Raw genomic sequence first — 248829 nt, 5'->3', positions numbered from 1 at the left:
ATACCCGGGATCGAATCCCACGTCGGGCTCCCGGTGCATGGAGCCTGCTTCTCCCTCTGCCTATGTCTCTGCCTCTCTCTCTCTCACTGTGTGCCTATCATAAATAAATAAAAATTAAAAAAAAATCTCTTTCTACTTGAAATACCTAGGATACTTAGATAAATTTCTATTTCCCTACACTGAATCCTAACTGATATAGGGGTTCTACGGCTTACATGAAAGCTGATTAATTCACAGACGGTACATACAGTACAAGAGTAGGCCCATACCTTTTATAATAAAATGGTTCTTCTACCTTGTCTATCACAGCTCAGGGAAGAGATAACAGTGAGTGCTGGAAGAGATTATCTAGATCCCATCTGAGAAGCCTTATAAACTTTGGAAAACTTCAGCATCCCAGCTCTGAATGTTTTATAGCTTATCACTTAACTGACAAATGTTTTCATGTTGAAGTAATCTCCATCAATTTCTTCCTTGTTAGAGAGGGGTGGTAAAATGATGGGACTATGGGTAATAGATTTATCAAAAATGGTCCAGAATTTCAGGTATATTTGTCATGCCTCTAGATTATATATTTGTCATGTCATGTAGGTTACACATAGGGACTTACAAATCTTTCTTCATTATGCACAAGAGACAGGAGTAAATATAAGCCTACCTTGTTGGCTGAATTGAGATGGTGAGTATAAGTTATGTTAAAAAGTGACCATGCAGGGCACCTGGGCGGCTCAGTGGTGGAGAATCTGCCTTTGGCTCAGGCTATGATCCTGGGGTGCTGGGATGGAGTCTTGCATCAGGTTCCCTGTGGGAAGCCTGCTTCTTCCTCTGCCTATGTCTGCCTCTCTCTATGTGTAATGAATTAAAAAAAAAAAAAAAAAAAAAAGGAACCATAAAAGGAACCATACATTTGGAGAAGTAGAAGTTACTCATATGATTCTGAATAAGTAGAAATTACTTATATCTCAGGGAACAATTTGATGATAAATGATTAGACCAAAACATTGAAAAATGGAATTTCTTTAACCAAATGGGAGCCAAGGCATAGTTAATTAACTGGAAGACAAGCCACTACCAAAAACTGTATTAGTGGGCAGCCCAGGTGGCGCAGCGGTTTAGCGCCGCCTGCAGCCCGGGGTGTGATCGATCCTGGAGACCCGGAATTGAGTCCCACGTCGGACTCCCTCAATGGAGTCTGCTTCTCCCTCTGCCTGTGTCTCTGCCTCTCTCTCTCATGAATAAATAAATAAAATCTTTTAAAAAACTGTATTAGTTTTATATTGCTGCATAGTAAACCACAAACTTACCAGCCTAAACACAGTTACGTATATTAGCTCACATTTCTGTAGGTCAGAAGTCTGACATGGAATGCCTTGCTCTCTGCTCTGGGTATCACAAGTCTGAAATCCAGGTGCTGACTGGGCTGACTTCTCATTTTGAAGGCTCTGAGGAAAATTCCACTTCTAAGATCATTCTTGATGTAGATAGAATATAGTTCCTTGTGGAAGTAGGACAGAGATTTCTGTTTCTTTGCTGGCTGTCAGCCAGGAGCCACTCTCAGCAACTAGAGGCCATTCTCAGGTCCCATCCCCACAGCCAAGGACCAGGAAACAATGAATAAGAAACTGTGTGGCACATGTGAATTTACTTAAATTTTCTGTGCTATAGTTTTGTTATCTTTAAAATGGTTATAATAGGGGCACATGGGTAGCTCAGTCGGTTAAGCATCTACCTTTGGCTCAGGTCACGATCCCAGGGTCCTGGGGTCAAGCCCCAAGTTGGGCTCTCTGCACAGCAGGGAATCTGCTTCTCTCTCTCCCTCTGCCTTTCCCTCCCCACTTGAGCACTTCCACTCTCTCTCAAATAAATAAATAAAAATATTTTTAAAATGATTATAATAACAAAATTGTCGTAATTCACGATTAAGAATATTAAGAACAAAGATTTTTTTAGGGCTCTTTATCTTTCTTTCAGTAATAGTATAGCCTTTCCAGTTTCTACCCACTCCCACATTTGAAGTTTTTATTTTATTTTATTTTTGTTTTTGAAAAATTTGTAGAATTTTTAGAAATTAATAGAGGATGGATGGATGCCTTAGTAGGCATTAGATAAATCTGGTTTGTTGTCTTCCCTCTCCAAGACACATGGGCCAACTGGAGAGATATAACATGTCATCTTCTATGTATCTTGGCTCTAGCTAGAATGCTACAATTAAATTTATTTCTGTTTTGGAATGCCTGGGTGGCTCAGCGGTTGAGCGTCTGCCTTTGGCTCAGGGCATGATCCTGGTCCAGGATTGAGTTCCAAGTCAGGCTCCCCCATAGGGAGCCTGCTTCTCTCTCTGCTTGTGTCTCTGCCTCTCTCTGGGTCTCTCGTGAATAAATAAATAAAATCTGTAAAAAAAATGAATAAAATTTATTTCTGTTCTGATCATTTTTCAAACATGATTTTGTTGCCGGCTTATCTAGGTGGAGTGTCTTGAGTAAATATTGGGGAGGCCACAGCTTTCTTGGGGACATCTATCTGTTCACACAGAGCATTTCACTATGGAAGTCTCCACTTTCTTTTTCACCGTGGTCGTGGAGCTGTGGGGCTGGGTCTGTATGATGCTTTCTCATTACTTCAGCTCTCTGCTACAAGGACCGCCTGCAGCAGTAGTGGCAGCTGTCAAATCTCTGAGTTTGCCAGAGACCATGTCCGGGGTGTGTGTGGTGGGCATGGTGTGGGCATGGTGCAGGTGGCCACAAGTTGCATGGGGGAGGGCACTGAGGTTTTTATTATGGCCACACCCCCACTTCCATTTATGTTTGTTTAAACTCATCAAACTTCATTCTTAAGATCACAAATATTTTTTTAAAGATTTTATTTATTTACTCATGAGAGACACACAGAGAGAGAGACGGAGACACAGGCAGAGGGAGAAGCAGGATCCATGCAGGAAGCCTGATGTGGGACTCGATCCCGGGACACCAAGATCACGCCCTGAGCCGAAGGCAGACACTCAACCGCTGAGCCACCCAAGTATCCCAAGATCACAAGTATTTTAAGTATATTTCATTTTATGCAAGTCATACCACAATAAAGCTAAAGCAAAGTGTATAGCATGGATACAAAAGTAACTATACCTGGTAACATAAAGAAATTTGAGTTTTTGTGGAGGATGTAAACTATTATAGAAGAAAAATGATCCACGTGGTGATTTTCATGACTTTCAAATAACTGAAAGAAAGTACTCAATAGATAGGTTGAACAGCAGATTAGACACGGGGGAGAAAAAGTTAGCCAAATGTGTAATAGGGGAGCGTGGATTCTAGAACAGAATATGAGAAGAAAGTAATAGAGTGAAGAACCAGTACAAGCCCAAGCTATACAGTAATTTAATCTCATATAGTGGCATTGAGATGCTAGAAGGAAACAAGACAGAGTTCAGAGGCAATATTTGGAGATTCCAAAATTGACAGAAGACATCAAGGCACTATCTTAAGATGTACTTAGAACCCCAGGAAAGCTAACAAAAAAAGAAAATTGTAACTAGGACCATAACAGAAAATTTGATGAAGGTAAAAAACAAAATCTTAGAAGCTTCCAGAGGAAAAAAGAGGGTTTTCAAAGGAACAACCATTGCACCAAAAAAAAGCAAAATGATAAGCAAATTGGATATCATGTAAGAATGAAAGAAAAATAGACTGAAAAAAATCACTAGACAACAGAAATGAGAAAGCCAAGAGCTAAGAGGGAATGCATTCCATTGTGCGTAAAGCATAATACATAGGACTTCACATTGAAACCAAAAGTTATTTTGTACAAAGAAAATATATCAACAGAGAAGTTTATGACAATACCATATGTCCCAGAAGAAATGTATATGTTGATGAGGAAAAATGATTTAAATAAAAGAATTATATCATAATTTCATCTCGTTCCTTCTCCCCTCAGACATTGAAAAATGACCCCAATCCTGGCCTTAAACCCCAGAGGTTCTTGACTCTGAGCACATTTCTAGAAATAGTGAAAGCATCCCACTTCTACTCCTTGCACCTGGGACTGGTCATGGATAGTGCTGTCTCCCGACTTGGGCTCCTTGAAGGGCTAATACTCCACAGAGCCAACTCCAAAACTTCTACCATGGGGGGCCATGCCTTTTAGAGCATCTTCTGGAAATGCTGTGCCTGCCCTCTCCCACACTACTCCTGACCCCTTTCCCTTCAGATACCTGAACCTGGCCATTGAGGGTGCTACCCCCGGGTTGGCTGCAAATATGGATGGACAAATAGGCACCTTCCTTCTTCCACAGGAGCAAATCTTCCAAGAGGCCTTTCTGGAGCCAGGGCTCTTTCCAAAGCAGTTGTCCTCCAGGGGGAGTCTAGCCCCATGTGGCAGGGACTGGCTGGACTTTCCTTTAGAGGAAAGGCACTATCTGGTGCTCTTCTCCCTTTGTCCTGAATGTATGAACTCAGGAAGGGCCATGGAAGACCTTGATCTGACTTTCTTGAGCATCTCTCCAAGAAAAGTACCCTAGGAACAGGAAGGCAGGCTTCTGTCAACTTAAAAGGCAGTTCCAGAAAAATAGGGTGTTTGTCTTCCTAGAAGAAAGAAGATGCTCCTGGTGCTTTCTGGTTTTCCAAGAGTTCTCTGGCTTTTATCACAGATATGTCTTTTCCTTCCCCAGGGACACTTTGCCAGATAAGACTTCTCAGGTTTTACCTTCCCTCAGAACACAAGGTGTTGTCACTAGGGGTTCCTGATGGAAGACCCTACCTAGTTTCCCTTTCACACTTGCCTATTACCAACCTATTCACTTAAAAAGTGCTTCTCAGGGCACCTAGGTGGCTCAGTGGTTGAGCATCTGCCTTTGGCTCAGGTTGTGATCCTGGGGTCCTGTGATCGAGTCCTACATCAGGCTCCCCACAGGGAGTTTGCTTCTCCCTCTGCTTCTCTCTGTGTGTCTCTCATGAATGAATAAATAAATAAATAAATAAATAAATAAATAAATAAATAAATAAAATCTTTTAAAAAAGTGCTTCTCAGCTTTCTGCCTATACAAGAATTTTCTTCCTCTTGGAGAGAAATGGTAAGCCATGATAACTGGAGAGTGTTTAGTGGAGGAAGAATTGAGGACTATGTGGAACCAGTGGAGAGTTATCCTCCATCTTCTCCAGTGACCTAATTTCAAAAACAGGGCCAAGGGTAGGAGCCACTTTTCTCAGGTGTGATATGACCAGGAATTTGCCCTGCCAAGCAGTCACGATGATCATTGATGGTTTTTGATGGTTGGTTTGGATCAAGAGGCAGGACTTTATGATAGAGACAAGATAGTAAAAATTGTAGTGAGGACAAAATATGAGTTGATGTTTCCCCACCTAAGCTCGTTTCTGGACAATGACAGCCTGATGTGCTTTACAGAAAGATACAGAATGGAGCTTGCCTAACAGCCTGATGTCCACACTGTGATTCTAGCTGAGACTGACTTCTAGCTCATACCTATATCACTGCTGGGCATGTGGACCACTAACCTCAAAAACTGTGTGAGGACCAGTGTGTCCCATCAATGGGGGGAAAATGAAATAGTTCTAAACATCATGAAAAGGAACCCAGCAGGAAAGAAATGTTTTCTTCTTGGTTCTGTGGCTTTTTACAAAGTCACCTGAAAGGCTTTCTAGGTTCTGCTGCTTCCCTGTGTTGGAAGTTTTGTTATGGCAGCACCTCACTTCTAAGTGCATTTGTAAAAAATCATCAGACACTGAAAGAAATAGTAGTGTGCTTTGTTTGAGTGAATTACGTTTGAATGAAATTTTGAGTGAAAGACAGTTCACTGATAGATACAGGGTAAGTGCAAATATAAAGTCAGTTATAAGTGAAAGACACAGAAGGGAAATGCTCAACTGGACAGGGAATGGAATCTCTTTTATGAGTTTTTTTAAAAGATTTTATTTATTTATTCATGAGAGACACACAGAGAGAAAGAGGCAGAAACACAGGCAGAGGGAGAAGCAGGTTCCCTATGGAGAACCCGATGTGGGACTCAATCCCTGGACCTGGATCACACCCTGAGCCAAAGGCGACACTTAACCACTGAGCCACCCAGGCGTCCCTCTCTTTTATGAATTTAAAAACAAGAAAATAGGGTGGGGGGTGGGGGTGACTGGGTGGCGGGCACTGAGGGGGGCCCTTGATGGGATGAGCACTGGGTGTTATTCTCTATGTTGGTAAATTGAACACCAATAAAAAATAAATTTATTTAAAAAAAAAACAAGAAAATAAACCAAGGAAATGAGAAAAAGATCCTCACAACTTACAAATAACAAAAGAAATGACCTGAGCAGAAGAGTTTAAGAACAAGTAGACATAGCAGAAGGAAACATGAGCCCACTGGAAGATAACAGGAACCATAGAATAGGAGAGAAAGGGCAACAGTGCTTCCCATAGGTCTTCCAGAACCCAAGGCTTCTTCCTCAGGGGCCATCCTCCTGTTAGATTCTTGACGTTGGTGTCAGGGGTGGCCAGCAACCCTTCAACAAATCTGGCACCTCCTATGGTGCTTCTCTCCCTCTGCCCTGTGTCTGTGGCTTCAGAGAAGAGCTTAGTCTGAATTCCTGTAGCCTGGGGCATCTGCCTTTCTCATCCCCTACACCCAAAACCAGTGCCCCCAGGAAACAGGAAATCTTGGCCTACCTGAAGGCCAAGGTCCAGAGAAGGGGGTGGGATTTACCTGCCCCAGACCCCATGTGGCTACGTAGTGTGGCCATACTCATTTAACAAGTCTTTAATGGCCTTCTGTCTTTTTTTTTTTTTAATTTTTATTTATTTATGATAGGCACACAGTGAGAGAAAGAGAGGCAGAGACACAGGCAGAGGGAGAGCAGGCTCCATGCACCGGGAGCTCGACGTGGGATTCGATCCCGGGTCTCCAGGATCGCGCCCTGGGCCAAAGGCAGGCGCCAAACCGCTGCGCCACCCAGGGATCCCGCCTTCTGTCTTTACAGGGATTTTTCTTCCTGCTGGAGGGAAAGGTTCAAGCTGTGATGGGAGATGGTAATTTGTGGAGGTAGAAATGAGGCCTGTTGGTACCCTTGATGTTCTCTCCAGACCCCAGTTGGCAGATGGGTTGGAGCTGCTTGTTGGCAGGTGGCTGTGTCTAGGGACACAGTGTTTGGGGTGAGAGACTGATTTCTGAAGAAAGGACAGAACCCAACACCATATAAAAAGATGATGTATGTTTGGAGATTGGCCTGCCTGAGTTTGTTTTGGGGGAAGACATCATGTGTAAGTCTCAGAAACAACTCTGGCCAGGACAGCTTGGTGGCAAAGTGCCTGAGGTGTGGACAGGGATGGTTGTTGTGTCAAAGTCCCAGCACAGGCATATACCACTGGAGGTCACTGGGGCCACTGACTGGAGTTCTGTTCCTCAGGCCGTCATTGCCTCCATAGTACTGAGAACCATGAAAGGCTTCTAGCCATTCTCCAGGGAACTCTGAAGAAAAAGCAGTTTCTCTTAGGCCCCAGTGATTTTTGATGTGGGAAAGAAAGGCAGAAGGAAAAAGTTTCCTTACTCCCTACAGCCCACTGACAAGTCCTTGAAACAGACAGAGTGACCTTCTTCTAGGAGCTCAGCTGCCTTGATGTGATACTTTGCTAAGGGCAAAAGGCAATCTTAGCCCAACCCCCAGGACCCAGTAAGTCTACTTTAACATATAAAAATTCCTTTAGAAATTTCCTTTATCGGGGGCACCTGGATGGCTGGCTCAGTGGTTGAGTATCTGCCTTTGGCTTAGGTCTTGATCCCAGGGTCCTGGGATCAAGTCCCGCATTGGGCTCCCTGCATGGGGCTTGCTTCTTCCTCTGCCTATGTCTCTGCCTTACTCTCTGTGTCTCTCATGAATAAATAAATAAAATCTTTTAAAAAAAGAAATTTCCTTTATCTCTACCCCCCCCCAAGATATGTGTTGGCAATCATCACCCCAGCATATGACCCACCAATATCATCTGAAGGGTCTCATGGCTCAGGTTTTATTAGACATTAATAAATGACCTTTTCCTAACAATACCTAGTCCCCTCAAGGTCCTGGAAACCTTGCTTCCAAAATTTCTTAGAGACTAACACACTGTCCCTACCCCCCTCCCAACTTGAAAGTACATAATGGGCCACTCCTAATGACCCCAGTGCAGCTCTTTCTGCCCATAGGTCCCATCCTCATGCTTTAACAAAACCATCTTTTTGCACCACAGTCATCTCAAAAATTCTTTCTTGGTGGTTGACTTTGAGCCCTAATATCTTTCCTACATCAATTTTCACTCAGAATTTCCTCAAAGGCTTTCTGGATTCCGTCCCCTCCTACATTTGAGGGTCTGCTGATGGCAGTACACTGCCTCCAAGGATGTCTGCCAACTTTTGTCAGACACCAAATGGAAAAGTGGTGCATTTTGTCTGATGTGAATTATGCTGAAAGACAGTTCCTTGGCAGGGACAGAAGAGGTAGAGACATAGATTCAATCACAGAAGAGAGATGCTCAGGCTGGACAGGAAATGCAATCCCTTTAGGAGTTTTTTAAAAATATATTTTATCTATTTATTTGAGAGAAAGAGAGAACACACAAGCAGAGGGAACAGCGGCGACAGAGGGAGAAGCAGGCTCTCCACTGAGCAGGGAGCCGATGTGGGCTCCATCCCAGGACCCTGAGATGACCTGAGCCAAAGGCAGACTTTTAACCGACTGAGCCATCCAGGCTCCCCCCTTTAGGAGTTTAAAAACAAAACAAAAACTAGGAGAAAGGAAAAAGAGTAAAGAAAAGGTATGTACACAACATACAATGAATGTAACCAAGGATCTGAGCAGAATTGTTGCAGAAGTAAAAGCAAACCCACTGAAATATAATGCATGCACCCTACAGGAGGGGGAGAGAATAATGGGAAATGCTGAGGAGCAAACAGGAGCACAGAGAACAGAAAGATCAGGTTGAACACAGATAGAATTGAGATCTGGTGGTTGAGAATCTGCCTTTGGCTCAGGGCATGATCCTGGAGTTCAAGGATGGAGTCCCACATCACCCTAGCATATGACCCACTGAGAAGCAGGGAGCCTGCTTCTCCCTCTGCCTCTGTCTTTGCCTCTCTCTGTGTGTCTCTCATGAATAAATAAATAAAATATTTTTTAAAAAGAAGAAGAAGAAGAATTGGAATCTGGCAAGAGAAAGCAGAGCAAGAAAGTGTGAGCCTGAGGCAGTATTTGGAAACTGCAAAACTTGACAATGACCCCAAACCATGCTTGGGCAGAAGAAGCAGCCTCAGAGGGCTCACAATCAAGGATATCATATCCAGAACCATAAGAAGAAAGGAGCTGGGTGCCAACTGTGAATCAGACAAGTTTGCAGAGGGTGAAAAAAGAGAGAGAGAGAGAGAGAGAGAGCACTTTCCAAGTAACAACCCTCCTTTGGAAGACCTCCCACCTCCACTTCCACTCCCTCAAACCCAAATGGGGACTGGCTTCCCAGTGAAAAGAATGGAAACCAGGTGTACCTGGCTGGCTCAGTCAGTAGAGCAGGTGACTCTCCATCTCTCACCTGTTGCCCATCTCAGAGTTGTGAGTTCAAACCCCATATTGGGCTTAGATTACTTAAAAATAAAATCTTAAAAAAAAAAAGAGTGGAAACCAGGAGATGAAATCCTGGTAGGCCAAAACAGACAGCTAAACTGGAAGAGATCAGGGGTAAATTTGCTGTGGAGTGGTAAAGTCAGCTATGGAGTTGATGATACCCTCCACAAGTGATTTCCTTTTGTGAATTCTGGTACTACAGTTAGGTAAGATATTTGCATTATGGGAAAGGGGGTAAGGTAGGTACTGAGAGTTAAGAGCACCTTCTCTGGTCTTTTTGGCACCTTTCCTTGAGTCTGAAAGGCATTTCTGATCAGGTTTTCTTGTGTTCTTATGTTTAGAGAGGTGCCTCTCAGGATGGAGAGGGCCTTCCTACAGCTGCTGGTCTGAAGCCATTGCCAAGTCAGGCACACCTTAAGAAAACTGAGAACAAACAACAAGAAGGAAAATAATCACGCTCAACTACAGAGCCAAACACAGTAAAATAGTCAAAAGATCCTTGGGAAGAATGGGGACTGCAGGCCCAGAAGGACTAGTCCCATCTCTCACCCACATTGGGCAGGCAGCTCCTTGGGCTTGGGCTGGCATTGATGCCTTTGAGGGCACAAATTCGCCCAGAAGCACCTAGGGGCAGTTTCCCCTCAGGATCACTGGACAGACCCTTCCGGATCGCCCCAGGCACACCCACAAGGCTGACCTGAGGAAGGTATACCACTGCTACTGTTCTCATCCTGCTTGATCAGTCTGGCTTGGCCCGTCCTTCCACCTACCCTTCTTTCCTTCCTTTCCTTTCCTTCCTTTCCTTCCTTCCTTTCCTTTCCTTCCTTTCCTTCCTTTCCTTCCTTTCCTTCCTTTCCTTCTTCCTTTCCTTCCTTCCTTTCCTTTCCTTCCTTTCCTTCCTTCCTTCCTTCCTTCCTTCCTTCCTTCCTTCCTTCCTTCCTTCCTTCCTTCCTTCCTTCCTTCCTTCCCTCCCTCTCATCCATCCTTCCATCTTCTGGACTCACTAGAGGACACGGGTCGCAGGTCCCCCACTGGAGCTGCAGTCACAGCCCGTGCCTGAGCCTGTCCACTGCTCCCTCGAGAGGGTGCTCCCCACCCATTTCCGCACATCGCTTATCAGCACTGGTGGTCTGTGCAAAGCTGGCAGCACCTGTTGCCCACACTTGCGCAGGTGGAGAGCCAGCCTCAACTCCCAGGTTGCTGGGGTCCTGGAGCATCGTGGGCCGTGAGGAGGCTGGGAGCCGAGGAAGGAGGGGGTAAGGTGGCCAGGGAGGTGGGATGATCTGGCCTTGCTGTCCTCGATTCCGTCAGACTTCTGGGTCTCACCCGGGGCTGCCACTCCAGCGGTGGTGGCCAGATTTGATGACCAGATGCAGACACTGCAGAATGCTTTGTGGACCTAAATCCGAATGGAATGGATAGAAATGAGGTACAATGTGGGGCCAGGTGGGATGGGGCAATAAAGCCTTGTCACCTGAAAATCCATTGACCCTGAGGCCTAGACATGGGTGGAGGAGGCCCATGCCCCAGCCCCACACATCAGAGTTTCTGTCTCTCCTAATGCCTTTCAGGAAACTGTTGAAGCCCCCACCCCCACCCCTCGCTAGTCCTGCAACCCCACTACCTCCACCATGAAAGACACCCTCTTCCTTGGTGTACTGCACCTTCCTCCTTGGACAGGGGCCATCATGCTTCCCAGAAACCTTCCAGGACCCAGGGCACTTTCTGTGGCTGTCCTGCTGACAGACTCTTGACCCCCCAGTGGTAGGGACCACCAGCCTCCCCTTGACAAAGCTGACAAATCCTGTGGTGCTCCTCTCTGCTCTCTATCTGTGGACTCGGGGGAGGGCTTGGTCGAATTACTGCTGGTCTTGGCGTCTAGTCTCCTGATGACTTTCTTGTGCCCTAGTCATGTCTTTTTTCAAGACCAGTGCCCTAGGAAGCAGGAAAGCACAGCTTGGGCCTACATGAAGGCTGAGGTCCTCAGAGGGGGTGGGATTTGCCTTCCCAGTGGGTTCTGGGCTCTGCAAGTGGCCTACCTAGCATGGTCATATTCATTTGGCAAGTCTTTCATGGCTTTCTGTCTTTACAGGGATTTTTCCTTGCAAGTCATTACACATGCTGTTTTTTTTTTTTAATAAATTTATTTTTTAGGGATCCCTGGGTGGCGCAGCAGTTTGGCGCCTGCCTTTGGCCCAGGGCGTGATCCTGGAGACCCGGGATCAAGTCCCACGTCGGGCTCCCAGTGCATGGAGCCTGCTTCTCCCTCTGCCTGTGTCTCTGCCTCTCTCTCTCTCTCTCTCTGTGACTACCATAAATAAATAAAAATTTAAAAAATTAAAAAAAAATAAATTTATTTTTTATTGGTGTTCAATTTACCAACATACAGAATAACACCCAGTACTCATCCCGTAAAATGCCCCCCTCAGTACCCGTCACCCAGTCACCCCCACCGCCTGCCCTCCTCCCCTTCCACCACCCCTAGTTCATTTCCCAGAGTTAGGAGTCTTTATGTTCTGTCTCCCTTTCTGATATTTCCCACACATTTCTTCTCCCTTCCCTTATATTCCCTTTCACTATTATTTATATTCCCCAAATGAATGAGAACATATAATGTTTGTCCTTCTCCGATTGACTTACTTCACTCAGCATAATACCCTCCAGTTCCATCCACGTTGAAGCAAATGGTGGGTATTTGTCGTTTCTAATGGCTGAGGAATATTCCATTGTATACATAAACCACATCTTCTTTATCCATTCATCTTTCAATGGACACGCTGTTTTGTTTTCATTTGACTTTTTTGTTCTTCTTACATGTGCTTTCCTTCTCCATGCGTGTTTTCCCTGATAGAGCTCATAGGCCTTTTATTTTGATTGATTGATGGGGGCACATGGCAGTGAAAGAGCATTGATGAATTCAGATCCCTTCCAATGTCCCCTTCCCTCCTACCTAGTATTTACATATTCATTTGGCAGGTCTTGATTTGTCCAAAAATTTTTTAAGATTTTTATTTATTTATTCATGAGACACACACACACACAGAGAGAGAGAGAGAGAGAGAGAGAGGCAGAGACACAGGCAGAGGGAGAAGCAGGTTCCATGCAGGGAGCCCAATGTGGGACTTGATCCTGGGACTCCAGGATCACGCCCTGGGCCAAAGGCAGGTGCCAAACCTCTGAGCCACCCAGGGATCCCCTATTTGTCCATATTTTAGTGGAGTTTCTTTCTCTGTAGGAAATATTAATCCGTTTAAAAATATTTTATTTGAAAGAGAGGTAGAATGAGTACATATCACTTGTCAATGCCAGGATTAGTAACTTGTCTCTGCCTCCATGTGAAGAGTACTGGAAGTTCTACATTTAGAATTTTCCCGATATCTGCCTAATGCACTTCTTCTCTTGACTTAAATTTTTACCTTTTAACTGTAATAAACTATACCTATGAGTATAGTAACTTTTTGTGAGTTCTATGAGTCCTTCTAGTGACCTATTGAATCTAAGGATGGTTCTGGGGACATAGGAAGAGGGAGAAGCAGGTTCTTTGCAGGGAGCCTGATGTGGGGCTTGATCCCAGAACCCTGGGATCACAATTTGAGCCAAAGGCAGACACTCCATGTTTCTTCCTACAAGTTTTATAGTTTCAGTGTTTAACTCTGTGATCCATTTTGAATTGATCTTCATAGAAGATGTGAGAATCAGGTCAAGGTTCATTTTTAAATTTCTGCTCTTTAATATTTTCTTCCTTCTGCTTGCTTTGTGTGTGTTCTTGAGATGGGAGCTTATTAGATTATTAATTTGGGATTCTTTTTCTTTTCTAATGTATTCCTTTAGATTTTTAAAATTTTATTTAAATTCAATTTGCCAACATAGAGTATAACACCCAGTGCTCATCTCATCATGTCCCCTTTTTTTTTGTTTCTTGTTTTTTTTTTTTGTCATCATGTCCCCTTTTCAATGCTCATGCAATGTCAAAAAGTGCTAAAGCATTGCACTGCTTTAGCTGTGTCCCATGAATTTTGATATTTTATATTTTCATCACTTAATGCAATTTTCTAATTTCCCTTAAGGTTTCCTCTTTGACCCACAGTTTATTTAGAAAAGTGTTATTTAGGGACGTCTGGGTGGCTCAGTGTTTGAGCGTCTGTCTGCCTTTGGTTCAGGGCGTGATCCCAGAGTACCGGGATCGAGTCCCACATTGGGCTCCCTGCATGGAGCCTGCTTCTCCCTCTGCCTGTGTCTCTGCCTCTCTCTCCCTCTGCCTGTGTCTCTCATGAATAAATAAATAAATCTTAAAAAAAAAAAGTGTTGTTTAGTTTCTAAGTATTTGGAGATTTTCCTGTTTTATCAATTTTTAGTTTGATTCCACTGCAGTCAGAGAATATCTTCCACATGATTTCAATTCTTTAAAATATTTTGAGGGGGCAGCCCTGGTGGCTCAGTGGTTTAGCGACGCCTTCAGCCCAGGGCATGATCCTGGAGACCTGGAGTCCCACATTGGGCTTGCTGCCTGGAGCCTGCTTCTCCCTCTGCCTCTCTCTCTTTTAACTCTCTCTCTAACTCTCTCTCTCTCTCTGTGTGTCTCTGTGTGTATCTCTCATGATTAAATAAATAAAATCTTTTTTAAAAATAAAATAGAATATTTTGAGATTTATTTTATGGCCCTGCATTTGGTATATCTCATTATATGCTCCATGAACATTTGGAAAGAATGTGTTTTCTGCTGCAGTTGTGTCAAATGTTCTATAAAAGTCAATTAGATCCTGTTGGTTGCTGAGTTCTATATTCTCTAAAGATGATAAACTTGGAGAAGTATGGACCTGGAAACAGATTGGCTGAAAATTTGTGCACAAACTGGTTGTTCTCTCCTTTTACTTTTCCTTTCTTATATAATCAGGTACACTGCACAGAGGGTTTGATCTCTAATCAATAAACTGACCCAGGAAGGATGTGCAACTGCACAAATGAAGACTGTATTGAGGCACAGGGAGTCTGAGTGAAAAACCATACTCAGAACTGTGGGCCTCTCAGGACCTTCCCTATCCTAGTCCCAAATACCAGTAACTCAGGAGACTGGACTTATTTTCTGCTCTAAACTAAAAAGCAGAGAAGAGAACTCTCTGGCAGTCTTCCAGTGAAAAGGCTGGCTCTAATGTCTGGCAGTTGAGAAATTTTACTTCTTCACTGGAGGCAAGAATTACCACACATTTCAGGAAAGTATCCCATGTAAAAGGAAGAAAACAATTCAAGCTTTTTTGAAAAGAAATTTGATTTGGACATAAAAGACAAAAATGGACAAGAAAACTTTGAACAACTTTAATCACTCTGAGAGATCGAAAATTATATTGCATCCACAAATAAGAACAGAAAGCTATGAAGAAGGAAAAATTAGGCATAACTCAGAATAGTCCTTCCAGCAAATACAAATTCCAGGAATAAAAAACCTGAAATACAGAAGAGTGCCAAAAGCCAAAAAATATAAGAAAAATTCTCAGATCTGGAGCCTACAGACTAAAAATCTCACCTATATCTAGCATAAAAAATGTTTAAATATCCATGTCATCAAGTCATGAAATTTCAGTACATTAGGGATATAAATAGCATTAAGTATTTGAATGGGAGACATAAGATTACACACAAAGGAACAAAAAACAATTGGTATTAGATTTGACAACATAAGCTACCAGAAAACTTGAAAGAGATGTTTCCAAATTTTGAATACCGGTAAAGTGTGAGAGTAGAATAAAGACATTTTCAAACATTAAAGAACTAAGAAACTTAACACATGCATCTAAAGGAAGATATTGGGGATCCCTGGGTGGCGCAGCGGTTTGGCACCTGCCTTTGGCCCAGGGTGCGATCCTGGAGACCCGGAATCGAATCCCACATCGGGCTCCCGGTGCATGGAGCCTGCTTCTCCCTCTGCCTGTGTCTCTGCCTCTCTCTCTCTCTCTCTGTGACTATCATAAATAAATAAAAATTAAAAAAAAAATTTAAAGGAAGATATTGGAAATAGGACTTTAATGAAAAATTAACTTAATTCCAGGGAACAGTAATCCAATTCAGGAAAACAATGAAAGTAAGTTTCAGGACAACTGTAGGATCCAATTGGAGGCCCAGATGGGTAGACTGAGAGATTTTTAAATCTTTATTTAAATTAAATTTGCCAACATAGAGTATAACATCCAGTGCTCATCTCATCATGTCGCCTTTTTTTTTTTTTTAAGGTTTAATTTATTTATTCATGAGAGAGAGAGAGAGAGGCAGGCAGAGACACAGGCAGAGGGAGAAGCAGGCTCCATGCAGGGAGCCCAATGTGGGACTTGATCCCGGGTCCCCAGGATCAGGCCCTGCGCTAAACCGCTGAGCCACCTGGGCTGCCCTCAGGTCCCCTTCTTAATGCTCATCATCCAGTTACCCCATCCCCACTCACCTCCCGTTCTGTAATCTTTTTTGTTTCCCAGAGTTAGGAGTCTTGAATGGTTTGTCTTCCTCTAATTTTTCACTGCTCAGTTTCTCCCCTTCCCTTATACTTTCTTTCACTATTTCTTATATTCCACATATGAGTGAAATCATATAATTGTCTTTCTCCGATTGACTTATTTCACTTAGCATAATACCTCCACTTCCATCCATGTCAATGTAAATGGTAGGTATTCATCCTTTCTGATGGCTGAGTAATATTCTATTGTATAGGGGATCCCTGGGTGGCTCAGCGGTTTGGCGCCTGCCTTTGGCCCAGGGCGTGATCCTGGAGTCTTGGGATCGAGTCCCGCGTCGGGCTCCCGGCATGGAGCCTGCTCCTCCCTCTGCCTGTGTCTCTGCCTCTCTCTCCCTCTCTCTCCCTCTCTCTATGTGTATCATGAATAAATAAATAAATCTTTAAAAAATATTCTATTGTATATATATACCACAACTTCTTTATCCATTCATCTGTCGAAGGACATCATGTCTCCGTCCACAGTTTGGGTATTGTGGACATTGGTGCTATGAACATTGGGGTGCAGGTGTCCCGTCGTTTCACTACATCTGTATCTTTATGGTAAATACTCAGTAGTGCAATTGGTGGGTCATAGGGTAGCTGTACTTTTAACTTCTTGATGAACCTCCATACTGTTTTCCAGAGTGGCTGCACCAGCTTGCATTCCACCAACAGTGCAAAAGGGTTCCCCTTCTGGACTGAGACTCTAATTGTATATTTGAATAATTGAAAAAAAATAATCTGTGGACATTTATTCTTTTATTTTTTTATTTTTTCTTTTATTTTTTTTAATCTGTGGACATTTAACATAACTTGGTACACTTATCTGTGGAACATCTCTAAAAACTAACAATAGGTACAAAGAAAACTAATTAAATCCTTGAAAACATCTAGAAAATATACTTGGTTTTATTTATTTATTTTTAAAGATTTTATTTATTCATTCATGAGAGACACAGAGAGAGAGAGGCACAGACACAGGCAGAGGGAGAAGCAGGCTTCATGCAGGGAGCCCGACATGGGACTCAATCCTGGGTCTCCAGGACCACATCCTGGGCTGAAGACGGCGCTAAACAGCTAAGCCACCCCGGCTGCTCCTACTTGGTTTTAAATAAAAAATAATTTACATAATTATTATACAAATACCTCATACTGACTAAATGAGTAATTGAGATATAGCCATATTTGGATGTGGTCAAGGAGAAAGAAAAAGATGGAAGTTTTTTGTTTTAAATGAAATACTTATCATTACCCCAGATATTTTTATCACTAAAGACATTTTTTTAAAGATTTATTTATTTATGATTGACAGAGAGAGAGAGAGAGAGAGAGAGAGGCAGAGACACAGGCTGAGAAATAAGCAGGCTCCATGCCGGGAGCCCGATGCGAGACTCGATCCCGGACTCCAGGATCGAGCCCTGGGCCAAAGGCAGGCACTAAACCGCTGAGCCACCCAGGGATCCCCATTAAAGACATTTTTAACTACTAAAATGAGACTGATTTGTTAGGCAAAAGGGCTCAAAGAAACATGTATTATCCAAGATTGACTGAAAACATTATTGAATTTACCCAAGATTTCATGTAGGTGCAGGTAAAAACAAAACAAAACAAACTAAACTAAAAAAACCTAATCTATAGATGAATATTCCAAGTGTAGTTAAAAGAGAAAATAAAGTGCCCTTCTTTTGTTTTATGAAGTCCTATTAATTTCAGCTCCCTGATTATATACTCCTATAATTTTATCACTGAGAAATAAATTATAAGGGAAAAGAAGGGAAGTAAGTGGGGAAAATTAGAGAGGTAGACAAACCAAGAGACTCCTAACTCTGGGAAACAAACAAAAGGTTGCAGAAGGGGAGGTGGATGGGGGGATGGGGTAACTGGGTGATGGTAACTAAGGAGGGCACTTGATGGGGTGAGCATTGGGTGTTATACTATATGTTGGCAAATTTAATTTAATTTTTTTTTTTAATTTTTATTTATTTATGATAGTCACAGAGAGAGAGAGAGGCAGAGACACAGTCAGAGGGAGAAGCAGGCTCCATGCACCCGCAGCCCGATGCGGGATTCGATCCCGGGTCTCCAGGATCGCGCACTGGGCCAAAGGCAGGCGCCAAACCGCTGCGCCACCCAGGGATCCCGGCAAATTGAATTTAAATAAAAAAAGAAAATTAGAAAAAAAAAACTAGGAGATATGTTACAAAGATATAATGAATGGAAATGCGTTTTTATTGAAGGTAAAAGAAGGAAATTTTGAGATAAATAAGAGTAGTTGATTGGAAAGAAAGAAAAAGAATGATAATATTTTTTAAAAGGATTTTATTTATTTACTTGAGGCAGGGGCAGGACAAGCAGGGGAGTGGCAAGCAGAGGGAGAAGGAAAAGCAGACTGCCAGCTGAGCAGGGAGCCTGACACAGGCTGGATTCCAGGACCCCAAGATCATGACCTGAGCAGAAGGAAGATGCTCAACTGACTGAGCCACCAACGTGCCCCAATAATGATAATCTTACCTCTTCCTTTCCAATATTTTTTTCCTTAAATTATTTTACTCACTTAAATGCCACAGCACCACTTTCTTGAGGGCATACTTAATGGCCAAGATGCTGTCCATCAAAATCCCAATACCTAATCACATTGTGATCCATGCTGGGGAGGAAGAATTTTTCTTTACCCTACAATATTCTCCTGGCTGGTCTACGAATCACACTGACACAAGACAAATTAACAGGAGATAAACAAAAGTTTAATAACATGTATATATCCTGTATACAAGGGACTGAGTGACACCTCCAAATGGCCAAAGCCATCATCTTAATTACCATCTTTAGCTAAAGATAAAAGAAGATCCTGGGAGGTTGAGGGTCAGTTATGGGAGGTTAGCAGGAAGAGTATAATAAACAAGGATAAGGTTATGTAGATTTAAGTCCATGCCCTCTCCACTGATAACATCCTAGAGCTTTATGTACCCTCTTCTTGGTACAGTGCGGAAGACACCCTTACAAATAGACATCTCCCTTATAAATGTTTCTTGCAAAAAGTTAACTTCTACTTTGTTTCAGAACTTCTCCTGTATTTGCAGTTTCTTAAAAATAATCAGCCTAAAATAATCCTTATGCTAAAGAGACACATTCTGAGCGGCAAATTCTGCCCCCCCACCCCCCCAGGCCTACAAACACAGTGTTCCTGGAAAGCAAGAACCAGAAGTACAGACCTATCAAAAACCATGCCAGAAAGAACACACAGTAAGGCTACAGGAGAGAAAAATTTTTTTACCTCTACCCATTTTAGGTTTTCAGCTGGGGCTCTGTAAACAAAAGGACAGATTAACTGGAGACAAACAATTTATTAACATGTGTGCACAAGTCATATGGGAGAAAACTAGAGTAACTCAAAAGTGGTGGCTTAGCATTCAAGAAATAATAGGTTTGTAGAGAAATGACAGGATAAAGAAAAGCAGTTTAGGCTCCCAAGGGTGGCAATCTGTGAAAGGAAACTAATGGAGTAAGGTTTATTTGCAGATTACTTTGGTGCCATCTATGGGCTAAGGGTCTGGAGTTGTCTTCAACAAAGGAGAATTTATACCCTGCCTTTAGGCAGAAATGGGGGAGGGCAGGGAGCTTTTCCTGACTTTCATGCTTATACATTGACTTCAGTTCAAAATAATTTTTATGTCAAAAACGTCTATGTTGAGGTGACATACTCTAGTTTCCTTCACAGCCACCTCCCATACCCACAATCTGAGGGCACTTCAGTTATAAAAGAACAGGCCCCACATGGAGTCACTTACCCCCAGAGAGCAGACCAAGATCAACAATTTTAATTAATTAGCAATTGCAGTTTCAACCACAGAAATGGAATCTTTGAACCGTCCATCTGAAATTTCCCAATCAACTCTAAAAGGTAATCTGCAAAATAAGACTCCTGCCTCTTCCCTTCCCTCAAAAAGAAGAGTTGGCCTGAAACAACACTTTTCTTTTGCTAATCGTTTCCTTGCCCTACCATCCTGCCTGTAAAACCCTCCACTCTGTAAAACTGCTGGGAAGGTCTATTTATTAGCAGGCATGCTGCCCAACTCGCGAATAGTTCAATAAAGCCAATTAGATCTCCCGATTTACTCCGTTGACTTTCATGTTTGTTTTTTTTTTAATGCCACAAAGCACAGAGACATCAGAGACCCCTAAACCTGGCATCACAGGCATCATCAATCACGCCCAGTGTTCTCGGTGGCGTCTTCTCAGTTCTGCATCCAAAGAATGGCACAGACGCGGGCAACAGCTCCAAGCAGGAAAAAACACAACCCAGTCTGCGATCCCATACTCAGGGGCTTGGGGCACCACGCCAAGCCCCTCAGAAAACGCCACGTGAACCACGACCAGGGGGACTGGGTATCAGTCAGGGTCATCACTTCAAGCCTGAATAAAGTTCCAGACAGGCTGCAAGCTCCAATCTCTCTCACGGCGCCCCTTACCCTTTCCCCTACCCCAGTCTCCAGCGGTTGCGGCTCCAAAGCTTCCCTCACCTCAGCGGACCCCAGGCTTCCCCCCGCTTCCTCCCGCCCCCACCCGCGCCTGCGCACTCGGGACAGAAACGGCAACTCCAGGGAGCTTAAACGCCTGGCGCTTGAGTGCAGTGTTCGCGGCTCGAACCGAGGGCGAGGAGGGGGTAGGGGGCAGGGTGCTGGGGTAGGAGGAGGAAGGGGGCGAAGGAGGGAGGAAAGGGGCGGGGCCAAGAACCAAAAGAGGGAAGCCAGAATACCCGGCTTTTGTGATTTTGGACTACGGTTCCAACAAGGGAGCAGGCTCGGATTATCCTCGGTAGCACCGACCACTCACAGACACGCTTACAGGCCTGAGGAACCCTGGCCCTGCCGGAACTCGGCTTCTCCAGCGGTCAGCCAGCCGAGGACCCTGCTCGGTTCTCCCCCACCCCCCCTTCCTGAGGAACCGAGACACTCGCTCCCGCCCCCTTTGCGCCTGCGCACTCGGGCCGCGGCAGGCCCTCTGGAAGCCCGCAGCCTTGAGGGCTGGGCGGTCCTCACAGCCCGTCGTGGCCCGAGTGTGCGGGTCGCTGCTTGTGGCCGCTGCTTTTCGGAAGGAAACGAGTGCGGGAGGGCTGGATTCTGCGGTCCGGACCGGGGGTGGGTGGAGCCTGGGACCTCGGGCTACTTCGCGATTCCTCCCGGGTGAGGGCTGGCAGCTCGAGACCCGAACCGGGTGGGTTTAAACTCGTGGGCTCTAACAGCGCGGGGCCCGGCTTGTGGGCGCGGCCTATTCGGCAACGCGAGACCCTGCGGTCCTACGCACCTTGGTCTTCTCCTTAACCACCTAGGTCAGCCCGTAGAGGGCAGTCGGAGGCGGAGCCCCAGAATAAAGGTCCCTTGCAAAACGCTGGAGCTAGATTCACGCATGGCTGGTCTCTGAGGGCCTGAGGACCCGCTAGACGCAAGAAGACGCCGTGGGCCGTCCCGCGGGGTGAGCAGTAACGGTGTCCGAACTACGGGGTCCCCAGAGCTGCGAACCCGGACCCGGGGGACTGCAGACCTGTCCCGGTTTGCCTTCGTTTCCATTTGTGCACACCTGTGATGGCTAGCGAGGGTCAGGGAAGCGTGGAGGGTGGTGGGTTCTAACCGATCAAGAAAAGCCTGAGGGTGTAATGAACACTATTTGCTTCCCCAGCCCTGCCAGTCTCCAGAGAAGGCCTTTGAAGCGAAGCGAATCGCTGCTGCGCCTCGCAGAGCCAGGTTCTGTGTGAGTGTGTGTTGCTTCTTTGTTTCCGTGAAATGCATTTGATTTTCTTCCCTTGGAATGTGCTGCCTAAGAATGATCTATTCAATAGATTCAATGAATCTATTCATTCAAGGGAAATCTTAAGATTTCCCTACCTAGTTAATGGCAGGGGACCTAATTAATAGGTAAAACTCTCTAGTGTCCATTTAATGCAATTTTGCAGTTACTTAACCGTATGGTATATATTTAATTGCTTTTTGAGCAGTTTTCTGATGATGGAGATAACCCTATTTGGAAGTCAACGTTCATGCTTTGTTTTCGACTGTGGTTTGTTTAGGAGTAGTTTAAGGGTTTGTTTAGATATCTTCAGTGATTCCAGAGTAGGGGTGGGGATTTTTTTCCAGGGGACTCTGTGATTGGTAATTTTTGGTACCAGCCAGATGTGGTTAGCGGTTTGGTAGCATGTTTGTTTGTTTGTTTGTTTTTAACTTTTATTTATTTATGATAGTCACACAGAGAGAGAGAGAGAGGCAGAGACACAGGCAGAGGGAGAAGCAGGCTCCATGTCGGGAGCCCGACGTGGGATTCGATCCCGGGTCTCCAGGATCGCGCCCTGGGCCAAAGGCAGGCGCCAAACCGCTGTGCCACCCAGGGATCCCGGTAGCATGAGTTTGTTTTGTTTATTTTTGACAAATACAAAATGGTATATATTTCAGGTGTACAACATGATGTTTTTCGGTTATATATACATTGTGGAATGGAATGATTAGCACAATCAGAGTAATTACCATCCGTCACTTCATAATTATTTCTGTGTGTGGTGAGAAAACTTAAGATCTACTCTCTTGGCAAATTTCAAGTATATAATACAGAAACCTTGCTGCACATTAGGTCTTCAGAACTTACTCATCTTACGACTGAAAGTTTGTAACACTAGTTTGTTTGGGGTATGTTTTTTGGTAGACTGAAGTGTATAAGGTGTTTAAAGAATTTTGAACCTAGATGAAAGGAATTTGAATCTTGCCTGCCACTTAAATCTGAGTGCATTTGAACAGTATTTCTGGTCCCAATTACTTCATCTCTAAATTCAGAATTACAATAGTATATAACTCATGGGGTGGTTTTTAAAATTACCTGAATTAATATTTGTAAGCTCTTAGAGGAGTACCTGGCACATTAGAGGAGTGCTTAACTAATATTAGCTATCAGTTGTAAATGATGATTCTTAGTCGTTTCCTATCCCAGGAGCGAGAATGAATGGGGGGGCATAGAGAGAAGCAGACTCCCTTCTGAGTGTCTGGAGCCCTGGGTTGGGAGGGTTGTGGAGGAACTCTATCCTAAGATCCCAAGACCATGACCTGAACCGAAATCAGATATTTAACCCACTGAGCCACCTAAGCACCCCCCCCCCTCCCCAAAGAGGGATTCTAACATGAAGTTTTTGGACTCTGTTTATGGGTTTCTAGGACAACACAAATCTAAGATTTTGTATAAGATTGTTCTATATATTTGTCAGCAGGTAGTTTGGTGGGGAGGAAGTCTATCATTTCATGATACTATCAGAGTTGTATAAGACCCAACAAGATTGATTCTTACTGGTGTGGAATAAAAGTCTGGGATAACTGGGAATGACTTTAGGGATAATCTTTTATAAAAGTAGTATTCAGCAATATGGAAATGGTTAAGTAACTCACACTCCATGTGATGGAATGTTGAGATACTAAAAATTCCGTTTATTAGGAATTTAATCATCAGAAAAATAGATACATATATAATGTAATATTGCGAAGTGTTATTATAAATAAAAATCTTTAAGAAATTGTAAAGTTACATATACATATTGAACACGATTTATAAGATACATTGCAAGGACTTAATTACTGGTGTATTCATTGGAGTCCAGGAGGGTTAAGCTCAAGTTATTGAGCAGCTGCTGTGAAATAAGCATTTCTTTTTCTATCTCTTAATTGCTTCAGAAAAGCATGGTGATCCTTCACAGAAGGATCTCAGATGTTGATGAGACACAATATTCAGGAATTGGTAGGAATTATTTTTTCAGTCACATTGATTTCCTTGTTGATACCACTTACATAGGCCTATTTAATCACAATTTTCTTAATGACTGCAAGGTACCCCATTTTCCCAACTTCTTAAAAAATTCTTTTTAATGGGAATGGCTTTTTAAAACAGTATTTATAATAGAGTTAATGCAGGCTTACGAAATAATAAGTAACTAAGGGACCTAAAATGAAGAAATTAAAATTATCCATAGTCTCAATATCCAAAATAATCACTATTGATATTTATAGCATATTTTCTCAAAATATTTCTACAAGCATATGCATTTTTGCTTATGGTTTTATTTCTGAATAATGGGATAACGTTAATTAAAAATTAAAAAAAATCAAGACTTTAAAGTAGTTACTACTTTTTTTTTTTTTTTTTTTAAGATTTTACTTATTTATTTATGAGAGACACACAGAGAGAGAGGCAGACAGAGGCAGAGAGAGAAGCCGGCTCCATGCAGGGAGTCCAATGCGGGACTGAATCCTGCAACCGCAGGTTCACGACCCCAGCCAAAGGCAGATGCTCAACTGATGAGCCACCCTGGTGTCCCAAAGTAGTTATTACTCTAAAAGAGATGTTCAGTGCCCTCATGGATTTTATAATCATGGATGTATGGAGAAAGGTAAAAAATCCCAACAGTTAGTTCCCTACTTGTTTGAGAAATCTTCCAAATAATTATAATTCTTAAGATAGAAATGTCATTTAAATTGAGAGACTTAATTATAATTTAAAATTAATTTTAGGGACACCTGGGTGGCTCAGAGGTTGAGCGTCTGCCTTCCAGCTCAGGGGGTGATCCTGGAGTCTCGGATTGAGTCCCTCATCAGGCTCCCTGCATGGACCCTTGCTTCTCCCTCTGCCTATGTCTCTCTCTCTGTGTCTCTCATGAATGAATAAATAAAATACTAAAATATAATAATAATAATAAATTAAATTAATTTTAAATGTCAGAATTGAAATGTGGATATTTCCCCCCATTTTTTGGATGTCTGTTTCACATTAATGATTTAAAGTAACTAATAAAAAATAAAATAAAATAACTAATCATATTATATATTGTTTTGTAAACTGATTTTTTTTCTTTCAGTGTATCTTGAATACTTTCTATCCTTTTTTTTTTTTCTTTCTATTCCTTAACTGTTTTCTGGAACTAGTGTTTAGAATTTTTTTTTTAAGATTTTATTTATTTATTCATAGAGAGAGAGAGAGAGAGAGAGAGAGAGAGGCAGCGATACAGGCAGAGGGAGAAGCAGGCTCCATGCAGGGAGCCTCATGCGGGACTCAATCCCAGGTCTCCAGGACCACATCCTGGGCTGCAGGCAGCGCCAAACCACTGCACCACCGGGGCTGCCCGGAACTAGTGTTTAATGATAACTTTAGGATTCCATTTTATGGATGTTTTATAAATCATTTAAGAAGTGTGCTGTTGGGTAGTAATGTTCAAATTATGTGAGCAATTTCTTTGACAGGCTTTCTGTGTGCTATTACCCAACTTTTCACTTTATGGTCATGTAGGATTTCAGAGAGAGGAACACTTAGGAATATGACATTGACTTTTACCAGGTGGGTTACAGGTGACACTCTGAAGTGTTTGGCTGAATTTCTGAAGGATTTTTACAGTATAAAATAGACCTCTCTGCTCTTTTATGCCAAAAGTTTCATTTTCCTGATCCTTCATTTGGGTGAGAGTTTGAGAAATAAATTAATGATAATTTCCTAGAAAACTAAGATTACAAAAACCAAAGTTATTTTAATCTCAGTAAAGAGTGACTAACACTAAAAATTCAGAAGTAGTAATATCAGCATGTTAAATGTATGGAGTTTAAATATCAAAAGAAATAGCTAAGAAAGATAGGCCTCTAGATTTGGAAGCTAGGAGAAAGGATAGTAAGGATGGAATTTTGGAGTTTTTTTTTGTGATATAATACTCCTTGTAGAGCTGTTTTAAATTTGTCCAGGTATAAGTGATACAGACTTTTAGAGAACAAAATAAAGATCACCTGGGATATCATCAAGTAGAGGCAACGCAAAATTTTATTCTACCTCCATTCACAGACTGCATATACACGTATGTTTATGTGTGTGGTTTTCCTGTCAAATATACAATCACAGTACAAAACTATTTCCTTACCTACCTTCTCCTAGCAATTTCCATGACATTAAGTAAGAATTTTACCTTCCATTTTTAGTGGTTTTTTATTCTAAAAAATTATTTTTTCAAGTTTATTTATTTTTTTTTAGTAATCTTCTCACTCAACACAGGGCTTGAACTCATGACCTGGAGATTAAGAGTCACATGCCACCCACTGCGCCAGCCAGGCACCCCTATTTTTAGTTGGTTTTTAGTGCCTTTGTGTGAAGGCCAATGATTTAACCTGCTAAAGGATATTTAGGTTCTTTCTAGCTTTTTTTCCCCATCATAAACACTTTTCACACATTGTTTCATTCTTTCTATATCATACCATGAGTGTCCATTTCCCTATAACCTTAGTAATGAGAAGTATCCTTAATTTTTCAAATCTGCCAATCCAATTCCTTTAATATGCATTTCCTTAGTTACTAGTGAGTTTTAACTAGTGAGTTATTTCTACTTTCCAGAGAATTAACCATGCTTAGGTTTCACAAATTCACTTTTCCCCAGCCTGGGTACCAAGAGAGATGGGTTGATAAATGAAATTGTGCAGGTAGTATTGATGATTCTGAACAGGCAAACGATGATTGATGAGCTCTGAGTTCACCCTTCCTCCAGGTTGGGATCCCAGTGTTCAAGTATAGTTTTGTCATAATAAAGACTGCTAGCATGTTCTATGCAAGTAGTTCTCAAATTGTGACATTGTGACATTAGGACCAGCAACACCAAGTATCACTTGGGAACTGCAAATTCTCAAGCCCAACCCCAAACCTCTACTGAATGCCAAACTCTAGGAGTGAGGCTCTGCAAACTGTGTTTTAATAAGCCCTCCAGGTGATTCTGATGCACACAAAGCTTGATCACCAAACTTTGTTGCCTGTTGTGATTTTATAAAATCTGAAGGGAATTTAAAAATCCTTATTTCCAGGTCACACTCCGTACTGATTAAATAAAAATGTTTGGGGGATAGGAGCCAGGCATCAGTATATTTTACAGATCTGCAGGCAATTTGAGTGTCTAGCAAAGTTTGGGAAATTCTTGTCCATAGTATTTTTTATTTTCAGGTTTAGGGAGGCCAGCCACATTCCTGAGTCTTAGAAGTTCTGGGTCAGATGATGTAACAACCACTTCTCGGATGGGAAGATGGGAATGGAGGGGGATGGAGCTGCTCCGGACAGACCTGGACAGCCCATGCTCGGGTCCATATCAACCACCGTAGGGTAGGGGATTAACTGGAAACCCACCTGCTAAAGTGCCTAGACATGAGCTTCCATGCAAGTCTCTGTCTGTCCTTGTGCAATGGATTTTCCTGTGCTTTTGAGGAGGACTTACATTTTTCTAAACTACTTTCTACCCCTCATAACTTGTCTATGTGTTGGAGTGGGGAGGAGTGTAGGAAGGGAGAGTTAGTGTAACGTTTTAAAATTTGGGAGCTCCAAAAAATTAAAAATTAAAAAATTAAAAATTAAAAGTAAAATTTGGGAGCTCCGAGGCAATTTTGTTCTTATGGCTTCACCTTCCTCTTGCAGTTCTAGCTTCTATGGATTCTGCTTCTTCAGTAAATGAACTTTGAGGAAAACTGACCAGTTCTTCTAATCTAAAATCATGGCTCATGTAAGTTGTTTCTGTTTGAAGTACTGTAATTTTTTTCAGATTATGTGATAATTCTCATTAGGTATCCTGAAACTTCCTAACAGAGCCCCATCCAACAGCTTCTCCCATTCTAGTATGGGATGGAACCAGGCAGCCCAGTCCCCGCCCCGCCCCCCCACGTGCCTGTCTCTTCTCCACCCATGTCTCTGTGCCTGTTGACCAAATTATTTAGTGTATTGACTGCGTGTTCAGTCTTTGTTTAGAGCAGTGATAAAATAGAAATAAAGGCCCTAGAGGGAATTGTTTGATCTGAGATTCTTAGTAGTAGAGAACACTAACTAGAGTAGCAATGTACAAAAGATTATAATGTGAGCTACCTATGTAATTTAAAATTTCCTAGTAGTTGCATTTTTAAAATATAGAATTAGTGCCTTAAATGCAGTAGGCAGCATGTCAGTCTCATAAAAAGTACAGAATAATATGCAAGGCACTTAACATAATCTGGAACTTTTTTGTAGTCAGATTTTAAAAAGTAAAAAATAACACATGCAGTTAATTTTAATGTTTTCTTTACCTCAGTATAGCCATATACACACACTTGCACATATATGTAGCCCAAATGTTAGCATTTCAGAGTGTGATCAACATGGAAATTACTGAGGTATCTTACATTGTTTTCTTTCTAAAGTTTTTTATATCTGGTATGTATTTTTTAATTACAGCGCATCTAAGTTTGGACTAGCCACAATTTAAGTACTCAGTAATCACATGTGTCTAAGCCAACATATTGGACGTTGCAGCTTCAGAGATTTTGTGTAACCTAAATTCTAAATATAACTTAATATATTTAAAAATATAGAAATATCTAAATAAAATCATTTATTTATTCATGAGAGATACAGAGAGAGGCAGATGCAGAAGCAGGTGCCCTGTGGGGAGCCCAATGCAGGACTCAATCCCAGGACCCCGGGATAACGACCTGAGCCAAAGGCAGACGCTCAACCACTGAAGCACCCAGATACCCCCAAACTCCAGTTTTTAAAAATAGAGATTTTTATGGCTTATTTGGAGGAAAATAAATCCATCATTTTTTTTTTTTTTTTCCTAATCGTTGAAGGAAAAGAGGTAGGAATGAAGCACATTTATTGAGAAATTTTTTAGGCCCATTACAAGCAGTGTTCTAATGAACACTATTTCAGTTAATTGTGGAAATTCTGATTAACTATGTAACCATATCTAGAAATAAGTAAAATTAGGTATACCGTGGTACATAGGAAGTATTTTCTTTAGCAGTGGTTGGCAAACTACAGCTTGTGAGCCATATTTGTCCCTTGGCCTGTTTTTATACAGCCTTTGAGTTATTTATGCTTTGGAAGAATTGTTTAAAAAAAGAAGGGAAAGGGGAAGGATATGAAACAGACCGTATGTGGCATGCAAAGCTTAAATATTGGCCCTTTAGAGAAATAAATAATTTTAGAAATAATACATGGGTTTGTCATTTCAGCATTTGGTGATGTTCAGAGATGTGGCTGTAGACTTTTCTCAAGAAGAATGGGAATGTCTGAACTCATATCAGAGGAATTTGTACAGAGATGTGATATTAGAGAACTATAGCAACTTGGTGTCTGTGGGTAAGCTTATCTGTGTCATATAATTTGGAAATTCACAGGACTGAATTTCACTACTGTCTTTCTAGAAACTAGCTGAATATCTGCTTTGTAGTTGAGAGTAGGCACCTTGAGCTATTAAGCAGTTAAATAGCACCTTTAACTTCTCCCATAATCCAGTGACCTTATGTCTTTCTGTGCCTTTTCTATAATTGCTCCCCTTTAATGACAACTGGATATAAATCCTCAGACACTCACAGCAAAACCATTGTCAAAGAAATCTAGTTTCTTATTGCTAGAGATGGTCTATTATCTGTTAATTCACCTGCAATGTGAGTAGGAAGACTAGAGGTGTCTGCCTCCCCCTATGTATCTATTTAAAAAGCTTATACAATGTATATGTAGCTGAGTTGAATCAACAGTTTGTTAAAAATCAGGTGGACACATTCAATTTACCACAGTAGACATATTACCTTTTAATTATTTTCCTTTTAGCAAAATAGCAAAAATACTTAATAAAAGTACCTAATAAGTATAGAGTTTACTATGTACTAAGCACTCATTCAAGCACTTTACATTTATTAAATCAAATCTCACAACAGTTCAGTGGGTAGACATAATACCTCCTTTTCACAACTGAGAGAACTAAGGCCATAGAGACCCAGGTAGCAGAGGTGGGATTTGAAACCAGTGTTCTCAAATCATTACTTCCTCAAAAAAACCCTAAAATTCATTACTTCCTCCCAAGAGACAGACTCTGTATGAGTTTAAATTACAATAAGATAATGTTCCTACTTTTCCGTTCTTGTTATGCCTTGTGATTGTGAAGTAACACTAATATGAATGTTTTTCAGTCCTGTTACTTTTCTTTGTTCTGCAGGCTCGATCAAGCTCATTCTTTCTTTATTATGTACCATTATGTTTTTTCAAGCAGGATGCTCCATTTCTAAGCCAGATGTGATTACCCTACTAGAGCAAGGGAAAGAACCATGGATGGTTGTGAGGGATGAGAGAAGAAGGAGCCTAGGTGAGTAAGTGCCAACTAGGCAGATATGTGGTTATGGCATGGCACAGCCTGCTGGTTGGGAAGGAAACACACCCCATAGATGTTGCTAATGAAGAGAAGACCTGAAACCTGGGAAGAAAACATAGATCTCAGCAAGAGCCAGCAAAGAAATTTTATCTGTACTTCCACTTACCACTTGTTTCTTCACTCTCAAATTTCCCTGTCATTTCAGTGGAGGAAAAGTTTCTTCCATAATGACAGCTATTTTACTTGGATCTAATTCATTTCTGGTTCATGTTCAGTATATATATTTCTTCATTGCTCTCTTCTCATGAAGTTTACATTGTAGTAGAGAAGTCATACAATACACAAACAAATGGATTACCAAATACCATGAAGTGATTAACTTCCGAAGAAATGTAAGTAGAGTAAAAATATGGAGAGTTTGGGCAGCCCAGGTGGCTCAGCGGTTTAGTGCCACCTTCAGCCCAGGGTGTGATCCTGGAGTCCCATGTTGGGCTCCCTGCATGGAGCCCGCTTCTCCCTCTGCCTGTGTCTCTGTGTCTCTCATAAATAAATAAAATATTTTTTAAAAATATGGAGAATTATGATGGATGAATGGGGTAACTTTAAACAGGGTGGTCAGAGAAGAGGAACCAGTGGTAAGAGGTTTCATCTGGTCAAAGATGGAACCATTTGAATATCTATACACATAACTGCACACACACATTATAACATAAAATATGCTTAATTCCATAAATTCTTAGTGATACTAATAGCAAATTGTTCACCATTGGAAACTACTAGGGATTTAAGTTATTTGGGAAATATAAAGGAGAAGTATTCTTTTTTTAAAAGAACTGTACCGGGCAGCCCCGGTGGCGCAGTGGTTTGGCACTGCCTGCAGCCTGGGGTGTGATCCTGGAGACCCGGGATCGAGTCCCACATCGGGCTCCCTGCGTGGAGCCTGCTTCTCCCTCTGCCTGTGTCTCTGCCTCTCTCTCTCTCTGTGTCTATGAATAAATAAATAAAATCTTTAAAAAAAAAAAAATAAAAAAAAAAATAAAAGAACTGTACCAATATTAGATAAAGAGATGGTTTTTTTTTTGTTTTGTTTTGTTTTGGTTAAAGATTTTATTTATATGAGAGACATAGATAGTGACCAAGATAGCACAAGCAGGGAGGAGAAGGAAAAGCAGGCTTCCTGCTGGGTAGGAAGCCTGATGCGGGGGCTCCATCCCAGGACCCTGGGACCATGACCTGAGCCAAAGGCAGACAGTCAACCGACTGAACCACTCAGATGCCCCTAGAGGTTTTCTTAATAAAAGTATTCAGTGAATAAATGAAAGATGACAGAATTAGAATATTATCATTTTGGAACCCATAATGAACAATTGGATCTGGGCATTAAACAACAGTTCTGATAAAATCACAGAAATAGAAACAATCAGACATCATTCTTCTAATGAGAGGATACAGTATCACCTATGAAGTGACTCTGAATAAAATTGGTCCAAAGACTGATGAGGTTTCTAAAGCCAACTACAATTTATAAGAAGAAGATAGAGGAACATGTTCTATTGCACCTTGGGAATTAGCAAAATTAAGAAATGGGCAATGCTATAGGGTCAAAAGACAAGTTTCTTCAACAAATAACTTACAAGGGAAATATAAAGAAAGCAGGAAAACCTAGAAATTAAAAGACTTGTAAAATACCTATCAACCAGTTGTACTCTATGTACTTTTTTTGGGATCAATTTGCTATTTTTAAATTATTTAAAATCTTACATTTGAGACATAAATGTGAAATGTGAACACTGATATTTGATAATCTTAGAGAATTACTGTACATTTTTTTAAGTTTGGATAATGGTATGATAAATCCTGTAGGTAAAAAAAAAGTAGTATATGGGATTTGCTTTAAATAATGTGAGAAGAGTAAATTGGGTTGTACATAGGCCTTGATTGGGCACAAGTTGGTGATTGTTGAAGCTGGGTCATAGATGCATGGATATTCATTATCTAATTTTGTGTATTTTAGAGATACTCTGTAGTAAAGTTTTATTTTAAAGTTATTGAGAGATCAAAAGAAAATGAGAGGTGAGAGGGTGATGAAAATAAGTATATCCAAGTCTTTGGAGGAATTCTGTCATAAAATCAGACACATGAGATACAGGAAATGTCTTTTAAGATGTGATCTATTAGAACATATTTATATGTTGAAGAGGATGATTTCAAAGAGAGGAAAATTGATGGTGTAGTGATATAGGATAATTTTTGTAAGGAATGGCCTTCAGTAGATGGGAAGGAGTAGGAGCCAATTTATGGAGAAAACCCATGCATATGACAAGGATATGGACACAGGTTGGTTGAATACTATGAAGGGGAGAATACATATATTTCTTTTAATTGCTTCTGATTTCTTGTTGAAATAAACAGTAAGGTTATGAGCAGAATGTGAGGATTATTTAGTGTTTTCCTGGAACATGGATTATTCAGTATTTGATCTGTATTGATTCTCAGGAGTACAACTCTGTGGTCATAGGATTTTAATATTTCCAGATGTCTTACTACAATAACTCTGGTGTTAATGTGATTAAAACTGCCTCTGTCATAAATCTATCCCATATCATCTTGTATCAACAAAAGAAAAAAGGTGGTTAAAGACATCTTGCCTTAGGAAACGAATCAGTTTTATGACCAGGTAATATGCTCCTCATTGTCTTTTTAATTAAAGCTGATACTCTGCAAATGGAAATAACGTTTCTCCTTTTATATTGGTCTAATATTTTGTTTTCACATTAGCATTGTTTACTAAAGTTCTTGATTCAGTAGAATACAAACTAGTGTTTGGTTTATTAATTTTAAATGGTTAAATATTTTATAAATATTTAAAAAGTTGTGACATTAACATTTTTTTAAAAATTTATTTATTCATGATAGTCACACAGAGAGAGAGAGAGAGAGAGGCAGAGACACAGGCAGAGGGAGAAGCAGGCTCCATGCACCGGGAGCCCAATGTGGGACTCGATCCCGGGTCTCCAGGATCGCGCCCTGGGCCAAAGGCAGGCGCCAAACCGCTGCGCCACCCAGGGATCCCAACATTTTTTACTATAGGCTAATCTTTTGATATTTAGTTCAGCCTTTTGTTTCATTATAGGACTAGCTGATTGTTTCTTGATTAGATCACACAAATAATGCGAAGCCTGTTATTTCTAGTTTCAGTTTGTTTAAAGTAGAGCAGGAACCTGAAGTATTCAACTTTGTTTTTATAGAAATGATTGTCTTAGTTGCTTGCAGGGATAAAAACTGGCATAAACAAGTTTGGGAACAAATATGGCTGATGCTTTGTTTACAGAAAGCATAAGATTACAGCTCAGGGTTCATGCTGTAGTCTCCTAAGTGAGAATGTTCAACATGCCAAAGTTTTTTTTTTTTTTTTAAGATTTTATTTATTTGAAAGAGGGAATGAGAAAGCGCAAGCAGGGGAGAGAGGCAGAGGGAGAGGGAGAAGCAGTTTCCTCACAGAGCAGGTGGCCCTAATGTGGGACTTGATCTCAGGAACCTGAGGTCATGTTCTGAGCCAAAGGCAGATGCTTAACTGACTGATCCACCCAGGTGCCCCGTCAACATGCCAAGGTCTTAATCTGGCATATCTTTTAAGGGATGGGGCATTATGACAGTTGCAGGTTCATTATATCCACATTAGGAATGCTTTGTTTTGTAATGAAAACCTTTAAGTTTTATAGGATGAGTTTTTTTATTTTTTAAAGATTTTATTTTTAAGTAATCTCTGTACCCAATGTGGGGCTCAGACTTACAACCCTGAGGTTAAGAGTCACATGTTCCATGAACTGAGCCAGACAGGTGCTCTATAGGATGAGTTTTATAACTTGTTCTACTTTGTGGGATGTGTGTGTGTGTGTGTGTGTGTGTGTGTATGAATATGGACGTTTTATCTTAATTTTTTGTATTTTTTGCATTGTCTGCTCATCACCTTTATTACTGGTGATAATTTGTATGAGTGTTTATGCTATCAACACTTTCTCATTTTTCTTACAAGTGTTTCAACCTTATTTTTATTTTGACTATGACTTTCCTTTTTTCTGTTTTTTTTTTAATGACTTTTTAGTTTACAAGTAAATCCTTTGAAATTACCATCTTCTATAACCTTTGTCATACCTTTATAGCTGCCTACTTATTTACTACCATTATAATTTAGCTAATTATAGGTCATTTGATATATCATTTCTATCTTATTTATCGTAAACCTTAAATTGACTTTTTTCCTAAAGGTCCTTACAAAGTTGCCAGTTTTTTATTGCTTTCTTGGGTAGGGAAATGGAGACAGAGAGAAAAGGGAAGAGAGAGGAAAAAAGAGAAAGAGAAAGTGGGAGGAAGGAGGGAAATAATGGGAGAAGGAGAAAGGAAGACACACAGATTTCATAGTGACATTTTCTATAATATACATTTATCTCTCTGCTCATATTTTTTAATGTTTTTAGTATATACTTTTTATAAAATTAAAAAATTGTTTTTAGAGAGAGGGCAAATGCCTGTGAGTATGGTGGGGAGGTCCAGAGGGAGAGAGAGAATCCCTTTTTTTTTTTAAGGATTTAATTTATTTATTCATAAGAGACACACAGAGAGAGTCAGAGACATAGGCAGAGGGAGAAGCAGGCTCCCTGTAGGACCCCAATGTGGGACTTGATCCCAGGATCTGGGATCATGCCCTGAGCCAAAGGCAGACACTCAACCACTGAGCCACCCATGTGTCCTGGAGAGAATCTTAAGCAAGCTCCGTGTTCAGTGCAGAGCCCAATGCAGGGCTCAATCTCATGACCCTGAGCTTATGACCTAAGCTGAAATCAAGAGTTGAATGCTTAACTAACTGAACCACTCAGATACTCTAGTATATCCGTTTCTAAACAAATTTATTGGAACATAAATATATACCAAAAAATCTGAAGCCATAAGTAAACAGCTTACTGAATTTTCACAAAATAATCACATCCATCTGACTAGCACAGAAATAGAGGTTTGCTAGATTATTAGAAGCTCCCTCCTAACTCTTTCTAGTCTTTCCTCCCTACCAAAATTAACCACTATCCTGACTTAACAACTCTATATTTACTTTTTTTTTGAACTTTATAAAAATGGAACCACACAGTATATCTTCATTTATGTTTGCCTTTGTTTACTCTCCATTATGTTTATGAGATTGATCTGTGCTGTTGCATGTACTTGTAGATTATTCATTGTCATTGCTATACAGTATTATATCATGTCAATATATTTTAATTTTCATAGCAATTCAGATGAACATTTGGATTCTTTCCAGTTTGAACATATTCAAAATGATGTTCCTATATTATAGCCTCTTAAATTAGCATTTTATTTTTGAGAAGTAGTGAGTCTTATTGCAAAATTTTTGAGAAAATATACATTTCTTTGCTCAGATTTTTATTAGCTTGTTACTATGGCATAAACTCATTCTTATGCCTGAAAAATCACTAAAATACTCTCTAGGTAGAACCTAAATGGCATTCGCTTTGAGGACTTCAGGGAGAATATAGGAGAGAGTATGAAGGAACAAAACAGGTTGAGTCTTTGTAATGTAGATGGGTATAGCTATATAAACTGAAATAGAGATAATATGTAGAACCTCTCATTACCTTGTGAAAACAGGGAGAGTTTACTCATGACTATGCAAAGTAGAAAATGAACTGTAGTGGAGATATCTAAGTGAAAGTAGACAATGGAAAAGATGATCAGATGTAAAGAAATCACCATTTTTCACTTATATATTTGACTGAGATAGCTTAGAGGTGTTTTTGTTTCCCATCTCTATAGGAAATGATAAAAAATACATAATCAGTGTAATAAGGTATAAGATTAGTGGCAAAAGAACATATGCAATAACTGTTAGCTAATTTTGAGAATTTAATAATTAGTAATTACTGTATGCTATGGGTTTGTTACTCAGTGATAAATCAAAGGTTGTTTCTGCCCTTGGAAAGGTTTGAGGTAAGAAAATAGAATTTTTTAAATGGTAAAATTTATTAATATGTATGTAACAACAAAATTGAAAGCGTTAAGAAACAAGGAACAAATTACTGGGCTAGGAAGTAAAGGATGTAAATTAGATGAAGTCAGCATGGGTCTGATTTTTAACATGGCACCTAAAATATGAAAGGTACCCAACTATGTAGAGATTGCAAGTTGGCTGTTCTAGGAGATTTAATAGCCAGTGAAAAGGTCAAAGAAGTGGAGAAATAATGACATATTCAAGGAACTGAAAGGAGACAAATGGGTAGGAATATAGGGAACAAAGGAGACAATGACTTGAGATGATATGGTAAACAAAGGTCATTTTATTCATGGTAAGGTGTTTGTACATTATTCTAATTAAAAGGAGTAATCCTTAAAAAATCTAAGTAAAAATTCTCAAACTTTGATCTGCCTCCAAATACATGATTCCTTTAGAGATTTTTAGCTCATTTACTTCAACTGAGCTTTATTTTCTATTGTTTTTTTTTTCTATTATAAAGGTTTTGCTTGTTTACTTTTTTAAGAATAAGAAATAGCATGTATTTATCTTGTTTTCTTTCAGATTTAGAGTCCAGATATGACACTAAAATGTTATTTCAAGAAAAGGATCTTTATGAAATGAATTTATCTCCATGGGAGATCATGGGAAGAATTAGAAGTTGTGGCCTTGAAGACTCCTTTATCAGAAAAGATTATAAGTATAAGAAGTTTGAGGGACAAGAAGGTCCTCAAGAGGGCTATTTCAGGCAAGTGAAAAAACTGCCCACTTACAGAAAACTCCCATCTCTTACTCTGTATCAGAGAATTCATAATAGAGAGAAACCCTATGAATGTGGGGACTGTGGGAAGGCCTTTAGAGTACGCCAACAACTTACTTTCCATCAGAGGATCCACACTGGTGAAAAACCCTATGAATGCAAAGAATGTGGAAAAGCCTTTAGACAGTGTGCCCACCTTAGTCGACATCAGAGAATTCATACTTCTGACAAACTCCTTGAATGTAAAAAGTGTGGAAAGATCTTTACATGTGGTGCAGATCTTCGAGTACATCAGAGAACGCATATTGGTGAGAAGCCCTATGAATGTAAGGAATGTGGGAAGGCCTTCAGAGTACGAGGACAACTTAATCTCCATCAAAGGATTCATACTGGTGAAAAACCCTATGAATGTAAAGAATGTGGGAAGACCTTTAGACAGTATGCACACCTTACACGACATCAGAGACTTAATATTGCTGAGAAATGCTATGAATGTAAGGACTGTGGGCAGGCTTTCTTGTGTAGTACAGGCCTTAGAGTGCATCACAAGCTTCATACTGGTGAAAAGCCCTATGAATGTAAGGAATGTGGAAAGGCCTTCAGAGTGCGGCAACAGCTCACTCTCCATCAGAGAATTCATACTGGTGAGAAACCCTATGATTGTAAAGAATGTGGGAAGACCTTTAGTCGTGGCTATCACCTGACTCTTCATCAAAGAATTCACACTGGTGAGAAACCTTATGAATGTAAGGAATGTCAGAAGTTCTTTCGTCGTTACTCAGAACTTATTTCACATCAGGGTATTCATATTGGAGAGAAACCCTATGATTGTAAGGAATGTGGGAAGACCTTTAGACTGTTCTCACAACTTACTCAACATCAGAGTATTCATTTTGGTGAGAAACCTTATAAATGTAAGGAATGTGAGAAGACTTTTAGACTGCTGTCACAACTTACTCAGCATCAGAGTATTCATACTGGTGAGAAACCCTATGACTGTAAGGAATGTGGAAAAGCCTTTAGACTTCATTCATCACTTATTCAACATCAGAGGATTCATTCTGGTGAAAAGCCATACAAATGTAAGGAATGTAAAAAGGCATTTAGACAACATTCCCATCTTACCTACCATCAGCGAATTCATAATGTAACTAAATAATTATGGAAAGCCTTCCACTTTGAATTTTGTGTTAAAGGGCATTAGAAAATAAATTCTAGGGGAAGTTTTTAAATAAAGGAATCCCTTTTGTTTCATGCTTAAAACTAAGCTAAATAAGATCTTATTTGAAGGAAAGGATATATTAATTTCATGAATTTATAGAGACCTTTACTCAGCATTAAAAACCATGTTAAACTTAAGGAAATTTGTTCCAGAAAGAAACTCTTAAAGGAGTGAACATAGAAGAGCTTTTGATCTTATGTATTTTATCAATTCTATTCTTCCCAACTGTATAATATACCCATGGAGGTTGTGAGGGCACTGTCTCATTTCAAAAATTGATAATTGAAAAGAAAGTCATTTAGCCTCCATTTCTTCTTAAACTGTATTTTAGGGCAACTAGAAGTTGATGAGCTGAAGTTTTTTATTACAGGGTTTTGCAGCCCATAATGAAATAATGGATCTAGGCACAATTCTCAGTAGAGGTTAAGATCAGTAGGTGCCCACTGATTGATTTTAATCTCATTAAAAATAGGATAAAACACTTTGTGCCGCCGTAATGAGTTACAATAAGACATACGCATCTTGCCAAAAAATATTGAACCTGAATCTCAGGATCAAGATCTAACTCCCACTCTAAAGAAAATTCGGGAAACAGAAGAACATGACACATGAAGAAGCAATTAAACTAATCTAAAATGTGGGTAATTCTACAAGAGGAATGACCTGGCTTCTCAAACAATAAAAGGGCATTGAAAAAAGGGAGGTGGAACTCTGAGATACTAAGAGTCTGGAGAAATGTAGACCAATCAAATGCAATGCATTAGATCACAAGCTGAACAAACGTAAAAAGGACATTTTTATGACAATTGGGGAAATGGGAATATTGATGGTATTAGATAATATTAAAAATTATGTTTTTTGTTAGGTGTGATAATAGCATTGTGGTTATGTAAAAATGTTAGAGGTTAAGTTTATACACAAGATGATATGATGTCTGGAACTTTTTAAAAATGCTCATACAAAAGAAAAGTAAGGATGGATAACTTGTTTGTCAAAGTGATAGTAAGATGAGTGTTGGGTACATGGTTTTTGTTTATTTTGTTTTTGTTATTTTCTCTACTTTTATGTATTTTAGTTTTTCCATAATATTTTAAAGATAAAATTAGCTATGGAATTATAACCTTTGAAGTAAATGACTTTTTAAAAGATTACATATCAAAATTTGTGGATGTTGTCAAGGCTCTGCACACTGGGATAACAAATATGCTCTACCATATTTGGGAAATAAAAATCGAGTGTCTGACTTTTATCTATATCCCCTCTTGCTACCTCTGTTATCATGCCTATCCCACAGTACTTCATATGTTTAAAGAATGAGTTTTAAAAGTAATTACTACAGCCAAATGTGGAAATTAATGGAGTAGACCTTCATTGTCTAATAAGATAGTTGCCAGCAGTATATTGAGTGCTCAAAATTGAACACTTGTTAGTTAGAGGTTAGTTTGAATTAAAAGGGTGGCAAATGTAAAATACACATGAAGTTTTGAAGATTTAGTTTTTTAAAAACAATGTAATATATTGTTTCTCACAGCATTTCTCTTCTATAATATTCAGTGAGTTGCATTATTACATAATACAGAAGCCAATTTAAGTGTCTTTCTGCTCTAAAGTAGCATGTTTGCATACTGAGGTCTTGGTTCTACCCTGAGTCATGCTCCCTGCCACCCCGCCCCCTTCATGAAAGGTAGCCTGCGTTTACAGCTGAGTAGTTTTCTCAGACTGTTTTTAGCTTGTACATGTTTTGGGATCCCAAGGCCCTTTCACTTCATACTGTTTCTTTCCCATTAATTTCAAGCTTGCAATGCTCCAAGCAGTACAGTTGTCTTAAAAACTTTTCAGTGAATTTTATTAGGGTTCACTCAGGCGAAAGATCAACAGGCTATTCTCTGTATTGGGCTTCCCATGAGGCTGCTATGGAAAAGTGACTTTGAAATTCTTAGATGTCCTGCTGTTTCACAGAAAAAGTAAGTTAGATTCATCATTATTCTGAGGCTACATTTTCAGGACAGCACCATATATTTGATTTTTTTTTTCCCTCTCAGGCTCAATTATAACTTTGAAAAACCTTTTGCTATCTGGAAACACTGCCATGGAACCCTCTATATTTCCTTGAGATTCTACTTGAAATATGCACCAATTGATACAATAAGTAAAATATGATTTTTCTTTTTTCTTCTGTTATGCTTATCTTCATGAATTTCCAAATATTGATCAAGCCTTACATCACTGGAATAAACTCCCAGTTGTTTGTAGTGCGTACTTTGTATGTAGTACCTATTGCTGGATTTGCTGTGATTGCTATGGTGTGCTAATATTTTGTTGAGGATTTTTTTAAAAGGATTTTTCCAATCTATGTTCATGAGGAATACTGGCCTGTAGTTTTCTTTTATTCTACTGTCTTTGCTTCATTTTGCTAACATGGTGATGGTGGCCTCATAAAATGGGTTTCGAAGGATTGCCTCTTCTCAATATTTGGGAGAGGTAGTGTAGAAACATTAATTATTATTTAAACGTCTGGTAGAATTTCCAGTGAAACGATTGGGGCCTTGAAATGGACTGAATGAGTCTGTTCAAAATTCATGTGTTGACGTCCTAACCCTCAATGTGTTGACAGGAAGTGGAACCTTTTGGAGGTTATTAAGTGTTGATGATGGACCCTTCCTGATTGAGATTAGTCACCTTATAAAAGGGATCCCAGAGAACTCTCTTAAACTTTTCTGCCAAGTGAGGATAGATACAAGAAAGTGGCAGTCTTTATTCTGGGAGATGGTTCTCACCAAAAACTGACCATGCTGGCCCACTGATGTTAGACTGACCATGCTGGCCCACTGATGTTAGACTTCAGCCTCAAAGATTGTAAGAAATGCGTTTATAAACTACCCAGTCTATTGTACTGCATTATAGCAGCCCAAAATGAGCAAGACAGAAATTGGTACTGGAAGTAGGTGCTAATTGAAGAATAGGTAAGGGCTGTAAGAGTTTTTAGAGGCATTCAAAAAATAGGGACATTAATGGTGATTCTGGTGATGCTCAGAAAAGAGCTGAAAACAAAACTTCAATCTTTAGAGAATACATTATCGACAGAATGTTGGTAGAAATATGGATGGTAAAGGCAGTACTGGTGAGATTTTGGATGGAAGTGAAGCACACGTTATTGGAAACTGGAGGAAAGTCAGTTTTTAGAAAGTGACAACTTGGCAAAATTGTATTCCATCTAGTGTTTTGTGGGAAGTAGAACTTGTGAGTAATGAAATTGGAGGTGTGGCTTGGCTCCTCCTGGCTGATTACAGTAAAATGCAAGAAGAGAGAAATAACAATGGAATTTTTGAAACATATGGAAAATTCTTAGCTGAATAGTTAAATGGTGTTAAATGCTATTAAAGCGAGGGCATTGATTGGGAAAGAATGGGATGCTATAAGATGGCATGGGGACAAGTGGAAGGCTCTGGTGTAGCTAGGACCTGGAGCTCCTAAATTCTGAGTCTTCCTTGCCTGTGGAAGCATCCTCATCAGCAGAAGTGGCCTTTCCACCCTTAGTGGCAGTGGCTTCCCAATCAACAGTGGCATCAGCCTTTATATTTCCATCTGATAGAATTAATTGCGCATTGCCTAAAGAAAGTGTAATGACTTCCCTTGAGTTAGTGGCCATGCTAGGCAATGCTACTTCTCGGAAATCCCCACAATTCACCCCCTTTTATTTGCAGGCCTATGACTAGACTCAAGTCCCAGCAGGCTCCTCCAAGTGCAGTGTGATCCATGAGGAGGGGTGCTACAGTCCAGAAGAACTACTTGAGTTCTCTAACTTATACAGACAAATACAATGGAAGAAACATGATTGGAAATTTGGGCATTGAAATCTGGGGAAGAGATAAATGGATAAACTTGTCTGAATCAGGGCAGAAAAATTGAAGATACCTGTGTTGCATATGAATGAGTGACTTCAACAAAGGAGGATTGTAATAATTAAGTAGATGGGATGGCCTCTTCTGTGGCTAACAGCTTTTCCCCCCAGCCACCCCTGTCATTGTCCAATGGGCTCTTGAACAAAGTAGTCATTGTGGCGGGGTTGGAGATTACTTATGTGATCAGCAATATGGACTTCCACTCACCAAGGCTCACGCAGCTATGGCCATTGCTTAGTGTTCCATATGCCAACAACAGAGACAAACACTGAGCCCCCCCAGTATAGCACCATCCCCTGGAGTGTTCAGCTCCCTGGAAGCAGGTTGATTACATAGGACCATCATGGAAGAGGCAGCATTTTGACCTTACTAGAATAGAAACTTATTCTGGATGTGGATTTACTTTCCCTACATGCAAAGCTTCTGATAAAATTATCCATGGATTCACAGAATGCCTCATTCATGGTATTCCTCACAGCATTACTTCTGATCAGGGAACTCGCTTTACAGCAAAATAAGTGCAGCAGTGGGTCCATGCTGAACAAATTCACCAGTCATATGTTTCCCATCATACTGAAGCAGTTGGCTTGATAGAAGGATGGAACAACACTTTGAAGATTCAGTTATAGCACCAGCTGGGTGTCAAAACCGTGCTGGCTCCATAAGTCTGTATCTCCTCTGAATCAGCATCTGAAAAATGGTTGTTTCTCCAATATCCAGGATTCATGGACATGGAGGTCAAGGAGTTGTGTGAGATAATAGAAAATACATATATTGGCTTTTGCCCCTGGTTCCTGGCACAGAGCTTTTTCTTCCTTTTTTTTTTTTTTTTAATTTTATTTATTTGACAGAGAGCACTAGCAGGGGGAGGGGTAGGCAGAGGAAGAGGGAGAAGGAGGCTCCCTGCTGGGATCAAGCCTGATGTAATCAGATCATGACCTGAGCCAAAGGCAGACACTTAACCAACTTAGCCACCCAGGCATCCAATAGCACAGAGCTTCTAAAACTATTGTAATTTCCTAAGTAATAGCATTAGGAGCATCTCTTGTTCCAATATTTGGTCTTTGACCTGGTTGCTGACACAGGGCTCTTGAAAACTTTGTGATTCCCTATCACCCAGAGGCAACTCTGGGTGAGCTACTGGATGGCTTCCAGATGAGTACTGGTCCCTGAAAAGACCAAGCCATGATTAGAAGTTTGGAATTTTCAGCCCTGTCTCTTTCCCTTCTCTTGGGAAGCAGAGAGGGCTGGAAATGGGGCTAATGACCCATTGTACCTAAATGATGAAGTCTCCTCCATAAAAATCCCCAATCTATAGGGTTCAGAAGACTCCTAGGTTGCAAACATACCCCTACCAAAAGTGTGATTGCACCCCAACTCCACAGGGACAGAAATTCTTGTGCTCAGGGTACTCCAAGACTTTACCCTATGTATCTCTTCATCTGGCTGTTACCTCTATCCTTTATCATATCCTTTAATAAACTGGTATATGTGTTCCCCTGATTTCTGTGTGCTGCTCTAGCAAAATAAAGATTTTATTTTTTTTTAATTTTATTTATTTATGATAGTCACACAGAGAGAGAGAGAGGCAGAGACACAGGCAGAGGGAGAAGCAGGCTCCATGCACTGGGAGCCCGACGTGGGATTCGATCCCGGGTCTCCAGGATTGCGCCCTGGGCCAAAGGCAGGCGCCAAACCGCTGCGCCACCCAGGGATCCCTGCTCTAGCAAAATAATTGAAACTGAGCAGAGGGTTATAGGAACCTTCAATTTGTATCCAAGTCAGAAGTTGTGGGTAACTTGGACACCTACTACTTGCAATTGGCATCTGAAGGGGGGGACCACTATTGTGGGACTGAAGCTTTAGCCTGTGGTATATATATTTTTAAGATTTTATTTATTTATTCATGAGAGAGACAGAGAGAGGCAGAGATATAAGCAGAAGGATAAGCAGGCTCCAGGCAGGGACCCCAATGTGGGACTCGATCCTGGGACTCATGGATCATGCCCCAGGCTGAAGGCAGGCACCAAACCACTGAGCCATCTAGGACACCACCTAGGCAGGTGTCCCTAGCCTGTGGTATCTGACACTATATCCAGGCAGATAATGTTAGAATTGAGTTGAATTCTCCATCCAGCTGGTGCTTGGAAAATTACTTGGGGAAATGGCCCACACATTTGGTGATCTGAAGTCTCAGAAGTAAGTATTTTGTATGAGTAGTAAAGGAAATAAAAAGAGAAGAAACACGCAGTAGGGGAAAACTGTAGGTTTTCCTTTATAGGTGGAGATGGGAATAGTACCACTCACTCTTACCCCCTAGTGATCCACTAGCAAAATTTTTGCTTTCTGTTCCCAGGCCTTAGCACCCTGCTGGCCTAGAGGTCTTAGTTCCAGAATGAGAGGTGCTTCCATCAAGAGGCACAACAATAGTTCCAGGAACTGCCAAGTTAAGACTGCCACCCAGCCACTTTGGCTTCCTCATACCTCTGAATCCACAGGCAAAGAAGAGAGTTCCAGTGTTGGCTGGGGCCATTAATCCTGACTACTGACGAGAAATTGGACTACTCCTCCACAATGGAGGTGAGGAAGAGTATGTCTGGAATACAGAAGATCTCTTAGGGCATCTGTTAATATTACCATGGCACTGTGATTAAGGTCAGTGACAAACAATGACCTGTTCCAGTCAGGACTATGAATGACCCAGACCCTTGAGGAAGGAAAGTTTATGTCACTCTACTAGGTATAGAACCATAATCATGTAACCAGTTACAGAAATGAGCAGTGTTAATTGTCTCACGTATTCCTTGTATTGTTATGAATGTGTGTGTGCTTAGCCTTATATTCTTTCCTTTCTTATTCCCTTATCAAGTAGTTTTCCATCATAGTATTCAAGCATTGACTTTATATCATAGTATTTATCATTAATTTTTCATCATAGTATTTAAGTTACTGGGTATCTTGGAAAAGAGTAAAGTACATAGAATCCATGTTTTACATAAAAAACATGGATTTGTTCAGGTATGTACCTGGGTCAGGAAGAAATTTTTAAAAGCCATTCAGTATAAACACACTAATTCTTTTAAAAGTATTTTTATTTTTTCTACAAATGTAAGAGAAGGTTATAATGTACTATGACCCTCAATTCCACTTCTAAATATACATCCAAGAGAAATGAACATATTTGTCTACAAATGATATGGGCAAGGATATTAATAGAAGCTTTGTTTGTATTAACCTAAAAGTGATCCCAACAAAAATGCCCTATCAATAGAAGGATGCATCAGAAAGTGACTACCTAACAATATGAAAGAAGAAAGTACTGGTGTATATAACAACATAGGTGAATCTTGAAGGTATTATATTGAGTGAAATAAATCACAAAAGAGTATATACTATAGGATTCCATTTATGTGAAGTTCAAGTAAGTAAAACTAATTGGTCATGATAGAAGTCAGAATTATTGGTCACCTAGGGGGTATAGACTGGGAAGGCCTGACTGAACTTTGAGTGACAGAAATATTCTACATTTCAATCTGGGTGGCAGTCACTGTGGTGCACATATAGGTAAAAAATAAGCTGTATACATCAGTGTACTTTATGTACTGTTTTGTTTGTGTTTTATTGATGCCACTGCTCAAGCCTTGACCGTGTACTCCCGCAGCTGGTACAGCTGCTGCTTCTTGGTCTTCAGGTTCTCCTGATGGTCATTTGGCACATGGCATGAGCTGCAGATGCAGGAGCTTATACTTCTTACCCTTCTTACCCTTGTAGAATTTCCTGAAGTTTTCTATGTGAGTCTGATTGATAACTGTGAGAGCACAGGGGATGGATATGGATACAACTCAGATCTTGCAGAGCTTGGAAACCTTGTCACCTGTCACTTTGCGGCCTCACAGCTGGGACAGCTCCCACCTTCAGGTCTTCCAGCTGTTTAAGCACCTCCTCCTTAAAGGTCTTAAAGAAGTTCTTAATCTTGGCCATGTCTGCACAATCTGCTGCTGCTGCTGCTGCTGAGGGAAAGAGGCCAAGGCTCTTTATGCTCTTTATGGTATGTGTATTACACCTCACTTTAAATAGTCAAGGAGAAGAAGAATGAGACAGTTTGATAATAGCCTCTTAATGTCTCCTTTAAGTGTAACCTAATGTGAATGTGTCATGGGCACCCGGTCCTTCAGCAATGTCTGCTATTCAATGTTTTTTTTTTTTTTAAGAATTTATTTATTCATTCATTCATTCATGAGAGACACATAGAAAGGCAGAGACAGGGCAGCCCGGGTGGCTCAGCGGTTTAGTGCCGCCTTCAGCCTAGGGCCTGATCCTGAAGACCCGGGATCGAGTCCCACGTCGGGCTCCCGGTGCATGGAGCCTGCTTCTCCCTCTGCCTGTGTCTCTGCCTCTCTCTCTGTGTGTCTCTCATGAATAAATAAATAAAATATTAAAAAAAAAAAGAAAGGCAGAGACATAGAGGGAGAAGCAGGCTCCCTATGGGGAGCCTGATGTGGGACTTGATCCCAGGACCCCGGGATTATGACCTGTGCCAAAGGCAGACCTTAACCGCTGACCCACCCAGGTGCCTGTCTTCCTTCCTTCCTTCCTTCCTTCCTTCCTTCCTTCCTTCCTTCCTTCCTTCCTTCCTTCCTTCCCTTTCTTCCTTCTTCCTTTTTCTTTCTTTCTTTCTTTCTTTCTTTCTTTCTTTCTTTCTTTCTTTCTTTCTTTCTTTCTTTCTTTCTTCTTTCTTTTTTTAAAGTAATCTCTATGGCTTGATCTCAGACCTGGAGATCACAGATCTACCAACTGAGCCATCCTGGTGCCCCACAATGGCTCTTAATCTCATTGCAAGATATGATGGATTAGGGCTTTGACCAGCAAAAAGAGGGGGAAAAAAGGACAAGTATTTATTTTGTCTAGTTACAGTGACCATGATTTCATACTCTGGATACTAAATGACAATGGTGAGCCCTGAGAGCACTGGGAGTTGTAATCTTGGCTAGGAGAAGGGCTGCATGTGGGTATCATGTAGTTTAGACACTGCCAGGTATGGTCTATGCAGTTTTCTCACTTTAGATGCGGAAAAGCAGGCAGTTTCTCAGAGCCTTGAAGGAGCTTCTATATGGATGATATGGCCCTTCCTAAGGTCCAGAAAAGGAAATCTGAATAGCCTAGTCACAAGTGCAGCTCAGCATCCCAGAATGTAAGACTTCTGGAAATCCTGTTAAAGTGCTGACTTTTGCTTTAGTGCAGTGGAACCTCTGCTACAGTCCATCTGTTTTACATCCTGGGGTTTGGGGATCCCTGGGTGGCGCAGCGGTTTGGTGCCTGCCTTTGGCCCAGGGCGCGATCCTGGAGACCCGGGATCGAATCCCACGTCGGGCTCCCAGTGCATGGAGCCTGCTTCTCCCTCTGCCTGTGTCTCTGCCTCTCTCTCTCTCTCTGTGTGACTATCATAAATAAATAAAAAATTAAAAAAATAAATAAAAATACATCCTGGGGTTTGAAGGAAGTTTAGAGGTGTCTAAATTCCTGCTAAACTTCCCAGTATATATATGAGGGTGAGGGGTTGGTTTGGGGACAAAAATGGAGAAAAAAACCTTGACATTTTATGAACTCCATGGCAAATCTGGTCTTGTTTTCCGCCCCCTTAGAGATATGGCTTCCATGGATTCTAGGCTTCTCTAGTAATAAACTCCAAGAAGCACGCTCTGGTTTTTACAATTCTAAAACTATGGCTCAAATTGGTTTTTCAATTTTGAATTCTGGTTATGTGAAGATTTTAATTTTTTACCCTGAAACTTCTTTATATCCCAGAACTGCTCCAGTTAATCCCATTTTTGGAGGGATGAGGTCCAGGTCCCTCCTATGTGCCCCAGTTTTCTTAAACTATTGTGTACTAGAAAAATCAGCATCTCTTCTATGCATAGTCTTTGGTCTGGAGCAGAGACAGAACAAAAATGAAGTCTCTGCAGAGAGATATTTGACTCTCTTGTCAGATCTTCAATTTGATGATAAGGAAAGGATGATCTCATTTGACTACACATGGAAAAGTTGGCCTCAGTTTAAGTATGTAGTGAAATCTCAGGTTTTCATAATGGGTGTGGAAATGATTGCAACCTGCTTACAGTTGGAAAAAGGGGTCTCTCCTGGGGACTCTGAGAGATGAGAACCTATAGCAGTGTTCATTTTGCACCTGAAAAAGATATACAAGTTTCAGGAGACATGTTTGTGACTGATTAACCTATAATAGTATTCTCTGGCTCAGGAATGAAAAAACTGGGGAGAAATGGGAAATGGAGTAGCAAGTAAGAAGATATGGTAGGATGCTTCTAAAATGGCTCCCAGGAATCACTGCCTCCAATATTCATCCCTTTTTGTAACTTCCTTTTCTTTAGTGTGGGTTAGATTTAGTGGCTTGCTTCTAATGAATAGAACAGGGCAAGAGTGATGAGATTTCACTTTTAAGACTAGGTTATAAAAGTCTGTCACTTCAGTCTTGCTCACAGACTTTTTTTGTGCTGTCTTGCTCTGAGGAAGTCAACTGCCAACCTGTGAACTAAGGATAATCTCAGACCCACAGCCAATGAGGAACCAAGGCTGACATTCCAATAGCTATGAAAACTGAATTCTATAAATGAGGAGTGAGCCTTGAAGCAGATCCTTCCCCATTTGAGCCTTGAGATGACTGTGGCCTCAGCTGACACCTTGATTGCAGTCTGAGAGATCCTGAATATGAGGCCCAAGTCCAACAGCAAACAGATTTCTTTTTTAAAAATTTTTATTTATTTATTATTTATGATAGTCACAGAGAGAGAGAGAGGCAGAGACATAGGCAGAGGGAGAAGCAGGCTCCATGCACCGGGAGCCCGACGTGGGATTCGATCCCGGGTCTCCAGGATCGCGCCCTGGGCCAAAGGCAGGCGCCAAACCACTGCGCCACCCAGGGATCCCAGCAAACAGATTTCTGACCTAAACTGATTTGTTGTTATTTGAAGCCATTAAGTTTTGGGACATTTTATTTCATAGCAATAGGTAACAGAGAAGATCATCCAGATAATCACAGGAATAACCAGAGGGCAAATGTCCTGGGGCCATTTGGAACTCTGCTTACTACACCATACACATCACACACCTTTGTGTGCAAAGGCAATCATCAGTTTCAACTTCTTTTTTTTTTTTTTAAGATTTCATTTATTTATTTATTCAAGAGAGAGAGAGAGAGAGAGGCAGAGACACAGGCAGAGGGAGAAGCAGGTTCCATGCAGGGAGCCTGACGTGGGATTCGATCCCAGGTCTCCAGGATCATGCCCTGGGCTGAAGGCGGCGCTATCACACTGAGCCACCTGGGCTGACCAAGGGGAGTAATTAACTGAGGCTCAAGAGCTTTTCAATTTTTTTCACTCTATTATTAATTTATTTTTAAAAAGATTTTATTTATTTATTCATGAGAGACAGAGAGAGAGAGAGGCAGAGACAGAAGCATGAGCCTTGCAAGGAGCCCAATGTGGTACTATATCCCGGATCTCAGGATCATACCCTGAGCTGAAGGTAGATGCTCAACCACTGACCCACCCAGGCATCCCTACACTCTATTATTTATTGAATAATTTCTTCCACATCATTGTTTCCTGTTGCTTGCTTCTAAAAAACAAATAAATAAATATATATAGATAGATATAGATATATGTATGTGTGTTATATATATATATAAAACATATTTATAAGTATGTGTGCTATATGTAGGTATAGTATGTGCAGAGACAGAAAAATGACATAGAATATCATGCTATTCTAATTATTGTTGCTGTTTTAATGTCCTTTATTTTTTTAAAGATTTTATTTATTTATTTGAGAGAGGAAGCATGACAGGGAGGTGGGGGAAGGGTCGAGGGAGTGGGAGAAGCAGGTTCCCCACTGAGCAAGGAGCCCACCATGGGGATCGATTCCAGGATCATGACCTGAACTGAGGACAGACACCTAACAAACTGAGCCACCCAGGTACTTCTTTAATGTCCTTTAATAATATGTTAGTACTCTTATCTTTCTTTTTTTTTTAGTTTAATTTTATTTGAGAGAGAGTGAGTGTGAGAGAGAGAGTACATGAACAGGGGGGAGGGATAGAGGGAGAAGCAGACTCCCTGCCAAGCAGGGAACTCAATGTGGGACTCGATCCCAGAACCCTGGGATCATGCCCTGAGTTGAAGGCAGATTCTTAACTAACTGAGCCACTTGGGTGCCTCTATTGTTTTCTTTCTAAGCATTTTTCCCTGTGCTTTTTATAAATAACTTTTTGTAAATATTGAGAAAATACACAGAATCACAATGAAAAAAATTATGGTAAACTTGTATTTCCTATGTACCAAAGAAAATCTGTTAAACTGAAAGTGTTGTTATTTATCCTATTCAGACAAGAGTACTTAAAGGAGAAAATAAAAATTGAAATCTTTACAGTATTAGGTTTTTTATGCATTAAAAGTAGTTTAACTCTTGGGACACCTGGGTGGCTCAGTGGTTGGGCATCTGCCTTCGGCTCAGGTCATGACCCTGGAATTATGATCCTAAGATGTGGAATCAAGTCCCACATCAGGCTCCTTGTGGGGAGCCTGCTTCTCCCTCTGCCTGTGTCTCTGCCTCTTTCTCTCTCTGTGTGTGTCTCTCATGAATCAATAAACAAAATCTTTAAAAAAAATAAAAGTAGCTTACCCCTTTTAAAAAAAAAAAAAAGATTTTATTTATTGATTCATGAGACACAGAGGCAGAGACACAAGCAGAGGGAGAAGCAGGCTCCATGCAGAGAGCCCGACGTGGGACTCAATCCCTATTCCCCAGGATCAGGCCCTGGGCTGAAGGTGGCGATAAACCGCTGAGCCACCTCAGCTGCCCAGTAGTTTACCTCTTTAATAAGCAGGCATTCTTCTGAGTTTTTGTTAAGTATTTACACTTTTAGATAAAGAGTTTACATTTTCCTTGCCTACTTCAAATCATAGGCACATTATTCATTTTGTTGACTTTGTGATTGGAAATGTTTTGTACATTATGTAATTGATCCTTACTGGTATAAAAGAAGGCCACTACTTTTTGTATGAAGATTGCAACCTTGATGAAAGCTTGCAATGTTTTATTTATTTTTATTTTTTAAATTATTTTTTATTGGAGTTCAATTTGCCAACATATAGCATATCACCCAGTGCTCAACCCATCAAGTGCCCCTCTCAGTGCCTGTCACCCAGTCACCCCAAACCCTGCCTACCTCCCTTTCCACTACCCCTTGTTCGTTTCCCAGAGTTAGGTGTCTCTCATGTTCTGTCTCCCTCTCTGATATTTCCCACTCATTTTCTCTCCTTTCTCCTTTATTCCCTTTCACTATTTTTTATATTCCCCAAATGAATGAGACCATATAATGTTTGTCCTCCTCCGATTGACTTATTTCATTCAGCATAATACCCTCCAGTCCCATCCACATTGAAGCAATGGTGGGTATTTGTGGGTTCTAATGGCTGAGTAATATTCCATTGTATACATATACCACATCTTCTTTATCCATTCATCTTTCGATGGGCACTGAGGCTCCCTCCACATTTTGGCTATTGTGGACATTGCTGTTATTGCTGCTATTGTGGTGCAGGTGTCCCAGCATTTCACTGCATCTGTATCTTTGGGGTAAATCCCCAGCAGTGCAATTGCTGGGTCGTAGGGCAGTTCTATTTTTAACTCTTTAGGAACCTCCACAAAATTTTCCAGAGTGGCTGTACCAGTTCACATTTCCACCAACAGTGCAAGAGGGTTCCCCTTTCTCCACATCCTCTCCAACATTTGTTGTTTCCTGTCTTGTTAATTTTCCCCATTCTCACTGGTGTGAGGTGGTATCTCATTGTGGTTTTGATTTGTATTTCCCTGATGGCAAGTGATGCAGAGCGTTTTCTCATGTACTTGTTGGCCATGCCTATGTCTTCCTCTGTGAAATTTCTGTTCATGTCTTTTGCCCATTTCATGATTGGATTGTTTGTTTCTTTGCTGTTGAGTTTAATAAGTTCTTTATAGATCTTGGATACTAGCCCTTTATCTGATATGTCATTCGCAAATATCTTCTCCCATTCTGTAGGTTGTCTTTTAGTTTTGTTGACTGTTTCTTTTGCTGTGCGGAAGCTTTTTATCTTGATGAAGTCCCAATAATTCATTTTTGCTTTTGTTTCCCTTGCCTTCATGGATGTATCTTGCAAGAAGTTGCTGTGGCCAAGTTCAAAAAGGGTGTTGCCTGTGTTCCCTCTAGGATTTTGATGGATTCTTTTCTCACATTTAGATCTTTCGTCCATTTTGAGTTTGTCTTTGTGTATGGTGTAAGAGAATGGTCTAGTTTCATTCTTCTGCATGTGGATGTCCAATTTTCCCAGCACCATTTATTGAAGAGACTGTCCTTTTTCCAGTGGATAGTCTTTACTGCTTTGTTGAATATTAGTTGACCATAGAGTTGAGGGCCCATTTCTAGATTCTCTATTCTGTTCCATTGATCTATGTGTCTGTTTTTGTGCCAGTACCACACTGTCTTGATGACCACAGCTTTGTGGTACAACCTGAAATCTGGCATTGTGATGCCCCCAGCTCTGGTTTTCTTTTTTAATATTCCCCTGGCTATTCAGGGTCTTTTCTGATTCCACACAAATCTTTTTATTTTTTTTTATTTTTTATTTTTTATTTTTTTAAATTTATTTTTGATAGTCACATAGAGAGAGAGAGAGAGAGAGGCAGAGACACAGGCAGAGGGAGAAGCAGGCTCCATGCACCGGGAGCCCGACGTGGGATTCGATCCAGGGTCTCCAGGATCGCGCCCTGGGCCAAAGGCAGGCGCCAAACCGCTGCGCCACCCAGGGATCCCTTTTTTTTTATTTTTTGATTCCACACAAATCTTAAGATGATTTGTTCCAACTCTCTGAAGGAAGTCCATAGTATTTTGATAGGGATTGCATTAAATGTGCAAATTGCCCTGGGTAGCATTGACATTTTCGCAATATTAATTCTTCCAATCCATGAGCATGGAATATTTTTCCATCTCTTTGTGTCTTCCTCAATTTCTTTCAGAAGTTGTTCTGTAGTTTTTAGGGTATAGATCCTTTACCTCTTTGGTTAGGTTTATTCCTAGGTTCCTTATGCTTTTAGGTGCGATTGTAAATGGGATTGACTCCTTAATTTCTCTTTCTTCAGTCTCATTGTTAGTGTATAGAAATGCCACTGATTTCTGGGCATTGATTTTGTATCCTGCCACATTGCCGAATTGCTGTATGAGTTCTAGCAATCTTGGGGTAGAGTCTTTTGGGTTTTCTAGGTACAGTATTATGTCACCTGCATAGAGGGAGAGTTTGACTTCTTCTTTGCCAATTCAAATGCCTTTTATTTCTTTTTGTTGCCTGATTGCTGAGGCTAGGACTTCTAGTACTTTGTTGAATAGCAGTGGTGAGAGTGGACATCCCTGTCTTGTTCCTCATCTTAGGGGAGAGGGTCCCAGTGTTTCCCCATTGAGAATGATATTTGCTGTGGGCTTTTCGTAGATGGCTTTTAAGATGCTGAGGAATGTTCCCTCTATCCCTATACTCTGAAGAGTTTTGATCAGGAATGGATGCTGTATTTTGTCAAATGCTTTCTCTGCATCTATTGAGAGGGTCATATGGTTCTTGTTTTTTTCTTTTGTTGATATGATCTATCACATTGATTGCTTTATGAGTGTTGAACCAGCCTTGCATCCTGGGGATAAATCCCACTTGGTCATGGTGGATAATCTTCTTAATGTACTGTTGGATCCTATTGGCTAGTATCTTTTTGAGAATTTTTACATCCATGTTCATTAGGGATATTGGTCTATAATTCTCCTTTTTGGTGGGGTCTTTGGCTTTGGAATTAAGGTGATGCTGGCCTCATAGAATGATTTTGGAAGTATTCCATCTCTTTCTAGCTTTTGGAACAGCTTTAGTAGAATAGTACTGTTTCTTCTTTAAATGTTTGATAGAATTCCCCTGGGAAGCCATCTGGCTCTGGACTTTTGTGTCTTGGGAGGTTTTTGATGACTGCTTCAATTTCCTCCCTGGTTATCGGCCTGTTCAGGCTTTCTGTTTCTTCCTGTTCCAGTTTTAGTAGCTTGTGGTTTTCCATTAAATGTGTCCATTTCTTCTAGATTACCTAATTTATTGGCATATAGCTGCTCATGATATGTTTTTAAAATCATTTGTATTTCCTTGGTATTTGTTGTGATCTCTTCTTTTTCATCCGTGATTTTATTTTTTATTTTTCAATGAGGTATCAGCATATACGTATCTGAATGGCTAACATAAAAAATAGTGACAGGGACGCCTGGATGGCTCAGCAGCTGAGCGTCTGCCTTCAGCCCAGGGCATGATCCTGTAGTCCCAGGATGGAGTCCCACAGTGGGCTCCCTGCATGGAACCTGCTTCTCCCTATGCCTCTCTCTCTGCATTTCTCATGAATAAATAAATAAAATCTTTTTTCAAAATGGTGACAAATGCTGCAGAGGATGTATAGAAACTGGATCAGGGCAATCCCAGTGGCCCAGCGGTTTGGTGCCGCCTTCGGCCTGGGGTGTGATTCTGGACACCCGGGATCAAGTCCCACATCAGGCTTCCTGCATGGAGCCTGCTTCTTCCTCTGCCTGTGTCTCTGGCTCTCTCTCTCTCTCTCTCTCCCCCCCCCCGTCATAAGTAAATAAAATCTTAAAAAAAAAAAAGAAAGAAACTGGATCACATTGCGGTAGGATTATAAAATGATACAACCAGTCTGAAAAAACAATTTAGCAGTTTCTTAAAAACTAAACATTCAAATACCATAAGACACAGCCATTGTAAACCTGGGCATTTACCCCTAAAGACATGAAAACTCATTTCACTACAAAATTTTGTACAAGAATATTTATAGCAGTATTATTTGTAATAACCTAAAATGGTAAACAGCCTAGATGCCTTTAAACAGGTGATAATTAGGGACGCTTGGGTGGCTCAGCGGTTAAGCGTCTGCCTTTGGTTCAGGGCCTGATCCTGGGGTCCTGGGACCGAGTCCCACATCAGGCTCCCTGCATGGAGTCTGCTTTTCCCTCTGCCTATGTCTCTGCCTCTCTCTCTCTCTCTCTCTTTCTGTGTCTCTCATGAATAAAAAATAAAATAAGAAAAAACAGGTGATGGTTAGACAAACTGTGGTTCATCTATACCATGGAATACTACTTAGCAAAAAAATTAATCAGTGGCTGATACATTCAACAACATGGATGAATCTCCAGAGAAGTCAGTTAAGTGAAAAAAATCAATCCCAAAAATGTAGATATTGTATGATTACATTTGGTTAAAAGGGTGATAGTTATTAAGGCGGGTTATGAGCACTGGGTGTTATATGTAACTGATTAATCACTAAATTCTACTCCTGAAACTAGTATTACATTGTATATTAACTAATTGGAATTTAAATAAAAACTTGAAAAAATAACATTCTGAAATTTCAAAATTATGGAAGCACAGAACAGATTAGTAGCTAGCAGGGGTTAGGAAGGGAGTGGGGCTGGAGGAAAGAAAGAACATGTGTCTAGCGGCACCTGAGTGGCTCAGCCTTCAGTGTCAGACTCTTGGTTTCAGATCAGGTCATGATCTCAGGGTGGTGGGATTGAGCCCTACATTGAGCTCTGTGCTTATAAATGTGAAAGGTGAAACAATAATTCTTCTAGAAGAAAAATAGAATACCTTCATGTTCTTAAGGTAGGCAAAAGTTTTTAAATAGAATGAGGCATCAACTATAAATAAAATATTAATAAATTGAACTTCACTTAAATTAAAAGCATCTGTTCTTCAAAGACTTCATTATCAGAGTGAAAAGGCAAGCCATAGCCTGGAAAAGATATCTACGATACACATATTCTACAAAGATCTTATATCTTAGTATGTACAAAAACCTACAAATAAATAGAAAAAAAACTACAAACTGATTTTAGTAAAGTAGTCAAAGTTAAACAGGCAGTTCAACAGAGATGTTATCCAGTTATCCAAGTGACTGGCATGTGAAAGGATGCTAACATGAGCATTCATTAGGGAAATACAAGTTAAAAATCACTTGGAGATACCACTACCCACCTACTAGTATTGTAAAAATTAAAAAGACTGGCAATACCAAGTACTTAAAAGTATATGGAGCAACTGGAACCCTTTATATTCATTACTGATACAAGTGCAAATTGACATAATGACTTTGGAAAATGATTTGGTAGTATCTTCACAGATAAATATAAACCTATTTTATGATCTCTTGTATTCCTAATAGAAATGAATACTATGTCTACCAAAATATGTAAGATTGATCATAGATTTATTCATAAGAAAAAACTGGAAACCCACACAAATATCTATCAATATAGAAAAATGTAGCAAGATTTAGAGTACTGCAGCCAGCAGACCTGTCACCTGTTTTGGTATGGTCAATGACCTAACAAAGGTTTACATTTTGATTTTTTAATTTTTAATTTTTTAAAGATTAATTATTCATGAGAGACACACAGAGAGAGGCAGAGACGTAGGCAGAGGGAGAAGCAGGTTTCCTGCAGGGACCCTGATACAGGACTTGATCCCACGACCCTGGGATCACGACCTGAGCTAAAGGCAGACACTCAACCACTGAGCCACCCAGGTGCCCCAGGTTTTACATTTTTAAGTGGTTGAAAAAATAAAAAGCAGGAGTAGTATTTTGCAATATGTAAAAATTATATGAAATTTAAATGTCAGTGTCCATAAATAAAGTTTTATTGGAATACAGCCGCACTGTCTATGGCTGCTTTCATGCTAGAATAGCAAAGTTGAGGACATGTGACAGAGAACATCTGGCACAAAAAACCTAAAATATTTACTAAGTGGCTGAAGAAATTTTTCTTACATCAATAATAAGGACTCATCTTAGAGTCTTAATGTTGACAAAAACATGCCAGACACGTATCATTACACTGACTGCACTCAAATGAAGTTCAAGAATACATAAAAGTAATCTATGGTGCTAGAAGTCCAAATAACGGTCACTTCTAAGTGGAGTCAATGTTTACAGGGGAACATTCTGGCATCCTGGAAATAAATGTTCTCCATCTTGATCTGTGTGTGGTGATTGCCTGTGTATGCAAAAATCATGGAGATGTATATATTTCTTCATGTAAATTATTCCTCTAAAAAAAAAGACTAAGGCTGAATTTGCATTTTTCATCTCTCTTCATTTCAATATAAACCTAACTTTTTCAAATTATTTGCTAGATGAAATTATTTGTTTCTCCCTCTCTAAATCTTGAAAGAAAATTTTTGTTTTGTTTTGGTTTGGTTTTTTTGAAAGAAAATTGATGATCCGGGCTGCTCTGTCCAATTTAGGTAGCCACATATAGCTGTTTAAATGGGAATTTATTAAAAATAAACAAAATTTAGGGCAGCCCCGGTGGCTCAGCGGTTTAGCGCCGCCTACAGCCCAGGGCCTGATCCTGGAGACCCAGGATCGAGTCCCACATCAGGCTCCCTGCATGGAGCCTACTTCTCCCTCTGCCTTTGTCTCTGCCTCTCTCTCTCTCTCCTCTCTGTGTATTCTCATGAATGAATAAATAAAATCTTAAAAAATAAATAAATAAAAATAAACAAAATTTAAAATTCATTCCTCCAAGTAGCCAGATTTATTTATTTATTTATTTATTTATTTATTTATTTATTTTATTAATTTTTTTTTTTTAAGTAGCCAGATTTAAGAGGCTCAAGAGCCACACGCAGCTAGTGGCTACTGTTCTGGAGAGTGCAGATACAGAACATGGAATCAAGGGGCACTTAGGTGGCTCAGTGGTTGAGCGTCAGCCTTTGGCTCAGGGCCTGATCCCTGGGTCCTGGGATAGAGTTCTGCAAACGGCTCCTACAGAGAGCCTGCTTCTCCCTCTGCGTGTGTCTTTCATGAATGAATACATACATACATACATACATCCATACATCTCTAAAAAAAAGAACATGGAATCCAGTTTTACAGAAAGTTCTATTGGACAGCGGTGCTCCAAAATGTTACATAAATGTTACCCTCATTTACAGGTGAGGAAATAGAAGCCTAGAGATACCGCTATTACACGGTGCTGCATACACTTCTTTTCCCACATTCACTGCTCCAGGTGAACTCTCAGTATATCATTAATTTAACAAATCCGTAATTATATAGGAATCTATTCTAAATTCATAACCACGCAGAGAAAAAAGCATTTTCTTTGTTATAAGTTATAAGATACTTAGTTGCAGACTGCCTGATTAATCCCAGGAATCTCCCTTATAGTCACACCGTCCGTAGACACTCTCACATAAGCCCGAATGGATCACACGCTTATCCATGAACATCCCCCTCATAGTCTCAAACACAACCTGACACACACCACACTCTCCCACAGTCCTCGCGTCCCCTGCAGGGGACACTTGGGTACAAACACGAGTCCTTGAAGTAAGCGTCAAACGCCGATGCCTCTTGGGGCAGAAACCTGGTAGTCACAAGTACTGGGTCTGAGCCAGGGCTCCTGTCTGAGAAACCCGCACCCTACCCCCTGGCCTTCTGCAGCTTTCTCAGCCCTGGACTACATTTCTCTGAAGGTATCACTTCAAGACCCAACTTGGTAACCCAACTAGGTGGCCTCCTTGGGATTTTCTGGGGGGAGTCACTTGAGTAAAACGAAATAGGTCGGCTCACACTTTCGTGAGCCGCTCCCGATTCCGGCCAGGCCGCAGAATGTTGGCCACTGCCTCTTGCATTCTGTGGGATGGAGCTGGTGGGGGTGGGTGCACACTTTTGGACTACATTTCCCGGAGGCCACCGCGTCCCCTCGCCATTTCGTACACTTATTCCGTTACGTCTCGACGCAAGGATCCAGTCTGCAGCGGCCAGGTGAGTGGACCGCCCCACTGGGACCCGCACGCTGCGTTTGGTTTGTGGAGCACCCAGGAGGAAGTGCCCATGTGGCGCTGGGAATACCGGTATGCCCGCTGGAGCTCGGTGCTGGCAGGAGTCGGGACGATCCCGGCTCCGGACTGCGTTTCTCCTGAGTCGTAGCGCTCCTTACGGTTAATTCCTTGCGGAAGTCGGCCTTGCCGTGGCGGGGTGGCTGTGCCCTTCTCCGCCGGCAATATCGGCTACGGTCACTTCGGTTCCGAGTGGCAGGGGCGTGGCGCCATTCGTCTGGTTCCCCCGCGTCGGCGGAGTGCAGTGCAGTTGGCACCCCTCTCCTGGCAAACTCGGCACCGTGACTTTGGTTCCGGGAGGACGGGGTCGGAAATAGGTCATCCTGAACGTTCTACCGCGTGGGATGGGTGTGTGTCCGCTTCTCTGGCGGCGCGATGGGCCCATCTGCCGTCTTCTAGCGCTTTTGGCGGCTGGGATCCTTGGCACCTGTGTACCCCGCTGTGACAGGGACACAGTCCGTTGAGAGTCGCGCGGGTCCAGGTGCTGTAATTCCTTCATTTTACTGTGCAGAGAACGAGCCTATTTGTGAAGCTGCCCCTATAAATGAGGATTTACACCTGCAAGTGCCCTAGGAAAGGGAGAAGACCACCGTAATAGGATGCCCCATTCTACTTTGAGGGCCCTGTGGGGAAAACCATCTAGCTTGAAGTTGTTGTGGGAGATGATCCTCAATTGTTTTGTCGGCTCTGAAAAGGGCTTGATAGCCCATGATTATTTTCTCCGTTCTACTTTTTCCAACAGAGCCGAGCAGGAAAGGGAACAGGATGTCTAAAAAGCTTGCCTAAAATAAGTTGTAATTTTTTTTCTTCCCTCAAGTTTCTGACTTTTCGAGATGTTGCTGCCTCCTGAAACATCTTTTTTTTTATTTATTTATTTATTTATTTATTTATTTATTTATTTCTCCTGAAACATCTTTTTTTTTTTAATTTTTATTGGTGTTCAATTTACTAACATACAGAATAACCCCCAGTGCCCGTCACCCATTCACTCCCACCCCCCGCCCTCCTCCCCTTCTACCACCCCTAGTTCGTTTCCCAGAGTTAGCAGTCTTTACGTTCTGTCTCCCTTTCTGATATTTCCTCTCCTGAAACATCTTAAGGAGAAACCAGCCAGGTGCCTGGTCCTTGGCACAGCTGTCCCTGTAAATGATGGCACCGCAGGGATGAGCTCACTAAGCTAACTACATTCTCTCACCACGCTACACCTCTCCGTTCCACCCAATGACAAAGCAGCCCTTTCTGGACTGATTTTTGATGAGAGAGAACTATACCCTCTGGAGGATATTTGAAGATCTTTTTAAAAAAGATTTTATTTATTCATGAGAGACACAGAGAGGCAGAGACATAGGTGGAGAAAGAAGCAGGCTCTCTACAGGTAGCCCGATGGGGGACTGGATCCCAGGACCCTGGAATCATGAGCTGAGCCAAAGGCAGATGCTCAACTATTGAGCCACCCAAACACCCCAGATTTGAAGATTTTTAATTTAACTTTATTATGGAAATTTTCAAACATAGAAGAAAATAATATGAACCCCAATGTGCTCAACACCCAGCTATAATTTAAAACATTTGCAAATATCCTTATATCTATCCTTCCTCCTTTTTTCCCCATAGCATTTCAAGAATTATATAATTTTATCCATATGTATGCATATATAGCCAAAAAGAACATCATTTTTAGATAATTACCATGATTTTATCCCGACTTTAAAACCTAACAGTAATTCCATAATATTAGATATGCAGTACCTATTCAGGTTTCCCCAGTTCTTTCAAAGATAGGTTTTTACAATTGGTTTGTTCAAATCATGGTCCAGATAAGGTCTACACAGTGCACAGTGCTTTAATCTACAACAGTTTCCGTTCCATGTTTTGCTTTTGTTTTGCTTTAACTGGTATCACTGATTTGTAAAACAAAATAAAACAGAACAAAAAACTAGGTTATTTACAGAATATTCTGCGTTCCACTTTTTGGCTAATAGCTTCCTTGTGGTGCCATATAATTTGTTCCCAATGCCCCATATTTCTGTAAATGAGTGGTTAGCTCTAGAGGCTTGATCAAAGTCAGATCATATTTTGTATAAATCACATTTTCAGGCCAAAGTAATTCATAGTTGAATACTGAACTACTGAAGTACTGTGTACTTCTGTTCATCATGTCCTGAGGCTTTTAAAGTCTGGTGTCCCACTTCTGGTGATGCCATATTTTTAAAAAATATTTTATTTATTTATTCATGAGAGACCCAGAGAGAGAGGGGCAGAGACACAGGCAGGGGGAGAAGCAGGCTCTATGCAGGGAGCCCAATGTGGGACTCGATCCCAGGTCTCCAAGATCAGGCCCTGGGCCAAAGGCAGATGCTCAACCGCTGAGCCACCCAGGCATCCCTGGTGATGCCATATTGATCAGTAGTCAAGTGCTGTCCACTTAATCCTTTTATAAAGTCCCCCCTTCCAGGATACCTGGGTGGCTCAGTGGTAGAGTGTCTGCCTTTGTCTCAGGTGGTGATCCCGGAGTCTAGGGATCAAGTCCCACATCAGGCTCCTGCAGGCAGCCTGCTTCTCCTTCTGCCTGTGTCTCTGCCTCTCTCTGTGTGTATCTCATGAATAAGTAAATAATCTTAAAAATAAATAAATTCCCCCTTCCTTTTTCACCTATGAATAGAGGAAGGTATAGCATCCTCACCCCTCTGCCCAGCAAGGGGATTAAACTCTTAAGATACTACAATGTTTTGTGGCCCTTGAGGCCACACAGTACATAAACACATAGATACAGTATATCTATGGTATTAAAATTTCATAGTTGGATGGTGATAGGGAAAAAAGCGATGTCAAAAAAGACTCTTTGGGAGCTAATAATGAAAAAAAAAAGGTTAAGAAACACTGACCTAAAGGTTATAATATCAATTTATGATTGATGGTGAAATCTATAATTTCATTAAGGATTACACATAGTGACCTGTTTTTTTTTTTTTTAAGGAAACGAGTTTATTGGATGCACCACAAGGGGGCAGTGGGCAAGACAGTAAAGTAGAAGCTGTCTGCCTACCTACAGTGATTTAAAAAATTATCTCACTTCCTTCTGCATTTTTTAGTTCAAGTTCTATAAATAAGAACTTTTCTACATCAGCTGTTTTGGCTATGTGACAATTCAGTTCACCTAGGAAGACAAAAGTCGATTTGATTCTTTCCCTTTATGGGTTAGTTTTCAGAGAAATGAGTTGGTGTCTTCCAACCTTCTAAGGAGTCTCAAAAGTGAGTCCATTTGAGTACTATGTAACTCATGGGTTTTTGAGATACATTTGATATGTTTCAAACCATTGTAATCCTTTTTATTTTTTATCTCCAACTGCCCTCTGTTTAACCAGTGGGAGTCCTTTCTGGTCAGCTCCTATGTCTTTTGACACAATTGTATAAGACCGGATAGCTTATTTGCTTTCTGGCACAAGTTGTCCCAAGTTCACCTTGTACATTTTCTGTGCCAGACCTGAAATGAGCCATTTCTCTATGGAGTTCCGGTTCCTCTTATGGGGCTTGGCATATAGAGACAACATTGGATATTAGGAGTATTCATTGCCTATGGATATATAACAGACATAATAATTATTAATTCAGAATTCATAGAAGTTAATAAATTTCTATACAGTTGTCCCAGTACTGTCCTATATAGCTGTCTTTCCTCTGATCTGAGATCCATTCCATAATCATATCTAGGATCACACATTTATTCAGTTATCACAACTCTTTAGTCTTCTTTAATCTGAAACAATTCCTGGGCCTTTTTTGGATCCTTCATTATCTTGACATTTATGAAGAGTACAGGCCAGTTATTTTGCAGGTTGTCTTCAATTTGCATGTCTTCAATGTTTCCTCCTAATTGGATTCAGATTATGATTTTTTTAAAAAAGATTTTATTTATTTGAGAGAGAGAGAGAGCACAAGTGAGGGGTAGAGGCAGAGAGAGAGAGAGAGAAGAAACAGACTCCCCACTGAGCAGGGAATCCAACACAGGGCTCCATCCCAGGACCTGAGATCATGACCTGAGCTGAAGGCAGATGCTTAACTGACTGAGCCGCCCATGTACCCGAGTTTACAAGTTTTTGGCAAGTAAAGTGCTTCGGTTCATTCCCCAGTACCTTCAGTTATCTTGTGTTTTGTACTGCCTACGTTTGATAGTACTTTCTGTAAGAAAGTTAGTTCATAAGGCTCTTTTTTTTTTTTTTTTTTTTTTAAGATTTTATTTATTCATGATAGTCACAGAGAGAGAGAGGCAGAGACACAGGCAGAGGGAGAAGCAGGCTCCATGCACCGGGAGCCCGATGTGGGATTCGATCCCGGGTCTCCAGGATCACGCCCTGGGCCAAAGGCAGGCGCCAAACCGCTGCGCCACCCAGGGATCCCAAGGCTCTTTTTTTTTTAAGATTTTATTTATTCATGAGAGACACATAGAGAGAGGCAGAGACCTAGGCAGAGGGAGAAGCAGGCTCCTCGCAGGGAGCCTGATGTGGGACTAGAGCCAAGAACCCCAGGATCACAACTTGAGCCAAAGGCTCAACCACTGAGCCACCCAGGCGTCCCGTTCATAAGGCTCTTCTTAATCATCATTGGAAGTAGAGGTCTTCTCAATTTAGTTTCAGTTTAGGTTTCTTTTATATAAATGAAGTTGAACACTTTTCAGATGTTTAATGGTCCATTGGGCTTTTCTTTTTTTATGAATTGTCTTTGTTTTGTTCTTACTAATAATGATTTTTAATCTTTCTCTTGGTTTTTAAAGTAAACTCTTTTGGTCATAGGAAGAGTCACTCTTTTTTATTTAAGTTGCAGATATCTTCTCCCAATTTGTTATTTGTGTTTGTATTCTTTTCTTGATGCGATTTTTAAATATAGTAAAATGTATTCATTTGATTGTAAGAAATAGAAAGGCTTGTCTCCTCCCAACTTAGAAAGAACTCAACCATTTTTTTTCTTTTAACATGCCTGTGGCCTGAATGTTTGACCCTTCCAAAAAATTTGTATGTTGAAATCATTGTGCCGAAAATGACAGTATTTCGAGGTGGAGCCTTTGGGAGGTAATGAGATCATGAGGGTAGATTCCTCATGAATGAGATCAGTTCCCTTATAAAAGAAGCCCAGTGAGGGTACAATAAGTCTGTGACCAGGAAGAGGACCCTCATTTGGTAAACCTGACTCCCTGATCTTGGACTACAAGCCTCCAGAGCTGTAAGAAATAAATTTCTATTCTTTATAAGCTGACTGGTCTGTGGTATTTTGTTATAGCAGTCCAAATGAATTAAGACTGGCATTTTTATGATTTTTACTTTTTCATATTTAGATCTCTTATCCATTTGGAGTTAATCCTGGTATGTGGTATAAAATGTGGATCCAATTTTACTTTTTTTAATAACATTTATTAAATAATCTCTTTCCCTAGAGATCAGAGGTTCTACTATTCCATTAAAATGTGTCTATTCAGGTGCCAGTAGTCAGTATTTTAGTGATAGAGACTTTATAGTATTTTTTAAATCTCTGTTTTCTTCTTTTTCTAGGTATTTCCTGGCTAGTTTTGCTTTTTAAATTTCCTGCTTAATGAATTTAAATTTCATTTGTGTATCACCATACTTGTTAGTATATTTATTGGCATAATATTTAATTTATATTTTGATTTATATATCAAATATCCATGTTTGGAGAATTAACCTCTTTATAATATATCATTTTAGCCCATGTATTCTCAATCAGGGTGATACTGCCTCCCAGGGGATGAAAACTGGTGTTGGACGTGGAGTGAGAAAATCTTAGATACTGGAATTGTTTGTGGCTCTCCAAAACACAATTTAGCCAACAAAATCTTATTCCTCATTATTTACTCTCTCATTGACATTTCTTGGGTATCACATGAACAGCACCTACATTAAGGTCATAGAAGATATATGTATGCAATATAAATGATACCCCCCCAAAAAAATCACTACTCCAAAAACCTGTGGCAAATAGGTGGCTGTAAATGGAGAACTTTCAACTGATTGCTCAATCTTGAAGTTGTTATTACAAGAAGTGGCCTTGCATGGGCCCATTGGCTGCCTTGTGGATGTTATTTATATTTGATCATGCTTTTGTGTTTGACTTGGGATTTGAGGATCAAATAAAAATGTTTTATTATTCTATAGAGTTATTCAACACCTCATAAAAGACAAATTTGGACTTAGCTAAGGAATGATTTTTTTTTCAAAGGATCAGTGCAGTGAGGAAAGGAAGGCTTGTAACTGGGAGAACATTCCAACCCCAAGATCTGCAGGAACCTAAAAGGTCAGGCAGAAAAGAATTTTCTTTTATACAGAGGGTAAACAAGGCCAGAAAGAACGGAATGTGGTGGCCTGGGATGAGTGGGTGTTCAGCTGTGTAGATTTGTCCTCTGCAGTCCGCTGGGAAGGGGCTTGAGTCATTGTTAAGAGGGTTGTTTGCATTCTGCACTGGCTCAGAATATAGCATAGGCCAGCTTTCAAGAGCCTGGGAGAAGGAGAGAAGTCTGGCTAAAGTTTGGTCAAGTGAAGTTATCAAGCATTTTGTCCAGTTAGGTCAGTGGGGTCCAGCAGCCCGCCAATCATTTATGAAACAAGGAATGGCCACTTGGAGCTCTGCCTGGCCTTGTCCAGTTAAAAAGAGGAGGGGGGTAATCCTCCAGTCTTATCTAAGCTATATGGGGAAAGGAGATTCGTTTCATTTGGCTATTTCCCAAAGATTGAGAGGGTATCTCTCATCATGGCTATTTTCAGGATTATAGATTTTGGGCCAAATTTAACATTGTGAAACCCATCAATTATGTCCAGTGCTGAGAAATGAAAATGTTGACAATACGGGAATGAAGATCAAGCAACTATTTAAAAGTTTCGTCTATCTAGTAGAAGTTAAGTTCATTAACTAAAAGTAATTCTTAAATTAATTTTTCCTTTTTCTGGAAGAGAATGGTTTTGAATGATAAAGATTTGATTACATTGTTTATATTATATACTTACATAAATATGTATGTCACAGTATATCTGTCCTATTAAAATTTCATGGTGGAGGGAGACAGGAAAAAAGGTGTCTAGAATGGCTCTTCAGAGAGACCATGGAAAAAAAAATGTTAAATGCTGTTCTAACCATTTATTCAAATCTATTTTTATGTCTTTCAGGAGTATTTCAAGTTTTTCTTCTTGCAGCTTTTATGCATTTCTTGTCAAGCTTGGGCTTAGGTATTTCATCCTTTTTATGGCTTTTCTTTATTATAGTTTCTATGTGGTTATTGTTTTATATATAAAGGTCATTTCTTTTAATGCTAATTTTATATCCTGCTAATTTACTAAGCTCTTTCATTATTTGTTGTACTTTTTTTTTTCTTTCATTGTATCTCATGGGGTTTTTAGGCATGCTCTCTATCTCTTGGAGTTTTGCCTATCCTTTACCTATTCTTGTTGCTCTTGTTGATTTCTCTTGCCTTTTTATTTGGCTAAGATAGCTAATACAATGATAAATGATAGTGAGAGCAGTGGGTATTCTTGTCTTGTTTCTACTATTAACCTGAAAATAGAGTGCTGCTATAAGAGGCAAACGAGCATTTCTTAGGATTAAAAAAATTCAATTCAGGGAACACAGATTCAGGTAGAAACCAAATAGTGTCCCACTTGTAAAGTGAAAGCAAGGATTTTTTTTTTTTACATGAGTTAAGAAGAGGGGAAAAAAAGGCTAAACTACTCTTGGTTATACACTAATCAATACAGATTATATCTTCAGAAAGTCCACAACCATCAGTCTTATGATCAGGATCTATTCTCCAAACAGAGAGGCATAAGGCAGATTCTCTGAAGTGGTCCTTCTTGCTTCATTTTAAAATGGCTCCACTCATGTCAATTTTCCCTACTATCATTAAAATAGTCATCAATTCCTATTTCTTACTGTGTCCTTATCAGGAGTGGGTGGTGAATTTTGTGAAATTTTTTTGGCATTTGTGAAGATAGTATGATTTTCTTCCATAGAACAAATAACATCGTGGATTCTATTAGTTGACATTTGAATGTCAAACCATCTTTTTATTACAGAGAAAGTCCCACATAATCATGATTGTTTTTTAACATGCTGGCAGGGGTTTTTTTTTTTTGCTGGTATGTCAAAATCTGCAGTAGTATTTGTGATACAATAATATATTTGGGTTTTATTTTGTTTTGTTTTGTTTTGTTTTATTTTATTTTATTTTATTTTTTAAAGATTTTATTTACTCATGAGAAACACACACAGAGAGAGAGAGAGAGAGAGAGGCAGAGACACAGGCAGAGGAAGAAGCAGGCTCCATGCAAGAAGCCTGACAGGGGACTCTATCCCGGGTCTCCAGGATCACACCCTGGACCAAAGGCAGGCGCTAAACCACTGAGCCAACCGGGCTGCCCTATATTTGGTTTTTATCCCTAGTTCTTGACTCAGAGCTCCTAACACCCTTGGAATTTTCTGAGTGATAGGAGTGTCTTTTATTTTTCATAACAAGCCCCTTTTGATCACACTTGAATTTATGCTAATGAAGTGGCTGGGGTGGGGCCCCTAGATAGTCTCAGAAGGGATTGGAGTCACCAGAAAGACTAAGTGATTAAAGGATTGGAACTTTCCAACCCATCCACTGACCTCTAGGAAAAGGGTGGGTGGCACTGGAGGTTAACGGCCATAAAAATTCTTGCACTTGGAGATTCAATGAGCTTCTGGATTGATAAACACATTGAGCTATTGTGAGGGTGGCACTCCCAGGGAATGGAAAGCTTCAAGCATGCCCCTTGTCCAAGCCAATACCTTGTCCTATGCATCTTTTCCATTTGTCTGTTCCAGAGTTCTGTCCTTTATGACAAATTATAAATGTAAGTAGATTACCTTCTTGAGTTTTGTGAGCCATCCTGGCAAAGTATAAAACCTAGGATGGGGTTGTGGGAGTCCCCAATTTATAGCTGATTGGTCAGAAGTACTGATAGCCAGGGATTTCAGATTGGCTTCTGGATTTAGGAGCAGCCTTGTGGGATTGTACCCCACAATCCCTATCCTAACGATGTGAGGTGTTCTGGAAAACTAGCACCCTCTGAGTTCCTTTTCAGCATGAGGATTAAGGAGAAGTCTGAACTGAATTCCTACTGTCTTGGGTGTATTCCATTGGATATGTAGGTAGGCTAAGATTTTTCTAAACTCCCTCAAAGAGATGAAATAAAGCTGGTTCCATGGTGCTTATTTTTGGGCTCTGAGGCAAGCCTGATCTGATCTCATGGCTTCTTTTTCCCTCTCCAGCCCTGCCTTCTCTGGACTCTGCATTTCTCCAGGAGAAGAACCCAGAAAACTGATCAGTCCTGACAGTACAGTTCTAAAAAACATGCCCCATGTGAGTTGCTATTTCATTTTTCCTTCTTGAAGTGCAATCAGCTGTTGTGTGAACACCACATTTTATTTATCCCAAAATTTTCTGCCTGCCTTAGTTGCCTAAGGGAATCATTGCTCCCCAATTTTTCCCATTCAGTGACTGACTGATCTTAGCAAAGAGCTCCATTCTTCTCTAAATGCTTTTCCCCTCACCAGACAGTGTTTAGGTGTTTTTTCAGTTCATTCTACATATTTTACATGCAAAGTCTTCTGCCAGCAGTCCTAAGGAAGCAGAAATGTCTCCCCTTAAGAGCAGTATTAGTATAATGGTTTGGTGAGGTAGTTATATGGAACACATGGCAAACTGATCTCTACAAACCTAGGTTTCCCACTTGGAAGTGAAAGCATTTCTGCTGGATCTTCCAAGTCTCAGTGTGTGACGACATTTTCTGCGAGGCTTTTAAGAATGGATGGCAGTGGGGGAGAATGGATGGGGGAGGGGGTGCCTGGGTGGCTCAGTGGTTGAGCATCTGCCTTCGGCTCAGTGTGATCCTGGGGTCCTGGGGATCCAGTCTTGCGTCCAGCTCCCTGTGAGGAGCCTGCTTCTCCCTCTCCCTATGTCTCTGCCTCTGTCTGTGTCTCTCATGAATAAATAAATAAAATCTTGGGGAAAAAAAAAAAGAATGGGTGGGGAACTTAGTTCTGAGAAGAAGAGATCTTGCCTCTTGTATAGTTTCCTGTCAATGCTGTAACAAATTACTATAAACTTAGTGACTTAAAACAACACAAATTTATTATCTGTACTTCTGGAGGTCAAAGTGAAATTGGTTTTACAGGCTAAATCAAGGTGTTGGTAGGTCTGTGTTCTTCTGGAGATTCTGGAGGAGAATCTATTTCCTTGCATTTTTCCAGCTGCCAGAGGCTGCCCACATTCCTTGGCTCATGGCTTCCTTCCATTTTCAGAGACAGTAATCATCATTCTGACTTCTGCTGTCATTATCGCCTCTCCTTCTCTGACCCTTCTGCCTGCATCTATCACTTAAAATACTCTTATGACTACATTGGGCCCAACCAGATATCCCAGGATAATCTTCCCATCTAAAGATCCTTAATCACATCTACATTTGTAATATAAGGTTACATACTCAAAAGTTCCAGGGATTCAGATATGGACATATTTGGGGGGCTTTTATTCTATGTAGCACAACTCTCTTGCCCAGGAACCAATGAGGATGAGCAACAGGTTTACCTTGGAGTTGGTAAGAATGTGTCAGTGATGCCTATAGCACCTGGATTGGCATCCATCTGCTTGCATCAAAGGAAGTAGAAATAAAATCTTCCAGATGCCTATTCTCTTGAAAAGTATAGATTCTTAGGGCTCAAAAACATTAGAGAATTTGATTGAAATACTCAAAACAGGAAAATCATTGCATCCATAAAGTGGAAATATCAATTATATTCTATGACATAATATTGTGACTTAAAGAATTTGAATCTTCAAAAATTCTTTTTTAAAAAAGATTTTATTTATTTATTTATTGCTTATTTAGAGAGAACATGTACACATGCAAGTGGAGGGGAGGGGCAGAAGGAGAGAGAGAGAATCCCAAGCAGACTCCCTGCCCACATAGGGCTTGATCCCAGGACTCTGGGATCATGACCTGAGCCAAAGTCAGATGCTTAATTGACTAAGCCACCAAGGCACCCGCCAAATTCTATGTTTTAGATGGAGATTTATTAAAAATCTGGAAACATTTCATTAAATTTGCTTACTTTCTTTAAGGGGAGAAAAGAAGGAAAGAACTCCTATTTATTGAGAATTTATTATTTTTTGAGAATTTGAAAGCTTAATATGCTGTGTGGCTCCATTTATTATTTAATCTGCATTCATTAATTAGATAACTTCATCTGCATTGTATTCTTGGACTTTTCTGGATAATAGAATTATCCTATTATACACAGTAAGTTTTGTCTTCCTATGCAACAGTAGGACTGATCAAGGATCATGTTGACACTATAGTTGAGGCACCTAGTTTCCTTTAATGTTACAAGGTATTCAGCCACAGCCTATTTATTGTGTTATCCCTTTCCTTCAAGCCCTTCTCTTTCTTTCCTCATTTTACCTCAAAGTCATTGTCCTATTTTCACCGATAATAAATGGATTTGTTGTTTCAGTGGCTGGTGACTTTCAGGGATGTGGCCATCGACTTCTCGCAGGAAGAGTGGGAATGCCTTAACTCCACTCAGAGGGACTTGTACAGGGATGTGATGTTGGAGAACTACAGCAATGTGATTTCACTAGGTAAGATCATCTTCTTCAATACACAAAACTTGTCTCCCATATTTTCTGCCTCCTTCATGATCATTTTCTGATTTCTCTTCCCTAAGGAAAGGTTTGAGTTTTTTGGAGATAGAAGGGTAACTGAACTCCAGTAGTCCACTGCTTGGGGTGCACCAAATTGAACACAACCCAAGGAAACATTGAAAGCAAAGAACTTTTTATTACTTGTTTCATGTAAGGAAACCAGAATATCACTCTGAAAGCACTATCTCCCTGTGGGGTTAGTACAGGAAGTTTTTGTGCAGCATATCAGGGGGCGAGGGCAAGGGGCTCATATAGGCACTCTGGTTCAGTTGCACATATCTGGCATTTCAGCGTGCCAGTGTGTACATTGTATGTTCAAAAAATGGTGGAAAACTCTACCCATAGGAGGAGGTCTTAGTATTATAATAAGCTGAAAATACCTTCAGGTCAGCTCAAGTGGGCTTCTGTACAGGTCCTCAGCTCTCTTCTGGCTCACACTGACTCCCACATAAGGGGCTATTGGGCTGGACACACTTAGCAAAGGTCTACCAGGTAAAACACCTATGTAGGGGTCTTCTCAGCTGGAACTGTTGGTTCTGCAGAACAAGACACATTCCTTCCCTGCTTTTGTCCCTTCTCTTCCTCCCTTCTGCTGATAGCTTTAAGCCCTCTTATTTGAATAACTTCCCCCTTGTATCCTAGCTAACAGGAGTAGACAGCTCCACTGTGTTCTTACTTCTCATCTTCAGACCTCCACATTTTCTTCTGTCATTTCCTTCAATGTCTTTCTGTGATGATCAATGGACTGGATTTGAATCTGGGATTCCCATACCATGACCATATCCCATTTCTTTTCTTTTAAGCTGGATGTTCGATCCCTAAACCAGATGTGTTTTCTTTATTGGAGCAAGGGAAGGACCCCTGGATGGTGATGAGAGCCATGACAAGAAGAAGGAGCTCAGGTGAATAAAGAGTTAGTCACATAGGAGCAGCTCTTGCTAATAATAACAACTGATTTGTGAGGTGGCACCACTTTGAGATGTTTATGTGAAGCTCTCTTCAAAGGCCTGTGGAAAGAAGTCTAAGATCTCAGCAGGAAGGTTATATCAATGTGAGTTTCCAAAAGGAATTTCCCTTCCAACTCACATTTACCACTCTTCCTCCCTCATATTCCCTTTTTGTTTTAATGAGGAAGCTACCTTTGGTTTCTTCCAGAGATATCCTCATATTTATTTTTTTTAATAGAGTTGGTATCGCCATCAACTTCGTTGAGAGCTTGCTGTGTTCTTAGATTAGGAAAATCAGGGACGATCTCTCAGAGGAGGTAATTTTGAATGCGGGCTTGAATGAAATTAGCCATGCAAAAAAAAAAAGAAAGAAAGAAAGAAAAAAGTGTGTGTTTAGACAGATGGAACAGAAGTGCAGAGCCCCTGAGGAGATGCTGAACTTCACTTATTTGAGGATCAGCAAGAAGGACAGTGTGGCTAGAATAAAAAAAGTAAAAGTAAGAAATTAATGATGAAGTCAGAGGAATAGGCAGAGAATAGATCACATAAGGCCATTTAGGCAAGGAATGAGATTTTATTACAAGCATGATAAGGAGCCATTGGAGGGTTTTGTGCAGATGAGTAAAGGGATCTTTGTTTAAAGATCACTCTGAGTGCTTATAGAGAATGAGGGTAAGAATGAAAGCAGGAAGACCAGTTAGAGGTCTCGTTCAGGGGTCCACATTAGAGATAAGAGTGGCTTAGAATGGGGTTTAATATATGAAAGTGATGAAAATGGGTTATATTCTGGTTATATTTGATGGTACAATTAATAGGATTTGCTGAAGGATTGGAAATAAAGGCATCAGAGTTTGGAAGCCTGCAGAATAAAGTCAAGAGTTATGCGTTTGAGATGGCCATTAGATATTCTTAATAGAAAAGTTAGATAAGCATTTAAAAGCCTGCGGGATGGTAGTCAGGACTGAGGAATAAATATAAGGTTAATCTCTGGATCATGGGATTAGATTAGATTATGGAGGGAATTGGTCTAGATGGAAGGCAAGGTGAAGTCCAGGGGCTAAACCATAGGGCATTCCAGCATTTAGTTAGGAAAAGGATAATGATCCAGCAAAGGAAATTAAGGAGTAACTTAAGTAACCTGTGGTCTGTGATGCAATCTGGAATACAGAGGACTGGAAGCCAAGTGGCAAACATAAAGAGGAAGTGGTTAACTGTGAAAGATGCTGCTATGAGGTCAAGTAAGATGAAGGATGAGACCTGATTATTGGATTTGGCAAGACAAAGGGCACTAGTGACCCAGACAGAGTAGGTTTAGAAATGAGAGGAATAACAACCTGATTGTAGAGGATTAAAAAGAGAACAGAGAAGAAATAAGACAACAATAAAAACTATTGTGGGAAAGTGATTTAACTCACCAGGAAGTGTTGAGGGCCATTTGAGGAATTCTCAAAAGTATAAATAGAGGACAAAGAAGTATGATTCAAGTTTGTATATGGAGTGCTATTTCAACTGCATAAAAGTAAAGGAAAAAAGCCTGGAAGGAAATATGGCAAAAATGTTAGTTATGAGGGTGGGAGAGAAGGGGGGGGGTGGAGTATTGACAGGAAATCCAGACATCTCTTTTGAAAAGTTTTACCAGGAAGGAGCACAGTAAATGAATAGGAGCTGCAGGGTAAATCAGAGAATCAAAGAGGTTGTTTTGTTTTGATTTCAAAGGAGAGCCTTTAAGATGGAGATAAATATTGGAGAGATGTACAAGAGTAAGTGATCTGGAAATATGGGTGGTAGTGATCACAAAGGAAGGTTACTTGAAATTGAGATTTTGGAAGTATTTCCATAATTGGAAATGACAAGGTCTATTATGTCTACTGTGAGGGAGGGTAGATGGAGTGAGGTAGAGGAAAACAGTGCTTCAGGGGAAGCAGTGTGCTCAAGGTTGCAATCAGAGTAAGAGGTGAAGAGAACACATAGAAGGGAGGGAGGCTGAGGTTACAGAGTATTTGCAGAACGTATACTGTGAATTCCCGAAGGCCTCCTGGTTAGAGTACAAGAGAACACTGCATCACAATAAAAGATGTCTAGACCTGGATGGGATGAGAGTCCTAGTGATGGACTCATACCTAGAAATGTCGAGAATTACAGGATTGGTCCTAGAGTAGTTTCTCTGGGAAAGATGAGTACTTATGCCTATTATAACCTAAGGGTAGTGGCATTGTTGGACTAAGAGTGTATAGAAGTCAAGACTTTCCGGGAGAAGCCAGCATTAATAGCAGAATATGGAGGTCTTACCAACATCCAAGAGAGGCCTCTCTTATAGGCTGTAGTGGGTGGAATGGCTGTCTTAATATAAGAGAGAATTACAGGTGCAACATTGCTGGAATCTGGGATTAGGGACGGCTTTTCAGGAATTGCAAAGGAACGTAAAGTTTCAGGTGAACCCTGAAAGGATATAAAGCAGGTAGGGAGGCTGAGGGTAGACAGAAGAGCATTCCTGGCAAAGGCAACAGCGAATTGAGGGCAATAGGAGAATGGAGCTTGGTGCAATATGAGGTATCCTAAGAAGGCCCTTATATTTGGAGCCTCATAAGGGAATGGTGCCAGGTGTGAGTTTGGAGAGTCTGGCAGGGTCTAGACCAGGCTGAACCTTCTAGGGGTTATAGAAATGACTTGGTGAGGGTGCTTGGGTGGCTCAGTTGGTTAAATGTCTGACTCTTGATTTTGGCTCAGGTCATGATCTCAGGGTCCTAAGATAGAGGCTTGTCAGTGGGCTCTGCATTCAGTGGGGAGTCTGCTTGAGGATTCTTTCCCTCTTCCTCTGCCCTCCTCCCACTTGTGTGCTCTCTCTCTCAAATAAATAAATAAATAAATAATAAATAAATAAATAAATAAATAAATAAATAAATAAGATGACTTGGTGGGTTATGAGCAGCATTGATTTTTATCATTTTGTTTTGTTTCTTAAATAAAATAACACAGAAGAGAAAAATTTTTTAAATATCAGAACGCATCCCACGTAGGAAAGATAATTCCATGACCTATTGGCTTTATGTATGTGTGTGTTTGATCATAATATAGCATGTATTTCTTATCTTTGAATTTTGTCTCCAAAGCATTTGCAAACTAATGAAGAATCTTAAATAGGACAGTGAAATAGGACAATTTACATATTTAATGTATCACTTTTGACTGCCAGATGGAAATTAGAAGGAAGAGTCTCAGCACATGACTGAGTAGGTTATTGTTCTGCTTCACACAAGAGGTGCTCTGGCTTTCTCTGAGTGTTGATAGTAGATAGGGATTGAGATAAGGCAACAGATTCAAGAGGAATTTCAGAGATTAATTCAGCAGGAGATGAGGGGCAAGGGGCACGGCCAAAATGAAAGAGACCTCCTAAAATGATTTCTGCTTTTCAGGCTATTTTGTCTTCCTTAGCCATCACCTCTTTTGCAGTTTTCTCATTTTTTTTCTTTCATTAATTTAATGACAACAAAAAGAACTATTTAATCATGTTATTATAACATGGAGAACAGTTGGGTCTAAACTGGATTCATTTGATCCCTTAGACTGTTCCTCTAATCAACATATTCCAGTTGGGTTCTTTCCTAGGGTTTTGTAAACCATATTGTGCTTCTCTGACAAAAACAAAGTAAAAGCCAAATACTCTTATCCCAATACATTTTGTTGACATGAGTTGATGTTAACTGAGCTGTTAACTGTTTTTTTTTTTTTTTTAAAGATTTATTTATTTATTTATTCAGAGAGAGCGAAAGAGGCAGAGACACAGGCAGAGAGAGAAGCAGGCTCCATGCAGGGAGCCCCACGTGGGACTCAATCCCGGGTCTCCAGGATCACACCCCGGGCTGCAGGCGGGGCTGCCCTGTTTTTATTTTTGTTTACAATTTCATTCTGCTTTTCAGTGAAAGCATGTTTTCCTTAGATTTCTGCATCATTTCTCTTTAAAAAATTTTAGAAGGGGGAAGGGCAGAGGGAGAGAGAGAGAGAATCTTAAGCAGGCTCCATGCCCAGTGCAGAGCCCAATGTGGGGGTGGATCTCATGACCCTGAGATCATGACCTGAGCCGAAATCAAGAGTTAGATGTTTAACCACCTCAGCCACCCATGCTCCCCTCTGACTCATTTCTAAAGACTGTTTAAACTTGATCTTACTGATTTTTTTTTTTTTATTAATTTATTTATTTATTTATGATAGTCACAGAGAGAGAGAGAGAGGCAGAGACACAGGCAGAGGGAGAAGCAGGCTCCATGCACCGGGAGCCCGATGTGGGATTCGATCCCGGGTCTCCAGGATCGCGCCCCGGGCCAAAGGCAGGCGCCAAACCGCTGCGCCACCCAGGGATCCCGATCTTACTGATTTATGTTGATTTTCTTTCTTAATATCATCCTCTATTACTTTCTACAGCCTAGGTACAGTGTCATCAGAGACTATGCCTCACACTCCAGGCATATTATATAGTATTCTTTTACACTTAAAAGTTATACCTAGGGGGATCTCTGGGTGGCTCAGCGGTTTGGTGTCTGCCTTTGGCCCAGGGCGTGATCCTGGAGTCCAGGGATCGAGTCCCACGTCCGGCTCCCAGCATGGAGCCTGCTTCACCCTCCTCCTGTGTCTCTGCCTCTCTCTCTCTCTCTCTCTCTCTCTATGTCTGTCTATCATAAATAAATGAATCTTTAAAAAAAGAAGTTATACCTATACATTTTTGTTCAGAACAACATAAAAGTTTCTTTTTAAAATTTATTTATTTATTTATTCATGAAAGACACACAGAGAGAGGCAGAGACACAGGCAGAGGGAGAAGCATGGTCCCTCCAGGGGAGTGTACTGTGAGACTCAATCCCAGGACTCCAGGACCGTGCCCTGAGCCGAGAGCAGACACTCAACCACTAGGCATCCTAGGCATCCCTAAAAGTTTCTTTATTGTGTGAGCTTGTCACTATTTCTAGAATATTATAAAGATGCTTTTCTGGGAAATATGAGAACATTTGGCGTTAAGTGGAATGTATTGGAAAGGAAGACTTGAAAAAATATATAAGGGAAAAAGAAAATACTGTATATGGTTTCTATGTTCTGGGGAATAGCTAAATAGGCATATTTTTTCTAAACTTGTAAAGCTTGGAGAGTAGGAGGATCAACATAAATAAATGAAATATAATTCTAGGATTGTAAAAATTGAAACAAGAATGAGGAATAAGGTACAGATAAAGAGATTAAGAGAAAGCATGGACCCAATTAGAGTTTTCAGGGGTAGTCTTTCTGAGCAGCTGCCGTTTAAATTAAAACATTTCAGACATAAAGGAATTGGCCATGCAGACAGCATTTCTGGCAGATGGAACAGCATATAAGAGTCTGAAATGGGAAAGAATTTGATATGATCCAGGAACTTAAATAAAGCCAGTAGGGTTGGAGCATTGTTTCTGAGGATAAAAATGGCTCAATATGAGGTCAGAAATGTAATCAAGGAATGGATCATGCAGGGGCTTTTAGGCCATGAACAGGAATTTGGATTTTATTTGGAAGTACAAGGAGTAAACCATTGAAATGTTTTAAGCTGTATTTTCAATTTTTTTCTATACCAGCAGCATCTGGGGAGATAGATAGATGAAGAAAAATTTGCATTTTTAAAGTTGCTGACAAATAGTGAATGTCAATAATGTGCAAGTAATGATCCTAGGCACTAGAAATAAAGCAGAGAATGAAGCAAAGTCATTGCTTTGATTAAGTATGGAGACAGACAACGTACCAGCTTTAAAAATAGTATATCCACTAGTGAATAAATGAAATACAGGTGCAATTCTATACTGGGTGTGTTGATAATGTGACATTTGAGCAGAAAACTTGAAGTGAGAGAAGAGAGCAAGCCATGCAGATATCTGGGGAAAGAGCATTCCAAAAGGTAAACATGGAGGCATATGCTTGGCATTTTTGAACAGCAAGGAACTATTGTGGTGAGAACAAAATGAATAATTAGGAGCGGTAAGCGATGAATCTAAGTAGGGCAAACTACCATAGACTAAAGTCAAGTGTGCCATAATAAGTAAGAACTTTGGATATTATTCTAAGATGATAAAATAAAATCTGAGAAGATTTTTACAGGGGAGTAATATGATATGAATTTTATTTTATTTTATTTTATTTTATTTATTTATTTTATTTTTAAGATTCTATTTATTTATGCATGAGATACACACACAGAGAGAGAGGCAAAGATACCAACAGAAGGAGAAGCAGGCTCCATGCAGGGAGCCTGATGTGAGGCTTGATCCCGGGACTCCAGGATCACGCCCTGGGCTGAAGGCAGGCGCTAAACCACTGAGCCACCCAGGGATCCCCTGTGATATGAATTTTAAAAAGAATTCTTCTGCCTGCTGTGTGAAGAACAAATTGTATGGGCATAGTTCAAAGAACAGACCAGTTAAGAGGCTATTACTCTGAGAGACAGGTGGCTTGGCCTAGGGTGATAGTAGCGGATGTGGTCAGATACTCAATAAACTTTAATAGGAGAGGTAATAGGACTTGTTGATAGATTGGATATCTACATTTGATCAAATATTTCCATGGGAGAGTTTTTGCTATTAAAATCTTCCATGGTTGGATTCTAATCCACCTCCAAAGTCTGAGAACACACTTAGACTATTTTTCTAATTAACTTCCTCCCTATAAACTCCCTTTATTCTGTGTTTTCTCCTAGTGTCTTTTATTTGCACAAAATATTTCAGCACTGCTTGAGCCATTCTGTTCTTATAAGAATTTTATCTACCATTTTTACTTTAGAAGGCTTAAAAGTTTCATTTCTCCTTGTAAACCAAAACAGCAGGAATTTGCTTTCTTGTTATCTTCCAGACTTGGAATCCAGTTGTAAGATCATAAAGTCATCCCCAGAAAAGGGAGCTTATGAAATGGAATCACTGCAAGGGGAGAATATGAGGAAATCTTTCAGTCATAACCTTGATTGCAATGGTCTTAGAGATACTACGAAGGGCAAAGGAATGTTTGAGGGTCAACAGAGAAGTCAGGAAGGACTTCACATGCACATGAAAATTACCTGTGGTGAAAAGGCCACTCAAAGCCATTCTATGTCACCTACTCTTTATCAGATACATCCTACCAAGGAAAAATTATACAAATGTAAGGAATGTGAACAAGTGTTCAACTACCTGTCATGCCTTACTCAGCATGAGGAAAGCCATAATAAAGAAAAACACTCTGAAGTTAAGAAAAGTAGGAAGACCTTCAGCCAAAAGCCAGCCTATATTCAGCATCAGAGGATTCAGAATGGTGAAAAGCCTTATGAGTGTATGGAATGCGGGAAGGCCTTCAGTCGTAGTTCTGATCTGATTCAACATCAGAAAATTCATACTAATGAAAAACCTTATCAGTGTAAGGCATGTGGGAAGGCTTTTATTCGTGGTTCACAGCTCACTGAACATCAGAGAGTTCATACAGGAGAGAAACCATATGAATGTAAGAAATGTGGAAAAGCCTTTAGTTATTGTTCACAGTATACTCTCCATCAGAGAATTCATAGTGGTGAAAAACCCTATAAATGTAAGGAATGTGGGAAGTCCTTTATTCTTGGCTCTCAACTTACTTACCATCAGAGAATTCATAGTGGTGAGAAACCTTATGAATGTAAGGAATGTGGAAAGGCCTTTATTCTTGGTTCACACCTTACTTATCATCAAAGAGTTCATACTGGTGAAAAGCCTTACAGATGTAAAGAATGTGGAAAGGCCTTTTTATGTGCCTCCCAACTTAATGAACATCAGAGAATCCATACAGGTGAGAAGCCCTATGAATGTAAAGAATGTGGGAAGGCCTTTTTTCGTGGCTCACAACTAACTTACCATCTGAGAGTTCATACAGGTGAGAGACCCTATAAATGCAAAGAATGTGGGAAAGCCTTTATTTCTAATTCTAATCTTACTCAACATCAGAGAATTCATACAGGTGAAAAACCCTACAAATGTAAAGAATGTGAGAAGGCCTTTATTTGTGGCAAACAACTTAGTGAACATCAGAGAATTCATACAGGTGAGAAACCCTTTGAATGTAAGGAGTGTGGAAAGGCTTTTATTCGTGGTGCATATCTTACCCAACATGAGAAAATTCATGGTGAGAAGCATTATGAATGTAAGGAATGTGGGAAGACCTTTTTTCGTGCCACACAACTTACATATCACCAGAGAATTCATACAGGTGAGAAACCCTACAAATGTAAGGAATGTGACAAGGCTTTTATTTATGGCTCACAACTTAGTGAACACCAAAGAATTCATAGAGGTGAAAAACCCTATGAATGTAAGCAATGTGGGAAGGCCTTTGTTCGTGGCTCACATCTTACTGAACATCTAAGAACTCATTCCGGTGAGAAACCCTATGATTGTAAGGAATGTGGGAAGGCCTTTAGTCGTGGCTCAGAACTTACTCTACATCAAAGGATCCATACTGGTGAGAAACCTTATGGATGTGTTCAATGTGGTAAAGACTTTAGACGTCATTCACAACTTACTCAACATATGAGGCTTCATAATTGAAAAAGCCTTGATTTTGATTTAATAGAAGGCTTCAACACTTCTGAAATGTTAGAGAACCCATATTATGTTCATAGTGAATGTAGTGATAGATCCTTTTGCTTGTGCTAAAAATCAGCTAATTTTTAGAAAACCTGTATTGAATGCAGAAATAACTTTTGGAACCCATTAAATATTTTTAAGAATCTCTATAGCTTTGAAATGTAATGCTGAAGTATATTCTTTATTGAGCACCATCTCTATTTCACCATTTCCTGTGAAATTGGAGAAATTAATCTCTGTGTGCCTCAGTTTCTTTGTGTAAAATAATGGAATAACAGCACATTGATTAAATTAAAAATGATTAAATGTATGCAACTCTCTCTGGACAGTATCTGATACTCATCTGTTATTTTTTTTCATCTGTTATTATCATCATTATTATATGCTATTGGAGAAGTCAAATGGTAAGAGTATTTTTGAGTACAGTAAGATATAAGCATTCTATTATCATCTATCCCCTTTCTAAAAATTTTGTTTCATTTTAGATTTTATTTATTAGAGAGAGAGAGCACAAGCACACAAGTGAGCAGGTGCAGGGGGACAGGAGAGTGCAGAGCTGAGTGGGGAGCTGGAGGCAGGGTTCAGTCCCAGGACCCCAGGGTCATGACCCAAGCCAAAGGCAAATGCTTAACCAACTGAGCCACCCAGGTGCCCCCCTTTTTGTTTTGTTTTTACCATCTATCCCTTTATGAACACCAGATAATTTATTCTATGACAGAAACTTTAGAATATAAAAAAAGGCAGGAAGCTCTCCATTTTAGAGCTCATAAATTCTGCTGCACAAGATAATTCATACTGCAAACAAACTATAGAAGAAATCCCTTTAAGATTGTAAAGCTTTTTTATAAAATCAGGGAGAGGTGATTTTTCAACAGCAAATTCCAAAAGCAGAAGTTGTTATTTCATATTTTCTAATTACTACTTTAAGGGAAAAATAATTTAACAATAAAATGATAGCCAGGTAGCTCCATTAAAAGAGAAAAAAACTAAAAAAAGAAAAATATATATGCAATTATTAGTCTTAAATGAGAAATCAAAATTTACCAACTATGGCTTTTTTCTCATTATCTGTACCTAATCTATTCTTGATAATTTGTTGAATAGTAAATTTTCAGATGCCCAAATTTCAGAGTCTACACTGCATTATTTTAAATGGGAAAAATGTTAATGTTTCCAGCCCACTCAAATGTCCTGATTAGTTTTCTCAGATGTAATTTAAATTCAGCTTAAACCACCTACTTGATTTCTCTCAGAGATTTCAGAATAATATAAAACTTGTAAAACCTAGTAAACTTGTGTAAATAATTAGCAGATATGATTGTGCATGCAATGATTTTAAATATAAAGTATGAATTATGTTTTCCTTCTACACTTCAAGAAACAGAAACTATGATATAAATAAATTGGGGCAGCCAGGGTGACTCAGTGGTTTAGCGCTGCCTTTGGCTCAGGGCATGATCCTGGAGACCCAGGATCAAGTCCAGAGTCAGGCTCCCTGCAAGGAGCCTGCTTCTCCCTCTGCCTGTGTCTCTGCCTTTCTCTCTCTCTCTCTCTCTCTCTCTCTCTAAATAAATAAATAATAATAAATAATAAGTAGATATTTTTTAATAATAAATAAATAAATTGTATTAGTACATAATGGACACAACAATTAGTAAAATAAAATAATAATAAAAGTAAAATAAAAACCATTGCTAGAATAATTGAAACATAAGTTCTCAAAACAATACTTACTACATGTGATGCACTCAGCTGTTTTCTATTAAATTGTCTGTAATAAATCTACAGCCCACTCTGTTGTCTTCACAACTTAGTACTATTCATTATCCCCATTTTGAAAGACACTGGTTTTACATTTATATTACAAAATTGTAATCCAGGAGCACCTGGGTGGCTCAGTTGTTTGAGTGTCTGACTCTTGATTTTGGGTCAGGTCATGATCTTGGAGTCATGAGATTGAGCCCTGCATAGAGTTCTGTGCTGAGCATGGAGCCTTCCTGAGATTCTCCCTCTCTCTCTCTGTCCCTCCTTTTCTCTCCCCCCATCCCCCAGCTTACGCATTACACTTTCTTTCAAAAAAATAATTCAAATGCTAATTTGCCATTTTTTAAAGTGAAAAAAAAAAAAAGATTGAGAACTATTAGAACTCCCTCTGGTGAATCATTAGAGTAAAAATTGTGATGCTAGCTAATGCAGTCATGCATTCCCTGCTCATACTGGACAAACTATGGCATCATTACCACACTGAATTTAAAGAAAATGTAAATAATGTAAGTAAAACATTTGCTGCATTGTTGTAAGTCATTGATATACATCTGGCATGTAACATATTTGCATATTAGCAGAAAATACCTTGAACCAGACTCTCCCAAAATATGTTCAAGAAATAATAATCTCCAACTATCACTGGAGAAGAGGGTTCTGTCTCATTGCATACTGCAGTGCATAACCAAATTCCCTTACTGGCAAATTCCATTTTGAACAAGACAAATTAAAAGGTTGTGAGAAGACCTCCAATAAAGAAAATATTACCATTGTTTCCCAGTCCTGACCATGAATGCTTTCTCTTCCAACATACTATCTTTGGGTTATGAACTCACTTTGAGAAATCCATTGCTGACCAAAAGGAATAATTATAAGATGAAATTTACAGTATTATGGCAGTTAATTAAATTTGGTAGGTGGTGTAGTAGTTTTTGTTCTAGCTCAAGTTTTCATAACCCTTTCCCTATTCCCTCAACATCTAGATTGATTTAGTTAGGTTTTTATTCTTTATGCTGTTGTTATGAGGTTGTTTAATGTAAAACTTGAATGAATATTAATTATCTCAGCGTTTTATATTTATTTCATAAATTGAAACTTAGTTTCCTATTGAGGTAATAACAAGGGGATAGGAATGTACACTAATCAAATAATAAAGACAAACAGAAGTAACTGCTACACTGCTTTCGTTGGTAAGATATATTGATACCATCACACCCATTCAAAATTAAGCTCTATTTCCCCTACATGCATATAATTCTTTTCAAAGGTCATTAATTTCTTTTACAAAGTTACATAATAAAGTTTAACCCATACCAAAGAAATAGTGCAGATTAAAAACTCACATTCACTACCTCCCACCCATCTACTGTTAAAACTTTGGTCTTTATCTTGTGATGTTTCCTTCTGTTCTCAAATATGGTCCATATTTGAGTCTAAAAAAAATGTTTCAATGGGATGACTACCCACTAGAATTTGTTTTATTTTGTGTTAGCTTTTTCTTTTCTTTTTTTAAGATTTTATTTATTTATTCATGAGAGAGAGAGAGGCAGAGACACAGGCAAAGGGAGAAGCAGGCTCCACGCAGGGAGCCTGACGTGGGACCCAATCCCAGGTCTCCAGGATCAGGCCCTGGGCTGAAGGCAGGCACCAAACTGCTGAGCCACTCGGGCTGCCCAGTGTTAGCTTTTTCTTATAGAACATTTCAAACATATAACGAAAATAGGATAGTACAAAGAACAGCCATGTACCCATCACATAGTTTTTTTTTTTCTTTTCTTAAGATTTAATTTCTTTACTCAAGAGAAAGGGAGAGAGCACAAGCAGGGGGAGAGGGAGAAGCAGGCTCCCTGGTGGGCAGGGAGCCCTATGTAGGGCTCAATCCCAGGACCTGAGCTGAAGGCAAATGCTTAACTGACTGAGCCACCCAGGCACCCCTATTTTTATTTTTTACTTTTAAATCCAGTATAGATAACATACAGCATTACATATTTTTAATAATCACTCTTATCTTTCTTGTTAACCTTCCAAATATTCTTGGCTGGGGTATTTTAAAGCCAAACCAGTATATTTTAGCATTTCCCCTCTACATATTTCAGTACGTATCCTGAACAGATAAAGACTTAATATCTGGTAATTTTTCAGATACTAATGATTATAGGTTGTTTTATTTGACTCAGAATTTAGAAGACATCTGCTCATTGCATTTTGTTGGTATGTCTCTTGTACACTTGCTCTTCTGGCTTTTTAAAAATGCCTACAGGAACATAGTAACAGCAATGCCATGATATATCCTCCCTATTCCCCTGCAAACTGAGTATTCAGGTTATTTCTTTGTTGCTACAAACCAGTGCAATAAATGCCCTTATATGCTTATTCTTGCATGTTTGTGTTTTTATTTCTACAGAGTATATTCCTACAGATTAGGCTAAGTCAAATTACATGTACATTTTAAATTTTAACAAATTATGCCAAAACATGAAACAGTTTACATTTTCATCATTAATGTATGAGAGTGTTCATTCCCCATTACATCACCAGGAGCAAAAAATAAGGACTTCCTTTGGAGCCATGATGGAATAACAAGTTTAAACAGGGACTGTTGATCGCCAACAAAAGAGATACAAATTAAGAGAGTATTGTGATCATACCAACTTTCTACCTGGAGATACATTCTCAATAACGAGAAAGGTTATCCCAGAGTATGCTGGTCTGTGTTGAGAAGATGGAGATTAAAGAGACTGATGTGTCTGGAAGTTGCAAAGCAGTTCTAGAGAGAAGGAAGCTGTGCAGAGAATTTCAGAAATGTGTGAAAGGGTCCTCTTCAGTCTTTCCTAATATTAAGTAGTACATACATAGAGTGTGGTTCTACAAGACTGGGTAAAATGCAGAGAGCTGCAAGTTGTAAAATGCCCAGAGCTGACAAATGGCAGAGATGCTCTAATTCTGACAGATGATCACCCATACCATTTGATAGGTAGCCCAGAAGAGTCGCACAATAGGAGTAGAGGGGAACTACCTCTAAAGCACTTTAGACCTGTCCTAAACTGCTTTTTCAAAGTTTCAAAAGAATCAAGTAAGTAATCTAGCTGTCTACAGAGCAAAGTTCAACACTCTAAAAGAAATGTAACAATAGGGGCAGCCCCGATGGCCCAGCGGTTTAGCGCCGCCTTCAGCCCAGGGTGTGATCCTGGAGTCCCAGGATCGAGTCCCATGTCGGGCTCCCTGCATGGAGCCTGCTTCTCCCTCTGCCTCTCTCTCTGTATCTCTCATGAATAAATAAATAAAAATCTTTTTTAAAAAAGAAATGTAACAATAGCCGCCATTTAACAATGTAAATTTCACAATATCCAGTATCTATACAAAGGTAAAAAAAAAAAAAATGACACAAAACCAGAAAAAAAATCAATCAGCCAACTGAAATGGCAGGAGAAATGGTATCAGTATAAAATTACTAAAGCTGTTATGCTCAATAGGTTAAGAATTTTTAAAACCACAACATAATAAGGACAGATATGGAGGATACAAATGGAATTTCTAGAAAAGAAAAATATCTGAGAACAAAATTTTATTGAAGATTAAACACAGAAGAAGGAAAAATTCAGTGAACTTGAAAACAAACATACCTGGAAAAAATGAAGCATACGGAGAAAAAGACTGAATGAGAAGAGACTCAGTAACCTGTGGGCACATATAAAGCAGGATAAGATACATGCAAATGAGATGTCAGCAAGATGGCAGAGTTGGCTGTTCTGGACCTTTTTTCTCTCAACAAACACACTGATCCAGGTTTCATGGAAAAATTTCCATTGTGAGAAATTCAGAAACTGATTGAAAGACTTCTGTACCCCAGGAGAATGCAAAGTCAGACTCATCAAAACCCATAGGGAGATATGGGATCCTTCCCACCAGAGTCCTGGTATATGGTGCAATACCATAAGATCAGTAAGAGACCTGCTGGCTACTAGCTTCAACGAGGGGAGGGAAGCGGATGGTTTACCCATCCTGTACCTCAAACTTCCTAAATGACTCCCAGAATACTGACTTTGGTCTTGCCAGTTGTGGAGTTTTGACAGGTCCAGTAAAATCTAGTCACTGAGTAGAAATGGAGATGATGGGTTGGGCTGGCAGACCTTAACTGTTCAGCACAGAGCAAACAAGTAAAATCTCAGCCCTCAGCTTCCCCATGGGGAAGAAAAGAATTGATCTCTGTCCCACACCCCAATGTTGCCCAATGAATTGGCATTTGACTTAGTCTCAGAACTCTGAAATGTCTGGCAGTCTATCTACCTATGGGAGAACAAAGATAATAGTTTCAACTGATAAATGCCACAGCCCCATTTGTAGCTCAGCACAAAAGGAATGGGCAAAAATAACAGCTGCCTAATTCTTCCTGGGGAGAGAAAGAGTACATACAGTTCCCCAGATAAAGATGGAGACTGGCAGAGAATTTAAAAATATGTTTCAACTATATACTGGATACAAGAGATACAATGTAGATTCAAATATCAAATTTCAAAACAAAAGGACAGAAAAATATACCATGCAAACAGCAACCATAACAGAACTGGAGTGGGCATCCTATCAGATCAAATAGACATTAAGACAAAATTACCAGAGACAAAGAGGTACATTTTACCATCAAAAAGGGTTTAATCCATCAAGAAGACAACAATCATAAGAATATATGCAACTAAAACCAACAACCCAAATGTCCATCACCAGATGAACAAGGCAACAAAACGTATATGCATACAATGGAATATTATTCAGATTTAATAAAGAAGAAAATTCTGACAACTACTACAACATGGATGAAACCAAAAGGCAAAATACCAAACATAAAAAGCAAAAACTGACAGAATGAGGGGTGCCTGGGTGGCTCAGTTGGTTAAGTGTTCTGGCTCTTCATTTCAGCTCAGGGCATGATCTCAGCGTTGTGAGTTCAAGGCCCCTAATGGACTCCACACTGGGCATGGAGCCTGCTTAAGATTCTCTCTCTCCCTCTGCCCCTCCCTCCTGCTTGTGCTCTCTCTCTCTGTCTCAAAACAAAAAGCAAAACAAAACAGCTCCCCTAAAAAAAACCCAACCCCAAAATTGACAGAATTAAAGGGAGAAGTAGATAATTAGATGGTAATACTTAAGGATATCAAAAGTCCACTTCCAATAACAGATAGAACAACTAAACAGAAGATCTTCAAGGAAGGAAACAAATGATTTAAACAACACCATAAGCCAAGTAGGCTTAACATATATAAAAAATTCCAGTCAGCAACACCAAAATACACATTTTTTTAATATATGGAGTCTTATCCAGGACAAAGCATATTTTAGTTTAGAAAACAAGTCTTAAAAAAAAACAAGTCTTAGTAAATATAAGAGGATTTATGTCATACAAAGAATATTCTCCAATCATAATGGAATTAAATTTAAAAAGTGAATAATAGAAACTTGGGAAATTAATAAATATGTGGAAACTAAATAACATGCTTTAAACCAATGGATCAAAGGAGAATTCAAAGAATTCACAAAGAAAATTAAAAAATGGAGAGGGAGATAAGATGGTGGCCTAGTAGGAGGACTCTAGGCTCATCTTGTCCTTTGACCACAACTAGATAACTATCAAATAATCCTGAATACCCAAGAAGTTGATCTGAAAACTGACAGAACAAACTCCAAAACTAGAAAGAGAGAAGAGGCCACATCAAAGAAAGTAGAAAGTACGGAGATGTGGTTTGGGGGAGAAATGAATCACAGGTGCTGCAGAGGGGAGGGAGCCCTGGTCACAGAGAAAGGTGAGGGAGAGAGGAGCACACAGGAGAATACACAAAGAGAACACTTCTCCAAAGCCATTGGCTCCTGATTTCAGCTCAGGTCATGATCTCAGGGTCATGAGACTGAGCCCCACAGAAGGACTGCCCAAAGAATCAATTTGCAAAGACTATCAGTGTATTTTTTTCCTTTCTCTTTGGCCTCATGTGTTTAAGGAAATTTCTGTCAAATCACTATCTCACCACTAAATTAATAGATTTCAGTAGCCAAGCACGAAAGAGAATAAAGTTTTGACAAAAATAGTTTTAAAAAGTTCACTAAACAATCACAATTCACAACAAGCAGCAAGAATAAATCCTGAGGAGGAAAAAGAATCTCAATTACAGTTACTACATGATGATATACAAAGATTTCTAGTTTTAACCAAAACATATGGCATGCAAAAATACAAAATATAACCCATTAATAGGCAAAAAAGACATAAAAATTGATCATGAGTTCAGACATTGTACTGACTAGAAAAAACTTTACATCAACTGTCTTAAATATACTTAAAAAGCTGAAAGACAGCATGAACAATAGCTATAGGAAACCAGAAGAACATTATCTCAATAGAGACTATCAGTAAAGAAATTATAAAAAGGAACCAAAAAGAAATTGTGGAGCTTAAAAATATAATAACTGAAATGGAAAATGCACTACAACACCTACTAGGATGCCTATTTTAAAAATTGAAAAATATGGGATCCCTGGGTGGCGCAGCGGTTTGGCGCCTGCCTTTGGCCCGGGGCGGGATCCTGGAGATCCAGGATCGAATCCCATGTTGGGCTCCCGGTGCATGGAGCCTGCTTCTCCCTCTGCCTGTGTCTCTGCCTCTCTCTCTCTCACTGTGTGCCTATCATGAATAAATAAAAATAAATAAATAAAAATTAAAAAAAAATAAAAATTGAAAAATAACAACTGTTGACGGGGATGTGGAACAATTGGAACCCTCATACGCTGCTAGAAATCCTACATGCTGCTATGAAAAATAACTTGGTTCCTCAGAAAGCTAAATATAGAATTTGCATTGCAACAATTCCACTCAGGTACTAAAGGAATTAATAACAGGGACTTTAGCAGATACTTGTACATAAACGTTTACTGCAGGATTATTCATAATAGCCAAAATATAGAAACAACTCAAGTGTCCATCAACAGAAAAAACAAAATATGGTATGTATGCACAATGGAATATTATTCAGCCATAAAAAGACATGGAATTCTTACACATACTACAACATGGATTAATGTTGAAAACATTACATTAAATACAATAAGCCAGACACAATAGTGTATGTTTCCACTTATATGAAATAGCAAAAGTAGGCAAATTTATAGATACAGAAAGTAGATTAGAAATTTCCAGGTGCAAGGAATCAAATGGAAATTGGGGAGTTATTGCTTAATAGTTACAGTTTCTGTTGAAGGTGATGAAAAGGTTAGAAATAGAAGTGATAGTTGCACAATAATATGAATATAACTAATGTCACTGAATTGTACACTTAAAAGTGAATATGGCAATTTTATGTTGTATATACTTTACCACATCTAATATGCCAAAATTACATTGAATATTACACTTTAGAAGGGTAAATAATGTGGAATGTAAATTATATCTCAATAAAGATATATTAAAATTAGAAACAAACCAAACTATGAATGTAACTTAAGTAGTTGTACTACTATTTGCATTATTTATTTCATCTTGGATGAATTGGTTAGTTCATGGTTTACAAGAAATGGTTCATTTTTTAAAAGTTGTTGAATTTCTGTGAGTAGAGTTACTTATAATGCTCCCTTATTATCCTATAAGTGTTTTCTGGGTTTATACTAATATTCTATTACATTTCTGATGACAATCTTGCTAGAAGTTTATAAATTTCACTGATCTTTTTGAAGAGCAGATTTTGGTTTATTTTTCTCTATTGTTTTTCTGTTTACAATTTCATTGATTTTAAGCTCTTATATACTTATTATTTCATTCCTTCTACTCACTTTGCATTGTTTTGTTCTTTTTTAAAAAGATTTTATTTATTCATGAGAGACACAGAGAGACAGAGAGGCAGAGACACAGGTAGAGGGAGAAGCAGGCTCCATGCAGGGAGCCTGATGTGGGACTCGATCCTGGTACTCTGGGCTGAAGGCAGGCGCTAAACTGCTGAGCCATCCAAGGATTTCATTTTGTTCTTTTTCTAGTTTCCTGAGGTGGAATTTGAGTGTTTTTTGAGAATTTTTTCATTTTTAATGAGCATTTAGTGCTTCTCCCTCCTCCTGTGTGTCTGCCTCTCTCTATGTCTATCATAAATAAATAAATCTTTAAAAATATTTTTTAAAAAGTTCAGTTCTATCAGTTTCTACTTTACATGTTTTGCAGCTGTGCTACTTGGTATATAAAAATTTAGGATTGCTGCCTTCTGGGATTGACCCATTTATCATCATGTAATGTGCTTTTTTAGTCCATAATTTTCTTTGCTCTGAATTCTACTTTGATATCAACATAGCTACTATAGTTTTCTTGATTATTATTTGAATGGTATATCATTTTCCAACCCATAACTTCAACCTATCTCTATCATATTTGAAGTTTTTTGTTTGTTTGTTTGTTTTGTCAATAGTATATGGTTGGGATGTTATCCATTTTGCCAGTCTTTTTAACTGATGTTTAGACCATTTATATTTATTTATTTTTTTTTTTATATTTTTTTTCAATTTTTATTTATTTATGATAGTCACAGAGAGAGAGAGAGAGAGAGGCAGAGACACAGGCCGAGGGAGAAGCAGGCTCCATGCACCGGGAGCCCGATGTGGGATTCGATCCCGGGTCTCCAGGATCGCGCCCTGGGCCAAAGGCAGGCGCCAAACCGCTGCGCCACCCAGGGATCCCTAGACCATTTATATTTAATGTAATAAATGATATATTAGGATTTAAACCTGCCATTTTATCATGTTTTCTGCTTGTACCTTTTGGGTTTTGTGCCTTGGTTTCCCTTTCTTGCCTGCCTATGGATTACTTGAACATTTTTGGTACCTTTTTTAGTATATATGTGTAATTTCTTTTACTGGATATGTATCTGCACAGATATTGTATTAGTAGTAATATTATATTACTGTTAACATTTACCACTTCAAGTGGAATATAAAAACAATGCTACCTGTTAGATTACTTTACCCTTTATGATATACTTGTCTTAAGCATTATCTTTGAAAACTGTATCAGACAATATTTTAGCCATCAACTATGATTTTAAAATGTTAAGAGGATAATCTGTTACATATACCCATATGTTTATCATTTTGTTGCTTTTTTTTCTTTCTTGATGTTCCAAGTTTTCTCATTATCATTTTCTTTCTGAATAAATAAATTTCTTTATGAATTCTTTTAGAGCAGAACTTCAGTGACAAATTCTTGTTTTTCCTTCATCTGAGAATGTCTTCATTTTACCTTCCTTACTGAGTGATATTGGTTAGCATTCTGGGTTGAAAGTTTTTTTCAGAAAAATAAAATGTACCACTTCCTTCTGGCCTCCACAGTTTCTAATGAGAAATCCACTGACATTCAAATCACTGTGGCTCTATAGCAATGGTTCTCAATTGAAAACAGTTTTGCGTAACTTCTTGCAAGATACATCCACGAAGGCAAAAGAAACAAAAGCAAAAATGAACTATTGCGACTTCTTCAAGATAAGAAGCTTTTGTACAGCAAAGGATACAGTCAACAAAACTAAAAGACAACCTACAGAATGGGAGATGATATTTGCAAATGACGTATCAGATAAAGGGCTAGTTTCCAAGATTTATAAAGAACTCATTAAACTCAACACCAAAGAAACAAACAATCCAATCATGAAATGGGCAAAAGACATGAACAGAAATCTCACAGAGGAAGACATAGACATGGCCAACACGCACATGAGAAAATGCTCTGCATCACTTGCCATCAGGGAAATACAAATAAAAAATCCACAATGAGATACCACCTCACACCAGTGAGAATGGGGAAAATTAACAAGGCAGGAAACCACAAATGTTGGAGAGGTTGCAGAGAAAAGGGAACCCTCTTACACTGTTGGTGGGAATGTGAACTGGTGCAGCCACTCTGGAAAACTGTGTGGAGGTTCCTCCAAGAGTTAAAAATAGACCTGCCCTATGACCCAGCAATTGCACTGCTGGGGATTTACCCCAAAGATTCAGATGCAATGAAACGCCGGGACACCTGCACCCTGATGTTTATAGCAGCAATGTCCACAATAGCCAAACAGTGGAAGGAGCCTCGGTGTCCATCGAAAAATGAATGGATAAAGAAGATGTGGTTTATGTATACAATGGAATATTACTCAGCCATTAGAAACGACAAATACCCACCATTTGCTTCAACGTGGATGGAACTGGAGGGTATTATGCTGAGTGAAGTAAGTCAATAGGAGAAGGACAAACAGTGTATGTTCTCATTCATTTGGGGAATATAAACAATAGTGAAAGGGAATATAAGGGAAGGGAGAAGAAATGTGTGGGAAATATCAGAAAGGGAGACAGAACATAAAGACTCCTAACCCTGGGAAATGAACTAGGGGTGGTGGAAGGAGAGGAGGGTGGGGGGTGGGGGGGAATGGGTGACAGGCACTGAGGGGGGCACTTGACCGGATGAGCACTGGGTGTTATTCTGTATGTTGGCAAATTGAACACCAATAAAAATAAATGTATTAAAAAATAAAAATAAATAAATTTATTATTAAAAAATAAAATAACTTAAAAAAACAAAAAGAAAAAAAGAAAACAGTTTTGCACCTGGGGGAACATTTGTCAATGTCTGGAGACATTTTTGGCTGTCACAACTAGGAGTTGCTACTGGCTTCTACTGGATAGAGGCTAGGGATGTTGAAAACATCCTAGAAGACATGGCAAACACTCCCCCCACCCCCGCCCCCACCCCGCCAACAATGAATTCTCTGACACAAAATGTTACTGATGCCAGAGTTGAAAAGCCTTGTTATATAGGTTTCTTTTGTCTGGATGCCTGTAAGATTTTCTTGTCTTCAGTTTCCAGAAATCTGAATATGATGTGTCCAGATATGGATTTTGTTATTTATCCTGTTTACTCATCTTCTTGAATCTATAGGTTTGTGTCTTTTGCTAAATTTGAGTTTTCAGACACTTTCTTCAAATATATTTTCAGCTCTGTTTTTTCTCCTCTTCTGGGACTGATATGAATGTTAGATTTTTGTTGTCATTAAGGCCCAAGAGCTTCCACTAATTTTTTTCCTTATTTATTTTTCTCTGTTTATTCAGAATGGATAATGTCTGTTGCTCTATCTTCAAGTTTGCCTTTTTTTTTTTTTTTTTTCCCTGTCATCTCCATTCTGCTCTTGTGTTCATCTGGTGATTTTTTAAAAAGTTCAGTTATATTTTTCAGTTCTAATGTTTATATTTGATTCTTCCTTATATCTTTTATTTCTTTATTGATACTCTACCTCTCTCTGATTTGACTTAAAAGCATTTTCCATTGCTTTGTTCCATTTTTAAAAGATTTTTATTTATTCATTTGAGACAGAGAGAGAGCATGAGTCGGGCAGGGCAAAGGCAGAGGGATATGGAGAAGCAGCTCCTTGCTGAGCCAGGAGCCTGACATGGGACCTGATCCCAGGACCTGGAGATCATGACCTAAGCTAAAGGCAGACGCTCACCCATCTGAGCCATCCAGGTGCCCCACTCGTTGCATTTTTTATTATAGCTGCTTTAAACTTACTCTAAGATAATCACATCTGTGTCATCTTGGTCTTGGCAGGTATTGACTGTCTTTTCTGATTCAAGTTTTGGTTTTCCTGGTTCTCCATTTAATGAGCATTAATATTTTTATTTTTTGGCATTTTGAGTGTTAGGTTATGAGACTTTGGTTCGAACTTATATAACTTTATTTTTTTTTTAAGATTTATTTATTTTAGAGAGAGAGGGAACATGAGCAGGAGGGGGGTGGAGAGAGAAGCCAAATCTTAGGTAGACTCCTTGCTGAGCAGTCCCAGGCTGGGCTCAATCCCATGACTCTGAGGTCATGATCCAAGCAGAAACCAAGAGTTGGATGCTTAACCGACTGCACCACCCAGGTGCCCCTATAACTTTTTTTAAAAAATGCTTGTAACTTAAACAAAAAACAAAAACCTGCCAGTGTTCTCCAAAGCTGTTTTACCTTTTAAACTCCCACTAGCGGTGTATGATATTCAGCTCCTCCTCATCCTTGCCAACATGTTTTATAGTCAGCATTTTTTTAAAAGATTTTATTTATTTATTCATAGACACAGAGAGAGAGGCAGAGACACAGGCACAGGGAGAGGCAGACGCAGGCTCCATGCAGGGAGCCCAACGTGGGACTCGATCCTGGGTCACCAGGATCACACCCCAGGCCCCAGGCGGCGCCAAACCGCTGGGCCACCATTTAATAAATGCCCTAGTCAGCATTTTTTAAAAAGATTTTATTTATTCAGTGTGTGTGTGTGTGTGTGTGTGTGAGAGAGAGAGAGAGAGGCAGAGACATAGGCAGGGGGAGAAGCAGGCTTTGTGCAAGGATCCCAATGTGGGACTTGATCCCGGATCCCGGGATGATGCCCTGAGCCACCGAGGCGTCCCTATAGTCAGTTAGTATATTTTTTTAATTTTTTTTTAAATTTATTTATGATAGGCACACAGTGAGAGAGAGAGAGGCAGAGACACAGGCAGAGGGAGAAGCAGGCTCCATGCACCGGGAGCCCGACGTGGGATTCGATCCTGGATCTCCAGGATCCCGCCCCGGGCCAAAGGCAGGCGCCAACCCGCTGCGCCACCCAGGGATCCCTATAGTCAGTTAGTATAAATGCTAACTATTCTATTAGCTTATTTTGCTTTAATTTGCATTTCTGTAAGACTAATGAATTTGAATATCTTTTCATGTGCTTGACATCTACATATGTTCTTCAGCTAAGTATCTGCTGAAATCTTTTGCTCATTTATAAATTGGGGTATTTATTGAATTAAAAAAATTTATATTCAAATCATTTATCAGATATGATTGGAAAATATTTCCCCCAATCAATGGCTAATCTTTTCATTTTAATGGTGTCTGTTGAAGAGCGTTCAATTTTCATGTATTATTATCAGCTTGCTCTTTAAGGATCACACTTTCAGTAGAACATTAAAAAAAAAAAAAAAAAAGTTCTGCCTAACCCAAAGTTCTGGAAGTTTTGTGGTTTTAGGCTTTACATTTAGGCCTATGACATATTTTTACTTATTTTTTCTATGATGTGATGTATAAATCAAATTTCCCTTTTTTGCATATGCGTAGCTAGTTCATCCAAGCACTGTTTTGAAAACTCTTTGATTTTCATCTTTGTCACAAATCAGTTGTTCATATGTGTCTACTTCTGGACTGTATGCTGTTCCACTGATCTATTTGTCTATCTTGATGGCAATAACACAGTTTTGATTACGTTAGCTTTATAATAAACCTTAAACTTAGGTAGGCAATGCTCTTCAACTTTGTTCTGTTTCAAGGTTGTTTTGCTAGTCTAGGTCCTTTGCATGTCTACATATATTTTAGAATCGGTTTCCACAAAAAATAGTTTCTTGATACTCTGATTGGTACTTTATTAAATCTACAGGTCAATTTGGAAAGAATTGACATAACAGTATTGACTATTCCAGTCTCTAAACATCGTGTATCTCTCTGTTAACTTAGGTCTTTAGCTCTCTCAGCAGTGCTTTTTAGTTTTTATGGCATGATTATTTGGACTTCTTTTTCTAGATTTATCACTCAGTGTTTCATGCTCTTTTTGCTGATGTGATACTGTTAACATACAAGTTCCAGATTGTTCATTGCTAGCACAAAGAAAATTTGATTTTATGTATATTGATCTTTATCCTGCAACCTCACTAAATTCACTTATTAGTACTAGTAGCTTTTTTGTAGATGCCATCGACATGCATTTTTAATATAGTTTTAGGACTATTCCAATCTGGATACCTCCTCTGCCCTTTTCCATCCTTATTTGCCATGGCTAGAGCCCCCCAGTACAATACTTAGTGGAAGTGTTGAGACAAGACATCTTTTTCTTGCTCCTGGTCTTAGGTCTTTCACCATTAAATATGATGTTAGCTGTAGTTTTTTCACAGATACTCTTTACTGGTTAGGAAATCCCCTCCTCTTCTTAGCTGATGTTTTCTCATTAATGGATATTAGATGCCCAATACTTCTTTACTGGATGCCAGACATAAACTTTGACATTAGGTGCTCCATATTTTTGTATTTCTAAAAATATTCTTTTTTTCTAAAAATATTCTTGACCTTTCCTTGGAATACTGTTATTTGGAAAATTTGATTCTTTTGGAGATTGCTTTTAAGCTTTGTTAGGATCAGAGTAGTGGTTAGTCTGTGGCAAAATTTCCCCCACAACTGAGGTAAAATCCTCTGAGTACTATGTATGAAATCAGGGTTTTCACTTTGGCTGTTGGGAGGAGGAATTATATTTGGACATCTATGAGCTCTGAGGATTGTTCTCTCCAATTTTTTCAAGTGGTGATTTTCCCCTGGTTTCAGGTAATTTTCTCACATAAATGTATTGATGAGTATTTAGATGAACTTAAGGGAAATCTTCTGCTGATCTTTGGACATCTGTAACCTGAGCCCTGTAAACTCAGACCACATTAACCTCATCATTCCATCTTAACAGTAGGAAACGACTGGGGTCTGCCTGGTTATCCCTCCCATTCATAAAATTAACTGTTCACTCTTTTAAAGTTGACTATCGATTAACAGAATAAAGTTAATGCAAACAGATAACACTTTTCTTTTTTAAATTTAAAGGGATCCCTGGGTGGCGCAGCGGTTTGGTGCCTGCATTTGGCCCAGGGCATGATCCTGGAGACCCAGGATCGAATCCCACGTCAGGCTCCCGGTGCATGGAGCCTGCTTCTCCCTCTGCCTGTGTCTCTGCCTCTCTCTCTCTCTCTGTGTGACTATCATAAATAAATAAAAATTAAAAAAAATAAAATAAAATGCTTTCTCTATAGTATAAAATATACTATACCCTGAGGTTGTGAAACATTCTTAGCTGTGTTCTAAAAATGTTATTCTGTTGTTGTAAAGTCATCAATCCATCTTCAACACATTTTCATGTATTTCATGTTGCTGAATTGCATTCTTATGTGGATACTCAATTGTTCTAGAACAATTTATTGAAGAGGTGTTCATTCCCCAGGGCTCTGTATGCTACCTTTGTAATTAACCAAGTTACAAAGCATGGACCTATTTCTCAGACCGTGTCTGGTTTCACTGGTCTATTTATCCATCTGTACTATACCATATTGTATTACTATCTATACACTTATGTCTTAATATGATAGAATGTCCTCCCATGTTGTTCTTATTCAATAGTGTCTCCTTTATTTATGACTCACTGTATTTCCATATAAACTTTTAAGTCAGCTGGTTGTTTAAAAAAAATCCTATTGTGAATTTTTTTTTTTAAAGATTTTATTTATTTATTCATGATAGTCACAGAGAGAGAGAGAGGCAGAGAGACACAGGCAGAGGGAGAAGCAGGCTCCATGCACTGGGAGCCCGATGTGGGATTCGATCCCGGGTCTCCAGGATCGCGCCCTGGGCCAAAGGCAGGCGCCAAACCGCTGCGCCACCCAGGGATCCCGTGAATTTTTTTTTTTTTAAATAGAGTTTGCTTGATCTCTAATTTGGTAACTAGCAACTCTACAATATTGATTCTTCCACCACATTACTGAGGTATACAGCTCATCTTATCCAAGCATCTAGTTTTCCCTCAATATGCTTTTATTGTTTTCTGTATAGAAGTTTTAAAGATCTTTTGTTATAATTATTACAATCAGTTTTTAATGCTATTGTAAATGTCCATTTAAATGTTTTTTTTTTTCTTTCCTTAATAGGAAAACCAAGAGAAGAAAACCTACAATTTTGAAACACAGACCTCTTCCACATGCCTATTTTACCTTGTTAAACAGCTTCTGTCTTGCTACTGGATCCTAGGCAAGACTGCATAGCTAACCACAGGACAATATATGACCACACATGTTGAATTATTATGAACTGGGTGATATTTCTTTCAAAACATGGCCTTATACATGAATCTGACATTTTGACATTGGGGGCCCTTCATTCCAATGACAAAGAAAGGAAATATGTCAAAGAATGATATCCACAGACTTTGCTACTCACTGATAAAAATTAATGGATTACAATATCAACTCTAAAGAGAGGGGATGAATAAAAGTTCAGACCCTTCAGGAATGGAGGTTTTTATCAACCCAACTAGAACTCCCAGATGAAATACAGCAAAATGTTAGTGGTAGATTTATGTAATGTGCATACAGAATATGCTGTAATATTCCTTCAGCTTTTCTGTATGTTTGAAATTCTCATAAGATGTTGAACAGAAAGGAGAAGGAATACAATCTGAGATGCTTTTAGCAAAGAGAACATGAAATAAGTATCTGAAGGAAATATTAAATACTACAGTTTCAAGACTTGCAAAAAGAACTATGGTGGCTCTACTTTTTCTTCCCCAACTATGTGTGTATGAATAAACTTCCTCTCTCTCCCTCTTTCCTAATCTTGATTTATATAAGGTCTTTTGATGGTGATTAAAGATAAAATATTTACTATAGTTTAGCACAAACTACAGTGGAAATGTGACTGGAGAAGAGGAATCACCACGACCAGTGACTATGCATATTCCCTTTTGGGAGAGGGTGAGGTATTTATTTTAAAAGTTTGTAAAAATTATGGACAATTTAAAACATGCACCAAAAGAGAGGAGTTTAAACAACTGATAATACTTTTTTATATTTACATTTACTACATCCCCTAATTTTTTCTGGGGTGTCTAAATGCAAATCATTTTACTCACACTTTAATATGTCTGGCAAATAAAGATTTCCACTTGAAGTAACTGTAGTCTTTACACATCTAACCAAATTAACAACATTATTTAATATCTAATACCCAATCCATGTTCAATTTTTCATGACTTCCTTAAAATATCTATTCAGTTACCTATTCAAGTCTGGACCCAAGAATGTTCTACACTTTGAATCTGGTTGATATGTTTCCTAAAGTCTCTTTTGAACTACAGCAGTTCTTTGTTTTTCTCCCTCCTTACCATGCCACTCATTTATTGAAGAAACTTGGTTATTTGTCCTGTAGAATTTTCCAAATTCTGATTTGGCCAATTGTGATTTTCACTATAGCACTTAAAGGCTTTAAAATTCATTTTATTTCCTCTAAACTGGTAATTAGAGCAAGAGACTAAAGTAATTAAGATTCAATGTTGGGAAATATAGCTTAGGTAGTACTTTCCCCTTTCTATGGCATCATATTAGGAGGCATGTTAATACCATATTGTTCCAATTTAATGTTGCTAAGATTGGCCAACTAATTCAGGTGTTGTCAACCTGATTGCTACCTTCTGAAATTCCAATCACCCATTTATTATGGATTGTTGCTAAATCCATTATTTTGTTAAAGGATGCCAAATATAACTTTCTTTCTTTCTGAATATATTAACTAATTCTTTTATAATAAAATCTCCTCTCACCAACTATTTGATTACAGATTGTACAGAAATATCATGATAAATACTTGACTCTTTTCTTCAACTTACTGAAATTTCAATATGAGCTAGTACTCTGGCAAAATCCATAAAGAGCTCTATCTTTTTTTTTTTTTTTCATTTTGAATTTAGGAAGTTCTACCTATGATGATTTCAACCCACTGCAATAGTTTTTGATGCTTAAATTATCCTATTTTTGATCAGTTTCTTTTGGTTGATGATACTATGGTCTTTGATAGCTTTATTGCTTTTAGGTACAATAAGATGTTTGGTATCCTTGACCTGTCTTATATATCATTCCCAAGGAGCCCTTGCTTTTTTTTAATAGAAAACAGAATTTAAAAACTAGTCTAGGGCTCATTGCTTCTGTTACTAATGCTTCTAAATCCCTTGGTGGACAGAGGTAGGAAATACTTTCAAGTCAAATGAAAGACTATAAGATATTTTACTTATGTTTTTCTTTTGAAAAAATTTAATTCCTCATGAAATTAAGTTATGTAATTAATTTTGGAATCACCTAATATCAATATTACCACTAACAAAAGACTAGTAAAGGCATTTTAGATTTCTTTATATTTCTCTTTTTCCTTCAGATACAGAATATTCTGGAGATATTCTAATAGTCAAAATATTTTTTTAAAGATTTAATTTATTGCAAAGAGAGAGAGAGAGAGAGAGCAAGAGTGAGAGCAAGCTTGAGTAGGGGAGGACCAGAGGGAGAGGAACAAGCAGACTCTGTCACCCAAGTGTTCCTGACTTAATTTTTAAGATAAAAGCTGGTATGTAAAGTATCTACATAGATCCAAAATCAAACTAGAAGTCAAGGCATAACTGCAGATAATTACCTTTCATCCTCACCCTCTCCTGCTGTTTCACCTTGAGATTTCTTGTTGAAAAAAAAAAAAAAAAAAAAAGAGATTTCTTGTTGAAAGCACAGGCATATGTTATATTCCTCTCTTTTTTCACAAATAGTAGTATCATATAATATCAATCTGTACTTACCTGTTTTTAATATATCCTGAAGATCACTCCATAGAACACAGATACACAAAATTCCACTGTACATTCATATAATTAATTCAGTCAGTCTACTGCTGGACATCTGGGTTGTTTCCAGTTTGGTGCATTTACAAATAGTGTTTTGTAAAATTTTTTCTTTGTGTATACCACATTTTGTAATTTTGCCAGTGTATCTCTGGGATAGAAGCAAGGGTGTGGGTCTTATGGTAAATGCATGGGACTACACATGGATATTGCTTGATTCCCTCCTATATAAATTGTACTATTTTGCATTTTCATCAGTAGTGTCTGTCCTTGTTTTTCCAGTCTTGCCCATGGAGCATATTAATACATATTTTTATTTTTGTCCATCTGTGTGTGTAACTTGCATTCCCATCTCAATTTTTAGACTCTTTAAATATATAAGTCTGTAGCATAGTTGCAAATATTTCCATTCTGTCATTCTCCTTTATCTTTAATATTTAGTCCTATAAAATTATTTATTTTTTTCTTATTTCTACTGGATTTTTGAATCATACTAATTTATATCTTCATTCCTGGGTTATAAAGGAATTTAACTATGTAGTACTTGTAAAGTTTCTTCCTATTTTTTCCATTTAGATTATCTTGATTTGTTGGGAATTCACCCTAAAAGACTAGAGAAGACATTATCAAAATTCACAAACATACCAATGGAAAGAGTGAAAGTTCAAGAAACATGTACCTCAAGCATTCAAGGAGATCCAGGAATTCACAATGAAGGAGACAGGAGCACCAGATATGCAAACTGATACTAAACTCAACACTAAAGTCTAAGCAAAAGGAAAAAGGAATGCCCTATATTTATCTGTATATGTCCAGAAAGCTGATATTTTTCTCAGTGTATTCATCACCTTAAAAAAAATAGCATGATGAAGATGGTTGGTTTATTACAATAAAGTAATATAACAAAAGAATTTCATTTTTCCCATGTAAGTTGAGAAATTGCATAGAAGACAATAATGTGGGAGGGAACTTCTGTTCCCTAATATTGTTTAGCTACTGTTAAAGAGCTGGATTTAAAATGGGCTAAGTAGGGATCCCTGGGTGGCGCAGCGGTTTGGCGCCTGCCTTTGGCCCGGGGCGCGATCCTGGAGACCCGGGATCGAATCCCATGTCGGGCTCCCGGTGCATGGAGCCTGCTTCTCCCTCTGCCTGTGTCTCTGCCTCATTCTCTCTCTCTCTGTGACTATCACAAATAAATAAAAATTTAAAAAAAAAAAAAAAAAAAAAAAATAAAATGGGCTAAGTACATGTATAGAAGCTCAGCATTCTTTATTTTATGTAATAAGATATATCAAGAAAATATCCTTAGAATACATTAAGTACTGAACTGATAAAGTACATCTTCATCATCAGTATCTTGAAGTTATGTGTAAACTACATAATTATCACCTACCTATATAAGAGTTTAAACATTTTGGTTAAATATCATTTGATTCCTGCATTAGTTTTTTCTATGTATGTTCATGAGTGAAATTATTCTTGAATTTGTTGTTCAAGGGCTACTCGACATCTAATTTTATTATCAGAATTATATTGGTCTTTTAGGATCTGCTCACAATTTTTCCATAGGATTTTCTTCAGGGGGTAGCCTGTACAATTATCTGCTCCTACATGATTTTTAAAGATTATTTATTCCAATCGTTAAATTTTGGGGCACCTTTTAGTTACTCTTGAGATATCATTTAAAATGTTTTCCTAGAAAACAAATAATACTCTATTTAAAAGTTGTGTCTAATAAGGTTTATATCTATTTATATGATCATTAAAAATATTCTCTAAAACATCTATCAGAGTTTTCCTTTCTTATCATAAGAGAAAGCATTCCCAAAGCCTAGTAATAATAGTTTCTTCAAAGAAATATTTTGACTTAAAATTTTAAAAACCTTTTGTATTGTTCTTTATTCCATGATTTTTGCTTTACTTTCATTAAAACTTTCTATCAATTCAAATGCCCATTGAGGCATTAGCTTGTTTAGTTCAGTAATCATTTAATTTGACAAATATTTGGACTCCATAATATGACATAAGTGCTGGAGATACAGTGGTGACAAGAAGTAAACTGCCCTCAGTTGTCTTAGTTATATACACACAGTAATTTCCATTGAGAACTGCCATGGTCATGTTCATAGAATTTGATATATAGGAGTTTCATTATCATTCACATCTAAATAGCCAGTAACTTGACTACTGACCTGCTCATTCCTTTGATAATTATTTATATATGTAGTACTAAATTTCCACAAGGTCAGAATTTATTTGGCCATTTTCTAATTTCTAAATTTAAATTGTGGTGATAAAATGGATATGACATTTGGCTTTAGAAAAATTTGTTAGAGACAAATCACTTCCAAATGCCTTTAAAAACAAAACAAAAATCATTGCTGAACACACAACAACTCCACTTTCATTGAAACCATAAGGCTTTCTTTATAGTATGGATTTTTTTGTGCAGCAAATGAAATACTGATTCAAAGCTTTCTTCCCTTCATTCTGTTTTACTGCCTTTTCTTCAGAATTAATATCCTACTGTTCAAGAAGACACAAATACTGATGGCATATTTGTCTATATTCATTATATTATTAAGGTCTTTCTGTCATAGAAATGGTCTAATACTAATATTCATGATGGTCATGACGTCATTTAAGTCATCAAGCTCATTTAACCCTATAATCAAATAAGTAAGTGAACAGACATAGATTTGAGTTACTATCCAAAGAATACCAATAAGATGTTTTGGAACTAAGGCATACCATATAAATTGTATGACAAAGCTCAAGGCTTTCCAAGATTAATTATGTAACAGAAATTCAACTTTGGTATAATTTTATGGAAGTGTAACAAGATTTAAATAGAGATAGAAGGTTTCCCTACATGAGTTAGATTTAGACTCTATGCAGAATATTATCAGTGATGTAGAGAATACTTTAAGAATGATTCAAAAGAGATTCACAGTGTCATCTTATTCATAGGGTTTTACTCTGATATTCCAAATGGAAAACCATAAGTAAATGCTTTCCTGTATTAATAACAGATTGCATTTGAATTGTCTGCTATTCAGTGTTAGGTGCTCCATTAAAGGGTTTTCCAATATTACTTACACTTGTGGGGGTTCTCAAAAGAAGGGATTAACTGACATCAATCAATGAGTTGTGAATAAAGGCTTTCCTATATTTTTATATCATAAGAGTGAAATAAAGTGAGAGCTTGGAGAAAATGAGGTCTCAAAATTTTTATATTCATAGGATTTCTCAAAACTGTAAATATCCTGGTGCTGAGGAAAGTCTGAGTCCTGACTAAATGTGTTCCCATAGTCTTTCCATTGATAGAGATTCTCACAATTGTGAATTTTCTGTTCAGGAAAATATGGATGGTCATTAAAGATCTGGTTACTTTCCTTACATTCATAGGATTCTGCATCAGTATGAATTTTCTTATGTCGTGTAAGTTGTGAACCCCAAATAAAAGATTTCCCACATTCTTTACATACATAAGGTTCCTCACCAGTATGTATTCTCTGATGTCGAGTAAGTTGTGAACCCCAGAGAAAGGCTTTACCACATTCTTCACATTCATATGGCCTCTTTCCAGTATGGATTTTCTGGTGTCGATTAAGTTCTGAACCACGATAAAAGGTCTTTCCACATTCCTTACATTCATAGTTTCTCTCACCAGTATGAATTTTTTGATGTCGATTAAACTCTGAGCCATGAAGAAAGGTCTTTCTACATTCCTTACATTCATAGAGTTTCCTCTCATTATGAATTTTCTCATGTTGAGCAAGGTATGAGGCCCAAATAAATGTCTTCCCACATTGCTTACATTCATAAGGTTTCCTACCAGTATGAATTCGTTGATGTCGAGCAAGATGTGAACTCCAGATATAGGCTTTTCCACATTTCTCACATTCATAGGGTTTCCTACCAACATGAACATTCTGATGTTGAGCAAGATTTGAACCACGAATAAAGGCTTTTCCACATTCCTTACATTCATGAGATTTCTCACTAGTATGAGTTCTCTGATGTTGAGTTAGGTGTGAGCCACGAGTAAAAGCTTTTCCACACTCCTTACACTCATAAGGTTTTTCACCAGTGTGAATTCTCTGATGTTTAGTAAGATGTGATCGCTGACTAAATGCCTTCCTACATTCATTACATTCATAGGGTTTTTCACCAGTATGAATTCTTTGATGTCGTGTAAGATCTGAGCTACAACTAAAGGCCTTCCCACATTCCTTACATTCATAAGACTTCTCACCAGTATGAATACGCTTATGGACACTAAGTTGTGAATGAAATCTAAAGGACTTCCCACATTCCTTACATTTAAAAGGTTTTTCACCAGTATGAATCCTCCTATGACCAGTAAGGCTTGAACGCAAACTAAATGCCTTCCCACATTCTTTACATTCATATGTTTTCTTAGCAGAGTGAACTGTCTGATACTGAGTAAGTTCTGAATCAGAAAGGAAGGTCTTCTCATATTCCTTATCTTCACAAAATTTCTCTCTAGTGTGCATTAATTGATGTTGAGTACAGTCTGAGCCAGAACGAAAGGCTTTCCGAGACTCTTTAAATTCATTCAGTTTCTTTCTTGTATTCTGTTTGTGATGTACATTAAAAGTTGTGTGATGGTTAAAAGTGGACATTTTTTCATAGGTAAGTGTAACCTGCTTAAAACATTCTTCCTGATTTTCCTGTTGTGTTTCAAACTGATCTTTGCTTTCCCAATCACCCCTAAAACATAAATATTCAAGGTTGTGTTTTTTACAAATTTCCAATTGAGGTAATTCTCTCTCAAAAGTGACATGTTTTTGTGATAACTTCTTGCTCTGACAGCTGGACTGCATGTCTGAAAGATAAGAAGATAAATTCATACTGTTTTACTGTTCCAAAGGAAACAAAATGTCCAATGTAGATATAAAAAGTAAATCTTAAAATGCATAAGGCACACAAGAAATGACTGGCTTAAGAAATTCTCAAATTCTGGGCAATATGAAAAAGGGGCAAAAATAAATAGAAATTTAAGAGAACTAAAAAAAAGTTGAGGTGAGTGATTAGATATATAAAAGCTTCGTTTTAGTCAAATACATCTGAGTAGTTCCATTTAAAAAAATATTTATTCAGCTATCACCCAGTCATGGACTGCCAATGTAAAGATAAGACTGTTTCATTCAGTATGGTAAATCAAGTCTTAGCATATGTTAGGCATTAAAAAAATAATTCTGTAAAAATACAATATTAAAAAAAAAGGATATGGGGGGAATTTAGGATGGAATAAAAGGTAATACTACAAAAACCAAGTACTGGGAAGCATGATTAGGATCTTTTAATCATATAATAATGTAATACATCTCACTGTCTAGTTGCTTCCATCATTACTGAAATGAGTATGTATACTGCTTCCATATTACTTTTGTACTAAGAGGAGGAAACAAAAGTACACCTAAACTAACTGAAAGAAAATTTCCAGAAATGTAATCATACCTACATAATCAGTTTTCAGTTTGCCTTTGCACAAGCAAAGACTTCAACTTGCTCATTTCCTCCATGGTACATAGCCAAACCATCTTTTTGTCACATGACCCCAATGAGGGTGGTTTTGTTTTCTTTATTCTTGAATTCATAGTATTGCTCATCTATTCTGCTTTATGCTTTGAAGCCCTTCCCCAGGTCGCCTCTTCTTTTCCCTTCTGTGTAAGGCCACCAAAATATTACAGAAAGTATCTACAAATTTTCAAGTACCATGGAAGATACTATGATGAATGTCTTATATAATTCTGAGCTTAAAAACAGCAATGTTCGGAAATAGGGTTATCAGTCCAATATGTGGGAAGTAATCTGGTCTAGAGTCAACAGACAGTAGGAACTCAGCAACACAGGTATGTCGCATTTAGGTTAAAGGACATAATTATGGGTGACAGTTCAAAAAGGAAAATAGTTTGAGAAGCTGCCAAAGGCAAAGAGCTAGGAAGAATGTGACTTATTTTTGATAAGTGCTAGGATTTGATGAAATTGTCATGCAGTTGTTAAAATTTTTCTTGGGATGATAGAGGTGGGAACTGATCAAGTGCTCTAGCAGTGACTGAATAAGTTGAAAAGCAGTTCAGTTACATGTGTAAGTAGTAGTGTATTATAGTGGAAAAAGGACAGACCATAGTTTCAGGCTCAGTTCTATTTACTAACACCATCTTTAGGTTATGAGAAAATTACTAAGCTTGCCTGAGCTTTCATTTTTCTGTATGATATTAGGGATATTAATATCTTTTTTAAGAGATTTATTCAGAGGATTGGGAAAACATACTATTTTTATAAAGTGCCTGACACAGGAAAAGGGCTGAACAATTAGTAGATGCTGCTGCTGCTGCTACTGATGATAGGAAAAAAAACGTGGGAATGTGGGGGACTGGAAATGGTTTAACAGTATTTCACACATAAACTACTGCTAGAAAGTAATCATTATTATTGTGCTAATTAATGCAGGCAAGGAGTTTAGGATAAATTAAAAAGAATGTTGAAGGAATATAAACCAAAACGTTAAAATAAATTCCGCAGATAATCGAATATGATGAGGAAGCAGCTATTTTGAGATGCTTCCTAGACAGATTACAATATGACAATCCTGCTCACACCCAGAGTCTCAGCATTTAGCTAACGAGCTGAGCTTAGGATTCCCTCCATAAGTTCCTGCTTGGCTTTTCTCAGGCACCTTTAAAAATAACCAGTTAGAGTTGAGCTCACAAATAGTGACCTCCACCCCAAATACCTTATAAGTATGGTGCTCACTACTTTGCTCTCTTATCTCCCACTTGCTCATGACCAGAGATGGAGGACTGTCCTTCTCATAGCTCATTGTATGCCCCTGCTCCCATTTTCTACAATTCATAAGTATTTAATCTTGTGACTTTACTTCTTTTGTGTGATTGTATGAAAACTGTGCCTTCAATCAAAACAACTCCAGCATTTTCACTTACCAAAGTGGAAGCTTGGATATTGAGGGAGCTACCTTCTGTCTCTATGTGGATGGCTTGTGCCTCCTCATTCAGCAGGTTATAATCTGCATATCCCTAATACACATGCTATGGGCCCCTCAAACACAGCATAAACATGGAGGTTAGAAATAATGACTCTACTATACCTCCTATCACCCTATTTTTCTCACTTCCATTTATATTACAAGTCCTTGACTATGACTCTTGTATACATCTCTTCCTGGTGAAACCTAACTTCCTGCTTATCCTGAGTCTGAATTAAATGAGTGAACATAGCTAGAAAAAATAAAATGTGTTGACTAGAATCATTTCTAATTTATATTTTAAAAGCCCACAACTGGGTTCTCAGCTGTGTCCAGAATTTTTATATATTTCTAGGTCACAAACAATCAAGCGGAGGACAATCAAGGAATCAGAAACAGCAGAAATTTAGATTGTGACAAAAGGAACAAGACAGATTATTCCATAGGTGTTATTTCACTATAAGTATGTAAAGAAAGAATTATAACTTTTCTTTATACCATATACAAACAGAAACTACAAGTAAATTAAAGACATAAATGGCAAAAAAAAATCTTTAAAACTTATAAAAGAAAACAAACATCTCTACTAAATATCTATGGGATATCAAACTTACTGGTAAATATTTTAGATGAACAAAACAAGAAAATTCTACAACTACTATTATTTGAATATACTGAAAGGCTCAGCCAATCTTTAGCACTCAGAGTGTACTGGTACTAGTATTTGGCTTAGAGACTGACAGAACTTATGACATCTCAAGGCTAAGGTGATAGAGATTAGTATCCAGGGGCTGTCTGTAGGGGAGTCCTAAACATTCATCATGTTGAGTTAGAATAGAAGGGCTATTACCAAGGAATATGGGTAAAAAACAGAGGTAGACCTCACAGGAAATATAGCTCAGTTTCAAACCATCTCGGTGACTAAGGAGGGTGATGGACTGAGAAAGCAATCAAAATATTAATGCCTTCAGTTACCTGATAGAAGCAACAGAAATCCTCTATAAAGGAAGGTAGTCTAGGCATTAGTTTTGCCATTTTACAAACACTGTCTGCCATAAACTAAGTAAATAACCAGACAATATTAATGTAAACAGACTATGGAAACAATAGTAGAAATACATCTAGAAGTTCTCTAGATATTGGAGTTATGAGACAGGGTTTAAAAATAACTGTGCTTAATGGGATGCCTGGGTGGCTCAGTGGTTGAGTGCCTGCCTTCGGCTCAGGTCATGATCCTGGGCTGGGATCGAGTTCCACATGGGGTTCCCCACAGGGAGCTGGCTTCTCCCTCTACCTGCGTCTCTGCCTCTCTCTCTGTATCCCTCATGAATAAATAAAATCTTAAAACAAAACAAAACAAAACTGTGCTCAAGAAGCTAAACTCATCATTTTAGTAGAGAATAAGAAACCAATACAGATAAAAAAAAAATCCAAGAGAAAAAGATTGGAAAAATCTTAAGCATTATGACATAGAAGATTCAGTTAGAAAACTAAACATAAATGTAAGTGGAAGCTTAAAGGGAGAAGAGAGGAAGAATGGGAGAAGCAGCAATATTTCAAAAGATAATGGCTGAGAATTTCCAGAACAAACTCCATGAACAGGTGAATGAATGAAGTATAGCCAAAAGTGGAATACTACAGAGAAACAAAACTAAACTATCGATATGTGCAACAACATAGATGAATTTCAAAATCATGCTAGCAAAAGAAACAAGCTCAACAAAAAGAAAAAAGAGTATACCTTGTATAACTCAATTTATGTAAAATTCTAGAACATATAAACTCATCTAGAGTTACAGAAAGCAGGTCAGTGACCACTTGAAGACAGGAGTGGGAGGATGGATAGCACAGGGGAATGAGGAAAACTGGCAATAACTGAAGGGTTTCTTTTCTTTCTTTTTCTTTGTTTCTCTCTCTCTCTCTCTCTTTTTTTTCTAAAGATTTTTATTTATTTATTTGACAGAGAGAGAGCCAGAGAGCAAAAGCAGGGAGGATGGCAGAGGAAGAAGGAGAAGCAGGCTCCCCATTGAGTAGGGAATCCAATGTGGGGCTCGATCCCGGGACCTGAGCTGAAGGCAGATGCTTAACCAACTGAGCCACCCAGATGCCTCTAAAGTGTCTGTTTCCTGATTATAGTGATTATTTCATGGATGTAACAAAATGTCTGAATAGACCAAACTGTATATTTCAAATATATGCAGTTTATTATTCTTTAATTATATCTTGATTAAGTTGTGAAGTGAGAATTTTAGCACTATAATAAGAGAGAACTAAAATCCTAAAGAAAATAAAGATAAATATCCTTTTAGCCACTGTAACTAGGTATTAGTGTATTAATATTTCCTTTATGTGAATGCTCATTCACACTAAAAATACAAAGTATTAAGCCAACAAATGATAAGTATAGATCAAGTACACAGCAGACATCAAATAAATACAATCAGTAATTCAGTAAACAAACACAGAGGAAATATCTATCCTTACTAGAAATCAACAGCCTTTAACCTACTAAATTATTAAAAAGTTTTAATTAAAAATAACTCAATTTGTAGTGAGACTACATTGAAACTTATATCATTCCTGACCTCCATATGAATCAATGCCCTCCAATCCTTCTGAAAACACATTAATTCCTACAGTATACAAATACATTCAAGTCATAGCTACCTCTCAGATACCCATGTGTTTACCATGAATCTGTTTGTTTCCAAACTTGTAGATACCAATTGTTTTTGACATTTTACCTATATGTTAATAACATTATATAAAGAAAAATGAAAGGTTGTTTGTTTTTTATGAAAACTAAGTGAATGCTCTAAAAAAAAAAAAAAAAAAAAAAACCACCTCATTCAAGAAGGCTGAAAGAAATTCTAAGGACTGAGGGGAAAAAGAGATTCCAGAGTAAGATTGTCTAAATTCTCATTCAGATAGAAACCAAATAATTAGGAGAATGAATTATTAGTGTAGTTAATATAAGAAAGCATAGGGAGAACTCTAATTAGGGAAAGTATGCACTGGTCCCTTATTGAAACAGGTGAACCAGTTATGGGTTGTAAATATTAATTTAAGGGATTCTCGGAATTTTGTATGATTTAAAATAAGCAATTAACTATCTTAAATTAACTGGGCACACAGTATTCTAACTTTAAATCCTCTGGCCAAGGAATCTCATATCTGAAACACAACCATAATTCAATGTGGAAAAAAAACCCATGAATAATTGACCTGTACCAAGAATTACAACTTTAGTAACAAGAAATGCAGAATAACCTTAATATACAACAGAAGATTCATAGTATGTGAAAACTGACCAAAATTTTAAAAGCACATAGTAGTGTTTAGGGAACAAAAGTATGAAATAAAATTGCACAGCCCTTTAGGAACAAAATATGTTATAAAATCTTATTTTGAAATACAGTTGACCCTTAAACAACACAGATTTAAACTGTACAGGTCCACTTATACGTGGATTTTTTCCAGTACCGTAAATTTATTTTTTCCAGTACCGTAAATTTATTTTTTCTTTCTTATGATTTTCTTAGTAATATTCTCTTTTCTCTGGCTTATTTTAAGAATACATTATATAAAGACATAACATATGATTTATATTATCAGTAAGGTTTCCAGTCAATAGTAAGCTATTAGTTGTTAAGTTTCTGGGAAGTCAAAACTTATATATTAATTTTTTAAAGATTTATTTTAGAGAGAGATAGCAAATGAGTTGTGGAGGGACAGAGGAAGGAGAGGCAGAGAATCTCAAGCAGACTCCATGCTGAGCACAGAGCCCCAAGCAGGGCTCGATCTCACGACCCAGAGATCATGACCTGAGCTGAAACCAAGAGTCAGACACTTAACCAATTGTGCTACACAGGCACCCACCTCTATGTGAATTTTTGACTGTCCAAGGGTCTGTATTCCTAAACCCCTCAAACTGTTCAAGGGTCAATGGTAACTACAGATTCACAATAAGTTGCAAAGAGTACCCTTTATCCAATTTTGTCCAATGAATACATCTTACATAATTAAAGCACAATATCAGAATCATGAAACTGACATTAGCACAATGCATACGTGTACTATGTCATTTCATCACTTATGCGGATTCCTATAACCACCACCTCAATCAAGACACATCTAGATCATTATCTCACAGATTCTACCTCTTGTGCTACCTCTTTACAGCCATAACCACTACCACCATTCCCCAGCTCATCCCTACCCCTGGCAACCACGATATGCTTTCAATCTCTAAAATTTGGTAATTTCCAAAATGTTCTACAAATGGATTCATTTGGCATGTGACCTTTTGAGTTGGCATTTTTCATTCAGCACCATATCCTTGAGATTCATTTCAGTTGTTGTAGGTATCAATAGTTCAGAAAAAGAACAATTTAAAAACACAAATATAGCTTTTGGAATTTAAAAACATGATTCTAGTGAGGAGATAAAATTTATTTTCTTTTCTTTGATATTTCAAATAAAAAATAAACTCCTAAATAAACAACTAACAAATACTGTGGAAAAAAAAGAAGCTACAAAAGTATATTATTTCAATCTGAGTCCTGCCCATAAACAGAAAATTCATCAATTAGCCTCAACTTGCCAAATATGTGCCTTGTTTTCTCTTGACAGCAAGGTTTGTTTTTTTTAAGATTTTATTTATTTATTCATGAGAGACACAGAAAGATCCCTGATCCCAGACCCTGGGATCAGGACCTGAGCCAAAGCCAGACGCTCAACCACTGAGCCACCCAGGCGTCCCCAGGACTGGTCTTTTTTGACACTGCCCTTTGTTTTCCTCCATTAACCTTAACCTCTCTTCTGCTACTTACTATTCCCTGTAGCCAGAAGCCATTTTCACCTATTATCCTGATTTTCAACTAAGCAGACTATTAGGACTTCTCTTAATATAGAGCCTATTTTGCTGAAATGTATGGACATGTTCTGGTCACAGAAAATTCAAGTTTTTTAATAGATTATATACTCTTTGTTAACCCTTCTTATCCCAAAATGAAATTAGAAAATCAATAAATGTTGCTTAAAAGAATGAATTAGTAACTGTAGGAAACGCAGAAGCAAGAATTTAGGCAAGATAAGAAGAATTCAAAACATAGTAGATAAAATAAAAAACAGTCAAGATTTTTGGAGGGAGAAATTTACAAATATCTAAATGAAGAAATTTACAAATATCTAAATGAAGAAATTTACAAATATCAACATGAAAAAAAGAGAGAAAGAAATTGAGTCAAAGCACTGATACATTACCTACTGAAGAAAAAGAATGGCACTTACCTTTTTATAATATGAGGGAAATAAAATGAAGAGTAGTACTGAATTGCAGTGGTATTTGGAGGTGAAAAGAAGAGTCATTTGGAAATTCATCGTGAAAAGGTTACTTCTGGCTCTAGGTCTCAGAACTTTATTCACAGGATTTTATCTCTTGAGGAGACTTGAGACCAGTATTTCAGAGATGCTGCTGCCTCCGTAAACATCTGAGCTCTTATCTGCAATGATGATGTCCCTGTGCAGACTCAGCCCTTACTCACCTGGGCAAGGTCCTCTTGTCTCATCCTGTAAAACCATCCAAGGCTCCTTCCCTTTCTCCAGTAAAGAAAACACATCTGGCTGATAAATGCAAAGTCCTGATCAGAGATAAGAAATAAGAAATAACCACGTGGTAAGGATTTCAAAATTTGAATCTAGTCCTTCAGTTATGAAGGAAGAAAGACAATTATAGGAAGAGTAAGAAAAAGGCATAAGTATTTCTCCATCTAAAAGATGGAGAAGATGGAGGTTACCAAATTTACAAGGCATAAACAATTTCCCAGAAAGAAGTCAGAAATTTCCCTAAGCACTTGAAAGACAATGCAAAAATTCACAATGTAGAAAGCAGAAATTTCTGGGGTCAAATTCTGAATCTTACCCAGCAAGATCATGTTGCTGTAGTTCTCCAACATCACATCTCTGTACAAGTGTCTCTGTTCCAAGTCCAGGCACTCCCACTCCTCTTGTGAGAAGTCTATAGCTACATCCCTGAACACCATCAACTGCTGAAAGAAACAACACAAGCATCAATGGTGAAATTCAAAAATCTTTTAATTAATTAATTAATTAACTTAATTATTTATTTATTCTTTAAGTTTTCTTTCTTTTTTTAATAATAAATTTATTTTGAAATTTAAAAATCTTTTAGATAGAACGGGGAAGAAGTGAAAAAGAGCACTGTATACTTACTGTATACACCACGTATATAGTGGTGTATTGAGTATACAGTAGTGTATACTCACTGAGCAAAAAACTGAAGTCGGCGGCCTGTAGTATGGGGGGAAATTACATTGAAATTTGTGACTGAGGCTGAGTGACTATATGCTCTTAAAACCTTCTATTGTTCAGCCACAACATCCTTATGACCTTCCAGGGACAAATATCAGACAATAGGATGGCAGCCCAGAATCAAGAGTCCTTTGTTAATATCACTCGGAGGCCACACCAGGCTTAATCACTAAGTCCAGCTTTATTATGGGATAAACATAATCCCCTGCCCCTCCTTAGGCTACTTTTAGTTGACTTTTCTGTTAGCTGAAGCTGAAAGGATTCTTAGCAGATACACTCCCTAACTGAATACCATTTTCTGTGAGAATGTATAAAATCTGGGTTCTGGGCTAAGTAGCTGACAACACAGGTCTTGTTAATAATATTAATCTCTCACTGATTTCCCGGCAAGATCCCAGATCTCTCTGAACTTAACCCTCCACCAATCCTCTATTTAAAAGCACGATAGGGGGGATCCCTGGGTGGTGCAGCGGTTTAGCGCCTGCCTTTGGCCCAGGGTGCGATCCTGGAGATCCAGGATCGAATCCCACATCGGGCTCCCGGTGCATGGAGCCTGCTTCTCCCTCTGCCTGTGTCTCTGCCTCTCTCTCTCTCTGTGTGACTATCATAAATAAATAAAAAATTAAAAAATAAATAAATAAAATAAAATAAAATAAAAGCACGATAAAGTGCCACATAATAAAATGAACACCAACCAACACCAACTCTCACCTTTATTAAATGAGACACCCCATCTTACAGAGTAAATAAAAGCTTTCATGCAGTGTATCCCTTTTAGCCACTCAGTTCCTCCTTGTTAAGCCACAGATTTGAAAAGAAAGTCTCTACTATTTCCTCCTTCAGTGCTCTATCAAAGTCTTAGAACACAGGAGGTGCTGAATGCCATGTTGGAGAGAAGAGGGACACTTAGGGAAGGCAGTGGACTGTTTCATGGCTATCACCATATTGAATAGTGACTCAAGTAAGCAGTTTAAGGATAATAAATAAAAGTATTCATAAGATGTGATATAAATGGTTAAAATTTTGGAGAGAGGCAATTCCAACTCACATGGGCCATGACTTAAAATTCCCAGAATCAATCAGTCTTCTATACTCCTCTCCTGGTGAAGCAGAGTCCCGAGGAAGCAGAGCTAGAAGGAAGGAATCATGAGAGGTCAGGTTTTCCACAGAACTTTCAAATGGACTAAAAATGCCATTTTCTTCCCTGAAGAAAGGTCAGAGGGATCTACAAAAATCCTGGCCCAAACCAAAACCCAACTGACTCATTCTCACTCCTCATTTTTCCTAGTCCTATGTAACCACTAATTCCCATTCTGTTTCTATAGATTTTCTTATTCTGGACTTTCACATGAATGGAATCATACAGTATGTGAACTTATTGTGACTAGTGTCTTTCATTTAGCATAATGCTTTCGAGGTTCATCCATGCTGTAGCATGTATCAGTATTTCATTCCTTTCTGCAGCTGAATAATATTCCACTGTATGACTAGACCACATTTTGTTTATCCATTAATAGACATTTGGGTTGTTTCCACCTTTTGATTATTATATATATGCTGCTATGAACCTTTGTGCACAAATTTTTATGTTCAAATACCTGTCTTAAGGTTTTAAGAACACGAGTTTTACATTTCACTTATTAAATTTATTCCTAAATATTTTATGCTTTTTGATACTATTGTGAATGGAACTGTTTTCTGAATTTCATTTTTGGATTCTTCATTGCAAGTGCATAAATATACACTTGATGGGGGGTGGGGAGCAGAGGGAGAAGCAGAGAGCAAATCTTTAGCAAGCTCCATTCCCAGAGCAGAGCCTGAAGCAGGGTTTGATCTTACAACCCTGAGATCATGACCTGAGCCAACAGTCACCCAGGCACCCCTACACTTGATTTTTATCTATTGATCTTATATTCTAAAACTTTTCTAAACCCTTTTATTAGTTCTAATAGTTTGTGTGTGTGTTTATTCCTTAGGATTTTCTATTATCAAAAAAAATAAATAATGTCATGTGTAAATAGAGATGGTTTTACTTCTTCCCCAAGATAGATGTTTTTTATTTCTTCTTTCTTGCCTAACTTCCCTGTAAAGTCTCCAGTACAATACTGAATAGAAGTAGCAAAAGCAGCCATTCTTGTTTAACTCCTGATCTCAGGAGAAAAATATTCAGATATTCACTATTAAGTATATTAGCTACATGATTTCTGTTGGTGCCCTACAGCAGGTTAAGGAAATTCCCTTTCATTTTTAGTTTATTAGAGTATTTTTTAAATGAGACGGTATTGGCTTTTGTCAAATGCTTTTTCTGTATCTATTAAAATGACCATGTAATTTTTTATTTTTTATTCTTTTGATATGATGTATCACAGTAATTAGTTTTTGGATGGTCAGATAACCTTGCATTCTTGGGACATATTCCACTTGGCCATGTTGTATAATTCATTTTATATGTTGTCAGGTTTCATTTGCTATTTCGTTGAGGATTTTTGTACTCAAATTCTTATGATATATGCTTTGTCTGGTTTTGGTATCTGGGTAATATTGGCCTCATCAAATAAGTTGGGATCTTAGCTGTATGTTTTTTTCCTTTTTGAAAAAAAAAATTTTTTTAAGTGAATTCTAGGGACACCTGGGTGGCTCAACAGTTAAGCGTCTGCCTTTGGCTCAGGGCATGAGCCTGGAGTCCCGGGATCGAAGTCCCACATTGGGCTTCCTGCATGGAGCCTGCTTTTCCCTCTGCCTATGTCTCTGCCTCTCTCTCTCTCTCTCATGAATAAATAAATAAAATCTTTTTTTTTTTAAAGAACGTGAACTCGGGATCCCTGGGTGGCGCAGCGGTTTAGCGCCTGCCTTTGGCCCAGGGCGTGCATCCTGGAGACCCGGGATCGAATCCCACGTCGGGCTCCCGGTGCGTGGAGCTTGCTTCTCCCTCTGCCTATGTCTCTACCTCTCTCTCTCTCTCTCTCTGTGACTATCATAAATAAATAAAAATTAAAAAAAAAAAAAAAGAAAGTGAACTCTACACCCAATGTGGGACTCAAATTCACAATCCCAAGGTCAAGAATTGCATGCTCTTCTGACTGTGCCAGCCAGGCCCCCCTGGCTATATATTCTTTAATTGCAGCAGAGGCACCACTGGGGAATTCAGAACTGTTAGTAGGAGTCGTTCTGAACCAGGTTATGTTCAGAACAACAAAGAAAACCTGGTTGTTCAGAGGAACCATACTTTATTTTATTTATTTATTTACTTACTGATTTATTTAAATTTTAAGTAGTTAACATACAGTGCAATATTGGTTTCTGGAATAAAAGTCGGTGATTCATCATGTATATACAACACTCAGTGCTCATCATAACCTTCCTTAATACCCACCACTCATTTTAGCCAATCCCTTACCTACCTTCCTCCATCAACCCTTAGTCTGTTCTCTATTGTTAAGAGTCTCTTACGGCTTGTTTCCCCTCTCTCCTTTTTTTCATTTCCTCTTCGCACATGTTCATCTGTTTTCTTTCTTAAATTTTACAGATGAGTGAGATCATATGGTATCTGTCTTTCTCTGATTGACTTATTTCACTTAGCATAATACATTTTAGCTCCATGCTGTCGCAAATGGCAAAATTTCATGTCCTGGTGGCCGAATAATATTCCATACACACACACACACACACACACACACACACACACCACCTTTATCCATTCATCAGTCGATGGACATTTGGTCTCTCTCCATAGTTTGGCTATTGTTGATAATGCTGCTATTAATACCAGAGTGCATGTGTCCTTTCAAATTTGTATTCTTATATGCTTTGGGTAAATACCTAGTATTTTTTTAAAGATTTTATCTATTTATTTGATAGAGAGAGAGAGAGAGAATGCACAAGCATGTATGAGTGGGGGAAAGGGAGAGACAGAAGGATATGCAGACTCCCTGCTCAGCAGGGAACCCAATGCAGGACTCAATCCCAGGACCCCAGGATCATGACCTGAGCCAAAGGCAGACCCTTAACCAACTGAGCCACCCAGGTGCTCCCATGGTAAATGCCTAATATTGCAATTCCTGGGTCATAGGGTGGTTCTATTTTTAACTTTTTGAGGAACTTCCATATTGTCTTCCACAATGGCTGCACCAGTTTGCATTCTAACCAACAGTGTAAGACAAAGAATATAGAAATTAGCAAATGGAACAAAACAAAGAAAGAGATGACAATTATTGGAAGAAAACACTGGAAGTCAGAGATAATCCGACTTGCAACTAAGCAACCCCCTGCAGATGAAATCCAAATCAAAGAAGAAAAAAAACATTAAAAACTTTATTTTTAACATTAAAAAATAATTTCCTGAAATAAAGCATGAATATACATAACGAAGAGACATCAGGGAGAAATGATTCAAAACTGTCAGTATGAAAACATTTCCTAATAAAATTATTAGGCTAAAACCCATGGGAAGTCAAGATAAAAATATGAACTTACCCATGAGAAAAAGGAAATTCACTTGTCAATAGATTTCTCCACTACTAAATTCAGTGCTCCCAAGAGGGAGGTAGTCTCTCCAATATATTTGCGGTAAAATGAATGACAGAATCGAAGATTTAATATGCAGCCAAGCTGTCCTTCAAATAGAAAATATAAAAAGTTCTATGCTACAACAACTTAGGGAATATTGTTCATATGAGTGCTTTCTAAACTACTAGAGGACATATTTCTGCCATAAAAGAGAGAACAGAGAAAATTTCAGGAAAAGCAGTGATGGTAAACATATTTAAATGCAGACCTAAATAAAAATAAGATGGAGATTATGGTACCAGTATGTTAGATGGTTCTTAAAGGTATCTAGTACTTGGTATTAATGCTGTGTAGTTGCCTCCTCCACTGAATAGAGCTGACTTGTGTATCAAAAAGATATTGTGGAAATGATGGAGTATGAGAATAGGTCAAAAAGAACATTATGGCTTCTTCCTATACTCTCTTGCTGCCCTTCTGCTCTGGGGAAAGCCATATAACATGTTATGAGGTCCATATGGAGAGGAACCGAGGTCTTTTGCCAATAGCCATGTGAGAAAATCATCTTGGAAGGTCGTCTTCCAGCTTCAGTCATGCATTTAGATGAGTGTGGCCTGGCCAAGAGTTTGGCTATAACTTCAGGAGACCTAAGCCAGAACCTTAATAATATTAAGCTAAGCCTGCTAAGCCACTCCTAAATTCCTAATCTGCAAAAACAGTGTAAGATAATAAATATTTATTGTTTTTCTTTAGGGTAATATGTTTTACAGCAATAATTAACAGAGAAATAAAGTTTGCAAAATGGAAAATAGACAAGCTCACTGACTGCCTCATTTATAATAACTGGCAGAGAAAGGATATCATTTAAGGCAGTCAAGTCGGGGATCCCTGGGTGGCTCAGCGGTTTAGCGCCTGCCTTTGGCCCAAGGCGCGATCCTGGAGTCCCGGGATCGAGTCCCGCGTTGGGCTCCCGGCATGGAGCCTGTTTCTCCCTCCTCCTGTGTCTCTGCCTCTTTCTCTCTCTCTCTATGTCTATCATAAATAAATAAATAAATCTTTAAAAAAATAAAAAATAAAGCAGCTAAGTCATGGGTAGATATATAGAAATATTTAAGAATACAAATATGAAGTCAGAGAGAGTAAAAATGTCAACTGCATTTCAACATACAAGCAAAAATTAGGAAATTAAAATTTAGATTTAAAATGACAGCATTTGGGACACCTGGGTGGTTCAGCGGTTGAGCATCTGCCTTCCGCTCAGGACATGATCCCGGAGTTCCGGGATTGAGTCCCACATCAGGCTCTTGCATGGAGCTTGCTTCTTCTCCCTTTGCCTATGTCTCTGCATCTCTCTGTGTCTCTCATGAATAAATATATAAAATCTTTAAAATATAAAAAATAAAAAAATAAAACGACAGCATTTACAATAGCAACAAAAATGTTAAATACCTATAAATTTAACAAAATAAGGACAAGGCCTCTACATTGATTACTAAAAATAACAGAATAAAATGAAAGAACATCTAAATGAATAGAGGAATTTATCACATTTATGAGATGAAAGTGATTATTTTCAAGGTATCAGTTTTTCTGCAATATAATGGTGTAAAAAGGTTAAAAGTAAAAGGATGGGAGAAGATATACCATGGAAATCATAATCAAAAGAATGCTAGAGTAGCTATATTAATGAGACAAGGTAGATTTCAGAACAGATTATCAGAGAGAAAAGATGGTCTTTTCAACAAATGATATGAGATCAACTGAATATATGAGGGAAATGAATTGAGTACTTGGTATTACACAAAAATCAATTCTAGAGGGTTTGTACATCTAAATGTGAAATATAATAAATGCAGAAGAAAATATTAGTATCTTCATGCCTTAGAGATAAGCAAAGTGTTCTTTTTTTAAGATGTTATTTATTTATTCATGAGAGACAGAGACAGAGACAGAGAGAGAGAGAGAGAGGCAGAGACATAGGCAGAGGGAGAAGCAGACCCCCCATGGGAGCCTGATGTGGGACTCAATTCTGGAACCTCAGGATCACACCCTGAGCCAAAGGCAAATACTCAACCACAAAGCCACCCAGGTGCCCCAAGCATCCAACTCTTGATTTGGGCTCAGGTCATGATCTCAGGGTTGTGAGATCAAGCACCACATCAGACTCTGCACTGGGTATGGAGCCTGCTTAAGATTCATTCTCTGCCTCTCCCTCTGCCCCTACTCCCCTCTCTAAAAATAATGATGATGATAATGATGATGAATATGTATCAACTAACAGCAGCAACTTCAATAAAGCAGAAGCTACAGGTTATGTAAGAGAAAACTTCACTCACAGAATATTTTAATACATTTCTATCAATCAAAGACAAATCAAGTGGAAAACAAGTAACTATAGACAGGCCATATATTAGTCCACAAAGAAAAATTACTAAATTCCAATGTTAAAAAATATCATAATGCAGCAAAACTGGAAATTATAAGTGAAGAGGAGGCCTATGTGCCTTACTGAATTCCTCAACTTTATCAATAGGGATTGATTTCATGTCACAGGGCTCAAGACCCCTCTACAGCACTAAGGCTAAGACGCTATACCACTTGTTCTGAGCAATAAATTATCATAAACACAGTGGCTTAAAACAATACAAATTTATTACCTTATGCTTAGGCAGTTAGGTAAAAGCCTGAGATGGTTCTCAATGGGCCAATATCAAGGTGTCAGCAGGGCTGTGTTCCTTTCTGGGGGTTCTAATGGATAATTATTTATTTCTTTATGTTTTCAAGAGTCTAGAGGCCACCAACATTGGCTCCCTTCCTTCAGCCAGCAATTCTGCATATCTCTGACCATTCTTCTTTGATCCTATCTCCCTCTGACCCTAAAGACTTAGGAAAGGTTCACTGACTTTAAAGAATCCAATTGGGCCTAATTGGGTAATCTAAGATAATTTCTCCATTTCAAGGTCCTTAACTTAATCTTGTTTGCAAAGTCCCTTTTGCCCTGTAAAGCAAAATAGTCACAGATTCCAGGGATTAGGACCTGGACATCTTTCCAGGGGCATTATTCCACCTACCCCAACCACCTTTAAAGCTTCTATCCTTGGCTCCCCTCTTCCTGAGAGATACTCAAAAATCCACCCTTTCTATCCCATCACTTCTTCTCCAGCAGTCTTGAATCCAAACAGAATAAGCATCAATATTCCCTGTATCCATGTTTATGTCCATTGTCAGAAGCCTTAGATTCCCTGATAATCTGTCTTTGAGACACTGTACTCCCCCCCGCCCCCCTCAGCTAGATGTACCTTCTTGTCATCTCTCCCCACATCTGGACACTTTCTAGTATGCCCTCTGGAATTCATAATTCATTAATAACAAACTCCTCTTTTATCTCCAACACTTCCTTGAATACTCCCTTCACCTTTGGGTCTAAGGGAGACCGGGCTCTCCCCCAGCGGACTCTGCAGCCTTTTCAACATCTCCCTCTCCTACCCTCCCTACCCCCCAGCCTCTTGTCACTGGGTCTGGAAGCAGGGCAGGTATCCTCCTTGTTCTTATTACTTTCAGACCTTCCTCTCTTCCTTTTCTAAAAAAGCTCTACCTTGGAATTTCATGCCATGAGATTACATATAACTCACCACACCTCACTGCGGTTGACATCTACCAAATACAGGATATTTCTCCTTGTTTTTTGAAAACTTGGGCTCATGGCTTATTCTCTGCAACACTACTCTTTTATTCTTGCAGTTGCAGTACATTCACACAGTTGAGCCTTGCTTACTCCTTCTTCCCGGTATGTCTACTTTTCCCTCTCTTGTGGCTCATTATTACCAGCATACTTTTAACATTGTTATCCTCCCACCAGCTGCTGTTCTATTTCTCTGCTCATATTTACAGAGAAATTCTTGGAATATGTTCTCTACACTGTCTCCTATTCCACTCCCCACATTCTACATTACTCAATCCAACTAGCGGCCATCAAAGAAACTGCTCTCCACACATACGAAGGACTATGGTTATTACTAATCGCAATATTCTTCGTTTCTGGCTCCACAGCTGCTGCTACCACATTTACACACACAGTCAGGCACACAGTGTGCAGTCACAATCATGCATGCACATGCACAGGGACACCTAAATAGCCATTACCGTCATGTACAGCTTCCCTCACCATCGTGCACATTATGATGTGCACACACACATACACACCCTCATCCCCACGGCTCCTGAACGATTACCCCGACCTCCCGCTCCCGTAACCATTTCACACAAGCACCCACCGATCCCAACGTGATCGCTGGCGCAAGAGCGGGCACACACATACACACACACATACACCCTACCAACTTCCTTCCCCATTCCTTCTTGCTGGCAAAGCCTGAGACTCCGAAAACATTAATCCCTCACTACCCTTCCCAGTGGCGTTGGCCCCTCAGGGGTCATTTTGCGTCTTGGATTATCTTACCTGACCCTGCGATCCCTACAAGAATGTTCCGCGGTGACTCGGGCGGGACGCTTCCTACAGTCGCGAGAGCGTCGGTGAGCGGACAGGAAGCTGTCTCGGCTACGGTGGACATTGGAAAATGTAGTCAAAGCCCGGACAGCCTTCAGAGCCCAGCGCCGAAGATCTCAATTCCTAGGCCTTGGCCCCGGTCTCCATCCTTTCCCTCGACAAAGACCATCGCCCTCATCACTGCTCACATCCGTGGCAAAGGGCTTCTCTATTCGTTCCAGGCCGCGATTCGAACGCAAGACTCCACTGAAGCCTCCACGCTGCTCCCCCACAAATGCTGCGAACCTGGACAATAAGCCAATGCGGCCTTTCGACCGGAAATAGCCTTGGACGCGATGGCCCCTGGGAAATGTAGTTTAGGGTCGTAGAACTACCTCAGAGGAAGGGTGTCATTCTTTGCTGCTTGAGTTTGCTGTCTGGACATCTGACAGACACGTTGTGACAGAAAAGTCCTGTTAGACGGTGGTCAAGCGACCAGTGACTCCTTCCCATCTTTGTCTGAGTCTTGGTCCAGCCTGATGCATATCTCTTATCCCACAACTATCGACCTGGGGGTAGGATGAAGGGGCCCAACTGCCGGAGGGTCCCTTTTCTTCGAAGCCATGGAAGCTCCTACTTTTTTTTTTGGGGGGGGGGGGGAAGCTCCTTCTTTAGCCAAGGTGTACTATCCTCTTAACTCCTCAAATAAATACTTCACTTAAATAAATAAATAAATACTTCACTTATTCTCATCCTCCAATTACCCTTAAAGAGTTTGGGTTAAATTAATATTCAAGCTTACATTAGTGCTTTGCAAATGCTATTCATGTCTTGGCCTCCCTCCCGCCCCCCGAAAGTTAGTACTTGATAGCTTTTAAATTTTGCTTCCTCTTCTCTGAGCTCATCATTTAGCTGGACAGTATGTCTAAACTTTCTGACCAAGGAGTAAATTTTTTTTCAGTACTTTCAAATTAATCCTTTAAAAATAATTTCTTTTAAAATATTTTTATTGTAAAATAGGAAATACTTGAAGAAAAGTGCATAGAATGTGTATATTCAGTGTATCTCAATACTAATGAAGAGTGCATTGTTGGCATCTCAAGAAGAAATGGCCTATGCATATGATATTTCTGATCCCCAGTCCCTAGCTGACCACTATCCTTCCCATGAGGATAATAAATAATATCGTAGAGGTTGCTTTTAGGCAATCAATTTGAACAATAGAAACCTGAGTAAGGTAGAAGGGCCCACCGTAACCGTCTGGCTGAATATAAACAGGCCTTTTAGGAAACCCACCTCAAAAGAATCTTAAGCCCTAGCTGACCAATGGGTTACTTACATGTGGACACAGGTACCAAAAAAGGAAATTCTGTACTTCCCATACCTTCACACCTTCCCCCTTTAACTACAGCCCCCCACCCCTGCCTCACAGCGGACAGTTTCTGCTTTGCTGTCCCACCCACTGCTCCCTTGCAGTGTATTCGATAAATTTCTATCTCCCTTGTTCTGCCTTGAATGAATCCGGCTTTTACTAGCTTGGCATACCCCCACATTTGGTGGCCTCCACCAGATTAGGGGACCCCACAAATATCTTAGTTGTCAGTTATCCATCTTTGAAATTTATATAAATGCAAATCAAATTGTATGAATTTATCTTGCTTAGATATTAAAACTCCTAATTGAATTAACTTAAAGCTCTATACTTTAAAGGTTTTGCAAAAGGAAAAGTATGCCCATTCAGTCATGAAAATTATTTTCCTCATTTACTACTGTGTGGTGGGACCCCAAGATCAATACTCCCTCCAAGGTTGAATGATTCACTAGAAGAACTCGCAGTGAGACAATACAGAGCAAAATTAGTAAGGAAGAAAGGTGCATGGAGTAAAGTCCAGGAAAAACCAGGTGCATATTTCCAAGGATCCTTTCCTAGTAGAGTCACACAAGACATTAACTTCCCCTGCAATGAGTTGTGACAACACATGTGAAATGCTGCCAACCAGGGAAGCTCATTAGACATTCAGTACCTAGACTTTTTATTATGGGCTGGAAACATAGGCAGCTTCTTCTAGGTGCTACCAGAATTTCAGAATAAAAGCAAGTGTTTAACATAAACTATATGATATGCACAAACAGGCATAGTAGGCCATTCTTATCAGGATACTGGGAACCCCCTCTGGAAAACGAAGTTCTAGATGTAAGTCAAGCCCAACTGTGCATGCAGGACTACAGGGATAAGAATTCTCAGGTCTGGGAACGCCTGGATGGCTCAAGGTTGAGCGTCTGCCTTCGGCTCAGGTTGTAATCCCTGGGTCCTGGGATCGAGTCCGGCATTGGGCTCCCCAGGGGGGACTGCTTTTCCCTCTGCCTATGTCTCTGCCTCTCTTTGTCATGAATAAATAAATAAAATCTTAAAAAAAAAAAGAATTCTCAGGTCTGCTATGTTAAGGCTTTTCTGCACACTACTGTCCTAAACAAAATGTCTGACTTTCAACAACAACAACAAAAATTTTTTTTAATTTTTATTTATTTATGATAGTCACACAGAGAGAGAGAGAGAGAGGCAAAGGCATAGGCAGAGGGAGAAGCAGGCTCCATGCACCGGGAGCCCGACGTGGGATTCGATCCCGGGTCTCCAGGATTGCGCCCTGGGCCAAAGGCAGGCGCCAAACCGCTGCACCACCCAGGGATCCCAACAACAAAAATTATAAGGCAAATGAAAAGGCAAGGAAAAAAAATCAAGATGCTCCCAAGAGACCAAAAAAAAAAAAAAATCATAACTAAACTCCGGTGTCCTCCACTTGTTGCTGCATAAGTTCAGTCTCTACCTCATCTTCACAAGGCCTTCTCTTGTATGTCTTTTCTCTTCTGTTATAAAGGCAGTTGTTTTTGGATTTAGGTCACATCCAGATAATCCAGGATGAACTCCTAGAGATCCTTAAATTAATTGCATCTACAAAGCTCCTTTTACCAAGTAAGGTTAATGAGGGAGCAAAAGGTAAGCTGAGGACAAGGCACAAGCTGACGCTGTCCCACCCCCAGCTCCCAGGAGACATATGTGTAACATTCCTCAGATACTTTTGGCTGCCCTAAAACTAAGGAAAAGGAAAAACAGATTGTTTCTGATAAAGATCACAGTTCTTTTTTAAAATTTTATTTATTGATTGATGAGAAGAACAGAGAGAGAGAGGCAGAGACATAGGCAGAGGGAGAAGCAGGCTCACTGTGGAGCCCAATGGGGGACTCCATCCCAGGACCTGGGGATCATGACCTGAGCGAAAAGCAGACGCTCAACCACTGAGCCACCCAGGAGCCCCAAGATCACAGTTCTGCAGGACATGAGTGTCCATCAATTTATAAATGTCTTAGTGATATACAAATAAAAAGCATTCTTATCAATAGCCTAACTTTCAGAAACCTATAACTCAATTTCCTGGAACCCTAACATCACCCTCCTCTCCATGAGTGATGTGGGAAACAGAGGCAGAAGGGAATGTAAACAAAATTAAGTTTATGACCTGCAGTCCATTGACAAAGACTTGAGATAGAAAGTCCTTTTGGAAACCTCCCTTTTCCTTACTTTCCCCAACTCCCAAGTATATAAAAGTGTGAGGTCACCCCTCACACTTGTAATGCAGCTCTTTATGTCCACGAGTCCTGTCACTGTGCTTTAACAAAGTCACCTTTTTGCACCAAAGATGTCTCAATAATCCTTTTCTTGAACATTGGCTCTGGACCCTAACACTATCCAAAACTACATCAAGATCACACTCACATGTCTTGGGAGTTAGGATATAGACATATCTCTGGGGTGCCACAATTTAGCCCTATACGCGTTATTATCTTTAATCTTACCCTAATAGATTTCTTTAGAATTCTCATCCTCTCACTACTATAAATGCCATCTAGGTACTGGCAACATGTAAATGTTTTTCCTTATTTAAAAAAATATTTTATTTATTTATTTGAGAGAGAGAGAGAGGGAGAGAGCTAGCACAAGCAGGGGAAAGGGAGAGGGAGAAGCAGACTCCTGCTGGGCAGGAAGCCCAATGCTGAACTCATTGAGGGGCTCAATCCCAGGACCCCAGGATCATGAGCTGAGCCAAAGGCAGATGCTTAATCGACTGAGCCACCCAGGTACCCCAAATATTTCTCTTTAACATGGACTATCTTGGTTTAAGAGAGCAAAGAGAAAATTCTTCATACACCCCCTAAAACTTGTTCATTCCATAGTTGATTTTTTAAAAAGATTATTTATTTATTTTATTTATTTGAGAGAGAGCTCATACACTTAGGCGAACACGGCATGCAGAGGCGAGGCAAAGGGAGAGGGAGAGAATCCCAAGTAGACTCCTTGCTCCTCCTTGAATATACCAGGCTTATACCCAATGCCTGGCATTTATGTTTTGGTGTTTTCTTTGTTTATAATTTGCTTTATCTAAATATGTTCAAATGTCACTGCTCCTTCCTTTTGGTTTTGTTAAAATATTTTCTTCTTAGTTAGGCTTTTCCTAACTATTCCACTTAAAATTGCAATTCCCAGGGCATCTGGCTTCTCAGTCAGAATAGCATGCAACTCTTGGTCTCAGGGTTATGAGTTCAAGCCCTACATTGGTGTAGACACTACTTAAACAAAACTTTAAAAATGCAATTCCCTTGGGACTCATCCCATTTCCAAGCTTTACTTTTCTCTATAGAGCATAACTTTATCTAGAATACTACATATTTCATTGACATGTTCTTTGGCAACTTACCCTGACTAGAATGTAAACTCCTTGAGGAAAGGAAATTTTGGCCATTTTGTTCACTGATGCTTTTCTAGAATAGAGCCTGGCACAGATAAAGGGCTCAGCAGGTCACAATGAGCTGCTAAATGAAGAAATACAGTGTTTGACAGGAACAGGAAATAGGCACTCTCATAAATTTTTTGGTGGGAATGGAAAGTGATTCATCTTATGTGGATGCAAATATTTATAAATAAGCTTTGGCCCGGTGCTTCTTAAAGGAATTTATTACAAAGATGCATGCACATCTATCCAAAGCTGAAATTTTGGTATCCCAGAATTGTACAAACCTGAAAACAACTTAAATATTCATTAATATGGTGTTAAAATATGACATTTCCCCTACCACAAAATACCATACCGTTTTATGAAGGAATAAGGAATATGTATTAATATTGGATGTCTCCTAAGAAATAATAGTGAGTAACAAGCAAGATGTTTTATAGTATACTAACATTTGTGAAAAACAAAGATGAGGGGCTTTATGTACATAGATATATTGGTATAAATATAGAATTACACGAAGTAGTTTACATATAAACTAGTCACAGTCGATGCAAGTGGAGAAGAGAAATAGTTGAAAGGGAGACTTCTTTTTTCATTATAATCTTGGTCAAATATTTAAGATGAGTGAGATGGTTCCTTTAAAAACAATTGCAAAAATTAAAAAAAAATTGACAGAAAGGAGAGCTGGGGGAAAGCAGCAATGATTTCTAGGCTAATAACCTCAAGAGATGATGAAAGTTGCTGAAATATGGCTGTGGGAAATAAGTGATAATGGGAAATGCAGATGTAAAAAATAAACATGAAGCTTTTAGCACTAGGAAGATAGAAAATGGAATGTAGTAAAACAGAAACTGCAGTGTGCAACAATAAGAGTTTTGAAATACTGTTGATTTGTAAAGGACTGACGGTACATGTAGGCTACGACAATGAAGAGAATATGCCCCCCCCCACCTTTAGGATTACTTAAATAAAAGAGGGCACTGATACAGGGAGAATGATGACAGAAGGATTCACATCAACCAAGACTGAAGGATAGTAGGGCCTATAACGGAAATCCTGAAAAACATTTCAGTGGTGTCAGCTCTCCCACTGAACACTTGGGTCCTGCCTTATCCCAGGCAAATCTGGCTGGTTCTCACTCACGCACTTGGAGAGTATCTCCTTCACATTTCCTTTATTCACCACCCATGGGTCTCTCTTCTTGTTCCAACTTAAATATTTCACCCAGTTTGGTGATGTGATAGCCTATATCTAGGAAAATGACATAAGATCGAATTTCAATTAACACCATCCTCAAAATCAGACGGAGCCCGGGTCTTTAAGGAGGTTACCACATAAAGAAGAACAAAGTAAATGACCTTTTACCTTAAAGGTTGAGCATATACAATCACATGGCAGAGGGCTTGAGAATACCTGAAACTTGTATCTCAAAGCTGAATATATTATGCCACGTAAAGTTTCTAAATATTTCAGAAATGGAAAAGAGACAGCATTTTACTTTTAAAAATTGGATTATAGAGGAGCTCTCCATGACTATTCTGGCTGTGTTGCTCTAGGACTCCAGCATCACATCCCTGTACAGCTTCCTCTGAACATCTTTTAATTGTGGTTGATACTTCTGGTTGAATTGAACAATTACATCTCCAAATATTTGTTCTATCAATGACTCCAAGAGAACAGAAAAAAGTAAATGGGGGCATGACAGTGGACTAAACAGGTACTCCTATATAGAGCAAAGTATACCTTGTTAAAATGTCGTACTGATTTGTTTTTCTATTCCAGAACAAATGGTTGGAACCTTAAGAGTTCATGTAAAAATAACAGGTTATTTATTGTATAAATTAAAATGTACCTTTCCCTCTTAAAATCGAAGCTCCAGGAAGATATACCCTTATTATCAGTTTGAAGAGGAAATAAGGCTTGCAGGATTCAGATTCCTCAGGCACCCATACTGAGATGACCCACATTCATGTGATCACACACATACTCATATCCATACCTGCAGGGATCCAGACACTCTTGCCCTACCAGCTGTACACAATTATCTCAACCACACATCCCCATGATATGACCCTCCAGCCTCACAAAGCCACACATAATCTTCATTCTACCACTCTGTCACACTCACCAATTTTACCCATCTGCAGTTTTTCTTTCACTCAATTGTCCTTTCCCCGAACCAGTCACACGTATAATCTTACTACTGTCTCACACGGGACCTCCTCTGTCCACTTTCACATATATGACTGGGCTTGAAGATTCCTCTCTTTGAAACTCCCCAGGCTGATTTGGTCGCAGATGCTCAGGTCCACATTTGGGTTGGTTCTTCTGACAAGGTCCTCAACAGCCTGCCTCAAGAGCGTTTTTGTATATCTAGGGAAAAACAGAATTCCGAGCACCCTCCAGGGCACTTAAAGTGAGACCAGGCCTCACCTCAGTGCCTAGAGGACGCAACTTACCTTGGCCTGGTCCATCTGGCCTTTGGCAAAGTCCAAGACTGCATTTCCCAGGAGGGCCCAGTATGTTGCAGAGTGAGTGGTCAAAGCCTGAGAGAGCCGCACTGGGGGCTACGTCAACGAAAAACTTTTCTAGGCAAGTTAAATAGGTAAGGAAGACTTTCTTAAAGACTGTGGCAATGGAGAAGAGAGGCTGAACTCAGCTCAGTATATAACAGTAGCTTGGATTTATAGCCAATGGGCAGGGTGAGGGAGTCAGTGAATAGAAATTACTAAGAGGAGCTTGGTTAAATATCAAGAGCAGGGGGGATTCTTGCTGAACTATAGTCAGCAGGTCAAGAATGAGACCTAGTCAAGAGGAGGGCTCAGAGGAGCCTGACCACAGTTTGGTCGAAGGACTCCTAGTTAGCTGACACTCGCGGGAACCTCCAGTGCGCGGCTCGGCCAGAAGGCGCAACTCTGGCTGGGTCCAGGCTCCTTGCCACGCACCAGCCGAGATACCCAGAAGACAGCTTTTTAACAATGTCCCTACTACAGGTGTACTACATTTCCCAGAGGCCTCTAGGCTCAGTGCTCCCTCTCGCGAGAACTATACCTTCTCCTGAGGAGTGGGCGGGATCTTCTGGCGGGTTGGGGCAAACGACCTCCGGGCGCCGTAGGAGCTGCCTCGCTCGACTCGTTCCAAGCTGAGTGGAGGGGTGCTGACCCTCCCGAAGGAAGCATAGGTGAGGTGGCCGGGAACCCGGGGTTGGGCCCGGCGTGTCTAGAACCTCTGGCCTGTGCGGGCTGTGTGGGGGAGCCAGCGGAGCAGGGGAGATTGTGAAGAGGGTGTGTGTCTAAGTGTGACTGTGTCTCTGTGTCAGTGAGAGCGTGTACGGAACTGTGAGGGCGGGGAGGCGGTCTGGATTTGCGGTTGTGATTGTTCAGGTGTGATGAGGTTTAATTGTGTGACCGGGTGTTTGCTAGCGTAGCGTTCTTTGACCGCCGTTGTAAAACCGGGTGTCTTCTTGGTGCGTGTGTGTTTATGACCATTTGCTGAACCGTGAGTGCGGGATGCCTTGACTGTGAGGTCTGTGATTGTGTTTACCCATGGTGTTATGTATTTGTGATATTTTTGGTGTAGGATGCGTGTCAGTTCGTTGTTGTCACTGTGTCCCCGTGAAGTGTGGCCGTGGGAATGTGAGTGTGTGGGGTGCTTATGACTGCGATTGTGACTGTGCCCGTTCCTGTGGTGTGTATGCGTGTGTGACCATGTGCAACCGGTTGTGTTTAGGTTTGGGGTGCCTGCGTCCCCATGGTGCGAGTTTGTGGGACTCTGTGTCCGTATAGCACTGTAGTTGTGGGGCGCCTTTGTCTGCCTTTGTGACTCCAGCGCTCTGCTCCCAGGGGACCTCTGTGAGCTAAGGGACACATTTCTGCCTAGAACTGCAGTGACCCTGCTCTTGTCTTGGTATAGGACGTCCTAGCCTTGCCTGACTTACATTTAAAGGTGGCGGGAGGTTGGTTGACCTGGGGTCCCAGAAGAACCTGATGTTTCCTGACTCCTTTCTTCTTCCCCAGCTCTGCTTTGCTTGCACAGAGGCTTCCAGAGTGGAGTGAAGAATGGCTGTGGAACATGTACAAGGCTCCAGCAAGGTAGTTTGTCATTTCCCCTTGTTTCCTGAAATCCCCTTTTCTTTGTCAAGACTTGACTTGCTTTTCTCCGCTTGAAAATTCTTGCCCGTTAGGTGACTTGATCCCTGGAATTTCCACTTTGATAAAATGTGATTGGCTGCAAACCCTAAGTCTTCAGGGCCACCTGATTTTCTCTTACTAATTTGTCAATGGTTTAATTTTCCTTTATGCTTCTTTAAAAAAAAAAAAACTGTTTCTTCCTACTTGTAAAAGTAAGATGACTATTTAAAATAATTTAAAAAAAACAACAACAAAATAAAATAATTTCAAAAGTGTGTCTTTTGAAGAAAATTTCAATTCCCAGTTAAAGCCAATACTTTTTTGTATTTTCTGTTTTATGTACAAAATGTGATCCTGTGCTGTTTTATATAATAAAATGTGAATTTTGAAGATTGAATTCATTCAGCATTTACCATTATAGCCTGCATTTTTACACAAAATAGTATTCAAGTATTTTCCCACATGATTTAATATTTGAAACATTTTTAGAAGCACATGTTTATTTGAATGCCTGTGGCTTTTTTTTTTCTCCCAAATTAGAAACAGAAATGGCATAACCTAGTCATATGTGCCATTTCATACTTAATTATAAAGATTCACATAGGGAGTACCTAAGATATAAAATACAACCATTTCTAAAGAAACCTCTGATGTCCCATTAAGCAGTCACAAATAATTGTGTTCCTCTGGTGATGACCACTGTGCTCATTTCTTTGCCTTTCATTAGAACTTTAGCGTATGAATTCCAAAATCATATAGGTTTAGTTTGTGTTTTCTATCTTTGTATGAATAGACATTCTTTTATGTCTTAAGTTTTTTTTTTTAATTTTTATTTATTTATGATAGTCACACAGAGATAGAGAGAGAGAGAGGCAGAGACACAGGCAGAGGGAGAAGCAGGCTCCATGCACCGGGAGCCTGACGTGGGATTCGATCCTGGGTCTCCAGGATCGCGCCCTGGGCCAAAGGCAGGCACTAAACCGCTGCGCCACCCAGGGATCCCTATGTCTTTTTTTTTAGTAAAAAATAAGACCTTCATTCATGTTTCCTCTAACTACAGTTCATTTTTTCCCCGTTGCTGTACATATATTATCTTGTATGATGGCATCACAATTTACTATTTATCCATTCTACCTTTTGTGGATACATGACTTGCTTCTAGTTTTTGGCTGTTACAAGCAATGTGACTATGAATATCTTGTGCACATATTTTGGCACATGTGTGTTTGCATTTCTTTAGCTGATATGCTAAAATTATTATTAAATTGCTGAGGGATGGAATTTGTACGTCTTCAGTTTTACTAGACCATGTCAAACTGTTCTCTAAAGATACTGTGGAAGTTTTTTACTTGTATGAGTAGTTTGTAAAGGTTCTTTTTGTTCCACATCCATGCCAGCCCTTGGCATCGTCATACTTTTTAAATTTTTGCCAATTTGGTGGATGTCTAATGTTATTAATCACATATTTAATTGATATTTCCTTGATTATCAATGAAACAACACAATTCTTGCCCAACCAGATGTCCTCTTTTATAAAATGCTTGTTCAAATGTTATTCCAATTTTTAATTGTGTTTTCTCTGATTAATGTGTGTGTGTATTTATCTTCTCAATAATGGTGACTAAATATTTTCTTCTGCTCTGGCTTGGTTTTTCATTCTGGTGACTTTTGATGAACAGAGGTTCGAGATTTAAATGTAATGAAATCTTTTTCAGTGGTTAGTGTTTGTTTAAGAAATTTTCTGCTGCCTTGAGGTAATGAAGATTTTCTTATGTTCTCTTCTGAAAGCTTTCTAGTCTTTCGCTTTAACGTATAGGTCTTTACACTACCAGGAATCGATTTCTATAGGCAGTGATGTAATTTCATTTTATCTCCCATGTGGGTATCCGGTTGTTCCAGTATCATTTATTGAAAAGTTTATCTTTTTTACACTGATCTGCAGTGGCTATTTTAGTAAAAAATCAAGTGATCATATATATTTACATCTATTTCTGGACATTATATTCTGTTCCATTGCTCTGTTTTTCTCTCCTTGCAGCAATATCATGCTATCTTATTCACTGTGACTTTATAATATTTGGAGCAAGTCCTCTTACCTCTTGTTCCTGAAGAGTGTCTTCGCTGTTTGTGTTCCTCTACATTTCCATATAAATTTTTTGAAATAGCTTGGTTTCATTCAAGCATCTTTTGTAATTTAGGTTGAATTGCATTGTATCTGTAATTGTGTGAGTAGAAATTTGGGATCCTTGTAATAACATAAACCTCTTGGTTGTTCTAGGTCTTCGTAAGGTTTCTCAACCAGTTCTTGCTTATCTCCTGTAAATAGTTCTAGGCCAATAAGAACCATATAACCCATTGTATTAGTATTTTCCTTTTGCGTTGATTGCCAGGAATGTAAGCACTTCAAATAATGATCAATCATAGTAATTTTTGCCTGGGTTAATGATATTGAGTACCTATTACCTATGACCATTGTGTATGATTAAAATTTTTTTTCCTTAATTCTTAGCCCCCTCAAATACATTTTTGGAAGTGAGGATATAAAAGTTAGGTAGGGGATGCCTGACTGGCTCAGTTAGTGGAGAGTGCACCTCTTGATCTTGGGGTTGTGAGTTCAAGCCCCACTTTGGGTGTAGAAATTACTTAAAATCTTTTAAAAAATAGGTATAGCCTTAGATACAGATGTAGCTATCTATTGTCTAATATTTTTATTTTAATAACATTCCTGGTCCAGTCAGTTCTGCTTTTTATGGTACCTTTACTGTTCTCTCCTTATTATATTTCTTTTTTATTTGCCTTTTCCTCTTCCCTCTGCCCTCCATTGTCCTTTGTCAGGTGGTTTCTGCTTCTGCATCTTTGCCATATATTATCATTAACTGTTTAGTTTATTTATTTATTTATTTATTCATTTATTTATTTATGTCAGTAATATGTTACTCTTGAGAATTTTACTTTTTTAAAAAGAGTATTTATTTATTTATTTATTTATTAATGAGACACACACACACACACACACACACACACACACACAGAGGCAGAGACACAGGCAGAGGGAGAAGCAGGCTCCATGCAGGGAGCCTGAGGTGGGACTGGATCCCGGGTCTGCAGGATCACACCCTGGGCTGAAGGCGGTGCTAAACCGCTGAGCCACCCGGGCCGCCCAACTGTTTAGTTTAAATATTGGCTTCTTCAGAAAAAAAAAAAAATCATCTCTCAGATTATTTTACCTATGCTAGTCTCTCTAACATGGTGTGAAAAGCATAGGTTCTAGTATCAAATGTGGCTTTTGAGCTTAGCTGCACCACCTGTAGCTGTTTATACTGTAAATGAGAGGTTCTTATTCTCACTTAATGTTGAGAATGAAATAAGATATATGTAGAACACTTGGTACACATCAGAAGTTCAATAAATGTTAGCTCTCTTTCTCTGCTACTTCTCATTTTTGGGACCTCTATATCAATTACAGTATAAAGCACTCATCTAAAGGTCTTTGGTGATTCCCAAAAGAATTTTTTAAATTGAGGTGTAATTGACATGTAACATTATATTAGTTTCATAAGTACAAGATAATGAATTGATATTTGTGTATATTTTGAAATGACCCCACAGTAAGTCCATCACAATTAATATCCATCACCATTCATAATTTTTTCTTGTGATGAGGATTTTTAGGATTTAGTCTGTTAGCAACTTTCAAATATGCAATGCAGTATTATTAACTCCCCCTGACTTATTTGTTTTATAACTGGAAGTTTGTACCTTTTGAACCCCTTTATCCATTTCACACCCCCACTCCCAGTCTCTGGCAACTACAAGTCTGTTCTCTGTTTCTATGAGCTTGGTTTTTGTTTGCTTAAATTCCACATGTAAATGAAAGAATATGGTAGGTATTTGTTTTTGTCTGACTTACTTCACTTGGCGTAATGCCTTCAAGGTCTATCCAAGTTGTCACAGATGGCAAGATTTCATTCTTTTTTATAACTGAATAATATTCCAATAATCTTTATTCATTCATCATTGGTCATTCAGATTGTTGCTGTATCTTAGCTATTATAAACAGTGCTGCAGTGAACATGGGGGTGCATATATCTTTCTGAATTTGTGTTTTCATTTTCTTTGGAAAAATACTCAGAAGGGGAATTGCTGGATCATATGGTAATCCTATTTTTAATTTTTTGAGGAACCTCCATACTGTTTTCCATAGTGGCTGCACCAATTTACATTCCTGTCAGCAGGACACAAGGGTTCCCTTTTCTCCATATCCTTCTCAACACATTATTTCTTGTCTTTTTGGTGATAGCCACTCTAATAGTCATCAGATGATATCTCATTGTAGTTTTGATTTGCATTTCTCTGATAGTTAGTAATGTTGAGCATCATTTCACGTACCTGTTGACCCTTATGTCCTTCTTTGGAGCAATATCTATTCAAAACCTCTGCCCATTTTAAAAATAAGAATAATAAGAATATTTATTTGCTGTTGAGTTGTATTCTTTATATATTTTAGATATTGTCATATACCTCCTTATCAGGTATATGATTTGCAAATATTTTATTCATTTCAGTAGGTTGCCTTTTTATTTTGTTGATGATTTCCATTGCTATTCAGAAGCTTTTAAGTTTGATATAGTGTATTTGTTTATTTTTGCTTTTTTGCCTTTGTTTGTGGAGTTATATCTAAAAAATAATATCTAAGACCAATGTCAAGTAGCTAACAGCCTCTGTTTTCTTCTAGTTGTTTTATGGTTTCAGGTTTAACATTCAAGTCTTTAATCCATTTTGAGTTATTTTTTTGTATGGTGTAAGATAATAATCTAGTTTTATTCTTTTGCATGTGGCTGTCTAGTTTCTTTTTAATTTTTTAAAATTTTTATTTATTTATGATAATCACAGAGAGAGAGAGAGAGGCAGAGACATAGGCAGAGGGAGAAGCGGGCTCCATGCACCGGGAGCCCGACGTGGGATTTGATCCCGGGTCTCCAGGATCGTGCCCTGGGCCAAAGGCCCGCGCCAAACCGCTGCGCCACCCAGGGATCCCTGTCTAGTTTTTTCAATACCATTTTTTAAAGAGACTGTCCTTTCCCTTTTGTGTATTTTTGGCTCCTTTGTTGAAATTAATTGACCATAGTTTATTTCTGGGTTTGTGGTGTGTATGTTTATTTCTAGGTATCTATTCTGTTCCACTGAATGTGTGTCTATTTTTATACTAATACCATACTATTTTGATTACTATATCAAAACAATAATATACTTTAAAATCAGGGAGCATGATATGTCCAACCTTGTTCCCCAAAGGATCTTCTAGGCAAATTTTGCTCCCCAAATGCTTTGTAGATCATTGAGCGCCAGGACTGTGTATGTGTGTGTGTGTGTGTGTGTGTGTGTGTATGTATATACATATATATATATATATATATATATATAATAGAACTTTTTTTTTAAGATTTTATTTATTCATGAGAGACACACAAAGAGACACAGGCAGAGACACAGGCAGAGGGAGAAGCGGGCTTTGTGCAGGGAGCTTGATGTGGGACTCGATCCGGGGACTCTAGGATCATGCCCTGGTGATCACCAAAGGCAGGTGCTAAACCGCTGAGCCACCCAGGGATCCCCTTATATAGATAACTTTTAATCCATTTTAGATTTGTTTTGCTGTGTATTGGGGATCTAAATTCAATTTTTTTCATTTACTCAGTATTGTTCCAGTATCTTTTATCCAGTAATAACTTATTTCCTTTTCTCCTTTTCCATTACTTTGCACTATTTACTTGGTATTATGTTATTTAAATAGGCTGTATTATCTATTAAATTAAGAATTTATGTCTCTGTGCTTGTACCTGTGCCATGTTTAGATAAATTCCTTTTACAAGTTTTTGAATACCTGATCAAATATGTCACTTTTTTTCTGATAATAGCTGTGTTCTCTGTTCCTTTCATTACAAAATAATTCTTATTAATAACAGATTTAGAAAATACAGAGAAGCAGAAATAAAAGACAAAAGGTCATCTGTAGTCCTATCAATTAAAGACTGTTGTCAAATTGTTAGAGCAAATGCTTAGAATTCTTTCTTTAATGTGATCATACTATGGCCACTGACTTGTAACTCATCTTTATCATGCCAAAATACATAATGAACAGCTGTCATGTTTCTTCACATTTATATTCACCATGAGTTATAATGGTCTCATAGTGTTACCATTTTTTTTTTAGATTTATTTATTTATTCATGAGAGACACAGAGAGAGGGAGAGAGAGAGAGGCAGACACATGCAGAGACACAAGCAGGCTCCTCACAGGGAGCCCAATGCAGGACTGGATCCCAGATCCTGGGGTCATGACCTGGGCTGAAGGCAGGTAGCCAACTGCTGAGCCACCCAGGCATCCCTCGTGTTACCATTTTAATCAAGCCCTTCTGTGTTGAATATGGTTTGCTTACAAACTATTGCCTTTGTAAAAAAGTATGTCCTTATCCTGAATGCTAGTGTTTTCCTTTTTAAATTTTAGTTTTAGTTAAATCATAATTATATATTTTTTCTTATAATTTATATGTTATGGAGGGGCTCATGTGACCACAGTCCCTAATCCCAGGTGTCTATCCAAAGTACCCAAAAGTTAGCCACTGTTGTAAGTTAATTATTTATAACAAGTTTTGGCTCTTGGTGCAGTCAGAAAAAAGAGTTTAGAGACATCCAGGAAAGATGACTTACCTACGGAGGAATTTATGTGTCTATTTCTCAAATCATAAGTAGATTTTGAACATAAATGAAGAATATAACACTTCCCTCCCCAACATTGGTACATTGGTATGCTTGTCATATATGTTAAATCATTTTATAAAGTTGTGATATCTTAAAATGGTAAGACTTAAAACGAAATTCTAATACAACTGTATTAGAGAATCAGGAGCAAAAAAGTAATAGGTTATCTGACGGTTCACTGGATGAAGTGTCTAACAGAGTACTTTTTATTAGAATTTTGTGGACTTACACAAAATAACTATAGCATAATAAGATAGGGATAATTGATAAATAAAAATGGCATTTCTTGAGCTTTATTATGTTCAAGGCACTATATATACCTTAGAAACTGATAATTTTTTACCAATATTCTATAGAGGAGAAAACTAAGTTTTAGTGGGACAAATAATTTACCCAAAGACATAAGTGTTAGGTCCTAGATTTTAGGACCTGGTTGAAAGCTGAGTTTGTCAGACTTTAGAGCTAATGATCTTAACCAAGATAGTTTGGATTGAAATCTCCAGGAAAGATATAAAAAATAAAATTAGCTAACATATCATGAACAAAATGGAAGTTTATTCTCACTTAGGGAAAGGCAGTTTTCTTGAATGTTCTCAAACTTTTCTTTTCAGTTGTACTAAGAAAAGACAAGATTTGTCTTGCTAAATCGTGCTGTACATGTACTATGATTCTTACTTAAACAACATATACACATACACATATATCTATATGCTATTTCATTTCAATAGCTGTATGACTTTATCATACTTTACCCAATATATATATTTTGTGTATTTTTGGGTTTTCAACTATTTGCTCTTAATAAAAACTGTTGCTATGAACATTCTAGGATGTGTTTTTCCCAGGAGTGCAATTGCTGAATCGTAGGAATATGTATATTAACCTAGATAATACTAAACAGTTTCAGAGTGGTTCTTTGAGATTCTGTTTCAAAAAGGGTATGTTGGGATCCCTGGGTGGCGCAGCGGTTTGGCGCCTGCCTTTGGCCCAGGGCGCGATCCTGGAGACCCGGGATTGAATCCCATGTTGGGCTCCCGGTGCATGGAGCCTGCTTCTCCCTCTGCCTGTGTCTCTGCCTCTCTCTCTCTCTCTGTGTGACTATCATAAATAAATAAAAATTAAAAAAAAAGAAAAGGGTATGTTTATGTACTGCTTTACATCTTTGCCAATATTTGAAATCCTTACACTTTTTATCTATCTGACGTATGTATAGTGATCTGTCATTACAGTTTTAATTTATAATATATTACTAATGAAACAGCATCTTTTTGTTCTGATTTTCTTTTGGCTTCTTTTTTTCAAAAATTTTTCTTATTTATGTGAATTCATATAATAGTTAACCATTTTATTTTTATTTTCTTAAGATTTTATTTATTTGACAGAGAGAGAGAGAGAGAGTGAGAGGAGAGAGAGAAGCAGGCCCCCTACTGAGCAGGGAGTCTGACAAGGGTCTCAATCTCAGGACCCTGGGATCATGCCCTGAACTGCAGGCAGATGCTTAACTGAGACACCCAGGCACCCCAATAGTTAATCTATTCTAATATTAGAATGTACCGTTCAGTTGTAGTAGTGTATTCTATGGTATTTAACCTATCTTTGCAATGTTGTGCATACACCAGCTCTCTCTAGTTTCAAACTTTACTTCACCCCATAAAACACCCTTACCCATTTGAAGCACAAAACCTTTAACTTTGATGATTTAAAATGTATTTTTTTATTACTTATACTTTTGGTGTCAAATCTAAGAATATATTGCCAATTCCAAGATCATAAAGATTTATAAGTCCCGTTTTTCTTGAAAGAGTTTTATATGAGGCACCTGGGTGGCTCTGTTGCTTAAGTATCTGCCTTCAGCTTAGGTCATAATGCTGGAATCCTGGGATCAAGTCCCATGTTGGGCTCCCTGCTCACTGGGGAGCTTCCCTCTCTCCCTTTGCCCCTCTACTCTGCTTGTATTCTCTCTCTCTTGCATTCTCTTTTTCTCTCAAATAAATAAAATCTTTAAAAAAAAAGAAAAAAATTTATGAGTTAGCTCTTATATTTAAGCTATTGATCCATTTTCAGCTAATTTTTTAATTGTTAAGCCAATTTTTATGAAAGAGGGCTTTAATTTTTTTAATTCTAATACAATTAATATACAGTGTTATATTAGTTTCAGGTATACAATATAATGATTCAGCAATTCTATACATTATTCATTGCTTATCACAATAGTGTACTGCTAATCCCTTTCACCTATTTCAGCCATCCCCCTACTGACATCTCCCCTGATAACCACCAGTTTATTCTGTGTATTTTAGTCTTTTTTTTTGTCTCTTTTTTCTTTCTTTGTTTTCTTTCTGAAATTCTACATATGAGTGAAATCATATGGTACTTGTCTTTGACTTATTTCACTTAGCATTGTACCCTCTAGATCCATCCATGTTGTTGCAAATGGTAAGATTTTATTCTTTTTTATGGCTGAGTAATATTCCATTGAATATATATACCACATCTTCTTTATCCCTTCATCTATTTATGGACATTTGGGTTGCTTCTATAATTTGGCTATTGTAAATAATGCTGTAATAAATATAGGAGTACATATATCTTTTTGAATTAGTGTTTTCATATTCTTTGGTTAAATACCAGTAGCAGAATTACTGGATCATATATATGGTCATTCTACTTTTAATTTTTTTAGAGGAATCTCCATATTATTTTCCACAGTGTCTGCAATAGTTTGCATTCCCACCAACAGTGCTGGAAGGTTCCTTTTACTCCACATCCTCACCAACACTTGTTTCTTTGTTACTGATTGTAGTCATTCTGACAGGTATGAGGTGCTATTTCATTGTGGTTTCTACTTGCATTTCCCTGATAATGAGTGATGTTGAGCATCTCTTCATGTGTTTGTTGGCCATCTATGAGTCGTCTTTGGAGAAATACCTGTTCATGGGTTTTGCCCATTTCTTAATTGGATTATTTGGTTTTGAGGTGTTGAGTTGTGTATATTCTTTATATATTTTGGATTCTAGCCCTTTATTGAATATATCATTTGAAAATATCTTCTTCCATTCAATAGGTTGTCTTTTAGTTCTGTTGATTGTTTCCTTTGCTGTGCAGAAGCTTTGTATTTTGATGTAGTTTATTTTTGCTTTTATTTTCCTTGTTTCAGGAGACAAGCATCATGAAAAATGTTGCTGTGACTGATTTTGGGGAAATTACTGCTTGTGCTCTGTTCTGGGGTTTTCTGGTTTCAGGTCTCACATTAGGTCCTTAATCCATTTTGAGGTTATTTTTGTGTGTAGAGTAAGAAATTGGGTCCACTTTCATGAGTTAATTTTTCATATGAAGTGAGATTGAGGATTTGACTTCATTCTTTTGCATATGTTTATCCAGTTTTCCTAGCACCATTTGTTAAAGAAATGTTTCTTTCCCCACTGAATAGACTTGTCATCCTTGTTGAAAATCAATTGGTCATAGATGTTTAGGTTTATTTCTAGATTCTCAGTTCTATCCCATTGGTCTATATATCTAACCTTGTGTCAGTATTGCAATGTTTTGATTACTGTAACTTTTTGTTAGTAAGTTTCAAAATGGGGAAGTAATTGTCATAGTTTGTTTTTCTTTTGCAATATTGTTTTTCATTTCTCCAGAAAGACCATTGAAATTTTGATAGAGGTTGCATTGACTCTGCAGATTGCTTTAAGAAGTTTTGCCATCTTTTAACACTAAATCTTCCAGTCCATGCATGTGGGATGTTATTCTGTTTTAACCCTAACTGGTTACTGCAGTTGAATTCTGTCACTAACCACCCTGAGTTAGTGTCAGACTCCACAGGTTTTAACTGTTTATCTCACTCTACTTTAGACTAACTGGCTACAAATCTGTTTGGGAAGAAAGTCCCCATGACTGCCTTCCTTGCCAAATTTAATAATTTACTAGAATGACTCTTAGAATTCAGGAAAGCACTATACTCAAAATTAAAACTTTATAGTAAATAATAAGGATACAAATCAGGAATAGCGAAATAAAGAGATACATAAGCAAAGCTGGAAAGGAATCCAAGTACAGTTTCTGTAGAATTTCCTTGTGAAATTAAGGGTACATTACCTTTCTGGTTCATCAATGTGTTCATCAGCCAGAAAGTTCTACTGAGCTTCAGCGTCCAGACTTTTTATTGGGGTTCCATTATGTGGCGTAAATGATTTATCCCTGGCTTAATGATTGAACTCAATCTCCAGTTTCACTTCCTTCTTCCAGAGGTTGGGTAGGTTCATTCTTTCTGGTGACCATCTCTAAGCCTGAAGCTACCTATACAGTCACACCATGAGTTACCTCATTAGCATAAACTCAAGTGTGATCCAATGACAAAGACACTTCTATCACTTGGGAAATTCCAAGAGTTTTAGAAACTATGATCTAGAAACCTGGGACACAGACCAGATAAATTGTTTATAACGTAACAGATATCTTCTTATTTATTTAGTGGTTCCTTTTCTCTTGGATTATTTAGCTTTTTATTAATGATTTGAAAAAGATCTTTATATTTTGGGTACTAGATTTTTGATAAATATTTTATAAATATCTTCTCCATTCTAAGGCTCCTTTCTTTACTCATTGTCATGGATTTATTCATAACTGAGGTGTGAGTCATGTTTGCCTTGTTCTACAACTTTATTTTCTATGTAATTAATATTGCCTGTTTTTTTTTTTTTTTGCCTGTTTTTTAAGTGAGGGTTATGCCTCATTGTCCATATAATATCTCTAATTCATACTCAGAGTCTTTCAGAAAATAAATTTCTGGGAATTCTGTCAGTTTCCTATGTTTAGACCGCACTCCTTCAATCCTTTGTCCTTCTCTGTCTACTATTATTCCAAATTTTGCCTTTTTGAATTCTGTGCTCTTCTGTGTTGAGTTGTTATTTCTTAGATTTCATGCCTTCTTGTTTCTTGGTTTACTCCAAGAAAACTTCAAATTATCAAAATTGTTTTTTGGGGTGCCAGGGTGACTCAGTCAATTAAGTATCTGCCTTCAGCTCAGGTCATGATCCCAGAGTCCTAGGATCGTGCCCCATGTTGGACTTCCTGCTCAGTGGGGAGTTTGCTTTTCCCTCTTCCTCTATCCTTCCCCGCCCCGGCTTATGTGAGTTCGGTCTCTCAAATAAATAAAATCTTTTCAAAATATTGGTTTTTTATATAGGTGGCATGTAAGAATGGATAAATGTGTTAAACTTGTGAGATCTGATAAGGGCTTTTTCAACCAGTACATTGGTTCTTTTGCAGGACAGGAATTCTACATCAAATTACTTAAAAAAAAAAAAAAAAGATTTTATTTGTTTATTCATCAGAGACACACACACACACACACACACACAGAGGCAGAGACACAGGCAGAGGGAGCAGCAGGCTCCATGCAGGGAGCCCGACATGGGACTCGATCCCATGTCTCCAGGGCCACACCCTGGGCTGAAGGCGGCGCTAAACCGCTGAGCCACCCGGGCTGCCCGAAATTACTTTTCTTTAGAGTTTTGTAGCTATGACTTCTGGCTTAAAATATTATTAAGAATTCTAAAGCCATTTTCATTCCTGCTCTTTTATTTATGCCCTGTTTTTACTCTTTGGAGCCTTTTATGGTCTTTTCTTTGTTTCTAGTGTTCTAGAACCTAATGTAAAATACATCTTAGTGTGAATCATTTTTATTCTTTTTTTTTTTTTTTTTTAGGATCTTATTCATTTATTTGAGAGAGAGCACCAGCAGGGGGTTATGGGGTAGAGGGAGCAGCAGACTCCCCACTGAGCAGGAAGCCCAACGTGGGGCTTATCCCAGGATCCTGGGACAATGACCCAAGCTGAAGGCAGATGTCCAACCAACTGAGCCACCCACCCAGATACCCCAGTCGTTTTAATTTTTTATGCTATCAAGTGAATCCATTAAATGTGGAGATTCATGTCCTTCAGGTATGGAGAATTTCTTAAATGCTACTTTCTAAAACAACCTGTAATTTATATTTTCTTTGAAAATTTTCTGATATACAGCAAAATTGAAAGAATATTCCAGTGTATATTATATAGTCATCACTTAAATTGCCTATTGTTCATATTTTGCCACATTTGCTTTATGTGTCTAAACACACACACACACACACACACACACACACACACTTTTTTTTTTTTTCTTTTTTGCCCTGGAATCATTTGAAAATAAGTTGAGAATATCTGGACATTTTACCTTTAATACTTTTAGCTTGTATTTTCTTTTCTTTAAAGATTTATTTACTTATTTATTCATGAGAGGCACAGAGACACAGGTAGAGGGAGAAGCAGGCTCCATGCAGGGAGCCCGATGCAGGGACTCAGTCCCTGGACTCCAGGATCACACCCTGGGCGGAAGGCAGGCACTCAACCACGAGCCACTCAGGCACTCCATGCATTTTCCAAATAACAACGACATAGCAAATCTATGAAAATTTATATTAACTCGTTAATATCACCTCCAACATTTCATATTCAGGTATTTCCAATGGTTCCCAAAAATGTTCTTTTAGCTGATGTAATGTTTTTTGTTCATTTGCTTGGTCACTTGCTTGATCTAGGATCCAGTCCCTTTAGTCTCTTTTAATCTAGAACAGATTTTCATTGTTTAACATGACACTGAATGTTTTAGACAATTCAGGACAGTTGTCTTATAGACGGTCTCAACAACCTCCATTTGTCTGATGGCTTTCTCATGGAAATTGAAGGCTTAGATTCAGTGTAAGTATTTAGTAAGCATACTATATAGATGACAGGATGGTGTAGCTTTTATTCTATTACATTGGGAGGCATAGGTTGTTGCACCATTCATGATGCCCAGTTTTATAAATTAAGGTTAAAGGTGGTGAATACTAAATCTTCCCAGTGTAAAGGTATATTTTTCCCTTTATAATTAGTAAATAGTCTGTAAAATGATACTTTGAGAACAGTAAATATCCTTTAACTCAACAGCTATTCACTTTTTAGTTTTAGAATTTACTGAGAATCTTTTCCTGAGTCAATAATTGGATTGCTGTTTTCAAAATGACGATTTTTCTGGTTTCTTCATTCCTCCTAGCACACTGCCTGACATTTGGCAGATGCTTAGCACACTTTTAAAAATGATCTCTTTCCATTAGATACAGAGCTGCCTTGAATGACCTTCCAATTTTCATTCATTTTCCATTTCCGTATCTTGCTGTACTTTTTTAAATAAAGATTTTATTTATTTATTCATGAGAAACAGAGAGAGAGAGAGGCAGAGACACAGGCAGAGGGAGAAGCAGGCTCCATGCAGGGAGCGTGATATGGGACTTGATCCCAGGACCCCAGGATCAAGCCCTGAGCCAAAGGCAGATGTTCAACCACTGAGCCACCCAGGCGTCCCCTTGCTGTACTTTTTAAAGAAATGTCTTTCATTTATTCTTTAACCTTTGTAATTGTTTATTTTTATTCCCACTTTATATTTTCATTTCCTAAGGTTCTTTTTTTCATCTCATTCCTTTTAGGTTGTCCTATTTTCCTATCATGTGAAATAATTTCTTGTGTCCCCCTTAGGATATTGATGGTGGTTTCTGAAATTTTTTTTTTCTTATGTAGTTTCTCTTCTAAGTTCTTTGGGGTTTGTTCATTTAATCATTTTTTTAGTTATACATTTTCCTTAAATATGTGATGATTTTTTGCCTTTCTGTATTTTAGAGTGGACACTATGAACCTGACCTAACTTTTTGTATGATAACTGGTAAACCTCCATAGGTATGTAGTGCCCCCATTTCTTAAACCTTTCTGGGGGTTCTGCAGGATAAATCCTCCTCCTCTGGGTTTTCCTTATTTTTTGAGTTAAGTTTCACCATTCTTTGGTTTGCTAAGTTAGTCATCTTTTATCTTCATGCTTTCCAACTTGAAAAGCTTTGTTGCTGCTATCGCCTCTTTAACTCTCTTTGCCTTTTTTAAACATCGATTTCATTGGTTTTAGTGAAGCTTTTAAAAGGGCAAGAAAAACTGCATGTGATCCACTTGTCCTCCTTGAGAGAAAGTGAATTTCGAGAGAAATCTTCTTTTCAGAAGTTTATTTTTAAGGACAATGAATTTTGAAACTAATTTATTACATTAGGCATTCATTAAATGTATTTTGGTCTTTTTGCATGTGCCAGAGTTCAAGGTGATTAAAGTAACAGACATTGGTTATTCTTCCTTCCTGAAGGTTGGCTCCACTGTAGCAGACAGACATTAAGCAAACTTTCACATATGAAATTTGTGATTGTAGGAGATAAATGTGTAATCAACCATTACCAAAACAATATACAAAGAATGGGGGGGGGGAAGTGGGGGAAAGTACTTGAGAGATAATGGTGAGATGTGCATAATTAAGATTGGATATTCAGAAAAGATATTTATTAGGATATGCCACTTAGCAGAGACCTAAACAATGCCCAAGAACTGGTAAGGCCAAGAGAGAGTAGTGGAGAGTGAATATGGACAAATATGTAGGGTAGATGAAACCATTTTGGGTGTGCATGCCGGGAAGCATTACAGTTTAATGCTTTTGAAGCACTGAGAAGACTAGTGTAGCTATAACTTATTATTGAGGGGAGAGAAGTATCAGGTTGAAGATGCAGGCAGGAGGAAGATTACTGATGAATTATTAAGATATTTATTATTATTAAATATTAATAATATATAATAATTATTATTATTAAATCACCAAGGTGAGGAGTACAGGTCTTATCCCAAGGACAGTGGAGAACCCCTGAGGCCTTTTGAACAGAATAGTGCCAGGCTGAAATATCACTCTGGCTGCTAACGGTAGAAGACTGGAAAGGCAGACAACTAGATAAAATATTGCTTTTATTTCAAGTAGAAGATCATTTTGTCTTGGATCATCTATTGACAGTGGAGATGGAAAGAACAATTTCAGGACATATTTAGGCTTACCCCAAACAAACTTACTGTATGAGTGTTATGAGAATGGAGCTCAGATGTTTTCACCTTTGGCGCTTGATGTATTTGCTCAGGGACTTAATTGATGTCTTTAAGTTTATTCCTTTTCCTAGTCCCTTTTTTGGCATGTAAGTCTTTCAAAATAATAGCTACTGAACACTGTGCAGTTACTTTATAAAACTACATAAATATATTATGTGTTATCTCAGAATCATTCAGTAATCATTAGAGCTGGAGTTCAGAATACTTGTCGATCTGCATCCTTGCAATCTGCCAATAGTATCACATTACCTCTATCTGCTCTTCCCTTCAGACTTTAAAACTAGATTCTCAGTTATAGTAGCTTTTGCTGAGTCCCCTATTTTGTTCTCCCAAGATTAGCCTCATAGACTTCCTAGACAAATATGGATTTTATCAAATTTTTATGGATTATGTGGCATAAATAAGCCACATTCTTACCACAGTAGATTCTTCCTTCTGCATTGCTCATTCATCATGTTAATTTTCATCAGAACACTGCCATATCTTCTATTTCCTTCAGATTATATGCAATTTATGTTGATATGCAATTCATTGTTTATCCTAGATTTTTCCTTCTAGTTGTGGTTTCTTAATGCTCCAAAAACCCCTCGAAATGGGTTACATAGTAATTACTCTCATTTTAAAATGTATATGACACCAGATTGAGGTAGAGCTTAGGCATCTTTATATATATCAAGTTCCCCATGTTTAAAGGGGATTTTTAGTTAAATCACTATTTAGGAATAACTGACTAATCTGTTTTCCTAAATCTCTCCTTGGCCTTCCAGTGTGACTTCTTTTTACTTTCCTTATCTATTTGTCAAATTGCCCAATCATATTTGAGAACTGTATAAACCACTAATTTTTTATGAAAATTAGTTTCAGTTAAGTCTTTTCATTTCTATTATAAAAGTTTTTTTTTTCTCCCAGAACACAAAAAAAGTGAATGTTTGCTTTTATATTTTCTTTCAGACTGTGAATCAAGGTTGAGACCAAGAAATTATTTCTGAAAAAGGATATTTATGGAATAGAATCATCCTGATGAGAGATAATGGAAAGACTTATAAAAAACAGCATTGAGTGTTCAAGTTTCAGAGGTGATTGGGAATGTAAAAGCCAGTTTGAGAGAAAACAGGAATCTCAGGAAGGACATTTCAGTCAAATGATATTTACTTCTGAAGACATGCCCACTTTCAATACCCAGCATCAGAGAATACATACTGATGAGAAACTCCTTGAATGTAAGGAATGTGGGAAGGATTTTAGTTTTGTATCGGTCCTTATTCGACATCAGCGAATTCATACTGGTGAGAAACCTTATGAATGTAAAGAATGTGGCAAGGCCTTTGGTAGTGGTGCAAATCTTGCTTATCATCAAAGAATTCATACTGGTGAGAAACCTTATGAATGTAGTGAATGTGGAAAGGCCTTTGGTAGTGGCTCAAACCTTACTCATCATCAAAGAATTCATACTGGTGAGAAACCATATGAATGTAAAGAATGCGGGAAAGCTTTTAGTTTTGGATCAGGCCTTATTCGACATCAGATAATTCACAGTGGTGAAAAGCCTTATGAGTGTAAGGAATGTGGAAAGTCCTTTAGTTTTGAATCAGCCCTTACTCGGCATCACAGAATTCACACAGGTGAGAAACCTTATGAATGTAAGGATTGTGGGAAGGCCTTTGGCAGTGGTTCAAACCTTACTCAACATCGAAGGATTCATACTGGTGAGAAACCTTATGAATGTAAAGCATGTGGAATGGCCTTTAGTAGTGGTTCAGCCCTTACTCGGCATCAGAGAATTCATACTGGTGAAAAACCATATATATGTAATGAATGTGGGAAGGCTTTTAGTTTTGGATCAGCTCTTACTCGACATCAAAGAATCCACACTGGTGAGAAACCTTATGTATGTAAGGAATGTGGGAAGGCTTTTAATAGTGGCTCAGATCTCACTCAACATCAGAGAATTCACACTGGTGAGAAGCCCTATGAGTGTAAGGAATGTGAGAAGGCCTTTAGAAGTGGTTCAAAACTTATTCAGCATCAAAGAATGCACACTGGTGAGAAACCCTATGAGTGTAAGGAATGTGGGAAAGCCTTTAGTAGTGGTTCAGACCTTACTCAACATCAGCGAATTCATACTGGTGAGAAACCTTATGAATGTAAAGAATGTGGCAAGGCCTTTGGTAGTGGCTCAAAACTTATCCAACACCAGCTAATTCATACTGGTGAAAAACCATATGAATGTAAAGAATGTGGAAAGTCCTTCAGTAGTGGTTCAGCTCTTAATCGGCACCAGAGAATACACACTGGTGAAAAACTCTATGAATGTAAGGAATGTGGGAAGAATTTTGGTTCTGGCTCAAGCCTTACTCAACATCAGAAAATTCACACTGGTGAGAAACTTTATGAATGTAAGGAATGTGGAAAGGCTTTGGGGAGGGGCGCAGAAATTCATCAACATAAAAGAAGTCATACTGGTGAGTAGTTCTGTGAATTAGAAACTTTCTAAGTTAAAAAAAAGAAACTCTAAATTAGAATTATGTGTTTAAGGAAGGACACAGGACACGTAAGAAAATTCATCCTAGTGAGAGTCACTACAAATGTAAGTAAGGTACAAATGCCTTATTTATGCTTTACCACTTAGTCTGAGAGAATTTTATACAGGAAAAGAAAAACTACTCTTAAGAACTTTATCTGTATTCATTCTTTCATTATTTTGGAAAATTCATACTTGTTAATATTAAAATTAAAAGATTGTGTATTGTATTTTGCCTTTATTTTAAACATTGAAAAATTCAATTGGGGGCTATCCCTGCTACTTTTGTTTACTGATCCATCTCAAAATTACTTTAAATTATTTATTGAGGGTCTAAATTTGCCCTTCTCCCTGTTTCTCATTTGAATGCCATTTATTTAATAGCCATATCTATTTTTGTATTTTTTTATTGCCTGTTTGATGGTAAGTTATATTTTTATACATATAAAGCATGGATATCAGGTCAGTCTTTGTTTTCTAAATTCGCATATATGTGTTTGTATCTGTGTTCCATTTTGTTTGTGTTAAGCTACTATTTTAAGTATCCTTTAATATCTTATGGATCTGTATCTTTTGTTTTGGAAGATTGTTTTACTTTTATAAAGTTTATACTCTTTTTACAAAACAGTTCCTCTCTATATTAATGTAGATATGAACAAAAAATAGTTATCTGTAATCATACCAATCATAGACAATCATTGTCAAACTTTTGTAGTAAACCCTTTAAGACTATGTCATTGTTTTTGAAAGGAAGTGTGATTATGCTATACTATAACCAGCCTTTAATTCTTTGTAAATATGTTGTTACTCTTCTATTGGCTTGAAACTATTCACCTGTCTTTTTCAAACCCCTATTTTTGTCAAATATTGAAAATTCTGCCATTATAAAGAGTTACCTTAATGGCCCCTTTTGAATGTGTCTTCTTTATTTTTTATTGTTCATTTCAGAGAAAATGTATGGGGTCTCTTCTGGCTTTTAACGATTTGTGCTATAATCTGTAAGCTCTGCTTCCCTTGACCAACATTTATGACCCCAGTTATATCCCCAAAATTAACCAACTTATTCTTCCAGCTCCTTTTATATGCATATATAATGTGCTTTTGGTAATGTGGGCATAATCAGCTCACTTCAGAGGCTTGTTATGTGGATTCTACAGTTGTGCCTATCACATAATAAAACTTGCTTAGTGTTAGCCTTCGTCATTATCATCTTTTCAATTTTGTTATTTATGGAAAAGCTTTTAACTAGTATTCATGTTTTATTGAACATCAAAGACATTATAATGGGAAAAAAGACACTTATGTAAATTAGTATAAGAAAGTTTGACCAACATTTATTTCCTATTGACAAGAGATAATTCATTGTAAAGAAAAATATGAAATGATAAAGTGTAAGAAGGCAAAATTCATACCGAGGTCAGAATAAAAATTCTTCATGGAAATTTGAGTTTTGAGGAATGACCTCAGCATCATGGCAGCATAAGATGCCCACCTTCATTTGGCCCCCCACAATTAACAAGTAGAAGTGCCTCTGTGGTTCTCGTGGGATCTAACACCATAAGCTAAGGGACCTGAGAGGAGTCTCACCCGCATTGAGTAATAAGCTGACAGTCCTTGATACAGACTATGGAAGTAGCAGGAGTCAACCAGCCCAAGCCCCTCTTGGCTGCATTCAGGGCAAATCTGGAGAGTGCTGATTTGAGTAGACACTCACAAATGAGAGAGCCATTGTAGAACTCCAGATATCCTGAGGAGATATACTAGCACTCTATTGGCTAGTGCTAGATATACTAGCACTATATTGGCAAAAAAAAAAAAAAAAAAGAGGGGGTGAGTTGAATTTTACTAAGGCCACTCCTTCCCCAGGGTGGCACACTATGGAGCTGAACTACCCAGCGATGACTTCTTCCATGGGGAAAAACAGTGAGTGATTGCCCAACTTCCCTACTTGTATAGGATGCTGCAGAAGAAACTGTTTCTCTCTTGCAGCACCCACAGCATTGAGGCAGTACCTGCATGACTTGGGGGAGGGAAGAGATCAGGATATAAGAATATCAGAGTGTATTAAAGGAATACAATTCCTATTGGCTGCATTCAGGACTCCAGCAGGAAGCCCATCACAAGCTGCTGGGAAAACCTTGCACAAGGATCCCTCACATGGCTTGCATGCACCCCCACTGCCCCAATCCACAGTTACTCTAATTCTTCAGCTAACTCTGTGTATGCTCCCAAGTATGGGCATAAGGGCCAGTTTTGGTAGACAGCATGCAGAAAACAGGCCAGAGTCTGTGGCAAGGGAGAAATCACAAACTTGAGCTGTAGTATTTCTTAGGAAAAACCAAAGAGGTTTCCAGCAGCCAGCCTGGTGAGTTGTAAGGTTGAGAGACAACGAATAAGCTTAAAATTTCTGCCACATGGGGACAAGAAGCATGGAGTACATGTATTCCTATAAGGACAGAGAAAGCCCCAGTTATGGACTGATAAAAAAGTATCTGACCTGAAGGCAACTAGAAATGTTTGGAGGAGATGACTACTTCAAATGAGAAACCAGCAATGCAAAACTCCAAGAAACACGAGGAATCAATGAAACATGGCATCACAAAATCTAAATAGTCCTCTAATAACTGAACTCAAAGACACCGAATTCTGTGATTTGCCTGACAATTCAAATTAGCTGTTTTAAAGAAACTCAATGAGCTACAACAAAACATAGAACTTAACAAGCCAGGATAACAACACATGAGTAAAATGAGAAATTCAACAGAGAAATCATAACAAACCAAACAAATCTGGAGCTGAAGAATTAACGAAATGAGAAATGCAATAGAGAACATCAACAGAAGAATAAACCAAGCAAATATAAAACCAGAGAGATACAAGATAAGGGCTGTGAAATACTCTTGTCAAAGGAGAACAACAAAAACAACAACAAAAAAGGATGAAAGAGAATGAAGAAAGCCTACAAGATGTATGGGACACCATAAAACAAACAAGACTATAAAAAATAAATAATTTGTTAATCAATTCAGAATATAAAGAGAATTTTAAAAAATAGTAAAATTAAAAACACAAAAGGGGGCAGTAAAAGAGTAGAATTTTTGTGTCTGATTAAAGTTGCTATCTATCAGCTTAAAATGGATTATTTTATAAGATTTTTTAAAGATTTATTTACTTTAGAAAGAGCAGGGAGGAGGGGCAAAAGGAGAGGGAGAGAAAGAATGCTCAAGCAGACTTCTCAGTGTGGAGCCTGACACAGGGCTCAATCCTAGGACCCCGAGATTATGACCTGAGCTGAAATCAAGAGCCAGCTGCTTAACGGACAGAGCCTCCTAGGTGCCCCTGTAAGATGTTTTATATATATTTTTTGTTGTTGTTTCACAATAACCACAAAGCAAATATCTATCAGATTCACAGAAGATAAAGTAAGGGGAATTGGGATGTTTCCTCTTTCATTTCTGATTTTATTTGGATCCTTTTGCTTTTTTTCTTATTCTAGATAAAGCTTTGTCAATTTTATCTTTCAAAAACAGATTTTGGCTTTGCTAATCCTTTCTATTCTTTACTAATCTCTATTTCAACTCTGTTCTTTGTTATTTCCTTCTGCTAACTTTGGCCTTAGTTTGTTCTTTTTCTAGTTCCTTGATATTTAATGTTATTGTAAATCTTCCATTTTTCCTTATATATGCATTTATTGCTATAAACTTCCAAGAACTGCTTTTTAAATTTTTTAAAATTTTTAGAGACTTATTTGTTATTAAACTTATTAGAGACAGAAAGAGAGAGCACACACAGAGGGAGAAGGAGAAGCAGACTCCCTGCTGAACAGGGAGCCCAATGCAGGGCTCGATCCCAGGACCCTAGGATCATGACCTAAGCCAAAGGCAGACACTTAACTGACTGAATCATCCATTCCAACTGATACCACAGCAATACAAAGGATCAAAAGAGACTGCTATGAACACTTGTATGCTAACAAATTGGATAATCTAGAAGTGGATAAATTTCCAGAAACATATGACCTATCAAGACTGAATTTTGAAGGAATAAAAAATCTAGACAGACCAATTACAATACTTGTAAGGTGATTCAATCAGTAACCGAAAATTTCCAAAGAAGAAAAACCAAGCACCAGATGGCTTTACTGTTGATTTTTATCAAACATTTAAAGAATTAATGCTAATTCTTCTCAAATTTTCAAAAATTGAAAAGGAAGGAACACTCCCAAGGTTAACCTTACCTTGACTGATGCTAAAACTAGACAAGGGCACTAAAAGAAAACATTACAAGGCAATAATCCTGATGAATATAAATGCAAAAATTCTCAATATTAGCATTGAATTCAGTAGGGCATTAAAAGAATCATACACCATGATCAAGTGGGATTTATCCCTGAGATACAAGGATAGTTTCACATATAGAAATCAATAATTGTGGTATACCACATTAATAGATTGAAAAATAAAAATCGTATGATCATCTCAACAGGTGCAGAAAAGCATTGACAAAATACAACATCTTTTGATGGTAAAAGAACTCAACAAATTTGGATATAGAAGGAATGTCCTCAAACAATAAAAGCCAAATATGACAAACCCAGAGCCACCATCATACTTGACAGTGAAAGGGGGAAAGCTTTCCTTCCAGTTTGGGAATAGCACCAGGATGTCTACTCTCACCACTCTGATTCAACATAGTAAGAGGAAATTCTAGCCAGGGCAATGATATGAGAAAATAAGTAATAGGCATCCAGATTGGAAGAGAAGAATAGAATTTTCTCTGTTTAGATGATATGATCTTATATATAGAAAATCCTAAGGACTCCACCTTGAAACTGTTAAGAGCTAATAAAAACAATAAAGTAGGATACAAAATCAACATGCAGAAATGAGTTGTGTTTCGATACACTAGCAACAAAATTCCTGCAAAAGAAATTTTAAAAAATAGTATTCGCAATAGCATATAGGTACATAGAACAATAGGTATATAGAAACAATAGGTATATAGAAAACAGAAATAATAAAATATGTAGAAATAAATGTAACCAATGAGGTGAAAGATCTATGTGGTAAAAACTATAAGACTTTGATTCAAGTAATTGAAGAAGACACAAATAAGAGACATCTCATGTTCATGGATCAGAAGAATTATTGTTAAAATGTCCTACCCAAAGCCATCTATGGGTTCAATGTCATCTCTGTCAAAAATCAACTGGCATTTTGCACAGAAATAGAAAAATAATCCTAAAATTTAAATGGAGCCATAAAAGACCATGAATAGCCCAGGTACTCCTGAGTAAGCAGAACAATGATGATGGCATCACACTGCCTAATTTCAAACTACACTATAAAGCTATAGTAACTAAGACTGGTTGGTACTGGCATAAAAATGGACATATAGTCCAATGAAACAGAATTGAGAATCCAGAAGTAAACCCTTACATATACAGCCAGCCAATATTTGACAGAGGAGCCTAGAGTATTCAGTGGGGAAAAGATAGTTTCTTCATTAGATGGTGTTGGGAAAACTGGATATTCACATGGAAAAAAATGAATTGGACCCATATTTGTACTACTCACAAAAATTAACTCGAAATGGATTAAAGATTTAAACATAAGAACTAAAACCCTAACATATGAATAAAATATAAGAAAAACCTCTTTGACGTTGGTCTTGGCAATGATTACTTGTGTATGACACCAAAAGCACAAACAACAAAAGCAAAAATAAATATATGGTTCTAAATAAGTAAAATTTTCCTGCACAGCAAAAGAAACCATCAACAAAATGAAAAAGCAACCTATGGAATGGGAAAAAAAAAGTATTTGCAAATCATATTTCAAAATACATAAACTCATACAACTCAGTAGCCAAAAAAACCCCAAAAAACAATAAACAAAACAAAAACACCAGAAACAAAAAACAAATCTAAGTTAAAAATTGGGCAAAATTGAAGACACACTTTTCCAAAGAGTACATGCAATAGGTATTAGGTATATGAAAAGGTATTCAATTCAACATCACTAATCATCAGGGAAATGCAAATCAAAGCCACAATGATATATTCCCTCACACCTGTTAGGATGGCTATTATCAAGAAGTCCAGAGTTAGCAAGTGTGGTTGAGGATGTAGAGAAAATTAAATCGTGTGCACTGTTGTGGAAATGTAGATTTGTACAGCTACTATGAAAAAACAGTATGGAAGTTCCTTTAAAAATTAAAAATAAAACTTTATATAATCCAGCAATCCCACTTCTGGGTATATATCCAAAGGAAATAAAAACAGATATCAATGAAATATATACTTCTGCATTCTTTTTTTAAATGCTATATTTCATTTTTTAATGTTATATTTCTTTTTTGTTTCAAGTTTTTGTTTAAATCCTAAGTTATTTAACATATAGTGTAATGTTAGTTTCAGGAGTAGAATTTGGTGATTCATCACTTACATGTAAACATCCAGTGTTCACCACAATAAATGCCCTCTTTAATATCCATCACCCATATAGCCCATCACCCCACCCACCCACCTCCCCTCTAGCATTCCTCAATTTGTTCTCTATACTTAACAGCATTATTTTCCTCTCTCTCTCTTCCTTTATCCTATGTTCATCTGTTTTGTTTCTTAAATTCCACATATGTACACTTCCATATTCTTGCAGCATTATTTATAATAGCCAAGATATGGAAACAACCTAAATTGGTCAATGGATGAATGGATAAAGGAGAAGTTATATATATGAATGTGTTCAAAAAGGAAATCTTGCTACTTGTGACAGCTTATATCAACTCTGAGGGGATTATGCTAAGTGAAATAAGCCAGAGAAAGAAAAATATTATAGGATATCACTTGTATGTGGGATCTGAAATAGGTGAACTCATAGAAACAGTATAGTGGTTGTTACCACAGGATGGTGGGGGATATGGGGAGATGCTGGCCAAAGGGTACAAACTTTTACTTATAAGATGAATAAGCTTTAGGGATCTAACCTACAGCATGGTGACTAAATACTGTATTAAATACTTGAAAGATGCCGAGTGATAGTAAATGTCTCAATAACTGCAAAAAAGAAATGGTAATTATATTACATTGATGGAGGTATTATCTAACACTATGATGCTAATCATTTTGCAACATGCATATCATATCAACATGTACACCTTAAGCAGAATTATAGTCAATTATATTAATAAAGCTGGAATTAAATTTAAAAATTTAAAAGCTATACTAAAAGTCAAATACCTTGATAGGGGGAAATTATATTTTATGTCTACATGTGTGGCCTTTATTATGTTGAGGTATTTCTTCACTATACCTCCTTCATTAAGAATTTATATCATAAATGGATGTTGAATTTTGTCAAATGTTTTTTCTGTACCTGTTGGGATGATTATATGATTTTTATCCTTTATTTTGCTAATGTGGGTTTCTCATTAATTTGTGGGTGTTTAAGCTATTCTTGCATCCATGGAGTAAATCCCATTTGATTGTATTTGTGAATTTTCCAGTTTTCTTCTTGTAATTGATTTCTAGTTTCGTATCATTGTGGTCAGAAAAGATGCTTGATATGATTTCAGTCTCCTGAAATTTATTAAGGCTTGTGTTGTAGCCTACAATATGATCCCGAGAATGTTTCGTTTGTGCTTGAGAAGAATGTGAAGTCTGTTTCTTCTGAAGGGAATGTTTTGTGTATGTCTGTTAAGTCCATCTGGTTTATGTTTAAATACTTAATCCTTTTTCAGTTAATTTTTTTGTTTATGGTGTGAAACAAAGGTCCAATTTCATTTTTGTGTGTGTGTCGATAATCAATTTTTCCAACACCACTTATTGAAGGGCCTATCCTTTCCCCATGTTGTATTGGTGCCCTTCTCAGAGATTACTTGGCCATATATGTGAGGTTTATGTCTGGGCTATTCTATCCCATTGGTTTATGCACATGTTCTTGTGCTGGTACCATACTGTTTTGATTACTGTAACTTTGTAACATGTTATAAAATCAGGGCACTTAATATCTCCTGCTTTGTTGTTCTTGCTTAAAAATGCTTTCACTGTTCAGTGTTTTTTTGTGGTTCTAAATGAATTTTAATTTTTTTCCTATTTCTGTAAAAAGAAATGCCATTGGTATTTTGATAGAGATTGCACTGGATCTGTAATTTCTATGTATTTATAAATTTTCCCATTTTATTTCCATTATTGATAAATGGTTTTATTCTTTTGTGATATGGAAAGATACTTGGAATAATTTCCAATCTTCTTAAATTTATTAAGACTTGTTTTATGACTGCATGTGATGTACTGAATAATATTGCATATATGCTTAAGAAGAATGAGTAGTAATCTGCTGATTACTTGAGTGGAATACTCTATATATGAGTGTTAGATTCATTTAGTCTATTTTGTTGTTTAGTTCTACATTTCTTATTGGTTTTCTGTTTAGATGATCTATCCATTAGTGACAATGGGATTTTGAAGCTTCCTATGATTATTGTATTGCTGTTTTCCTTTTAGATCTGTCAATGTTGGCTTCATACATTTAGGTGCTTTGTTATTAGGTGTATGTATATTTATAATTGTTATGTATTCTTGTTAAATTGTCCTTTTATCATAATATGACACTTTGACTTTTATGAAGATTTGTGACTTAGAGTTTTTTTTTGATAAAAGTAAAGCCACCCCTGCTTTCTTTTGTTCCATGTGCATAAAATATCTTCTCTGCCTCACATTTTCAGCCAATGTGTCCTTAATTCTGAAGTAAGTATTTTACAGACAGCATTTGTTTGGGTCTTGTTTATGGTTTTGGGTTTTTTTTTTTTTCAGTCTGTTTTTTCAGCCACTCTATGTCTTTTGACTGGGGAGTTTAGTCCATTTACATTTAAATTAACTATTAATAAGTAGGAACTTATTTTAATTTTGTTAGTATTTTATCAGTTTTGTAGTTCTCTTGTTCCTCTCTTCCTTTTTTGTTTTCTTCATTATAGTTTGATGACTTTTTGCACTGATATGTTGTGATTCTTTTCCTTTATGTTTTGTTTATCTAATATAAGTTTTTCATTTGTAGTTACCATGAGGCTTGAATCAAATAATTTATAGTTATGACAGCTATTTTAAGCTATTAATTTAATTTCAATTGCATACATAAGCTATATACTTTATTTCCCTCCACATACATTATGTAATTGTTTTTCAATTTTTTTATATTGTATTTTCATTAGCAGATTTTTCTGGTTATGGTTATTCTTAATACTTACATCTTAAACTTTTTATTGGTGTTAAAATATATGTGGCACAATTACAGTATTGCAATATTTTGTCTTTGTCTTTACCAGTTAGATTTATGTTTTCATATGCTTTCTTTTAAAAAGAATTAGTTTCAGAGGTAGAATTCAGTGATTCATCAGTTGCAAATAACACCCAGTGCTCATTACATCAAGTGCCTTCCTTAATCCCCATCACCCAATTACTCCATCCCTCCACCCATCTCCCTTCCAGCAGCCCTGTTTGTTTCCTATACCTAAGAGTCTCTTATGGTTTGTCTCTCTCTGTTTTCATTTTATTTTATTTTTCCTTCCCTTCCCTTCCCCTATGTTCATCGGTGTTGTCTTTTAAATTCCACATGTGAATGAAATCACATGGTATTTGTCTTTCTCTGATTTATTTCATTTAGCATAATATCCTCTACTTCCATCCATGTCATTGCAAATGCAAGATTTCATTCTTTTTGGTGGCTGAGTAATATTCCATTGTGTGTGTGTGTATCACACTTATATATATATGTATATATACAAAGTATATATACACCACACTATCCATTCATCTATTGATGGACATCCATTTGCAGGCATATCACTTTATTTATCCATTCATCTATTGAGGGACATCCATTTGCAGGTTTTTGTGTAGTCATAAATTTTCACCTCTTTTGGGTAAATACCTAGAAGCCCAACTTCATCATATGTTAAAAATATGTTTAGTTTTATAAGAAACCACCAAAGTATCGGAACCATTTTGCATTTCCACTAGTAATGAATGAAAGTTTCTGTTACTTTCCATCCTCATCAGCATTTGGTGTTGTCAGTGTTTAAGATTTTGGCAATTCTAATAAGTGTGTACTGGTATCTTGTTGTTATTTTAATTTGCATTTCCCTGTTGACTTATGATGTAGAGCATTATTTTATGGGCTTATTTTCTATCTGCATATCTTCTCTAATGAGATTTTTATTCAGGTTTGTCCCATTAAAATTTTTTAAAATATTTTATTTATTTATTTATTCATGAGAGGCACAGAGAGTGGCAGAGACATAGGCAGAGGGAGAAGCATGGGAAGCCCTATGCAGGACTTGATCCCAGAACACTGGGATCATGCTTGAGTTGAAGGCAGATGCTCAACCACTGAGCCACGCAGGCATCCTTTGTCCTATTTTTAAAATGTGGTTGTTTATTTTCCTATTGAGTTTAAAGTATTTTATTTTATTTTATTTTTTTTTTTAAAGAAATTTATTTATGATAGTCACACAGAGAGAGAGACAGAGGCAGAGACACAAGCAGAGGAAGAAGCAGGCTCCATGCACCGGGAGCCCGACGTGGGATTCGATCCCGGGTCTCCAGGATCGCGCCCTGGGCCAAAGGCAGGCGCCAAACCGCTGCGCCACCCAGGGATCCCAGTTTAAAGTATTTTAAAAAATAGTCTGGATAATAGTCTTTTATCAGAAGTGTCTTTTACAAATGTCTTCTCCCATTCTGTGGCTTTGTTCTAATTCTCTTGAGATTGTCTTTCAGATAATAAGAGTTTTTAATTTTAATGAAGTCCAGTTTATCAATTATTTCTTTCATAAATCACGCTTTTGGTGTTGCTGGAAAGTCATCACCAAACCCAGAGTCTTCTAGATTTTCTACTATATTAACTTATAGGAGTTTTATAGTTTTGTATTTTACATATAAATCTATTGCCCATGTTTTAGTAATTTTTCTGCAAGATGCTCTGTTTAGATTCATTTTTGCATGTGGATGTGCAGTTTTTCCAGCACCATTTATTGAAAAGTCTGTCTTGGTCCATTATATTGCCTTTGCTACTTTCTCAAAGATCAGTGATTATATACAATTGTTTCTGGACTATTTTGTTCTATTGATCTTTTTGTACTGAATAAATTTGACCTGTAACATTGCCTAGGGTTAAGGTGTACAGTGTATTATTTTCATACATTTATATATTATAATATGGCTAATGTAGCAGTATTTTTCACATTATATAATTATAGTACAATATTATTATCTATATTCATTATATCATGCATTGGGTTCTATGGCTTATTTACTACTGACTGCAAGTTTGTGCCCTTTAGTATCATTGTTCATATCCACGTCCACCATCCCCTTGTACCCATTTTACTCTGTTTTTTACACATTTAGTTTTTTTAGATTCCATATATAAGTGATAATATACAGTACTTGTCTTTGACTTACCTCGCTTAGAATAGAAAGATATCCTCCTTTCTCATGACTGAATAATATTCCTTTGTGTATATGAACCACATCTTTTCTATCTGGTTATCCATTGAGGGGTATTCAGGTTGGTTCCGTATCTTGGCTATTGCAAATAATGATCTGATAAACATGGGATTGTATATATGCAGTCAAAATTCTGTTTTCTTTTCCTTTGGCTATATACCTAGAAGTGGAATTGCTGGATCATATAGTAAATCTATATTTAATTTTTTGAGGAACCTCCATATTGTTTTCCAAAGTAGTTGAATCCGTTTACACACCCACCAGATTTTTGTGTATGTTCATCAGGGATATTGGTCTGTAGTTCTCTTTTTAGTGGTATCTTTATCTGGTTTTGGTATCAGGGTAATGCTGATCTCATAGAATGAATTTGGAAGCTTTCCTTCCTCTTCCATTATTTGGAATAGTTTGAGAAAAATAGGTATTAATTCTTTTTAAAGTGTTTGATAGAGTTCATCTGTGAAACTGTCTGGCCCTGGACTTCTGTTTTTTGGGAGACTTTTGAATACTAATTCAATTTATTTTCTGGTAATCAGTCTATTCAGATTTTCTATTTATTTCTGATTCAGTTTTGGGAAGTTCGTTCGTTCGTTCGTTCCTTCCTTCCTTCTTTCTTCTCTCTTTTTCTTTCTCTCAGTCTTTCTTTTTCATTCCTTTTTAACCCTTTATCTCTGTGGTAAGGGTCTCATCGATGTCTTCTTTTCTCATGCCTAGTAATATCCTTATGATTGTTGCTTTAAATTCTACATCAGGGTATATTATTTATATCTGTTTCATATACATCTATTGCCCTGGCTTCATCTTGTTCTTTTATTTGGGATAAATTCCTCCATCTTTGCTTTTTGTCTAGGTCTCTGCCTTCTTGTGTGTGTTAGAAAGCCTCTCTGTGTGTCTCTCATGAATAAATAAATAAAATCTAAAAGAAAAAAGAAAGCCAGTTACGTTTCCTGATCCTGAAAGTAATGACTTTCTGAAAAAGGTCATGTAGTGCTTAGGGCCTGGTGTTTCAGGGAGGTCTCTGATGTGTGCTTCGTATGCTTTGTTATTGTGTTTTGATTGCTCTGTCCTTCAGCCCAGACATCTGCAGAGGCTCTCCTTGCATGCTGTGCTGTGAGCCATTTGGCTCTTGGCCTGAATGAGTTTTAATTAGGTGTGTTCTGGTGTGCTTGTGAAACCCAACCTGACTCACCTCCACCAGAACTGATGTCCTGCAGAATTCTCTATTTGGGAGACATGGTGTGGTCAGGGGTTTATGCTGGTCTTCTGAGGGAAGGTCCTGCCACACTGGAACTGAGGCAGGAATGACTGAGAAGGGCAGTCCCTTCAGAGCAGAGGGGGGTAAGTCTTGGTATTTTCAAGTTAGGCAGCCACTGGTGGAGCTGTGCTGCTTCCTGCAGGGTGGCTCTATGTTTATACTGAGGGGACGAGAGGTAAATGGTACTGGCCATTTGTTTACAGAGAGGTGTCTCTGTGAACACTCTCATTGATACACTCTGAGAAGAGTAAATAATCTCCTAACTGTGCCCCAAGTGTTCCTCAAATCGCTGTTTCCATGCTGTCTGTCCCTGGATTGTTTGTCTGCCTTCTCTCTAGGAGCAGCACAGTGCCCTCCAGGCTCTATCTCAGCCAAGGCTGCTGACTTTTAAAACTCCAGGCTTTATGCCCCATTGATTGCAAGAACTCTTGAAGTTCAGCCCTCTTATTTTCTAAGCTAACGGTTTTGGGGAAACTTTCTCCTTGTGTGTTCCCTTGTGTGTTCCTCTCTCACCCTTATCTATGGCCATGGCTTCCTCCCCTCTGCAGAACCAGTGATCTATTTCTCCCATGAAGCATGTCCCCACATTTTCTACCTTCTTCAAGGTGGCCTCTTTTCTCCCTTTTGTTGTGTAGTTTGTCCTGTCAGATTTCTGGGGTAGTTAGAATGATCTGATAGTTATCTAATTGTGTTCATGGGACAAATTGAGCCTAGGATCCTCCTACTGTGCTATCTTCCCCTGTCTGTGAGGTTTTATCACAAATGAGTGTTAGATTTTGTTGAATGCTTTTACTGCATATATTGATCATGTGATTTTTAGTTTTTAGTCTGTTCATGTGGTGGATCACATTAATTTATTATCAAAGGTTGAGCCCACCTTTTGTATTTGGGATAAATCCCATTTTGTCATGGTGTGAATAATTATTTTTATATATTCTTGGATTCAGTTGCTATTGTTTTGTGAGGATTTTTATATCCCTCTTCATGAAAGATACTGGTCTGCAGCTTTCTTTTTTTGTAATGTTTTATCTGGTTTTGGGGCTAGGGTAATATTGACCTCAGAATGATTTAGGAAGTAATATTTCTGCTTTTATTTTCTGAAAGACATTGTAGAGAATTGGAACAATTTCTTCCTCAATTGTGTGATAGAATTAACCAGTGAATCCATCTAGGCCTGGTGCTTTCTGTTTTGGAAGGTTATGAATTATTGACTCAATTTCATTTATATGTCTACATCTATTCAGATAGTCTTCTTCTTCATCTTTTTTTTTTTAAGATTTTATTCATTTATTCAAAGAAACACACACACACAGAGAAGGGCAGAGACACAGACAGAGAGAGAAGCAGGCTCCACGCACGGAGCCCGACACGGGACTCGATCCCGGTCTCCAGGATCACACTCCGGGATGTAGGTGGCGCTAAAGCGCCGCGCCACCAGGGCTGTCCAGTCTTCTTCATCTTGTATGAGTTTTGGCATATTGTATCTTTCAAAGAATAATTCCATTTCATTTAAGTTATCAAATGTATGGGCATGTTTATAGTATTTTTAATTAACTTTTAATATCTATACAATGTAATGCTGTCTCCTCTTTCATTTCTTATATTAGTAATTCATGTCTTCTGTATTTTTCTTAGCCTAACTAAAGGCTTATTTGTTTTATTGATGTTTTAAAAATATCTTTTAGTTTTCTGTATTGATTTCCTGTTTTAAACTTCATTGATTTTTGCTCTCTTATTATTTATTTTTTCTGCTTCCTTTGGATTTTTTCTTTTTCTAGTTTCTTAAGGTGGAACTTAGATTTTTGGTTTCAGGTCTTTCTCCTTTTCTAATATATACATAATTGCTATAAATTTCCCTCTGAGCACTGCTTTTGCTTCATCCCATAAATTTTTATAGTCTGTGTTTTCATTTTCACTTAGTTAAAATGTTTTTAAATTTCTCTTGAAAGTTTTTCTTTGACCTATCTGTTAGAAATCTGTTGTTCAATCTTCTTATATTTTGGAATTTTCTAATTATCTTTCTGTTGATTTCTAGCTTAATACTATTATTATTTGAGAGTAGGTATTATATGATTTCTATTCTTTTAAGTGTTAGGGTATATTTTATGCTCCAGAATGTGGTCTATCTTGGTGAATGTTCCATGTCAGATTGAACAGAATGTCATATTTTTTAATAATGAGAACCCAGGAGTCCCTTGTCAGATTGACAAGTATGACTTTTTGCCTATCCTACAAGTGACAAAACTATGGTACATTTGTAGCAAATTATAACTTACTACTAATCTCAATAAGAGAAAAGCACAAAAACCTCATTAAGATCTAGCCAGAATATAAAAAAAAATTCATAGTATAGGAACTGCAGTAAGAACTAGACAGAAGTACTCAACCTTATAATATTATAAAAATAAATATTTGAAATATAAATGAGAACTTCCAGTTTTACTTCTTACATTGGCAAAGATAAAGAAATTTGGTATTAATTATGCCAGCCATAGTGTGGGGAAGAACGTTCTCACACCATCCTGGTGGGTAGAATGAATTGGTAGGTATTGCCTCAATAGAGGTCAGTTGGACATTTCTTTCCAACTTTAAAATCCATGTAGTGTTGGCCAGCACTTCCAATTCTAGGATTTTATCCTGGTGATGTCAGACAAACACACAAGGATATTATTCATGGAAACATTGCTTGTATAATTATAGCAAAAGCTTAGAAGCAATGTTAATTTTCACTAATGCAAAATGCAGTTTTCACAGGGTAGAACATTGTTAGCTGGGGAGTGTCTCATAGTCTTCCATCTGCCTACTGATCCTATGTGGACAGATTTTTCTTTATGCTTACTTAGCACCTGTTGTCCTACACTTTGCATTTTATATTTATATGGGAATCTTCTCTTGCCACTATGCTAAAGCTTTCTGTTCCTCTTTCTTGATTTCTTGTGTAACTTTTTGCTCTTTTACACCCTGGCATTGATATAACACATCCTTTACTACCTTCTTAGAATACAGTTCCACAGAAAAGGCTGAAAGAAAGTATTTCTCTCTTGAAGCAAGTCAGCAAAGACTAGAGGAAGAATCTGCTTCTCCAAATGTGAGCACACAATGTAAAACTTGAAGGAACACCAAAAAATCAAGGAAACATGGCACCACCAGGGGAACATGATAATTTCACAGTGATTGACCCTAAAGAAATAAAGATATGCAATTTACCCAATAAAAAATTCAATAATCATTGTTTTAGGAGGCTCAGGTGAGAAGAAAATACAGTAAGATAATTCAATGACGTCAGAAAACCAATATACTAACAAAGTTTAACAAGGAGATAGAAATCATGAAAAAGAAAAACAAAATATGGAGCTGAAAAATACAGTGAACGAAATGAAAAAATGCAATAGGATGCATCAACAGCAGACTTAACCCAGCAGAAGAATGAATCTATGAAGTCATAGACAAGTCATTTGACATTATCCAGTCAGGAAAAAGTGAAGGAGAGAAAAAAAGAATGAAGAAGTGAAAAAAATGTAAGACCTGAAACCATAAAACTATTAGAAGAAAACATAGGGAGACAGCTTTTTGACATTCGTCTGGGCAATGATTTTGGATATGACATGAAGAGCATAGGCAACAAAAGCAAAAATAAACAGGTAGGACTACATCAAACAAAAAAGTTTCTGCCTAGCAATGGAAACAGTAAACAAAATGAAAAAACAATGCATGGAATGAGAGAAAATATTTGTAAACCATATATCCAAAACCGTAAATATCTAAAATTATAAGGATTTATATAACTCAATAGAAAAAAAACAAAAACAAAAACAAAACAAAAAAACATACACACACACAAATACCCTGATTTATAAATGGGGAAAGGACCTGAATAGACATTTTTCCAAAAAAGATATATTAATGGCCAGCTGGTATAAAAAGTGCTTAACATCACTAATCACTAGAGAAAGCTGAAGACTGCAAGGAGATATCACCTCGTACCTGTTAAGATGGCTTTTACCAAAAAGACAGTAGCTAATCATTGGTGAGGAAGTGGAGAAAAAGAAACATTTGTAGACTGTTGGTTGAAATATAAAGTGGCACAGCCACTGTGGGATACATTATGGAGATTTCTCAAGAAATTAAAAATTGAATTACTATGTGACTCAGCAGTCCTACCTCTGGGTATATATCCTAAGAAATCAAAATCAGTATCCTGAAGAGATATCTGCACTACCATGTTCATTTTTATTGCTGCATTATTGCCAATAGCCAAGATATGGAAACAATCTAAGTGTCCACTGATGGATGAATGGATAAAATAGACGTGAGCTATCTTTATAGATAGATAGACAGGGACATATATAGTACAATATTATTCACCCATGAGAAGGAAGGAAATCCTGCCATTTGCAAAAACATTGATATATCTAGAAGACATAGAGAAAAGCAAATACTGTAATGATCTCACTTATGTGTGAGATCTAAAAAAAAAAAGTCCAATTCACAGAAGCAGAATAATATGGAGGTTACTAAGGACTGGGTTGGAGGAGATAGAGATATGTTTGTCAGAGGGTAGAGGCCTTTGGTTATATATGAATAAACTCTGGGTATCTAATGTACATCATGGTGATTATGGTTAATTATACTATGTTATGTACTTGAAATTTGCTGAAAGGGTACACCTTGGGGTGTCTGGTTGGTTCAGTTGCTTAAGAGTTTGCCTTTGACTCAGGTCATGATCCTAGGGTCCTGGGATTGAGCCCCACCTTGGGCTCCCTGCTCAGCAGGGAGTCTGCTTCCCATTCTCCCTTTGCCCCTCCCCCTTGCTTGTGTTCTCTCCCTCTCTCTCTCTCTCAAATAAATAAATAAATAAAATCTTAAGAGTGACTCTAGTAGAGAGTTCATTCTCAGTATTGCAAAATTTGTTACATTTTTAATTTTGTTTTTTCATTTCAAGGCACTATTGAGCAGGGCATCCTGTTTCTATTTTCTGGTACCTTTCATGTGACCTACTTTCTGATTGTTGAAAATGGTAGGATCTTTATATTCTTTTTTAAAAATATTTTATTTATTTATTCATAGAGACACACACAGACAGAGGCAGAGGCATAGGCAGAGGGAGAAGCAGGCTCCATGCAGGGAGCCTGATGTGGGACTCAATTTTGGCACTTGATCCCAGGACTCTGGGATCATGCCCTGAGCCAAAGGCAGATAGATGCTCAACCTCTGAGCCACCCAGGTGTTCCTATATTCTTGTTATTCTAAAATTTTATCCTCTTATTCTTTCCCAGAGCTTACCAATTATTTATAACTTGATTTTTCAGGGGGGAAGGGGAAGCAAGAGGGTACTTCCCTTTACTGAGAATATACTATATATCAGTTAGGTTTTTAAATAGATATTCTTCTTAATTGGATTTAGTATATTTTAAAACCAGAATGGATCTTGGAATTCTCTCATTCTGTACAGGAGTTTTTATCTGCAGAAATTGGGTTGTGTGAGGCCTGCTCATTGATTAACACTAACTCCAATCTTCACCCTTATCACAGGTATTGAGCCCAACCTGTTTGTGTTCCATTTCACTCCTTTCCTCTAAAACTCTCCTTTACTTCTCTTTTTATGTTTCTCATCTCTTCTACCTTGAAATCATTTATTTTCATCATACAAGTATAACACAGGGTTTTTGTTTCAGGGATTTGTGATATTCAGGGATGTGTCTATAGACTTTTCTGAGGAAGAGTGGGAATGCCTGGATTCAACTCAAAGGAATTTGTACAAATACGTAATGTTGGAGAATTATAGCAACCTGGTCTCAGTCGGTAAGTATACCTTTCTCCAAAAAGTCTACAACCCTCCTGAATATTTGCTTCCCCTGAGAAGAATTTCTCAACTTCTTTCATATATACTATGTGTTTCTTTTCCCTATTCCTAAAGAAATGAGCTTTGTAGAGTTGGGAATGTATGACGTCATTGGGCCTAAGGCCAAAGCTCTACCTTTTCTTTTTTTGTGTGGCCCTTCCAATAGTGACATCATCTTTTATTTGCTGATCACAGGATAGGATTTGAGTCCTGAAACAGCTACAACATAAAAAGTCTCCTTTGTTCTCTTATGAGTAGGAATTTGCATTCCCAAGCCAGATGTGATCTCTTTATTGGAGCAAGGGAAGGAGCCTTGGAGTGTTTTCAACGGTGAGCTGACAAGGGGCCTGTACCTAGGTAAGTGATTGAGGATTATGTAAGGGAAGAGGAATGTAGAGTATAAACCAGATGCTCAGTGAGGAGACCACATCTTTGAGATGCTTGGAGGAATTTCCCCTCAAACACCCACAACTATTAAGAAAAGTAATCCTCATCATCATGAACTTCCAAATGCCCACACTTTCACCTTCAACTTAATACTATCTATGCTTCTTTTCTCTTATTTTCTGTCTATTCCTAGTAATTTTAATGAGAAACATCTACCTTTTGTTTTGCTTTGTTTTTTTTAGAAACATCTACTTTTATGTGAGATCTAATTCCCGTTAGTTCACTCTTTCTTGCCTTTTGGTCTATACATATGTCACTCCTTTAAACATTTTGGTATTAAATACATTCCATTTTTTTTTATTTTTTTTAATTTTTATTTTTTTACATTCCATTTTTAAATCAATTTTATTCATGTATTCATTCTTTCAGCCAACATTTCCTTATATTCTGTGTTGTGGAGAATATTTTTCTAGGAGACATAGACATTATAAAATATATCAGCTATGAAAAAATTTATAGCATAGGGATTGAGGAAAATAGGTGATGGGGATTAAGGAGTGCACTTGCTGTGATGAATACCAGGTATTATATGGAAGTGTTGAATCACCATATTATACACCTGAAATTAATATTATGCTGCATGTTGCACGTTAACTAACTGGAATTTAAATCTAAAGCTTTAAAAAATCCATAAATATCTTTCAAAATGTAGAATTAATTGCAATTGTAGAATTGATTGCTGTTCAAATGCCACAACCAGGAAAAATAACTAAAGATTGAAAGGTGGAAAAGCTTCACAGAGCTATAATAGTTGGAGCCCTGGGAGTGATTGCAGTCACCTTGGTAGAGAGTTTTGGGTATAAAGGTTATGTGCTTGCAATGGGATAGCAGAGGTTGTAGACAAGACAAAATTGAGCTGAGGGAGGAGGATCAAACAATTGCATGATGCATGCAATCAGCATAAAATAGAGTGGGAGAGAGGGAAAAGGTCATAAACATGGATGATTCAGGGTAAGTACAAAAGTCCTGAAGCAGGCAGGCTCATTGTGTATGAGGAGTACCAAGGTGGCCAGTATGGGGGAATGAGTAAACAAAGAGGAGAGGAGTTTGATCTGTGATCAGAGAGGTATGAGCACATAGAAAGAGTCAGTTTATGATGACCTTGTAAATTGTGATTAAACTTTTCCTGAGTGAGATGAAAATAAGTAGAAGATTTTAAGCAGAGCTGTGATGTGATTAGGCTTTTTATTTTTCAAAAAAATTATTTTTCCTATTTACAGAAGAGGAAACTGAGACACAAAGACTTGAAGTAACTTGTCCAAGGCCAACAACTAGTAAGTGTTGGAGATAAGGTTTAAAAGCAAATTGTACATCTCTTAGCTCAAAAGCTATTTTGCCTCTCCAAGTCAAATCAAAGGGGAGTATAGTAAACATACTTTCATCTTAAATGCTTGTGAACAGATAGAAGTTAACTTTTTAAATTCAATTTTTAAAGTGAGTTTTTACATCCCATAAATAGCTAACTATAGCACACATATTACATGTATTTATATATACAAATACACATTAGATGTATATAAATGCATCATGGATTTTCTCTAAAACACTTTGTCATATGCCTTCCTTTCTTTATTTTTAAATATTTTATTTATTTATTCATGAGAGACACAGAGAAAGAGAGAGCCAGAGATAGGCAGAGGGAGAAGCAGGCTCTATGCAGGCCTGATGTGGGACTCAATCCCACGACTCCAGGATCACGCCCTGGGCCAAAGGCAGGCGCTAAACCACTGAGCCACCCAGGGGTCCCTGCCTTCCTTTCTTAATAAGCTTTTAGATATATCAATATTATAATATAAATATATTTGCATAATGAAGTTGTCTTCCATATTCTTCCAATTTCAATTTCTAATTGAAACTTCCTGGGATGCCTGGGTGCCTCAGCAGTTGAGTGCCTGCCTTCGGCCCAGGGAGTGATCCTGGGGTCCTAGGGATCTAGTCCTGAATTGGGCTCCCTGCATGGAGCCTGCTTCTCCCTTAGCTTCTCCCTCTGCCTGTGTCTCTGCCTCTCTGTGTCTCTCATGAATAAATAAATAAAATCTTTAAAAAAATAAACTTCCTTTCTTCTATACATTCTTTTGTAAATAAATTTTTCACATTTTTTTATGATTGATTTTTTAAAAGAAGACTATTTTGAAATCTTTTCCAGCAAGGTATATGATACATATGTCCAATTTTATTGCATCATGTTCAGAAATGTGTACCTTTTAAAAATAAATTATTCTATGCTGTTTTCATCTTGGAATCAAGAACAATATCTTGCATATTTTTTTGTTGTTCTTCAAAATAAGAATATTTTCAATAGTGAAAGTCAATTTGTCCTGTAATATTTTACATTCAGGATTTATCTAATTGCAGCCCCATGAGTAGAGTCACATTAAGCAATTTCGTCTGATCTGATACTTAATTAGGAGGTGTACTTCATTTTTAAAAAGATTTATTTATTTATTTCTGAGAGAGAGCGAGAGAGCGCACACAAATGGGAAAGGCAGGAGAGGAAGAGAGAGCTTCAAGGAGACTCTACTCTGAGCATGGAGCCCCATGCGGGGCTCATCTCATGACCCTGAGAACATAACCTGAGTCCAAACCAGGAGTCAATTGCTTAACCAAGTATGCCATCCAGGTGTCCCTAGGGTTGTACACTTCTTAATTCATGATATCAAAATGCAAAGTCAAGTTTTTTTCATTATACTAATGGTAATTTTGATCAGGTGGTTGGAGATGACTACCAGATCTTTTCATTAGAAAGGTACATTTTCCCACTTATCATTACTAAATAATCCGGGTAGTAATACTTGGAGACCGTGTAATTGTACTCTAGAAATTTTTCACCCAAAGTGTTTGTTATTCATTTTTTCTTATTCAAAACAATTATTAAATTGAGCTTATAAAAAAAGTGAAGTTCTAATTATATCACTTTCTTTCTGCATTTATTAATTGGCCTTGCTTTGTTAAAGAAAAAAAAAGCTTTTCCTCTCCATTTTTGTTGAGAAACACTACAGATTCGTTGATTCTTTTAAAAGTCAATATTTTATAACCCATGGTAATCGATCTTTTTTTTTATTATTAAACTATCATTCATGGTTAGCCATTGAAAGCCCATTTCAGGTGGATTCTGCATCCTTTTTCAGGGATGCATGAGTCTTTAATGACCTTCTTGTTTTCTGGCACAAAAATATGTTCCAGTTTCATATTATTCTTTCCCCCAACTTGGAATTAACCAGCTCATTAAGAAGCCTTAGTTTCTTTTAATAAGGAATGGTTTTCATTGATTAATATCAGTGGTCACTGGGCTCATTACTACTGGATTATCATTGCTTTTCTATCCATTAAGTGCAAAGAGACAGGGAACATATTTTTTATAACTGAGTCATACTAATAACTCTAATTGAAATCTGAAAGACAAGATTCTCACTTTTCTGCATTTCAGTTTTGTAACTTTTTCTTGAACGGTAGAAACTCTATTTCCCACAGTGTGGTACATTTATTCAAGTCTTCTGTCCCAAATTCCACAGAGTAGTTTCAAAATTAGAATAACAGCGCAACTACTGACTGAAAAACCTACCTGAAGTCATGTTCAAGATTCATTACAGTTTTCTTTCCCTTTTTTTAAAACAAATTAATTTTTTATTGGTGTTCAGTTTACCAACATACAGAATAACACCCAGTGCTCATCCCGTCAAGTGCCCCCCCTCAGTGCCCATCACCCATTCACCCCCACCCCCCGCCCTCCTTCCCTTCCACCACCCCTAGTTTGTTTCCCTGAGTTAGGAGTCTTTTTCTTCTCCCTTCCCTTATATTCCCTTTCACTGTTATTCATATTCCCCAAATGAATGAGAACATACACTGTTTGTCCTTCTCCTATTGACTTACTTCACTCAGCATAATACCCTCCAGTTCCATCCACGTTGAAGCAAATGGTGGGTATTTGTCGTTTCTAATGGCTGAGTAATATTCCATTGTATACATAAACCACATCTTCTTTATCCATTCATCTTTTGATGGACACCGAGGCTCCTTCCACTGTTTGGCTATTGTGGACATTGCTGCTATAAACATCAGGGTGCAGGTGTCCCAGCGTTTCATTGCATCTGAATCTTTGGGGTAAATCCCCAACAGTGCAATTGCTGGGTCGTAGGGCAGGTCTATTTTTAACTCTTTGAGGAACCTCCACACAGTTTTCCAGAGTGGCTGCACCAGTTCACATTCACACCAACAGTGTAAGAGGGTTCCCTTTTCTCTGCAACCTCTCCAACATTTGTGGTTTCCTGCCTTGTTAATTTTCCCCATTCTCACTGATGTGAGGTGGTATCTCATGTGGATTTTTTTTTTGTATTTCCCTGATGGCAAGTGATGCAGAGCATTTTCTCATGTGCGTGTTGGCCATGTCTATGTCTTCCTCTGTGAGATTTTGTTCATGTCTTTTGCCCTTTTCATGATTGGATTGTTTGTTTCTTTGGTGTTGAGTTTAATGAGTTCTTTATAGATCTTGGAAACTAGCCCTTTATCTGATATGTCATTTGCAAATATCTTCTCCCATTCTGTAGGTTGTCTTTTAGTTTTGTTGACTGTATCCTTTGCTGTGCAAAAGCTTCTTATCTTGAAGAAGTCGCAATAGTTCATTTTTGCTTTTGTTTCTTTTGCCTTCGTGGATGTATCTTGCAAGAAGTTACTGTGGCCAAGTTCAAAAAGGGTGTTGCTTGTGTTCTCCTCTAGGATTTTGATGGAATCTTGTCTCACATTTAGATCTTTCATCCATTTTGAGTTTATCTTTGTGTACGTTGAAAGAGAGTGGTCTAGTTTCATTCTTCTGCATGTGGCTGTCCAATTTTCCCAGCACCATTTATTGAAGAGATTGTCTTTCTTCCAGTGGATAGTCTTTCCTCCTTTATCGAATATTAGTTGACCATAAAGTTCAGGGTCCACTTCTGGGTTCTCTATTCTGTTCCATTGATGTATGTGTCTGTTTTTGTGCCAGTACCACACTGTCTTGATGACCACAGCTTTGTAGTACAACCTGAAATCTGGCATGTGATGCCCCCAGATATGGTTTTCTTTTTTAAAATTCCCCTGGCTATTCAGGGTATTTTCTGATTCCACACAAATCTTAAAATAATTTGTTCTAACTCTCTGAAGAAAGTCCATGGTATTTTGATAGGGATTGCATTAAACGTGTAAATTGCCCTGGGTAACATTGACATTTTCACAATATTAATTCTTCCAATCCATGAGCATGGAACTATTTTTCCATCTCTTTGTGTCTTCCTCAATTTCTTTCAAAAGTGTTCTATAGTTTTTAGGGTATAGATCCTTTACCTCTTTGGTTAAGTTTATTCCTAGGTATCTTATGCTTTTGGGTGCAATTGTAAATGGGATTGACTCCTTAATTTCTCTTTCTTCAGTCTCATTGTTAGTGTATAGAAATGCCACTGACTTCTGGGTATTGATTTTGTATGCTGCCACGCTGCCAAATTGCTGTATGAGTTCTAGCAATCTTGGGGTGGAGGCTTTTGGGTTTTCTATGTAGAGTATCATGTCATTGGCGAAGAGGGAGAGTTTGACTACTTCTTTGCCAATTTGAATGCCTTTAATGTCTTTTTGTTGTCTGATTGCTGAGGCTAGGACTTCCAGTACTATGTTGAATAGCAGTGGTGAGAGTGGACATCCCTGTCTTGTTCCTGATCTTAGGGGAAAGGCTCCCAGTGCTTCCCCATTGAGAATGATATTTGCTGTGGGCTTTTCATAGATGGCTTTTAAGATGTTGAGGAATGTTCCCACTATCCCTACACTCTGAAGAGTTTTGATCAGGAATGGATGCTGTGTTTTGTCAAATGCTTTCTCTGCATCTAATGAGAGGATCATATGGTTCTTGGTTTTTCTCTTGCTGATATGATGAATCACATTGATTGTTTTACGAGTGTTGAACCAGCCTTGTGTCCCAGGGATAAACCCTACTTGGTCATGGTGAATAATTTTCTTAATGTATTGTTGGATCCTATTGGCTAGAATCTTGTTGAGAATTTTTGCATCCATGTTCATCAGGGATATTGGTCTGTAATTCTCCTTTTTGGTGGGGTCTTTGTATGGTTTTGGAATTAAGGTGATGCTGGCCTCATAGAACGAATTTGGAAGTACTCCATCTCTTTCTATCTTTCCAAACAGCTTTAGTAGAATAGGTATGATTTCTTCTTTAAAGGTTTGATAGAATTCCCCTGGGAAGCCATCTGGCCCTGGACTCTTGTGTCTTGGGAGGTTTTTGATGACTGCTTCAATTTCCTCCCTGGTTATTGGCCTGTTCAGGTTTTCTATTTCTTCCTGTTCCAGTTTTGGTAGTTTGTGGCTTTCCAGGAATGCGTCCATTTCTTCTAGATTGCCTAATTTATTGACGTATAGCTGTTCACAATATGTTTTTAAAATCGTTTGTATTTCCTTGGTGTTGGTAGTGATCTCTCCTTTCTCATTCATGATTTTATTAATTTGAGTCTTCTCTCTCTTCTTTTTAATAAGGTTGGCTAATGGTTTATCTATCTTATTAATTCTTTCAAAGAACCAACTCCTGGTTCTGTTGATCTGTTCCACAGTTCTTCTGGTCTCGATTTTGTTGAGTTCTGCTCGAATTTTAATTAACTCTTTTCTTCTGCTGGGTGTAGGATCTATCTGCTGTTTTTTCTCTAGCTCCTTTATGTGTAAGTTTAGCTTTTGTATTTGAGTTCTTTCCAGTTTTTGAATGGATGCTTGTATTGCGATGTATTTCCCCCCTCAGGACTGCTTTTGCTGCATCCCAAAGATTTTGAACGGTTGTATCTTCATTCTCATTAGTTTCCATGAATCTTTTTAATTCTTCCTTAATTTCCTGGTTGGCCCTTTCATCTTTTAGCAGGATGGTCCTTAACCTCCACGTGTTTGAGGTCCTTCCAAACTTCTTGTTGTGATTTAGTTCTAATTTCAAGGCATTATGGTCTGAGAATATGCAGGGGACGATCCCAATCTTTTGGTATCGGTTCAGACCCGATTTGTGACCCAGTATGTGGTCTATTCTGGAGAAAGTTCCATGTGCACTTGAGAAGAATGTGTATTCAGTTGAGTTTGGATGTAAAGTTCTGTAGATATCTGTGAAATCCATCTAGTCCAGTGTATCATTTAAAGCTCTCGTTTCTTTGGAGATGTTGTGCTTAGAAGACCTATCGAGGGTAGAAAGAGCTAGATTGAAGTCACCAAGTATAAGTGTATTATTATCTAAGTATTTCTTCACTTTGGTTATTAATTGGTTTAAATATTTGGCAGCTCCCACATTCGGGGCATATATATTGAGGATTGTTAAGTCCTCTTGTTGGATAGATCCTTTAAGTATGAGATAGTATCCCTCTTCATCTCTCACTACAGTCTTCGGGGTAAATTTTAGTTTATCTGATATAAGGATGGCTACCCCTGCTTTCTTTTGAGGACCATTTGAATGGTAAATGGTTCTCCAACCTTTTATTTTCAGGCTGTAGGTGTCCTTCTGTCTAAAATGAGTCTCTTATAGACAGCAAATAGATGGGTCCTGTTTTTTTATCCAGTCTGAAACCCTGCGCCTTCTGATGGGGTCATTAAGCCCATTCACGTTCAGAGTTACTATTGACAGATATGAATTTAGTGTCATCATGATATCTATTCAGTCCTTGTTTTTGTGGATTGTTCCATTGAACTTCTTCTTAAAGGGGAATTTTAAGAGTCCCCCTTAAAATTTCTTGCAGAGCTGGTTTGGAGGTCACATATTCTTTCAGTTTCTGCCTGTCTTGGAAGCTCTTTATCTCTCCTTCCATTTTGAATGAGAGCCTTGCTGGATAAAGTATTCTTGGTTGCATGCTCTTCTCATTTAGGACCCTGAATATATCCTGCCGACCCTTTCTGGCCTGCCAGGTCTCTGTGGAGAGGTCTGTTGTTACCCTAATACTCCTCCCCATAAGAGTCAGGGATTTCATGTCTCTTGCTGCTTTAAGGATCTTCTCTTTATCTTTGGAATTTGCAAGCTTCACTATTAAATGTCGAGGTGTTGAATGGTTTTTATTGATTTTAGGGGGGGGGATCTCTCTATTTCCTGGATCTGAATGCCTGTTTCCCTTCCCAGATTAGGAAAGTTTTCAGCTAGGATTTGTTCAAATACATATTCTGGCCCTCTGTCCCTTTTGGCGCCCTCGGGAACCCCAGTTAAACGTAGGTTTTTCTTTCTCAGGCTGTCGTTTATTTCCCTTAATCTGTCTTCATGGTCTTTTAATTGTCTGTCTCTTTTTTCCTCAGTTTTCCTCTTTGCCATCAACTTGTCTTCTATGTCACTCACTCATTCTTCCACCTCGTTAACCCTCTCGTTAGGACCTCTAGTTTGGATTGCATCTCATTCAATTGATTTTTAACTTATGCCTGATTGGATCTAAATTCTGCAGTCATGAAGTCTCTTGAGTCCTTTATGCTTTTTTTCTAGAGCTCCAGTAGCTGTATAATAGTGCTTCTGAATTGGCTTTCTGACGTTGAATTGTAATCCAGATTTTGTAACTCTGTGGGAGAGAAGACTGTTTCTGATTCTTTCTTTTGAGGTGAGGTTTTCCTTCTAGTCATTTTGCTCAGTGCAGAGTGGCCAAAAACAAGTTGTATTGGGAAAAAGAGAAAAAGAGAGGAGAGAAAGAAGGAAAGAAAAGAGAAAAAGAAAAAAGAAAAAAGGAAGAAAAAAAGAAAAAAAGAAGAAAAAGAGAAAGAAAAAGAAAGGGAAAAAAAGGGGTGGGGGAAGCAATCAGAAATAAACACACACACACACACACACACACACACACACACACAAACAAAAAACACGGGGGAGTATCTTCCGTTTCTGTATACTTTAAGTCCCTTGACTTCCCCTGGAACTTGTCCGTCTAGCTGGTCTTCTGGGGGAGGGCCTGTTGTGCTGATTTTCAGGTGTTAGCACTTGGGGGAGCTGCTTTGCCCCCTTCCTGGTGCAGAGCTCAGTGGGGGTTGTTTACCCCGTGAGGCCCCAGGAGGAACAACCCCCAGCTCCCACAGGAACTCCGGAGCTCTCCGTCTGCAGGGCCTGGAGGCTCCGGGGCGGGGCCTTGCTGTCCTGGGCCCTCCCGGCCTCTGCCTGTCCAGGGGGAGGCCGGATCCTGGGCTGTGTCCCGGCGCCCTGTGCTCCCGGGCCTGCGCTATTGGATTCGCGCTCTCGCCCGCGCAGCCCCCTCCGCGGAGCCGCCGCCCGAGCCCCTCTGAGCTGCTCCCAGGCCCGCGCAGCCCCCTCCGTGGAGCCGCCGCCGGAGCCGCTCCGAGCTGCTCCGGGTCCCGCCATGCACGCTGCAGCCCTTAGGGAGCTCGGCGCACTCTCCCCGGGGCGCAGGTGTGTTAGTGTCCCAGGGAGCCTGAGGGCATCCCCGCCCTCCTGGGGTCCTGCTCCCACTCCCTGCGGGCGCCTTTCCGTCCGGGAAGGTTGGTGCAGCTCCTGCTCCTCCGGGACGGGGCTCTCCTGTCTTGGGGACACTCGCCCCGGCCTCAGCCCGGCTCCTCGTGGGGCCCCTCCCCCTTGGATGCCTTTTTTTTCCCCTTATTTCTTTTTCTCTCGTCTTCCTACCTTGATAGAAGCGTGAACTCTTCTCACTGTAGCATTCCAGCTGGTCTCTGTTTAAATCTCAGGCCGAATTCGTAGATTTTCAGGATGAGTTGAAGGTTATCTAGGTAATTTGGTGGGGACAGGTGATTTGGGGACCCTACTCTTCCGCCATCTTGACCCTCCTCTGTCTCCCTTTTTCCATTAGGATGTGTGCTACACTAAGGATTTCCAGTCAGAGTACCCTTTGTAAAGTTGCTAAATTAAGTATTTTTTTGTGCATTTTCAACTTAACATACCACTTAACTATTGCATTTAGATTTTTTTAGTTTATAATTGGAATATATAAAACATTTACATGTTTCAAAAATCATTATAAAAATATATGTAAAGAAGTTATGTGGGCAGCCTGGGTGTCTCAGTGGTTTAGTGCTGCCTTCAGCCCAGGGCATGATACTAGGGACCTGGGATCAAGTCCCACATTGGGTTCCCTGCATGGAGCCTGCTTCTCCCTCTGCCTGTGTCTCTGCCTCTCTCTCTCTCTGTGTCTCTCATGAATAAATAAATATAATCTTTAATAAAAAAGAAGTTATGTTTACATTCCTATCTACTTCATTTACTGCTACACTCATTCTAGGTAACTTCTGGGGGGGGGTGTTGGGGGTAGTCTGATTAATCCTTTCTGCCTGTTCCCCCCAGAAATAGAGCATGTTCACATTTACATTCCCAATTCCCCTTCTGTCTTTTACCTGGGATATTAGTCTCTCTGCACTCTTCTTTGCTGTCCTAGTTTTTGTTTTTGAGAGAAAGAGAAAGAGAGAGCAAGTTGGGGGAGGGCAGAGAGGGAGAGAGAGAGAATCTTAAGCAGACTCCACTCAGCATGGAGCCCGATGCTGATCTCACAAACCTAAAATCATGACATGAGCCAAAATTAAGAGTCAGACACTCAACTGACTGAGCCATCCAGGTGCCCTGACCTGGTTTTCTTTTGATAATTATTAACAAGTTATTGTAGAAATACTTCCATATAGATATGGTGGCAAAAATAAAAAAGATATATAAAATTAACTTATTAGTAATTCCAATAATTAATGAATTATAGCAAAAATCAACATATAACACCAAGAAAGATAAGTTAATTTAATTCTAATAATAATAACTCTACTATTAATTCCAATACTTAGTAGAGTTTCCATGCAGTCACAAAATTTATAAATATTTTCAGTTTTGTTTCTTGCTTTCCTATGCTTTTAACTTTGATACTCCTTTCTAGTCTTATCACTGTGGCTACACACCTTTCTGGAAGTTTTTAATAGAAATAGCACTACTCTATGTTTTCAGCTTTTTTCATGATTTTTATGGGCATCACTTTTTCTTCTTTTTAAAGGAACTTATTTATTTTTGTTTTTTTAAAGATTTTATTTATTCATGAGAGAGAGAGAGAGGCAGAGACACAGGCAGAGGGAGAAGCAGGCTCCATGCAGGGAGCCCAGTGTGGAACTCAATCCCGGGACTCCAGGATCACGCCCTGGGCCAAAAGCAGGCACTAAACTGTTGAGCCACCCAGGGATTCCCCCAACATTTAAAAATTTGGAATAATTTTATATTTGCCAAAAAGTTGCAAAAATAGTATGGAGAATTCCCCATATCTCTCACCTAATATCAATTTCCCCTATATTTCTGTGGTATATTTGAATACCCCATCCCCATTGTTTTCATTCCCTCCAATATAGTATACCTTTCATAAACTTCATGATTTTTCCTTTCTTTATTTAGTGTGAGCATCTATGCATGTATCTTCATATATCTCTTTTCTTAGATAAATAGTAGTAGCATACACTATGTTTCTTCCACCTTGTTCTTTTACTTTAAAAAGTCATGAAGATCATTCTATAGGAATATATAATATATATTATAATTATTATATATATTATATATATTTCTCATATATATAATATATAATATATATATATTTCTCATTTCCTTAGAAAGTTTCTTAGAACTCTATTGTGAGCATACACTATACTGAGTTCAAGTACTAGTAATTTGGTGGCTATTTGATTCATTATAGTTATTTGCTATTTGATTCATTATAGTCATTTGCTCTTACAAATAGTTCTATAGTACATAAAGACTCCTAACTCTGGGAAACGAACTAGGGGTGGTGGAAGGGGAGGAGGGCGGGGGGTGGGGGAGAATGGGTGACGGGCACTGAGGGGGGCACTTGACGAGATGAGCACTGGGTGTTATTCTGTATGTTGGCAAATTGGACACCAATAAAAATAAATTTATTATTAAAAAAATAGTTTTGGGATCCCTGGGTGGCGCAGCGGTTTGGCGCCTGCCTTTGGCCCAGGGCGCGATCCTGGAGACCCGGGATCGAATCCCATGTCGGGCTCCTGGTGCATGGAGCCTGCTTCTCCCTCTGCCTGTGTCTCTGCCTCTCTCTCTCACTGTGTGCCTATCATAAAAAAAAAATTAAAAAAAATAGTTTTATAGTGGATAACTTGTGAACCTCTACAGATTCTTTCCAGAAGTATATGTTTGGGTTTCTAGAATTGGGATTGCTTGTTCAAGGGATAAAGAATTATATAATTTTGCTAGAAACTGGAAAATATCCCTGTATGGTAATTGTATCATTTTAATTTGCTATACTGAATTGTGAGAGAGGCTACTGAGCTATAAACTTCTAACAGACTAGGTTATCAGACTTTTGAGTTTTTGCCAAAGTATACTTTAAATTTATTCCAAAATTTAAGAATCATTGATTTAATCTTTTTCTGATCACCTTACCCTGTGCCTTCCCATATGGCTTTCCAGTTTCTATACTTTATCTCTCAAATTGCACCACCAAATAAAAACTATAAATCCTATTTTCATTTATAAACATTAATGTCAATGTAATTATGCCTTTTCTAAGTTTTTTGTCTTCTCCCCTGCAAAAAAATGAATGTTTTTATATGTGTTTTCTTTCAGAATATAAATCTAGATGTGAGAACAAGGAATTATCTCTGAAAAAGGATAACTATAAAATAGATTCATCCCAATGGGTTATAATGGAAGAATTTACAAAGCATGGACTTAAACAGGGATCTCAGAAAAGACATTTTAGCCACATCTCTGAACACATGCCCCCTTTCAGTCAGCATACATCTCTTCCTCTACATCAAACATTTAATACCAAAGGGAAATCTTATGAATGCCAAAAATATAAAAATGCCTATGGACAGGGTTCAAAACTCATTACACAGCAAGAAGGCCATACTGGCAAGAAAGTCTATGACCATAAGGAATATCGGAAGGCCCTTAGTAAAACTTCAAAAGTTAGTTCATATCATTCAATGCATGTTGATATGAGACCCTATGAATGTGAGGAATGTAGGAAGTCTTTGAATAATGGCTCAGACTTTATACAACACCAGATAATTCTTACTAGGGAGAAATCTAATGAATTTAAGGAAAGCAAGAAAGCCTTTACTAATGCCTCACAGTTTTTTCTACATCATAGCATTCATACAAGTGAGAAGCCCTTTAAATGTAAGGAATGTGTTAGAGAATTTAATAATGGTACAGCTCTTATTCGTCATCAGAGGATTCATACTGGTGAAAAGCCCTATGAGTGTAATGAATGTGGAAAAGCTTTTACTACTAGTTCAATATTTAGAGTACATCAGAGGATTCATACAGGTGAGAAACCCAATGAGTGTAAAGAATGTGGAAAAGCCTTTCGTCATTCCTCATACCTTACCCAACACCAAAGAATTCATACTGGTGAGAAACCTTATAAATGTAAGTACTGTGTTAGGGCATTTAGTAATGTTTCAGCCTTTATTCGGCATCAGAGGATTCACACTGGTGAGAAACCCTATGAATGTAAGGAATGTGGAAGAGCCTTTAGTACTGGCTCAATACTTACAGCACATCAAAGAATTCACTCAGGTGAGAAACCCTATTTATGTAAGGAATGTGGGAAGGCCTTTCGTCAGTCTTCAGATCTTACTCAACATCAGAGAATTCATACTGGTGAGAAACCCTACAAATGTAAGGAATGTGGAAGGGCCTTTCGTCGTTCATCAGAACTTTCTCGACACAAGTTAATTCATGGTGATGAGAAACTGTATGAATGTAAGGAATGTGGAAAGATCTTGAGTAGAGATTCAATACTTATACAACATCAGAAAATTCACACTGGTGAGAAAGCCTGGGAATGTAATGAATGTGGGAGAGTTTTTACTTGTGCAACATACCTGACCCGGCATCAGCGAATTCATACTGGTGATAAACCATATACTTGTAACAAATGTGGAAAAGCCTTTCTTCGTTCTTCAGACCTTATTCTACATCAAAGAATTCATACTGGTGAGAAACCCTATGAGTGTAAGGAATGTGGGAAGGCTTTTGCAAGAGGCTCAAATCTTAATCGCCATCAAAAAGTTCATACTGGGAAGAAATAGTATGAAAGGAAGCTTTGTAAGACCTTTAAGCATTTCTTGCAGTAACATGACATGAAAGATAAACCCTAGAAATGTAATAGGAGAAATTCTAAGAATTTATTGGTAAGAAAATCTAGAAATATAATTAATATGACAATGCCTTATGTGTTTACAGTTTAACTACCATAAGAATAAAATGAATATTGTAAGACCTCTATTAATAGTTCATTCCTTTTAAATTTTAAAAACTTACTAATCATGAGTGGAGGAAAGTGAAAAATCTCTTGTTGCATTTTCATATTTTAAAATATTTTTGGGCAGCCCCGGTGGCGCAGTGGTTTAGCACCGCCTGCAGCCCAGGGCGTGATCCTGGAGACCCCGGATCAAATCCCACGTCAGGCTCTCTGTATGGTGCCTGCTTCTCCCTCTGCCTGTGTCTCTGCCTCTCTCTCTCTCGGTCTCTATGAATAAATAAATAAAATCTTAAATAAGATAAAATAAAATAAAATAAAATAAAATATTTTAAACCCACTTTATTTTTTATATAGCTATAAGTAGTTTGGTTTATGCATAGCTAAAATACTATATTATTATATGTTGTATATTAAATTTTTAAATTTATATTCTCACCAAAATTCTTATTCCAGTACAACTTAATCAGTAACGATTTCCTGATGCTATTTATGCACAGTTTTGTGACATTTTATATTTTTAGTGTTATAAGCTTGGATTTAATGACCATCTTTTTATACTCCAACATCCAATTTGGGAGATCTTCAATTGATCTTTTTTATAATAAATTTTTACCTGCATGTCTTTGCATCTATACCATTTTATTTAAAATATCATTACTGGGACACCTGGGTGGCTCAGCAGTTGAGTGTCTGCCTTTGACTCAGGGCATGATCCCAGAGTTCTGGGATTGAGTCCCACATCAGGCTCCCTGTGAGCAGCCTGCTTTTTCCTCTGCCTGTGTCTCTCTCTCCCTCTCTGTGTCTCTCATGAATAAATAAATAAAATCTTTTTAAGAAAATAAAAATAAAATATCATTACTTTAAGAGGTGCCTGGCTGGCTCAGTCAGTGGAACATGCAACTCTTGATCTCTGGGTTGTGAGTTTGAGCCCCATGATGGGTGAAGAGATTACTTAAAAATAAAATCTTTAAAAAGTAAAATATCATTAGTTTAAGATATATATTTTAATATTGATAAAGTGATAGAACTATTTGTATATGTAAATTAATATTTTTATTTCATAAATTTGATATTTTATTGTAATAATTTTCTCTGAATTTTTAAATTCTACAAAGAAGTCAATAAAGTTAGCTTTCTTCCCCCAAAGTGGCTATAACTATTGTCAAATTGCTGGAACAAATTCTTTTATAAATTTTTTAAAGCAAGTGTAATCATGTTATTCAAATTGCCTCATAAATTGCCTTTTTAATGACAAGGTGTGTCATATAGGACATTCCGTAATTAAGTGTTTAATAGTTTTAGTATGTATGACTGTATGATTATTTTTACCAAACATCTATGGTCAAATACTCTGACTGACTCCACTTTTTGTATTTATAAGGAATACCATGTTTAGCATCGTACTTGGCATACTGTATTCACTTGTCTACTTTACATTGTTTTTGAGATAATCCATGCATACCTTTTAACATGTACATATTTTAAACATGACAGATTAAACTGGCTGCCCTTTTGACCATACTGTGCTATGCCATTTTTCTCTCCTCTCTTCCATGCTACTTATCCTTGCAGAATTTTTCCTAATGATTTTGCCCAAATGTAACATAGGGACATTTAATTTTTTAAAAAATTATTCTCCACTTCAATGTATTTATATTAAAAGCCTATTCCTATATATTATTATTCTTTATGTGAAATAGGCATGGCTATATTCACTAACATCTTGGGTTTGGTAAGGATCAAATGAATTAATCTACACAAATGCTTATAATTAAAACTTTAACATACTCAGTAAATATAATCCGTTGTTAAAATTATTTTTTTTCTTTTGGCTATTTTATTATTTATAAAGGCTCTTAACTGTGGTGTATATTTGATTTAGTATTAGAAATTTAATACTGGCAAAAAATATAAAACCTCTAGTGAATATAGCAAAGCCATCATCATTCATTCCTTCTTGGTATTGAGATGATCTATCCTGAAGGAAAAAAACCCCATAAAATTATAATGAATAATGCCTTTACTCATATCTAATTTTATATGTTGAATTTATGTCAGCATGAAACATTATTGAGAATATTATTGCCCACATTATCTGGCTGATTAAAAATAATACTGGATTGTAGAAATATTTGACTCTTGATCCAATGCATGTTTAAACCAACATTTGGCTAAGGATGAAATTGAACAAACTGTGATTTCTTTGAATATAAAGGACACTAGTATCCTATACAGCAAAACCTGTGGGAGGTGGACAAAATTACTCACAGAACTTGTAACTCCAAGTCCAGACATGTAAAAAAAAATTTAAAACATAAATCCAGACACGTATTACAATAATTAATACCTAAAATCTGGTACTGGTGCCACAGGGATATGGATGAAGTTTCCATGTATCTGGGATTCAGACTGCCTTAAGAGTGGGGTTTAGCTTGGCTAGTGCTGTGCTGATGTCTCTGGGGAGGTATGATACAGGTGATTCTGAAAGTTTGGAACAATGTCAAACAAGAATCAACAGCTTCTACTAGGAACTATGGCCACTAATAGGGTTTATTACATTTCTACTGCTGCAAAACAAATTGCCACAATTTTGGCATCTTAAAGAAACACACTTCTCATCTCAAAGTTTTCATGGGTACATGTGAGGGCATAGCTTAGCTGGGTCCTCTGCTCAGTTTTACAAGGTGGCAGTTGAGGTGTCAGCTGGGGGTGGTGTCTCACTGAAGGCTCAGGATCATCATCCAAATTCACTTGTTTGTTGGCAGAATTAATTTCCTTGAAGCTGTACCAATGGTGGCTTGCTTTTTAAGGACAGCATAAGATATTCTTACTTCTGTCTCTGACATATAGATCTTTTTAAAAGCTCAGATCCTACCCAGTCAGGATAATCTCCCTTTTGATTAACTGTTTAGGGACTTTTGTTTTATCTTCCAAAATCCCTTCACCTTTGCCATATAACTTAATTATATACCATCATTTCTGCCACATTTTATTTGCTTTACAGTCAAATGTGTGTCATTAAGCAGTCATCCTAAAATTCTGCTTTCTGTCTTCTGCCACACAATGTAAAGAAGGATTTCTGGAGAAAGGATAGTTAACGATACAGAACTGGGAGGCAAGAATGAGCTGGCCAGCTTCTTTCTCCTCCTTAAGACTTTCAGTATTTTTTTGAAACTCCACTTAGCAAAGCCTAATAGGAATCGAAAAGCTGGAATACGAGTCTCTAATTCCAAAATCATAAAGCAGTGTATAAATGTTTTAGGGTTGAAGCACAGAAATAAGATATAATTACTTCAATGGCCTCATTGCTTGTTTTTGAGGCAAGAGGAAAACAACCATTTTTTCATTAATGAAGGTAGGAATACACTACACAAAACAACTTTTGTTACTGGGTACCTCAGTTCTTGTCCCATATGCACCAAAGAATTGGGAGACCTAAGACCAGAATGGAGAAAGAGAGTTTATTGAGTAGATAAGTGTGCATGTGCCTATGCATGATGCAGTCTGTCATAATTAAATTTATTTGTATATTGTTTGAGTTTCTAATGAGCTTTTGCTGTGACCCTAAGGTTACTTAAGAGAAAGTTGCACCTTTTGTGTGCATGCTCAGTTCTTGGACATCCCCTTGTGGTTTTTGAGCCAGCTCTGTGGCTAGGCCTTTCCTGTTTTGTGACCCTTAGAGGTGGCTCTATAGGTATGGCTGTTAACTCTGAGGGGTGGCCCTGAGGATGTGGCCAGGATCTGCTTTATCCCTCCTTGCTGATGCGTAGCTAACTACCTAACACTTTTAAGTAATTCTTTATCTCAAAGCCAATCCTACTTTTCCTCATCTTTGATATTTTTACCCCTTAGTGTTCATTACATTAACAAGTAGACACATGTAGCTATTTAAAGTCAGATTTAAACTAAAGAAAATTTAAAATTCATTTCCTCTGTTTCATTAGGCACATTTCAAGTGCTCAATAGCTGTTTGTAGCCAGTGGCTATTGTATTGGACAGCATATTATTGAACATTTCTGTCATTGCAAAAAATTACACTGCACAGTCCTATGATATAAATGATCTTTCAGTTCTTGAATTATAGGAGAAAATTTGGTGTTCATTGGTTCTGTTGCATACCCTGCAGTGATATCCATAGACAGGGAGAGTTGGCACCAGTTACTTTGTGGCTTCACCTAGATCCAGGAGAAAAAAAAGTTACATTTTATCACCCTTTTGCACATTAAACTATGATGAGAGAGAGACCAAACTGAAGTTGCTTTGGTAGAAAATTAACATAGAGAAGTCAATGAATTCATGTACAAATATTCTTTAAAAATAGAAGATCCAATAGAAAAAAAGTGCTTTTATAGTCACCCCCCAAAAAAAGAGCTGATAGCTCAAGAAATTAAATGAAATAGAAATGTCCACAATCATTATAGAAAAATAAATAAAAATTTTCCAAAGTAATCAGAAAATGAAAAAATAAAAGGATACGGTGGGATTGCAGTTCTGACATCATTAAGAGTCCATCATTCCTTAGGTTATAAATGTGATGCAATCCCAAAACCCCAGGAATTTTTTTAAACATGAGCTCATTCTAAAGTCTATATGGAAAAATAAAGAAATCAAAATAGCCAGTAAAATTCTGAAGAAGGGGAATTGCATAATTAGAACTATCAGATATTAAGATATATTATAACTCTATAATAATTAGGAGTGTAGCTCTAGCAAAAATATAATGAACCACTAGAACTACTTAAAAGTCCAGCTACAGATCCAAACACATAGGAAAAATATTATATGATAATGAAGGCATTTTGGATCATTTAAGACTCTTTGAATTGTTATAAGTCTTGAAAAGTCGGATGTATTATTTCATATGTATGTATTACTCATAGATTTTTCAACAAATGTTTTTAGTAGTCATATGGCAAAGATAGAACAAATTTGTATCCATATTTATTCAAACAGTCTGAAAGCATCACTCCATAGTTTACTCAAAAATAGAAAGAAAATATAGCTTTAAGTAGATAGGACTGTTGACTACAGTCTTAAGGAAATAAATTAACATCAGAAATGGGAAAAAGTGACATCAAGTGGCCCTTGATATGATACATTAAGAAAGACACAATATCACCTATGGATTATTCTTGTCTAAGATATTTAACCTGACGTTCAACAAGGGGAAATAATTTTCTTAAGTGTGTAGAACGTTCTGGGAGAGAAAATCAGTGTGGATACCAAAAGTATGAACTTTGAGGTACAAGAGAGCTGTGAACTGTTCTAGATCAAAGCAGACTAATGAAATATGCCAACTAAGTGGAGTACATGATATTTGTGTCTTGGATTTTACAAGAAACTTTAAAATCATTGTTGGGGGTCACCTGGCTGGCTCAGTCAGAAGAGCATGCAACTCTTAATCTCAGGATTATGAGTTCAAGCCCCACATTGGGTGCAGAGATCACTTAAAATAAAATTTAAAATAATCATTAGGTTAATTGGGAGAAATTTGAATATGTACATATATTAGATTAATATTGTGTGATTGACTTAAATTTCCCAAGGGTATTTATTGTGATTATTTTACAGAGTGTACTGATTTATAGGACATGTTTAAAATATAGACATATTTGTAAAACATAGATTGAAAAATTAATGGCCTTATCTAATTGAGTAGCCACATGGGAGAGAGAAAAAAATTGGATCCTTAATGGGTAGCTCAAAGCAAAATAAAATGCAAATGAATCAAAGCTGTAGATTAAGAATTGAAACCAAAAAATCCTAGATAAATCCATAGAAGAAAATAATGTGAAATTAACTCAAAACCATAAAGCCATTGAAGTAAAATATACTTGTGTATTTTGCATACAAAACTATGCAAACACAATGTTTTGAGACACTATTGAAATACATAAATCCCAAGTTGAGAAAAATTTTAAATAGAAAACTGTCTATATAACTTAATAACAAAAGTAGGTAATACAAATCATTAAGAGAAAATACAAACAGTGATCTAAAAGAAAATAGGTGAGTATGAAAAAGATATATCACAGCAGAAAAGCTGCAAAGGAATTGTTATTCCTCGGAATAAAATTTTTTATCTCCTTTCCCAATAAGGTATATGTAATTTAGAGATGTAGCTTTCACTCATCAGATTGACACAATAAGTGTGGTATCTAATATCTTAGCCACAGACTGGGAAAACGGGGATCTTCACGTATTGCTGTTGGACAGCTAAATTGCCATAACCTAAAGGAGGGCAGTAGCAAATACCTATCAAAACTTAAAGTGCAGGTACCCATTTCTCCAAAATTTATAAAACAGATGTCCTGAGACATATCCACAGAAACGAGAACATAATTTATGGCATTAGTGTAGTAGCAAAAGGAGGAGGAAGGGTCAATTATAGTAATATATTGGTTAAATAATCATACATCTATTCAATGGACAATACATAGCAAATTAAAAGAAAAGGGATGTATATTAATATGAAGTTACAAATATTTTAGGTGTGTATAACAAGTTAATATTTTTGTTAAAGTCTATCATATTTATCTGTTCATATGAATTTAGACACACACATATAAACTGCACACATATTGTGGTGGGAGGGTGGTGGACGCACTGTTTGTTTGGAGAATATTGGCTATCTGGGAGATAAGGGTGCAAAGTGTTCAGTTTTCTCCTTCCATCATTTATCTTTTATTTACCATATGCAAAAATTAGTCATCCATGGACAAAAATTTTTTTTTAATTTTTATTTATTTATGATAGTCACACAGAGAGAGAGAGAGAGAGAGAGGCAGAGACATAGGCAGAGGGAGAAGCAGGCTCCATGCACCGGGAGCCCGACGTGGGATTCAATCCCGGGTCTCCAGGACCGGGTCTCCAGGATCGCGCCCTGGGCCAAAGGCGGGCGCCAAACCGCTGCGCCACCCAGGGATCCCCATGGACAAAAATTTTAAATCATCTTGGGTCGTAATCCGTTTCTACTTCCTAGCTGTCACTAAACTTTTTTGTTCTTTTTTAAGATTTTTATTTATTTATTTATGAGAGAGAGAGAGAGAGAGAGAGAGAGAGAGGGAGAGGCAGAGACACAGGAAGAGGGAGAAGCAGGCTCCATGCCGGGAGCCTGACGTGGGACTCGATCCCAGGACTCCAAGGTCTGGGCCAAAGGCAGGCGCTAAACTGCTGAGCCACCCAGGGATCCCCCACTAAACTTTTTTGACTCTGGTTTCCAAAGTCTGTTGAACAGAGTAATGATTGTCCAGATGGGATGGAGACAGCCAAGGGAATTGGTAGCTTTCTGTCACTCAGGCAGTGGTCATTAAGTAACATTAACTTCGGAATAGCAGCAGTACCCCGGAGAACACCGACCCAACCTACAGCGCGGCTTCCTCGAGGCGGGCGGGCAGTCAGCCCCAGGCTCAGGCGGTGAGATCCAATGTGGTGATGTCACACGTGCAGCGAGCTCAAAGGATTCTGGAGATTGTAGTTCAGGCCTCGTGAACGCCTCCACGCCGCGCAGGCGCAGATGCAATTTGGTAATGTGGCGTCGGTTTTGTCTTCGGACTTGGTACCTTTACCTGTGGAGTCCGTGGATCTCCAATCCCTTCTTCTCACCGGGGCGCCGGACTTCTTGGGGCTGGAAGGCTCACAGACCCGAATGGGCATAAGCATACCCTTACGACTGGAGCCCCCATATCCATCCGGTAAGCTTGTGCATTTGTTGCCGCGGAGTTAGCAAGTTGGGCGCAGTTATCAGCGAGCGAGCTGCGCCTTTAACATCTGGAGGTTGATTTACAGGCGGGGGCGACCCGGACTGACAAGCTGTGTTTCGGGAGCCACCGCCTTCTTGAGGACAGACGCACTCCCGGGTCTTTGATATGGGACCTGAACTGGGGAGCGTCTCCGGCTCAGGGTCTTTACTGAGGCGGAATTTTCCGCTGTAGGTCTAGGCTCCGGGAATCCTGCTCCCCAGGTGTAGCGGAGGAGGAGTGCTCAGAACTAAGGTGGTGCGGCGTTCCGGCGTTTGCGTCCGCATCTCCAGACGCCGCCAGCTGCCCAGAGGCCATTCTGCTGCAGCTGGAGCCAAGGACTAGGGCGGAATCTGTCCATTCTTCCTCCCATCCCCGTCGGTGTATCTGTGTGAATGGGAGAGAGTGGACAGTAGGGAAGTAGGCTAGAGGACTGCCCTTTGGACCTGGTTGTTCTGGAACTGAGGCCAGCGTTACCCTGCTAGCCCTGCAGTGTCAGGATTCTGCTCTTTTCCAGAAGGGGGCCCTGAGGAAGACTGGGCGTCGTGCAAGGCCAAAAGCCATGACCCATGAGGTGATGCTTCCTTTCTGCTTCCTGAAACACAATGATCATTTGCTTTCTTTATCCTTAACTTTCCTGGGTAGGAGCATCTCTTTCAGGACCTCCTGACCGTTTCCTTCCATCCCATCTACTCAGCTGTGTTGCCTACCTGCCCTCTCTGAATAGCCACAAGTGTTCACGACTTTTTTCTATAAATCGTTATCTTTTTTCCACCTGGGGTCAGGAATGTTGATTGAGCAGAAGTGCACAGGGAGGAAAATGAGGATATTCTTTGCTAAACTTGTTTTACCTGGACTATGATGTGATGAGGTCAAATTGAGCACTGGAGTAGGAGCTCCCATCTGGAAAATCATGATCATCTCCATAGACAGTCTAGTCAGACAAAATGGGAGTTGGTGTTGTTCAGTCTTCATTTGCCCTCAATCTCTTTGTGAATCTTCATCAGTTTCCAACAGATTTCGGCAACTGGGGAACCAGGAACATTCATTACAGTTTAGTGATGCCTGGTTACAGGTTGAATTATACCAGAGCCTCAGTTGTTTAAGAACCTTTATTGTTAGATCCCAGACAGACAGACCTTTATATATATATATATATTTTTTTTTTAGATTTTATTTTATTTATTCATAGAGACAGAGAGAGAGAGGCAGAGACACAGGCAGAGGGAGAAGCAGGCACCACACAGAGCCGGACGTGGGACTCGATCCTGGGTCTCCAGGATCACGCCCCGGGCTGCAGGCGGCGCTAAACTGCTGCGCCACCGGGGCTGCCCCAGACAGACCTTTAAGGTCTGATTAATGCTAAACACCAAAATGAGAAGAAAGATTAAGTCAGCTGTCTTTAGTATTTATACTGGTATTTCCAATTATTCACATTTTACTATTTGTGGAGGAATCAAGTGTAGTCATTACTCCTTGGTTTCCTTGTGTGTTGGAGTGGGAAATTAGCTTTTCCCCACATTTTCCCCACTAGGGTTATTTTTTAAATTAAATTTTATTTATTTATTCATGAGAGATACAGAGACATAGGCAGAGGGAGAAGTAGACTCCCTGCGGGGATCCTGATGCGAGATTCAATCCCAGGACCCCAGGATCACGACCTGAGCCAAAGGCAGAGACTCAACCACTGAGCCACCCAGGCTGCCCCCAAGATTATAAGATTTTGAGCTATTAAAACGTTTATGGACTAAGGAACCTATGAAAAAGTCTATAACAATTTTTTTTTTTTTAAAGTAGAACCAACTATGGGTGAGGGACATTAAGGAGGGCATGTGATGTGATGAACGCTGGATGTTCTATGCAAGTGGTAAATTATTTTTTTTAATTTTTATTTATTTATTTATTATTTATGATAGTTAGAGAGAGAGAGAGAGAGAGAGGCAGAGACACAGGCAGAGGGAGAAGCAGGCTCCATGCACCGGGAGCCCGACGTGAGATTCGATCCCGGGTATCCAGGATCGCGCCCTGGGCCAAAGGCAGGCGCCAAACTGCTGCGCCACCCAGGGATCCCCGCAAGTGGTAAATTATTGAACACTACATCTGAAACTGATGATGTACTATATGTTGGCTAATTGAATTTAATTTTTTAAAAAGTGAATCAACTACAAGAGGAGTTAAATAGAGCGGTCAGAAGAAACGGCTTAAGATGGGGAAGTGGAAAGCCCATGTCTTAGTTCATTTCAGCTACTATAGCAGAATATGAGGGATTTGGTGACTTCTAAACACAAATTTATATCTCAGAATTCTAGAGGCTAGAAAGTTCAGGAACAAGGTGTACTTCCTCATAGTTGATTATCTCGCTGTATCCTCAGAGGACAGAAAGGGGGATCTCTCTGGGGTCTCTTTCATAAGGGTACTAATACTATTAATGAGAGTTCCGCCTGTATGACCTAATCACCTCCCAAAGCCCCCACCCCAATACTGTCACCTGAGGGGTTAGTATTTCAATATATGGGGCACGTGGGTGGCTCAGTCATTTGAGCATCTGCCTTTGGCTCAGGTCATGATCTTGGGGTCCTGAGATTTAGCCTTGCATTGGGCTCCCTGCTCAGTGGAGAGTCTGCCCCTCCCCCTGCTTGTGCTCTCTCTCTCTCTCTTTCTCTCTCTCTGTCTCTCAAATAAATAAAATCTTTTTAAAAAACAGAATTTCAATATATGAATTTGCGGGGAAGGATATAAACATTCAGTACATTGCAGCCCTCACAGAGATATAATAGCGGGAACATTTGGAGTGACTGCAGTCAGCTCTGTAGAGAGTACTGAGGATAAGGGCAAGTGCCTGAAATCCCAAGGCACTAACATACAGTAGAAAGTATGATCTATGCAGTTATCTGGGAAGAGGGAATTTCAGGCAAAAGGCATAATAGCTGCATAGTCTATGAGGTAGGAACAGAATTATTATGATTGAAGAACAGCAAGGTGGCCAATGTGGCTCAGACAGGGTGAAGGAAGAAGGGAAGAAACATCTGAAATGTACTCAGAGCAATGGACTTGGGAGTGGGTCAGATTATGTAATGACTTTTAAATTAAGATGATGATTTTATTCCGACTAAAATAGAACATATATAATAAGATTTTAATTACTGACTTATACTTTTAAAAAATTATCTTGGGGCACCTGAGTGGCTCAGGTCATGATCCCAGGGTCCTTGGGTTGAGACTCAAATCAGGCTCTCTGCTCCGCAGGGATTGGAGGTGCAAGGTGGGAGCAAAGAGACCAAAGAGGAGGTTTTTCCAGTGTCTAGATGAGTGATGACTAACACTGTATGTGATGAAAAGTGATTAGATAAAGCCGTAAACTTGACTAATACTTTGGTTGGTGTTTGTGTATGAGAGAAAGAGAAGAGTTGAGAATGATTCCCAAATTTTCTGGCTTGACCAGTTGAAATATTGAGTTAACATTTTTGGGGATATGGATTACTAAGTAAAGATAGGGTTTAAATTCAAGAGTTCAGTTTTGGATGTGTTGTGAGGTGATTGTTAGCCATCCAAATGTAAAAGTCAGTGGGGTTGTTCAGATTTAGGTTTCTGGTTTTTCAAATGGAGTGAGGACTAGAAAGAAAATAGGAAATTCATGAGGCACCCCATTTATCCTACTCCTAACAATTCATTCCAAAGAAAAGCAGGCAAAATTTCAAGAGATAAATGCAATTTAATTTTGTTTATTTATGTCTGTTGATTTTTCTTATTAATTTTTAGAATACTTCCACAATTTATTCTTTCCCTGTAGATAATAATATTGTCAGGGGCACCTGGGTGACTAAGTTAAGCATCTGACTCTTGATCTGCCTAGATCATGATCTCAGGGTCATGAGATTGAGCCGTCTGCCAGGCTCTCTGCTCAGCATGGAGTCTGCCTGAGGATTCTCTCTCTCTCTCTGTTACACTCTCTCCCTCTCTTAAAAAAATATACTATATTTATATAGTATAGTATATAATATTTATATATATATATATATATATATATATATATATATATATATATAGTCAGTTTTTTCATGCTTTCCAATGGTTAACCTTTCTTTCTTTTTCTTTTCTTTCTTTTTTTTCGGTGTGGGGGGTGCTGTCAAGTCTTACTTCAGTGCTTGTAATTTCCAGTAAATGTTGAAAAAAGGTGGGGACAGTAGGTACATCCATCTTTTTTTACTGATTTTTTTAGAGTACAATTTTAACATTTCATATCATATGTGTTTTTGTCTTAGGTATCTGTAAATTGTTCTAATTAAAGTAAGAACAATCTATTTTATTCATAGCTTGTTGAGAGTTATATGATTAGGTGTTCAGTTTTGTCAAATTATTTTCCCTGTGTTCAGAAATCTTTTTTTTCTCTTTAATTTGTTGATAGTGAATTTTCTAATGCAATCTTGTGTTCTTAGAATAAAATTAACACGGTCATGGTGGTTTATTTTATATGACATTGCAGGATAGAGTTTGCTAATGGTTTTTTAAGATTTTACATGTCTATTTGATAGATTGGCCTATAATTTTCTTTCCTCATACAGTTTTTGGTTCTTTTTGTTCAAAGGCTTTATTAGTCTCATTAAATGAGTATAGGAGGGTTTCTTCATATGGATATACTGTACACACACATATATATGTATATACTTGTAGAAAATAATTTCAGTGAAAAGGTACAAGAATCAGAGAACCCCTATATATCCTTTATCTAGATTCAGCAGTTTTACAATTTTTAATATTTTGCCACATTTGTCATTCTTTCTCTCCCTCTCCCCCATCCCTGTCTCTATCTCCACACCTACATATACTCATACATACCATTTTTTTTTTCCTGAACCATCTAACAATAGGTTGCAAACATCATGGCCTTTTAGTCCTTAATACTTCTTTGTGTACTTCCAAGGAACAAGAATATTCTCTTACATTATTACAACATCACTAGTAAAATTTAAGAAATGTAACATTGGTAAAATATTTTTATTTGACCATCATATTCCAGTTGTATCAACTGTCCCAAAAAGGTCTTTAGGGTATTTTCTCCCCATTTAGTACAGGATTCAGTCTGTTTTGACTTTGCATTTTATTGGCCTGTCTCTTTAGTTTTCTCTTAAGTTCCAAATGTCTATTAGATTTTTCATTGTTTATAATTACATTATCATTTTTTGAAGAAAAAAGTCCACTTTCTTTTTTTTTTAATAGAATACTCTTCATTTAGCTTTTGTGTGTGTGTGTGTGTGTGTGTGTGTGTGTGTGTGTTATCTTGTGGTTAAGTTCAAGTTATTCTTCTCCTGCCAGGATACCAAATATGTGATATTTTGTCCTTCTCAGGACATTATATCTAAAAGCATGTGATTTGCTTCTGGCCCTCATTGAAGATGTTAATTTTGATTACCTGGCCCAAATATTTTCCACTTTCTTTGTTGTATAGTTTTAATTTTTTTCTGCAACTAATCAGTCATCTGTGGGGAGGCACCATGTTGATATTGTATTCCTCATCAAATGCATCCCACCCCCAATAGATTTAACATCATTAATGATTCCTTCTCACACCAGTCTTAGCTATGAGGGTTGCACAATAGTCATTTCTCAGGTCACGTGGGTGACTCAGTGGTTGAGCATCTGTCCTGGGATCCTGGGATTGAGCCCCACATTGAGCTCCTGGCGGGGACCCTGTTTCTTCCTCTGCCTATGTCTCTGCCTCTCTCTTTGTGTCTCTCATTAATAAATAAATAAAATCTTTAAAAAAAATAGTCGTTTCTCAGTTCTAGCACTTCCTCTGTATTTCTCAGTCTGTATTCTACTTTTTGGAAGTGTCTTCACTATTTGTCTATCTAATTTATTTTGGTTTCTATTTCTCATTGATATAGCCTCATGGATTTGTATTCTTTGCCAAGGTTATAATTAATTAATTATTTTAGTGCTTAAACCATCTAAGGTTTGGCAAGTCAGAGCCCCTGAAAGCTAGCTCTAGGTCTTTCTGACATGCAGACATAATTTTTAAGTACTCGCTTACTTTTTGGTATAAAAAGATGCTCAAAGATCTTTTTCCTTTTTAAAAACCTTTTCAAATATTTTTGGGAAATGTATTGTGTTTATTTTTCAGGGTTGTGAAAGAGAATCTTTTCTATGCTTCTTTCCTAGCTTCCATTGACTTGCTGGCAATCTTTGTCTTTTCCTGCATCATGCTGACCTTTGCCTTCATCTTTAGATGTTCTCTGTGTGTATGTTTCCAAATTCCCTTTTCAAGAACACTAGTCATATTATATTAGGGGCTCATCCTACTCCAGTATGATCTCATCTTAATTTAACTAATTTCCACATAAGGCCACATTCTGAAGTAGGGGGTGCTGCTGGTGGTAGTGGTAAGGACATCAATAGATGAATTTGTAGTGAACGCTATTCATCCATAACATTTTCATACATATAAAAATTTCAAAACCAAATTGCATAGTCTGAGTAATAATACAGTGAAGATCTATCTTACTACTATGTATTTTAAGAAATAGAACATTGCAAGTGCCTTCAAGGCCCCTTATGTGCCCAATTACACTGTTGTTTCTTCACTATAGGGTTTGAAATAAGATTAGCTATAGTATACATCTTGGTATCTAGTCATGCAAGTTCTCACATCCTTGCTTTTTGTTAGAACTATGAGTTATGATCCACTGGTGATAAACAGGTAGACTTATAAGTTTTAAAATGATCACCAATATGGGGTACCTGAGTGGCTCAGTCAGTTAAACATCTTTCTTTGACTCAGGTCATGATCTCAGGGTCCTGAGATTAAGCCCCATGTGAGGCTCCCTGCTCAGCAGGGAGTCAGCTTCTCCCTCTGCCCCTTCCCCTGCTCTCTCTGAAACAAATAAATAAAATCTAAATAAATAAATAAATAAATAAATAAATAAATAAATAAATAAATAAAATGATCATCAATAGTTCTACTCTGCCGAAATTGATTATAAAACTAAAATCATATTTAATTTGCTTTTGGTAGTTTGAGGTTTCTTTTAATTTTGTTTTATTATTATATAGAATATTTCCAAGATTATAATGGCAAATCCATAAAATAGGGTATATTCAGGGAAGTCTAGCTTTTTTTAATAAAGATTTCATTTATTCATGAGAGACACATAGACAGAGGTAGAGACATAGGCAGAAGGACAAGCAGGCTCCCTGCAGGGATCTTGATGCAGGACTCAATCCCAGGATACCAGGATCATGACCTGAGCTGAAGGCAAATGCTCAACCACTGAGCCATCCAGATGCTCTGAGAAATCTAGCTTCTATCCCAGTTTGTTCAATATTTTTCTCCATTTCACTCTCCCTCTCCCCAATGGGTTTGCTCTCCCATTTTTTTCCTAAATAAAAGCAATTGGGTATATCTTCTAAACTTACCTTTCTTATTTTCATAGCAGCATACTATATACAATTTAGTCCACCTTCCTTTTTTCACTTAACAATATATCCAGGAGATAATTTCAGGAAGGTATAAAGATTTTCATAATTCCTTTTTATAGTTGGAAAATATATTCCACTTAGTAGATGAACCATAGTTTTTTCAACCAGTTACCTGTAGATAGTTGGGTTGGTTCCAGACATTGCTATTATAAAATTGTGCGTCACTGAAGGGCATTGTGAGTAAATCTTTAAAAAAGTATGTCAGTATACCTTTAGAGTTGAGTCATGTCACTCAGATTGCTAGTTTATAAAAGGATAAGTAAATATGCAATTTGGTTGGGTATTACTGTATGCTCCTCTACAGTGGGTGCGCCATTTTGTCATCCAGCTAATAATGAATGAGAGAGGCTTTTTCTCCTTAGCTTCCTAAAAGAATATGTTGCCAAACCATTAGATTTTTGCCATTCTGACAGTTGAAAAATGTTACCTCTTTGTAGTTTTAATTTGTTTCAAAATTTGGAAACTGTTCACTTAAAGTTTCCTAATCACCTTATTATCCAGTATGACTTCCCATCAATTCATGTGCTTTGTGCATCTATCAAATTCCCCCAGTATATTTGATCACTGTATAAATCATTTACATCTCATATATATTAGTTTCAACTTAATTCCCCTATTTATACTATAAAAGTTTCATTTCTAACAGGGGAAAAAAAGTGAATATTTCTATTATGCTTTTTTTCAGACCATGAATCTCATTGTAAAACCAAAGAATTATTTCCAAAGAAGGAAGTTTATGAAATAGAATCACCCCAGTGGTTTATACTGGGAAGTCTTACAAAACATGGACTTAAGAGTACCTGTTATAGAAATGACTGGGAATGTAAAAGAAAGATTGACAAAAAACAAGGATCTCATGAGAAAAGTTTTAATCAAATTATTTTCAACTGTGAAAATACATACACTTTAGGTCAGCACACATCACATACTCCATATCAAAAAGGTTTTCTTGAAGAGAAAGCCTGCAAATGCAAGAACTAAGAGAAAGCTTTTGTGTGTGACTTGCAACTAACTCTACATCAGAGAATTGATACTGTCAAGAAGTTCAGGAACCATAAGAAATGTGGGAAGGCTATTAGTGGAGGATGAAAACATACTCAGCATCAGATCATGTTTACTGGTGCAAACTGTGAACATAGGAATATGATAGGTCTTAGACTGTGCACATCAGAGCATTCATACTGAAGAAAAAAATCTATGAGGGTAAAAAACATGGAAAAGCTTTTGGTACTGCTTTTTTGGTACTGGTTCAATATTTCTATCATCAGGGAATTTACCCATGTGAGAAACTTTGTCTAGTTAAGGTAGGATGGTTTTTTATCATTCTTCAGACCTCACTTATCATCAGAAACTTCATGCCAGTGAGAAACCTTATCAGTGTATGCTATGTAGAAAAGCCTTTAGTAGTAAATCAGCCATTACTCAGCATCAAAGAATTCACACTGGTGAGAAACCATATATATGTAATGAGTGTGTAAAAGCCTTTCATAGCAGTTCAATATCTATAGAATATCAGAGAATTCACACTGGTGAGAAACCTTATATATGTAAAGAATGTGACAAAGCCTTTCACTATTCCTCAGATCCTAAAAGGCATCAGAGAATCCATATTGGTGAAAAGCCTTATGAAGGTAAAAAATGTAGCAAGGCCTTTAATAATGCATCCTATTTTTTTTTTATAATCATAGAATTCATACTGGTGAGAAACCCTATGGATGTAAAATTTGTGCTAAGGCATTTTTAAGTAGCTCACCCCTTAACCTACATCAGAAAGTTCATACTGGTGAAAAACCCTATGTATGTAGAGTGTGGAAAGGCCTTTTGTAGTAGTTCAAAACTTATATTTATTTATGATAGTCACATAGAGAGAGAGAGAGGCAGAGACATAGGCAGAGGGAGAAGCTGGCTCCATGCACCGGGAGCCCGACATGGGATTCGATCCCGGGTCTCCAGGATCGTGCCCTGGGCCAAAGGCAGGCGCTAAACCGCTGTGCCACCCAGGGATCCCCTGGGGGATGTTTGTTTATTTATTTATTTATTTATTTATTTATTTATTTATTTTTTATTTTATTTTTATTTTTTTTGGGGGGGGGATGTTTTTTAAAGATATTTTATTTATTTATTTATTCATGAGAGACACAGAGAGAGAGGCAGAGACATGGCAGAGAGAGAAGCAGGCTCCATGCTGGGAGCCTGGTGTAGGATTTGATCCGGAGACTTCGGGATCACGCCCTGGGGCTAAAGGCAGCTGCTCAACCACTGAGCCACCCAGGCATCCCAACACTGGGGAATTCATATGGGTGAGAAACCCTATGAGTGTAAAGAAAGTGGGAAAATCTTTAGTAGCTCTGCCATTACTGACAGCAGAGGATTCATACTGGTGAGAAACCCTTTGAATGTAAGGAATGTAGAAAGGCCTTTCATTGTTCCTCAGACCTTTCTCAACATCGGAGAATTCATAATGGTGAGAAACTTTATGGATATGAATACAAAGAATGCGGGACGGTTTTTGTGGGTAGTTAAAATCTTAGCATCAGAAAGGTCATGCTGGTAAGAAGCTCTGAAAATTATCTGTGGGAATGGCATTATGGATTTCACCTAATTTGAGATAGAACCTCATTAGATCCTGTAATTAATATGAAGAGCCTTTTACTTGCTTTTCACTATCAAAGTTGCCTAAAGGATATATAGTAGATATCAGAATACCATCAACAGTTCACTCCTTACTTAGGAATTTATAACTGTGAATGAAGAAAATCAAAACTAGGGCACCTGGGTGGCTCAGTGGTTGAGCCTCTGCCTTTGGCTCAGATTGTGATCCTGAGGTCCTGAGATCGAGTCCTGCATTGGGCTCCCCACGGGGAGCCTGCTTTTCCCTCTGCCTATGTCTCTGCCTCTTTCTCTATGTCTCTCATGAATAAATAAATAAAATCTTAAAAAAAAAGAAAAGCTTCCATGCTTGTCAACCTTAAATATCAGAGAATTTAAGGAGTAGTCCTAGAATTTCATTTTACTTTTTGTAATTTACCTCTAGATATTTTTGTCTTATGTATATTTACTGGTCATTAAAATTGTTAATTCTGATGGCTTTTTTTTCTCCAAGATTTTGAACCTATCACTACTTATTCTTTCCAGTTGCTTTTCCTACCGCTTTGGTAATATATTTTAATTTATATAAGCATTTTTTTATATAAGCTTTTTTTATTTTATAAGGTTAAGTTTCAGGATAACAATTTAAATATCATTCATATGTATATGTTTATATATATATACATATATATTTATATATCTGTAATTATACCTGTACCTTCTTTGTTATTTTTACTTTGTTTATATCTTTTTGTTTGTTTGTTTTAACTTTTTATTAAAATGCTTAGATACAGATTGATTTTCTTTTGTAAATGACTGTTTTAACTTTTCCTGAAATAGGACATATATGCACTCTGATAAAACAGAATGAAGTCTCAATTTTGGGGAATTCCTGTACAAAGCTCTGATCCTCACTGTTAAGAGCCAAGCTCCTCACAGTAGCTTCTTTTGCTATCTTATTATAGGAACAGTGTTTTCTGTGGAGCAAGAAATAGATGAATGCCAACTGACTTTTCAATCCCCTCTTTCTCCAGTGGTCAATATAAACCACTTTCACAAAGAGCTGAGTTGTGTAGAATCCACAGTTTTCTAGCTTGCTGCAAAGTGATTAGGGACAAATAGGAAAAAAAGGAAAACAAGAAAACTAGCACTGCAATCATACTTCTCATGTCTCTGGATAAAGAAGTATGGGTTACCTTTAGCCAAAGGAATTAAAAGTATGCAAGGTAACTACCTAGTTCATTCACCATTAGCTAGATTTGTTCATTTAAGGCTTTCACCTCTTTCCAAACCCACAATTTTGTTTTATTCCAGCTATGCCTGCTAATAAAGAAAAGGCAAGCTCTCTCCAGATTTATCCTTTACTGAGCCTCTGCATTTGGTACCTGGCAGTGAGGAAGTATGCTTTTCTAATAGGTCAGTGCTGAAGACTAACAATGAGAAATCCATTAAAGAACAATACTCTCACCTCTGGAATATGTTATCCACACTTTCCTTACCCTCACATTAGACACAAGAATACACTGAATTTAGTTCAGTCTTTTGCAAATAAACATCATCATCACAATTTTGTTTTGAGGAAACTACTTTTAATCTCTCATTAAAGAAAAATGAAGATATCTACTCATCTTAAGAAAGATCTAATATTGGTCAAGATCATGAAAATCCAATTTTACATGTGGCACCAAGAAAAAGGAATGCTATAAAAATTATCTTCATCACACTACTGGGCATGCTGAGGCTTTTTATACTGAGCTCTTACAAGTGATGCTGGCTCAAAAGGAATAGCACTACACAAAGCTCTTAGAGTTTCCCCAGCTTACTTCTGGAATGGAGAAAGGCAATTTCATACCAAAACAAAACAAAACAAAACAAAAACAAAAAAAACACAAGGTAACCAATAAAAAGAGCTCATGAACAATCCCACAAAGAGACCAAATCCTGCAAGTGAGAATTTTAAAGCCCACTAAGTAGTGCTCACTTCAGCAGCACATATAATAAAGCCCACTAAATAAATCTTTCCTGGATCCAAACAAATGCTACAAATACCAGATTTTTAGGTTCTCAACTCACAGAATTAAAAGCCTGTTGGCTGTTAATTGTCCTGTGGGACTCACCTATTCAAAAAATTTTCCCCTAGAATCTGTGCAAAAGTAACAGACACACACCTGCAGTGTAGGACAACATGGGAGGTGTTCTCTTTCATGAGGCAAGAGTTATTTTTTTATGAAACTGAAAATGAAAAAGGTGCTATGGAGAGAAACAAAGTTTCCCAACAGTATAAAAGCAAAGAATGGCTGAAATTTGTAACTTTAGAAACAAAAATAATAAAATAACCCCTCTCTAAAGAAGTCCTCCACAGTGAACAATCTGCTCTACATACCACAATGAGGAATAATCCTGGCTTCCATGGTGGAAACCTGCTACAAGTGCCAGGCCAGGCCCTACCCTTCCTGACTCCTCAGTGCACAAGGTGAGGCCACCTACTGCCCTGCAGCCAGACACAGGGAGCTTCTCTCACTGACCTGCTAACGCAACATTGGAGTTCTGGCCTCCAATGTGTTTCTGTGCAGAATTTTATGAAGTATCTAAATGCCATTCACTAGATCCAAAAAAAAAAAAGAATAGAAAACTCTGGACCAAGGAAATTTTTAACTCAAAAAGTTAGGAGGGACACCAATAACATTAACAACACTTTTCTTAAAAAGTAGAATCACTTTCTTTTGAAATCAACCACAGTGGTGAGATGTGTTTTTCTTTTCAGGTGCCCAATGATGGCACACACCTTTACTCAGTAAATCCTACTGGCACGTGGGGCAGCATCACCTCCCAACAGTGTGGAGAAGAGCACGTGTCACCACTGGGCAATGAGAGAGCTGACAGAGATTCTTGGCTTCTCAACGCCTGACATGGTTGAGCTTTCCTTGTTCTATTAGAAAAGTTCATGAGGAAGCTATGAATAGGATCAGTCCAGAGAAGGAAAACTTTTATTTTCACTGTCCAAACATCAGTCAATATACTGGGAAAGCCCTGGAAGCCCTCACTCTAGCCTTGCCTCTTGAGCACACTGCATACGAACACTTCCATGGGGCACGCATTCAGCTCCTTCAGGGTCATGTTTACCTTTTCTGTGGTCTGTCCATAAAGCCCAAATATCTCCCAGAGTTTTTCTTCACTGATTGCGTCTATCTTGTTACCCAAGATCAGGATTGGCACATTGGATATTGTCTCATCAGTCATTAGAGCATTTAGCTCAACTTTGGATACCACGAGGTGAGGATGATCTACACAGTCCACCAGAAAGACAATCCCATTAATTGCTGGGAGGTAATTTTTCCAAACCCGGCGCGCTTGCCCGGCCCACCAAGCTCAAAAGTTGTAAAAGTCATTCCAGCAATTGTCAGCTCTTCTGATGTCAGATGTAATGTCGGAACATTTTGGCCCAGTCGGTCATCTTTGGACATGTGTAGAAGAGTGGTTTTGCCTGCATTGTCCAAACCTAAAAATACAAGTTTTCCAGATTTCTTGTAGAGTCCTAGGAACTGGAGCACACCGCTGAAGCCATTGTATATCCACTCAAAGATGAAAGGCATTATTAATGGTTACTATGGCCAAGGGGGTGCTTCCCCGGCGGTGGTGGGTGGCTTCAACTACTTTTTTTATATCAACACAAATAGAGCTATATTCCTTTTTGAAGAGAGTTCCTCTTAATATTAACATTTTGTTGTATTTTTTTTTTAATTTCAGAAAGCACAAAAGAAACCCACTCTCAAAATTGTCAAACTAAATCCTTTCAGAAAATTTTAAAAGAAACTCCATGTTATAAATTATCTTTTCTATGGTAGAGTATATCATGAATAGTTTTCCAAGTCATTAACTATTATATCATTATCCTTTTTTTTTATATCATTATCCTAATTTAATAGAGTTAATATTGGGACACCTGGGTGGCTCAGTGGTTGAGCCTCTGCCTTTGGCTTACGGCATGATCCCAGAGTCCCAGGATGGAATCTCACATCAAGCTCCCTGCATGGAGCCTGCTTCTCCCTCTGCCTATGTCTCTGCTTCTCTCTCTCTGTGTCTCTCATGAATAAATAAAATCTTAAAAAAAATAGAGTTAGTATTCATCTGTATGGCTCTACTATTATTTTATTAATATATTGATAAAATGTTTTTCTTCTAAATTTTGCCTTTAAAAACAATGCTCCTTTCAACATCCTGTTTGCATTTTGTAAGCTTGTTTCCTTTTCTTACTTTTTATTTCTGAAATAATCTATGGATGTCTTATACTTACAAAATTTTAAACATTACAGATAAACTAAACTCCCCTTTGACTACTTCTCTTTCCCTAGTTTCTCTAAATTTACCACTGTTGGCAGTTTCATTCAAGAGCCTTTTAAAATGCAATTACACCCACACACATTATACATATAATGTATATATGCATATACATGTATAATGAATTACATACATTATATGTATATACATGTATAATATGAATGTATATATTCAGTGGAAACATAATATTTCTTTCAATCTTAAGTATTTCACTTCAAATATAGCAAATTGGAGGTGACTAATATAACTCATTGGTGTATAATGAGGAAGAAATGAGTTATGAATGCATGATATAACTAGTGAATTGTTTAGTAAACATTAGTATTTTCATCTATTTTATTTATGGATTGGTATTTAAACATGATGCATTTACCCAATAACAGACATCCCATATTGGAAAAAAACTTAAAGCCAAAATAGATGTTAAGATATAGTAAGCTCATCCTACAGAACTCAATCTTTATGCTGATCGTACATTCCTACCAGAGACAAAGTGTATATAAATGTGTATGGGGTAGTTGAGATCACAACTGTTACAGCATAATGAGAAGAGGTTTATTACAAAAAGTATAATATAGAACATATCTGACTGACAAGAGAACACATTGGGTAGCAAAAATATCTGAATACTGATTCAATTCTCATCTAAGTTACCCTTTTATTAAGTGTGAAATCAACACAGATTACAATTTCTCTAGGAATAAATAACAGTGGGCATTATGTGTGGAAAGTGGTGCCTGACCAAACTACGTGGGGGAAAATTCAGAGCTCTACATTCATGCAGGCATTAGAACACTGGAAACTTTTAAGGTAATTATATAGTTTCAAGAAAGTAAGAAAAACCACAGGGATATCTAAAGACAGGGAATGCATTTGTAAAAATAACTGAAATAAAGGTTCTCCTACTATTCATAAGTAGAGTGTTCCTATGAAATCTTTTGTAAGCTGAAATGCTGTAAATCATAGAGTATCCCCTGCTTCCCAGACATTCTCCTTATGCCACTTTGCTTTTAGAAAAGACCTACGTTAGTATGGTAACAGCTTTTTTGTAAAGCTTTTTTTTTTTTTTAATTTTTATTTCTGTTACCAAAAACAGGTGCTAAGGTAGGCCTTTTGTTTTCGTTTTAAGATTTTATTTGATAGAGAAAGCGCGCACACAAGCAGGAGGTGTGGCAGGCAGAGGGAGAGGGAGAAGCAGACTCCCCACTGAGGGAGCCCAACATGGGGCTCAATCCCAGGACCCTGGGATCATGACCTGAGCTGAAAGCAGACACATAACTGACTGAGCCACCCAGGTGCCCAACGTGGGTCTTTTGTAAAAGTGAGATGGTGTAATGCAAACTTTTGGTAAGTGGGGGATACTTGTAATGAATAGTTTAAATGGATGAACACAAATGGTGTGGTTTTTTTTTTTTTAAGATTTATTTATTTATTATTTGCAAGAGAGTGTGTGCAGAGAGGTGGGGTAGGGGGAAAGGGGAGAGGGGGAGAGAGTCCCAAATAGACTCCAACACAGGGCTCCATCCACAAATTGAGATTACCACCTGCGCTGAAAACAAGAGATTTGGCAAAAAAAGGGATAAGCATTATGACTGAGAAATTGATGTTACTACAAATCAGAGATTTTGTAATATGTACTCTTTTTGCTAATAATTTCACAAAAGTAAAATGCATAATGTTCTTCAAAAACAAATCTCCAGAACTCAGGCAAGAGAAATATAAACATTCAATAGGCAAATAAAAGCTAACTAAATAACTTACACATAGCTAAAGAAACCACCTGATCTTTAAGTTTTTATTTAAATTCCAGTTAGCACAGTGTAATACTAGTTTCATGTGTACAATTTAGTGAGTTGACACAACACCCAGTGCTCATCACAAGTGCCCTCTTTAATCCCCATCTCCTATTTAACCCCACCTCCTCTGGTAATCATCATTATTCTCTATAATTGAGTCTGTTTCTTAGTTTTCCTCTCTCTTTCCCCCATGCTTGTTTGTTTTGTTTTGTAAACTTTGCATATGAGTGAAATCTTATGGTACTTGTCTTTCTTTGACATTTCACTTAGCATCATACTCTCTAGCTCCATCCTCATCATTGCAAATGGCAAGATTTCATTCTCTTTTGTGGCTGAGTCATATATGTATATATAATCCATTAATCAATCAATGGACACTTGGGCTTTTCCCATAATTTGGCTATTTAGATAATTCTGCTATAAACATAGGGGTGCATATATACCTTCAATTTATATTCTTTGGGTAAATACCTACTAGTGCAATTGCTTAATCATAGGGTAGTTGTATTTTTAGCTTTTTTAAAAAAAGATTTTGCTTATTTGAGAGATAGGTAGACAGCATGAGTGTAGGAGAGGGGCAAAAGGAGAGGGGAAAGTAGACTCCCTACTGAGCAGGCAGCCTGACAAGGGGCTTGATCCCAGGACCCTGGGATCGTGATCTGAGCTGAAGGCAGATGCTCAACTGACTGAGCCATCCAGGTGCTGGTCTTTTCAATTTTAACTATTTAACTAGGTATGTAGTAGATTAAATTTTAGTTTTAATTTGCATTTCTCTGAGAAGTACTGACTTTTAGCATCCTTTCCTATGCTATTTAAATATAGGGATCCCTGGGTGGCTCAGCAGTTTAGCGCCTGCCTTTGGCCCAGGGCACGATCCTGGAGACCCAGGATCGAGTCCCATGTCGGGCTTCCGGTGCATGGAGCCTGCTTCTCCCTCTGCCTATGTCTCTGCCTCTCTCTCTCTCTCTCTGTGTGACTATCATAAATAAAAAAAATAATAAAATAAAACATATTAAATATACTCTTTGGTGAAGTGTCTGTGCAAATTTGTTGCCCACTTTTATAGTGTTGCTTGTCACCTTTTTCTTATTGATTTGAAGGAGGGTTGTTTTTATATTTATAAGTCTATAATGTATTACAAATACTTTTTTCAAATCTGTGGTTTATCTTTTCACTCTCTACATTGTGCCTTTTGATGAATGATATTTCTTAATTTTAGTGAAGTCCTACCTTCTTTTTCTTCTATGGTTTTATAAACCATAAAAGGACATACTTATTATGACCTGTTTAATAAATCTTTTCTTTTCCCAACAACATGAAGATGTTTTTCTACATATATATTCTTTTAAAGTTATATAATCTTAATTTTTACAGCTAAGTGAAAATTTCACATCAGGCATTTTGTCAAAGAAAATCTTTTTTTTTTTTTTAAGATTTTGTTTATTCATGAGAGACACACAGAGAGAGAGAGAGAGCGAGAGAGAGAGAGAGAGAGAGGCAGAGACAGAGGGACAAGCAGGCTCCATGCAGGGAGCCCGATGTGAGACTCGATCCTGGATATCCAGGATCACACCCTGGGCTGAAGGCGGCCCTAAACTGCTGAGCCACCTGGGCTGCCCCTTTGTCAAAGAAAATCTTGCATTAATTTTGTGTACTATGTAAGATAAGGATAAATATTCTTCTTTATTTCCCCTTTGTGGATGTCTAATGGTTTCAGCACCATTTACTGAAAAGATGATACTTTTTCCAATGAATTGACACGGAATTTTTCTATAAAATGACTATCTTTTGTTTTTTTCTATTGCATTCTCTTTGTCTATGTTTTATTCTTGTACAAATACCATACTGTTCTGATTACCATAGCTGCATTAGGTAGAATTCTAAGAAGGCCCCCATGATTTACATTCCCTGCTATTACTCCTGTGATAATGTTATAATACCTGGTGAAAGAGATTTTGTGCATGTATTTAAAGTGACGAATCAGAGACCTTAAGATAGTTTATTTGGGCCCTTTAATCTAACATAAGCCCTTTAAAAACAATGTTTTCTCTGACTACCAGCAAAAAAAAAAAAAAAAAAAAAAAAGTCTGAGAGATGTGTTGTAGCTGGCCTGAAAGAAAGCAAACATACATATTGTGAATTGCCTGTGGGGGTCATTTGGAAAATATCTGAGAGTGGTCTCCAGCTGACAACCAGTAAGAAGGAAATAGGGACTTCAGTCTTGCACACAAGGAACTGAAATCTGCCAACAAGAATGAGCTTGGAAGTAGATTTTTCTCCAGATCCACCAAATGAGAACTCAGGCCAGCTAACATCTTGATTTAGCCAAAGGGGCCAGGTGACTGCAATGGGATATCCACGATTGCTGAGGAGTCAGTCCTAGGAGGAGTAGTCCTAGCTACAGCTAAGCAGTTCAATATTTTGATAATTTTTGTTTTGTTTTGTTTCAGCTCTATTCTGTGGGGTGGGAGTTGGGCAGAAAGCCCTATACTTCACCAGAACCTGGATGATGATGAGAAACTACCACAAAATAGTCTCCCAAGGTCTCACATAAAGAGGCAAGATGGTCTTGTAGCAGCTCCCTTTTTTTTTTTTTTTTTTGCAGCTCCTTAATAGTCTTCAATTCTCTCATATTTTGGAAGAATCTTAAGACATTCTGCCAAGACTCAAATAAGCTATATTTCAAGCCTTTGCCTTCATGGGTGCATGCAAGATGGCCATGTTGCCATAGTGTGCTATTCCCTACAACTCCACCCTCTGACCTTTTAGCATCCAGCTAAGAATTCTCAGGATTGCAGACTACCTCATGGACTACTCTAATTAGTTTTTACAGATAGGGGCTTTGACCAAATATGTTCCATTGTCTTAAGCAGCATAGTGATCACAAGTACAACTTCCAATCTGGAGCCAAGTCAACTAAATATGTCCCAGGTGCTATCAGGATCAACCTTAAGGAGCCATATTACTTTCTAAGGTGAAAATGGATTGCTCTGCTTTTCCTTATTCATTGATCCACTGTAGCAAGAAATGTTAGAAATTGCCCATGTATTGTTTGTACTGGCTAGCAGGGAGTCCAGGGTAATACAATGGTCATTACCACTCATCTTAGAGAGTTTAGAGCCATCAGTAGTCTGAAAGACAAGAGTCTGAGAATAGGTTAAAGAAAATAGGTTAAAGAAAATCGTATTAGTCATGAATTATAGTGTCCAGAATGTAGCCTTGTTCTGTCATCTTAAGCAGGAGCGCTTACGTTCTGAAGTCAGTAGTTGTTGGAAGGTTTATCACTTGTTGGTCAACAGTTAAGTTGAGATGATGATGGCAGTTTGGGATAAATTGGCCAGATGCCAGGCAGGGATAAGATCTGAGAGAGATCATGGGTCCCTACCTCTACCCAGACTTCAAAGGGTCTAAAGTGCTCTCTACCTAATAACAGTTGCTCCTTTTCTTCTGCAACCTTATGATTGCCCCCCACCACCACCAGTCTCTGCAGCAATCACTTTACTATCTTTCCAACCCCCACGTCTCACTGACATCATATGATATAACTGGTCCCTGGGTCCCTCTGAAGTTTCTTTCTATAACCTGGACCATCATAAAACCACTTCCACTCCCTGATACGTATGCCATGCCAACATTACCTTAGGAGTCATCCCCTCATATTCATGATCATTGTCATCAATATCCAAAATTGCCAAATCCAGCAAGGACAACCAGGAGACCAAAGAAGTACTAGGTTAGAGTTTCCCAATTTCCTGTTCTCCATGGGTAAGTGTGGGAGGAAAAAATGTAGAGTGAGAAGTTAATTATGTAGATTGGGTTTCTTACAGCCTGCTCGGCCTCTTGCTTCCTCTTCTTCATAACTGAACATTTTATTTATTTATTTATTTATTTATTTATTTATTTATTTATTTAAACTTCAATTAGCCAACATATAGTTAGTTCATTAACTATAGGGTATATTAGGGTATAATAGGGTATAGGGTATAGGGTTCATAAACATTATATATAAACAAAAGATAGCATTTTGGGGAAATTGCCACATTTAGAGCCCAAATTGCCTGTCTTAAGTGTGTGCTGCATTGGCATTGGGGCTTGGTTGTCCAATTTTGCTTTCCAATTTCTCTCAAGAGTCCATTCCATCTTTCTTTCTTTTTTTTTTTTTTTTTAAAGATTTTATTTATTTATTCATGATAGTCACAGAGAGAGAGAGAGAGGCAGAGACACAGGCAGAGGGAGAAGCAGGCTCCATGCACCGGAGCCCGATGTGGGATTCGATCCCGGGTCTCCAGGATCGCGCCCTGGGCCAAAGGCAGGCGCCAAACCGCTGCGCCACCCAGGGATCCCCATTCCATCTTTCAATGACACTTGCTGCCTAGCTGTGACATGGCCATGAAAGTTCCAATGAACATCCCAGGTAGCTGCCTACTAATGCATTTTTTTGTTTTTTGTTTTTTTGATTCGCGGGAGAGAGTGGAGCGGCAGCGGGTCGCGGGCAGGCGCCTGGGGAGGATTACTCGGGTCGAACGCTCTCTGGGGTCTTTCATGTTTTGGACTACATTTTCCAGAGGCCTCCGGGCGTAACGTCACTTCCTTCTAAGGCGGGCTGCGCTGCGCCGCGCCCCGCCCCAGCGGAGAAAGCGCTGTCTGTTGCTTGGTTCCCGGTACCGCGGGACGGGAGCCTGACGCCGGGGAGGCTGAAGGTGAGGCTTGTCTTAGCCCGGGAGCCAGGCCGGCGGTGTGTGGAGCCTCAGGCTTTAACGCCGTCTCGTGTGTGTGTGTGTGTGTGTGTGTGTGTGTGTGTGTGTGTGTGACGTAACGTGCCTGTGGGACTGCATGGTTATGTGTGACCACATGAAGGAGTGGTAATTGTGCCTCCAGCTGGGACAGTGCTTGTGAGGTTGACTCCTCCTTTAATTATGTCATTGACTTTTTTCGCGTCTGTCTGTCTAGCCGACGGTGTCTAGCGGGAGCCTGTGGGCGGAGGGGCGGCGATGATAGGGAAATGGACACCCTGAGGGCATTTGTCCGTTGCAGGGTTCCTGGAAGCTTGTGGTTGTGGGGTCTCTCTGGCTGGCTGCGTGGCGGAAACCCAGATTGGGCTAGAGACGAATTTTGCCTGGAAAGGAATCAAATTCCCTTTGAGAGAGGGAGAAGACAGGCTCTTGGCCAAAGGGCCAAATCAGGTTTCTTCCTGGCCAGAGATGGCCCAGAGATTTTGATTCTTACTTTTAATTTATTGTTTTGATATTTTTGGCCCAGTTTCTTTAAAGATTTTTATTTATTCATGAAAGAGAGAGAGAGAGGCAGAGACACAGGCAGAGGGAGAAGCAGGCTCCATGCAGGGAGCCCGAAGTGGGACTCGATCCTGGGTCTCCAGGATCGCGCTCTGGGCTGAAGGCAGCGCTAAACCACTGAGCCATCCGGCTGCCCTGGCCCAGAGATTTTTTAAAGGGGTTTAATCAGTTAAGGGAGAGCCGAGGTCTGTGACATTTCTTGATCACATGCAGACTTGATGCTGGCTATAGAGTTATCTCGGTCCTTGCAGGTTGTGCAAGAAATTCAAGTTCCCTAGTGCTCGGGGTTTCCGTGGGTTGTGCAAGAGTACTCTGTTCTTTTCGAAAAGGAGGGCAAAGTCTACAAACGCGCAGAGGGAGGGGAGGTCAGTAAAATCCTTGTGTGACCTTAAAAAGGGAAAACATTTTGCTAAAAGATTGCTGGGCAAGCAGAAAGCTAAAGGGACTTCAGACAGGCTTGCTGGCCTCAGTGGCCTGGGGAAGTTCTGCTCTTTTATTCCTGAAGACCAGTGGTCTGCATATCTCAAAGAAAGCAAACTAGTCCTGTCACAGATCGAGGGACTTAAGTTAGCAAGCTAGGACTGTGTTAACTTGAAGTGAGTTAACCCATAAGACTGGCTGGAGTGTTGTTACAACTGCCCCTTCTCCTGGTAGCCACGGCGGGTGTGTGTGTGTGTGTGTGTGTGTGTGTGTGTATGTGCAAGTTCCTGGAAATGTCTGATGTGGGAAAATAAAAGGTGAGTCCCAGATTAAAGATTCTGGATAAATTTATCTCCAAGTCACAAACCTGATTTCAGATTGAGACTCTAAGAGCCAAAAACAGCCCCAAGTTGGTGGGAGAGTCTGAGAAAAGAGGAGGAGGAAAACTGCGGTTTTAAGATTCTAATCTGTTGTCTCAGGAAATCACCTGGGGAGACCTGTGGGGATTCTTCACTTCCGCCCTGGTTCTCAGAGAGGGCAACATTGCTCAGATCTCTCTCTGACCTTCCTCTAAATGTTTATTTAGTTTGAGGAGTGGTTGGGGTGGAAGTAGTTGCTTGTTTCTAACAAGTCAGTCTGGGCTCAAAGAAAGGCGTGGTGTCTCAGGATTCTTTCCCCTTACCAATTAATGGACTTGTCTTATACAGATGACCAGAGACTAAGGGAATAGCTGCTGTCGGACAACTGAGAGTTCTGTCCAAGGTAAGTTGTTATTTTTTATTTTGTATCAAGTATTTTCTGGTTTTTCATGATATGGGAACATTTGCTTTTTCTTTTTGAAATTCCTTAACAAGGATCTTTTAGTGTTCTGGTCTTTGGGCCTGGCTATTCCAAAGAATAATGGGGTCCGAAGGAATGGACCCAAAGAGGTTATTCCACTCCATTTTGCTCCCTTTGACCTGAGGTACACATATTCACCTGGCAAATACTTCAATTCCATTTTTATACGTAGTCTTTTTCTAAGATTTTTGAAGGAATGGAATGCATCTCTGAGAGTGAAATTTGAAAGCCTTGATTTTTAGTATTTTGTTTTCAATTTTATTGCTTAAGAGATAAGTATTTAAAAGGTTCAAAAAAGTATACAGTGAATTCTCCTCCCTGGCTCTACCACTAGTCACGAACTTTTCCTACTTAGAAGGCAACCAGTGTGCCTAGTTTCTTGAGTACTTCCAAGGGAATTGTATACATCTATTAGTACATGAAGGACTTCTTCACTTTATTACATAATTCCATAATTTTAAGAACTAACTCTTATTAATGAACTTATACTTAATTAATAACTTAACTCTTATTAATGAACTTTCAGATGGCTATCAGTCTTTGGCTGTTAATAAACAATGGTGGGATAAATATCCTTGAATATATGTCATTTAGCACATCAGTGATTTTGTTTGTAGAATAAATGCTAGTTTCTCAGACATTTATGTAGACTTTAAATTTTAATAGTTTTTGCTATTTTGTCCCTTGTATTAGCACTTTTCTAACCAGTATTTTCTGATTTTATGTTTCATTCAAGGTATTTTGGTGGTTGTTGGAAAATTTAAGGAAATTATTAATATGCTGTTATAGGATTTTTCAAGCTATAGGGTTGTTACCTGATTTTTGTGTGTGATAAAATCAATTTACTAAGCCCTGATTAACATTTTCTTTAACTCTTCATTGTAAAAAATTCAAACATGTACAAAAATGGACAACATAGCAATGAATCTCTATGTATCACTTTGCTCAGCTTCAGTATTGATTGACTTATGACCAATCTTGTTTAATCTGTATCTCTACCTACCCAGGATTATTTTGAAACACATACCAGAAGTCGTATCATTCCATCCATAAATGTGTATGTAAATGATAGTCTTTAAAAAACTTAATCAGATACCCTTATTTTCCCTAAAAAAAAAAAAAAAAATCCTTAATATCAGATTTCCAGCTAAAGTTAATGTTTCCCCACAGGGCAAATAACTTTGTTTTTAATTTTAAGATTTCTTTGAATCTGGGCTCAAATAAGGTCCATGCATAAGTCTTTTAATAAAGTCTTTTTTAAAATCTATAGTTTCTCATTCTTATTTATTTTTTTATTTATTTGAGAGAGCATGTAATTGGGGCAGGGACAAAGGGAGAAGGAGACAGAATCTGAAGCAGACTCCCTTCTGAGTTTGGATCCCAATGCTGGGCTTGATTCCACGACCACCAGATCATGACCTGAGCTGAAAACAAGTGTCAGACATCCAATGATTGAGCCACCCAAGTGCCTCTCATTCTTATTCTTTCCCTCTTTCCTTGCAATGTATTTGTTGAAGAAGCTGGGTGATTTGTCCAGTAAAGTTTCCCACAGTCTGTCATCATTAACATGTTTTTCTGTATTTCTCTAGTTAGAAGTTAGATCTAGAGACTTGATCAGGTTTAGGTATCTTCCCTCCATTCCCTGCCTTCCCCCTTTTTTGGGGCAAAATGACTTCAGTGATGCTAATGTAAACTTCTATGAAGAGGAACATAATGTCTGCTTACCTCTTCTCGTGATATTTTCTATTATTATTTAATTAGAGATTGCTAAATACAGTCTAATTAATTATATCTTTATTCTTTAATGGAGTAATTATGTAAAGTGAAAAGCCTCTGTATGAACTAATTGGTTCTCTTGAGGTACAGATTACTTAGGGAAGCAGGACAGTTTTTTTCTCCTAACTTACCAGTTTTCAAAATAAGGAAATAATGAACCATAATGAAATGATGGTTTGATAGCATTCTCTCCTGGGGACCAGTGATTGTTATTTTTTATTGTTAAGATTAACAGATTGTTATACCTGTCATTATAAAGGTATGGATTTTGATACATTTACATGTTTCAATCTATTGTGGTTGTTTTATTTATGTATACTTAAATTAGTATTGTGCTATATTTGACTATTTGGAGCCTATTTAGTTAGGTTGGCTCATGGGTCCTTTTGAATTGATCTTAGTAGTCTTTGCTAGTCTTTGCTTCTTGATTTTTGGTAGATCTCAGTCAGGGGTTGACTAACTTTCTGCAAAGGGGGATCTAGTTAGTGTTTTAGGTTTATGCGTCATATATTCTGGTTGCAACTACTCAAGTTTGTTGTAGAGTGAAAGCAGCCGTATGTAATACATAAGCAAAAGGACATGGCTCAGTTCCAATGAAACTTTGTTTCCAAAATCAACCAAAAGTGTAAGGAATAGGGGCAGAGGTTAAAAGGTGAAATTCAGTATCTGATACAGTGAAGGCTAATAGAGATGATTTCATTTTCACAGGGGGTAGGTGCCAGCTGCAATTTTTAATCAAACACTGCCCACATACATACCTTCTAAACACACTCTCAATGAAATCAAATCTTCTGTAACACCCATGAAAGAGAGATGCTATTACTTTGTTTCCAAGCAGTTTTCAGATTTCTAGTAACATTTCAAATCAAAACCTTGCCTTTTATGTGAAAAGGTCTCTTACAGACTTGATAGCTTGTTAGGGAAAAATAAATGGATAGATGGAATTTATTGGGGTTAAATTTGAGAGAAAAGGAAAAATAGAAAACTCATATTAATATGTGTTATTTTATTCTTAAGCATTTTTACCCTTGTTTCTGAGGTCATTGGTTTAATAATGCCCCAAATAGGACTTTTCCCATGGCAGGGATCTTGAGTACTTGAATTGTATTGAATTAAATTTAATTGAAATAGATTGTAATCAGCAAAGAAAAAGTCAAATTTTCACTCTTTGCAGATGACATGATACTCTACATAGAAAACTTAAGACTCCACCAAAAAATTGCTAGAACTGATGTAAGAATTCAGCAAAGTTGCAGGATATAAAATCAAGACACAGAATCTGTTGTGTTTCTATACACTAACAATGAAGCAGCAGAAAGGGAAATCAAGGAATCGATCTTATTTACAATTACACCAAAACCCACAAGATACCAAGAAATAAGCCTAACCAAAGAGGTAAAAGAGTTGTACTCTGAAAACTATGGAACACTTATGAGAGAAACTGAGGAAGACACAAAGAAGTGGAAAAACATTCCATGCTCATGAATTGTAATAACAAATATTGTTAAAATGTATATTCTACCAAAAGCAGGCTATACATTTACTACAATTTCTATTAAAATATCATCAGCCTTATTCACAGAGCTGGAACAAAGCTAAAATTTGTATGGAAGCACAAAAGACCCTGAATAGCCAAAACAGCCTTGAAAAAGCAAAGCAAAGCTGGAGGCATCATAATCCTAGACGTCAAATTATATTACAAAGCTGTAGTGATCAAGACAATATGGTACTGGCAACAAAACAGACACATTGATCAATGGAGCAGAATAGAAAACCTAGAAATGAACCCTCAACTCTGTGGTCAACTAATCTTTGACAAAGCAGGAAAGAATATCCAATGGAAAAGTACCCCAACAAATGGTATTGGGAAAACTGGACAGCAACATGCAAAAGAATGAAACTACCATACACAAAAATAAATTCAAAATGGATGAAAGACATAAATACAAGGCAGGAATCCATCAAAATCCTAGAGGAGAACACAGGCAGTAAACTTTTGTTCATTGGCTGTAGTAATTTCTTGCTAGACGAGGCAAAGGAAACAAAAAGCATAAATGAACTATTGGGACTTCATCAAAATAAAACTTCCTCACAGCAAAGGAAACAATCAGCAAAAGTAAAAGGCAGCGTATAGAATGGGAGAAGATATTTGCAAATGACATATCTGATAAAGAATTAGTGTCCAAAATCTATGAAGAACTTATCAAACTCAACACCCCCCCCCCCAAAAAAAAAAAACCAATCCAGTTAAAGAAATGGGCAGAAGACATGAATAGACACTTTTCCAAAGAAGACATCCAGATGGCTAACAGACACATGAAAAGGCGCTCAACATCACTCATCAGGGAAATACAAACGAAAACTACAATGAGATAATCACCTCATACTAGTCAGAATGGCTAAAATCAACAACTCAAGAAACAACAGATGTTGGGCAAGGATATGATAAAAGGGGAACCCCCTTACCCTGTTGGTGGAAATGCAAACTGGTGTAGCCACTCTGGAAAAGAGTATGGAGGTTCCTCAAGAAGTTAAAAATAGAGCTACCCTATGACCCGGTAATTGCACTACTAGGTATTTACCCCAAAGGATACAAAAAAATACTGATTCAAAGAAAGGGATACATGCATCCCAATGTTTATAGCAGCATTACAACAATAACCACATTATGGAAAGAACCCAAATGTCCATTGAGTGACAAACGGGTAAGGAAGATGTGGTATATATATATGCAATGGAATATTACTCATTCATAAAAATAAATGAAGCCTTGCCATTTGCAATGACATAGATTGGAGCTAGACAGTATTAGGCTAACTGAAATAAGTCAGTCAAAGAAAGACAAATACCATATGATTTCACTCATATGTAGAATTTGAGAAACAAAACATTGATGAGCATAGGGGGAAAAATGAAAAAGAAGAGCTAACCAGAAAACAATGCTAATTATAGAGAACAAACTGATTATGATTAAAGAGAAAGTAGGTGGGGGGATGGGTTGGGTTAAATGGATGATGGGTATTAAGGAAGGCACTTGTTGTGATGAGCACCAGGTATTGTATGTGAATTTTTTTACAAAAGATTTTATTTATTCATTCATGATAGGGAGAGAGAGGCAGAGACACAGGCAGAGGGAGAAGCAGGCTCCCTGCCGGGAGCCCGATGCGGGATCTGATCCCGGGACTCCAGGATTGCGCCCTGGGCCAAAGGCAGGCGCTAAACCGCTGAGCCACCCAGGGATCCCCTATTGTATGTGAATTATGAATTACTAAATCCTGTACTTGAAACTAATATTACACTGTATGTTAACGAACTGGAATTTAAATAAAAAAACTTGAGGACGGATTAAAAAAAGAGAGCTAACATCTTAAAACTCTTGAAACAAAGGAGGTCTCCACTATCTAGGTTAGACAGTGGTTTTTTATTAGACACCAAAAGCACAAGCAACCAAAGGAACAAAAATTATATAAATAGGATTTTAGCAAAGTTAAAAACTTTTGAGTTTCAAAAGACACCATGAAATAAGTGAGAATTTAGCTCACAAAATGAGACCAAAATGTACAAATTGTATGTTTAGTAAAGGAAATGTATCTTACAATATATGAAGAATTGTTTCAAGGCATCAATAAAATGACAACCATATTTTTTAAATGAGCAAATAATTTGGAAATATTTTTCCAAAGAAAGGATAGAAATGATCAATATCATTAGGGAAATGTAAATCAAAATCACAGTGACATACCACTTCAAATTCACAAGAATGACTATAACCCCAAAAGGTGGTGAGGATGTAGAATAATTGAAAGTTTTACAGATTTTTGTTGGAACTATAAGATGATGCAGTTGTTTTGGAACAGAATTTGGCAGTTCCTAAAAATGTTAAACATAGAGTTATCATATGACCCTATAAGTCCATTTTAGGTATATATATCTAAGAGAAATGAAATATATGTCCCCATAAAAAGATGTAGCTGAATGTTCTTATAGTAACAAAAGGTGAAAACAGTGCAAATGTCCATCAACTGATGAATGGGGGAAAAAAGATGCTCTATCCTTACAGTGGAATGTTATTTGGCAATATATAGGCATGAAGTCCTGGTCCATGCTGAAATATAAATGAACTTTGAAACTTTTTAGTACATGAAAGAAGCTAATCACAAAAGACACATACTCTATAATTTCATTTATACAAAATGTCTATCTAGAATAGACAAATCTGTAGATTCAAAGAGTAAATTAGTAGTTGCCAGGATCTGGAGGAATGGAAGTAATTATTAATGTGTATGGTTTTTTGTTTTGGTTTGTTTTTTTTAATAATGAAAATACTCTACAAGTAGATGGTGGTGATAGTTGCACATCTCTATGAATATACTAAAAACCGTTCACTTGTATTTTTAAGAGTATGAATTTATGAAATGTGAATTTTTGTCAGTAAAGCTGTTAGAAAAAGAAACAGATACAAGGAAGATGCTAGAGCTGGTAGTGGTGGAGAATGGTGGTGGGGGTGGTGATGGTGGTGGTGGTGGTGGTTATATTCACAGACCTGTTTGCTGATCAATTAAGTATTAATGTATATAAGGCATCAAGCACATGGTATGTGCTTGGGGGAAATTATTTCTTGTACAGCCACTTTTTAAAAAAATTTTTATTTATTTATGATAGTCACATACAGAGAGAGAGAGAGAGAGAGAAAGAGAGAGAGAGAGAGAGGCAGAGACATAGGCAGAGGGAGAAGCAGGCTCCATGCACCGGGAGCCCGACGTGGGATTCGATCCCGGGTCTCCAGGATAGTGCCCTGGGCCAAAGGCAGGCGCCAAACTGCTGCGCCACCCAGGGATCCCTTGTACAGCCACTTTTAAAAAAAGATTTTAATTATTTATTCATGAGAGACACAGAGAGAGGCAGAGACATAGGCAGAGGGAGAAGGAGGCTCCCTGTGGGGAGCCTGATGGAGGACTCAATCTCAGGACCCCAGGATCACAACCTGAGCGAAAGGCAGACACTCAACCACTGAGCCACCCAGGTGCCCCTGTACAACCACTTTCTTAAGCTCCTCAATGCCTTTAACTTGACATTTAGAGACAGAATGATGTTAAGCGGGATTACAGGGAGGTACTGCCTCCAAAGTTCCTGAATTCAGCTAAGGCCGTGAGTCAATGCAACAGGCAGTTGTTTTCTGTTAGAGAATGCTTTGAATTTGTTCCTTGGTTACTGGGTGAGTATAGTGGGACTTTATGTGGCCTGGATGAAGCCTGTGCTTTGCATTCAGCATGCTTCTTGCACTTGGAATGTGAGAATGATCCAGGGAAGCACCTGAGGTATTTAGTGTGTTGTGACTGGGGGAAAGAGGTAGATCTTAATCATGGAAAGTGTTTTCCCTAGGAATTGGCCTAACATAGTTACAGAGTATTTCAAGGCCTGAGGACACTAGCAGTGTTCTTGAGGTGGGTACTACTTGAATAAATTTGGATCACAGTCCCCAAGGTTGTAAAAGATGAACTACTAAGACCAGGTCAGGGAACTCTTAACAACATCATAGGGATTGGGTACTGCTTTAGCATAAATTAGTTCTTTTACATCTCTGTTTTCTGGAATTAGGGAAGGAATGAGATTGTCTGGACTTCTGCAGTATGTATTTTGGAACATAGAAGAGACCAGGCACCATGAAAAGGGGAGGAAATATTTAATCTAGTCATTTAGAAGTAGGCCTCTTTTCATGGTTTCTTTTTTCTTCCCTGTTTATCAGGACTGCACTTCTCCATGAGGAGAAGCCAGAGGAGGACTCATAAGTTGCAATTCTAAGCCATGCCTTGTGTGAGTTCATGTTTCTTCTTCCCCTTTGTTTTTATTTTTAAAGTTTTATTTATTTAAGAGAGTGAGCAAGAGAGAGAGAGAACCACAAGTGGGGAGGGGCAGAGGGGGACAGAGAGAAGCAGGCTCCCCATTGAGCAAGGAGCCCAATGCAGGGCTCAATCCGAGGACCCTGGGATCATGACCTGAGCTGAAGGCAGACATGTGACTAACTGAGCCAACCAGATGCCCCTCTTCTTCCTTTTTAAATTTTTTTTTAAGATTTTATTTATTTATAAAAGACACAGAGGAGAGAGAGAGGCAGAGACACAGGCAGAGGGAGAAGCATGCTCTAGGCAGGGAGCCTGACGTGGGATTTGATCCTGGGACTCCAGAATCACGCCCTGGACTGAAGGCATGTGCTAAACCACTGAGCCACCCAGGGATTCCCCTCTTCTTCCTTTTTTATATCAATCATTGTTGAATATTCTGTATTCTTATCTCCAGACTTTCTGTTTTACCAAGTGTTTGCTCTCTTGCTCACTCTCATTCTAGTGAATGATGGGAATGAGTCCCAGGTCTTTCTCACCTGTTCCTCCCTTCTTTAATAGTGTTTTGGGATCCATTTGCAAATCACTAAATGTATTTGAGGAAAGTGTAGAACCTCTCCTGTCAGAATGTGTTTTGATGAGATGGTACTACATATGAAAACTTTGGTATTTCTCATTGACTTGGATTTTCTCATCGATTAAGATGGAAATTGGTATTAGTCTCAAAATATAGTAAGATCTGCTCTATGAAGCTTATAAGATTGGAAATGTGATCAAATGCAAGAGTGAGGAAAGAGAGAGAGAGAGAATTGTGTCAGGGAATACCTAAGAAATTAATACAGTGACAAGGTTCATTTTGAATATGAGTAACATATATAGGTCAAAAGCCACATCTGAGTGAGTGTAGCTCATCTTTCATTAGCTTTCTGTTGCACATAATAAGCAGAAGTGTATAGGGAGCAATGGTAAGTGATAATATGATCAGCCAGATGATTAAATGATTGAGGATTTTAGAAACAGCTGTAAAGGATGTTAGAGGAGGGGTGCAAACTACTGCAAAATAAGAAATTGATAACAATCATAATATGGAATATTATGTAATATCTAAAAATGATATCTGTGAAAGGATTTTCCAGGACCAGGAAGAAAGAATATTATTACTAAATTATTCTGAGACTTAACTTGGAAAGAAATTCTGAAATTATGTGTAAATCTTATTTTCTAAGATAACATTTTTTAAAAAGATTTTATTTATTTATTCATGAGAGAGAGAGAGAGAGAGAGAGAGAGACACAGGCAAAGGGAGAAGCAGGCTCCATGCAGGGAGCCTGACATGGGATTCAATCCTGGATCCCCAGGATCAGATCCTGGGCTGAAGGCGGCACTAAACTGCTGAGCCACCTGGGCTGCCCCTAAGATAAACATTTTAAGAGAAATTTTGGAATGTGCCTATTAGATTTCTTTTTTATTTTCTCTTCCCTCTCTCCTTCCAGGCCTCCCTTTTTTCTTCCCTTCTTTTCTTTCTGTTTTTAGTTCTTTAAAAGGACAAGGGAGGAAGGAACTTTCAGTTTATTTGAGGATTTGCATTATGCAAATGTTTGTGTGTTATGTGCTACCACACATTATTTCACTTAATCACAAAACTATACTTACCTGACTTCTGTTCATTCCCATTGCTGTTCATTCCCACTGCTGTATGTGATAGAGTAAATAGGAATGTTCAGGAATTGTTTAGGTGCTCTGTATTTCACACTCATTTACCTTCTATTATTTACCCACATCACAAGCGTCCAGTTTCAACATATTTGCTATTTGGCCCCTTTATAATACTTTTTTCCTCCTTTTATTACTGTGTGTATGTGGTGCTCTCATTCTAAAAATATTTATTTTGTCAGTAACACTTGGGTTTGCCATTTCAGAGGTTGGTGTTGTTCAAGGATGTGGCGGTAGATTTCTCTCAGGAGGAGTGGGAGTGCCTGGACTTGGAACAGAAGGATTTGTACAGAGATGTGATGTTGGAAAACTATAGCAACCTGGTCTCGCTGGGTAAGTTTGGTCCCAATAATTTGACTTAAATCAAATTTGTGAAATTTGGGAAATGTTTCAAGTACCTAGGTGAATTTCAGACCCCTAGTCCCAACTAAGTTATCTGTGGCTTATAGACTTCAAAATGAACAGCTCCATTGAGTACCTTTATCTTTGTTATTCTTCAGATATCCTTCTTCTGTATCTTTTTTTAAAAAGATTATTTATTTATTTATTTATTTATTTATTTATTTATTTATTTGAGAGAGAGAGAGAGAGTACATGAGAGCATGAGGAGTGGGAAGTCGATGGAGAGTAAGATGCATACTCCCTGATGAGTAGGGAGCCCAATTCAGGGCTCGATCCTGAGATCCTACCCCTGAGATCATGACCCCAGCCAAAGGCAAACACTTAACCCTCTGAGCCACCCAGGTGCCACCCTCTGAATCTTTCTGTAATTGACATTCTTACTTGATGAACAATGGACTCAATTTTAATCCTGGGCAAGCAGAGTATAATCATATCTTTTTCCATTCTTATAAGCAGGATTTTCCATTTCTAAAGCAGATGTGCTTTCCTTGTTGAAGCAAGGGAAAGAGCCCTGGAAGGTTGTGCAGGAAGTGACAAGAAGTCAGAGTTCAGGTGAGTAAGAGATGGTCAGACAAGAGGAGGCCATGTGGAGAACAGTCAGATCACTTAATTTGTTGGCTACAACTTTGGGATATTAGCTGAGAAGTTCTCCTCAAAGACCAAACCAAGGCCATTGGAGTAAAAGCTTGAATACTAGAAGGCAAAATTGTTTTACCATCAGTTACCAAAGGAAACCCCTTCTTCACCCCAATTACCACTTCCTTTTACATTTCCCTGTATTTTCAAATAGGGAATAGCCCTTCTTCTCCAGTGCTAACAATTTTACCTATATTTTTTATCCAGTTAATGAGGGAGAATAAAGGTTGGAAATGAGGTCAGAGAGGAGATGGGGCTAGGTCATATAGGGACCTGTATGCCATGAAAAAGAATTGGAATTACATTGAAACTACAATGAGAATGATTGGCTGATTTCAACCAGGAAAGTGATGTGATTAAACTTGTTATTTTCAAAGACTAATCCAGATATTGTATAGAAAACAAAATGGGAGCAAGAGTGAAGCAGAAAGACCAGTTGGAAAGCCATTTTTTAAATTAGAAATTGTGATGGCTTAGATGAGGGCAGTAGTAAGCAAAGGTGACATGAAGGTGTCAGATTCTGATCAGATTTTAAAGGTCATGCCTCTTGCTCATTAATTGGAAGTGGTGTATAATGAAAGAAAAATCCAGTATAACTTTTTAAATTTATGCCTGAACAATTGGATATTTTTTTCTTAGTTGGGAAAGACAGATGTTCAAGAGTTCTGTTTTGTTCATGATACTTTAGGATTATCTGTTAGAAATAGGAAGAAATCAAGAAAGGACCTGGAAAAAAAATAATATACGTATAAGTAGAATTGAAACCTTAGATTTGGAAGAAATAATTTATGAAGTTATATAATAGTTAAAAAAGAAAAGGACCCTAATCCACTCTTTATTTTAGTTAGAAAGAGGGAAAGGTCCGTCAGAGGAGACTGAGAAGGAATAACTAGTGAGCTAATAGGAAAATAAAGAAAATATGGTATCTCAGAAGCCACGTGGAAAAAGTATTTAAGAAGGGCAGTGTTTTTCATATCGGAGAACATGAGTAAGTTGAGGACTGAAAATTGATCATTGGATTTGGTAATGAGGGAAAGAAAAGGTACATTGGTTCAGATAGAAGGGAAGAGATGGAAATGGAAGGTAATATAGTATAAGGGATGATTGGAAAACTGAAATCACTTAGACCAGAGTTTTATTGGCAGCTTTTATCTTAAGTAAATTACTTTACCAAACTTGACTTCCCCGTCTCATTTCCTCATAGTTTAAAAGGAAAAGAACATCTAACTGATAAGATTGTTGAGAAGATTTGGAATACTAATTGCAATTGTATTATTCTAAGTTCTTAGTAAGAGATAATTTTTATGGAAGAAAAATTAGTAGAAATAGGATAACTACAATGCTGCATTCTGAAGTATAGACAGATTTCAAACCAGAACCTTGTGAAGATCTCTAGTCAGAAAGCTAGGAAACATTCTAGGGGCCACTCTATACTGTGATTACCATACAGTCAAATTTCATTGATGATTTCTTATAACTAAATTATCTCAATTCTGTGTGCTCTCATATCTACTAGCAACACTTTAAGCCTATACTACTTCTTTTTTTAATTTTTTAAAATTTATTTATGATAGTCACACACACACACACACAGAGAGAGAGAGAGAGAGAGAGAGAGAGGCAGAGACACAGGCAGAGGGAGAAGCAGGCTCCATGCCAGGAGCCTGACGTGGGACTCAATCCCGGGACTCCAGGATCGCGCCCTGGGCCAAAGGCAGGCGCTAAATCGCTGAGCCACCCAGGGATCCCTATATAATTATTTTAAAAAAGCTTTTTAGTGTTGCCTTTCACATTGAGGTTTTTATCCTACCTATAAATTGATTTCTCTCATGATCTATCAAATAGGGGTCCAATTTTTTCTAGTTGCCTTGGCAAGTTTGATTATAAAGTTTATTTTCTCCCCACCAAAGTGCTGCTTTTATGAAATATAATTTCCATATTTTTGGACTTTCTATATTTAAGCCTTGTGATAATACCACATTATTTTAATTATAATTGCTTTTAATGCATCTGCTACCTGTGGAGAAAATATTTTCATCTTCTAAGAATGTCATGACTATTCATTGGTATCATGTCTTTATAATTAGCTTGGTAGCCCTCTCCTTTCAAATGTTTTGGGATTTTGATTAAGATTGCACTGAATCTACAAATCACTTTGGGAGAAAGTTGATATGTTTAGAATATTGAATTTTTCATTATGTTTCTTAATGTCCTGATCACAGAACTGTAGACAAAGAAGTAGCCATTTTTGTACCTCCCCAATTGCTGCAAGCCCCTATCCCTCTGGCTGAAGTGACTTCCAGGATATTTAAAGTCCTGGCACCCCTTTTTCCTATCGTGTTCATTTTTCCCTTTCCCATTTGGGAGCCAGACTCTGACATTCAAAAACAACTGCATATTAGAAAAGTTAAAAAGTGGGAAAGTTAGAAAGTGACCATGCATACCCAGAGAAAGGCTCAGAAAAGACCTGAAAAGACCTTAAGTTTATACCCAAGAGTGATCCTCAGAAGCCTACAACAATCAAAACAACAAAAATAGTAACAAAAATTAACAAACCCTGATGAAGGGAAAGAATCTGATTTCTAGAGTTACCACATCATTATTAGGATTATGTACAATTCTAGTGTTCTAGCAAAAAATCATAAGGCATACAAAGAAACAGGAAAATATGGTTTAAAGGAAAAAAAAGCCAACAAACTATTCTTGAAAAAGACCTGATGACATATATACTAGACACATAGGTTAAACAACTGTCTTAAAGATAATCAGACAACTAAAGGAAGATGTGGAGAAAGCCACTAAAACTATGTATGAACAGAATGGAAATATCAACAAAGAAATAGAAAACTTAGGAAGATGCCAAGACAAATTCTGGAGCTAAAAAGTAGAAAAACCCAAATGAAAAATTCACTAGAGGGATTCAAAGAAAGGTTTGAACAGGCAGAAAGAATCAGGAAACTTGAAGATTGGACAATGGACATTAGAAAGAAAAAAGGTTGAAGGAAAGTGAACAGAGCTTAAGGGATCTGTGGGACACCATCAAGCAGTCAAACATACACTGTGGGAGTCCCAGAAAGAGCAGAGAAAAAGAGACAATATTTGAAAGAACAATAGATGAAAACTTCCCAAATTTTATGAAAAACAAACATACAAGAAGCTCAACACACTTAAAGTAGGATGAATTCAGAGACCCACACCAAGACACATTATAATCAAACTTTCAAGTGCTAAAGAATGTTGAAAACAAGAGAGTAGGGGATCCCTGGGTGGCGCAGCGGTTTGGCGCCTGCCTTTGGCCCAGAGCGCGATCCTGGAGACCCGGGATCAAATCCCACGTCGGGCTCCCAGTGCATGGAGCCTGCTTCTCCCTCTGCCTGTGTCTCTGCCTCTCTCTCTCTCTCTCTCTCTCTCTGTGACTATCATAAAAAAAAAAAAAAAGAAAAAGAAAACAAGAGAGTAGCAAATAATTAAACACAAGTGATCCTCAATAAGATGATCAGATTTCTCATCAGAAATGTTAGGTGCCAGAAGGCAGTGGATTTATATATTCAGAATGCAAAAAGACAAAAACTGTCAACCAAGAATCCTATATACAGGAAAACTGCTTCAAAAGTGAGGGGAAAATTAAAAGCTGAGGGAGTTTGTGACCACTATACCTGCTCTGCAAGAAATGTTTAAGGGATTCTTGCAAGGTGAAATGAAAGGATGCTAGACAATAACTAGAAGCCAAAGAGAAATAAAGAACTCAACAAAGGTAAATACACAGGCAATTATAAAGACTATTATTATTGTAACAGTGGCTTGTAATTACTTTTTGTTTTCTGCATGATTTAAGAGAGCAATACAGTTAGTGAAAGCAACCTGCAATTATTAATCTAAAAGCTAGTATTATTGGAACTTTGGTTTGTAGCTCCAAATCTTGTTTTCTGCATAATTTAAATGACTAATGAATTAAGAAACTGAGTATGTTTTTTTGGCACAAATGTATGAAGATGTGATTCTGTGACATTGACAATCACAGGGATGAAGGCTGAGATGTAAAGGAGTAGTGTTTTTGTATGTTACGAAATTCAGCTGGCATAAATTCAAATTAGAGTGTTAGAACTTTAGGATGTTAAATGTAACCCCATCTCCCCAGTAATAACAAATAACAACAAATACAAAATAATAACAAAGAAAATAGCTATACATAAAAGGATATACAGTTGACTCTTAAATAACATAGATTTAAATTGTGCAGGTCCATTTACATATGGATTTTTTACATATAGTACTGTAAATGTATTCTCTCTCCCTTATGATTTTCTTAGTAAATTTCTTCTCTAGCTTACTTTATTGTAAGAATAGAATATATAATATATCATGAAATAAGTGCTAATTAAATTTATTATCATTAAGGGTTTTGTTTAATAATGGGCTATTAGTGGCTTTTTTGGGGGGTGTTAAAAATCACATGCAGATTTTTGACTGCATGGGCTTTTGGTAGCCTTTAATCCCTTTATTGTTCAAGGTTTAACTGTACATAAAAGAATGTGAGAAAGGAATTTTAATGTTTCTCTCCAAAAGTCAACTAAAAGAAGTGAAAAGAACAAAAAGAAGACAGTAGTAATGCAGGGAAAGAGAAACAAACTTGACTTCCTATAAAGCTGTAGTAATCAAGATGGTGTCATCGTATTGGGGAAAGAATAAATATGTCCATGGAACTGAATAGAAAGTCTGGAAATAGACCTATGCAAATATACTCAGGTGATCCTTGACAAAGGAGCAAAGGCAGTCCAATGGAGAAAGGATAGTCATTTTCAAAAATGTTGCTGGAAGCACTAAACAAACACAGTTAAAAAAAAAAAATCTAGGGGAGCCTGTGTGGCTCAGTGGTTGAGCTTCTGCCTTTGGCTCAGGTCATGATCCTGGGGTTCTGGGATCAAATCCTGCATCAAGCTCCCCACAAGAAGCCTTCTTCTTCCTCCGCTTATGTCTCTGCCTCTTTCTCTTTGTGTGTCTCATGAGTAAATAAATAAAATCTTTTAAAAAATCTAGATATTGATGTTACAGCTTTCCCAGAAATTAACTCAGAATAGATCATAGTCCTTAATGTTAAAATGTAAAATTATAAAACTTCTAGAAGATAACAGAGAGAAAAATCTAGGTGATTTTGGGCTCAGAAAAATCTAGGTGATTTTGGGCTCAAAAAATATAATCATGAACAAAAAAAGTGAAAAATTGGTTTTCATTAAAATTAAAAACTGCTGTATGAAAGTCAGTTACGAGAATGCAGAAACAAACCACAGACTGGGAGAAAAATCTTTGTAAAACAAATATCTGATAAAGGACATATATAAAATATACAAAGAATTCTTAAAACTCAACAATAACAAAACAACCCAATATAAATGTGGCCAAGAGATCTGAACAGATACCTCACTAGAGAAGATAAACTCATGGTAAATAAGTATATGAAAAGTTCCTCAGTGTTGTATGTCACTAGGGTATTGCAAAATTAAAAACCATAACTACACATCTCTTAGAATGACTAAAATCCTAAACACTCCCTTTTAAAATCCCTTAACAGCTCCCAATGCTGTTAAGAATGTGAGGCAACAGAAACATCTTTCATTTTTGGCAGGAATGCAGAATGATACAGCCACTTTGTTTTGTTTGTTTGTGTTTGTTTTGTTTTAGAGAGAGTGTGAGCAGGGGAGGGTGGAGGGGGCAGAGGAAGAGAATCTTAAGTAGACTCCATGATGAGTGCCAAGCCTGACTTGGGGCTCAATCTCCTGGCCCTGAAATCATGACCTGAGCTGAAATCAAGAGTCGGATATTTAACTGACAGCCACTCAGAGGCCCCATGTACAGCCACTTTGGAAGACAGTTTGGCACTTTCTTATAAACATAGTCATACTGTGTGATCCAGTAATTGTGCTCCTAGATATTTACCCAAATAAATTGAAATTTCTAGTTTACACAAAAGCCTGCACATAAATGTTTATAGATGTTTTGTTCATAATTTTAAAAAATCTTTAAATTGGAGTTCAGTTTGCCAACATATAGCATAACACCCAGTGCTCATCCCAAGTGCCCCCCTCAGTGCCCATCACCCAGTCACCCCAACCCCCCACCCATCTCCCCTTCCATTACCCCTTGTTCATTTCCCAGAGTTAGGTGTCTCTCATGTTTTGTTACCCTCATGGATATTTTCACTCATTTTCTCTCCTTTCCCTTTATTCCCTTTCACTAATTGTTATATTCCCCAAATGAATGAGACCATGTAATGTTTGTCCTATTCTGATTGACTTATTTCACTCAGCATAAAACTTGAAAGCAACCAAGATGTCCTTCAGTAGGTGAATAAACATTATGTAGTTCATCCGTACAAAGGACTATTATTCAGCAATGAAAAATAAATTAACGACTGAGTCATGAAAAGACATGAAGAAACCTTAAATATTCTTAGCATTTTATTAAGTGAAAGCCAGTTTGAAGAACTTATATACTTTATGATTCCAACTATATCACATTCTGGAAAAGGCAAATAGTGGAGTTAGTAAAACAATTAGTGGTTGCCTGGATTTGGAGAGGAAGGAGGAATGGCTAAGTGGAGTACATGGGATTTTTTTTGTGTGTGTGTATTTTTTTATTGGAGTTCAGTTTGCCAAAATATAACACCCAGTGTTCATCCCATCAAGTGCCCCCCTCAGTGCCTGTCACCCAGTCACCCCATCCCCTTGCCCACCTCCCCTTCCACTATCCCTTGGCATTTCCCAGAGTTAGGAGTCTCTCATGTTTTGTCTCAGTACAGGGGGTTTTTAAGTAAATTACTGTGTGTGATACTGTAATGGTGAATAAGATGACATGATATGCATTTGGCAAAACCCATATAATGCAATACAAAGAGAGTGAACCCTAATGTAAACTATTAAATTTAGTTAATAATAATGTATTAATAAAGCTTTATCAGTTGTAACAAATATACCACACCAATGCAAAGTATTAACACATAAGAGTGGAAAGGACAGGGGATCTCTGGGTGGCTCAGTAGTTTAGCGCCTGCCTTCAGCCCAGGGTGCAGTATTAGTTTCTAGAGTAGAATTCAGTGATTCATCACTTGCGTAAAACATCCAGTGCTCATCACAAGTGCCCTCTTTAATCCCCATCTCCTATCTAACCCATCCCCCACCCACCTCCTCTATCAACCCTGTTTTTTCTCTGTCGTTAAAATCTCATATGGCTTGTTTCCCCTTCTCTTTTTCCTTTTCCCTCTTCACATATGTTCATGTTTTCTTTCTTAAATTCCACATATGAGTGAGATCATACGGTATTTGTCTTTGTCTAACTGATTTATTAGCATAATTCTCTCTAGCTCTATCCACATCATTGCAAATGGCAAAATTTCATTCTTTTTGATGGCTGAGTAATATCCCATTTTGTGTGTGTGTGTGTGTGTGTGTGTGTGTGTGTTCTTTAACCATTCATCAGTTGATGGACATTTGGGCTCTCTCCATAGTTTGGTTATTATTGATAATGCTGCTATAAACATTGGGGAACATGTATCCCTTTGAATCTGTATTCTTGTATCCTTTGGGTAAATACCTAGTAATGAATGCAATTGCTGGATTATAGGGTCCTTCTACTTTTAACTTTTTTAAGGAGCCTGCAAACTGTTCTCCAGAGTGGCTGCACCAGTTTGCATTCCCACCAACAATGCAAGAGGGTTCCCCTTTCTCCACACCCTCATCAATACCTATTGTTTCTTGTGTTGTTATTTTTAGCCATTCTGACAGGTGTGATGTATTTCATCGTGGTTTTCATTTGTATTTCCCTGATGATGAGTCATATTTTCATGTGTCTGTTAGCTATCTGGATATCTTCTTTGGAAAAGTGTCTATTCATGTCTTCTGTCCATTTCTTAATTGGATTCCTTTATTGTGGCTAAGTTTGTTAAGTGCTTTATAGATTTTGGATACTAACCTTGTGTCAAATATGTTGTTTGCAAATATCTTCTCCCATTCCATAGGCTGCCTTATAGTTTTGTTGATTGTTTCCTTCACTGTGCCAAGGCAATTCTGAAAAAGCAAAACCAAACTGGAGGCATCACAATTCTGGATTTCAAGCTATACTTCCTCTTCCACCTCTCCTTCCAAAGATAAAAGGCATAACTATACATACTTTGCATAGTACTCTGTGATGTGGATATACCATAAATGAATTCTACCAGCCAATTACTAATGGACAATTGGGTTATTTTTAATCTTTTGCTGTAACACATTATGCCTCCATAAATGAATTCCACCAACCAATTACTAATGAACAATTGGGTTATTTTTAATCTTTTGGTGTAACACATTATGCCTCAGTGAAACCCTTGTGCATCATATTTTTGACATTTTGCTAGTGCAATTTGGGGATTTATTTCACAGAAGTGGAGTTGTTGGATCAAAATATATATGTAATTGTGTTAAATACTGCTATATATCCTTTCTTTTTACTTTATTTTATTTTTTGTTTATTATTATTTTTTAATATATTTCCTTTGATAAGGTTTCTATCTTTCATATTCTTACTAGCAATATATGTAAGTACCAATTCTTTTACAGCCTTGGTAACAGTCTTAGATGTCATATTTGGAAATTTTGTATTCTAAGAGGTGAGAAATAGCAGGTCAGTGTTATTTTTTAAAACTACTTTACTGACATGTCACATGACATACAGTTAACCCATTTCTAGTAAACAATGATTACTTTTACTATATTCAAAGTCTCATACAGTCATCACCACAATTTTAGAACATTTTTAACACCTCCCAAAGAAATCCAATATCCAATAGTAGCCATTCCCCATGTTTCTCTGTCCACCCCCCAGTCCTGTGCAGCTCTTGCTCTATCTGTATGGATTTGCCTATTCTGGACAATACATATAAAAGGAATCATACACTATGTGGTCTTTTGTGACTGGCTTCTTTCACTTAGCATAAGATTTTCAGTTTATTCATGTTGTAACATGTGTCAGTATTTTTATTACCAAATATTCTATTGTAAGGATATACCATATTTTATTTATCCATTCATCAATTAATGGATGTTTGTGTTGTTTCCACCTTATGCTTATTAAGAATTATGTTGTTATGAACATGGTATTCAAGTTTTTATGTAGATATGTGTTTTGGGTTCTCTTGTCTCTGTACCTATGAATGGGAATTCTGGGGTATGTAATAACTCTATGATGGACATTTCTCTTGGGGATATAACTTGGCGTGAAATCGTAGGGTAATATGGCAACTCTATGTTAAGTTTTTGAGGAAGTGCAAAACTGTTTTATAAAGCAGCTTTAACATTTTACATTTCCATCAGCAAGCTATGAGAGTTCTAATCTCTCCATATCCTCACTTTTGTGTAGGTTTAATTTGCATTTATCTTATGAGAAAATTTGAATATATTTTCATATGGTTAAAAGCTATTTAAATTCTTTTCTATCAACTGTCCATTTTCCTAGTCCATTTTTATATAGTGCTGGTGTTCAGCTTTATATAGTAGTCTTTACTCTTTCTAATCTTAGAAACTGTTTATGTATTAGGTATATATTAGGTTATTGCAGCTTTGTAAATATTTTTCATTTGATTTACCCTATCTTGTTTTTGACATGCCAGTCCCTTTTTTTTTTTTACTATAATGCGGTTATTTTTTATCAAATTATTATTTTTCTTTTTAAAATTTATTTATTCATTAGAGACACACACATAGAGAGAGAGAGGCAGACACACAGGCAGAGGGAGAAGCAGATTCCATGCAGGGAGCCCAATGTAGGACTCAATCCCGGGACTCCTGGATTATGCCCTGGGCCAAAGGCAGGCACTAAACCACTGAGCCACCCAGGGATCCCCTTAAATTATGATTAACAAAGTTTTCCCCATTCCTAGTGTATAGAAGTCACCCAAGTTTTATTCTAATTATTTATATGTTTTTATTTCTGTAAATATGGAAATCTGATCCATTTAGAATTTAGCCAACTGTACTATATGAAGAAATAATGCAATTTTATCTTTTTTCTATTTGTCTACCCATGTTTATCAGTGTCATTTATTAAAAAGAGTTCATGTTTTTCATAGTGATTTGAGCTGCCAGCTTTATTGTATATACTAAATTTGCACTTAGAATTATGTCTCTTTCTGGATTTTTCTTTTCTACTTTATCAATTGTATTGACATAAGTATGATATTCAGTTTGAGTTGACTAGTAGTACCTTAGAAGTTTTATTTTTAAGGAATATGAAAATAACATTTACTTTCTTGTTACCTTACAGACTGGGAATCCAGGTGTGAGACCAAAAAGCTGTCCTCAAAAAGAGGAATTTTTGAAATAGAATCATCTCAATGGGAAATAATAGAACAGCTTAGAAGACATAAGTGTGAGTGTGAAAGTTTTCAAGATGATAGGGAATGCAAAGACCAGGTTGAAAGCCAATTAGGAAATAAAGAGAGACTTTTCAGGCAATTACTGTAAGGAAATTCCCAATTTTAGCCAAACCGCATGCCTTACATTAAAAGAAAGAAGTCATTTTCCTGAGAAATCCTATGAATGTAAAGCATGCAGAAAATACTTTATCCATGGCTTTCAACTTTCTGAACATCAGAAAGTTCATTTTGATGAAAAATTCTATGAATGTAAAGAGTGTGGAAAGGCCTTTATTAGAGGCTCAGAACTTATTTACAATCAGAGAATTCATGTTAAGAAACTCTATGAATGTAAGGAGTGTGGAAAAGCCTTTATTTGTGCCTCACAGCTTACTTATCATCAAAGAATTCATACTGGGGAGAAACCTTATAAATGTAAAGAATGTGGGAAGGCCTTTATTCGTGGCTCTCATCTTACACAGCATCAAAGAATTCATACTGGCGAAAGACTCTATGAATGTAATGAATGTGGTAAGGCCTTTTTTCGTGGCTCTCAACTTACTTACCATCAGAGAGTTCATACTGCAGAGAAACCCTATCAATGTAAAGAATGTGGAAAGGCCTTTATTCGTGGCTCCCAACTTACTGAACATCAGAGAATTCATACAGGTGAGAAACCCTATGAATGTAAGAAATGTGGGAAAGCTTTTAGTTATGGCTCGCAGCTTACTCTACATCACAGACTTCATACTGGTGAAAAACCCTATAAATGTAAAGATTGTGAGATGTCCTTTATTCGTGGCTCACAACTTACTGAACATCAGAGGATTCATACAGGTAGGAAACCACATGAATGCAAGCAATGTGGAAAGGCCTTTAACTATGGCTCACAACTTATTCGACATCAGAGGATTCATACTGGTGAGAAACCGTATGAATGTCAAGAATGTGGGAAATCATTTATTCGTGGCTCACAACTTACAGAACATCAAAAAATTCACACTGGTGAAAAACCTTTTGAATGTAAGGAATGTGGGAAAGCCTTTATTCGTGGCTCACATCTTACTCAGCATCAGAGAATTCATACTGGTGAAAAACCCTATGAATGTAAAGAGTGTGGGAAGTCCTTTATTTATAGCTCACAACTGACTCAACATCAGAGAATTCATACAGGTGAGAATCCCTGTGAATGTAAGCAGTGTGGTAAGATCTTTATTTGTGCCTCACAACTTACTCTACATCAGATTTCTCATTCTGATAGGAAACCATATGAATGTAAAGAATGTGGTAAGGCTTTTATTCGTGGCTCACAGCTAATTTACCATCAGAGAGTTCATACTGGTGAGAAGCCTTATGAATGTAGTGAATGTGGGAAAGCCTTTATTCGTGGTTCACATCTCACTCAGCATCAGAGAATTCATACTGGTGAGAAACCGTACAAATGTAATGAATGTGGCAAGGCCTTTAATCGTGGCTCACAACTTACTCAACATCAGAGAATTCATTCTGGTGAAAAGCCTTATAAATGTAATGAATGTGGTAAGGACTTTAGACGTCATTCACACCTTATTCAACATCATAAACTTCATAGTTGAGAAAAACTTTATGAAAATACAAATTTATCAAATCTTTTGTCTGCCCAGACAAAGCTTTTGTCTTCCAAAGCTGAGTGCCATTGACACTCAGCTTTGGAATATCAGATAATTAAGATTATGAAAAAGGAAATCCTTTTTTACTTTCACTGATAGTAACTGACTATCAGAAAATTTAAACAAAGGCTAGATTAATATAATGGAGAATCAGTTTCCATCATATTTCATTCTTTGTTAGACATTGGTGAATTCATACAAGAACACAACCATAAAATTTAGGATTTTCTTGTTTGGCATTGTTCTCTTATTTACGTGATCTGAGCTCCACCATTTACTATATGTGTGTTCCTTTGGGAAAGTCAGTTAACCCCTGTTGCTTTAGTTTTTTCATTTATAAAAGGTTAATATCATTCTCATCATGATTTAAGGACATAAATGCATATAAAGCCTTAAAGCAATGTGTAATATTTAGAATATACTTAATAAACATTAGTTATTATTGAAATTTTGTTTATTCAGTAATTAAAAGTTTCCTTCTAGGCTCAAGAGTAATTATTTTTTGATTAAAGTATAGTTGACATACAATGTTATATTAGTTTCAGCTGTTCACCATAGTGATTTGACAATTCTGTACCTCATTCTGTACACACCACAATGTATGTGGTTGTCATCTGTCACTATACAACATTGTTACAATAGTATTGACTATGTTCTATTGATTATGCTGTACTTCTCATTACTGTGATTTATTTATTTTGTAACTGGAAGTTTATACCTTTTAATCATCTTCACCTATTTTATCTACACCCCCAATCCCCCCCTTCTCTGGCAACCACCAGTTCTGTGTATTTATGATTCTGTTTCTGCTTTTGTTTTAAATTCCAGATATAAGTGAAATCAGATGATATTTGTCTTTCTTTGTTTGACTTATTTCACTTAGCCTAATGCCCTCTAAGTCTCTCCATGTTGTTGCAAGATGTTTCTTTTTATGGCTGAGTAATATTCCATTGTATATACATATGACATCTTCTTTATTCATCTATTGATGGACACTTAGGTTGCTTCCATGTCTTATTGTAAATAATGCTGCAATAAACATTGGGGTGCATATATCTTTTTCAAATTAGTGTTTTCATTTTCTTCAGGCAAATAGTAGGGGAATTACTGGATAATATGGTATTTCAATTTTTAATTTTTTGAGGAAACTTCATGCTGTTTTTCACAGTGGTTGCATCAATTTACATTCCTATCAACAGTGCATTGGGGTTCCCTTTTTTCAGTATTTTAATTATATAATATTATAGAATTTAAATGAGAGGAAGACCTTCCAAATACAGTACATAGGTAAAACTTTAATAAATCCTACTAATCATCAGATAAATGATTTTGGAACAGAACATCCTAATATAATTAATGTGAGATTATACCTTGTTCTGAACATTAAATTTCTTACTAGAAGGAAACACTAAGCTAAAAAAATAAGTGGCTGTTACAAATGAACTTACAAACATTTTTGTGTAGGCTTTTGTGTGAACATAAATTTACATTTCCCTGGTATAAATGCCTAAGTGTGCAATATCTGGGTCTTAGAGTAAATTCATTTTCTCTTATAAGAAATGAACAAAATATTTTTCAAAATGGCTTTCCCATTTTACATTCACATCAGGAGCATATGAGTGACCCAGTTTTCAGCATTTGGTGTTGTCATCACTTTTGTTTTAGCCATTGTGATAGGAATGTAGTGATGTCTCTTTGTGGTCTTAATTTGCATTTCCCTAATGGCTAAGGATTTTAATACCTTTTCATGTGCTTGTCATGGGTATAGCCATTTTGGTGAAATGTCTGTGTCTTTTACTCAGTTTTGAATTGTTTTATTTTTTACTGTTGGGTTTTGAAAGAGTATTTTTATATTCTAGATGATACTAGTCCTTTCCTATGTGGTTTTAAATATTTTTCCTGGTGTGTATCTTATTTTTTTATCCCTTTAATAGGGTCTTTTGAGGAGCAAAAGTTTTCAATTTTGATAAAGTATTTCATTTTTTCTTTTTATGGGTCTTGCTTTGGTGTCAAATTTAAGGACTCCTTGCCTAGTCCAGATTACAAAGATTTTTCCTATGTTTTTGCATAAGTTTTTAATGATTTTATGTTTTACACGAGTCTAATCCATTTTGAGTTAATTTTCCATGTACAGTGAATGCTTTAACTTGATGGTGTCCATTTGCTCCAGCACCATTTGTCAAAAAGACTGTTTCTTACATTAAATTGCATTTGTACTTACATTAAATTGCATTTGTACTGTCAAAAATCTATCGTATATGTTTGTGTATATCGTACTTCAAGGTTTTCTGTTCCCTTAAAATGATCTATGTGTCTCTCCCTCTGCCAATATCACACTGCCTTGATTACTGTCATTTTCTAGGATGTCTTAATAGGATTTCTCCTACCTCATTTTTCAAGATGATTTACTTATTCTGAGATTTTGTCATTTTATACAAATATACCTACAAGATCTTGCTGAGGTTTTAATAAGAATTCAGTTTAGAAATAATTGATATCTTACTAAGTCTTTTAATCTAGGAGTCTAGTATGTCTCTCCATTTTTAGGTTACTATTGTTAGTTTAATTGTGTTCCCCAAAATATTCAGGTCATAACTTCCAGTACTTGAGAGTGTGACCTAATTTGGAAATAGGGTCTTTGCTGATGTATTCAAGTTAAGATGAGGTCATATTGGATTGGAGTAGTCCCTATTCTAACGGCTGGTGTCCTTATAAGAAGAGGGAAATACGGACACAAGCACACAAGGGAGGCCATGTGAAATCAGAGTCAGAGATTGGAATGATGCATCTACAAGCCAAGGGACACAAAAGATAACTACTAACTACTAGAAACTGGAAGGGAAAGGATACTCCACTGCCTTCAGAGAGAACATGGCCCTGCCAATACCTTAAAAATTTTGGACGTCTGTTCCTCAGAACTATAATACATTTTTGATGTTTGAAAACACTTTGTGCTAATTGTTATGGCAGCCCTAGGGAGCTAACTTTGTCCTTAAAATACTTTTTTTTATTAGGGTTTGTAATTTAGGGCATACAGATCTTATACATGATTTATGAGTGTAAATACTTGTGTCTCACTTTCTTTGGAAAAGTTCTACCTGCTGTTTTGAATTTCAGTTTTTACCTATTCATCATTAGTAAATACAAATTGTATAAATGTATATCTGTATGTTGATCTGTGACTTTGCTGCAGAACTCACCAATTCTGGAAAGTTTTGTTTAGTTTTTTATGAGTTCCTTGGGATTTTCTACATAAACAATCATGTCATCTATGAACTCATTTTATGAGTTCCTTGGGATTTTCTACATAAACAATCATGTCATCTATGAACAGTTTTCCAGTTTCCAGTTTTCTTCCTTCTTCCTTTTCCAGTTTGTTTTTGGTCTATTTCTTTTATTTCTTTTTTCTTTTTTTCTTTTTTTTGCCTTATTATGCTGGCTGTAACTTTTAGTGCTATGTTGAATAACACAGGTGAGAGCAGACATCCTTGCCTTTTTCCAGACCTTAGGAGAAAACATTCAATCTTTAACCATGAAGTACAATGTAAGCTATAGACTTTATGTAGATGTTCATTTACTTACTTATTTACTTAAATTTAAATTCAATTTCCCAACAAATAGTATAATACCCATTGCTCATCACATCATGTGATGTGCCCTCCTTAATGTCCTACCCACCTCCCCTTCAGCAGTCTTCAGTTTGTTTCCCAGAGTTAAGAGTATTTCATGGTTTGTCTTCCTCTCTGATGTTTCCCCATTCAGTGTCCCCTCCTTTCTTATGGTCCCGTGCACTATTTCTTATATTCCACAGACTGAAACCATATGATAATTGTCTTTCTCCAGTTGACTTATTTCACTCAGCATAATACCCTCCAGTTCCATCCACATTTATATAGATGGTTGGTGTTCATCTTTTCTGATGGCTGAGTAATAGTCCATTGTATACACATACCATATCTTCTTTATCCATTCTGAGATGTCAAAGGACATCTCAGCGCCTTCCACAGTTAGGCTATTGTGGACACTGCAGTTATGAGTGTTGGGGTGCAGGTGCCCCTTCGTTTTACTACATCTGTATCTTTGGGGTAAATACCCAGTAGTGCAATTGCTGGGTCATAGGGTAGCTCTATTTTTAACTTCTTGAGAACCTCCATACTGTTTTCCAGAGTGGCTGCACCAGGTTACATTCCCACCAACAGTACAAGAAGGTTCCCCTTTCTCTACATCCTCACCATCTGTTGTTTCCTGTATTGTTGGTTTTAGCCATCTGACTAAAGTTGTAAAGTGTAAAGAGATAAAGTGGTATCTCATTGTGGTTTTGATTTGTATTTCCCTGATGGCAAGTAATGTGAAACATTTTTTCATGTGCTTGTTGGATGTGTAGATCTTCTTTGGAGAAATGTCTGTTCATGCCTTCTGCCCATTTCTTGGCTGGATTGTTTGTATTTTGGATATTGAGTTTGATAAGTTCTTTATAGATCTTGGACACTAGCCCCTTATTTGATGTCATTTGCGAATATCTTCTCCCATTCTGTAGGGTGCCTTCTAATTCTATTGACTGTTTCCTTTGCTGTGCAGAAGCTTCTTATCTTAATGAAGTCCCAATAGTTCAGTTTTGCTTTTTTCTTGCCTTTAGAGACACGCCTTGCAAGAAGTTGCTGCAGCCAAGGTCAAAAAGGTTGTTGCTGTCTGTTGATGGATTCCTGCCTCACATTTAGGTCTTTTCTCCATTTTGAGTTTATCTTTTGTATGGTATAAGAAAATGGTCTAGTTTTATTCTTCCAGATGTGGCTGTTAATTTTCACAACACCATTTATTGAAGAGACCATCTTTTTTCCATTGGATATTTTTTCTTGTTTTGTCGAAGATTAATTGCTCATAGAGTTGATGGTTCCATTTCTGGGTTCTCTATTCTGTTCCATTGATCTATGTGTCTCTTTTTGTGCCAATACTGCACTGTCTTGATGATTGCAGCTTTGTAATGCAGCTTGAAGTCAGGCATTGTGATGCCCCCAAGTTTGGTTTTCTTTTTCTACATTCCTCTCACTATTCAGTGTCTTTTCTGGCTCCATACAAATTTTAGGATTATTTGTTCCAACTCTGTGAAAAATGTCCAGTGTATTTTCATAGGGATTGCATTGAATGTGTAGCTTGCTCTGGGTAGCATAGACATTTTAGCAATATTTTCCAATCCATGAGCATGGAATGTTTTTCCATCTCTTTGTGTCTTCCTCAATTTCTTTCATAAGTGTTCTATAGAGTCAGATTCTTTACCTCTTTGGTTAGGTTTATTCTAGGTATCTTATGGCTTTTGGTGCAGTAGTAAATGGGTTCAATTCCTTAATTTCTCATTCTTCAGCCTCATGGTTTGTGTATAGAAATGCAACTGATTTCTGTGCAGATGCTCTTTTTGAAATTGAAGAAGTTCCCCTCTGCTCCTAACTTGAGGCTTTTTGAAAATATCATGAATGCATATTGTATTTTATCAAGACACATGATATGATTATATGATTTTTTCCTTCAACCTGTCTATATGGTGGATTACATTGATTTTTTGAATGTAGAACCAGTTTTGCATACCTGTAATAAATCCCATGTATAGTCATGTTTTATAATTCCTCATTGGAATTGATATGCTAGTATTTTGTTGAGGATTTTTCTAAGAATATGAAGGATTTCTTTCTTTTTCTTTCTTTCTTTCTTTCTTTCTTTCTTTCTTTCTTTCTTTCTTTCTTTCTTCTTTTTCTTTTTCTTTCTTTCTTCTTTCTTTCTTTCTTCCTTTCTTTCTTTCTTTCTTTCTTTCTGTCTGTCTGTGTTGTGTTTTTTATCATATAATGTTGGCTTCATAAAATGACTTGGGAAGTGTTTTTTTTTTTTTCTATTTTCTGAAAGACGTATAAAATTTGTGTTCATTTTTCAGATGTTTGTGAAAATTTGCAATTAGAGCCATTGTCCTGAGGATTTTTAGGGAGCTTTACAATTATAAATTCAGTTTCTTTAATGGCTTTCCAGTTATATGGCTATTTGGGATATCTACTTCATTGTAGTTGAGATTTGGTAGCTTGTGTATTTTTGAAATTTATTTTATTTTTTATTTTTTATTTTTATTTTTGAAAATTTAGACTAGATATAAGACTAAGTAAGTTTAAGTAGTCTTACACTTAAAATTTTCCAGCCTCTTTCACCAATAAAATTTTTGAAGCTCATTTTCTGAGGCTGGTAACAGGTCAAGTGTCAAAATTAAACAAGCTCGTATTCCTTTATAATGATAAATATAAATATTCTAAATAAAATATAATATCTACCAATTAAAAGAATAAAAGGAATACCATTCCTCAAGAATGTCCACGATTTAATTTGTTGTAGATTAATTACATTTCAAAGGTTTAGAAATTATATTTCCAAGAGATGATTATGACGGAAAAATGATTTGATGCAGTCTCAAGCCATTTTAATTCTCTCAGTGAATGGTTTTGAAATATGTGTTTTTCAAGGTGCTTGAGGGTGGCCCAATTGCAGATATAGAATTTACATCACCTTATGCACAAAATTTAAATTAAAAAACTTATACAGTATTATTACCTACAGAAGTTCATTGAAAACACATTTTGGCTGAATGCTTAATAGCCAAGTTTTAAAATTAATATTTGCTTTAAGACCAATGAAGTAGGAGAGGATCACCTTCTGGCATTCAGAAAATCTCAATTAAAAATTTTTTTAAATGATTTTGTTAAATGATTTCAGGGATTTTTTTCATCATGAAATTTTGAGGTGTTTTATTTAATTCATATGAGAATTCCCAAGTAGGACTTTTTGTTGAGATAATAGCCAAGGTGAAATTAAAATAACACTGAGAATTATATTTAATTTTTTAGATGTTCAAATTATCAATGCCAGTATCCCAATAGTTCTACAAAGAGTTCAATTATCTAATTTATTAATTTGCCTTTTGTTATATGTATTATAAATTCATTGACTCTGAAAAGGCATGAAGTTCTTCCTAAAGTCATCTAGTGAAGATACATTCTCCTAATATTATTGTTATGTGTCTTGTTGTTTAATAAATTATTGATATCTACAACTTAAATACACTATGTGTAACTTGCCAATTGAGTTGGAAGGTTGGTCATTACATACCAAATAAGTATTAGAGAATCATAATTCATGCATATTTAGCAATATTGCTATGGAGTCACAAAAGCCCTGCATTGTTACCTGTGCTACCATCCCATTTTGCTCAGGTTTTGTAATTTATTACATCACATAAACCTTTCACCACCCAATGGATTGCATGATTGTCTCACAGAAAAATATTTTCATGATGATATGTAACAGTAATGTACCATGTGCTATCTTAAAATTTTTTGTTTTGAATTCTTTTACTTAGGACCATATCTCTGTATTAATTGAATTCCATAGATAATATGTTAGTTTAAAATTTCCTGTAGTACATTTCAACTAATACTATAACTCAGATGATATTAGAAAAAAAGATTCTGTCAAACAAGCCTGTAAATCATGGCATGTTTCACATCACTTTTTGGAGCAGTAAGTTAATTTTATTTCATCAGGACTATAATAAATATTGTAGTAAAGCCATTTTTAAAAATTTTAATCTATCATGCACCAAACTTACTTGACCATGAATCCCTTCTTACAATACCTGTTGATATCTTTTGCATGTGAATTATTTTTGTAAATGCTTCTCTGGCTAAATGAAATAACCTCAAAGGTGGAAACTCTAATAAAACATTATAGCTGGTGGCCAACTAAGTTTGTGAGAGAGCAAGTTACTTTCTCTGTAAACTAATCACTTTCTTTTTCTACATATAGAACCCTTGTCCTCTTAAAAAAGGGAAATTCCTGGATGTAATGATCTTTCTTCACAGTCTCTTCTTCCTCTTCTCTCTACTCCAATTCTTAGTTCAACTTAAAGAGATCTTAGAAACAAACAAAAAGCAAACAAGAAAACAGGTTTGGAATTTTAAAGGTGTGGCAATGAAATAAATGGCTTTATCATTGATATATTTAGTCCATAAATCAAGTTCTCAGAATTGGAGATTCTTTTCTAAGGTGAGTTTTATAACAAGTAGAAGAATAAAGATAGTCAAATGGGTCATTATGCCATTACTTTGTTCTCTACTTCTAACAGTTTCTTATTCTCAAAAGAAATATTAAAATTAAATATATTTTTAGTTTTTCTTTTCATATTTGACTGAGTTGCTTTTCTGAAATTACATATTGCATTTACCTCCAAAACAAGAAATTATAGCAAATATACCTATAAGAACAAGAAAATATGACTTCCTAAACTAACAAGAGCCTCATGAGTCCTCTTCTGTAGCTTTCTTTATGTTTAAATGTACACATTTATACATGTTTTTTTTTTCTTGGTTGCTTGTGGATATTTATATAAGCAGGATCACTGTATGGGACATCAGTCTGCAACTTTTCCTGTAAAATACATCATGGACATGTTTCCAGGTACATATAAATCTAACTCATTTTAATGTTGTTAGCTGCAGAATTTTACACATGGAGAGGCATTATATGTTCAAGTTGTTTCTCTGTTGATGAACACGTTGTTTCCACTTCCTTGCTGTTTAAAACAATTGTCAATAAACGTCTTTATACATAAATACTTGCATACGAATGTTTTGATTTCTGTAAGATAGATTTTTATATCAGATTTGTTAAACAGGATGTATATTTTTAAAAATATTTATTTGCTTGCTTATTTATTTATTTATTTATTTATTTATTTATTTATTTGAGAACAGCAGGGGGAGGGGCAGAGTGAGAGAGAATCCTCAAGCAGTCTCTCTACTGCTCCAGGAGCCTTTCATGGGGCTCAATCCCAGGACCCTGAGATCATGACCTGAGCCGAAATCAAGATTTGGAACTCAACTGACCACCCATCAGCCACCCAGATGTTCCCCCCACTTTTAAAATTGTAATTGCTAGTAACATTACTTTCCAGATATAGCACATTTGGTGTCCTCAACTGTTTGAGTTGCAGTTTTTCCCACAATTTAACAGCACTTAGTGCTCTTTGTCGGTCTTTCTAATGAAAAATATTGTCATTGCTTTAATCTGAATTTGTTTAAATATTGAGTAGATTTGCTTACAGCCATTTGAATTTTAGGTAAATTACCTGTGGATAGGGTACAATTCTATTGTATTTTTCTCTTTAATTTGTAGAAGTTTTTTGTGTTTATGGCTATTAATCATATGGGTTACAAAAATAATTTTTCACTCTGTCTTGTATTTTTAATATATCCTGTGTCATATAGATTTTGTTTTTACTTTTATAGAATCAAATATAATCTACATAGAATGTTTCCTACACCTCAAAATTAATCACATTTTCCAAAATATCTTCTAATATTTTTTGTATTTAAAAAAAAATTTTAGCTAAATTTTCCCACCAACTTTTTATACTGAAGATTTCTAAAACCAGCTAAAATAATAGTGAAACAAAAAACATCCATCACATCCTAGACTGACTTGGTTGTTAACATCCTGCCACATTTTATTAATGTTACATTTCACTCCTAGATCCATCATGCATAATCTAAAAATAAGGAAATTGTTTTCATTATAAGAGCATGACATTAGAAAGTTAAAAATAATTCCATAAGTTCCCAAATTATCACAAAACTGACTTATAAAATGTTTTTCTAAATAAGGATCTGATCAAGACTCTCATAATCTCTTCAATCAGAACTGTCACTACCATCATTTTTTTTGGTAATTTTTTTTTTTTTGATACTACCAGTTTTAGAATCTAGGTAGATCTACCTCTGTTCTCCATATTTATGTTTTAACTTGTTCTTTTAAATTTTTTGTTATATTTCTAAGGAAATATCTCATTAATTTTTGTAGTAATCTGTCTATCCAATCTATTGTACTTTTTCAAAAAGAATTTTCATGAGAGACACACAGAGAGAGTCAGAGACATAGGCAGAAAGAGAAGCAGGCTCCCTGTAGGGAGCCTGATGTGGGACTCGATCCCAGGATCCCGGGATCATGACCTGAGCCAAAGGCAGATCAACCACTGAGCCACCCAGGTACCCCCTATTGTACTTTTAAACTATTATATTTTTCTTAATATTTTTACTTTTAATGACTTTTGTTACTTGTTAAATATTACAATTATCTTCCCTTCTTTTAGATGATTTACATGTTTTAAATTATTTTATCTGAACCAATAATTCTTCTTCATTTGTCATATCTTGTTCTGTTTATCTATTATAGTATCTATACTTATTAGATATTTCATTATCTTGGACTGTGAGTTATTTTTCTACACGGTATTAGCTATCCTACCTAATCATATGTGCTGAGGAAGATCCCAAACCAGACACTTTAAAGAAAGGAGGAGCTGAACCTCTGGATATAGAATGTTAATAACCACACAACAACTATACTTTTTATTTGCTGCTGCTTTTTCCAGGTAAGCCTCCTTTAAACTCATTGAAAGCAGCAACCAGTTAACCATCTTTGGGGATTTGAAATGAAAGGGGATAAATGAAAATAGCTGATTTGGTCAATGTTTTCATGCCCTGTAGTTAATGGTACTGACGGAGAGCCGCCTGGATTGTTGCAGTTGATATCTGTGGCAATAGGGCAAGTAATGATAATCCCAAAGTAGTGTGAACAAGAGACAACAGCAGAATTTAAAGCTTTCCCAATCTGTTCCCATACTTCACTAAACAAAAGTCTCTAACCCATGTTGCCAAGCCCTCCACTTCCTCTTTTCCCACATAAATACACCAATCTCAGAGGTTTTTGTTGTTTTTGCTGTTATACCTCAGATCTTGTTTTATTTTCAGTTCAGGGTGTCTTGAGAATTGATTTTTCTGGAAGGAGCCAGCAGTCCATGCAAGCTCACCATCTGTATGTCAGTAATTGGAAGTACCATCTTAATGAGCAACTCCCAGTCCTTTACATCCCAACACTCGTAAGACTGATATTTCCTATTCCTATTTTTTGCTATCACCACAAATATCCAAGGACTCCTAGGTCATCCTTAACCCCTCAGACTTTAACTCACATGGCACTCTATAGCCCTCTTTACTCTGTTTTCCTCCCTTGTCCAACTCTAGAAACCCTATACTTTATGGTACTTACACTGCTATCAACATAATTACCCATGACCTCAACAATTTCTCTTTCTCTATTGCCCTAACTGAAACCTGGCTAATATCATTCCCTGAAGACTGCTTCTACTGTATCCTTCCTGGACAGTGGCCATTTTCTTTTCACATTGATCATGACAGTGAGCCTTGGGGGTACAGGGGAACTGGCTCTCTTGCTACTCACTTTTGCTTACAAATGATATTTAAAATATTACTTTTTAAAATTGCCCAGCTTGACTCTCAAGACATCAGATGCTAACATCTATTAATGCCCATGAGTTTTCTCACAAATTCACTAAGGATTTAAGCCTCTGGTTCACTCCTAGTCTTTTCAACATTATTCCTGTCATTTTAATATACATGATCTATCCAAAAGCCTTTTCTTTCAGTTATGTGACCTCCTATTCTCCAGTGTTTTTACCTTAGTGAGTCATTCCCAGATTAATACCTATATCTGAGCATTATCAATGCCTCCATCAATTCAATTTCAACTATACAACTCTTTGGACATCAACTCCATATTGTTAGCACACTTGCTCTAAAACTCTCCTAATTCCAAAAATTCATGAATCCCACATAGATCTACATTCCACTGAATTTTTAAAAAAATTTTTAAAGTTTTTTAAAGGGGCACCTGGGTGGCTCAGTGGTTGAGCATCTGCCTTTAGCTCAGGTCATGATCCCAGCGTCCTGGGATTGAGTCCCGCATTAGGCTCCCCTGTGTCTCTGCCTCTCTCGGTGTATCTCTCATGAATAAATAAATAAAATCTTTTTAAAAACATTAAAAATTTAAATTCCAATTAGTTAATATACAGTGCTACATTAGTTTTGGGTGTACAGCATAGTGATTCAACAATTCCATAATCACCTAGTGCTCATCACAGGTGCACTCCTTAATCCCCATCACCTATTTAGCCATCACCCACCCCTATCCACTCTGGTAAACATGGTTTGTTCTCTACAGTTGAAAGTCTGTTTCTTGGTTTGTCTCTCTTTTTTCCCTTTTGTTCCTTTTTTAAACTAAACAAGTAAAATCATATGGTATTTGTCTTTCTCTGATTTATTTCACTTAGCATTATACTCTCTACCTCCATCCATGTCATTGCAAAGGGGGAAGATTTCATTCTTTTTATGGCTGAATAATATTCCAATCTCTCTCTCTCTCTCTCTCTCTCTCTCTCTCTCTCTATATATATATATATATATATATATATATATATATATATATATATATAAATATACCACATCTTCTTTATCCATTTATCAGTTGATGGACACTTGTAAATAATGCTACTATGAACATAGGGGTGCATGTATCTCTTTGAATTAGTGTTTTTGTATTCTTTGAGGAAATACCCAGCAGTGCAATTGCTAGATCATAAGGCAGTTATATTTTTAACTTTCTGAGGAAACTCCATACTGTTTTCCACAGTGGCTGCACCAGTTTG

At 37.8% G+C, this 248829-nt stretch overlaps 5 protein-coding genes and 2 pseudogenes across 13 annotated transcripts; 4 read left to right on the top strand and 3 right to left on the bottom strand.

The window, feature by feature from the left end:
• The first annotated feature begins 21042 nt into the window (after positions 1 to 21042).
• Positions 21043 to 80686, top strand: ZFP30 (ZFP30 zinc finger protein). Its single transcript, XM_038525560.1, has 15 exons — positions 21043 to 21203; positions 21395 to 21537; positions 21742 to 21813; positions 27520 to 27604; positions 29088 to 29214; positions 30122 to 30217; positions 36810 to 38159; positions 45901 to 46047; positions 58871 to 59034; positions 59229 to 59389; positions 66278 to 66337; positions 68400 to 68490; positions 70644 to 70770; positions 71637 to 71735; positions 78639 to 80686. The coding sequence occupies exons 4-15, from the start codon at positions 27596 to 27598 to the stop codon at positions 80330 to 80332; spliced, it is 4125 nt and encodes a 1374-aa protein (XP_038381488.1). The 5' UTR covers positions 21043 to 21203; positions 21395 to 21537; positions 21742 to 21813; positions 27520 to 27595; the 3' UTR covers positions 80333 to 80686.
• LOC111090477 lies at positions 45204 to 46415 on the bottom strand (annotated as a pseudogene).
• Positions 80687 to 103151: 22465 nt separating the features above from the next.
• ZNF790 (zinc finger protein 790) lies at positions 103152 to 131498 on the bottom strand. 9 transcript variants are annotated; one of them, XM_038529096.1, is made up of 8 exons: positions 130769 to 131498; positions 130177 to 130305; positions 129919 to 130090; positions 127682 to 127796; positions 114990 to 115071; positions 113532 to 113658; positions 113155 to 113250; positions 103152 to 105445 (listed from the first exon to the last, which is right to left on the bottom strand). In XM_038529096.1, exons 5-8 carry the CDS (start codon positions 114996 to 114998, stop codon positions 103773 to 103775), a joined length of 1905 nt encoding a protein of 634 aa, XP_038385024.1. In that variant the 5' UTR covers positions 114999 to 115071; positions 127682 to 127796; positions 129919 to 130090; positions 130177 to 130305; positions 130769 to 131498; the 3' UTR covers positions 103152 to 103772. The 9 variants fall into 9 exon arrangements, with proteins under 9 accessions (XP_038385024.1, XP_038385025.1, XP_038385030.1 ...); XM_038529097.1 differs by lacking the exons at positions 127682 to 127796; positions 129919 to 130090; positions 130177 to 130305; positions 130769 to 131498 and adding exons at positions 121102 to 121192; positions 122077 to 122491; XM_038529102.1 differs by lacking the exons at positions 127682 to 127796; positions 129919 to 130090; positions 130177 to 130305; positions 130769 to 131498 and adding exons at positions 121102 to 121192; positions 122077 to 122491 and having other exon boundaries at positions 113532 to 113655.
• LOC106559183 (zinc finger protein 345) lies at positions 130834 to 151024 on the top strand. Its single transcript, XM_038529182.1, has 3 exons — positions 130834 to 130898; positions 131734 to 131808; positions 148540 to 151024. The coding sequence occupies exon 3, from the start codon at positions 148619 to 148621 to the stop codon at positions 150056 to 150058; it is 1440 nt and encodes a 479-aa protein (XP_038385110.1). The 5' UTR covers positions 130834 to 130898; positions 131734 to 131808; positions 148540 to 148618; the 3' UTR covers positions 150059 to 151024.
• On the top strand, positions 130854 to 183565 carry LOC119876014 (zinc finger protein 383-like). Its single transcript, XM_038529209.1, has 6 exons — positions 130854 to 130898; positions 131734 to 131808; positions 168540 to 168666; positions 168965 to 169063; positions 170374 to 170427; positions 181698 to 183565. Exons 2-6 carry the CDS (start codon positions 131776 to 131778, stop codon positions 183173 to 183175), a joined length of 1791 nt encoding a protein of 596 aa, XP_038385137.1. The 5' UTR covers positions 130854 to 130898; positions 131734 to 131775; the 3' UTR covers positions 183176 to 183565.
• A 20594-nt stretch (positions 183566 to 204159) lies between these two features.
• Positions 204160 to 204745, bottom strand: LOC100684151 (annotated as a pseudogene).
• A 6848-nt stretch (positions 204746 to 211593) lies between these two features.
• On the top strand, positions 211594 to 237126 carry LOC102157134 (zinc finger protein 420-like). The gene is given in 7 exon segments (XM_038529216.1): positions 211594 to 211986; positions 213708 to 213762; positions 221363 to 221430; positions 223376 to 223502; positions 224028 to 224123; positions 234501 to 234696; positions 234698 to 237126. Coding segments are annotated over 5 exon segments (1917 nt in total). The 5' UTR covers positions 211594 to 211986; positions 213708 to 213762; positions 221363 to 221421; the 3' UTR covers positions 236187 to 237126.
• The last annotated feature ends 11703 nt before the right edge of the window (positions 237127 to 248829 follow it).

The sequence above is a fragment of the Canis lupus genome, chromosome 1 (genome assembly GCF_011100685.1).
Source record: "Canis lupus familiaris isolate Mischka breed German Shepherd chromosome 1, alternate assembly UU_Cfam_GSD_1.0, whole genome shotgun sequence".
Classification (NCBI taxonomy): Eukaryota; Metazoa; Chordata; class Mammalia; order Carnivora; family Canidae; genus Canis; species Canis lupus.
Note: the sequence above shows the minus strand (reverse complement) of the source record. Positions and strands in the feature narration are given on the sequence as shown.

Excerpts from the sequence above, each read along its gene's own strand:
- LOC106559183 (XM_038529182.1), top strand. The coding sequence starts at position 148,619 with ATGGAAAGACTTATAAAAAACAGCATTGAGTGTTCAAGTTTCAGAGGT.
- ZFP30 (XM_038525560.1), top strand. Across the intron at positions 30,218-36,809 it reads TGAGAGAAGAAGGAGCCTAG|ATTTAGAGTCCAGATATGAC; the intron begins GTGAGTAAGTGC and ends GTTTTCTTTCAG. Across the intron at positions 70,771-71,636 it reads CAGCAATGTGATTTCACTAG|CTGGATGTTCGATCCCTAAA; the intron begins GTAAGATCATCT and ends TTTTCTTTTAAG.
- ZNF790 (XM_038529096.1), bottom strand. Across the intron at positions 113,251-113,531 it reads CAGCAACATGATCTTGCTGG|GACTTTGCATTTATCAGCCA; the intron begins GTAAGATTCAGA and ends ATCTCTGATCAG. Across the intron at positions 105,446-113,154 it reads GACAAGAGGACCTTGCCCAG|ACATGCAGTCCAGCTGTCAG; the intron begins GTGAGTAAGGGC and ends CTTATCTTTCAG.
- LOC119876014 (XM_038529209.1), top strand. The coding sequence starts at position 131,776 with ATGGCTGTGGAACATGTACAAGGCTCCAGCAAG. Across the intron at positions 131,809-168,539 it reads ATGTACAAGGCTCCAGCAAG|GGATTTGTGATATTCAGGGA; the intron begins GTAGTTTGTCAT and ends TTTTTGTTTCAG. Across the intron at positions 168,667-168,964 it reads TAGCAACCTGGTCTCAGTCG|GAATTTGCATTCCCAAGCCA; the intron begins GTAAGTATACCT and ends TCTTATGAGTAG.